We start from the raw sequence: 288,358 nt of genomic DNA on the forward strand, positions 1-288,358 counted from the left end.
CCTGTGTCTGAGTCTTGGCTCCTTACTCGGCCCTTACATGAGCTTGCGTAAGTCCCTTAACCACTTGGAATCTAGTTGTCTCTAAAACACAGGCCTGACTTTGTCTGCAAGGAGGGTAGACTGTGAGACGCTCCAGGAAGGCACATGTGTGAAAAACATCAGGCTGGGAATGGGGCTCAGTGGGTAGCTTGCCGGCCTAGCCCGCATGAAGTCCTGGGTTCCATTCCCAGCTTAACAAACAGGAGCTACCCATGGCAGTGCACACTTGTAATCCCAGCCCCAGGCAGGGGAAAGGATCAAGAATTCAAGGTCCTCCTCAAAGCCACAGCTAGTTCAAAACCAGATTGGCATAGATGAGACCTTGCCTCAAAAACAGCAGTAACAAACGCTGGCCATTATTGCCATCTAAAGATAAACTCCTTATCTTGACTTCCCAAGCCAGCCCCTCCTTTGAATTTCCTTGATGTTCTCCTGGTCCCCTGGGATACAAGCAAAGGCCCTCTCGTTTCTCCGATCTCCGTGAGTCTCCACAAGAGCACTCTGGAGGACAGGAGACTCTGTCAGACAAATCCTAGCTCCAGTGTGTGTGTGTGCTGGCTGGGCGATCTGAAACAAGATGTTGAGATTTTCTGAGTCTTGTTTTCCTCCTCTTAAAAATATCAGTAATGGATCTGTCTTAGAGGGCTGTTTGGAGACATAATAAAACAACTAAAGCATAAGAAAAAAAAATAAGCACTTAGTAGTTTTAGCTTTTATTATGAAAATAATTCCAAAAAGTAGAAACCAGGGTGCTTAGCTGGGCAGTGGTGGCGCATGCCTTTAATCCCAGCACTAGGGAGGCAGAGGCAGGTGGATCTCTGTGAGTTCAAGGCCAGCCTGGTCTACAGAGCAAGTTCCAGGACAGGCTCCAGAACAATCCGGAAAAACCCTGTCTCAGAAAAACCAAGAAACAAAATAACAACAACAACAAAACCCAAGGTGCTGAGAAGCTGGCTTGGTGGGCAAAGTACTTACATAGCAGGAAGACCTGAATTTGTGTTCCCCACATCCACATAAAACAAGGAACATGGTGGTGCACACTGTAATCCTAATGCCGCGGAGTAGAGACAGGCGTCCCAGGGACCCGATGGCCAGCCAATCCAGCTGAAGTGCTGGCTTAGGTTCAGGGAGAAACCTTGTCTCAGAAAGCAAGGCGGAGAGTAAATGAAGAGGACTCCTGATATCAATCACACACACACACACACACACACACACACACACACACACACACACACATACACACACAGAGACACATACATACACACACCCAGAAACAACACACACAGACAGATGCACACAGAGACATAGATATACACACACAGACACACACACACACACACACACACACACACACACACACACAGAGACATATACATACATACACAGACAGACAACACACACACACCCCAGCCACCACAAAGTAGAAAGTATAAGAATTCCCCATATTCATATGTTCAAGTTATCATAAGCATAGGCATTTTGTTATATTTGCTTTGAATTTCCCTTTCTGCTGATACTCTCTAAACTGGAGTCAGCTCACCATTTTCCACCAGCGTTCCGTAAGCATCTCTGACAGGCAGAGATGTTTTTTCTACATGACTTCTACTTAACAAGTGTGTAAGGCATTTATTTGAGATCATTACCACTGACCCACATTTAATTTCCCAGCAGTCTGAGACACCTTGTACAGTTGGGGGGTTTGGACAATTTGTGTCCACACATTGAACTTAGGGTTTCATAGCTGAAGTCTTTCCTCTCCTACAATTTTTTTATTTGGGGCTAATTTTAGATTTCCAGAAAAGTTACAAAATCAGTAGAGATTTCCTGCATAGCATTTACCTAATTTCCCACAACATTAACACTTTACCAAATCCTGGTCTCTGACAAAATTAAGACTGACTGCAAGCTCCCTGGGCTCAGCTTGGTCAAGCCTTTTTCATGGAGATGGGTCCCTCCCTGCCTCTGTCACACAATGGCCTTGTTAAAGAGACTGCTGTTTTCTGTGGGAGTGCCTCTCTCTGCCCGCTCTCTCCCACCATTCAGCTTCGTCCTCCCACCTCTACTTCCCTTTTGAAGATGAAGTTGGGCTGCAGAGATGGATGCCTCAGCCATTAAGAGCAGAGGACCCATGATCAATTCCCAGCACCAACATGGTGGTTCACAACCATCCATTGCACTGTGGTTCGGAGACATACGTAGGGGCGAAATATTCATATACATAAAATGCAATAAATAAGTCTAAAAACTTCTTAAGCAATAAAGATGAAGTTAAGTCTAAAATCAGCTACTTTGGGCAGAGGGCTTCACAGTGATACTGTGAACTGGGTGCTCAGCCATGCCCGCTCCTTCTGTTTCCACACTCCCCTTGCTCACCCACCACCCTGGGATGGTGTCTGCAGACACACCCTCGCAGGTCCACCTCTCTCTTGTGGGCCCTCCCTGACCTGCTACTGACAGATGGACCTGGCTTTGATTGTGCGGATGATCACCCGGCCACTATTTATTCTGATCAATATCCCATAATTTATTTGGTGGCTTTATTTATTTATTTATTGTTCCCGTAGGAGAGTTTGAAGGAGGTCAGTGACCTCTTTGAAAACTCTCAGGTCATAACAAGTTCTATGGTCACTCAAAAAACAACAGCCACATACAGATTCATGTGAGTAATTAATTTGGCACACACACACATACTATATATATATATATACACACATATACATATATATGTATATGTATATGTGCATGTGTGTATGTATGTATGTATGTATGTGTGCATGTGTATGTATGTATGTGTGTATATGTCTATATGGGGGGACTCACTGTATGTCCAGGCTGGCCTAGAACTTGTGATCTTCCTCCCTCAGCCTCCCAAGTGCTAAGATTTCTTGCTGCATACCATTATGCCTCACTGGCCAATCAATTTTTATAATTAAAACATCAAGTAGCTAGAGAGATGGTTTGGCAGTTAAGAGCACTGGCTGCTCTCCCAAGGACCCAGGTTCATTCTTAACCCTCACATGGTGGCTTATAACCATCTGTAACTCCAATTCCAGAGGATCCAATGTCCATTTCTGTACTGCAGGCAATGGGCATGCATGTGGTATACAGAGATACATGTAGGCAAAACACCCCTATACATAAAATAAAAAATAAAATTTGAAAAAAGTTTAAAAAGAAAAAAAATGCAAGACAGAACACTGAACTTGATTTTAGTTTGCTGTCCCAGCCACTACTCCACTTGGGCCTGCTGTGGGCAGGAGTCCTGGAATTGGTGAGGAGGTCATTGTCTCTGGAGAGAATGGGGATGGGGGGTGGAATGAGGAAGAGGGGGAGAGAAGGAGGAAGCCAAGGGCAGGGGTGGGAAAGCATTGCCTGTCTGTCAGGCTCCGGAGATCCAGGTCTCTGAGACATTTCAGGAGCTTTCCTCAACATTTCTGTGGTCCTCGGAAGAGTTCCCTACAATTTAGTAGGAATGGATGTTCTACCATGTTCTCTTCATGTGACTAACCTCCGTTCCAGCTGGCCATTCTCCTTTCTCAAACTAACCCAGAAATATCTAATGCTGTCTCCTCTGCCCCTCCGAACGGTCCACTTGGACAGGACCCAAGATGACCTCATACGTGGCCACATCCGGCCCACAGAAAATTCTCACACATTATTTATCCTGACAAAGTCTGGGAGTACAGGCTCATCCCAGCTAAGTAAGTAATCATTACTGAGAAGTAGTCTGTCGGTCCATCTTCCCATCTTAGGGAGCTCAAATGGGTGTCGATTGCTGGTCCACTGTGCCCCGCTCCAAACTACAAGAACATGGATTAAGTGTCCCCAGATGTGTGTTTAATGCCATCCTCTCACAGCCTGCATAAAGAGGAGGGATACCCCACCCAGAAAGACAGCAGGACCCTGGAAATAGCATAGCTATTTCCAAAGGAATCCTTCAAACAGTCTCTTAAAACTTGCCCCAACTCAGAACGATTTTATGATCTTAATGTCAGTAAAGAGTTTAAAAGTTTCCGGACCCCTCCCTGCTGAGTCCTGGCCATGGATCTGCTCAAGCTTGGGGATCCATCCTCTGGAGTGTGAAGCGAGCTTGGTTGAAACTCTCCCTTTCAGATCCTATGATACTTCCCCAGTTCCCTGCAGTCAGGACACTTTCCCAGCCCCCGTGTCCTGTCTTCGTTGACACTTGGGCTGTCTGCAAGGTCTTATCCAAGTGAAGCCATGTCCACTCCCCCAGGCACAGCAAAAGGTAGCCCTAAATATGAGCCCAGCGATGACTGCGCTTGCCTTCCGCCATGTTTGTGAACAGGTGGTCCTTGCAAGGATGATTCTTTCACCCAGATTGAGACGTGGCCCATTCTCTCATCTGGGACTCTCCTCAGCACCGGTCTAACTCAGAATGCCTGTACATTAGGGATCTGTTGCAGGAATGAGGAGGCGATGGAGACCACACAATATGCAAAGTCAAACTAGAGTTATCACAAAGTGGACCCTGACGAAAGTCACGGGGCTTCTGGCAGCAAATGTTCAGGCAGCCATTCTCAAATCCCATTTTCCTCAGAGTCTTCCTGTCCACAGGCTTTTCATTAGTGCTCCACAGGCCAGGCAGGTGATAGTGTTGTCATGATGAGACTCAGGGAAGTCGAGGTTCAAGGAGGGCAGATTCTGGACATGCTGAGAGGGATTCCCATACGAGTTGACAGTCTCTACCCCAGGCTCCATTGCATTCTTCCCTCACAGTCAGGGCTGGAGGGTGACAGCAGCCTCTTCAGGAAATCCAGAGAAATAGTACCATACCCTGTAGTTTAACTAGGAAAACGACTTGCAGGAAATGAAGTCACTCGGGGTCTCACCGAGCACAGTATTAGTATTAGAAGAGCAGTATTAGTCAGCTTTATTTTCTGAGGACTATGTCTTAGGTAATTTGAAGGTGAACTTAGCTCTCCTAACTACAGAGTTCTCTCTGGCTTCCTACCCCAATACTCAGATCCTATTCCCGACATGCTTCATTAACTGCTCCCCAACTCTTATGAAATCACCAATGGGCACCAATGAAGGTCTGGGATTGTGACTTTCTAAGAAGCCAACACAGAACCAATTATTTGCTTTTTGAGGGCATTCTCATATTCTACACAAACTTTTATTAGCCTCATATCTTTAGAAGTCCTTGGTTACAAGCCACAAAAATAGTTTCTTGCTCTCTTCAGCCAAAAGGAATTTATTGGAAAAACACTGAGAAGTTCACAGTCTCAGAGACAAACGTGGAAACCAGATCATGGGAAGGACAGAAGGGGCCAGCTACGGACAGCAGAACTCTGTGACTTGTCTCCTGAAGCTGGTGCCTTCACAGGAGCCTCTGATTTAGACACCTACGGCTCCCCATGACTCTATCAGAGATTCAGCTTTCCATGAGAGTGTCTGATTATGAGTTTGGATGCCAGCCCTCCTACCTCATACTCAGGGTGGGGTCTGACTGACAGCCCCACCTTCATCATACCAAGTTAGGAAGGGGCAGTTCCTCTAGGAAGGGCTGCTGAGCAGGACAAAAAAAAAAACAAACAAAACAAAACAAAACCAGATGTCCACTATAAACATTATATTTAATAGCAACCTCCACTAATACATTCAAAATCCGCCTCAATTTTCCAAAGTTCATTTCATCCAAAGTTCTCTCTTCATATTAGCTGCTGGAAAGCTTAAGGCTCATCGGAAACATGTGGGATTTTTATGGTGTCCACACTGGCCTTGCCTCTGTACCAGGTCTATTTTATGTTTTCAATGTTCCCTTTTCTTTCTAGGTTGCCGTGTTGGAGTGTGTGTGTGTGTGTGTGTGTGTGTGTGTGTGTGTGTGTGTGTGTGTGGAGTGTTTGTGTGTGTGTGTGTGTGTGCTCCTGCACATTTGCATATGCATATGTGTGCATGTGTTTCTGGAGTAAATCAGAACATAAATGAGCAGATTACCCATGACTCTTCAGGAATGTGTGATGCTGTAGGATGAAGCTTGTCTCTACTGAGGATTTTCCCATCGGAAATCTGGAAACCAACGGTTATGAAGATGCCATGGCACAGTGTCCCTAGGGTGCTCAATTTGTAGTGCTTTCCCAGAGTCACCAGATGCAAACAAGTCGTATCAAACTTCTGCTGCATAGTACTCCTGTTTGGGGACCACGGTGTGACTGATTGTAACACAGCCAGGATAACAAGACAGTGAACGGGAAAGAACGTAAGAACAAAGGCTAGTTGGCTGAGGCAATGTGGGGCAGGGCCCCACTCCGGGGTTACTTTCCAAGTGACCTCAGCTGAGCTCTCTTTCTGGAGTAGATGGTCTGGCCTGGGAACACCAAGGAAAATCTGGCAGTGCCTAGGGGAGTTAGAGAGCAGCCAACAGCTGCAGGAGCCAAGAATGGGCCAGAGAACTCTGGTGAACTTCCCAGAGTCCCATAGCAACCAGCTCTTGACTGAAGCAAGGCTGAGGTCGAAGAGAAAGATGCTAGATCTGCCTACTGCCCTCTAAAGAACCCCAGCTCCACCCTCCGACCTCTGATAAGCTGGCATTTCGCCTGTGAGCCTGTGACTGGGAGAGACCTGGGGGTGGTGTGCTCTTCACGTGGGTCCTGGTTTCAGAGGGCAGTCCCCCACCCACTCTGGCCCGCTCAAACAGAAGGCAGCTGTCAGAAGGATACAAAAGGCAGCCCACCAGTTTCCAGTGAGGAGTGGTAAAGCTCTCTGAGAGAGACCAGGACAGGAAATGCAGGATCTGTGTTGATCTTCTGCATCCCTGGGGGCTCTCAAAGGCTTCCTCTTCTCTTCTCCCTGCCCACTCCTCTTGCATGTGGTCCCACAGGGCAGAACAAGGAGCCTCTTCCAGCTCTCTCAGCATGAGTGCCCACAGTTCTGTCCCTGTTTCTGCCTCAAACTCCCTGATTGGTCCAACATCTCTGTTCATGCTAAGCACATGGACGGACCACGTCCACCCCTTGTCTAGCTAGTCATGGCTAGGAGAAATCCTTTGTGCATTCCTCTAGGATCGTAGAAGGGCTCAGTAAATATTAATTCTATTGAGTTGTCAGTACTGGCCTTTTTCTTTAGTTGAAGAGTCACCGAAAGAGCTCTCAAAGCCTTCTTGGGTCCAGATGGAAAGGGATTCCTGTACCCCAGGGCCATAGAGTTCAGTAGTTGGAGGAGAGGAGGTGTGTTTGGACCACTGGTGAAAATCAATTGTATTTGTTGGGGTTTCCTAGAGGAATATACCTTATGAAATGGGGATTTATTAGAATGGCTTATAGGCTGTAGTCCAGCTAGTCCAACAATGGCTGTTTAGCAATGAAAGGATCAAGAATCCAGTAGTTGTTCAATCCATGAGGCTCGGTGTCTCAGCTGGTCTTCAGTACACACTGGAATCCCTAAGAAGTAGGCTCTAACACCAGTGAAGGAATGGACTCTTGTTAAGAATGAGCGCAAGCTGGTGAGAGAAAGAGAGCGAGCTTCCTTCTTCCATGTCCTTTACATAGACTGTCAGTAGACGGTGTGGCCCAGATTAAAGACATATCTTCCCACCTCAAAGTTCTGGATTAGAAGTGGGTCTTGCCTCTTCAAGTGCTTTAATTAATAATAATAATAATAAAAATCCCAAGTCGGGTGGTGGTGGCGCATGCCTTTAATCCCAGGACTCGGGAGGCAGAGGCAGGTGGATCTCTGTGAGTTCGAGGCTAGCCTGGTTTACAAAGCGAGTTCCAGGAAAGGCGCAAAGCTACACAGAGAAACCCTGTCTCGAAAAACCACCACCAACAACAACAACAACAAAAATCCTTCACAGGTGTGCCCAGCCATTGGTGTTTAGTTAAATTCAGATGTAGTCAAGTTGACAACCAAGAATAGCCATCATACACTGCTCCGTGCCTTTGAAAGGACTTCTTTTTGCAAGCTGACTCCTAGGCAGTCCCTCCTAGGCCCCTCGAGCATGACTCTTGTAACAGATCTAAGTTCAAGGAGCCGTCTGAACCCTTTACGATTGCTCAAGAGCAGTTTTAGCACTGAGGCAACACACTGAGATCTAAGACCTTGTCTATCAGCCATTTTGACTCTTCCCTGGGCACTCGAGGCCTTCGCCCTTGAGGCTCCCTGGCCCCTGAGGGAGCATGTTTGTTTGCCTTTGCTCAGCTGTCTCTCCTAGGCAACGTGGACTGAATTCTCCCCTTTCCTCAAGGCCTATCCAAACGTGACCTCTATTTTCCCCTGTGACCCCCCAAACCGGTGTCCTAATGTATATATCATATCAAGCCACTTCTGGGCCTCTCTTTCCCGCATGTTGTCTCTGGAAAACATTTCTCCTCCCTGTCAGAGCTCAGCAAGGACAGTATTGGATGGATGTCCTGGTTGCCACCAGAAAGTTCTGGTTCTGGTCAGACAATAGGACCTTTACATTTTTAAAAATAGACTTACTCATTTATTTGTGGGCACACGTGCTATACTATGTGTGTGTTATAATGCACACATATGGAGGTCAGAGGACAACTTATGGGAGTTGTTTCTCTCCTTCCATCATAAGGATCCCAGGAGCTGAATCTAGATCCTCAGGCTGGTGGCCCTTTGAGGCACCTCACCCTCTCAATAGCCCCTATACCCACCAGGCTCCAGTGGCCTCTGGGTTACTCCACCCTTCTAGCCCTCATCACTGGCTGAGGCATTCTTCTCTGCCTCCATAACACCCTAGTCCCATGCTGACCCCTTCACCTCACAATGGCCACTTCTGTTGTGGAGGGGCTGTTTTCTTCCATGACGCATTTTCAGAACAGACAGGGCCTTCACAGGGATGCCCTTTTAGTCACAGCATTTCTGCAGGACAGACCATCCCACCCTCTGTGGCCTGCCATGCCCAAGAGGAATGACACTGGATGGGAGATACTTTCAGTATCTGGAAACATTTGATGATGGGTTCCCAAGAAGGCCACATGCTTCCCTGAGCGTCTCTCCTGAGCCTCCCAGGGGGACAACTTCAAATGGTGGGGAGCAGAACGGGATGGGGCACATGTGTCGTGCCTGCACCTTCCCAGCTAGTCTCACTAGTGAAGGTGGGGCCTCCCTGCCCGTGCCAAGGCACGCTGGAAGTCAGAGCCTTCTTCCAACCCCCATGTGAAACGGTTGGCCTTTGTATTTTGTAGAGGCTTGTCACAGCAGGGGGATTATAAGCACAAGCCATGATGAAAAGGTCTCTTGATGTTGCACCCCGTCATTGTAAAATCCTTCCTTCAAGAATTTAAGAGCTTGTGTAACTTTCTTTGGTTTTAAGGTTTTTTTTTCTTTTCTTTTTTTTTTTTCTTTCTGACTCAGTTTTTTTGGATGGTTCTCCCAAGAGAAGTCACTAGGATGTGATATAAGAACCAGATCAGTGCCAAGCTTGGGTTTGAGCTGTTTTTCTGCATCCCGATAAACATACATGGGAGCCGAGGCTGTCCCAGCTGTCCCTCAGGCACTGTTCTAGGCTACTCTTGAAGCACAGGCCCTCTCTCTCCAGGAGAGTCCCAAGAGGGAGGGTTTGGCCTCCCAACTCCAGGCATAGAGTCCTCTCTCAGGGGCAGGAGGGGGGGGGGAATAAGGGCGTTACTGATTCTTACTCTTTCCCTCAAGAACCAATCTGACCAGTAGCTGCAAGCGAAGCCTCCTCCCTGGAAGCCTTCCAAACTCCAGGAGCCCAAGGCTGGGAGGGTTTGCTCACCTACCCTGCTTGATGCTTCTGAGTGTGATTTCAAGCAGGACGCCGCCTCAGAAGCCCAATGTCCAGGAGCCATGGGTCTGGAGGAGAGCAAGGAGTCAGTGTGTCTCCTTCCTGGATTCAGACCCCAAGCTCTGGATGCTTGCTGACTCGGCTAAGCACGGGCACCTGGTAAAGACCTAGTCCTGACTCCTGCCGCTTCAGCTGGGAATGCAGCCACCTGGGGCAGCAGGAGGCCACGTGACCCAACAAAGTGGAACACTCTTCTCTCAGTTTCTCTGTCCCCCAGCTGCTCCGGGCTTCTTCTGGGTCTGTCACTGTCCTCTTTCACCTGCCCCTCACACCGACCAGAACCTCCTCTCTCCCCTCTGTTTATATCATTTCCAGTCGGCTCCTCTGAGGCCAGAGCCTGGGAGCAGAATCTCACCTTCCTTCTCTCTCTCTCCTGGGTCCCCCTGTCCCTGCTCTGCTCTCTTTCTTTTCTCCTTCTCCTGGTCCTGTTTACTCTCCTTCCAAGAACATGCCATTTCACAGAAAGTTCCATTTGCAGCCGTGGTTATTTTCATGTTTCCCGTTCTAACATCACAGAGGAATGTCTGACATCATCTCCACGAGAGAATCCAATAGCCCTCCGCACCACTGACTCTCTCCTTTCCTTCCTTTACTAGACATTTGCTCAGTCTTGACTCTAAGTATTTAAACACCACATTCTCTGTGTGTCCCTGGAACCCTGCTCTGCCCGCAGTGTCTTGCATTGTGTTGCTTCATAAACATCCGATGTAGGTCTCAAAAGACATAACTCATTGCTTCGCAAACTCTTCCACACATTAGAATCATCTGGGGAAATGTAACATTCCTATGCTCACACCTTATGGCAATTAAGTCAGAATGTCTGGGGGTGGGAGGCAGCCTCCAGTAAACTCTCAGTGATTCTAACAGATCACAAAGATTGGGAAGCACCAATCTGTAGAGAATTGTGCTGAAGGGAGTGAGAGCCTGTAGCCAACTGAACATACTCTACAGAGCTTGGGGAACCGTGAAGAGAGGGAGAGGAGGAGGGCCCAGGACCCCTTCCAGATACACCTGAACTCTCGCAGCCTATATCTCAGAGAGGGCTGATCACCAGCCAAGAGACATCCTCCTTCCTCAGCAAAGGGTGTGATTTCAAGCAGGACGCCGCCTCAGAAGCCCAATGTCTAGGAGCCAGGGGTCTGGAGGAGAGCAAGGAGTCAGTGTGTCTCCTTCCCGGATTCAGACCCCAAGCCCTGGATGCTTGCTGACTCAGCTGAGCATGTGCACCTGGTAAAGACCTAGTCCTGACTCCTGTCACTTCAGCTGGGAATGCAGCCACCTGGGGCAGCAGGAGACCATGCAACCCAACAAAGGATTGGAAACGAATGCTCACGATGACCTCTGTGGACTTTCAAAATGACAGTCACAAAAAGAAAAGACGGAAGCTGCAGAAGGTTGACTGGTGGCAGAGCCTGGATGTCCTTAGCTCCAGCGGCTTGGACAAGCATCATCATTGAGGGCTCTCAGACACCCGCGTGTATCCTTCTAGGGGCTCATTTAAACAGATTACTAGGCCTAGCCAGCCTCACGTTCTGTCTTGGTTACTTTTTCTATCGCTGTGATAGGATACCACGACAAAGGTAAAGGCGGTGTTTAACTTGGGGTTTACAGTTTCAGAGACAGTCCATGACCATCATGGAGGGGAGTGTTACAGGGGGCAGGCAGGCATGGTGCTGGAGCAGTATCTAAGAGCTCACATCTCAAGACACAGTCATGAGGCAGGGAGAACTGACTGCGAATGGCCTCGTGGGCTTTTGAAACCTCAAAGCCCACCCCCAGTGACTCACTTCCTCCAACAAGGCCACCCCCAGGGACACACTTCCTCTAACAAAGCCACACCTCCTAATCCTTCCCAAAAAGTTCCTCTATCGGGGACCAAATATTCAAATATATGAGCCTATAGGGGCCATTCTCATTCAAACCACCACAGGGTCTGACTCGGTAGGTTTGGCTTGGAATCGCAGAAGTTGCCTTTCTAGCAAGTTCTCAGGGGCTGCAGCACTCTCAGGGCTGTAGTTGTGGACCAGCTTCTAACTTGCCAGACTGAAGGCAGAGGGAAAAGGCAGTAGGAGGAAATGAGAAGAGGAAGGGAAAGCTAAGGATGGCCCCTTTGTTGAGGGAAGGCTGGGCTCTGTCCTGTGTCAGTGCTGGGCCTCATGCATTCTACACTGTTAGTGCTCTGTGACTATTAGCATGTGGCGACATGTAAACACATGTGACAAGTGCCAGTTTATCGCATATTCTTCTGGAAAGACAATGCATGCCTTGGCTTTGTAAAGACACAACAACACAATTCAAAATAGTAGTTTAACATGCCCCAAACCCTATTTCCAGAGCACACTGCCCACACGGCACACCTGGACCCAACACCATGCCTGAGACCGTGAGAGGGTTCCTGCCTGTATGAACATCACTGTCTTACAGGAATGGCAAGTATTTAACAAGCATCTACTTTAGAGGTGATGAGAAGGAAAAAAAAGAAAAATCTAGTTTCTGTGAGTTCAATTCTCCTGCTGGGTGGCTCCTGTTCTGCTGGTCTGAACCAGATTGTGGCTCCCAGGGAGAGGAATTAGCCGCAAGTGTGCTGCCAGTTTCGGTATGGTATGCCTCTAGAAGAGCTCACCGGGATGGTGACCCACAGTGCCATCAAAGGCTTCAATGCTCCGGGCTCCTTCCTGCCCAGGCTGTTTAAATTAAGAGGACTTTCCAGTTCCTCCCAGCTGGTGGTTTGATGGAGAGGGCCTGGCTGGTTGTATGGGGGGAGGGGGGGCTGTTGGATTTTGTCTTCTAAGAGACTGCCAGACTCAATGGGGCAATGTGCTGGTCTGATGTGAAAAATGTTGCTTAGCAGAGGGGAATTCCAGCAACTTGAAACCAGAGGCAATGTGGTAAACACACCATTTATATCCTGGGAGCAGGAGTCAAACGAGGGAGGGAACTCTGTGGCTATGGTAAGACCCTGGACAGTGAGCCTCCCACTCCCAGATCTCTCCTGGGATCAACTTGTGTCTAACTTTATTCTTTTAGGCTGACCAGCAACTTTGGGAAGTTGTCTTTTCTTCTGTGGGAACAGAGGGTGACCACACGGAACCAGGGAAGAGGTTTGAATATCACTGTTTGAATATCATCACGAGAAAGAGTGTTGTCTGGTCTCTCCGCAGTTTCCCACAGCCCAATGCTAGATGCTCGAGCTTGGTGCAGCGCTTAGATCTGTGGTTAAGGTTCACATTCCAAGGCCATTTCTTCTATCCCACTGTCTGTGAGGAAACACGCCAAGAATCCCACCAGCTCCACTGGTGCTCAGACAATGGGGGTGGCCACAGAGACTTGAGAAGTCAGGCTGGACACGTAGGAAATGGACGTCAGAGATGGCTTCCAAAGCTCTGAGTTCTTCCTGGATACCTAGTTCACTGTTTACAGAATTACGGGTTATGCCTGTAAACAACTGGAGACAGCACTTTAAAAAATTAGTCTTACAAGGCTCTTCATCTAGGGGAGCATAGATTTCAGGAAAGTCTTGAAAGCAGTTAATGTTATAAAATGGTCCATTTATTACTGTAGTGTGTTCACTTACTATAAGATATGTACTTCAGTGCTGGACCAATGTATTGATTAGTAATCTTTCACCATCTCATGGTCCGACATCCTCACTAGGAGTTAATTCTGTGAGGAAAACTTCAGGCAGGGAAAGTTGGGATCAGAAGATCAGGCAGTGGATGCATCCTGGGAATAGAGTTACATGTTACGTTCCACTGTGTAACTCATACAGATGGGGACCACAAAGGCCAACGTCCAGGGAAGGCAGTGCAACAGCTGTTCTCCATGCAGTCAGCATTGAGCATGTGTCTTCTAAGGGCATGAGTCCCTCATGGCAACCTCCTCAGCACCGTTGGACCCTTGCCTTTCCTGAACATGCCTCAACACCTTGGCTGCACATGTTGGGTATGTTTTGTTCTTTCTACTTTGTTACCTGTTGTCTTCCTTTATGGATGGCCTCAAAGGGTGAATGGCAACGTAGGAGGTTGTGGCTTTATAATCATCAGACTTAATGTCAACTCCCAGCTTCACTATATGTACTAGTGAGATCCTGGGCAAGACAATCCCTTCTGTTTCTTCATCTGTGATGTGTGTGGATAATGATGTCTACGATTAGGCTGATTTAAAACTCTTTGATGTCTATTTTTAGTATACATGCTTTCCCTTCATGTATGTGTGTGTGCCTCAGATCCCCTGGAACTGAAATTGGACAGTTGTGATTTGCTATGTAGGTGCTGGGAATAGAACCCTGGTCCTCTGGAAGAAGACACAGTGCTCTTAACCACTGAGCCATCTCCCCAGCCCAACTAAAACTGCTCTAAAGCTTAAATGAGTAATGCTTGTAATGCCTAACACAATGTCTGGTGGAAAGTTACATCGTCAATAAACAAGAGCTATTACCATTAACTGAACTAAGGAAGGATTGTCTTCTTATGTTTGTATAGATCATATCACATCAATGTGACACAATGAAAAATGTTGTAGATTTTGTGGTAAGCAAAACACTGGATTTGAATCTCTATCCAAAGAGGAACAGTCAGAGAAATTGCAGGGTTCCAACAGAAGAGCCCTCTATTTAAGACACCATGTATTGTGTAACCAAGTGTCATTTGTGGTTGTCCTTCGAGACTCAAAAACTGGCGTGACCTACATCCCACATGGAATAGGAAGTCCCAGGGGACGATCCTGTAAGAATTTGATGGTGATAGTGGCTTGCATGGAGGGAAGTGGGGTTTTGTTGTTGTTTCTACTGGCTTGTCTTGCCGACCTGTCAGCATGCTTTCTTGTCATTGGTTGTGCCACACCAAACCTGCCCTTATTCCCTCTCTGCAGAAAAACAGGGGTAGAAAGCCACACACCTGCTTTGATCAAAGGGTTCAGAAAAGGAAGAGGATCGAGGTTTCACCATCACAGCTCATCAAAGTCCTTTGGCTCTTCTGCCACCAGAGCTCCTCCTTGTGAGGTTACTTCCTGGAGGACCCCATCTCCAGCCATGTCACCTGGTCCCGATTCTTTTCTGCTGTTCATTTCTTTCCTAATCTTTGCTAACCTTCTCTGCAGAAGGGATCTGAGATGTCATTCTAGATGAGGTTTCCAGGGTCTTTTTAAGTCTCTTAAGGTATGTTCTGAAATGGATGCTACTTTGTCTTTGCTACAGTTTGAATCTTGAACTTCCTTCAAAGTTGAAGGTGTAGTTAGCAGCCTGTGGTGCTACTGGGAGTTGATAGAAACTCTACGAGGTGGAGTCTAGTGGGAGAAAGTTAGGTCACTGAGTGTGTGTGTGTGTGTGTGTGCGTGTGTGTGCGCGTGTGTCCTTGAAGATAGTGGAGCTCAGTCTCTTGCTCAGTTTCTCATTGCTTCCTGGCTGCCATGAGATAAACAGTCTCTTCTGTTATGGGCTGCTACTACAGACTCAACAGCAAAAGGGCTAACTATGTGCTGAATCCATGAGCCAAAATACCTCTTTGCTGCTACATTATCTCAGGCATTTTATTTTATTTTTTTAAGATTTATTTATTTATTATGTATACAGTGTTCTGCCTGCATGTATGCCTGCAGGCCAGAAGAGGGAACTAGATCTCATTGCAGATGGTTGTGAGCCACCATGTGGTTGCTGGGAATTGAACTCAGGACCTCTGAAAGAACAGCCAGTACTCTTAACCTCTGAGCCATCTCTCCAGCCCCTCTTAGGCATTTTATTACAGAAGCATAAACTTGACTAATCTAACCTATCAGAGAATCCTGATGTTATTCTAATATATATATATATATATATATATATATATATATATATATATATATATATATATATATATATATTTGTGTATCTGGCTCCAGACTGACCTTATATGAGTTCTGTCAGGGCAAGAACCTACACCAGCTCTATGCCTCAGAAGGTAAAAGTAGTTAATAATCGGTATCGAAGCTAAATGGCCAATGTCCAAATAGTGGCTCAACCACTTAACTATCTAACTCTCTTAGGAAACATGCTGCCGAGGGCTGAAATAAGATAATGAACCTGAAGTAGTCTGAGGCCCAGTAAATGGTTGCATTAAATTGCTGTCCATCTGCAGTGACTGGCTTCATTCACTGTGGCACTGACATCCCAAGCTGGAAAGGGCTTTTGGTAAAGACTGGATTTGTAATTGAGTAACCTGGATGATTCAGGTAAAGGTACAGGTTTTAGATGATTCTATTCCCTGATGTGAATGCAGTTCAAATATCTGGACACAATAAAGGAAAACTGGTGCTTCTTCTAAACACCCAGAGACCACAAAACCTCTTTAGGCTTCCATTCCCATTACTAACCACTTAATATTGAGATTCGTTTGGTTTGTCTTTCACAGACAGACAATGCAAGTTTTAAAACTCTTTATTTGTATTTTAGAGAAAGAACAGGTATTGCATTTTAAAGACTGGAGAGTATGAAATAGTCTGTTGCCATTATTTATTGTAAACGAACATAATTATTAAAGGAGAGAACAATACATCTTTCCTGCATTTCTTAAACACACAGTGAGACATGATCTCATGTAGCCCAGGTTGACCTTGAACTCTTGATCTTCCAACCTCCAACTCCCAAGTGCTAGGATTCTAAGCATACTCCACCATGCCTGGTTTATTTGGTACTGGTGAAGGAACTCATGGCGTCAGGCATTCTAAGCAAGGACTCTTCCATCTGAGCTACATACCCATCTCCCACACATTCTTATATGATCAGGGTTACTGGCCTTAGCTGAACCTTATTACCACAATTGGGGTGGGGGGGAGAGTCTAGAATCTCAGAGACAGTGCTTCGCAGCTTTCAACATCTCCTGAATCCTGGCCACTACTCAGAAGCTAGAGTTGAGAATTAAGACAGTTCGATCGATACACACTTGCTGTGGAGTCAGTCTGCTAGGCCAGTCTGGGGTTAGCATGCTGGGGACATGCCACACTTCCTGGCTTATTTAACCAGTCACCAAGTTGACTGAGGACAAAGAGCACACCAGTGTGGTATTTGTTGACCTTGACAAATGACTTATTTACTGTTTAGTTCTTGAACCCAATACAAGGAAATCTTTTCATGCACTAAATCTGTAATGCTTAAAGTTAGTGGAACACAGGGTCATTTTGTGACACTGGCTAGCCATGACATGATTCAGCATATTTCCCAATCACACAGGCTTATCATTCTTTTTTTTTCATAGATTCTATACATACCTGACAGATATTAATCATTGCTGAAAGTTCTAGTAATATCCAAAATAAACTATGCTTTAAGCTTAGTTATAAAAAATATAAGCTAATAGAATACTAATAGAATTTTCTTAGGCAGGAGAAAACTGTATTTCTTCCATGTGCATAGTTTCTTTTGGACTCTGGTGATATCTTCATAGGTAGTTAATTAAAAAATCACCCATAATTCCTGTAGTGGGACAGGGAAGAATGTCTCCCTCCAAGTGCTATTAGGGTGGGAAAGACAATCTCTTCATTATCTTCCTTCTAGGCTTTTTTTTTTTTTTTTTGGTTAAAATTATGGCATATTATGTTCATATTAGCAGGAAAAAAATCATTACTTATATAATTTAAAATGGCCTACAACTGATGAAAAGAACATGTGGTGAAGAAATGGGGTCTGTAAGGTGGCAATATCCTTCTACCAATTATGGCATTATGCAGAGTGCTTGGGAGGTTGATCACTGTGACGGAGCTACAGCATGAGACTGTCTCACTTGAACATACAGGTCTGTGTACCTGCTGAAGGAAGCAGTCAGCCCCTCAGGCTGAGGTGGGAAGAATGCTGTCATAGGTAGGCACTTCCATGAGTTAGACCAAAGTGGGGCTATGGGATCAGACCCTGACTCTGTAGTTCAAGTGGCTGCTTCTATGGAAGCAGAAGGTAGACTGGAAGTTTTCAGTGTGGGAGGAAGTTAAACACAATCCCCAGTTTTGTTCCTGTAGTACATTTCTGTCATATTTCACAAGAAAATGGCAAGACTAAAATACAGTCTCAGTTGTGAAATTGTGGGAGTTCTCCCGGGTCAAATGTTCTAGTTACAGCAGTCATGTCTAATAGCATCTTGCTACTGTGACCACCGGGAAATATCTGTCCAGGACAGAGATCTGGGCTGACAAGATTGAACCAGGACAGTGTCTCTCTAAACATGAGAGAAAAGTCAGTTTGAATCCCAAGTTCCTTCTCTGTTTGTAGGCAACAGTTTTTTGGGGAAATTTTAGGAATGAATCACATGATATTGTCACTTTCAAGTACATCCTTGTCTGCTTCATTATTTGTGTGTGTGTGTGTGTGTGTGTGTGTGTGTGTGTGTGTGTGTGTGTGCGTGTGTGTGTACGCCATGTGTGCGCAGAGGCCTATGGAGACCCAGAAGAGGGCAATGGATCTCCAGGAGCTGGAGTTACAAGCAGTCTGTGAGCCATGAGCTGTGATCTGGGCGCTGGGAATGGAACTTAGGACCTCTGGAAAAGGAGCAAGAAGTCTCAACAACTGAGGCATCTCACCAGCCCAGGGTCTACTTCTTACTAACACAAAAGGCAAAAAGGTGCCAGCTTTATGCTACTTCATAAGGAAGAAATTAGAAGATGCTATGAACCTATAACCATGGGACTTTGAATTTTAAAAAACCCACTCTAACCAGTAGTCCACGGTGAAGCCGCTGTACCACAGCCTGGTGAGAATGACATCTGTCTCACAGGCATCTTTCTCATCGCCTCCGAACTGAAGCGGGCTCACAGTACATTCTAAGGGAGCTGTTTTAGGAGCTAACCTCAGGGAGCAGCAGTTCTGACCCAGCAGTTAACAGGAGGAAACATCTGCTTGCTTCCACTGAATTTAAAAGCTGGGGACTTGCAAAGAGATGAAAGGCCAGCCTGTCAGCCTCCATCATCACTTTCCAACATCACAGTACTGACGGTCTAGGCACAAAACTGTCGAGTAACAGGTGGAGTGCTTCCTTTGGGAATGTAGCTAAATAAAACAGCAGATTTACTCATTTTTATTTTTTGTGTGGATCAGTGTTTTGCCTGCACATGTGAGTGTACACCATGTATGAGTGTCTAGTGCCTACAGAGGTAGGAAGGGGCATAGGATCGCCCTGGAACTGGAGTTACAGATGGCTGTGAACTGAACCTGGGTCTTCTGGAAGGGCAAGAGGTGCTGTTACCCACTGAGCCATTTCTCTAGCTCAAATTTATTTACTTTTTTCATAATCTTGCAAAAAAATCACATTTCAGAACTTAATAAGTTAAAAATATATATTATGTACACAGATAGCTCCTATATTTCCAGGCTATATACCCCAAAAGGCAATCTCACCAAAATAGAAAATGAAACCTGAATGTCTGCTTAATTTGCTCCCATTACAGCAGCTTCCCCTTTCCAATGGGCCCCATGCTGCACGCAGACATTAAGATAAAAACTACTGTACCCACAGATGATAGCTCTTTCAGCAATTTAAACAGCAGGATACGTCTGTGTATCCGTCAAGTGCCTTTCCCTTGTTTCCTGAAACTACCCGAGGAGGATCCCATTCCTCAGCCCACAAGATGGACTTAGGAGAGGGAAGGACAAGACCTGGAGGGCTAGCGAGGGCAGAAGTTGGCAAGGCTCCAGACTACAAGGAACAGCCCTTCCCAGCTCCTGGGCTCCCTGACCTGCGCTGTGGCCACCTTAACATCTGCCTGCTCTTTGGCTGTGCCTTCCTCCCAACCATCATCCCCAATGTCACCTGCAGGAGAGGCGTGACTCTACTGAGGCCTGTGGCCTGAGGAATTTGTAGAATGAACACAACAGAGCAATGATGCCAAAGACAAGAGGCCCCGGATGGTTCCTTCTTGTGTGGAGCAGCGAGAGGGAGAGGTACCAGGGGAATCACATCAGACACTATCGGTGTCTTCCAGCAGATCAGCAGCAGGAATGACTATGCTGCTGAGGCCTACAGCCACGGCCACACCCTCTCGCTGGCCACTTCCCAGGCAGAGAGGAACAGGGCCACAGGGTATCCCACTTTCCTCGCAAATGGATACCCCTAAAAGTATTCCATGCATCTGCTATCTATTCCTTGGCACCCATTAGAAGATCAGTCCCCAGGGAAAACAGGTCTTGTCTGAAAATCACCCAAGAGCCGATCAGGATGGACTGTGGCACTGAATTCCAGCAGTTCACACTGTGGGAAAAGAGGAGGCTTCACTATTGGAACTCCAGATTCCCAGGAAACACAGCAAAAGCGGCCCTGCCCCAGGAGCATCTGGCTAGCTTGTGGGGACAGCAACAACGTCCAGAATGTCGTCGATGAGGAGCCAGGCATAATGGGGTCGGTCACCAGCAGAAAACGACCTGACTGACACAACCCCCGAGGGCTGTGTGGACTGCAGTGGGACCGCCTGGCAAAGGCTTGCAAGCCAGCCGGGGAGATTCTATGACAAAGCTCTGAGGGACTACTCACTTCAGAAGGAAGGCGGCACACGGGGAGCGACTGGAGTCCTGCCTGACAGCCATTTCTGTGAATCTACCACTGCACAGTGCAGTATCAATTTAGCTGCTTGCTATGGTAAAGGAAGCAGGCAAAATACAAGAAAAAGTATATGAACATAACTTCTGCTTTTTATTTATTTTTTGAGATGGTTTCTCTATGTAGCTCTGGCTGTCCCAGAACTTGGTATGTAGACCAGGCTGATCTCAAACTCAGAACCTGCCCTGCCTCTGAGTGGTGCTAGGATTAAAGGCATAGGCCCAGCCATAGCTTTTTCGTTTTCTTTCTCCTCTTTCCTTCCTTAATTCCTTCCTTCCTCCCTCCCTCTCTTCCTTCTTTTCTTTCTTTCTCCCACTATGGACTAAGAGAGCTACTTTCTTTATCATCTTTCCACTGGAGAAAGTGCAAGTTTTTGGTGTGGCCTCTCAGTGAGAATCCATGCTGGCTGAGGGCACTACCGGTCCTTAGGGGAAATCTCTCTAGTCTTGCTTAAATCTGAAGTCACCTCCACGTTCCTTGGCTGAGTCTGGTTTCACAGAAGCGTGTCCTAGGCTGAGGACTCACAATGGGAAGGAAGCATTTGCCCGGAGGTCCTTAAGGATCTGTGCAGACTGGCAGAGTCGGCAGCCGGGGCTCTAAACTCACACTGCTGCCGTCGGAACCTGTGTTTAAACACACGTGTGAATGGAGTCACCGCCTCTTCCTACACCCACAACTGGCCTTCCCTCCCCTTCTCTCCGGTGTGTGGCTCACTCTCTGACCCCACAACAGTTATTTGTTCAGGGCTGAACCACAAATCACAAGTAAAAATAAACTTTACCAACTGGGGATGATCCCTTTACCCAAAACCCCAAACTGTTTTGACTCTCTGTGGGATGTTTTTGGCTGTTCAGATTTTTGAAATGTGTTTTCTCAAGTATGAGATTCAGAATGGATTTGAATTAAAGGAGAGAGAAAGCCAATTGGTGGAAACCAAATGAGCATGTGTTCTAAAACTTTAAAGAAAAATCGCTTTACTGGGCCAGGAAGTGCAGTGGACAAAAGAGGAAGTGGGCCTTATCTGAAGGGAGGTGACTAAGAACAAGACACATCCAATAGGAAAAGCAGTGAAGAGAGACATAATGGAGTAACCAACACCGGGCAACACTTCCACACGGGCTGCCGCCACGAGGAAGGCTCTCCAGCACGTTCCGCACAGGCGGGTAGGAGGTGAAAATCAGCGGCTGGTTCTCTTTCCCTGAGTCACAGCACAAGAGTCACAGCACGAGGCAGTTCTCCACTAGCAGGGAGCAGAGGGCAGCACTGCTCACTGGTCCTTCTGATTGGCAGCCCACCCCTTGATCTCCAGTGTAGCCCGGGGACTACTGTAAGGACTCAGGGATGGTGCTGACAACATGGGTCGTCTCCGTGGCTGCTGGAGGGGAACCAAAGAAGGTGTTGGTTTGGTTCCTCTGATGATCTCGGAGATAAGGAGGAACAGAGGAGCTTTTGATGTGGAGGATCCTGGTGTCCATCACCTGACAGTCAATCTGCATCATCACTTCATAGTCCTGCCCATTGATCACGTTATCTGTGGAGTAGACACAGGGTTAGACAGGCAACGGGGTGTGGGCAGTCACTACACTTCAAGTGGGGGTCAGGATTATCAGTCTCTAGCAGAGCTATCTACAGCTGGCCTGGGTACCAGTGTGTCCTGTCCTTCCCTCCTGGAGACTGATACACAAGACAACTCAAGAGGAGGGAGAACCACTATGCCCTTCTACCTCCCATTTCACTGTATTCCGTATTTGAAGAATTGTTTACACTTCATGCTTTAGTTGTTCGCTCATGGTTAACTTGTACCTCCCCTGGAAAGGCTTCTGGACTGCTCACTTCACGATAGTTTCTCTACTGCGTCTCAGCCCTTAAACCCCATTGTCTGTTTCTCATTCTTACTTTACTGCTCCTTTGCCCCTCCCCATTTCACTACTTCCATACTCATACCCTCAAGTCCAAAAAACTATAAACTGCATGTTCCCCAACAGTAGTACTGTTCCCCTAGTACTACTGCCATTAAACCTTACTGGGGACACAAGTGATATATACAGTGAGCATGACCCAAACTCCCAAGAATGCTGGGATGTCTTCAGAAGACCAAAACTAGGAACCCATGGGCAGAAGCAGGTAGTTAAAGCCTGAGGGCAAAGGCTATTTACTCGATTAAACTACAGCAGAAAATATCCAAGCCCATAGAAGGAAATGGACATCCAAATACATGAGCATTTAGAGCCCCAAAGAGCTATGACCAGACCTTTCCATGACATATATATCATAGTTAAGATGTCTTAGTTTTTCTGTTGCTGTGATGAAATACCCTGACAAAGGAAATTTAAGAAAGGAAGAGTTATTCTGGCTCACAGTTCAAGGTATGTCCACCACGGAGAGGAAGCCAAGATGGCAGAAGCCTGAGGCATCCACAGGAAAGAACCAGACAGAGATGAATGCATACTGCTGCTCAGCTCCTGCTCTCCATTTTCACAGGATCCCATCCAGGGATCAGCCCCATCCAATAGAGTGAGTGTATCACCCCACCTCTATTAAAGCAATCAAGAAACCTCCCATAGCCATGTCCAAAGGCCCATCTCCCAGTTATTCTAGATTCTGTAAAGTTGACAACACTAACTACTACAGATGTCAAAAGTGCAAAGTTAAGAAATAATATTAAAAGGTGTAAGGGAAAATGTAGATTCACACACAAATGAGACATAACAGAATAACATCAGATTTCTTGTTGGCTACCCCAAAAGCCAAGAAAGCATGGAATGATATACTTCAAGCCCTAATCATAAAGTAAACTTTATTGACAGTCTTGGGAGTGTTGGAATATGATAAAATATCCCACAGTGGTCAGGTGGCTCACAATCACATGAACTCCAACTCCAGAGGATCCATTCCTTATCTGATACTTGCTGTGTGTGTGTGTGTGTGTGTGTGTGTGTGTGTGTGTGTGTGTGAATGATGAAAACCAATCTTTAAATTTGTACCCTGAATATGTATCTAGCAGGATTCTACATGGCTTTGTGCTCCTTACAGATACCACTACTGTCTGTAAGAACTAAGCTCCACCCCCCTTCAATCTGGCTTATCTCTGCAGCCTCCATTATCATGAATTTGAAATACCCAGATACAAACTATACTCCCTCCATGCTTCCTAAGAGGATGAAAGTTTTTTTTTTCACTTCAGGGACAGGGCCAAATTACTCCCTCATTTGTAATCCTGGGTGGTCATTTTCCAACTTGTAGTAAATGAAATGATGAGAGAATTATAAACACATAATATTTCTCAATCCCAGCTGAATAATCACGACACTACACCAGAAGCTCTGAAAATCTGGAAGACTGTTCAGTAGTCAACGTGGCATGTGACTTTGCATTTTCATCTGTGACTCTGGAGCTGTGTTTTCAGACTACCTTTCTATTATGAGCATACAAAGCCAAACAGTAATTTTTAAATTTGAATACTTTTTAGTGAAAACGAGCTCAGATTAGAAGTAAGATCCTTCCTGTCCCATTATCCTTTCTTAAACTTTTACACTAGATATGTCGAGCATTTTGGAAGAAAACCCAAAGCTTGACAGTTGATCTTCAGACTCCACTGTTATGTTTGGGGAAAGTGAGCCGTACAGCTTGTCACATAGGAAGGTGGGGCAGCTCGAGACATCTACCTAGTGTGGGGTGTTTTCAAAGGGAATCTAATACACACACTTCAGAGAGTCTACGTGTTCTCTGATATTGTATAAAAAAATTGTGTGTTTTGGAAAACAGCCTATTAGATTCTTGAAAATTAAAAAAGAAAAATTAAAAAAGAAACCACTAGATAAATCTAATAACCTATTCATTTTATAGTATACAATACATTCCTTCTATTTTAAATCCAAGGGAAAATAATCCCTGTGCCTTGATAGGTTAGTCATTGCCTGAAACATTCTCATTGGTGATAAATTTCCTTTACAACTCTTCTAAGTCTCTTCAATTATAATTGAAGCTAATTTTCTTTTCAGCCATACCAGAGATGGAGAACAGCTGCCTGCTGCTGTACACGAACCTCTTCTTTAAGGCCATTGCTATAGCAGCTTAACACCAATTTTCCAAGGCATGACTCCATGCAATGGCTTTCAAATTATTTATCTTTATACAACTAAATTTAAATGTCTAGAAGTTGGCTAGTGTTTCACATTGAACTATTTTCCAGAAAGTAGAAGATGGAAGAAAGACATTCTGCTAATGTATTTGGAATCATTTCATTCAGAACATGTGACCAAGTTCGGATTTCAAGGCACCACACCAGACATTTCCTTTTGGAAGTATAGTCACTGTGTGTGTGTCTCTGTATATGAATACACACACACACACACACACACACACACACACACACACACACACACACACACGCTGTAGCACAGAAGACCAAATAATGGAAAACACATGCCAGAGACATAAAATACATATTACTAATTTTTACGGGTGTTTTTTTTTTGGGGGGGGGGAGGGATTAACTCAGAATCCAGATGACAGTTTAAGATCAGGACTAGGCTCTCTAATATAGTTTCAACCACCTGCAGAAGACATTAGATTCACATACCTGCTGTAGTTTAAACTGATAACTAGAGTTCTCTAATGCCTTAAATATCAAGAGGGGATGAAAGACCTAGAAATACAGGCTCTGAAGGAAAACTAAAGCTGCAATTGGATTCCAAACCTAGGAGCTCCTAGCTATGGCTGAGACGGCACCGTTACCTTAAACCCAACCAGAAGGCTCAGGGTGGCTCTAGACCAGAGTCTTTAAACTATCTTCTGTTCTTCACTCCCTCCTCCTGACGGTGATGAGTGCTAGGCCATGGTAAGCAAGAGCAATGCTAGAGGACCATACGAGATCTAGACAGTAAGCGAAGGCAGTGGAATGGAGGAAACCCTTCTACAGGACGTGCTAGATACATTCTTGCGATGCTGGGGCTGAATGTAGGGCCTCCACCACTGAGCTACACTGCCAGTCCTGCATACTTTGTTTACGATATGCCATTAGGAGTCACAAAGTTCCCAACATCTCTAAAGATTAGAGACGATAGCAGCGCTGGTCTGCTCTGGGAGATCCTATAAAACAGATCTTTGGGTTTCACAGAACCCAATCAGACAGTAAATGAGGCAGTCTCACCGTGACTGATGTCTGGATTGCTGCAACTAGGGGAGGACACATTGAGAAAGAGGCTCACGGTAACTGTACAACAGTCATCCTGTGGACGAGGCAATTCTCCTGCCTCACCCTTTCCAGTGCTGAGATTTCAGGTGTGGGTCACCACGGCTGGTTCCGGGGAACTTGATCTTGCCTAGGTCCCCATGGTGCTGGGCTGTGGGCATCTGTTTACATTCCGAGCACCCAGAACCACAGCAGGAGCTGGACCACTCATTGCAGGAGCTGGACCACTCATTGCAGGAGCTGGACCACAGCAGGAGCTGGACCACAGCAGGAGCTGGACCACAGCAGGAGCTGGACCACTCATTGCAGGAGCTGGACCACTCATTGCAGGAACAGCAGATGAGGCTCCTGCTACTCTTTTAAGACTCTGTGCTCTGTTACCAGGTGAGCACCTCTGGAAAGGACAGCACCTTCAACTGATGCCAACAATTTGCTACTCGGTGTGAATAAAATGATCAAAGCAGGCCCTGAGAGAGGGTCTGAAGACTTGGGTTAGCCTTGGAGAGCAGGAGAGGAAGGGACCTTAGAGAGAAATGGGGTCAGAATGTGAACAGCTGGGACAGAGCACACATTTTAAAGATGATGTCCTCACTGTTAATGTGGAGGGCTTTGCTCAGTGAAAGTCATGGGTCTCCTGAGGAGAGGAAACATGATAAACATTAGGTTGAGGAGTTGAGAACCAAGTTATGTAAAAAGACTCATAAACCCTTCCCCCTCTCCAAATGTATACTAAAGAAAGAAAGAAAGAAAGAAAGAAAGAAAGAAAGAAAGAAAGAAAGAAAGAAAGAAAGGAAAGGAGGGAGGGAAGGAGGAAGGAAGGGAAGAAGGGAGGGAGGAAGGGAGGGAGAGGAGGGAGGGAGGGAGGGAAAGTCATGCCTATCTGAAAAAAGAGAACCCAAAAGGAGTCACACTAAAGTGAAGGTGTTCTGGGTTTATGCTTCTACCAATAGATACATGGAAGCCACCACATTTTCAAAAAATATTCACCTTGTGTGCTGGGACTTTTGAAGCATACAGAATGAGACAGAACAGCAATCCAAGTCTGGTAAAATGCATAAACCGAATATTTTACATTTAAAATCCATCAGGCAAATAAAAAGGAAAAGAGATGAAAGGCTGCACGCACGAGCACCGGAATGTGTTTCTGAATACTCAGAAGGGTCAGGGAAGCCAGGAAAGGTGTCTGAAGAGAGGGTGGAAAAATTCCAGGCAACGTGGAATTCTAAACAGCTTATAAACACACAATAACTGAATTAAGCAGTCTGCCAAGGGGCTATTTGTTGAGAGATGACTAACACAAAAAACAGAACTAAATATCCAAAAATTTACATGAAGTTTAATTTTTAAAAGTGACAAGGCTTGACTAGTGCTTTGTAAAGAAGTACACATAAGATAGATTTGCTGACTTGTTACTTATGTGCATGAGTGTTTACCTGTATGTCTGGGCACCATTTGTGGCCGGACCTGATGACTGCAGAGACCAGGAGAAGGTGTCTGATCCCCTGGAACTGTAGTTATGGAGCTGTGGAGCTGCCAATGTGGGTGCTAAGAACTGAACCTATGTCCTATGAAAGGGCAGCCAGTGCTCAAAACGGCTGAACCACCTCTCCATCACCAAAGACAGATTTTCATCTAAAATTAGACACCAATCCCAATGAAGCAGTTTGTTCTGTGCAAGTTTGGCTGGTGCCAGGCTATGCTACTAATCTCTGTACCTGAATCTGGGGACACAACAGAAAACAAACTGGAAAACACAGAAGCACAGTGAATATAAAGACATGCTGTAATGTCATCTCTCTGTGGGGCTTCTCACTTCCACAAGCTAACTCTACTATGCCGGAACATCTCTAACTGTGACACACGTCTGGTGTTGGGCACTTCAACATACCACACATTGCTAGTATTCTTACTTTTGCTTAAGGGGAAACCCTTTTCTGCTATCTTGACCCACTCACATTCTCTACGTAATCCAACTATTCTAATAATATAAATCCTACTTTGAGTATCAACTTCTAAGAAACCTTCCATGGGAACGCCAATGCTGACTTTATGGTAGTAAAGAAAGGAAGCTAGGCTTCTTTAAGGAGCACCTGGTGAAAGCTGGAGTGGGGAAAAAGGAAAGGGGAGAAGGCTAGTGAGACGGGAAGCTCCCCCTCCCCAACTGGGAAGAACACTGATCAATAACTGTCACACTGCAGACGGTGACAGAGACGGCACTTCCACCATCACCGATCTGGAGATGTGAGAGCACACAGAGGGACAAACAGTTCCCAGCAACTGTCACAAATGCCCTTCGCCAGAAGAAATTACAAAGTTTCTCTGATGGGAAGGTTTTAGGATTGAAAGTGATCAGAGGCAGAGAAAAAGTTGAGGGGGATATCACACATTCAATTGTAACAAAACTAGAAATTGTTAAATAGTGTAGGTTTTATGGACACTAGACAATGGAGATTTTGACAGGAAAGAGTTCTGTCCTGTTAGATTTGAAATGACATCATAAAACATGTATGTGGGCCTAAAATAGTGACTATATAAAATCCACTGGACCCTCAATACCTTTAGTGGTCATGATAACTGAATGGTATTACTAAGTACAAGCAAATCAAACAAACCCTGATTGTTACTATATTAGTCTAAGCTTCATTATTTCATTTTAATATATAGCATTTTCACATGGGCTTACTATACATTAAATTTCCAGAAACATAACTGTTGATGATCTGCTTAATAAATACTTCTATGTATAAAACACTGATCATCTAATCCTCATATCAAACTCTTAAATCAGATATAATTATGATTATTGCTGTTATTGTTCCAATTTATGAGACAAAGTAACTAAAACACAGACATCAAGTGCCTGGCTACTCAGCTGGAAAATGACAAAGTAGATCTTGACCTAGACAGTGAGGCTACAGAAGCCATTCTTAAAACTATTCTATCAGGTTAGAAATATTTTTTATCCTGCAAATTAGAAAAATCAAGAATTATTTATGATTAAAAAAAATCAGATCATTTTCAGTATTAGAATCACCATCAGAGGATATACTGATTAAACTGCATGGTAGGTACCCAGAACCAGAAGAGGAGTGCTCCAACATGTCTCATTCAGGTGGTTCTTCTGATGATGTCAATCCCCAACCCCCTTAAAAAAACTATTGTTGTTGTTTTAAACTTGAGTCTAATGGGTGAATAATGTGCCAATTCCTTTGCTTCTCATATATTAACAGCTATACTAATGTTCAGAAGCCCTTCACTGTAAAACCCAGACCCACAGATTACCTACCCAAAGGCAGATTATAGGTTAAACCTCTGTGATCATAATGATGAGTAGAAGAATGAAACTATAGTCCTTCCCTTGTTTGTTTCTGTCTGTCTGTCTGTCTGTCTGTCTAGTTTTGAGACAGGGTCTTACTATGTAACCTTGGCTCGCCTGGAATTCACTGTGTAGATGAGGCTAACCTTGAACTCATAGAGCTCTGCTTGCTTTGGCCTCCTGAGTGCTGGGATTAAAGGCATGATTCACCATGCCCAGCCTCCTTCACTTGCATTAAAATAAAAAAAATGAATGGGAATTACATATTCTTTCTAGAATGTCAAGATGGTCTGTGTAACATTTCTGTCTACTGTGTTGGGCAGGCTCAGCTACTACAAGATAAAGCATTCCAGATCATGGTAGACTCTTAAAAGATAACGAGGCCTAGTAACACCAATTATTCCCAGCTTATCAAAAACCCTGGCATATTTTTTAATCATAAAGCAGAACCATAGCATATATTGGGCTCCTTTTTCCCTTGGTGCTTGAGGATCTGCCATTATCGTGAAATGACACAGTAAATATCTGTACTAGAAAGTTCATGACCAGCCACCTCCTTCAGAGGACAGAGCTGTCACTGATGGGCTCTCTTAACACAGAAGGCAGCAGTACTCAGATCAGAAATTCAGGAAACACTTGCCAAAAAGGACAAGACCACATCAGATACTGTCTTTATATTTGGATACAGAATCCATTTCAGTAGTAGCAAGACAATTAGCTTTGTTGTGACTGCACAAAGGGAAATGAACCCAAACATAGACCTACAAGACACAGCCTGTATTAGAAAAAAATGAAGAGCACAGTGAAAGAAACTCTGAGACCAGAGAATTTAGAAAGTCAAGGAGACTGCAAAGGCCAACACTATCTTGGCAAAATGTTAGCTGGAGATAGGGTAACAGTAGAGGTAAGATTACACAGTGATTGATCAGCATGAAGGTGCAAAGTTCTGAGAGGACTAGGAAACTGTGAAAACTGGTTTCTTAGAAACATCTCAGTGGGCTTACTTTCACAGAGACACACTCCCAGGAGGAATCACACTAAGTCAGCTCCCTGGGGACAGGCATTTTTGTCACTGCTGAATCCTTACTGTACACAGAAGAGATTCACTTATCAGCATTTATTGGAATACATGAATGTGTAGAAATAACCTCGAAGGAAGCTGACGTAAGGAGGGTGTACACTGAAGTGACTACTCAGAGAACTGTGCTGGGCAGAAATGAAAGCCACCTCAAATATGTATCTTAGAGATTCAGTTTTTGTGTATGTATATGTGTGCGTATCATGTGCATGTTTATGTACGTATGTACATATATGTGAGCAGGTGTATGTGCTCGTGCATATGGAGGCCAGAGGATAAACTCAGGTGTTGTTCTTCAGGAACTGTCTACCTTTACTTTTGAGACAGCATCTCTCACTGGCTGGGCTTGCCAAGCAGACTAGGCTAGCTGTCCAGTGAGTCTCAGGCATCCTTCCTGTACCCACTTACCCAGATGTGCATGCGTCATCATGCTCAACTTTTTAAATGTGTGTTCAAAGGATGTGACCTAGGTCTTCATACTGAATGGCAAGCATTTTACTGAGCGAGCTATTTCCCAACTCCAGATTCAGTTTTTAACTGGACACTTTCTTCCTCTTTGGAGAAGTATGGTTAAGAACAGGGTAGAGGCCAGTTTCATAAGTCAATGTCTGTAATATTATTTGCTATTCTGAATCTCTTTTTTCCCCCCATTGATATGCCAGAAATCCCCAATCTGAATTAAATTTAAACATGCTTTAAAAATTCAGGGTCTTCGAGTACCCACAAGTGTTTAATTCCTCAGCTCCTCACAACAATTGGACAAGTTTACATAAGTAGAACCAAGCAAATGGGTCTTCAGAAAGATGTCTGGGTCCCTATGTTATTGTGCAATATTTGATTGCACTGTAACACTGTGTTAATAAAGTTAACTTTGATTTAGGGGGCGGAGTCAGCGGCTAGCTGTATGAAATTAGCCACTGAGAAGCCAGGAATACGGAGAGAAGACGCACAGGAAGGAGAAGGGAGGGACTTGGATTTTTCTCAGTCTCTTCGATCTGGGAATTGTGGAAGAAGGATAGCTCGTTGGTCCTCCATAGCTTCTTTTATCTGTCAGGTTTTTACCCCAATATCTGACTCCTGAGTCTTTATTGATAATATAACAATTTAGATAAACACTTCACTGTGTCCCTTACTATTTTACAGCATGTTTCCCTTCTTGCGAGCAAGTCTCACTGACAAAAGGCAAGGCAAGCTGGATATGTGCCTGTATTCTAGCATCTCAGAGGTTGAGACAGGAGAGTGAAGAGTTTCAGGCCAGCCTAGACTAAATATTGAATCCTTATCTTAAACAAACAAACAAAGCCATTAAATAGTCATTACATTCAAATCACATGCCAAGATCTGAGATGGCTAATCCAGTCCCCCAGTCCCATTCTTAGGTAAAATATAATTTAGTACTAAGTCACTTATGATTTTTCTTTTAATATTTTTAAAACACTCTTTATCTTGTATAATCTGCAGGTGTTTTGTTTTGTTTTGCTTTGTATCTTAAAAATCATCAGTTAATGTAGATAGCACTTTCAGGCAAAGAAACAGCTGGCGGATGTCTTAGTCTGACTAATGGCTGGAGCCCACTTCAGCATTTCCAGCATTCACTCCTGCAGATGAAATAACCAGAAAACACTCATTCTGGAAAAGAATGAGAAAGAATTTTCCCGTTGTCTGGAAACCAACCTAACAAAGCACTGAGGAAACAGTTTTCAAGGCACTCAGGTCCTGGAGGCCACTGACTGAAGCTATACCCCATACCAAAAAATAGGAGCACCCTGGCTACTAACCTTCTCTCAAATAGATGATCTAGGATTATGGAATGTTTTTGATCTCCATAGAAGTAAAATAAATTAGAAAATACTATCCTATTTCTATGAATCTTGATACATACTCTATAAATTTATAAAAACCCTCACTTGTGATTTATAACAATGTTGCTTCCTTAAGAGAAATAATTTTTGAGTTAATATAAAGTGGCATATAGACATCTCTCTCGATGTGGAGACAGTTTTGGTCTTTGGACCCCAAAGAATTATTCTTCTTAGCAGGTTGGTCAGCCTCTCTCCTTTCTGTTAATCAGGTTCCTTTGAGCCTCTTCTTCTCTGCTTTTGTAGAATTCAATTTGAGCAAGAATCTTACTAATGCATAACATGATAGTTGATCATTCACAATACCCAACCAACCCTGGCTAGCCTTCAGTAAGAATTCTACTGAGTCCAAGAATTCTGCTGAGTCTGTCTAGCAAGAATCCCTCTTAACTCTCATGCTTCTTCTTAGTAATTTTCCAGTTACTGATGCCTCCTGAACACTCTTCCCCTAGGCTGTACGTTCCTAATCCCTTTTCCCAAACTGCAAGACCTCCTCATCAAGGTCCCTAGATCTCTTGCCACAGGCATCATTGAGTAAAGTCTTCCTTACTGAGTTCAACAGGTGGCAGGAATAACATCTTCTTTGACATTGTCAGTTGTGGCTGTCTGCCCTACTTCTTTCAGGGAGAGGAAATAGTAATGCTCGTGACACTAAATCTTGGTGTATATCTCTGTTGGCAAGAAGCCAAGCAGCATTTTAGAAAATTAAAAGCAAGTTATACAATGCTCTGATGGGTAGATGCCATGCCTGAGCTGCTGAGGAAAAGTAAGAAAGCAGAGGAGATGCTAATGTCCAGGGATAAAGTCTAGTATAGAGAAATCTCTTGCTCTTATTTGTTTTATAAACGTCATTAACATTTTATAAAAATCAAAGATTTTTTTTGTTAGTTTGTTGGGTTTTTAGGATAAGAGCTGCCCATATTGTAAGTTATATATGAAATAAAAAAACAGGCATAATTGAGTAAATGTAACATTCCAGAGTCCAGTCAGCTGTGAAAATGACAAACAACGGCTGAAAACAGAAACTGGGTCAAGTCCACCTGCTAGGTCGTTGTGGAATGTATTCCACACACAGCCTGAGAAGAGCTTCAAGGCCAAACTCCCAGAGATTGCTAGCAGGACTATGGGACATACACCATTAAGATTTTTTTTTTTTTTAAATTAGGGATGTTGCTTGAATTTCTGAAGTCCATAAAGCTTCCTTGTGCTTGCTGATGGAATACCTCCTAAAAGAGCTCATTAACTCAACAAAAACCTGCCCTTTCTAGAAGCCAGACAGCTGCCTTCAAAGAGTTTAACATCAGGGTTAAAATAAATGAGGATCCTCCCATGCTCCTCCTAACAGTCACTCCAACCTGTTAGTGGCTGCAGGTGTGAGATCAGGGAACTTGTGTCACCTTACATTAAATACTCAGGTGGCATGGCTGGAGAGATGGCTTAGTGGTCAAGTTCACTAGCTCTTACAGCAAATTAACAACAGTCTGTAACTCCAGTTGCAGGAGCTCTAACACCCTCTTCTGACTACCTTGGGTACCAGGCACACATGTGGTATACATACATACACGCAGGCAAAACACTCTAAAAAATAATTTGAAAATACGTAGGTGGGAGACACAGGTAACATGCTCATAAAGCAGATGACTGAGGACTCAGCATATCATGGTCGAATCAGAGAAAACTGTTTTCAGCTAAGATGCCTAGTCAATATATCAACTATCAATGTACATTCATGTATGCAACATGTATTTGCTCAAATGTTTACATAACAGTTACTATCTTCATGTAATTTATAATCAGGTTCTTAGGAAAAATATTTGGGAGGGACTAGTAACATTTCACAGGATGGGATATGGAAAACTGCAGAAGACTATAACAGCATGCTTACATCTAACAAATTACTAAACTTATTTTTACGATTCTATTTATTGCTGTTTTATGGGATAATTACACATCTTATAATTAAAAGTTTTTCTAGAGTAAGCAGAAAACGAATGGAGTGGCACTTTGGAAAAAGTAGGACTTACTAGGTTCAAACATATTCTCTGGTACACTGACAAGAGTAATGGCTACAATAAATTAAAGATATTTCTGTCCAAACGAATTCAGAGCTGCCTCGAACCCCTGTGCATATATATAAAAGTGCTCCAAAGATTAATTCCTTCTGGATCTGATGGAAATAGAGTAAGACAAGGGGGTCTGAGGGTGCTGGCATTTTATGTTCAAATAAAAGTTTTAACATAAATTACAGACCAAATCCCAACTTCCGCACCTAACTTGGGCTCTTACTTTCTCAGACTTGTTCTACATTGCCTCAGCCGCAGGCTCAAACTGTGTCTTCAGTCACTGTGAAGTAGCCCGAGAGGAATGAGAATTACAATCCTTATTCAAGCTGTGGACATAACAGCACATATTCAGACATGAGTCTGAAGAGCTGCCTCTTGCTCATAAGGATATAAAATCTCTTATTCCTTCTTAAAGAGATTTCTGACAAAGAAATTAACCAGGCTGAGACAATGTCAAACATTGCATTTAACCTTATTTGCCAAAATTCATGGAGAGTTGGACAGCTAATGCCTTGCTTATGGGTGTATGCTCTTAATTCAAAGTGGCAAGGGTGGGTGCAGGGCCATGCTGTAGACATACTTCCTTTCCTGAGCCAGACAGGCCTGTTACTGCCTGAGTTTCCTGGCCTGCTTTCTGGCTTGTCTGGCCTGTGGGTAACCCAGAGGAAGCAGCATTTGGAGTTTCCCCATGTCAGAGCTGGCTGCATGAAGCTCAGACATCCTCAGTATAAAGCAGCTGGACAAAAAAGCCTACATTTTGTACAATTAGAAGGAAGGGAAAAAATCAAGCACATGGCAATTAAGGGAAGTTATAGAAATACTCACGTCCAGCTACAGAATAAAGTTATAAACACAAAATTCTGTCAATTATAAAGAAAAGTAGATTATTTCATGCACTTTTGTGATTATTCAAGTTAGAGTTGTACCAGTCTTAGAAATGACATACTCTCCCACTTTAGACCTTAGGAACCTGAGGCCCAGAAATTCTTGGGTTAAGTTCTGCAATTTATTCTCATTATTACTGCTTCTTGGAGACAGTCCAAAGGAGGGCTGGCCCACATCTTCCATAGGATAGCAACTGAGGAACAATTGCTTAAGATGAAAATCACTTTAAAAGTATTCACAATTAACTGGGGTTTATTTATATTATCACTTAGAACTTTTTCTGGATTTTAGCTCTTGGTGCAGGGAGGAGGGGCTTGGACCTGCCTCAACTGAATGTACCAGGCTCTGCTGTCTCCCCATGGGAGACCTTGCAATGGAGAGGGTGGGAAGGGGGGAAGGGTTAGGGGGGAATGCTGGGGGGTGGGAGGAGGGAGGACAGGGGAATCTGTGGTTGGTATGTAAAATGAATAGAAAACCTCTTAACAAAAAAAGAAAAAAAAAAGACTCAAACTGAAGAAGCATGAAACATGGACCAGAGGACTAGGGTTATTGAGCTCAAACACTTTCAGGACACATCATTTTAAGGAAAAGCCTCTTTGATCTTCCACTTTCTAGTCTATTTTCATTCGTTAAATATTTACTGAATCTCCATTGGGCCAAGCCTGGTCTAGGTGTTTGAACTGAAAGGGAAATAAATCCACAAGGGTTTCCCCTCACAGACTTTACATTCTAATGGTGAGCATGAGTAGAGAGGACAGAAGAGAAGTAAATGGTGTTTGAAAATGATGATGAGCAGGGGTGAAGGAAGGCATGAATGAACAGGCCACACTGGAAGCACAGAAAGGCATCTGGGATAGGTCACTGAGAGGAATTTTTTGATTCAGGGTCTACAGTACTGAGGAAGGCAACCAAGCAAGGATCTGGGGAAAGAGCATTTTAGGAAGTGGGAAGTGCCAGTACAAAGACCCTGAGGCTAGAGCGTGCCTGAGGATCTGAGCAATAAGGAGGGCAGCCCAGCCAGGGCAAGGTATAAGGAGATGAGGCCACAGAGAACCAGGGGACCTGCTTCCTTCCTGGTCACCCAGATTGAGTCCTTTACTTAGAAGGTCTGAGCAGGATCTCAGGCTATGACCTATGATGTCACTCTGGCTAACAGCTTGTTTATTTCAAGGTCCAGGAGAACAAGTTACGTTTGCACAGTTCTTAAGGACTAACTGTGATGGTATCTGTGGAAGGTCTTCAGAATGTTAAGAGATATAAAATGTGAGGACTGTCACCATGTGGAGTTGTGTGGCAGAGTGGAAATGCCAAGCTTTATAATAGTTATGGATCTGAAGGCTAGCTGTTCCAGTTACTAGCTAGCAAGTTTACTGATACCGAACCATATTTCAAGAGTTAATTATGCCAAGCACCTATCATAGCAAGCAATATACACTTTTCAATACAGCAAGAAATGAAAGGTGCCTCTGTATTCCAGAGCACAGGTATTCTCAGAGCATCAGTGATCCTGGGGTCTAGCCTGCCCTTCCACTACCTGCTTCATGGTCTTACAGAGAGGAAGTTGATGCACGGTCTACTTTTCATTCATTCAACTTACAATGACGCTGCTTTCCTGGGGGCAATGTGAGGGTTCAGGAGTGAATACATATAACATCACTGTACAACAAGAAAGACTGCAGTGTTCCTACTGTTCATACAAGTGTGGCTAAGACAAGTGTGGTTAAGACAATGGAAAAAAAAATCCAAGGGAGTGGCTGCATTGGAAGCCAACAGACTGATCTGTTTATCTTGAAAACAGTATCCAGAACTTTCCCCCCTTGTTCAATCCCAGATAAGGGAGGAGAAGAGGAGGCGGAGGGGAGACAGGAGGTGAGGAAGAAGACCAGGGAGGGGAGAGCTCCTTGTAGCAGCAGATCTCTATCACACAGTAGAAACAGTGTCAGAGAAGAAACAACGGCAAGCACTAAAATCCTCAAGTCCTCATTAAGTGTTCCAGAAACACTAAGAACGCCAGCACATTCCCTATCTCTCTCCAGTTTTAAGGCAAATTTGTCCAAACAGCTCCTGTAACTTGGTCTTTTATTCTGACCTGAACCCTTGACATTGTTTTCTAGGCTTCTTCAGTGAAAACCTTGGGGTCCTTCCTGTTAAGCAACTGGATCCACAGCATAGTTTTTATGGGATATGGTTAGTCTCACAGAAGTCAAGCTATAGCCTAAAAACTGGGTTGGTTTATGACTTAGAATTTCTTCAGAGAGCCTCCTTTGAGAGAGAGAGAGAGAGAGAGAGAGAGAGAGAGAGAGAGAGAGAGAGAGAGAGAGAGAGAGAGAGAGAGAAAGGAAGGAAGGAAGGAAGAAAGAAAGAAAGAAAGAAAGAAAGAAAGAAAGAAAGAAAGAAAGAAAGAAAGAAAGAAAGGACACAACAACAATAAAACCTTTAACGCAGAGAAGAACTAAGGGCCAGCAGTGACCCCTTACTTTCATACCATTAGCTCATCCCATCAAAATCCCTCCAAACTCACAAAGCTACCTTAGTTTGCAGCTGGGCATCACAAACCCTAAACAACCAAAGTACAGTCAACACCTAGGTGCTTGCACTAACAGATATTACACAATCTTTAAAAAGCTACAAATATGCTTAATTTAACCTTTATTTTTAAAGTGGAGACTGACATTCTCAATTTAATTAACTCAGCATATTCAGTTATAGGGTCTTATAAAGGAGTTTTTTCCCAGATTTTTAAGGCAACAGGTATGTTCTTCCAATGAAAGTTTGTCCCTATGATCAATGTGATTCAATTACATAAATATTTATACAGCAGCTGCTATGTGCTAGGCAGTGTGCTGGGTGTTGGAGAAACAGAGATGAGTAAGACCTGGCCCCCGATCAAAGCATTTGACATCTAGTAAAAAGAGCAGCTATGTAAACACACCTAACAGGGCCTAAATGTGAGATGGGTAGGTATGGGTGCAGTGAGAACAAGGAGGCAGGGTGCCCACCCTGACATGGCGGAGGTGGCGACAGGAAAGGCTTTCTGAAGGAGATACACTTGAGCCAGACTTTGGAGGATTCTTCTGAGCTAGGGAAATTCTGGAGTGGGTAAGCATGAGGAAATACATCAAGTCTAGGTGATACACGGTGCAAGGTGCTGCTGAAGAACACAGTGTGGGGCGGGACAGGGGCAGATGAGGCAAGGGAGGGAGGAGAGGCATTCACAGAGCTTAGGAGGAATCCCAGGGGCAGTGGCGAGCCACTGAAGGGCTCTAAAGAAGTGAGACACGGGATCAGAGTGGAATTTATTGGAATTGTTATTTATTAAACAGTGCAATGTTATTTATTAAGCAGCGCTGTTTACTGTGCAAGAAAAGCCACGAGGTACAACAAAACTCACTATAAGAGTTTATTAAGGGAATAGAGAGGGGGTGTGCATAGGTCTATGGAATGATGGTGCAGGAAGAGAGGGGAGGAATAGACGGAACCCACTTTTATAAGTGCCCCCGACATGTGCATATGGGCTTACATAGTTACGCCACACATGTGCATAGATTACGTGATCACACAGCACATGGGTTACTAAGATGTAAGGCCCTAGGATGACTAAGCATCTTGCCTGGCTACATAGCTGGGGGAGTGCTAGGAATTCTAACAGGAATAGGACGTTCTGGTGGTAATGTGGGAAACAGAGATGGCAGGGGATGGCAGCAACAATAAATAGATGCCTCAGTCCTAAACCTTACATGTTCTAATTTATTTCCTCAGGAGCATTCTGTTGACTCATACCTACTAGTTAAGATAAAAACACAGAAGAATACTTTCCATAGAAGTCCAGCGTGTAAAGTATACCCCACTTGATGTGTGAGGCATACTGTTTATAAGTTTAGTTCATTTCTGAAAAAAAGCCTAATGTAAAAGTAGAATATTCAAATCAGGCTCTTAGGCCAACAGTGACTTTTGGGGCAATACAATGATATGGCCTACTGTAGAATTTTCAGAAACAGGCTGTTCGGAAGGGTTCTGGAGAAATAAAGGATTAGGAAGGGATTACTGAAGAATTTGCTACATTTCCTACACTGCCTTCAATTTGTATGCTGCCTTTCATTGGGACTAACTTTGGTTACACTACTGAAAAACAGACATACATACTTCTGTGGTTATGTATGCTCAGAAATTAGCACGACTAAACATATAAAAGCAATGAACACTTGATGAGAAAGAAGCATATTGCTTTATAGTATTGACAGGTGGGAAGGGGGTCTAAAATCAGGAAGGGAACCAACACACACTGTTCATTTAATCCTTAAAACAGCCTTTATACCTGTGGATGATGGTGGTGCATGGCTTAATCCCAACACTTGGATTAAACTCAGTCTCTGTGAGTTCACGGCAATCCTTGTCTACAAAGTGAGTTCAGACCAGCCAGGGCTACATAGCAAGACTCTGTCTCAACAACGACAAAATAAAGTTGGACACTATCAAAACAACAACAAACCAAAACAAAACCTTATGAGGTACGTGGCAGAGCCCCCTTATTACAACATCACAAATGTAGTCTTAGGTATTTATATTAATTTCTCCAAACACACAACTGTGAAGTGGTAGAATCAAATTTGAACTCAGGTCAGAGCTTGCTGTCATGGGAAAGTATCAGATATGTTACATAATAATAAGGGGACTCTACTGGGTACCTCATAAGGTGGTATAAACCATCATGCTTCTTTCTTGAAAAAAAAAAAAGTATGTTATTTGGGGAAGGAATCTTCCCGGGAATGGTTAGTGCAGAGTGTTGTTCCAAGAAAAAAAATCAGAGTATGTGGGAGCTGGTTACGACTCTTCCTTGGGAAAACATGGGTTACTGCAGGAACCAGGGTTAGGGTCCCCGGTGGTGGAATGACCTCACTCCTTAGAACACAACGCAGCAAAACATGCTAACTGTCATGCAACGTTCGCTTTTTTGCAAGCTTGTAAAACATATTGGGGGAGGAGGGAGTTGCTGAACTTGAGACCAAAAAGAAGAGCAATGGAGTGAGCTTGGAAGGAGAGACTTCCAAGCCCAGATCCTCACTGCACGGAGACTGACAGCTGGATCTGCGCTCCTGACTACCACAGGACTTGACAGTGGGTGTTAGGCATGTGTTTCTTTAAAGGGACTTTGGGAGAGTATGTGGTGCAGTCACTACAAGCTCTGCTAGCACTGGGAAAGTCTATAACCCATAGGAACCACAGGACTGAAAAACAACAGCACACAGGTCTGTGTCGCTTTCGAGTCCCCACTACATCAGTGGCTTTTGTTCCTGGTAAAGAATTTCCTGCTCCTTCCTCGGCCAACTGCCACCCGCCCTCCATCCCCACTCCCCTCTCCAGGACTGATGACAGATCCCAGAACTCATGTATGCTAGGCAATAGCCCTGAGCCTCCTGGCCTCCTGTTTTCCATTTGAAGACAGGCTCTTGTTTAGTTGCTTAGACCCTGAACTTGTAACCCTCCTGTCTAAGCCTTCCACATAGCTGAAATACAGGTGCATACTACTGGCTAGCATTTCTTGTTTCTATCAAAATTGTCATCAGGTTCTGTGAAGTGGATCTATTTAAGAGACATGGAGGAAGACAGTAACAACTTATTGTAGTTATAAATCTGCAGGAAGGTCTGGAAAGTGCTGGGCGAGGGGCATTATGTTGTTTCCTCTGTCCAGTATTCATGCTGGGATTAAAGGCATGCACCACTACACCTGTCCTCTGCCCAGGTAGCCTACCAGAGTTGGTGCAGCTTCCAGGGAGACCTCATGTACAACAGAAGCACCTGCTTGGATGAGCTCTGCTCACATTAAAAGAACATGTATGTGGCTTCAAACACTGTTAAACATCTTTTCACGGAGTAAAGTGTTGTATTTACAGTAGTTACAGATTACATAGACACCAGCAGGTACCTACCAGACTATCTCTGCTTAATTTCCAAACATCACCTTGTACATGGTTTCACTGTTTTCATGTGGTTCTTTACCAGCTATGCTGACATTAAGAACCACGCTACTCCTAAACAAAGTAGACTACTGCTCCTCCGTGTTAATAACCTCATAGACTTTACAAAGACCACAGAGGGCATGCTAGGAAGTTTCTGAATAAAAATTGGCCCAAATCAAATTTTTTCAAGTTTCCTACATTTGCTAATTTTCTCTTTCTCTGGCATTTCATAGTAGCACCAACTAAACCAAACTCGAGAAAAACAAATTCATTAGTTTAGTAGAAAGGAAGACTGAGTTCCTTTGACTTACCCACAGTATCTATTTGGCTCCTAAGACATTCTCAGCATAAAGATGTGAATATAACATACGTGTGAAGAAAATCTCATGTCTATTCCAGAAAACATGAACTCAGAATGCAATACCAACACCTATGCACTGAGGAGGCTACAGACAAGCAGGGGGGCAAGGCAACATCGGAGCAGCAGTGTGTGCTGACATGAACTCTGAAAGACCCATGAGACTTCTCTACTTAAAGGTAGAAGCAGGAAAAAGGGTGTGTGTGTGTGTGTGTGTGTGTGTGTGTGTGTGTGTGTGTATGAATCTCACTGAAAATAAAAACAGGTAAACAGACTAAGAGCAGATGTTTTCCAGTTTAGTTCTTAGAAAGATACCTCCCCTCTGCTAAATAGAGAGGATCCCAAGGAGGTATCACTCTCCTTCATCAGCAAAAACATGTTGAGTTATATTCATGACAGAAACATTTCCTCATGAACAAGTCTCTAAGACACAATAAAATGGATAAGATGATATGCAAACAGTTGAACAGGTCCTTTAAAATGAGTTAATTGGATACATGAACATTATCCCCTTGTCTTCAAGTATAGCAAGAATGTTCTACTATAATATACATGAGTTTATGTAGCTACTGGGTGTATACGTTTTTTCTTCCTGGTGTCTCTCAGCTCTTACCACAATGATGAGAACTTCAGGAATGTGACTTGAACTGACTATATACAAAGGTATTCACTGAGGAACTACATGCAGGATGGGACTCCCTGGAATAAAACGGAGAAGGTGGCACTGACAAGCTAGCCCAACTGTCAGCAGGCTTAAAGAGAAAAAAAAAATCAAAATTAACTGTCCTTGGAATGGGTAGACAGAAGATTTATCATGTTCATGGCCCAATTCTTTTAATGGTTCCTATTAGCTACCACAGTCTTAGTGTGAGCCAGTTTTCCTGGAAAAATAAATTGTCACACACAAAGAAATGTAGACAAAAACGCGAGGAGACAGACTCTCTGTACTATTAAATGTCATGTTATATTTGAATATAGAACTAGTTTGTTGGTCTGGGACAGGCTGGTTTATGAAAGTGACTAATGGCTACTTTTGGAAAATGTTTTCTAAAAGAGAGTTTTGTATGTTTAAGTGCCAAGGAAAAGTAAGCAAATTCTGAAATTGATGTCTCCTAAATTCAGATGGAATGAATTTATACAAAGGTCTTTAATTAGATAAACTTAAAATCTCAGAAAAGCTGTACTTTATAGTCCTCATGTTTCTTCATACTTTAATACAGTGGTGAAAGCAGCTCTTCTGGTTTATCATAAAAGACACAAGGACTAGTCTGTGAGCAAGTCTTGCTGTGACCTGAAATGCTTCTTCTTTGTTGCCCATCATGGATGATGAGATCATCAACCCAGTGCCTTCTACTCTGCAGTTATAGTAACAAATGGACATTGAGTTTTACTGTCGTCACTCACTCACACAGTGTGCTTAAGAGAAAGGCTAAAGATAACAACAAGTGGTGGTCTACAGAATACTGGTTGCAATGGACCATGAAGTCCAGTTATGGTCACTTGAAGCTTCTCAGTTACCTTAATAGTTAAGTATGGCTAATGCCTATTTCGTATAATCTCTGTGAGGACCAAATGCAAACCATACGCCAATGAACACAGGAAAATATATAAAGGACATAGTGGGTGCTCAAAAAGGGAGATCTGAACCTGAACTTAAAATTCTAAACTACTGAAGCTTCATGAAAACATCAACACTGGTCCTTGCTGTAGTTTATGTATCCAAGTGTCTGGGCCTTCAGTACCGGTATTAATATCAACGATACTCTATGTCCTACCATTTTGTCTGCCACCTCAAGGTGCAGCCCAGCTGTAAATGAGCCTAGGTTTTGCAGATGATGGCTGATGAAGTCCAGGTAGATGAAAATGAAGGCAAGTGAAGGGAATGGTGGAAGGACATCAAAGTTGAGTCACTTGAGCTCTAGAGCTGTGACGGGGTAGGGCAGACGGGGACCTGGGAGACAGGAGTGGGAAAGTGACACCAATAATTTCTAGAGTGAAATTTGTGCATTGTAAGGTATTCAAACTATTTTCTGTTGCAGGATATTTGATCACACTATGCGAAAATTTGTCACTGTTTTATCTTGCCTGCCTAGGCACCCTCTGATTGGTTAATAAAGAGCTGAACAGCCAATAGCTAGGCAGGAGAGGATAGGTGAGATTTCTGGGGAGACAGAATAATTCTGGAGAGGCGGAATTAGCCATCGAGACACAGAGGGAGTCAGATGTGCAGAATGGAGGAGAGGTAAAAAGCCACGTGGCAGAATGTAGAATAACAGAAACAAGTTAATTTAAGTTATAAGAGCTAGTGGGACAAGCCTAAGCTAATGCCTAACTTTCAATATTAATAATAAGTCTCCGTGTCATTATTTGGGGGCTAGAGGTCCAGAGAAAGTCTGACAAAAAAGACTGGCTACAATTTTCTGCTTATTTACTGGATTACCCTACGGTTTATGTGTTATAATGTATATGACTAATTTTTATAAAAATTGAAAAATGTTATAATACTTTGTAATAAGATTACAATTAACAATAAGATATCTTTACTTAAAAAAAAATCCCTAAACTATCTAGCATATAGTCAGTGAATGCTCAAAAAGCATCCTATTTAAAAAATACTTTAGCTTATTGGAGCCCAGTGCCTAGGGTTGGACACCTTACACAGCCTTGGTGCAGGGGGAGGGGTTTGGACCTGACTCAACTGAATGTACCAGGCTCTGCTGACTCCCCATGGGAGACCTTGTCTTGGAGGAGGTGGGAATGGGGAGTGGGTTGAGGGGAGAAGGCTAGGGGTGGGAAGAGGGAGGAGAGGGGGATCTGTGGTTCGTATGTAAAATGATAATAATAAAAATAAATAAATAAATACTTTAAAGTGTGTGAGCATCTTGGATCAACATTATTGATTTCTACCATCTTACTGTCCCAACAGTGCAGTTCATATTTTTCTGATGATTTGCTCCAGAACCTTTCTTCATGGAGCCCTGTACATTATTTCTTTAAAATGAGAAAATTGATGCAAACATTTCACTATCAAGTAGGTTGCTTCTGCTTAAAAAAAAAAAAAACCATAAAAGACATGGCACTGTTTATGATTTTCTCTTGTATTTACTCGTGTATTAAATTATATCAGAGTCACACAGTAACAACATCACAATGAGCTGACCTTTCAACAGATGGCAGAAGGGTCCTCTAATACATTTATATCCTCCGTTTCCCCTCCCCAAACACTAAGTCATTCTTCTTTCTATGCTCTCAGTGGTGTGAACAGACTACACTTGTCATTTAGCTACAGCGCTTCATCCTGGGATCTGGAAGAATGTGTTCTAGTCTCAGCTCTGTAAGTAGCTGGGTTGGATCAGCTATTTATCGCCCACCATCTTTTTTTTTTTCTTATCTGTATCAAGAAGCTGTTTGTCCTAGAATATGTTTCTCAGCTCTAAGACTCTTTATGAAGTCTGTGTGTCCTGCTTCCCAGTACAGTTACTAAATCTGAAGCATGAATCATACTGAACTGCAGTCACATTACATTAAAAACAAACATGGAACCAAATTATTCTATTTTATGGTACCAAACTAAGCAATAATTGCAAAGGAACTTAACATTTACAGTGAGAACTATCTTCCTTCTTAGTCAAGCAAATGTTTTATTTATTTGTTCTAGGTAAGAGGAAACTGGAAGGAATGACTAATGGAATAGTTTTCTATGTGAATTATTCTGTCTTTTTATCTCCACAAAACATCAATATATTTCAGACTTAACAAGCATGGTTGGTCCAAGTAACCAAAAGCATACAGGAGAAATGACACTATGTGACTTCGGAAGTTAAATTTAAAAGGTGGTGGTTTCCATTCTGGGAGATCTCACTTGCTTACTTTCTCATTCTCATGGATCAGTTGCTTTGAGGGAAACAATGTGATAAGCAGCCCCATGGAGAGATCAACAGCCATGTAGGTGAACTTAGAAGCACATCATTTAGTTCCAATCATGTCTTTAGGCCTAGACAGCATCTGAACTGCAACCTCAGAAGACACCTGGTGCTACAATCACCTTGCTAAGCTCCCTGACCCTTGGAAACAGTGTGAGGTAAGAGTCTTTTAAACTAAATGGAAAGAGATAACTAATATGCATTAAAAATGTTTTTAGTGAAATGAAGTACCCATCATTTTTTTGCCTATATGATAACTTTTCAATTGTGGTCTCTGTAAAAGCACCATCTTTTATAATCTTTTACCCTACTGTTAGGAATTATTTTAAAGTATTATTAAATTTGTTCTTTGACAGCTTCCAACATGTATATAGAATGCATTCTGATTAGTCTCTTCCCTTGCCCTCCCATCCCAAGAAATACCCCCAACAGTTCCTTTCCTAGATTCAAGCCTTGTAGTTTCGTTTTTGACCCATTTAGTTCAATCAAGGACATCTGTGTGACCACTGGATTGGAACCATCCATTAGAACCTTGTAGAGTCACCAGTGGGTACACAACTAAAGGCAATGCCCTCCTCTCCCTGAATCTATCAGTGGTATATGGTTCAGTAGTGAGGTATGGGGCCTCTGAGCCTCTCCTCCAACCCTGCTGTGAGTTCATGACTGCAAAGGCTGCATCCTTCCCAGGAGATGGCGTTCTGCAGCCCTTCTACCTACCTGTCAGCCTTTGCATCCTTCCCAGCCCTCTTCTACAACGTTCCCTGTTTACCCTGTACATCCACGAGCCTTAGGGAAATCTCTTGAAGCACACTGCTTTGCCTCTTCCATGTTCAAAACCTTTAGTTGCTCCTCAAATTCATAGGATTAATCAAACCCCATACTATCTCATATACAAGGCTTTGATGAACTGGCTTCTGCTTGCCTGCTTCATTTACATTAAGCTTATTTTAATCTTCCAAAAGGGCTAAAGTCTTTCTTTCTCTGATATTCCTATCTATACTGTTCTTATGTCTAGAATGCCTCATTCATGATTCAGTACAGGGATCACTGTGTTTGTGTATTTAATTAATCATATATTTTTCTTGGAAAACAAGAGCAGTGCCTGGTTTACATAGACGGTGTATACATTTGTTATGGCTTGTGTATGAATATCATTCATAGGCTCATGTGTTTGAACACTTGGTTTCCAGATCAGGGTGCTGCTGGAGAAGTTGTAGAACCTTTAAGAGATGGGCCTACGAGGAAGAAGTGGGTTGTCCAGGGTGGGGGGTGGGGGAAAAAGGGGCTTGACAGTTATAACCTGGGCCAGTCCTTGTCTAAGATTTTTCTGCTTCCTGAGTCTCCAGGATGTAAAGAAGCAGTTACTGCAAGCTCCTGCCACCTCAGACCAAACTACCATACCTTCCCCAACAAGACGGCTGGCACTCTCTGGTCTGGAGCCAAAGTAAATCTCTCTTCCCTTAAGTTGCTTCTGTCAAGTATTTGGTATCAGAAACAAGGAAAGCAGCTAGTAGGACATTTAATTAATTCATTTCAACAACAGCCCCTATTTATTATATATTGGGCACTTATTTTTGTAAGGTACTAGGAATAACAGAAAAAGAAGAAGTAAGGTTCTTTATATAACATTTTTTACATTTATTTATCTTGTGTGTATCTGTGTGTGCATTGTCACAGTGTGCATGTGAGGGTCAGGACAATGTGTGGGAGTGGTTCTCTCCTTCTAACCATGTGAGTTGTGGGGATTGAACTCAAGTTGTCAGCCTTGGTGGCAAGTATCTTTACCTGCTGAGCCATCTTGCTGGTCCCAAGTAAGGTTCTTAACCTACTATTTAGCAGAAAAGTCAGACATATGAACTACTGATTACATGTGAGATAAAGGTTACAAAACGGAAAAAGTTCAGCATGCTGGGCATATCAAGCTGGGGAAGAGGCCTAACGTATGCTGTCCACCCAGGGCAGCCTTCCACGAGTGGTTGTTAAGTAGGGTATTTAATAGAAAAAATGTATCAGGCTTAAAAAAAAAAATCAGTCTTAATTTCAGTCCCAAGTCACCATAGTCGGCATCATCACCAATGCCATCATCATCCTCCTCATCGATTAAAAACAGCAATAAAGAGGAAGAGGGGACAGAGGTGGCTTAGCAGTAGCACACATGAACTTAACAGATGGTATTTGACAGAGAACACAATCATAAGCAAATGGGAAAATCACACTGGTTTCATCAAGAGAAATATACCACATAGAATCTGAAGATACTCCATAACGCTCATCTTTCACCAGCTTTCCAAAGAGATGTGATAAGCCTGAATCCATTCTAAAGAGAATGACCAGAACTTGGGTACTAAGAAAACAAGTTCAAAGAAAAGGAGCTTCTAGCCAGGTGTGATGGAGCATGCCTCTGATCCCAGCACTTGGGAGGTAGAGGCAAGCAGATCTGAGTTCAAGGTCAGTCTGGTTTACACGGCAAATTCCAGGACCTGGGCTACACTGAGAGACTCTGCCTCAAAAAACAAAACAAAACAAAAAAGAGGGGGTTGGGGGTGGGGAAGGAAAGGAAAGAAAAATTACTCCTGAGGCAGGCATGGTGACATGACAAAGAAACAACAGACCTCTAAAAGTTGGGTCTTGGAACACAGAGATTCAGAAGGTATGCGCTGCAAACAGCTGAAGGTTATCATGCAGAAGAAAGATTACATTCATTTATAACACTGGATTAAGGAAGAGACAGAAAAGGGACAATTTGCAATTGCCAGAGCTATTTAAAGCAGGCAGACTATCCCTGGAAGTAATTCTATCTCAACTGGTTGGCCACTGAACAAAATGTTTCAGAGGGGATCCAAACCCTGAAAGGGAATTAGCATGGACGACTTTGCACTAAGGCCTTGTCAATCCTAATGTTCTATGGTTTGAATCCATGGACATTAATCTTTCCTTGCCCTAATCTTTATTTCCATAATGCCAAGTGGATCAGACTTCTCACAGAGTTCTGTCCTATATAATAACTAGAGTGGAAGAACAAAGTGGGTCTTAGCTATCTTTAGGGGGGTTGCTTCCATGGCTTTCCTAGCACTTCCTTCCTTAGCAACTACTTTACAGTTTGCATTTGCCTCATTATTTAGTCTAAACCTGGTACTTAAGGCAAGTTTGTTTCTGTAAAATCATAGTAACTGAAGAGACAATATCCCTTTGGGTATTTGATGAAATACCCAAGGCAACTCTTCCCTGATAAGTCACCTCTCCAAAGTTCACTCACTCACACACACACACACACACACACACACACACACACACACACACACACACACACGAACATCTACTTAATCTGTACCTATATGTTAAGATTTTATATAAAAACTCTAAAAATACAGAACTTTGGAGCCTCTGTAATCCTTACTATAAAAGGTCAAGTGGAAAACTATGTTCCAATGTGGACAAAACGACAATGTATTTGATATGTACATCTGTAAGATGATGCTGGCCTACCACATCCTCAGCTTCCAGATGTCTTAAATAACAAATTAGCCTGTCAGTGCAGATAGAACTGTGCAGTGCTCCACAGAAAGTTCTGATCCCTAGTGTTTCCAGCTGGTACTGCAAAAGAGAGTCCACAGAGAAGCTGAACTTACTGAACAGTTCTGAACAACAGAAACTGAGGTTGTGTGAAATGGTTCAATATTTGGACAAAGTGCAAGGATCTTAATTTTCCAGTAGAATGATAGGTCTACTCTGATGTGTGTAAAAATAATCGGATTTTTTAGAGCTAGTAGGAAATACAAAAAAGTTGGCTTAAGTAGATGCTGACCTCTAGTTTTTATTTACTGAAAGCTAAACCATCTGTTTGAGTAGAAACAGATTTTTGCCACACAGCAGGAAGAGGAAAAGGTCTTCCTGAAAAAGACGGAGCCTCTAGAGGTCAATTGGGTACAATGCTCTTTGCAACTAGCTCCTTGTGTCAAGGAAGGATCAAAACCCCACAAGACCCATGCAAGCTGCACCAATCTAAAGCCCAGAGTCTTGTCAAGGCTCCTATAGGCTAAATAATCAGTAAATAAGACAAACTCCATAGAAGACATTTTTCCTGTGCAACTGCCAACATGTCATCAAAGCCAGAGTCACTCTTGGCAAAGAAAATTCTATCAAGTGCATAGAGGCAGCTCTGACACCAATGCTGCTTCATCCACTAAAGACACAGATTTCTTTTCAGAGTTTCTTTGTAGAAGATTGCAGAAAGGCTGTGCTAACTGGAAAAGCCATGGTATGAGAATTCAAAGTGGGTATACTGATGATGTAAGAACAAAGGGGGAATAAGGGCAGCCAGAGGAAATGAAAGGCAGGGGAGGGCTACAGGGAGCCGCTCTGTGTAAACACAACATGGGAAAATGCCCAACTTGAAAAGAAGCACTTCTGAAAATTAAGTAACGTGGTAATCTCCAGAGAAGAGCAAGGGAGAAGGAGACCCATCAATGTGAACAACAGCACAGTCAGCAAATAAGAGCATCTTTGAGTAGAGTAGGATGATGTTGGAAATGAGAGGTATGGTGGTGTGTAGTGGGGGAAAGGTAACAACGGGCCTAAAAAACTGTGGTGGCCCATAGGGAGAAGGAAAATCATTTAGCAGTGGTAGGACTTTGGAAGTGTCTTCAAGGGTAAGTAGGAATGAGACAGTACAGCTGGCAAGGAGGTAGGCAATCTGTAACAAAGGCCACATATGCACAGGGGGCAGAGTAACTTCTCTACCTAAAACTCCTTAGCTCTCAGCAGTTTCTTCCTATACTGATCAACTCATTTTCTACCTCTACAGTTTCCATCTAATCTGGCTTCTGCCTATATCCCAACTTCCTCTCTCTTTATTTTTTGAGACTGAGTCTCTTTTATTCTGGACTGGCCTCCAACTCACTATGTGGCCAAGAATGACCTTGAACTCCAGATCTTTCTGCCTCTGTCTCCCAAGTGCTCAGATTACACCATACTTAGTTCTCAAATAAAACAAGAAAAAAAAAATATGGAGAATTAAAGCAAGAGAATTCGGAAAAAAAAAAAAAAAAAAAAAAAAAAAAACCAAGCCGGGCGGTGGTGGCGCACGCCTTTAATCCCAGCACTCGGGAGGCAGAGCCAGGCGGATCTCTGTGAGTTCGAGGCCAGCCTGGACTACCAAGTGAGTTCCAGGAAAAGGCGCAAAGCTACACAGAGAAACCCTGTCTCGAAAAACCAAAAAAAAAAAAAAAAAAAAAACAAGAAAAAAATAAGGGTTGGGTATGTAGATTACTCAGTGGCAGTGTGCTTTGCCTGGTAAACTCAATGTTCTGGGTTTAATCCCTCAGCAGAGCAATCATTCTACCCATAAATAATCAAAAAGGCAAACAAACAAACAAAAACCCAGAAAGGAAACAATGAAAATATCCATCAAAGAATGGAAAAGCAAGCTATGGTAATTCACACAAAATACACTAAAAAGACTCACCTGAGAACACAATGAGATACTGAGTAGGGGAAAAGAGACCTATCTCAAAGCTTATATATCTTATGATTCCAATGATTTCACGTCAATAGCCCTCTCTTTTAAATAAGTTTTTTTGGTTACAGGTCCAGGACATACATGCATGCCTGCCTCCCATGTCATACACAGGGAGGCAAGAGGACCACTTGCAGGAGTCAGCTTTCTCTTTCCACCATGTGGGTCAAGGGAATCAAACTCAGGCCATTAGGTTTGTCAGCAAGTACCTTTACTCACTGGGTCATCTCACTGGCCCCGACAGCACTCGTGAAACACCAACACTAGGGTGTTGATGAAATGGTTAACATGGATTTGTCTTGAGGGATCTTTGTTCTTCATAAACCCACCAGCTTCCAAGGCTTATAGATTTTTTTCTTTGGAATTACTTTTGAAATTTTTCCTCTTTTCCATTTCAGGTCTTTAATAATCTCAATTGCTGCAGTGTCTCCAAGCTCAATTCTCTGCAAATTCAATTCACTTTACCCTTTCTCCAAACTCATCTTCTCTCTTTATTTCTGCCTGTTACACACCTCTGAAGAATTAATAGTTTCTTATTTTTGAAGTGCTTGAGATGGAATCCAGGGCTTCCCACAAGCTAGGTCCATAATCTATGACTAATCCATAGCCCATCCCCCAAAGTCTCTTTGACAGTCATGCTATGTTTTATAGCTTAAAGTAACTTCTTCCATTCACTAATGATCGAAGTCATCTGGATGACTCTCTTGCAGTAAATGCTCTTCTCTTGTCAATATGAGTCCCATTTAAAACTGAGTCTTCTCCCAGGCAACTTGCTCAGTCCACCTCAGCATGTGATGGAACACTGCAGATGAAGCAGCTGCTCCTCTCACTACCTAACTCAACCCCCATCCTCTAAAACACTCAAAGAACTGGTTGTTTCCTTTCCAGACCACAATGTACCTCATTATTCTATTTCTCAGTCTAACATGAAGCTAGGTCTAAGTATTCGCCACAGTCCACGAACAATGAGGCACAGGCGAGGTATTTACTAGAAGTTTCTGAAAGATGTTCAGTTTCAGAGACACTGTTCTCTCTTCTTCCTGCCTGGAATACAGATCCGATGACTTGATCGTCTGAGAAGGACCAAGTGAACCCAGCCTTCTTGGTCTTGGTATCCTTAAGCTGTTGAGTCAATATTAACAACCAGGCCTGTTCACTGTAGCCCTTGTTGTGTATGTCTCAACCAATTGTCTAAGCCAGTTTAAGTTCAAGCTTACTTAGGATTCTGTCAGTTGTAGCTGGATGTAATCCTCACATAAGCATATTCCCTATATTCTCCTTATCCTTTATAGCCCAGCTCAGGTTTCACCTCTCAAAGTACCAACTGATATCAGTCATCACAATTCTACTGTCTGTTAGAATATTCTTCAACTTTTTATTCCATATCAAAAGCATAGAGTACTGGTACTTGACTGAGTTATCTTTAAAAAGTGATTCCCCAAGCTGTTTCTGACGTGGGACTCATCTCGGTCGTCACTACTAGCCTGGGCTCAGAAGGCATCTTAGCTTCACTGCGGGTAGGATGAACTACAAAAAGATCCAATGAACTGAGTCAAATTGTACTCAAATCTTGAGCTTGACTCTGCATCCCTTAGGTGACAGCTTTCTCAGTACAAAACAGTAGTATTTGTTCAAGGCTGGAAGTCAAACTTTGGTCTTCACAAAGACATTGCCGACTATAGGGACATTTTAATCACCTTGCCTTCTAACTATGCATAATTAGTGACCCATGCCTGCACTTGGAAAGAAAAAGTAATTTTTTTCAGATGGCTAGTGTGATGTTTTCCCTCTGTTCTCAGTAGAAATTCTCAGTGTGCAAAAAGCACTAATCAGAAGTCAAAAAGTCAAGAACTATGCTCATACATTGTTTTAACAGCTTCAATCACTTAACTTTCTGGATGCAAATTGAAATAGAATGAATTACAATGATTACAATGGAAATGCAGGGTTGCAAAATCCCCCTACACACACACTCACAGACAGGCAACCTGCACACCTCTAAGGACAAATAAATTTGTAAGAGTAAACGGCACACCTCAGCCTGCTAGGCAGACAGCTTGCTTGAGCAGCACCAACAGGACAGTTTCCAAATAATTTGCTTTGGGAGAGCTGCTTCCACCCAAGAGCAGTGTATCAACATTTTGTATTATAAAAACTAACACATGCATCTGGCGGGGTTGCTTCCTAACCTTCTGCTATGCTCTCTCCAACTAAAACTGTGTCTCAGGAGTTGGCACTGGCATCTGCATACCACTGCTGGTAAGCTCTAGATTTCCATTACATGGAAACCGCTCTGAGACTAAATATAATTACCCTTTAGCCTGACAGTCATTTGTTGCTCTACTCTGGCAGAATTAGGGCAACAGTGCTGCTCGCTCCCATTACTGTATGTGCACTAAAAGTCCCACAGCACAGAGTGGGAAGGAGACAGTGAGAACAAGTCAGTGAAAGCGCCGGCCAATGACGGGATGCTTGTGCTGATATCAGCTTCATTCCTCCAGGAAAGACATTTATAAAGTAGCTCCCATAAACAACCTCCTACACATTCGGTTCTGTTGAATTATATATCAAGAGTGAAGGAAACGTGCAGCTTTACCATAACATACATGAAAATAATTTAAGAGCAGGAACTGCGGGCTTACAGCACTAAAAGAAGGACGTCTACAACCTCTTTCCTTTAAAGTAACAGTAGCTTTTCGTTTCCCATCCATTTCTCTGCCAACTATGCAAGCAGTTCTTAACACGCTTTGGAACAGATATGCAACATTTACTTTAGTTCAATTTGTTTTCAATAGGAAGACTCCCTCCTCAGGCAAAGAAAGTCTTTCTTACAGCTTACTAACCTATTTCCAACTCTCTTAAGAGACAATGACATTTAAATAATACAGAGAATACAAAATGAAGAACAAAGAATGAAATTGCCAGTAATTTCTTTAAAATTTCTATCACATTTAGTTGTGTGTGTGTGTGTGTGTGTGTGTGTTAGCTCAAGTGCACATGATGGCACACATATGGAGGTTGGGACAACCTGCAGGATTGCCTTCCATCATGAGAGGTCTGAGGATTAAATTCAGTTTGTCACACTTGGCAGCAAGTGTTTTCAACCACTGAATCATCTTATTGGCTTGTGACCAGTAACTTCTAAATGACATAAATTTTATGCTCTTATCCTACTTTCTTTCTGTTTCTTAGCCTTTTCTCCATAGCCCAAGCTGACAAAGTACAATCATCATTCATGATAATTTAAGATCAAACACTGACCTGGAAATGTATCTACTTTGCTCAAGTTGGAAAGTCAAATTCCTTTTCCCAAATATCACTATCTAGTGAACTACAGAAACCAGTCACTCAATAAACTTTCTCTACCTTCTGTCCTTTACCACCCTCTCTAAAATTCTATAAGCACCATTAAGTCAGAGAGGAATCAACCCCAACTCACTTTTATTTCTAAGGTACGAGAAACTTCTAACTTCAGAAATGATAGGACATGCATTTTATTAAACACTCCGAGAAAGTCAAAGGACAGAGACATAAATTTACTTCCCCAACAATGCATGTCTGGTACGTAATAACGCAGGTTTGGAACCCCCAGGAAGAGACTTTTCTTTCAGAGCATCAAGAGGACGGGCAGAGGTTGTGAGTGGAGCTGCAGCGGGGCTGGTGGTAGTGGACACATGGCACAGCTCTGGTATGATTTTTTTGTTCAGTGTAGCTCTTGGGGAGTTTATAAGCTGAGGGGTTGGGGAAATGGATATAATGGAGATTTGAGAAATGAAAATAAGAATTCTTGTTTCAGAGAAAAGAAAGTGAATTCATTAGAAAGGACTTGCAGCAGCACTGAAATCAGTGGTCATAAACTTGCAGTCAGTCAATTTGACTTGACTGGAATTTTCTAGTTAGTTTCAAATGCCTGACATCAGCATAGAAAGAAGAGCTGGATTTAACGAGGGTGGGTTTTTGGGGGCAGGTAGGAGCTATGAAGAAAGAAAGGAGGCTAGGGATCCAGGGCTGTTTGCAAGAGTGGTCATAGTAAGGGACCGTGGAATCCAGGTTAGGTCAGGAAGAAGAAGGTCCAGTAAAGATGACACAGAGTTAGGGGAGGGCACAGGGTCAAAGGATGCAGCTCTGTGAGCGAGAACAGCTGGAGTCAGACACTGAAGGAAGGGACTAATAATGGTCAGAGTGGGGCCTCGGAGGAGGAGGAGGAGGAGGAGGAGGAGGAGGAGGAGGAGGAGGAGGATTCCAGGACAGTGCTGTTTGTGACAAGATCTAACTAGAGTCACACAGATGGGGGGTGCCTGAGGCGGCATAAAAGAGATGACCGCATCAAGAAAGGCCCTGGATGCATCGGCTCTGCATAGGTATGCAGAGATGAGCGAGGCAGTGCCACAGTCCCTGGTGGGGATGGCAGGTGACTGCAACCAAGGAAAGCTAGAGGAGTAAAGTCTGCCATCATACTTAGAGATGTGGGCGACGGCAGGAGCGAGGAGACGTCTGCTGTTAGTTGTGACGGTGAACGAGGACACCATCCACCTCCCTGCAGGCTCTGAGGTTGGTGAACGGCAAAATAAAATCAAGCTCCAACCTGAGAAACACCTCACAGTAAAAGGGTAAAGGTACTGTTCTGAGAAAAGGCTGCGGTGTAGCATCAACCTTAACATACGGGGTGTTCTCTGTCAGTAGTTCTTGAATTTTAATCTAATTTTTTCTAAGTTTATGATATCTTAAAAGGAAAAATACTCAGAACTTATTTGCAAAAAATCTGGAACAGATTAAAAAGGAAATGATCTTCTAACAATTGTATTTCCCAAATCCAGGAAAGATTTATCTTTAAAAATTATTCCCTGGCCAAGATAAACAGAGTCAAACAGCATCTTATTGTTTCTGGCTTGATATAAATGGACAGCTCACTGCTATAAAACAAAACCAGGCACTGTATTGCATAAGAGCCCAATCTCAGAAGAACAAAATCAAGTCACTTCTGCCTGGGTGATGTTTAGAGAACAGCTTCTCTGAAAATGAACGAACCAAAGTCATAGAGTTCAAGCAAAGAAATCCAAGAAGCTATGGGATAAGAACAGATGAGATTTCACAAATATAATCTTAGGAGTATAACATAATACATTTGGAGTAAATTATCCTCCATCAAGTACTAGTGTGATTATCTCATGAATATCTTTAGAGGTATGCATGTGGTGGCAAGAAGACAATTTTGGTAAGTAGGTTCTCCCTCCGCTCTGTGTGTGGGTTGTAGGGAGCAAACTTGAATTACCAGGTTTAACAGCAAGCACCTTTACCCAGTGAGCCATCTTGCTGGCCCATGTTCTGAATGTCTTCGTGAGACTAAGGACGTATCCTAACATTCTGCACTGTAATAAGGACATCATTTCTACTTTATACCCAGAGGCTGTCTCTAAGCATTTCAACTAAGCTATCTATATGCAGCTCTGAGATTCTATAGACCTTTATGATCTTCTATATGTAATAAAAATGTCTGATTTTGGTTGTGAGCCTAGCCTTTAATGGCTGAGCCATCTCTCCAGCCCAAAAATGTCTGATTTTTACTAGCATTTTACTAGGCTCTATCCCAAACTCGGTGTTTTATTTTACAGTGGTATTTGATAATTTGATTATGGCTCTCAATCAGAATGTAGTCTGGTTCACTTGCAGGCTAGGTCAAAGGGCTTTTCAGTTCCATCTTCCTCGTATACTCTGAGGTTCTGGTCACTAGTTAGAAATTCTAGTATGTATTTGCTAGATAAACTCTAGTTCAATGAACTGAATATTCCCATATTACTTATGGGAATTTCTCTGGAGTACAGTGATTTCTGTGCCTGTCTTAGTTCTCCCTCTAGACCAGATGTTCTCAACCTATGGGTCATGACCCTTTGGAGGGCTGAATGACCTTTTCACAGGGGTTGCCTAAGACCATCTGCATATCAGATATTTACATTATGATTTATAACTGTAGCAAAATTACAGTTATGAAGTAGCAACAAAAATAATTTTATGAGGGATAGTATTTAGGGGTCACAGCATTAGGAGGTTGAGTACTACTGCCCTAGACTATAAGCAGAATCACTGGGCCTCCTCAACTTTGGATAGTCCCTGAGTATCAGTATTATTTTTAGTCTGTTTAACACCCAGTACTCGTAGGTAGAACAAGTACAACTGTGACCTTATTAATATCAAACTCATTAAGATTACATATAAACAGGCTTCAGTGGCTTGTCTAAAATCTTATCCATATTAAGCTAAAACATGAAAGTACTTTAAGTTCCAAAACTATAGTTGATAAGGTCACCATCAGCATACATACATCAAGGTTTTTATATATTGTATATATGACTAGAGAGACTCTCTAAAGCAAGTATGTAGAGTAGTATGCTAGCAAATGTAAATACCAAGTATAGTACTTTGGGGGGCTGGAGAGATGGCTCAGAAGTTAAAGAGCATGTACTGCTTTTGCAGAGGACCTGAGTTTGGTTCCTAGCACCCATGTCAGGTAGCTCACTACTGTTAGGTTCAAAGTGGGCCCCCAAAATGACAGTGCTGATGACAATGTCCTAAGGTCAGAAAGATTCTGACCCAGTAAACAGAAGGGTTGTTACTGGGTAAGCAGATACCTAAACTCATCATTCCTTAGGAATCTCATAAGGCAGATTTCTATTTACCAGGAAAGTCACTACTTCCCTTGTCTACCACAGTGGTCAACTACCACAGGCAAGGGCATCTAGTCCCTAAACAGCCTGCTACAGATCAAAGCCCCCATGCCAAATCCCAGACCATTCTGGGCTGCACCTCTCTTCCCAAGAGTACCTGTCCCCTGACAGGGTATTCCCACCACTTGCTGTTCTCTGCCCTTTGAGAGACAGCCAGCAGTTTGGTTCCCCAAAGTTTTCTTTCTACCCACGGGGTAGTCTAGTTCAGTTTCACTGTGCCCTTGCGTTCCATTACTTCCTTTAACTCCAGCTCCAGGGAGTTTGTGCACCTGCACATACCTCCCCATATACACATAATTTTAAAAAAATAATGAAAATAAAACTTAAGAAATATAGTGGTTTAAAAATAAGAGTAATGAAATTAAAATTAATATTGCATAAAAAGAACAGTGGGAAAACATTCCGAAATAATTTATGTATAAATTTGTCTTAGTGACTCTCTTGAATGTCCTTTCATTAACTCAGAGAACATTGGTCAAGCAAAGGACTCTCATGTTGACAAATCAAAATTTCAACTTACCATTTATGTTTATTGCTGGTAATACAATTGACATTTTTGGTCTTGTGGTCTTGTTATGGGTGGTAGCTGGTAATAGCAAGTGATCCTAAAATTAAAAAAGAACAGCCTTTTATATAAAACTGGCTTAGTCCAGGAACATTGCAAATTTATAATTTTAGGAAGCCAACATTTCACTTGGGTAATGAAAAATTGGTTTTTATAAGAACCTGGCTTAGAAATAATCAACTACACATGATCTTAATGCAATACACATTTACTGGGGGTGGGGATTATCTTTACCAGAAACACTGTGGCAGTTTTTGAATACTCCTGGATTCTGATAACAATGTATGATTAGGACCCCATAGAGAGTATTGGTCAAGTTGTCAAGACAACAGGTCTTAATTCTAGTTGTACCACTAAAGAGCCGGATGATCTGGACAAGCCTACATTCTCTGTCCAGGTTTTAGTTTCTAGTCCAACAGAATGACAGGGGCTGGAGTAAGTAATGTTATACATCCTAACTAAACAGCCATGTGCTCTTTTTCTTTTTTTCCAATATAATATTTTTAATGATTATTTGGGAATTCCACACAATACACCCCGATCATTCTTGCTTCTCATTCTTCCCAGGTCCACCCTTACCATTGTGCCAAAAAAAGAAGAGAAGAAGAAGAGGAGGAGGAGTCCAATTTGTGTTGCTCATATATTCATTGGAGCATGGTCAAACTCCCACGGCCAGTCCATTAAAGATAACTGAGTCCTCCCCTTCACAATGCCCCAACCCCCGCCAGAAGCTAGCAATCGTGAATTGAAGTGAACTGAGTTACACTTCAGCAACCCTATCACAATTTTTAAGGGCTCTCTCTCTTCAACGACTTCTTGTCTAGATTTAAACAGCCATTTTCAAAACATCTGTAAAGGAGAGAAACTTTTTGTCCTCTAAAATTCTCCTAAATTATCAATATTTAAAAGGCTAAAGCAGGTCCAGGGCCTAGGGCTCTGCCTGCTTCATGTCTTCCTTTGAGGTAAAAATGACACAGTGTTAGATATTTATCTGTGACAAGAACACACTAAAATGTGTGTGGGCTAGGGAAGCGGCTCAGGCTGCCACACATTCGACACCTGGGTGCACAAATAGGGGGATGTGCTGTAATCCCAGCACCAGGAAAGTGGAGACAGAAGGTGGCCTGGACTCAATGGCTCGCCACCCTGGCCTAACTGGCCAGTGAAAGACCTTGTCCTAAGGAACAATACCAGAGACCAGCCTCTGACCTTTGCACACATGCACACACCCACATACACACCTGCACATCCACACACCCACAGAAAGCACACAGTTAAAGAATTCAGTTTGTCTACCACAATTACACAGCTCTAAAATTGACAGCAAACGTTTGATGACCCGTAAGTGGTTCAGAGTATCTGAGGTGCCAGGTCTCCAGTCACACAACCACTCACAGTAAGAATAAGCCAAGGGGAGGCTGGCTGCACAACAGTGGGAAGGTTGAGTGTTTGGAAAATGTAGATCCATCTGCAGATATTCTAAAGCCGGTCATAAATGACTTATGACTTTGATACTAACTAGTATTACTAACAACTCTTTCCTAGCAAACACATGAAATTACCACGTAAAAGCTCTGAGGGCATTTCTACTTCCGGGAGCATGCTAGACTAGGCTAAGAAGAACCTAAGCTGAACCTACTTGGCGCTGCTTTCTATTGTTGTTCCTATAGCTACTGTTCTAGCATTCAATCAACAAACTTAATGACCATTTCATATGGCCGAGAGTGATAAATGAAGTTATCAGAAAAGCAAAGGAAAAGCCTAGACTGTGAAAGACCAGTTAAAATAGACATGCATGAGCAGAGTTGTGTGGAGACTATTGTGGTAACTGCTATGCTTCATGGGATTCCAAGCCACAGTCCCATGAGCACGCACTTTCTAAGAGTGGCGAGAAGAGTGAGGAACTGATAGAATCCCAGCACTGGAGCAAGGACGGCTGTTTTTTCTTTCTCTGTTTTGTTTTGTTAAGTGCATTGTTAGACACAGAGATCACACATTTCTGAGAGCACAATAATAAATTATAACCTAGAAGAAACCCAATTTGCTCATCTTCCTGTTATGAAAATTATAAATAGCTTAATTCCTATAATTAAAATATTGTTTCATGGTCTAAATTGAATAAGAAAACAACCCTCAAATTGCAAGGCCCCAATTAAGGTTCCTGTAAAAACAAACACACTTAGACTGCATTGGTGAAGGGTTAAAGTCAGGCTCAGACTTAATTATGAGTTTCTTGCAAAGATCTAGATGTTTCTAAACATGATTTTTTCCCAATGTAATAACTCCTACGTTTTATAGCAGGAAGTAAAAATTATGTTATTGTTTATGAAAAAGAAGACTCACACAGCATATTTATACACATAATTAAAGTTAACCTGTCTTGTCTCTCACATTAAAGGTATGCAGACTGTGGGTATTCTCTGTGTGAGGGTCTCACCACGTAGCTAAAGTTGGCCTAGAACCTGCTATGCAGTGTAGCTGCTCTGACCCCTCCTGCCTCTGCCTCCTGCGTGCGGGATTACAGGTGGGGACCCGGGCTTTTTGATTTTTCCCAGTGCTAGGGATAGAACCTAGGGCATCACACATGATACAGCCTATAATTTAAAGGGCTTGTTTTGCTGATCAAAATTGAAGGCAACCAAAGCTAGCATATTACTGATTTTGAGAGTATTTTATATAAAATTTATTTTACACACACACACACACACACACACACACACACACACACACACACACACAAAATTAGGATAGTACAGTTGCTTTGTTAAACAGGTACCTTTACTTCCTTAAAAAAAAAAAGTCCTTAAACCAATAATGAACTTTGAACGATTTTCCTGTGTTCATCTCACTCTATTTTAGACCATTAATCCTATTAGTTATTAGGTATGTAGAAACTAGGAACTTTAGTTAGTCAACAAGTATTTACTGACTTTTACCACTCATTACTGAAAACATTTATTGAGCACACTCACAGCACTGTGCTACAGAAAGTGTTTTAAAGAACAGAAATCCAGGTTTTTATTTTCTTGCGGGAAACATTGTGCACTAAGAGAGAAACTGTGATTTGTTTCCAATATATGCTCTCCTGCTACTATAATTTTGGAATAGAAATAAAACCTGTGATACTTAATTGGGCAGAAAACAGACCATATGCCTCAGACTCCTTTGCAGCCAGGCGAGGCAACTTAGTCTAGTTAAAAGAACTTCTCTGAGATGGTAATGATGGAAGGCCACCCATGGTCTCCCTCCTGCCACCTAGAAAGCAGACATGACAGCTACAGCTGGAGTAGCCACACTGGGCTATGGGATGGAGGCTGCGACCAGAGGATTATAGAGTAATAAAACAGGAGATGGGGAGCCTGGTGACCAAGGAGCCATAATAAGATATTTAAAAGTTATAGATGGGACAGAGATAAAATTTGGATTTTCCTAAGTTACTACTGTATTGGATTTTCTGTCAAAGTCTAAAGCTAGGTCTAATAACTAGTTATAGTATCTGTTCGTGAATCAGTACTAAAGATATTTGGTCAACAGAAATTCAATAAAGGTTAACACAATCAGGGATAGCATTATTAACTTTGTTTTGAAACAGGGTATCACTAAGTAGCTCCAGAAGGCCTGGAACTTACTATGTAGACCAGAATGGCCTTGAACTCACCTGCCTCCATTTCCCAAATGCTAAGAATAAAGGTGTGCACCACTACCTCTGACTCTTTGGTAATTTTTAACAGCACAGAAAAGCTACATTTATTAGTTAGACTTCTTGATAGGGAGCCCTCTCCCCTTATCTAAATCTGTATTAATGAACTAGTAGAGGAAATTCAGTCCTGGAAAAGCAGAGGTGTAATTTGATGAATCTGAACACAATTGTTTCCTTCCCATTACGTCAGTTAAAATAACCTAAGTGCAACAAAAGTTAAGCTATTTAGAGTAAAAAAAGGAAATGCAAAAAGGATATTGTTCTACAAATAAATATATCTCAACACTGTCATTCAAAACCTTGTTGCTTATTTTAAGACATTTTCTTTTTTTTTTTTTTTTTTTTTTTTTGGTTTTTCGAGACAGGGTTTCCCTGTGTAGCTTTGCGCCTTTCCTGGAACTCACTTGGTAGCCCAGGCTGGCCTCGAACTCACAGAGATCTGCCTGGCTCTGCCTCCCAAGTGCTGGGATTAAAGGCGTGCGCCACCACTGCCCGGCAAGACATTTTCAAATGGGCTCCTGAAAATCCTGTACAGGGCTGATGAACTATAGGGTGTATATCTTCAGGGATAAAACCATGTAGACAAAACTTACAGCCAATGCTTTGTTATTCATACTCCCATAAGTTGTTAGAAAAGCATTAAAGCACTGCACTGTGAGAAAAAAAACATCAGTTTTCCAATATGTGTGCATAACACAAGATCCAAGATGCCAGTTCTACACAATCCTCCAACTCCCTTCCCCACGCACCTTGTTAGAGATAGTCAGGGGGAGGACACGGCACAGCATTAAACAGCATTTCATCTTTTTAAGGAAGCAAAAGCACCAGAGACAGACTGAGCAAAAGTATAAGGCATGTTGCTTAGCTGGAATTTATGATGGTAACTCACAATAAAATGAAGTCCCGACTGAGAGTTAACAAATGTTGGTTCTACATATCCACAGAGTCCAAACTGACTTACTAAACCAATTGCTAACTAATTTTTTCTAATTGCTGATTTGATAGTGTGATTGTGTTTTCAAATTATATAAACTGATAAACTAAGTAAAACTAGAGATGACACAGCTTGATCAAAGTAAATAGGTTAACTATTTTTCTCATTGCAAAATTACTAAAGACACAGAAAACAGTAAGTTTCCATCATATTGTTTAACAATCTGTAAACTTTTATTATAATTGAAAGTAATTATAAATGATAATTGGAAATTATGGCAGATGGGTTGTGAGTATGGTTTATGGAAGAAAGAAAATACGGGGCTCTGAACAGCAGATTTAGACTTAAAAACAAAGCACTGATCTTACATCAAAAGCTGGCAAGTGAAATGCTTATTTATATAATTGAATGAAATATCCATTTTAAAAAAATCCGCATTTTCGCAAGTTCATGTCATACTAGATGAGACAGCTTTTCGTATACGAGAAAACTCTGGCTCAGCGTGGGAGCCTCTGTGTGCAAGTATGACACCAAGCAGCTCTCACTGGATCGGGATGGCCCACTGTGAGTCAAGAAGTTCTGTGTATCAGGCCAACACTAACAACAATGGACTCTTAACATTTAATATTTGGCTTAGATCCACTGGATTCCTGAGATGGGCTTGTTTTTCAAATATAGCAACCATTAAAACCAGACAAAAAATAAGCAACATCCGTCCTTATTCCAGACGCAGCTTTGCATCTTCTCTGACTTCCTATCTTGGGAAGCTTCAGTTTACTACTGTCACTGTACCTCCTCTTCTGACCAACTGTCTTTCAAGCTGCCAAACCTCACAAACAAAAGGGCTAGAGCAGCAATCAGAAGTGGGCCTGTAAAGGTTACTACTTAAATCCACAACATTTGGAACTGATACTGTTTTCCTGTAGTTACACAAACTGTTGACTAGAAACCAAAAATGTCTACTCACTAAAGAAATGTCAGTTAGGAAATCTGAAATCATCAAAGCATAGAGACACACATAGTAAAATACCATGAAAACAAAAATTGCAAGAAAAAATTAGAGGTAGTAAAATTAAGTGGAATGTCATCATTTAAAGTCTATTAAACCGCCTATGATGTAGAGCTTCTCACCATATTAAAAACATAAGCAAAGCAGATTACTCATCCCCAAACTAGAAACAGTTAGTAGAAATAGCCAAAGTGAATGTGCTATTTGTGCCACTAATGTATGCAATAAAACTACAGACCAGTAAAAGGAAATTTAAAGCATGCATCTGCACCACTAATATGTGCCAGGGAGAAGAAGAATAAATCAAAGCCATTAGCGTACAACAGATGGCCCAAGAAGGAGACAACATTTCTATTCTGACGAGAGGAAAAACTTGACATGTAATGCAATCCTGATAATGCTGGCAAAGTCAACAGGAAAAATGAGCTTGAAATTCTAATAAGGTCAAACAAGTTTGTTTGCCTAGAGCTATGGTTCTTATATCAGACTCTGTAGGAAGCTCTCCAAACTCCACGTGGCTGTGTAGGCAACATAGCAGGATGGGAATGGAGTACAAGGAAATGACAGTTTAGGTAGCTATCCTTCTCTCCCTCCCTCTCTTATTCCCAGCTTTGTTGGTTCTGGGAATCAAACCCAAGTTTATGAATGCTAAGAAAGTGGTCTACCACTGTGCTACACCTCCAGTTCTAGCCAACTTTCATATAAGTGATTCTAGCCTTCTAAAAGAGGAGAGAAAGAGATACTGTAATGATTAGTGCTTATTGTCTGCTTGACAAAAACTAAAATCACCTAAGAAATGAGGCCTCTCAACATATCTGTGGGGATTTCTTGATTACATTTTTTTTTTGAAGTGAGAAGACAGCCCATTGTGGGTGGAAACATTCCCTAGGCAGAGGATCCTGATCTATGTAAGAGTACTGAGAGCAAGCTGAGCACCAATGCACATGCATGTATTCACTGCTGTCTTCTGACTGTGGACATAATATGATCAGCTGTTTCAAGCACCTGCTGCTATGACATCCCTACCATGATGGACTGTCACTTTGAACAGTAAGCTAAAATGAACTCTTTTTTTCTTAAAGTTGCTTTGTCATAGTAATTTATCACAGCAACAGAAAAGAAACTAAATCAATCCCACTTAACTTATATGTCTACAGTTACTTCTCCTTGAATGATCCCTAGAGCACATTTTAGGAAAGACTGGTCCTGACAAATCAAACTACAAAATAAGAAAAACAGAAACAAACAAACAAAAAAACGCCACAAAAAACCCACTGTGTCTTATCATTCTCTTAATGCCCTTAAAATTTAAATCACAAACCCCAATAATCTGACTTATCTATTTTGGTGAACAAATTTTCTGTTAGGATCTTAGGTTATCAAAATAGCCAAGCTAAGCATCTGCTCACCCTAGAAGCTGAGCACTACTGCCAAGAAGAAAATCCACTTTGATTTGAATTACATGGATAAGGTTCCCACCCTTAGATGAAGAGCTGCAGGTAGTTAGTAGCTGCTGAGAGTGGAAAAAATTAGTTTTTTCTAGGGACAAGCTTTTGTATAGGTGGTTCAATCCCAATCCCTGAACACATGTACAGACCAGCAATACTAAATGAACTCAGTAGGCTCTGTGTGTGTGTGTGTGTGTGTGTGTGTGTGTGAGAGAGAGAGAGAGAGAGAAAGAGAGAGAGAGAGAGAGAGAGAGAGAGAGAGAGAGAGAGAGAGAGAATTAAGACAAAGAGGTCATGAATTTGGAAGGGAGCAGGGGGGCACAAGAGGACTTGGAGGAACAGAGGGAGTGATGTAGATGGAGTGCTGGTGGATGAAATTGGCCCATAAGCCAACCTAATCTAAAGAATCTCTCATTAATTTCTTGGGTGATTCTAGGCAATGCCAAGTTGACAAAAGACATTAAAGACAATCTCTTAAAGTCTGCTCAGCTTTGATCTTCCTTTCTACGTCTAGAACAATTCTATTAAAATATAAATCCAAAACTCTAATGAATTCCAATCTCAGAGTAAAGTTAAAAAACTACCTCAAAGGCCATGAGGTTCACCTGCTCCTCTGACATAATCCTGCATGGTCTCTGTGCTCTGGCAGCAGCAAAGCCTTCTCTGCTCTTTACTGTGTGAACTCTTCCTTTCGGGCCCCCAGTTTCCTACATATCTTGGAATAATCTTCCTAAAAATATATGCATTGAACATGCCCTCACCTCTTCACACCAATGTCACTTTCTCTTTGAGTCCTTTTGTGGCCATCCAACAAAGCGCCATGGATTTCCCTGCTTTGCTTTGCTCTCTCCCACTTGCTGTCTATTTCTACCCTTCATAGTAATCTCCACAGTAACAAACAACTGCAGTCTTTCATACAGTAGGTTTCCAAGGCCCCTCAGACCGTTCAATGAGAGTTCAAAGTCAAACAATGATAAACAGTGATGTTAAGACACTATGCTCACTGACGGGTAAAGGAAGGTGAACCTGTTAGGCTTTAGCTGGACTCTAAGAGCGGTACTGACATACACCAGTAGTTACTACGTCTACACTGCTACACACTTGCAGTCAAACTGAACTAATGAATCAATCAACAACTAAAAAATTCAGACCACACAATTAAGAATATACATATAGCCAGACCATGGTGGCACATGTCTTTAATCCCAGCACTTGGGAGGCAGAGGCAGGCAGATCTCAGTGAGTTTGAGGCCAGCCTGGGCTACAGAGCAAGTTCCAGGACAGTCAAGGGGACAGAGAGAACCCCCCCCCCCTCTCACACACACACATACATCCTACATACACATACAAATAAATAAATCAAATTTAAGTTGCTTTATGTAAGCAAATCTGATGGTTCATTTTCAGAAGTGTGGGTCCAAATACAGAAGAACAGAAAACACTTGACCCCTGATGGAGACCTAGCTGTTGCCCACCACACAAACTCTGTTAAAACTACCCTACCCAAACTAAAAATTCAGAGGGGAAAATTACTAACAGTCAAGCTTGTGCAAGCCACTCCCTGATAAGCTTTCAAATAAATAGGACGAAGCGTCCAGAGATGAACCCACATGGTTTTTATTGGGAAAAAGACAAGCACTGAGGACAGGGAAAGATGAGACCCACATGACATGTAAGCCTTTACCTTCCTGACCATTCAGATTGTGAGGAAGGAAGGAAGGAAGGATCACGAACTCAGGGTTATAAAGACTGCTCTCTGCCCCAATCAGCTCACCAGCCATTTGGGGCTGATCACAAAATAAACCGCCTCCTTTCACTACTGAGTCTACAGTGCTCTTACTAGGAAGTGAGGATCTTCGTTTCTCACACTATGTATGTTCCAACCATTTTTCTGGCAGAATGACAGTCTATTGTGTATATATACCACATTTTCTTCATCCATTCATCTACTACCTGGCACCTATGCTGGTCTTGTATCTTTCTTGCCTGTTTTTAATTGGGTTGCCTTTTTATTATTGAGTTATAAGATTTCTTTGTACACTCTGGGTGTAAGTCTCTTAGTGTATAGTTGGTTTTCACGTGGTTTCGACCATTCTCTAAGCTGCTTTCTTTCTTTCTTAGTGGCCTCCTTTTCATCACAACAGCTTTTCCTTTTGATGAAGTTCTAATTCATGTTTGTCATCCTCTTGCTTGTGGATTTTTTTTTTTGTTGTTGTTCTAAGGTCTTATTGCTTCAATAGCTTTGTGAGACTGAATTTATCATTCTACACTCCTACCAGCAGCTCAGGAGTGATGCAGTTTCTCTGCATCCCTGACATTTTGTTTTGCCATTAGTTTTAATTTTTAATTAATGTTGTTGAAAGTGTCAACTCTATTTTCAAACTTCTAGGACCAATTTCCATCCACTTCTTTTGCTTCCCTCTACCACCTGGACCTAGGTAAAATGAACTGGTCTGCTTCTATGTCCCCACAATCTCTTAAATCTATCACTGTTAAATCAATTAACATATTATACTTTGTGCTTATATGTCCATTTCCAGTTTATTTACTTTTAAGAAAAAGATTCACTTACAGCTATAACGTGAGTGGTCAGTTTTATTAAACAGTAAGAATATTTTGGCAAAGCACTATATAAGGAACAGCTGACTCTTCCAATTTCATTTTATATTATTTTCTCACATCCTAGACATGATTTAATAAAAATGACTAATAATTGCTCTGGTCAACTTGTGGCTATCCAATAATCATGGCTATTACTCACTCATATCCTTAGAAAAGCTTTTAAAACCTTCACAGTCTTGCTTACAATTGAATGTGTATTTCCTAACAGGTTCCCAACTCCACCAAAGCAAGTATTACTGATCAGTATTTACAGCCTGATGTGATTCACTAGGAATTAAAGAAATTTAAGGCTGATCTACAAAAATGACTTCTAGGTGAAAAGATGTTTGATTTTTGTTTTTTAATCCAGAGCCCTGGAATATAGGCAAGTAAAAACTCATCTATTTACTTATTCATTCATTCATTTTTCTGTCTGTCCATTTATTTATTTATTTGTTTATTTATTTATTTAGAGGCAAGGTCTCACTATGTAGCCTTGGCTGGTCTGAATCTTACTATGTAGACCAGGCTGTCCTCAAATTCATAGAGATCCACTTGCTTCTGCCTGCCAAGTGCTGGGATTAAAGGTGTGCACCACCAATGCCCAGCCACAACTTTTAAAAATGAATAAATGGACCTTCTTTTTTCCTTGTTAAAGGAAGTCTTAAGTTAAGAGAACATGATGTATTCACATTTCAAGAGGCTTAAGTTATTATATCTAGCCAAACTCAGTTTTCAAAATTTTCTCAAATTATGGCAAATTTATTTCAAAATTATCTGAAATTATGGCAAAACCAAAACAGACAGACATAAAATGGGCTACAAGAGAAAGTTCCGAGTGTCCAATTAGGAGATATGCTCTTCATCAGAAACAGTAGCATGAAGAGGACAACTAGTGACAATCAGAGCAATCAGAAATCATTCTCCTTCCTCATCAGAGCCCAGCTGTTAGAGCTGTCTCTAAAGAACAGACAGCAGGATCTTAACATAGTGTCCACACATGGAAGCTTTCAAGACAATGTGGGAAGTATCTGAGGTGGAGTCCACTCTCTTCTGTGAGCCCTCCACAGGGCAGCTGTGAATAGTGGATTAATGCTGAAGCACTAGAAGAAATGCACACTGAGTCCTGCACTAGAGAACAGGTTACACACAGTGTCCCCCCCATCAACAAGAACTGAACAGACAGGAACCCCTTGGAAAGGTATCATACAAAGGTAGTATTATTCTAGAGGGGTTTTTTGGGGGGTGGGGTGGGGGGAGCTAACTGTGCTTCAAGTTTTGGATCACCACTTTGTTAGTTCACTTTTTAGACATATCAAATGCTTGTAAGCTCTAGCATCCATGGAAGCCATTGAAAAACTTCATCCACCAACAGAGAACTAAAAATATAGAGAGAGATGATGTGTAATAATAAACAGTGAATATATACGAAAGTAAAAAGGAATTCACAGCACAAGCACAGCACAGGGAAAACAGAAAAACAAACCAGCATTCCAGGCATAGGGAACTTATTGCAAAGTTAAATAAGGAAGAAAATAATTTGAGTTTCTCAGAATTTACAAACCATTACACTTACAAAATACACACACACACACACACACACACACACACACACACACACAGTCCATGGCACAGAGCCCCTAAAGCCTCTGTGATTTCCTGAGATACAGCCTTTGAATGTCTATCTGTTCCTTTGTAGTAAATGGGTAAACACAGTATTTCCCTGTAAGACACTCTACATCAAGAATCTCCCTCCACACCCAAAATCGCTGATCTCAAAGTCATGTAGAGCATTTTCTTAAAGGTCTGCTATTATTTTTAAAAATAAAACATGTATGATAGAAATTACATTATGATTCTGTACACACAGTCACAGAGCCTTAAGAGACCTAAGAGATCATGCAGACCCCACACCCATTAGGTGAAGAAACACAATTGGGATTTAGATCCAACTGTGTTGACCATAGTTTTATTCCATTATACCTACAACCCCCAGACCCAAAGCAATGCTTTAAAAATAACTAAGGAAAATGACAATGAGACCTTAAAACTAGAAAGTACGCTTCACTCATGTAAGGCATTGGTCTAATCACTAGCAGTGGACTCTGCCCACTACTGATAGATCTCTGGGATTTCCCTTAATAAAAGAAAATCAATATCTAACAATAATAAGGAAAATGAACTACCTACAAAATTTTACTTGTATTTAACACAAATTTTCTGCTTCCTTTTTTGTGTACTTCTGGTCAGAAAGGTACACCATCCTTTACAGAACTCTAAACCATATAATATTCAGATGCTAAATATAATGGGAAAACCACACTTATAAATGATCTTTACAGTATCTGATCTATATGAATGACAAATGAATAGCACTTTTTCCTCTCATTAAGGCAGGTTCTCTCAATCAAATCCAGGGCTCACCAATACAGCTAGTCTCCCTAGCCAGCTTGTCTGCAGCTCCTGTCTCTGCCTTCCAAGGCTGGAATTTCAGGTGGGCCATCATGCCTACTTGGCACTGTATGGTTCTGAAGATCTGAACTCAAGTCCTCATGGTGCTTTAACCACTGAGCAATCTTCCTAATCCCAAACAGGAAGATTTAAGAAAACAAGTAGTAAGAATGATTACAAATAAAGGTGAGGATACAATTTCATATCAATAAAAAGAATAATTTCAATATTATCAAAAGAGCCCTAATAAGAATTTGCCTGAATAACCCTAACAAGTTAAAATAAAAATAGGTATAGTCAATAGATAGATATTCTTACATGTCAGTAATTATTCTTTTAGGTTTCAAGCCAGGAATAGTAGAAACAGTCATGTGAATGAATCTCTAATCTGTCCTACTACTATGGGTAGAAGATGGAAAAATGACTAAAAACTTTACAAAGTTGAAAACTGTTAGTTCTACACAAAATTTTTACAGAGTGAGTATATCTCAGCTAATATATAAGCTCATGTATCTATGTGCTTGCATAGCAAACAGCATAGAGTACAATAACATTAGGAATTTTTTTTTAAAGTATCTCTCTCTATGGTACTCAGACTGGTTTGATACAGTCAGGCAGGCTTCAGGCTCTCAATCTTCCTGCCTTGCCTTACCTACCCAGTACTGGGAGTACAGGCCAGGCCTAGCCAAAGAGATATTTCTTAATAAGCTATAATAATTTATTATATTATTCAAAATATATGGCTTCATTTCTCTCCAATACTCAATCTTATTTCTAAAAGTACAAACAGAAATTACATTCATAAGTAACCATTTTTTCTTCCTAATACATAAATTGTAATGTAAACTTATGAGATGACCATTTAAATGTAAAAGACTGTGTTTCACTTACTTGCTTCTTATTAAAAATATTAACTGCCAGCTCAACAAGAATGGCTAAGGAGCCTCTTTCCACATTACCTATTAATTATTTGTTAGAAAATGAATACGACTCACAGACAGCAATCTTATAGTCTGTTGCGTTTCTTCAGTTCCAGATGGGTGCCCTTAAAAGAAGTACTGGAGAAGCCAGGCGTTGGTGGTGCATGCCTTTAATCCCAGCACACGGGAGGCAGAGCCAGGCGGATGGATCTCTGTGAGTTCGAGGTCAGCCTGGGCTACCAAGTGAGCTCCAGGAAAGGCGCAAAGCTACACAGAGAAACCCTGTCTTGAAAAACCAAAAAAAAAAAAAAAAAGAAGTCCTGGAGGAAACTGTGGAACACACATCCAGCACTCTGCGGTTGCCCAAAAGTGAAACATAGGAAAATAGCAGAGAAAAATTCCCCGCTATGTAAGTAGAGAAATGAGACAGTAGATGTCAAGTTCATGCTACTCTACTTAGCCACTTAAAACTTATGACAGGTGTTTCAACCAGAATGCTTTATCTTTACATTTACTAGCAAATTAGACTTTATTTTTAAGATTCCTTTATATATATTTAACAAGTTACCTTTTCATATTTAAGAAACTACTTAACTTTTTACATACAGAAAACAGGGAGGACAAACAAAGCATTATGTATATGACCACAGATAAGCAGTCCCAGGGCTCCTTACTCTTAGATGTATTACACTCACTCTTCCCTAACTCTCGGTTAGAAAAACAGTGGAGAGTGACGGAGGCTGTTAATGGGGTGAGAGCATTGTTTTCAATGGCCTTGGCGAACATTAGCACTTGCTACAGATGTTGGGAATAACTTGCAGCTGTTGCAGAGTGAGCCACTTACTGAAATCACGGGAACAGTGAAGGCGAACTGCCTGGGCACTTTCAAGCATTTACAGTAGAGTGACAGGAGAAATGCTCAATTGGAAGACAGAAAATGCTATAAAACTTAACTGATCTTTAATTTTGAATCTCTCAGCATTGTTACATATTCCTTTAGTACACTCACCCATATATGGATGTGTTCAACTGTAACAGATGTCATAAATATTACAGAAAATGAGAAAAACAACCGTCTTGGCTTTGAATCATTTCTGCTTTAGTTCAACTTAATTCAAAACACTTTCAGTGCTTCTCAGCTTTTTAACTAAGATCAAGTGTGGTATCAGAACACTTTACACATTTAGTATGTGCAAAACACCAGAACGAATTAAAAGGTAAATTAAAAACTCTCACTTTTCTATAAAAGTATATAAAAGTGATACAGAAAAGAGAGCAGTGAGTAACACATTACAGTACTACAGGATTCAGTGAAACCTCAGGCTGAGCCTGACTTGCCTTACAAGCACTCTTAGCAACAGAGGTACATAATCTTTTGTCTAGCTAGAAACACAGAGTAACTCAATTTTTATAACAAGAAATCCAACCTAAAATCTATCTTATTTCTAAAGTATGTGGAACATCCCTAAACTAATGGTACAGAATACTAATACTATAGGTTTTTGCCTAAAGCCCAGAGGAGATAAGACTTTAAAAGGCATGCTTTAGGGGCATTCTGGCCATCATTCCTTTAGGCATTCTTAGTCCCAAAACTAAGCTGGACTTTGAGAAGGCCTGGTCACAAAGTCCAGTCTTCGCTATGAATGGCTTTCATTGAATTGTACATTATGACTTAGAAGATAAATCACTAAAAATAACTACTAAATAAAAATTTACACTTAATAGAATACCTTATACACATAATACCCTACTACAGGAAGTGTGGATTCAACCCCAAGGATCACCTCATCTTAGAAATCTTCATTCTAGAGCTGTGATGTTTAAAAACACATTGTGGGAGTAACCAAGCAATGTCTGATTTGACTTAAGGACTACTCTATGAGACAAAACCCATACCCAACACTGCTTGGGTGACGAAGAACTAGAGACTAGATAGTCCAGAGACAGGAAAAAAATCAAACACTACTGGTCTTTAAAAAAAAAAAAATCAATACAATGGCTCCTAATGATATTCTGCTATACTCACAGATCAGTGCCTTATCCAGTCATCATCAGAGAGGCTTCCTCCTGCAGCAGATGGGAACAGATGCAGAGACCAACGGCCAGACATTACACGGAGAGAAAAATCTCTGGAACACACAGCTGTAAATGGAATGTCTCCATCAAATCCTTCCCCTCAGGGCTTAGGAAACCCCACAGAAGAGGAGACAGAAAGAGTGTAAGAGCCAGGAAGTGTGAGGGAGGACACCAGAAGAACAGGCCCTCTGAATCAACTAAGCAAGGCACATGTGAACTCACAGGGACTGAAGCAGTAAACACAGGGCCTACCCAAGTCTGTACTAGGTCCTTTGTGTATCTATTATAACTTTCAGCTTAGTATTTTCAGGGGACTTCTGAGTGTGTGAGTAAGTCTGATTCTGTGCCTGCTCATGGGTCTCTTTTCCTTTTTTGGGGGCTGTCTTGTCCAGCTTCGATGTGAAGGGCTTTGCTTCATATTATTATTTATATTTTATTGTGTCATGTTAGGTTGTTATTTCTTAGAAGCCTGTTCTTTTCTAACAAGAGACAGAAAGGGACTGAATCTGGAGGGGAAGGGAAGTGGGGAGGAACTGGGAGGAGTAGGGGAAAGGGAAATTGTAATCAGGATAGATTCTTTTCAATAAAAGGAAAAAAATTTAAAAATTGATATAGCAAATGTGATCTATAAGCTCAATGCAATCAAAATTCCAATGACAATTCTTCACAGGAAAAAAAAAATCTTAAAATTCATATGAAAGCACAAGAGACCCCAGACAGTCAAAGCAATCCTGCACAAAAAGAACAACACTGGAAGTGTCACTATACCTCTTTCAAGTTCCACTAGAGAACCACAGCTACCAAACCATCATGGGCCTACGGCCTGGAGTTTCAGGAAAGAGGCTGCACCAACACTGGACAAAGTAGACAGAGGCTGAGGGACAGAACTAGAGCTTCAGTAACTCTGATCACAGAGCCAAGTGTCTTGGGCTGTCTTAGCCCCTATACGGCTATTTACCGCCCACCTTTGTATGTGACCTCAGATCCTTGCGACTACTTGGCAAATCCTTTTATAATGTATGAACAGACCTGTGATGGCCATTTTTGGTTGTCAACTTCACTACATCGCAAACTAATTAAAACCCCAAAATGGAGGGGCACACCTGTGAGGGATTTTTGCTTAATTTGAAGTGAGAAGATCCACTTCTACTCTGGATCTTTGGGGTAGGAAGACACACTTTTAATCCAGGTCTTTGGAGGTGAGATGATCCACCTCTAATCTAATTCCAGGCCTTCTGCTGGAAGCCTATACAAGGACTCGGAAGAAGGAAGCTTTTGCTCTATGCCTGCTTGTTCTTGCCTCACTAGCAAGCCCATTTCTTCACTGGTATCAGAGACTACCTACTTCTTCAGGATTCCAGCGTCTACCGAAGACCAGCTGAGACATCCAGCCTGTGGACTGAACAACTACAGGATTCTTAGACTTTCAGTTCATAGGCAGCCACTGTTAGATTAGCTGGACCACAGCCTGTAAGTCATTCTAATAAATAAATAAATGAATGAATGAATAAATAAATAAATCACAGAGAGTGATTCATTCTATAAGTTCTGTTACTCTAGAGAACCCTGACTAATACAAGACCCTAGCTCCACCAGTCCAAAGCCAAGAATGCTCGAAGACAGCATCTAAGGCCAACAGCAGAGCTTCCCCACTTACTGTAATCTGCCTAATAGATGTCCTCACCAAAGTATTTGAAAGTGTGTTGGTTTATAATTTCTTTGTTCTATTTCTATTAACTGTTACCACGTTAAGACATGGAATTTGAGGCAACTCAAACCTGCCCCCGGACCATAGTCACTCTATCTGGCTCCAAAATAAACTGTCCTATTGGAGGCAAGGGCTGTGGCTTTGTATGTTGCCCTCAAAACTAAAAGCAGAACTGGAATATGATTGAGGTACTCCACTCCTGAGGATGTAGCAAAGGACTCCAAGTCCACAATCCCACAGAGACACTTGCACATGCATAATTACTATAGTACTACTCCTGACAGTAGTCATGGAATTAGCTGAGGTGCCCATCAACAGATGAAGAGATTAAGGTATATGCACAATGATGTTATATTTAGCTATATAGAAAAAAGAAATTATGTAGTTAAAGAAAAATGGATGCAACTAGAGATCATTGTATTAAGTGAAATAATAAACTCAAAAAGACATATTTTCTCTTAATTTAATATCCTAGATTTTATATAGATACATAATATCAAGACATGAAATATATATGTTTATATATATATGAAAACAGAAACAAGATTGTCTGGAAGGAAGGGGGTTAGTGGAGGTTGGGAGGGGAAAGTATGGGAGAGATGAAAACACATGGCAGAAGAAATGTCTTTGTGAATCCTGTAACTATAGACAATGAATAGATAGTAATAACTACAAATACATTGTGGGCCATACATGTAAGCCAAACAGTACTTAAAATCTCCAATTTAATTTTAAAGGACACAATAAAAAGTCAAAATAAACAGATAAAATTAACTTTAATTATCTACTTTAACTCAATATATCTAAAATACTATCATTCAACATGGGATCAACACAAAAATTATTAAAATATTTTACTTTTTATTCATAAAGTTTTAAAAGTCTAGTAGTATTTTCCATTTATAGCACATCTCAGGATTAGTTAAATTTAAAACACTGCATCTTTACAAGATAAATATCTTTTGAAAAAAAATCCTTTGAGGCTTCCTTCTCAACAAAAACTACAAGTCCTCTGCTTTCTTCTTCATTCTATAGTATTCTGGGGAGCAGGGGCCATGATGAGCTCCATTTAGCAGGGTCTCGCACTGAATGCTGGTAGGCCTCAAATCTACATGTTAAGTAGTGAAACAGACTTTTGCTTGTACTACACAGCTCCTGGCCTATCTCCAAGTGCTCCAACAGCACCATCCTACCACACAAAGAACACGGTGATGACAGGGAAAAACTTCCTGAAGGATCTGGACTGTGGTACTGGAGCTCCCAGGCTTCTTTAGCAAGGACATTTTAAAAGATTTATTATTTGTTTCTGTGTGTGTGTGTGTGTGTGTGTGTGTGTGTGTGTGTGTGTGTGTGTGTGTATGTATGTATACCATGTGTGTGGGGGTACCCTCAGGGCAGAGAAGAACATGTGGGATCCCTGGAGCTGGAGTTACAGGCAGCTGTGAGCTGCTATCCTGGGTGCTGGGAATGGAACTCAGATGCTCTGGAAGAGTAGTAGCTGCTCTTAACCATTGAGCCACCATTCCAACCCTAGTAAGAAACATTTTTTATGAACAAAATAAAGTTACCTTAAAACATAAATTTAGAGGCCATGCCGGTTTTTTACATAATCTTTAGCTGGGTAAAAATATTATAGTGTATTCTAAAAAACATAAAAATCAACTTTTCTCAATTTCACAGAACAAAATTCTTCCCCTGGAGGAAATGTTAGACTAGGTCATTAATTCTACTTGTTTTCATATATCTGGGATTCTTTCAATATCCTACTCAAGGAAGTAGTAAAGTTCAGTGTGGTGATTTGAAAGAAAATGGCAGGGGCTGGAGAGATGGCTCAGAGGTTAAGAGCACTGATAGCTCTTCCAGAGGTCCTGAGTTCAATTCCCAGCAACCACATGGTGGCCCACAGCCATCTATAATGGGATCTGATGCCCTCTTCGGGTGTGCAGGCATACATGCAAAAAGAGCACTCATATCAAAAAAAGCAAAAAAACCAAAAACCCTTATTTTAATGCCGGGCGGTGGTGGCTCACACCTTTAATCCCAGCACTCAGGAGGCAGAGGCAGGCGAATCTCTGTGAGTTCAAGGCCAGCCTGGTCTACAAAGCGAGTTCCAGGAAAGGCGCAAAGCTACACAGAGAAACCCTGTCTCAAAAAAACAAAAACAAAACAAAAAAAAAAAAAAATGGCCCCCAAAGGGAGTGGCACTATTAGGAGGTGTGGCTTTGTTGGAGTAGGAATAGGTATGGCCTTGTTGGAGGAAGTTTGTCACTGTGGGGGTGGGTTTTGAGGTCTCCTATGCTCAAGCTATTCCCAGTATCACAGACCACTTCCTGTTGCCTTCTGATCAAGATGTACCCAGCACCATGTCTGCCTGCATGCCACCATGCTCCCCACCATGATGATAATGGACTAAACCTCTGAACTGTAAACTGCCATCCCAATTAAATGTTTTCCTTTATAAGAATTGCCATGGTCATGGTGTCTCTTCACAGCAATAGAAACTCTAACTAAGACATTCAGCAAGAACATCAGCCTGATATGGAAGAGATTTCATTTCTGAACCATGCTTTGTGACAAAAGAGTGCTGTAGAACTTTCAAGGACTCCATTTCTTCATGTGAAAAATAAGGGTAAAAATACCTTTCTAAGTCTCAACAATCTAAAGTAGAAAATATATCAAGAAACTGAAAAATTCACCTTATAATCAGAATCATTTGAGGAAAATATTATTTTCAACATGTCATTGTTGTAAAGCTTATAAAAAATGAGATTAAATAATAAAGCAAATATAAATGGCCAAACTGTGAAAGAAATCTAATTCTCCTGATTATCGATTCAATTCCTATTCACGAACTCAGGCAAATTTTTCACTAATAATAAAGAATAACACTTAATATTATCCACACAAAAGACACTATATCAGCTTACTAATGAAACATGGTAAGTTTAAATGATAAAATTCAGCTTTGGCCTTGAAAATTCATCAAAAGAAAGGAAAAAACAAATAAATAATCATTCGATATAGAATACCTTATGTAGACTAAAACACAAATAATGAAATTTCTATATATTCTGCTTTCCATGAGTATTTCAGTTCAGGATGGGTAGGTATTTGTACATGTTATAGGAACAGTTCTGAAATGCAGAGAACAGGGGTGGGCTATTCCTATAACTGAACCAGGTCATTTTTCAAAGAGATCAGTACAGTTCTTAAGATGCCTACATGTAAATGCTCAATAGCACTTCTGAAAATGTTTACACATTGACAGGAGTGAGTTTCCTTCCTCACACCAATCACATAACTAGATACAGCTCATCTGATCGGTAAAAGACAATGTGGTTGCTTCATTGTACATATCCTATAGTCACAATTAAAGGCTTTGGGGGCAGAGGAAGACAAACAGTAAGTAACAAAATGATTGCAGAGAGATGCTAAAACTGTTACAGACCCAAATGTGGACACCCCAACATTCTCAGTCATCTAGGGATACATTCTCTAGGCTACCTGATCTCCACTTTCTTCTAACAGAAAACCTTTCCTCAGACAAATACCATTACAGCTAGGAAGACAACTTTATGGATCTTTGGAAAACCGGGTGAATGGAACTTGTCTATTGTTATGTGAATCTGGAATCAAATGAAATTACAGAATTAAAACAGGTACAAATATAAATGTTTATCCTCTACCAAAGTATGCATACCATGTTGCTATGGCATAAAAACATATACACCATTCAAAATAACCTAAAGACTCTAAAATAAATGAAACATTTATTTTGTTAAGACTATTGAAATTTGACTTATTATTTCTGAACAGTGAGAGTCCTCTTGAAACTTGAAAACAAAACAGCAAATTCCATTAAACTTACTATATAGTTACCTGTTGATTCAGACCATTGGTAAGAATTCTATATGTAACTCTCTAAGACTTCTAGAAAACATCTCCAATGACAAAAGAAGACTTTACAGACACCCGAGGGGGAAAAAAACCTAACAACTCCACACTCAAACGTTTACGAACCTCAAAATTATGTCTCTTTTACCTCACTGACACCGTTTTGAAAATCTATTTCATCACTTCTTCGTCTTCTAATAAAACAAGCATAGAAAGATATTTCATGGAATTCTAAAGTCAGATCTACCAACTGTGGAGTTTCCAATCACATTTTAGAAGGTTTTCTACAAAAACACCAGTGATATGCCTTGTGCACATGCACGCATGCACATACATACATATATACACACACACACACACACACACACACACACACACACACACACACACACACACACACGCACTTTTTAATCAAAGCAATCTCAATCCTCCTCCCCGTCTCCAAATTGTCGTTTAAAAAGTCGGGATGTGGCAGTCCGGCTGTGGTGGTGCAGCCTTTAAGCCCAGCACTCAGGAAGCAGAAGCAGGTGGATCTCTAAGATTTTGAGACCAATCTCACCTACAAAGTAAGTTCCAGGCCAACCAAGGCTACACAGTGGGAGCCTGTCTCAAAAAAGACTTTATGACTCAGTACTAATAACAGGCAGATGATTCATATTTGGGCATAATGTTTTAACACTAGTTCCTGGAGTGGCTTATTACTGTAAAAGCTTTCCGACCACTTGCAAGAAAAGAAAGAACCACAGAGATTAACTGCTGCAGTAGGGCTTTAAAAAAGCATTCCACCACCAATTCAGTATGAGATAGTATTGGGTCAGGGAGCGAAATGCAAACACAAGACATCTTTAACTACAAAGGCCTTACATATTTTCTTAGTAAAAGGCATGCCTAGGATTAGGAACAATTTATTTCAGCCTGGCGTACAGTTTGACAGTTTAAGAGTAAAAGGAACAAGTGAAAGATGATGGCTATATTATATAAAGAGCAGACATTTTACAGCTTCGATTATTAGTGTTGGTTGAAAAATTCAACAGCTCTCAACTTCCCTTACACTGCCCACTGCACACTGTGGATACTAGGAACAACTGTCAAACACTAGGAACAGATGCGCAGTCTCTGGAGCTTGTCTGAAGCAGATGTAACACCTTACAAGGGAAAGGAGAGGCCGGAGTGGGGCTGGGAAATGAGCAGATGTCTTCCCGTCGGGCAATGAGCTTGCTGCTGCTGCCGCTTTTGAATAACAAATGTGAGCCTGAATACGAAAAGAATAAACTTGTTTTACCTCGCTACAGTTCAGGATTTTACTATGAAAATAAAGTCTCCCCTAAAACAGTTTTTAAATCTAATCTACATGGGTTAGAAGAGCCAAATATTCATATCCATTTTAAGGAAGGTCCAAATTCTAAAGAACATTTTTCCAGATACAAGTTCAGGGAAGAAAATTTAAATGGTGATTAACGCAATTTTAAGTCTCAAATTGTTTCACCTTATTCACAGAGAAATATATTCTTTTCACTTGTTCAAGTGAAACACACAAGGTAAAAGGAAAGCAAACACACACCAGAAGCTGGGTACTCTCTAAACAAGCAGTGATGCACCGCAGAAAATGTAACGCGTCTCCCTATTATCTTAGAAAAACAAAAACTGAGTTCAAAGTCAGAAATGTTTACTTTAAAAAGCATAAGGTTTAACAGCTTAAGAATAAGAGAAAAAATAGAAATGGTGGCCATATTGTGTAAGAGCAGATCTTTTAGACTTTGGATGACTGTTGAACAAAGAATGCTGGTTCAGAGTCAGTGAGGTGGCTCAGCAGGCAGAGGTCCACACCTGTCAACTGGAGCCCCATCTCCTGAACCCACATGGTGCCAGTTGTCCTCTGACACCCACAAGCACCAAAGCTCATGTGCCCCACCCCCAAGAATAAAACATAAAAATAAAAATGTAATAATGTAATTTAAAAATTTTTAAAGAAAAATGTTAAAATATCTCAGCTTTGCATTTAAATAATTCTTGTTTAGGAAATAATTTTCACAGCAACTTTAGAGTCTAAGTGTATCTAGTCAGTCAAGCTTTATGCTGGTTTCATCCTTGGCAAACACAGTTGAGGAAACTCCTGAAGAAAAAGTCCCACTAAGAAAAAGTGATTGGTCAGAGAGAAATAAATGGCTTTAGACACAATAATCCTTTTTCTACTTCCTTTAAACAACGTCGAAAAGACAGAACAACCTTTTTTGTTTTGCTTTTTTTCAGGCGGGGGGGGGGGGGGGGGGGCGGGGGGGGGGGGGGGGGGGGGGGGGGTTAAGAGGGGGACCAATAGTTGCGGGGATGATGGGGAACTAAGTGAGCATAGAACACTCAATAGTATGGGAATGCTTATGTACTAGCAGCAGGACAGTGTCACCCTCACTTGTACGACTATGTCCCCAAACACGGATTGTTACATAGATTCATGTGGATTTAATTTCTATCTTTACAATGTTACTTATATTTAACTTACATAACTACTTTAGTCTTAGAGATGCAAAACTAAAATATGGCACTTCCGGATTTTCGTTTTATGTTTCTATGTATGAATTTAGTATACATAAGTCAAGCTGGAGGAGAAATTCCTTCCTTTAGAAGTAAAAACTCCCTTCTAAATGCCTATGCAAACAATCACACAGTTTATTATGAAATGCAAGCCTGATCCTGTCTTCCTTCTAAGAACCAAATTCTTTAAGCATAGCCCACAAGTTCCTTCGTGATTCTGCCATGTTTTATTTCCCAGAACCCACTTGACATTCCACCCATTTTTCTCGACAGTCCTACTCATTTACACAGGCACCTCTCACACACAGCCTGTGAAATACCACACTGCCTCATATTCCCTCTCACATTCCTCATCCTTCTCCTATCAACTTGAGAAGTACTTTCTACACTTTTCTGATACCTTTTCCTTCCTGGAAGTTAGTGCACCCGGCACACTTACAGAGTGTATGAATCCCTACCTCGTGAGGCTGCTGGAAGGATTAGATGGACTGTCTTACACACAACAGTCAGGACGTGAATGCATCATAAACACTGAGCTTATGTGTAACCACAGGGCATTCTGTGTCACATCTTTTCCTTACAGCTCCTGTCACACTGTTGTAATTCTGGACTCATAAGCCACTTTCCCCACTATTACAAACTCCTTGAAAACCAAGATCTTGACTTACTTGTTTTTATACATGATATAGTAGCACACTGAAACAGCAAGTTTGGAGAAAATGCACTGAATGAATAGACAATGAGGCAAAATAGAATACAATTTTATTAGGAAGGATCTGACTAACAGGTTAGGGCTTTTAAGCAATTATGTTATTCTTCATTTTCCCCTGAAAAACTGCTGAGCTACACCACAGTGTTTCTTTGGGAAATCTGGCAGATGCCTTCTAGACTGAACTTTTAAGATTTTCTACAGAAAAAGTAGGGAATATATTTTCTATTTTCTCCCACTGAAAGCACACAGAGGTTCACATTTTGCTTTGACGCAGGGAACATTCCAGAGCACTACTCATTACACCATTGCTTAGTTCTAAAGAAACAGCCTCACTTAAATAACTAGAGTTGGTCTTTGGAACAGGAGTTCTGCAGTACTGCTCGTTTGGGCAGAATGAACGTACTGGGGAGTTCCAGGGAGGTGCACATGGGGAGGAGGGGAGATGCTGGCTCTGGCTCACACCCCTACTGTTTATTTATAGCTTATTAGTATGAGATTTGTTTTACTTGGCAAAAATACAAGATTGTGAATGACTAAGCGAGGAAGATGTAAGAGAATGCCTAAGCATTAAAGCTCCAGAGCCGAATAACAACCTGTAACTCGGTGCTACATCAACAGGTTCCCCAGGTTCCCTGGGGGCTGCTGCACAGTGAGGCCACTGCAGACTTGCCAACTTCCTGAGCTGCAGGCTTTACTACTGCTAGTAAAACAGTGATTAGCCAAAGAATTGATTTCTCTGTAGATACCTCCATTTACAAATGCTAAATTCACTAGTTGGAGCTAGACTTTCAGATTTCTCTGCATATACAATTCTTAATTTCTTTTTTAAAACATCACTAGCAAAAAGTCAAAAGCAATTTTAAAAGACAAGCCAAAAAACTACGTGCAGCAATCTGAAAAAGAAATAATTTGTCAATGATCACTTAGAATGATTCCTTTCTATCTTACTGATTTTCCTTCCTAGCACTTATCTCAAACTAATATTTTATTGCATATTCACTTATATATTTGTTTAGTATATATCTTTAGAATATAAACTCTAAAAATGCAAGCTCTTCCTGCCCCCACCAATAACTGTATATTTTGTTCCAAGAACAGCCAGGAACATGAGAGCTAGTCAGTTAATTAATACCTTGTTGGAAGAGTAACAGTAAAACTGATCATAATTAAGAGATCTGAGGACAGCGGCACTCAAAGCGCTGTTAAAAACATAGACATAAATAGCAATGACTCAAAAAAGTCACTTACAACTTGATAAAGGTGTTTGAAAAATAAGACCAATTCTTCAGAAGATGTGAGGAAATAGACCTTTTTTTTTTTTTTTTTTTTTTTTTTTTTTTTTTTTGGTTTTTCGAGACAGGGTTTCTCTGTGTAGCTTTGCGCCTTTCCTGGAACTCACGTGGTAGCCCAGGCTGGCCTCGAACTCACAGAGATCCGCCTGCCTCTGCCTCCCGAGTGCTGGGATTAAAGGCGTGCGCCACCACCGCCCGGCGGAAATAGACCTTTTGAGGGGGAAAAATTTATTATGCTCTGAGGCTTTCTCACATTTTTGTTTTCTCTTAAAGAATACAAAAACTGATCAATAGTCAGAAATGGAGTGGAGACATTTCCCACTATAATTCAGTTTCCTGGAGATGCTTGTTCCAGAGTAAAATTAGCACTTATGTTGTAATAGGTGGAAAATACCCTTTCCTTGGTTTACATGTTAAAACTAAGCATACAGCACACAAAACTCAAGTAAAAGAAATTTAAATGTTATTTAAAACTAGGCACACTGCACATAATAAAATGGAAGTAAATTTTTAAATGTTATTTTGGTCTTCTTTGGTTGTAATAAACATTGATAGCTAATACCATATTCTCTTAGTCTAAGATGAATGCAAGCTTGATAAAAATGATAGTGGCTGTCATTTGACAAGGAACCATAAACACACAGGAACTTGGTTGACCATGAAAAGCTTAGTCATTAGTCTCACATATTTTTTGTGTACATGTGTGCATATTCATGTGTATAGGGATGCATGTGTGCATATGTGTGTGGAGGCCAGAGGTCACTCTTGGGTGTCAATCCTCAGGTGCTAGCCACTTTGCTTTTTTTAAGACAGTCTTTCACTGGCCAGGAACTCGCCAGCTGGACTAGTCTGACTGGCTAGTGAGCTCCTGGACCCACTGTCTCTGCCTCCTCTGCTAGGATTACCACACTCAGCATTTTTACATTGTCTCTAAAGATCAAACACAGAAACTTATTCTTGAACAGCAAGCATTTCACCAATTGAACTATCTCCACATCCCTACACTTTGCTAAAAAAATAAGCTTTATAACTTAAAGGCATGCCCTAAAGCCTCAGACATAAATGAAACTGCTTCTTCAGAGCAGATGACTACTTTATAATATGAATTCAATTATCTTATTAACTTTTTAATCTTCTTAATAACCTTCGTACTCATCTGGATGATCTTATGACACATTAGTCATATGACTCCCTTCTAATATCAGCATGAAAAGATCAGATGAAAGACTGTAAAGTTTCTAATTATCAGCTGATGTCACTAAATGCATTCAAATGGATGTGATGTCAATCTGAAAAGTTCTAGGAACAGTTAGAGCATGTGTCCACTGTCACTCAGCTGTCTGTAACCTAGCTCTATAACTTCTGTAGACATGTGAAATGGACACTGAATTAGAATAAGAAATATTTAAAATAGCCGGGCGGTGGTGGCGCATGCCTTTAATCCCAGCACTCGGGAGGCAGAGCCAGGCGGATCTCTGTGAGTTCGAGGCCAGCCTGGGCTACCAAGTGAGTTCCAGGAAAAGGCGCAAAGCTACACAGAGAAACCCTGTCTCGAAAAACCAAAAAAAAAAAAAAAAAAAAAAAAAAAAAAGAAATATTTAAAATAATTCTAAAATTGGCCCAGCAAGATGGTTCAGTGGGCATGGATACTTGCCACGAAACCCAACAGCCTGAATTCAGTCTCGAGGACCCACGGGGTAGAAGAGTACCAACTCCCTCAAGCTGTTTGGAAAGATGTGTTCCTTACAAAGTTCTGTATCCCATTCCTCCAAATCCTGAAAAGGGGTAGATCTAAACTGTTTCAATCAAATGTTTATAAACCCAGCTATGTAATGGAGGACACCTTCAACACACTACTGTACCAGATCTTGCAGTTTTAATACCATGCCAATTTTCAGTCTGTTGATGATAAGGAAAGAATATAATGAAAATGAATCTTTCTGGGGATTTGTGAGAGAAGAGGGACCATACAAGATTGTTGCCAAATCTAATGGAAACAAATACTTTTGCCTTATCTTATTAACTTACAGGGTCTTTGTACAGGAGCCCTGCTTCAAAGGTCATTCCTCAAAACAGAGAAATAAACATGTATTGAACTTACCATGTTCAGAGTAGTGCCAGTATTGGATGTAGTGTTTTATTTCAATTTCTTAACCCAGAAGCGATTATTATTATTACTGTATTAGCGGTAAGGACCCTGGAACTTTGGACATATCTTCCCAGGGTTCTGCAGTTTGTAAGCATAATAATGCTGGTTAAAACTCAGATCTTTCTGACTTCATGTTACATGATTACCTACAAAAAAAAATGCTGCATCAGCCCCTGCCAAGAATTATGTTTTTCCACTAAACCGAAAAGCACCAACCAATTCACAGTTGAATGGAAAACTTTCTTATTTCTCAACAAGACTGCACAATGCTATGCATTAAATCATATTCTGCTGTTTTCCTATTTTTTAAGCTACTGTTCAGAGGGAATATATATATATATTTATATTCTAAAGTTTGACTATGAAGCTCTTCTTTAACTAAGTTAAGAAAAACAAAGCACTAATAGATCAGACAGTAGCAGCCAGCTCCCACAAGAATCTTATTTTTAGTTTCTCTTACTTTACGAGCATTTCTTAACCCATATGTATTTGTCTAGTCTGGTTTCTAGAATTTTGGTTTGGCAGTACCCTCTGACCATTACACAGTTGCTGCAATTATCTATAGTGTATGCTATATTTCCAAAGTATATGTAAATAACACTTGGTTGGTTGAGTCTGAAGGCTGGACACTTGAGGTTGAGAGAGTTCAACCACAAGACATCCTTTTTATGAAGCTCCAGGAAACAGTACAAACTTACCAAGCCAAAGACAATTGGCAGTCTGGTGTAACCTTTTAAACTTGCCTTTGCTATAATTCTTCTTAAAAAAAAAAAAAAAAAAAAAAAAAGGTAGTGGACGAAAACACAGCACAGCACTGAACGCCATACAATACTGGATTTCTACAAGCAAAAAGTAAACGTTGAGTCACATGTTGCACATACGTAAAAATCAATGTAATGGCCAACAAGATGTCTCAGCAGAAATGGTACTTGCTGCCATGCCCCACAATCTGAGTTTGATTCCCCAGAATTCAAATGATGAAAAGAGAGAACCAACTCCTGCAAGTTATACAAGCACCACAGCATGCAGGTGTCCACACATAGAAACAGGGTCACACAAGCGCGCGCGCGCACGCACGCACACGCGCGCGCGCACACACACACACACACACACACACACACACACACACACGATTTAAAATACAATATAAAGTTTGACTCAAAATGGACCAAAATGTAAACTAGTAAAGTACAAACGTTTTAGAAGAAAAGCTATATGACACCGTCTTTGTGAGCTAGAGTTGGCAATACTTTATGAAGCAGCAAGTGCACAATTCATAAACTAAAAAGACAACAAACTAGACTTCATCAAAATTGAGAATTTCTGCTCTTAAAAAATATTGAAAAGATTATAGATGTGAGTGCATGCATGTGTGTGTGTGCATAAATGTGTTCATGCATTTGTGGTATATGTGGTGTGAAAACACAAAATGTACAGTTAAATTTAGTTTATCATTTACCAGCTGTATCTTTAAAAGGCTAAATGTACAACACTGTATAGCTATAAAACTTTACTATCAATTCTAATTATAAATGATGCTAAATAATAGATCTTTACTTTATTTATTTATTTATTTATTTTTGGTTTTTCGAGACAGGGTTTCTCTGTGTAGCTTTGCGCCTTTCCTGGAACTCACTTGGCAGCCCAGGCTGGCCTCGAACTCACAGAGATCCGCCTGGCTCTGCCTCCCGAGTGCTGGGATTAAAGGCGTGCGCCACCACCGCCCGGCGAGATCTTTACTTTATGTTGTAATAGATAACTAAATTCAAATCAGCCACAGATTTTATTCTTAAAGAAAATTAGAATCTTCCAGTGGCATAGTTCCCTGGGATATTACAAAGGTTAATTAACAAAAAAGTGATAGGACAAAAATTAAAGATGGATACCAAATATTCAAATATTCTTAATTACAATAGCATAAAATAAAATTTTTATTTACTTTGCAAAAGATACTAGCTATGTCAAATGGAATTTAAAAATATCATTTGTAAGTAATAATTTATTCTGTAAGTTCTTACGAAGTTTCTATATCTAACAACTGGAACTTGGGAAAGATGAAAAAGGATGAGTGAGAAAGAAAAGGGAAATAGCACTTTCCCAGGACCAGGTATTCCTGATAACACAACAGAAGGAAGACACACTCTTCTATAGCGATGTGTTAATGAAGGTATGCTATCATGCCTCGGAGGTTAATCCTGCTCCATGAACTATGATATCATAGCTTTAGGTAATGTGTTTTAGAGCAATCAGGAATTGGCCTAGCTGTTAAGGCTCCAGAGAGATTCCCTGTACAGGTCGGCTAAGATTAATTAGTGTGTGCTGTCACAGCATGTCATATTTACCTTGTATACCACAACTATCATTTCACATTATACTTAATTGCATGCATCCCGTTCTCTAGATTACAAATACCTTGAATGCCGAACTACATGGTCCCACATTTGCCATTCTGCTGTCGAGATTTCAGTCTAACCCCAGTGTTCCATACTGTAAACTGCCACTCTACCAAGGCTCAGCAACCTATTACTCTCCCAGTCTAACCCTCCCACTGGCTTAAACAACCACTTCAGGCTCTGTCTCTCTTCAGGGCTCACTTACCTCCTCCAACATCTTCACACTCAGTTGATAACATCACATTGTATTTCCCTGAGATAAGAGAAAGCATTAGAGATGCCTTCTCGTGTCTCCCTAGAGTGTAGCATCCCATACTCTCCTAGCCTCTCTCACCAGAGAAGAAAGGCAAGACTGAGAGTGTAGTTCAGAAGCAGCTCATCTGCCTAGCATAGGACAATACCTGGGCTGGGAGGGGAGCGTGAACGGGAGAGCAAAAGAGACAAACTTTTAGAAAGGATCATTCTTCTACCTGTCTGAATTCTACCCTTTCTCAGAGATATGATCACTTCTACAACATTGTCTTTCCTACCTACTGATTCATTCTTCAGACACATACAGCTGGTAGCTACAGTTTTAAAAAAACATATTTTTCTGTTTCCTTTTATCCTCTGATGGACAAATTCTTAGCAGTTACGCTGTTCTCACTACCTAATCCATCCCTGGTCTCTAACTTTCACTTCCACCACTAAAGGCTCTGGTTAAAGGCATCAATGACTCTCCCATTAATATACCCAGGACACACTTACTTTCATGTTTGTGACTCTCAACTGTATCTGAGAGTCAACTACTCCCTTATAGTCTTCCCCTCTTGGCTTTCCAAGCTTGTGGCCTGCTCCCTTTCAGTCTCCTTGCTGGCTCCTCCTCTAAAATCAATTCTACCCCACCTCTGTACTATTTCTATACCTTTTTCCTAGGAGAGTCCATGTTCCGATTGATTTTGATAAGATAAGTTGATAATTCCTAAATTTTTTTTTAAAGCTGTTAATCCACTCTTTAAGGCTTAGAGTCAGAGCTAATGGTCTTTGTATTGGACATATTCCCTTAAATGAGTTACCATTTATAGCAAACATATAATTTTGCCCACCCCAAAATTTTCAACTTCAGTACATGGCAGTCCTGTTGTACCCCAACTCTTATTGAAGCTCAAGGAAATTTTTATTAAAATTTGAAGAAAACCCCAGGACAAACAAGCTGTAAATCTTGGTAGCTGCCTGGAAGTGGAAGCTAGAGCAGAGAAAAGGCCATGTCATTTGAGTTAAACTGGCATAGAGGTCACCCGCATGGTAGACAGCCACATGGTGAGGAGGGGAATTGCTGGAGGGAGAATGAAGCCTAGACTGTCAGGGAAAGCATGCTGAGAAATGGGATAGAAAGAAGCCCAGAAGTTACACTTTTCTGAGTAATTCAGACTTGACAAAGCTGCGCGAGTGCAGCTCTGTGAGCCTATGTGCAAAACAGACTTGGCATAAAACCGCACTGTCATCACTGTCGTCGTCAAAGTCAAACCACCTGAAGAGCCTTCCTGTCACTGGTCCTCTGCTTGACTTGCGCTTTCTTTCCAAGGCATTCTCCATGCAGTGACAACAGTCATTCTACAGAGATTTACTTCAAGGATTGTATAATCAGACGCAGACGACTCTAGCTGAATTACCAAAATAAATCTACAATTTAAGTTGACAGATTTTTCTTAATTTTTTTAACGTTAAGTGTTACACGGGAAATAAAATGTTAGCATGGTCCTCTCCTTTTAGGACATCACAGATACACATTATGGATAGGCATCTGGAACTAATAAGTCTGAGGCTTAGTCATTCTGGAGGTTAAAGTGATACAAAAATCTTTGAAAAATAATCACCTCTGTCCACATATTACCAAGGTTAGTCTCTCAAACACAAAACATAGAGATCTTAATAGAACATCCCGAAAGGAAAATGGTACTCAGCCTTGTAAAAATGCATTTGAATTCACTTTTTTTGAAAGACTGATTTCTACAGTAACGAGGCATAGATGGCCCTGATAAAAATGCTCAAGAGGCTGGGCAGATAGCTCAGTCAGTGAAGAATTTGCTATGTAAGCATGAAGACCAGAGTTGGATCACCAGAACCGTGGGTCAGTGGGTCAGTGGGGAGGATAGAGGAAGAGTTGGAGAAGGGAAAAAGTAGGATCAGAATATATTACATGAAAAAAAGTTTTCAATAATAAAAAAGTTAGGCACTGTGGTATGTGCTTGTAATCCCAGCATGGGGTGGGGAGCAGAGGGGTGGAGCAGACAAGAAGATCTCTGGGGCTCACTGGCCAGCCAGTTCAGCCTAATCAGTGAGTTCCAAGCAAGTGAAAGAGCCTGTTTTAAAAAATACAGTGGACGGCACCTGAGGAACAACACCCACAGCTGACCTCTGACCTCTACACTCGTGCATACAATGTATGTGCACCAGCATCTATACATGTACCTCCTACATACATGAATATATACTAACAAACACAAATGCTCAAGAAGCTGCTCTATCACACATTTTCTATCACATTATGGTGATGGTAAAAAATTAAAGATAGTATTAAACTGATGGATTGGCATCCAGTTCATTCATTTGTTCATTCACTTATTCCTACATACCTGGCATTGTGCTATGTAGAGGGGACAGAAAGAAGACTAAGGCGGAGAGGTTTCTTGCCCTCAGTGTATTTATACGCTAGCAGAGGCAATAGACATGAAGCCAAGAGTCAAGTAATTAATTAGTTAGATGTTAGGCTCCAACTTAGAGCTAAGTATCTCTCTTGCTGGATTCTGGTGGGGTATCCGTATTATAGATGCTACAGTTCTTCAGACAGTATCTTTAAAGAGATTAGCAGCAATGTGTGGAAATAAATCACACAATTAATAGACAAGATTTTTCAGGAAAAAACCTGAAATGTCAAGGTTTAACATTGCTGAAGGTGTCAAAAGTTAAACAACTAAGAGTCCAAACTGAACAAGTCACTGCAAGTGGAGGGAGAGAATGAGTGACATGAGCGTTTCAGACTTAATCATAAATCACAGACATTTCCTATAACATAGTAATTGCTTCCTTCATAATTAAGTTTTGTGACATAACCAAGAAACCTGTACCAAGTTCTACTGAGACATAAAATAATTTCACAAGCTACTTTGCTAGTTCCTAGCTCTTATATGAGGAAAAACTCAAAGACTACGTATAAATTTAATTAGAAACAGTTCTATCACCCTTTATATTTTAAAAACTTTTTCCTGTTATTAATAATCATTTCATTCATGACTTGGAAGACTTTTGATATCTCAGGAACACTTTAAACATTTTATTTTTAATCTGGTTTTAATTCCATATACTCTTTTTCTTTGTAGTTCTACTGCAAGTAAACCAAAACTCTTCAACTTTCTCCATGCTTTGCTTTACACATAAAAACATTACTGCAGATGAGAAACAAACATTGTGTTGACTTGATTAATTTTCTTCAGAACATCTGTCAAGTATAAAACACAACTCTGCTCTTACATTTATATGTACACAAACCAATCACATGGTCTCTGTCTGTAGGGAGAAAGTGCTTGCCTCGCACAGTCTAGTCCCTGAGGAGTTGCCACGCACACGTGCACGGGGATGGGGTTCTGTTCCCTTTAATTATGCCCAGGCTATCATTTCTTCCACTCGATGCCATATTTACCAAACACTCCATTTCATTTCTTTCACGTTCTCTCTCACTTCTAGTGTGGATTCTGTTCTGATGACCATGAATGTAATCACCATCACCAGCGATTTCTGTTTACAAAGCTAAATGGGATTTTAATTGCTCACTCTCAGGGAGACTTGTAACATCTGATGCCGCTGATTACCTCTTTTTGGAACACTTCTTCCTTCACCTCCAAATGTTAAACAAAATAAACAAGTTGATACTTTTCCCCTTATCTACACTATACTTTTCTCTTCCATTTCTCCTCCTGTGCTCACAATGATTCCTCATGTTTTCCTGCTTGCGCTGGTTCTTCCTACACAATAATACATCATAGCAAGTGGCTTGGTTTTCCAAAAAGGCTTTGCCTCGGTCTTGTTCTCTTTGGAAATAAATCAAAGGAACTCTAATGTGTTTTGGACAAAGAGAGTAATAGAATGAAACTCCAAACTGATTGTTTTTAAAGATATAGAAATAAAAGCTTCAAAAAGGCAATGTAGGAAAATGATTAAGAACACAGACTCTGGAGTCAAACTCTTAGGTTAAATTCTGGCTCTGCCACTTTCAAATTTTATGTTACAGTAACCCTCTGTGTTCCATTCCCTAATCTGTGAAATGGGACAATAATTTTATCATAGAAATAAGAACTAAAGGTTGATATATTGTGCACTGTAGGAATATTAAATAAATCACAAAACTGGCAGCCATCACAAAATCAATTTTTTTTTAATACACAAGACTATCTTTTAACTTGATACTTTGTTTTTCAAAACTCTTAAAATGTATTAACTCCACCAGACTGAACTACTTTAGTAACATGTAAGAATTTAAAGCAATGTCACAGCCTTCTAAGCAGACAGTGTTCACATGTATTCAAACAGAAAAGTAGAAAAATAAAAATCACATTTCTAGAGCTAAACTGAAAATGTCAATACCCTCTAACTTTCTCACTTTACAGATAAAAAAGCTGAAGCTACGAGGGATTTGTGATTTGTCCAAAGTCACACAGTAAATAAATACCAGTAAGAGGCCCATTGGAAGCTAAACTGCAGGTCCTTACATTTTTCTTCATATAATCATGTGAAAAAGCATTCATTCTTAGATTATATCTCTGTTTGGGGGAAAAAGTTATCATCATTACAAAAACCTGAAATTTAATGCAAGGGAAAGTATCAAAATTTGATCTACCAACTATTAACCCCTACCACTAATCAGTGCAAATTAACTAATTAGTTAAATGTATTTGTTCATTTTTAAGATAGGGTTTCATTATGCTGCCAAGTCTAGCCTCAAACTCATGATCCTCTCGTCTTATCCGTCTAAGTGCCTGAATTATAAGTGTGAGCTTCTCAGTGTACAATTATTTGTTTATTGATTTATTTACTTACTGTTGATTTGGTGGGGGGGGGGGTTGTTTTGTTTTATGAGACTGGGTCTCACTATGTACACCAGGCTGTCCTCTGCCTCCTGAGGGCTGGGATTAAAGGCATGTGCCACCACACCCTGCTACTGCTGGTTTGAGGCAGGGTTTTACTCTGTAGCCCAGACTAGTCTAAAACTCATTACATATATATAGCCCAGGTTGGTCTTGAACTCATTGCAAGCCTCCTGCCTCAGCTTCCCAAGTAATGAGATTATAGATATGTGCTATTATCTACAGCATTTGTTCTAATGCTTAATCTTTTTTGTATCTTTAAGATATTTAACCTCCTTCTGCCTCAATTTTGTCATTCATAAAATAGGATTAGAAATACTTATATGATTATATAAAAGGAACTAAGAAATTATATATTATATATACTTATATCATATAGAAAACAACTTTGTGAAGTATAAAGTCTGAATACATTAAATATGTTAGTTTATATATAATTAAATAAGAAAAATATTTATAAAAAGGAACATTGCTGATATAATCATTAAGTAAGCCTCACTTAAATGGATACTTAAATAATTCTACTCTATTGTTTTATAACACACTTCAAGACCTGAATGAAAGTATATTTTAAGGAAAGTAAAAAATGAGAAAAGTATTCTACACAAGGGATTTTTTCCTTCCCCCTCTAAGATATTTTTTAAGATGCAATTATTATCCCAAGATCATCTATTCACATTGTTCTAGCTAGAATTTGGCAAGAAATGTCATGGCAGTGGTTGACCTCTGAGATCCATATGTATATTAAAGTTGTAAAATCTTAGAAACAAAAGACAGTATCTTTTTAAATCAAAGTTTATACACTAATTTATTTTTTATTGCTAAGGAAATTCCTCTTACCTCTAAGTATACATACCACTAACACACATATATAACATAAATTGCAATCACATAATTATAATCACTTAATATGCTTTGTACATGAATTACACTTTCTTCATATATTAGGAAATTAATATAGGAATTGCTTTTGTGGTCACCCATGGGAATAAACTTTTGGCAAGTATTCTGCACAAATTGCTGTGGGATGTCATTCTGTATGCTGTGAATGTGTATTGCTCTGATTGGTTGATAAATAAAATGCTGATTGGCCAGTAGCCAGGCAGGAAGTATAGATGGGATAAGCAGATGAGGAGAATGCCGGGAAGAGGAAGGCTGAGTCAGGAGTCGCCAGCCAGACACAGATGAAGCAAGATGTAAAGGCAAAACTAAGAAAAGGTACCAAGCCACGTGGCTAAACATAGATAAAAATTATGGGTTAATTTAAGTGTAAGAGCAAGTCAGTAATAAGCTTGAGCTTTAGGCCTAGCAGTTATAATTAATATAAGCCTCTGTGTGTTTACTTGGGGGACAAGAGTGGAAGAGATTTGTCCTGACCGCTGGCTGGCTGGGACACAGAAAAGCTTCCAGCTACAATAAATAACACCAACAAGCAAACTTTGCAATCATCAGAACATTTCCTACAGTTTGTCTAAAGTTTTAAATTTCTGACTCATGTACTCAAACATGTTGCTTAAATCTATGTTGATATAAAACAATAACCCTTCTTCTAAACCCAAAGCAAACCAAGAGCAAACAGAGATCTACAACAACCCATCTGCTCCAAAGTGCTTTCACACACACACACACACACACACACACACACACACACACACACACACACACACAAATTATGAGAATAAGAATAACTTAAGGTTCTACTTGATGACACTGAAAGGCATTAAGCAATCCATCCAGGTAGTTTCTTTACCTCTAAGACTTAGATTAGAGACAAGACATAACACTGCCGTTACTCTGGCTGAAGCAACCAGAAATGAACAAAAAGAGAGGCCAGTGCTACCCTAAACCCTGCTGGACTCAGCACCACTTAGGTTACTTAGTAAAACAGTCACATTTCTTTATGCCAAACAATGGAAAATACCTTGCAAATAAAACGCATTACAACAGTGCATTTCTAATACTGGGCTTCTCTCAGTGACACATACCTACAATATCTACACTCAACAAGCACTGAGTGGCAGGAACCATGCTGAGTGAGTGTCAGGGTAGTAATCAAAAAGTACACACTGCTTCCTGCCTATAACGCAGATGAGAGGGAGAGTGCATCAGATCCAATAATCAGGAACGAACATAAGAAAGATTTTTTAATATAATAAAACTAGTGTGTTATAATAACGTTTATGGAGGTTCAAGGGCCTGCACAAGCAAGCAAACATCTCTAAGGTGTGTGTACAGCTAAAGCTCAGGTTTTCTTACAGTGTGGCCTCGGGCTTTTCTTTGTAGGAAGTTTCAGGCTTACAAAAATGAGAATATATTGAAAACAACCATATTTTGTTGGTTATAAATGAATGGTCTCTGGATCATGAGCTAAGACACCCACGACAGTCCTTCATACAAGATAACAACCAACTGTCCAATAATAGCAATTTTCTGTTTAAGAAATCTGATTCAGCCATGTGTAAAAAAAGACTACAGTAGAACCACTGGTGTTGCTGTCGAATCAGGAATAACAAACTGTCTCACTTCTCCATGGGGATTAGTGTACATTCAAGGTGCTATTTGGCTGCTGAGCCAGTTTCCTATGGTGTTTCAATCCCTATACATCGTACAGTAAGTCCTTGTTGCTGGAGGTAATCCTTACAATCTACACCATATACATACAATGTGCTCATAAACGTTTTACAAGCAATCACAAGGAGTGAAATCTACCTACAAATATGGTACTATTTGGAGGAAGAGGGAGAAACATCTCTGAGATAGGCATATAGCTGAAGCTCAGATCCCTACTTACATCACACATTCATTTGAAACAACTGAGAAGACACAAAAGTGTTTACTTTTTTTTTTTTTTGGTTTTTCGAGACAGGGTTTCTCTGTGTAGTTTTGGTGCCTGTCCTGGATCTCGCTCTGTAGACCAGGTTGGCCCCGAACTCACAGAGATCCGCCTGGCTCTGCCTCCCAAGTACTGGGATAAAAGGCATGTGCCACCACCTCCTGGAAAGTGTTTAGTTTTAATGTGAAGAACAGGTACTAAAAACAAAAACAAAATAAAAAATGCAAAAGTATTTTTAAATATTTATCTCATTTGAATAAGAAATATCAAATAAATGGGAATAATAGACATTCATTTGTAGCCAACTGAACGAAAGAAGACCTGTTCTTTCTCTCATCTGCTGCAGGATATCTGAACACTGTGTGAAGATGTGTCACTGTGATTGGTTTAATAAAAAGATGAAGAGCCAATAGCTAGGCTGGAGAGGATAAGGGGGACTTCCAGGCAGAGAGAGGAACTCAGAGGAAGAATCAGAGAGGTGTGGAATTTGCTGGGGAGATGCAGAGGAAATCAGGCATACTAAGTGTGGAGGAGAGGTAACAAGCCACGTGGCAGAATGCAGATTAATATAAAATAGGTTAATCTAAGTTATAAGAGCTAGTTGGGAACAAGTCTAAGCTAAGGCCAAACTTTCACAATTAATAATAAGTCTCTGTGTCATTATTTGGGGGCTGGAAGTCCAAACAAAGTCCAACAAGAAAGCCTGGTACACCCATCTTTCCCCAGGCCCCACTCCTGGTATGAGTGTGTGGGTGCTGTACATACATGTGGGGGTGTGGAGGCCAGAGGTCTACATCAGGTGTCTTCCATAATGGTTCTCCATCTAATTTCTGAGACAAGGTCTTTCACTGGATGCATTGCTTGCTAATTTGGCTATGGACCAACAAGCTCAAGGTATCCTCCTGTATCTGCTTCCCTCCAGCACCGAGGCAACAGACACAAGCCACCATGTCCAGTTTTTAAATGAATGCTGTGGACCTGGGCTCAGGGTCCTAATGCTTATGCAGCAAGCATCTGACCAACTGATCACCTCTCTAGACAGAAACCTGTTCTTCAAGAGAAACTGCCCTAAGATTTGAAATCCTTACTCCAGATACAACTGACTTGGAAAGCAACATCTATGGATGGCATTTCAAAGTTCACTGGAATGACAGCTGAGGTCACAGCATTCCTCACCCTTCTCAGGTTTTCTTTTCCTCTTCGTTGGCATCACTTTCCTACCTAACTTTCCTCTTCTGAGAATCTACCTCAGAGCTCATGCTCTTGAATTCATTTTCTTATATTCTTTAATAAGAATATACTCCCTGAATAAATACTATAATTCACACACTCCCTGAATAAATACTATACAAACACATTAAGAAAAAGAAACACTGTATTTAATCACTTTTTTCTTATTTATGTATAGTTTGTTCAAAGTACCTTGGAAGTTTGAGAAACCCTATTCTCCACCCTACCCCTCCAAATCACACCAAAACAAGTTTTAAAAAAGGAAAAGGAAAAAAGACTCACAGGAAAATGAGGTATGAATGCCTGGAACTCAACAAGGAGAGAAGAGCCTGCTGTGCTGGAGGAAAAACCAGGCAGAAGGAAGGCAAAGCCACAGAAAAGGTTTCCTGCCAGAATGTCTTTCTTCTGACCTCAGCAGGAACTCAGTAGTTACCCCAAAGCATGTCTTCTTTAGAGAAAATAATGTCACAGCTCAACAGTAAAGAGATTAACGGGTGCAGGAGTATAGGATGTGAGGAAGCAAAAGTTTGCAAGGGGCCTGGTTTACTAAATAATGGTACACTGGACAATCGATGTCCACATGGACTTCTTCAGCTATTAAAGCATGTAGTTAAATATATGCTCGACAGTTAAAGAAAGGAAGCTGGACCAGTGGCCTGATCATAAGTGTCTGGCTCTTGCTAGGCAGAGACTTGGGGTTTCCCAAGTTCCTTCTTTCTGAATGTCCAATGCCAACACTTCAGGCAATGGGATTGAGAAGCCAACAAGAGCAAAGTCCACTGTCTCCTACTCATGCCACATGACTTTCAACTAAACTATTAGCAAACTATTTCACACCAAAGAGTGGAAGAAAATGTCAAGCATGAGGTAATCCACTACTTCCTGTATTTTCATCTCAGCAAGAGAAAAATGAGCAATCCAGGTATTTAAGGACCAGATTCCTGTCTCATGACACAGTTTATAACCAATGCAATAAAGTTAACTTTCATTTCCCTACTGTTAAAACAAGACAGAGAGAGAGAGAGAGAGAGAGAGAGAGAGAGAGAGAGAGAGAGAGAGAGAGAGAGGTGGAAGGGATGGAGAAAGAAAGATGTTGCAGGTTTATATTTACTCTTCCTAGATATAAAATGCTAGATGATAAATTATAATTAGGAGGTGAAAGGTACAGACAGAATGCATGACAGACCCTTACCTGAACTACCTGAACATTAAAGGGTGGAAGGAGAAATCAATAATTTTCCAATAGCCCTTCCACTACAAAATAATGAGAAAGAGCTTTTTACACATGCAGGAAGAAAGTAATCCTTGTATTTTTTTTTTAAAAAAATCATTTATCCTCTTTATTAAAAAAAAAAAAAAACAACCTAGTCTCCTTTAATAAAATCTCTCCTTTCTCCACATGCACACGCGCATATGTGTATGTGTGTGTGTGTGTGTTTGTGTGAGAGACTTGTTTTCATTGTGTGTGTGTGTGTGTGTGTGAGTGAGAGAGAGAGAGAGAGAGAGAGAGAGAGAGAGAGAGAGAGAGAGAGAGAGAGAGACTTGTTTTCATTCCTAGAAAGTCATTATTAACAATGACTTCGACTCATGGCTTAACAGCTGCTGCTTCTATTTGTTATACTGTTTTGAACAAATGAAGGCATATCCTGAACTACTTTTAAAATTAAAAAAGCTATTTTGGCAATCAAAAACATGCTTCTGTAGTAAGTTCATTAACACAGTCATGTCAGCACCCATCAGGTCCTTACGATATCCATTTTAAAAGGTTTACTTTTCCTTGAACTTTAAACATAATTGTATCAATAGAAGAACAAATGCCTAGTTCTCATGAGTCAAGACAGCTGGAGCCTTAATGAAATTCTGTTTTCAATTTCCCCCTTGTTACTCAAAAGGCACTATAAGACTGGCAAAGAAATATACTAATTGTTTAGGAGAACAAGATGAGCATAGGAATTTTGTGAAAAGACTGTAATCACCAGATACTATGGCTAAAGTATTCCAAATCTCCTGGTATATTTAATTAATAACTGGATATATATATATATATATATATATATATGTGTGTGTGTGTGTGTGTGTGTGTGTGTGTGTGTGTGTGTCACATCTGATCTCCTTAGCCTTTAAGAGCCCATTTGCTCTGTTCCTGAAACCCTTAGTCACTAAAAAAATGTCTAATTTAGAGAAACACTAACTAGTTCACTGGCAATTCCTGTGACAGTGATTGGCAACGGCAACTGAGAGGCAAAGTCACTCTACTGTTAGTAAATCTTATTTCTAACCATACACCCCTTACAGTCTGTTCTTTAAAAACGAATGGCTTAGGCAGCTAGAGAGATGGTTCAGTGGTTAAAGTGCTTATAGTTCTTCCAGAGGACCTGAGTTCAGTTCCCAACACCTACATCAGGTAGCTCATAACTGCCTGTAACTCCAGCTCCAAGGGACCTGACATCCTCTTCTGGACTTTGTGGGCAACGCACTTGTCAAGGTTTGAATGAGAGGTCCCAACAGTCTCAAGTATTTGCACACTTGGTCCCCAGGTGGTGTCACTGTTTGGGAAGGCTTAGGAGGTGTGTGGCCTTGCTGGAGGAAGTATGTCACTGGTGGTGGGCTTTGGGAGTTTAAAGACTCCTGCCATTTCCACTTCTCTCTGTATGCTTTGTGCTTGTGGCTGTGTGAACCTCCGGCTTCCTGCGGCAGCCACCATGACTCCTGCTACACTCCATCATCACGAACGCTTACCCTCTGGAACCATAAGCCCAAATCAACTACTTCTTCCATAAGTTGTCTTGATTGTGGTGTTTATCACAACAACAGAGAGTAACTAATGCAACACTCACATGCGCATACCAATATATACAAGTAAGTAATTAAAAACAGAATAGGTTTTTTTTAAGAAAGAAAGAAATGGCTTAGGATGCAAATCACTGAGGAGTTCCAATCATTTCTGTTTTCCTGGTTAATGTATAGCACTCTAAGGGACTGTCAGATGGAAACTCTATGAAGAATATATCGTCATTTTATAGGAAAAGCAGCTGGGCTGTCAATGGTTGTGCTTTTTCATGTAGCCTAACATTTTTAACATTCAAAAATTCTAGTATAAACATTCATGCTTGTACAATCTGACATTATGTAACATATTCTTCACCAATGAGTATAAACGTTTAATGAAAAAATAAAAGGGAACAAAGAAACTTGGGAACACAGATCTAAACACTCCACAGTTGACAAATTAACCAGCCTCCATTTCAGAAGTCTGTTCCTCAATTACCAAATAGGCATTGGCTTACAACGAGTAATAGGAAATGGTGTTTTACTTTCCCTTTCGTCAGAAACCAACAGCATGGCTACGGGGTGACAAGGAATAAACATCACGGCGTGTTTGCATTTTCTAATGCACAGTATGTAGCCTGACACCAGTGCCGCGTCCCACTTCTTCAGCGCTGACCAGCTCCGTCAAGTCTGCATTCAGCACAGCACTCCCTCACACCGCTGCACCTGCATCACTGACCTCATCCTGCCTCCTACCTACCTCGGTACCTTCTACAAGACTCTACAAGTCTGAAGTCTTGTACACAGCAGGTGCTCACAAATGTTTGCTTTATTCTTTGAAAATGCACTTACCCTTCGAAATGATACGACGTAAAAAGTGTCTCCCCTTCTGCGGATGGCTTCAAAGAAGCCTTGGTAACTTCCCGGTGAAGCATAATACACTTGCAGTTCATTCCCAGAATTTCTACTAATGTGAGAAGACAAAAAATATCATTAATATTCAAACATATTGAGTCCTCCCAATTCCTTCCATTCTAAGGTCACATCTGAATCTTAAGACTCTCTTTCAACCAAAACAGTAGCACTTTAACAACAATTGTTACTTTTTAATCTTTAATCAAGTAATGGCACATATTTATGGGGTGCCATATGATATTCTGCTACATTTGACTTATGCAAATGATATGTTTTTATTGCTATTGTTGTTGGGGGTGCTGGAAGATCAAACATAAGGTCTCATACCTGCTTCATTAACCTGCCTGGTTCACAGAGCAAGTCACGAAGGGCTTTGACTACAATTCTGCCCCACTACAGGGAGCCCCTTCATCGTGACTGACTTCCTTCCCACACCACTTTCCTTCTCAGTTACACTCGCCTGGATGATGACATCTGAACTGGTGGATACTGCACTCTCTTTGGAATCTCTCAAACTCTCCTGTAGTACTATTTAGGAATACGAGATTCTTTGAAGTCAAACAGACAGGGTCTGAAGTCTATCACTTGGTTCACGACTTCGAAAATTATTAAAAACAGCAACAAGAACTCTCTTGACTCCCTACCCTTTTCATATATAAAATACACTTTTGAACTATTATATAAATTTAGAGATAAGATGTATGTAAAGTACCCGCCAGGGTGGATGAGATGGTTCAGCGGGTAAAAGCACCTGTCACACAAAGCCTAAGACCTGAGTTCAATCCCCAGGATCCACATTAAAAAATGCTGGATCAAGACAGGCAGTGGTGGTGCACTCAGGAGGTAGAGACAGGTAGATCTCATAGCCAGAGTACACAGTAAAACCCTGTCTCAAAAAAATGAAACAAAACAAAGAGCTGACCGAAGGACACAACTGTATGCCAGCACTCCTATAGCGATATGAGGGGTCAGGACAGAATAATCACCTTGAAACCTACAGTTCATAGAACAACCGAAACAAGAGTGAGCCTGCATTAACAAGGTGGGAGGAGAGAACTAACTCTCCAGAGTTTTCCTCTGACTTGACTTTTCCTTTGACTTCATTACACACATATGTTGTTCGAATCTTAGATGGTCTTTTAATAAAAAACCCGGGTACCAGATATTGGGGTGAAAGCTGAAAGATGAGAGAAGTCAGCTACTAGTTCTTACCTCTATGAAATTCTCAGCCTAAACAGAGTGAGTTCCCGTTTCCTTGCGCCTTATATACCTTTCTCTGTCCTTCCATATTACTTCCTGGGATTAAAGGCATGTGTGCTTCCCAAGCAAAGGCATGTGATCTCAAGTGCTGGGATCAAAGGTGTGTGCCACCACTGCCTAGCCTCTATGTCTAATCTAGTGGCTGGCTCTGTCCTCTGATCCTCAGGCAAGTTTATTAGGGTACACAATATATACACCACACATATATACACACACATGCACACACAAAATAACTTTTTTAATGTGATCACTCAGCAAGACACCTACAAAAGAGAGAGAAGGTAATATCCCTCTCCCTGAGGCTTAAAAAACATCGGATTTTCAGCAAAATTATGACTGAAAAACACTCTGACTAAATCTGTATTTAAGAGACTTGGGAGAGGTGATCTTTTTATTAGGATTGTTAATTGGTAGTATATGTTCATTTGAACTGATAAAAAGTCGTAGAGGAGCACTCAAAGGAGATGTGAATTTCAACTTCACTAAAACTATAATACAGTTCAAGCCCTCTGGCCAAGAGCTTCGCATCTTCTTACCTGATGCTAGTGGTTTCTGTGTACTGGACAGCCATCAGCTGAGAATTTGAGCCCTGTTCCAGAGCACCCTGAAAGAGAGAAAGAGATTTAGGAAACCACACAAAAAACCTCCAATACTGACTCATACTTGGATTTGTTATTTAGAATCGTTCTGGTCACACTGTAGGCTGAGAATATATCTTACACAGTCTTATTAAGACATTTCAGACACTTCCTACAAGGTTTACAGAAAGAATAAGGAAGTTCAGTCCAACCACTGCAGGTTTTATGACCAAGCTGTACAAGCATTACTGGGCATGTAATAGCTTTCATTTGTCAAAAATCATTGTTACAGACAAATTCCTAAGAAATAGGAAAGTCTCAAAATGAAACGAGATTTCCACTATTCACCAAGTTACACACAAATTCCTCATGCCTAACAGACCTATCAGTTGAACCTTATGAAAGGCATCTAACCCACAACTCTCTTGGCCAGAGAACAGTTCAGTATGGAACCAACAGTGGCCAATATGTTACACTAGAAACCTGTAACCTGTATTTCACATGGCATTTGCTCTGTTCTCTCAAACTTCCTGGAAGTTTTGTAAGCTAATCTTTAGAAGAAACTTGTAAGGATATCAGAATTCAAAGGAATATTACTATTATTACATTACAAAGTGACCTTATTGTTACTTCACAGCAATAAGTACTTTTGACACATAAATAATAGTTTAATCATAAATCTGAAATTTATTAATCGTTGTGTTCATACATCCATCTTTATATGAAGCGAGCTTCAAAATTAGATATCTGATTTCCTTTAAGAGGCTCAGGGTATGACTCAGGGTAAAAGTTCTATAAAACAATAAAATGTGATAAATATTAAAACAGATGCAGATATAAAATGCTTAAGGGAGGAAAAAGGAGAACAAGTTTCTTTGGTAAATGGCACCAATGTGCAAGGATGACCTTGAGGTTTCCACTTTCTGGATCCACAACAAGGACCTTATTTGGTAATTGTTAATGATTAGCATATACACTCATGAGTATACATTATTGCCATGTTAATCACTTAGTGATAATTGTTATGATTAGCATATACATCCATGCACACACATTACTGCTATGTTAATCACTTAGGAGACATCTCAGTCCTCAGATCAACTGCCACACTATAGCAGTACTTGTATAAAGATAACCTTATTTCACTGAATAATGGCCTCAAGCTCAAGAGTAATGATGCTGGAGGTTTTATTACAGCATATTGTTATGAATGCTCTATTATTGCTGTTAGTCTCCTATTGTGCTTAATTTAGAAATTAACCTTTTTTTAGAGCTATATATGGATAGGAAAAAACAATATATACAGGGTCCACTATTATCCATGTCACATCATCACAGTCTACCTTGGAATAATATTTGGACAGTATAAAAACTTTGCTATAATCTCAGCATTCAGAAGGTAGAGGCAGGTGAGCTAAAACCAGCTTCTATATAGTAAATGCCAGGCCAGCCAGGACTACTTGACCCTCCTTTGTAATCTTATAAGCTATAAATTCCATAGCTGTTTTTATTCTTGCTTTAAAAATACAAGTTACTGCTGGGCGGTGGTGGCACATGCCTTTAATCCCAGCACTCAGGGAGGTAGAGGCAGGTGGATCTCTGAGTTCAAGTCCAGCCTGGTCTACAGAGTAAGTTCCAGGACAGCCACAGCTACAGAGAGAAACCTTGTCCCAAAAAAACAAAAAACAAAAACAAACAAACAAACAAAAAACCCAAGTTACTGAGAGATGTGGAGAGGGTATGGGTATATATGGGGTATGGGGTACACAGACTTTATTTTCTTATGGTCTGTTAGTTTTACTGGATATTTATTCATGCTGCTGTTTTTTCTTCCTGCTTGAGTTCTATCTGGCACTTTTCTCAGTCTAAAAAAACTGTGGAATTTTCTTACCCTTTACAAGAGAGTATTATATGCCCTAGGATGGCCTCAAACAAATGATTTTCTTGCCTAGGCCTCCTAAGCACTAGAACTGTAGAAGTATGCCACCGTGCCTATCCAGAATTTCTTATAGTTTGGCCCAATGAGACCAGTCCTTTCAACTGTAGTCTACCTAAATTACCTTCATTTTGGAAGGCATTTTCACTCACCCTTGACCTTTACTAATAGCTCTAGTCTAAAGAGGGTAAACCTATGAAAGAGAACAAGTCAAATCAAAGACACAACACTTGAATCAAACCATAGAAATGTTTTTAATGTCAGTTTACCAAACTCATAGCATACTTTATAAGACTGACTTCTTTTTTGTATCTAAAAGAAATAACTAGAGGGGAGACATCTGAAATGGGGGTGGGGAAGTTTCAGAGCAGCGCAGGCTTCCAACACAAAGAAAAGACCAAAACCAATTCTTACATGCTTTACTGTTAACAGCAGCATGGCCAGGGTGACTTCTCACCTTCCAGCTAGCCCAGAGCTTCCTTTACTCACACAAATACAGATTCATCCAATTATTCCTTGTTTGGTAACAGCTAAGATTCCTAGACTTCTGCCTATTATCTAAGTGCCCAGTAGAAATATCTGTACCCAAAATAGCAGAGAAAAGGGCTGCAGTCTAAACTGCAAATCTATAAATGAATGGGCTCTAAACTTAGGACAACATTATTTCCTGTACATTAGAATTCTTTCAGGATTAGAGAATAACTTTTTCACAGCTATGAAAAACAGGAAAGAACAGCATGACAAATTTTATAAAAAGATAAAGCAAAAAACCTCCATTTAGGCCAAGAATTATAATTTAGTTTTTTATAAATTAGCTTAGTGACAGTGACCTATCCCTGCCTCTTGTGTTCTTCCTCCATACAACAAAGGATAGAAGCCTGAAAAGCACACTATTGGAACCCTTCTGTCACTGGGGTCATTTAGACTCTTGGAGTAAGATAAACTTACTCCAAATGTAGAAGCAGAAACCAGACAGTCCCCCATCCCTCTGGCTGTGCTGGCAGCTGACACACAGTTTAGCAGACCAGTGTGCTCTGTAGTGCTAGGCCCTGTATCCCAATGCCAGGAAGCAGCTTTGGGACTGTCAGGTCCCCACAGCATTGGCTGTGACTGCCTATACCCTCAAGGAGTAGTAACAACCAATAAAGCTGCGACAGGAGGCAAAGAAGGGGTTGGAGAGGCCCATCACAGACACAGACCCTCAGAAATCAGAACTCAAGCTCAACTGTACAGATTCTAATTATCTTATGGCAAAAAGCATCTGCACATGGTTAAAGTCTGTGCTTCTTGATATCCTTTTAATATGCTTGAGTATGCTATATAATGTTTCCAAATAAACAGTTAAGCTTGCGTTCTCGTTCTCTCTCTCTCTCTCTCTCTCTCTCTCTCTCTCTCTCTCTCTCCCTCCCTCCCTCCCTCCCTCTCCCCACCTCCTTTTCTACCCCACCCTCACCCCAGGCAGAGTCTCACTCTAGCCCTGTAGCCCAGGCTGGCCTCAAATTTATGGTAATCTTCTTGTCTCAGCTTCCTGGGCTCTGTGACTACAGATGCAAGCAACTGGCACCAGGCCCAGCTGAGATGCCTCTCTTTCCCTCACTCCCTCCTGTACCACTCCCCTTTTTCCCTTTCTTTCTTTTTAAGACAGGGTCCCATTATGTTGCCCTGCCTGACTTGGAATTCATATAGACTAGGCTAGTCTCAAACTCACAGAGATCTGCCTGCCTCTGCTTCTCTCATCCTCCAAGCACCACCATTTGAGCTCTAACATGCTCAGGAAATGTATTAGCACCTAAACTAAACATGCAAACCAGACGAAAAATTTTATATCCAAAAGTAAAACCTCTTTCTTGTTTCTTGGTCTCTACTCCCATAAATGGCGATTTCTCTATAACAATTATTTCCACTTTTCCATGTTACTGTCCCAAACTCACTTCCCTGGGCTTGTGTCATTACAACCACAATGAAATGGCCATGACAGTCACCAATGACTTCTACAGGGGAGTTTTTAACAGCTCTCATCTTCCTTGTTTCACAGCCTGGTGGCTGGGCTGGGAGCAGCACCGCCCTTTACTACTCTCCATCTGACTGGCCAGCCACTGTCAGGTGCTGGTTCCTCTGTAGCCCTCACAGGGGCAACGCCCAGCACTCAGCACTTTATCACTATCTTCTCTCCTCTTTAGTTTCACATTGGGAAGTAGCACCCAAAAATCAACCATTTGGCCTCAACCTCTCTCCTAAAGTCCAGACTTGGATACATGGTTGTTTCCTGGACTCCTTCAATGGAATGTCTAAAATCCATATCTAAAGCTCTTGACTCCTGTTTCTAACTCCTTCCTCAGACTTTGTCTCAGTAAAAGGCATCAATATTAATCCAGCACTTAAGACACAGAAATTATCACCAATTCCCTTTTATTATATAGCAACAATTCCTTAACAGTTTTACTTTCAAAATATATTTGGTTCCCCATTCTTTCCTACACCTTCATATCTACCATAATAGAAGAGACCCAAAGATCTCTCATCTCAACCAGGAACATGGCATTTTAACTCACCTATCCATTTCCACTCACACTCCCCCCTGTCCACTTTGTGTGGCAACTAAAATGATCATTTTTGTTTCTTTGTTTTGTTTTATGAGACAAGGTCTCGCTATACATCTCACGCTAGTCTTGAACTCACAATCCTGCCTCTGTCTCCCAAGTTCACTATGAACTCCACCATTCCTGGCCAAAATGATCTTTCAAAACTATAAATCAAGTCACTCTTCTGACCAAACTCGGCAGTGGTGTCCTTCAGGCCCACAATGAAACCCAGAGTTCCTAGCAGAGCCTATGAAGCTCACTGAGATCTCAGCTCTGCAGCCTCTCAGGTCTCATCTGCCACTCTCCCTCAGTCACGGCATCCCTCCAGCTTTACTCAACTTCTTGGGGTTCTGCAAATATGCAAGCTGCTCCCTCCTGAAGCTCTTTACATTTGCTATTCCCTTGTCTGGAAGACATTTCACTGAATTTCCCCCTAAATCCTAGAGCTATGAATAATTTGCATAGGAAATGAGTTTCCATCCAGCTATGAGATTTTGAGGCTGTTATAACAGCTGAATCAATTACTTTGATACAATATCTTACTAAAGCGGAATTTCTTCAGAAAAGCCTTCTCAAATGATTTAATCTAAAATAACCACTAATTTCTGTGTTTAAATTTGAATCTTCTACCTAGCTTTATTTTTCCATAGAAAACGCATCTCCCATTTTGAGTGTGTGTGTGTGTGTGTGTGTGTGTGTGTGTGTGTGTTCCTTAGTTCTCCCTAGCTCATTATCATCACCACAGTAGTGTTTACTGGGAAAATGGTGTGCCAACTGATAGGTTATGTGCTTCAGAAGCAGTAACAAGTAGGACTCAAACGTCATTCTTCAGCCAACAAAGAAGTAGAACTGGAGTCCTAAGTCCGCACCACTGTTAACCTGTAGTAGAACATGTCCAAGTTCAAAAGTGCCTGCATGTTCTTCCTTACAATCTGCCACGTGTTTTCTTTGAAAGGCTCAAAGAAGAGGGGCTAAACATTATTACTGATTGCACCGCCTGGACAGAGAAGCTGGGGGGGCGGGGGAGCAGCGCTGCCGTGCCTGACTAGGGCACACTACTGCTGTAAGACCTGAACAAAGTGTTACAAAAGCTGGAGAGGGTGGAGAGGGTTTCAGTGCAACGACTGCTGCATCAGAAGCAGCCACAAGTGAGGAGGAGAGAAGGCTTAGGTTCCCACACCTCCCGGGGAGAGAGCACCCCGCTGGGAGAAGGTCCCAGCAATGTGCTGTCACTTCTTCAGACACGAGCAGAAACGAACCTGGAGAATCCTTGTTTTCTGCTGGTTATTTGTCATTCTTCTTGATTTGGTCCTTTCCACTTCGTGTCTATGAACCCAGCCTCGAAGCTCATGGTTCAACCTAGAAAACAGATTAGTCACGAATATTTAATAGCAGTTAACTGTCTTACTCTTCCATTGGAAATTAATTGTTCTGTAGGACTCAAAGAACAGCCCAACACACCTGACTACTCAACAACGCTTTTTGATTTGAAAAAAAAAAATACTAAGACATTTAATATTGTTTTTTTTTTGTTTTTTTTTTTTTTTAAGATTTATTTATTTTGTATACAGCATGTATGACCAGAAGAGGGCACCAGATCTCATTACAGATGGTTATGAGCCACCATGTGGTTGCTGGGAGTTGAACTCAGGACCTCTGGAAGAGCAGTCAGTCAATTCTCTTAACCTCTGAGCCATCTCTCCAGCCCATTAATATTGTTTTTAATAAGACATAAATTGTTATAAAGCAATCTCCTCAATCATGTATTCAAAATTCAAAGAAATAAAGGAAAATATGTCCAAAACAATATATTGTCAAATATTACTTTCCTAATTTGAAAAAAAAACAACAAAAAAAGATGCTATTGGCTGAGTATATTGTGTCCACAAGTTTAGCCATGTCCTGAATTTTAACATTCACTTCATCCTTTAGTTTTCAAATAAGACACACAAAAACAGGCAATCATCACATTAAATAGACCCCTGACCATTTCTACCAGGTTGGCGGAGAAACTAGACAACTGACAGGCTACAGTTATCCAACAAGTAATTCAGATTCTCCTGGCCTGTTAGTAAATCCAAAGACAGCTGTCTAAGTTCTGCAGCCCACCACACTTACCTGAGAGACTCGGTTGTATTAATCAGGGGCTGACAGGGAGGTGGAGGAATATAAAGTAGTGGTTCTTCAGTGAGCACCATTAAGGCTTTGTCATTTGAAACAGAATGATCATATCTGAAACAGACATACAGCAGAATTGTTTCTTTGCATCATTAACTTTATAAAATTTACTAGTACTGATTTTTCATTAAAATAAACATATACCAGATTGAACATACTGTGAGATAGAAATGGACATAATGGGAAGAATAAAGTATGAACTAGATGGCAGAACTGTCATTTTCTGAGTTCCTAAGAGAAGGCAGAGTAATTCCCATTGGCTTAGATACTCTTCCCTGGGCAGAGCATCGTCTGTGGCTTTGGTGAATTCAATGAGCTCTAGTGCTGCTAGAGAAGAGGAGGTGATAGACACAGTGTGAGAGAAATCATGGGAAGAGCTGCCAGTTGACAGGAAAACACATTATTGTATGACAAGGCCTAAAGATCTGCGATCATTTGCCCTTCTATGATAACAAAACTAAACAGTCTCCTAAAACAAGTTTGGGTGAGGTGGGGAGAGTAAGACATAGAATATTTGGCCTGAGAAAAGGGACAAAGTTGAAAAACTGAATAACAGCTTTAGAGCTGTTGATGACTTTGAGTCACTAATAAACACTAAATGACAGTAACTAGTTACTCTATTAACTTGAAAAGTATACTTTTATAACTGCCATACTACTTTATATCACATGAATTTATACCTAGAGCATGATAAGAAACAAAACCTGAATTGAAAAGTAGAATCTGTGGGCCCGTTATTATTGGTTATTTCCTTCAGTCTACTATTTTACTCTATCTCACTAAGAAATCTTAGATTTGCTCTGAAATTTTTTTATAAGATGCTCTGAGTTTATAAATTAGATATACTAAAATACAAAAAAAAGTGAACATACAAAATTGAACATGGTAAGATTTGCACTTTCATTTATTTGTTCAATATTTGCTGGATATTGCCTATGTGCCTGGCAACTCAAGACAGTGCAAGAGACGTCTCTATCCTCAAAGACCTAAAAGGGAAGACAGCCTAAACACAAGAAAACAAACACATAAAAGTCAGCAAAACTGTGCTAAGTGTTGTAAAAGAAACGGAGGTGTCAAATAGCAAAGCATGGCAGTATCTACTTCAGATAAACAGTCTAAGGAAGAGATGGTATTAAGTCAAGGTCTAAATGACAAGAAGAAATCAGCCACATAGAAACTAGGAGAAGTATACACTAGACAGAAGCAGTGAGGAAAAAGCAGACTCAAGAACCCAGAAGACTGCTGAAGAGTTGTGTGCACATGAGACAGACCTAAGAGGAGGTCGGAAAGACAGAGGCCAGGTCCTAATTAGGACCTGCTGAATAAGAGAGAAGTCACAAAGTAGGGAAGGGGTATACCTCAATTTATCCCTGCACCTTGAAATTGTACCAAAAATGAGTATTAGTTAAACAAGGAAAGGAACAATGATCCACTGTGCACATGGTAAGTTTGAAATGCTAAAAGAAAAAGTCAAAGAGATGACTGGATGTGTGTGTGTGAGCATGTGCACAAGAAGTCTGACCTAGAAACAGGAATTTGAGAATCAAACATGTATACAGGCATGGAGTCTGTAGTACGGATGAGTCACGTTAGCAGAAAAGTACAGAGCTTTAAAGCTTGGGATTTGGACAAAGGAGAAGCCTACAAAGAAAATCAGAAAGGAAGGAAGGAAAGAAGACTGAGTGAGTGAGCATGACAATCTTAACAGGAAGTGAAGGCAGGAGGCTCACAAGTTCAAAGTCAGCCTGTGGTACAGAGCAAGAATTTGTCTCAATTAACCAATGGCTGGGAAAAAGCTCAGTGGCAGAGTACTTGCCTACACAAGGCCCTGCACTGAATCCCTAACCACAAAACAAACACAAAAGAATATAAAGCAGCAGCTAGTAAAAAAGAAAGGGGGGGGGGGAGGAAGGGAAGGAGGGAGGAAGGAAGGAAGGCAGACAGACTAAAAAAAGTAACAATGCAAAAGGCAAGTCCTTTAAGGTGTGATTCATTTAGCCAAACATTGAAGAAAGTTCAAGATGAGCACATGGATAACCATTAAATTTGGACAAAATGAAAACAAAATGTGACACACACCCCCCAACACACACACCCCTAACAAGTGGAAAACTAATTTCAGGAAAAAAGTAATGATTTCTGAGTATGGCACATAGTGTTGTAGAATATAATTTTAAAGTGTGTTACTTTTGTTTATGTTGCATTTGTTTAACTCTGTGAAGCTGTGTTACTGTGACTGTCTAAAACACCTAATGGTCTAATAAAGAGCTGAATGACCAATAGCAAGGCAGGATAAAGGATAGGCAGAGCTGGCAGACAGAAAAAATAAATACGAGGAGAAATCTGGGAGGAGAAGAAGTAGCCAGGGAAGGAGGAGGATGCTAGGGGCCAGTCACCCAGCTACACAACCAGCAATGGAGTAAGAAAGAAAGGTATACAAAAACAGAGAAAGATAAAAGCCTGAAGACAAAAGATAGATGGGATCATTTAGGTTGAGGAAAGCTGGCTAGAAACAAGCCAAGCTAAGGCCGGGCATTTACAAGTAAGAATAAGTCTCTGTGTGATTTATTTGGGAGCTGGGTGGTGGGCCCCTCAAAAGAGCAAAAACAAACAACCACACATAAGGAAGAGAAGTGAGAGCTGAAGTTACATAACATCCTCCCTCTACTCATTGCACTGAGGAGGTTCTTCATGTCCTCTCTTCCAGCAATTAAAATTTACAGAGGTAAAATGTCTGGAACAGAACGAAGACACAGGTAGTACTGACCGCACACAGGAAAAGGTGTCAGCCTAGGACCGAGAGTCACCAGTGCTGGCAAATGCAATCCCATGCCGAATGTAGTCAAGGAGCTGCTGCTGCAACCTGAGCAGAGGCGTGTGCACACCCACACCTGTCACGTGTGTCACCTGAATATTACACCTTTATACTCGCCAAAGACAGGAACTCTGCAGTCACATAAGGAAAGTCCAACATTGCTTTCAAAACCATATTTTGACTGTGATTTTCTTTCCATATGATAAACTCTAGTAATGATTTCTGCACATCTGTGCTGGCTAACTTTGTTCTAACAGCCAAGAATATAGAGAATATTTTGATTTAAAAAATCTGATAGGAGAAATACAAGGGAAGGTTGGATGATGTTAAGGGGGAAAGGAAGGGGAAACTCTAAGCCAGCATGCAATCTGGAGATAATCAGACCTTCACTAACCCAAAGACAGTTGGAGTTCTAGGCTGTTTGCAAACCATTCTATACAAATAGAAAAAATTTCAGCAAATAAATCACTAAAGGGAAGTGCAATGCTAGGGAGCTAGAGTTAATGAGAATTCTGGACTAAAGACAAGTTGTGGCTGATGCCTTAAGTGGAAACCATCCTTTCCTGTTTACTAGAAGACAATTGTCATTTAAGCCTGATGTCCTACGTCCTGAGGTAATAATTATTACTAGCTTTCTCTACATTACTAATACTTTTTCTTAAAAGTATTCCAGTTTGGCTGATAAATTATACTGTTACAAATACAGATATGTATATATAAATATACTTCTAACATTGGGAAAAAAATGCAACTACGATTTGCTAGTGGTAATGTGCTAATGGCAAATAGAACATTAAATGATAGGATTATTTATCCTTCCTTTATATGAACCATAATTCTCCTAAACTGAAACAAAAATGAGGCATCTAAAAATAAAGGTTATGATATAGAAAACCTGAACAGGCCAATAATAAGTAAGAAGCCTGAACTAGTTATAAAAAGTCCCTGCCCTGCCCCAAAAGAACAAAAGCACAGGGCTAGACGGTTCCGGCAAACCGCACAAGAAGAGCTGATGTGAGCCAGATGTGGCACACACCTAGCAGGCCAGCCATCCAAAAGCTGAGATAGGAAGTTGTTAAGTTGAGGCTAGCCTGGCAACTTACTGAGACTCTTTCAAAAAAATGAACTAAACAAACAAACAAATAGCAACAACAAAAACTAATGTAAATTTGTCTCAAACTAGTCCAAAGAACTGAAAGGAAGGAAATCCTTCCAAAGTTGTTCTATCCTGACGTCAAGGCCCCATGAGAACACATTCAAAAAAGGAATCCACAGACCAAAATCCCTGATGATCACAGCTATTAAAATTCTCAACAAAGTACTAGCAACTCAAGTCCAACATATCATGATCAGGTGGGATTTATTATAGAAATGCAAGGATGGCTCAACATACACAAATAAAAAATGTGACACACTATATCAGCAGAATGGAAAACAAAAAATTTATGGATTGTCTCAAAAGATGAAGAAAAAAACATTTAGTAAAACTCAACGTCCTATCATGAAGAAAAAAAAAAGAAAATTAACTATAAAAGATTATCTCAACACAATGAAGCCCATATATGGCAGAACATAGCCAACATCATACTGAATGAGAAAAATGGGAAATATTTTCCTCTCAGGAGCAAGATGAAGGTTTCTACTTTCACTTATTCAATATAGTATTGGAAGCATTAGTCAGAGCCAAAAGCAAGATAAGACAAGAAAGGGCCTTCAAATGTTGAAAAAAAAAAAAGGGTCAAAGAATCTTTGTTCTTAGATAACATGATTTTATAGATAGAGGAAACTCTAGACTTCACAAAAATCAATTGGAACTGACAAAAAAAATTCAGTAAGAATGCAGAATATAAAATTAGTAGTGCGGGGGTTAGAGGGTAGGTATATCTCAGTGTTAGAGTGATTGCCTCGTTTGCATGAGGTCCTGGGTTTGATCCCTACCACCATAAACACCAAGACTGCAGCTATTGAGAAAGAAATAAAAAGCCTACTCACAGCAGCTAAAACAAATAAATATATAAACAAAATTTGTAAGAATCTAAGAACAAATTTGGTAAAGGGAATGGACAATCTCGGCAATGAAATTTCTAAGGAACACTGGTGAGGGAATCCATGGAAAGACATCCCATGTTCATGAGCAGTGTATTAACATGATTAAAATATTCATACTACCCAAAGTGGTGTACAGATCCATGTAATTCTCATCAAAATACAAGCTAAGTACTTTACCAAGTGAGCTATCCCTCCAGCCCCCTATCAAAGTAAAAGTAACATTTGACATAGAAATAAAAAACATACTCCTATAGTTTGTAGAGAATTACAAAAGACTCCAATTCAATTTTTTCAAAAGAAAAATATATATAGGTATCTGGATAGTACATATAAACATTTACAATTCAGCTCAGAATAAATTCATATTTGTAATTTTCAAATGCTTCACAAATAATTTTTATAATTTTGTATTCAGTACTGCTACTACTAGTACTACTACCAATGATAACAATAATAATTAGTGAAAATAATTGCAAGAACTTCAAACTAACGGACTAATGTGAGCTTAAATCTCCCACAATAAGCCACAGACCTGCAGGTCGCTAAGAATCTATTATCTCTTTTTACCAGGACCAGTAGCTCAGATATGTACAGCCAGTGGTAACTCTGGGTAGGGGACAAAGAAATGGTTTACATATTTCAAGTACTTTCACGTACTCTTCTCAATGAGCTATAAATTTCTTCAGGGTGCTAAATTTCACCCTGAAGGTTGCCGAGACCTCTACAGTGAATGCATAAGAGCCGACCACTACATTTTCTAGGAGCCAGTATTTTATCTCAGGCTAATGTGAGCAAATACAGGAAGGTGTCTATTTATTATCGTTATTTTAGATAAATAACACTCCCTAAGGGTTACCTAAACAAAGTACGGCTTCAAGTACCAAATCAATAATTAGTTCTTATTTTTAGCAGTTACTCGTATTTGATCAAACATCTTTAAGTACAAAGACTATTAAACTTAAAACAGAGTTTTTGAAAGACCACCTGTGGACAGCCATAGAATTCAAAATTACAGAACATGGAGAGTAAACCTGGGCAAATTTTGGAAAAACAAAAAAGCTAATAGACTCCACCAATTTAAGGGACACTGTTATCACCAATGTCAACATTTCAGAAATGTGACAAATTCTAACATGTAAAAAACAAATGAGCAGAAAACAATATGTAATACTTTCTAATATCACATCTATCACCTGTTAGGCTGCACTGCCATAGCATCCTTGGCTCCTTGGTCAACCTCAAGAGTAAAAGACAAGGAAGAACAATTCCTCTGTGGCCCTTGCCTGGTAAAACTGCAGACAGCTCAGGGCAACCAGGTCTTTAGTAACTTTCAAGCACTTCATTACAGCATCACGGCTGCTGCACTATGACCTCTCTGCCTACTGTTCAAGATTCTGGCTTTATTTGCCTCTGACAACAATCCAAAAACACATAGGGCAATGTTCGCTAAAAAAGCTACAGCTCTAAAAACACTCATTGTACCTTCTTCTAATTAACCGATTATGGGAATTGTGTTTTCATGTACATCTTTTGCTTTATCATTAAGCAAAATGGAAATCTACCAAAGTATCTGTTAAATTATAAAAAGGAAAGAAATCAGAAAACACAACAAATAATAAATAATTTTACTTAATGAACACAAATACGTTCAACCCTGTCATTCTGCCATAGCTATCCACGGGCATAAATATTAGATAAATGTACTAAACCATAATACAGTGAAAAAACTGAAGACAGTACATGTATTTCAACATATATGTGTGTCAATACAAACAAACTGATTATATGATCACATCTCAACAAAAATCCTAAACTGGGAAATGATTCAAAGTAAACTTAATCTTAAAATTGATCTTAAAAAATTAATGGCATCACTAGCTCACTTGCTCCACTAGCCAAAGCCTGTATGAACGAACACACGTCAAGTGACACAGGTCAGACTTCTCCAGTCCATTCAATCAAGGAGGCCAGCAGGCCACCCCACCTGTAGCTGCTTTGTTGGTTGATCCCATCGGACGTGTCTTCTACTTCTTTGGCGGAAAATTCTAAAAGATGCCTCCTTTGATTTGCAGGGTTCACGCTGGGCTTCACTCTCCTGGAATCCTGTTCCAGCATGCTAAATACAAAAAAAACAAAGCAACAACAACAAAAAATGAAGCAGTAGTTGAAATTCAAATGGTACATATGAATGCTACGTGTAGCTAGAAAGCAAGCAAGATTTGTCTTGTAGATCCATACATACAGCAAATATCATGGCCTAGAAACAAGTCAGAATGCTGATGTCCTTAAGTACTTGAGGCCTGGCATCCTGTACATAGCCAACAATTTAAAAATAATTTTTGTAAGCATAAAAGCCATATTTATAAACTGACTAAACAAAAGCAATGTTTTACTTGCTTTTAAAATCCTATAATTACATTACATAAATTGCTGTAGTTTATATTCAAGTGTTTCCCATATATGCTGAAGGATTGGACTCATTGGGAGGTAGTGGACTGTTACGAGGCAGGGCCTAGTAGATGAAGTCAGAACACTGAGTCATGCTTTTCAAGGGGATCCTGGGAACCTGGCCCCTCCTATGTTCTTCTCTTTCACTTCCCAGCAGCTGTGAGGTAAGTAGACTTCTTCCACTATATGTTTCTGATAATGTACTGTACCACTACAAAATCAAAGCAACTGAGCCAAGTGACCATGGACTAAAACTTCTACTAAACCAAAACAACAGCCAAATACATCTTTCTGCTTTTTAAGTTGATTTATCTCAAGTATTACAGTAACAGAAAGCTAGCACATATGAATAGAAACTCACTTAAGTACATATAAATAAATTTTAAACTCAGATAATTGAAGTAGAAAATCCAACCCAATGCGGCAAGCTTATGTTTTTAACAGTCAAACACTTACAATGAAATAAGAAGGAACTGTTGTTCTCTTTTAGCACTCAAGTACATTATTTGCCTTGCCACAATGCTAGAAGGCAGGTGTGGTGATTTGAAAGAAAATGGCCCCCAAAGGGAGTGGCACTAGTAGGAGGTGTGGCCTTGTTGGAAGAACTGTGTCACTGTGGAGGTAGGCTGTTATAGAATATTATTTTAAGATGTGTTACATTTGTTTATGCTGTGGAACATTTGTTTAATGATGCAAAGATGTGTTGCATCCTTTTATGCTGCATTTGTTTAACTCTGTGAAGTTATGATACTTTACCTATCTAAAACACTTGATGTTCTAATAAAGAGCTGAACAGCCAATAGTGAGGCAGGAGAAAGGATAGGTGGGGCTGGCAGGCAGAGAGAATACATGAGAGGAAAAACCAGAGAGGTGGAAGGAAGGGAGATCAAGGAGCAAGAAAAGAAGGGGCCAGCCACCCAGTTACACAACCAGCAACAGAGAAACCGAGTAAGAAAGAAAGAAAAGTTATACAGAAATAGAGAAAGGCAAAAGCCCAGAGGCAAAAAACACACGAGATAATTTAAGAAAAGATAGCAAGAAATAAGCCAAGCCAAGCTATTCATAAGAAAGAATAAGCCTCCGTGCGAGATTTATTTGGGAGCTGGGTGGCAGGCCTCCCAAAAGAGTAAAGAGTTAAAAACAACCAACAATAGCAGGCTTTGGGGTCTCATATATGCTCAAGCCATACCCAGTGAAATAGACCACTTCCTGCTGCCTGTGTAAGATATAGGACTCTCAGCTACTTCTCCAGCACGTCTGCCTTCATGTTGCCTTGCTTCCTGCCATGGCGATAATGGACTAAACCTCTGAACTGTAAGTGAGACACCCCAATTAGATGTTTTCCTTTATAAGAGTTGCCATGGTCATGGTGTCTCTCCACAGCAACAGAAACCTTAACCAAGACAGCAGGCTATCAAATAAAGTTAACCAAAACTATTTATAAATAGTCTGTTTCATTTATATGTAAAAGTTTTTATTTACTTCTTACTTTCAACTCTCCCTAATACTTTCACTCATCAGTGTGATAGTCGTAATTATTTGGGGGAAATAATAATATAGATTAAACAGATACATACATGTATACACACACACATAGAGATAGTCAGGCAAGCAGGCAGGCAGACATACAGACAATATTGTGATAAGTATAATACTTTAAACTCATTAATCATGTGCTTAAGATATCTGGCTAGAGCACTGGCTGTTCAGAGGTCCTGAGTTCAATTTCCAGCAGCCACATGGTGGCTCACAACCATCTATAATGAGATCTGGTGCCCTCTTCTGGCCTGCAGGCATACATGCAGACAGGATACTGTACACATAATAAATAAATCTTTTTAAAAAAAGAAATCTGGCTTATCAATATCATTTTGAATATATGTTTTGTTTTTATAAATCTACACAAATAATTTACACTAGTCATGATCCTGATTCAACACAAAGGGAATTCTCTGGGGAAGCATAAAAGATTGTATTTCAAGAATAAAGTGGAAGTAGGTAGAAGGTAAGATAGATGAAAGGGAGCTGTTAAGGTCCCGTGGTCTGAAAGTAAAAGCTTTTGGGGGCTACAGTGGTTTATCTCCAAATATGGATGAACAGGTTGGACGAAAACAAGAGGCAGACATATTTCTCTAGAATCCTTTTTTGATTTCTTATTCTTTTGGTTTCTCAATTCTTTACCACTAGAAATCGCTGCTACCTGCAATTCTCACGTGGCCTGTTGTCATTTTGACATACTGTGAACTCTTCAAAGGTGCTCTGCCAAATTATGACTACTGTAAAAAATTTAAGTTTACCAAAACTACTACTAAATTGTCACTACAATTGTATATTTCAGACTGAATGCTTACTTGAGCGGCTGTGTAACCCTGCAAGTCTTGCTGCACATGAACAGGACTTCAGAATGTCTAACTGAACCTGGAGAAGGGTCTAGTACAATGTCTAACTGAACCTGGGGAAGGGTCTAGTACAATGTCTAACTGAACCTGGGGAAGGGTCTAGTACAATGTCTAACTGAACCTGGGGAAGGGTCTAGTACAATGTCTAACTGAACCTGGGGAAGGGTCTAGTACAATGTCTAACTGAACCTGGGGAAGGGTCTAGTACAATGTCTAACTGAACCTGGGGAAGGGTCTAGTACAATGTCTAACTGAACCTGGAGAAGGGTCTAGTACAATGTCTAACTGAACCTGGAGAAGGGTCTAGTACAATGTCTAACTGAACCTGGGGAAGGGTCTAGTACAATGTCTAACTGAACCTGGGGAAGGGTCTAGTACAATGTCTAACTGAACCTGGAGAAGGGTCTAGTACAATGTCTAACTGAACCTGGAGAAGGGTCTAGTACAATGTCTAACTGAACCTGGGGAAGGGTCTAGTACAATGTCTAACTGAACCTGGGGAAGGGTCTAGTACAATGTCTAACTGAACCTGGAGAAGGGTCTAGTACAATGTCTAACTGAACCTGGGGAAGAGACAAGTGAGAAAGCAGGGAAGGAAGGTTAAACAGTAAGAGTTTAAACAGTGAGGAGGCCTAAAGACTGAAATTTCATGTTTTATTTTTAAGACTTAAAAACAAAAATAAACAAAAACCTTGCTTTTCAATTCTTTCATATGTGGTATCAAGAATTCTATTTATAAAAATATGCTAAGAAAGGAAAGTTAAAACTTTCTCTTAAGTTGACAAAATCTGTTTGTTCAGCTCCTCAGTTGTGCTTCCTGTCAGACAGACACATGCTCTGATCTCTCCAAGGATTCAGAGGAGACCTCACACCCTAAGGGAGTCAGGACCTAGATTCAGAACTGGGTCTCCATCACTGCACTACATTGTTGATCACATTTCCCCAAATGTCTGATTAATTTATCTAATAAACATGTGCTAAATATTCTGTTCCAGGGACCTATTCAATAGTAAAAATCCAAAGGGGAAAAAGAAAAAAGAAAAAGCTAAGTTACTTTGTGTAGACGGATAGATTTGATATGATTGACTGATTGATTGATTGATTGACTGGTTGGCTGACAGAAGAGTGATCAGTGTCATAACAGGGCTAAGCAGAACAATATGAAGTACAGATGAGAACACTAGATCTCTACAGAAAGGATCATGAGGTAATCTTAAATGGCAAGCAATAAATGAAGGACAAAGAGGATGGGAGAGAGGAAAGGCATCTCATGCCAACAGAACAGTTCTGAGCAATGAGCAAAGCACACTGTTCAAGAGCATGAGTTAAGGACGGGAACGTGTTAGTCAACATGGGCAGCACACAGCGGGAAGAGGGTCATCTCCAGAGAGATAAGACAGCAGCAGCAATAATGCAAGGCTAGATATGTGTGGTCTTGTCTGCCATGCTTAGTAAGTCTAATAATTTATACAGTGAAGCATAATCATTTTGTCCTTGTGTTAATTCATACTCTTTCCAATGGCTGATGGAATTTCCTGAGCTGGGGGCATAATCAGTCATCTTCATTTTAAGCATTAGTGTTATTTGTTTACTATTCATTACTGCTGCTGAAGAGCAGATTATTAGATGAGTTCCTAGGCTTTACTAGTTCTCGGCTTTTAACACCACAAGGAGTGTCCCTAACGTAACTCTCATACATTGAACTGAGAAGTCAAAATGGCTGCTCTGCCTTCTAAAAACGACTTAGCATACTTCATGTTCTCCTCTGTATCAGAAGGCACCTTCTCTAGTACAGTGGCTCTCAAGACTGAGGCATCTGGCCCAGCAGTGTTGGTATCACCTGATAACTGGTTAGAAGTGCAAATTCTTATATGAGGAAACTCTGGGGGTGGTTGCCCAAAAGTCAGTGTTTTCACAAGCTGTTTGGATGACGGCTAGTGACTGAGAGCCTCTATTCATGCTTCTCACAGCATCTTCCTCGAAGATTTGCTTCTTCACAATGGACCCATCTGAAGTAGACAGTTCAGAGAAGGACTGGGATGGTTAAACAAGAGGACACAGAAGGACACGGCCAAAACGGCACGATCTGGGGTTCACTGATTTTTTTTTTTTTTTTTTGTAAACTAGTGTGGTGATATTTTATGTGTGCTTTAATAAATAAAGCTTGCCTGGAGACCAGAGGAAATAGCAAGCTATTTTAAGTAAACAAAGAAGCCGGGCAAAGGTAGCCTATCACTTGGCAGGCAGGATCTCTGTGTGTTCAAGGTCACACTGGAAACAGAGCCAGGTGTGGTGGCACATGCCTTAAATTCCAAAACTAGTTAACCACGGAGGTCTGGAGGTCTGTATAAACAGACGGGAAGTGACAGAGCTGTGTAGGAAGAGGAAGTGATATAGCTGAACGGAGAGGGCAAATCAGATGGCAGAACAGCAAGGCAATAAAGGCATGGGTAAGACAGCAAGTAACTCACATTGGGAAGCTGCAGAGTTGGTGAGGTAAGATTGGCTGGTGGCTTTCCCTATTTCCCTGATCTCTCTAAGGCTTTCACCCCTATATTTGGCTCCGTGTTTTTTACTTAATAAGACCATTTAGAAATTCGTCTACAAACTAGTATTGTTAATACTTTGGAGATTTAAAGATCCTACTGATCATCATTCTTCAATCACCTTACCGCCACTAGGGGACCTGGCGTTTCTTGCCGATATTTATGGCTATTCACAGTGATCTGTGCCTATCACCAGCAAATATCTTGAACTTATTTAAGCTCTTTGGTCTGTCTCATCTATAATAAAACTGTGTGACAATGACCTAGCTACACTTATTAGAAAACAAGTATGCTACTGATGGAAAATTCCTCCTGTTTTCTGTACTACCTATGCTGGTAATAATTTTGATGCTGTAAAACAGTGTACCCACAGCTACTTTGGGGACTTCTACATTTATTTGTTAACCAAAGAGCTCAAATCTCACACAGTGCATTTCACCACACTTCATTATATAGAGGCCACACAATACTTTGAGCAAGGAAATCACTGATGGGGCAAAAATTAGGATTTAAATAAGCTAAGCCTTGAGTTTATTGTCCACCTATTAGCCTGGATAAAAAGTGTATTAAGAAATTCACTGTCTTTCTTTTCTTTGCTTTCTTTTTTGCGGGGAGGGGTTGCTATATGGTCTCCAATTTATACATACTTTAATGCTTAACGTGAAATTTCTAAAAAAAAAAATACTTGAACTCTGAAATAACTGGGAGAAACAAGTTTAGCTATGAGAATAACTTCATATTTATAGTTTCCTTGTATCTACTAGTATTTAGAAGAATTTCACTCCACTGCCAGATTTCAGGATTGTCTAAGAATAATTGTCATATTACAAATATCGAGAGGAATTTGGCAGCTCTTGAAGTAGCCAAATATACAAAAGGGTATGAGAAAATTATTGTTGATATGAACTTTTAGATTCCTGGCCTGAGTATCTTTGTAATATTGTAAAAAAATTAAATTTCTAAGAACACAAAAGGATGAGTCCAGCACAGCGAGAATATACAGCTAGGTTAGTGATTGCATATCTGATGACTTTCTAACCCATAATAGTGATAAAATAATTAACTAAACCTTAAAATTTTTATTTATTTTTGTTTTATCTGTTTGGATGCTTTGCTTGCACCATGTGCATGCAGTGCTCCTGGAAGCCAAAAGGCGGGGGCTGGATCCCCGGAACTGGAGCTATAGACAGTTGATAGCTGCCACTGGGTGCCGGGAACCGAACCCGGTCCTCTGCAAGAGCAGAAAGTGCTTTTAAATTAACTGCTGAGCCAACTCTCCAGCCCCCAACTCAACTTTTTATAATGAACTTAAAGCAGGTTCTGTCCAGTAGTTTAAAATAAACTAACAAATACTGAGGAAATGTGAGTCTCTGTGATCTATGACTCTAACAATCAGAAACATGCTTCCCACTAAGAGTCACAACAGTTCTGATCCACAGGATAATCATTACACAAAAAAAAAAATTGTTCATGTTATAGGTCAATGATCCTTAAAAGCAGAGATTAATAAAACATGAATGATTTCAATTTCTTCCAAAGTTTCAAAGAAGCATTACAAGAATAGTTACTTTACTCTTTCATCTATGGAATTCTAAATGTCAACAACTGTTTTAGATTATTTATGAGGCCACTTAATCCCTAAGACTTCAGATATCCAATCTTCATACCAAGTAGCTGAACACAAAATGGCACACATCCAAGTATACCCTTGGAAAGCCTGGGTTTTTTTTTTTTAATGGTACAAGTAGATCGATTTTAAATTGAACCCATCTCCACAGTTAAGAGTAATACTGTTTCTCATCTTACACATACACACACCACAAACCATATGCTGCTGTTCTTCTGAGACACACACATGAAAAGCTGAATTACTTTCAACTGAGAACGATCATGTGGAGACCTTTGGGGTCTAATGTGGAAAAGTGGAGAGAGCGCAAAATTTGAAGGCAGAAGATCTGGATTCAAGATGTGACTCAAACTCCTACCCTTAGAAAATTGGTTAGGTTCTTTAAGCTTCCAATTCCTCACAGTAAAATATGAAAAATGACAAATATGTCACAGGGCTCTTCTCAGAGTCCCATGAGATGACAGATGTGGATGTCTTTTATAAAGCTGAGGATGCCAGAGTATTCAGTGACACAGCTATCTTCCTGCTTGTCCAGTGCAAGCGTTCACAGCACAGCAACTGCAGTGATCGTCTAAAAATCTGTCAGACTAGCATGTCTGTCCACAGCTCAAACCCTTTAGATGGCTCCCCTTTTCTAGCATAAAAAGCCCAAATATTTAAACTGACCAAGGGCTTACTTCATCTGGATCCTTCCCTTCCAGTTTGTAGTTCTCCTGTCCTGTTCACTTTAGCAAAACTTATCTCCTTACTCACCCTTGAAAATGAAAGGCACACTTCCTCACACTAGGGCTCTTGAGATGATGATTGCCTTTGCAATGCTCTCCCCCAGATATCCAGACAGCTAGCCTTAGCTCCTTCAAACCGTAGCTCAAACATCTGCTAAACAGTGATCACTATTTAAAACTACATCCCAACAAACCTGCACGCACTTGTGAAAACCATTTACCCTACCATACTTTATTCTATTCAAAGAGTTTACAGCCTGAACGCTTTATTAATTAAATGTACTGTCTCAATAGAACACAAGCTGAAGGATGCAAAAATCTGCGTTGTTCTGGGTCAGTGCCTGGCATATAGGAGGCACTCCTAGGTTTGGTTTTGTTTATTTTAAATAAAAAGTAAAAATAAATTTATGGGTATTTCACATCTTCACTTTGCTGTTAAACTTACATCAAACCAATCAATTTCTAAGACAAATACTTTCCTATTTTGCAGCCAATTCTAAGCGTCTGGAGCACAGGCAGAGCTGCTGAATGGAGAACTTACTGCTCCATGTGTAAGGGCTTGCCTGCCTGAGAGGCCTTAGCTGTGTTAGTGATGGAGATCAAGTCCCAGCTCAGCCACCCAACTGTGTTTTCAATTTCCTCATCTGTAAAATGGTCAGAATAACACTGCCTTATGGCAGTAGGAGGAAAAATGAATTAATTCATGAAGCAATCAGATTACTATTTGGTACATTGGGTTTGATAACTGATTGCATAATACAACAAACAAAACTAGTGACTTTTTTTTTTCAGAGCTGAGGACCGAACCCAGCGCCTAGAAAGCGCTCTACCACTGAGCTAAATCCCCAACCCCAAACTAGCTACTTTTACCAACCAAACACTAATGATGTTAACATACAGCCAACCTAGACTGTTCTACGATAATCGTCTTCACCTTCATATAGTTTATTTTCTTCCTATTGCCCTATTTCTATTTCTTATTTTCTAATTAAAAAGGGGGGGGTAAGGGGGATAGAGGAAAAGAGGGAGGACTGTTTTAATGAGAATTCTGATAAAAAGGGCTGCTACAGAAAACCACATAAACTATGCAGACTATGTACACATTCCCTAACTGTAGCTCATTCAGAGGTCACATTGTGATAAATTGACTATGGAAATAACATAAACACTGGTTATACTCAGAAAACTGATATCAAAAAGTCTAAGTATGTAGCACATGTCCATAATTCATGAAGACATTGGCAATTAAGAATAATCTGCAGAATGACCCCTACAATTCTTACTGAAATGAGAAAAATAACTCGAATCTGGAAACAAAATGGCATTGATAAATTTCCTAGCAGCCTAAGTGATCAATAACATTATAATTACATTTGTATGTTCACAGATCAAGTTTTGCATTATTCTATAGTTCCACACATAGTACAAAGCTGAACCACTTACTCCTTTATTATGTTGACAAAGCATGATCATACCTAAACGTACTGCAATGCTAGTTAAACCTCTTTTAGACAAACCATTCATTGGTGTTTAGTTTGCATCTATCAAGAATATACGTAATCAGGAGACAATAGCAACACAGTCAATGTACACACTGGCAGCAGTTTTCTCACCCGGCCTAGCTTTTCACTGATTCCCTCTCAAGAGGGAAAAGTTGGTGACTTTTAGCATAGTAAGTAACACCCAGGGATCTACCTACTTCAGGTAAAAACTTCAGGAAGTTAGCAGGGATATAGTGTGTGACTTCAAATACCCTTTGCTTCCATCTAAGATCAAGGAAAGAAGGTGGCCAAGTGATATGTACTACAGCCATTGGCGTACTCCTTAGAAGCACTCTCTACACAACTCATATGAAAGCTCAGACCAGAAAAAAATGGTCAACAGGATTTTCCACGCCTTCAAAATCCAGCAGTACACTTGACAGCCGCCCTCTAAACCAAAGACTGACATGAACTCCTAAGCTCCACACAGGCTGTAAGAAAGCAGACATTTTCAACAATCATGAATAAATTAAAATATCTAGAAAAGATCTGGAGCTGCCTCCACAATACTGATTCAGTAACACCTGGTACTTAGATGTATTTTTATATGTCCTTGAGATGCTTATGTGTCATTTTGATAAATGTGGAACATACTTTTAGCCAAGAGGTTGAATTAGATTACATTTAAGAATCTGGCTGAACAAAACCATCTATACTTGGTGGTTAGAATTCTGACATCTAAGTTACACAGTGTCTTTTAACATTCAGCCAAATGGTGATATCATACAGCAAAATGTGCTCAACAATTGAACACGGGGTGGGGTGGGGGGCGGAATTGGAACCAGATTTGGGGACAAGCTCGTCTCGGGATAAGAAGCTAGAATTCTTCCTGCAAAACAATGAAAACCTGACAATTTAGTGAATTCTGAAATAAAGACATTTTGCCTCTAACCAGTTCCTGACTCACACTTCATGCATCTGCTCTACATCACCTCTTCCTTAAACTGCCACCTCATGCAGAACCAGGGTAGCCAGCTGATCCTTTCAGGGCATGATTTATTCTCCCTCCTCCACGTCTGACATTTCAAACTCTAGACTCCAGATCTAGTGAGGGCATATCACCTAACCCAGAACAAGAGAAGAAAAAGAACCCTCTTTTTCCAACACTTGTTGATTCCTTTAAACAATGTAATATACTTACAATGTCCTTGAGACACTCATTTACCACTTGCAGAAAAGGGTAACTGTATTAGCCTATAAAATGAAGGGAAACACAATAAAGGAATCCATAAACTGCAGCCCAACCTGACAGGAAGAAGCTGCTTTCCCAGGGATATGGTGTGATTCTTTTGTTCAGAACAGGGGCTTTTGAATTTCCTGAGTACGTAAGACAAGCTTATAAACAGGAGATGCCCAGAGATTTACTACATATAATAATACTTTTCTCCTTGAGGTTTCTCTGATATTAATAAAACAACTTTAGCTTTTCTTAGGCTACTGTTAGTCTTTTTACCCCTGTAACTGAACTTTTCTATCACCTCACAGTTTCTTTATTTCTCCTTTAAACAGCATAATGTTGAATTTTGCTTTTACTCCATTCTAGCCAACAAATTTGCCTTTTAAAGACAAAAGTCCAGTCCAGGAGCAAGGGAGATGATTTAGCAGATAAAGTGCATCCTATGCAATTCAAGGACATGAGTTCAAATCCCCAGAATCCACGCAAAGCCAGGGTAGCACACATCTGTAATGCCAGTACTCCTAATGCAAGATGAGCAACAGAGACAGGAGACTCCCAAGCTCGTGCAGTACATGAGTACAAGAGTTGCCTTGCCTGGAGCACACAACAGTCAACAACAAAGCAACCCTGCCTCAAACAAGGTAAAAGATGAGGACCACACTCAAGCTTGTCCTCTGGCCACTCTGTATGTGCTGTGGCACGTGCACGGCCACACTCAAGCTTGTCCTCTGGCCACTCTGTATGTGCTGTGGCACGTGCACGGCCACACTCAAGCTTGTCCTCTGGCCACTCTGTATGTGCTGTGGCACGTGCACGGCCACACTCAAGCTTGTCCTCTGGCCACTCTGTATGTGCTGTGGCACGTGCATGGCCACACTCAAGCTTGTCCTCTGGCCACTCTGTATGTGCTGTGGCACGTGCACAGCCACACTCAAGCTTGTCCTCTGGCCACTCTGTATGTGCTGTGGCACTGCACGGCCACACTCAAGCTTGTCCTCTGGCCACTCTGTATGTGCTGTGGCACTGCACGGCCACACTCAAGCTTGTCCTCTGGCCACTCTGTATGTGCTGTGGCACGTGCACGGCCACACTCAAGCTTGTCCTCTGGCCACTCTGTATGTGCTGTGGCACTGCACGACCACACTCAAGCTTGTCCTCTGGCCACTCTGTATGTGCTGTGGCACTGCACGACCACACTCAAGTTTGTCCTCTGGCCACTCTGTATGTGCTGTGGCACGTGCACGGCCACACTCAAGCTTGTCCTCTGGCCACTCTGTGTGTGCTGTGGCACTGCACGGCCACACTCAAGCTTGTCCTCTGGCCACTCTGTATGTGCTGTGGCACTGCACGGCCACACTCATACATAATCAAACACAGAGTCATTCTATTTTCACCGAGTTCCCCTCCATCACGGTATGTATTTTTGTAGTCTAGCTTCCTTCCCTTTAATACCTTTTGAAAAGAAATAGTCAAATTGTATTTTGTTATTACTTATCCCAAAACTTTAAAAGTTCATCTTAACTCATCTAAACATGGTATCTCTACCTATCTCCCCAAAACCAAATTAAAGTTTGAGTACTTTCACTTTGATCCTATCACTCCCGATTTATCTGTAATTATTTCCATCTTGATTTGCTTTAGCATAACGGGGCATTGTAACTGTTTCATGCCACCAGCTGTTAAAAACCTTCACTCACAGTCTGCATTTTCTGTTGTTAGCTAACCATTTTTAGTCTAACCTTGCTGAGGCCATTTTCTTTCTTCCGGAAATACAACCTTCAGCAGTCTTTAACGGGTCTGCTAATAGTAAGCCATCTCCAGCTGTGTGTGTCTTCAGAGAGCCCTAAACTACTCTTACACCTGAAGGAGCTTCCGGCAGACAGAGACACTAGGGTGAAATCTTCTCCTAAAACTTTGAGGATACCATTCTACTGATTTCTAGTACCTCGATACTGTCGAGAAGTCAGCTACCAGTCTGACAAAAATGAACTTGTGAGAAACCTATCTTGTCTCTTGGGTGCTCTGAAGATCTTCTGTTTGCTTCTGATGTTCTACAGCCTCACTGGGAAGTATCTATGCATGAGAATCTTTTTATCTGGTTCATTCTTTCTCTCCCCAGAACTTATTTATCCTAAGCCTGTTAAGCCTGAGTATTGTTGTCTTCCATAAATTCCGGGACATGCCTAGCTTATTATAACTTCAAATGCTACCTTTCCCCATTTCTCCTTAGTCTTTGTGCATTCCGATTGAGCTTCTCTTTTTTATGCTACCCTTTTCTCTGTTGCCGTCTCTCCTTAAACATAGCTCAGCTTTTGTTTGTTTGGGGTTTTTGTTTTATTTTGTTTTTAATTAAAAGCTCAGCTATACATTCAATGGAAAGGACATAAGGAGAAGGGAGAAGACTAGTGGGAGTTGGGAAAGAGGGAAGTATATGGTTGAAGCAGATGATATACTTCAAAATTTAAACTTCTCTTTATTTCAGACTTACAAAGAGGTGCACAAGTAGTACTGTAGCCCACGTATACTTTCTCCAGCTTCCTCAAATGCCAATGTTTTAGCAGTGGTAGTACAACAAGCAAACACAAGACACCAACTTGGAGGAACAGATCTTCCTGAAGTGTCTGCCCTGCAGTCCTCATGTCCATACTGGCCTGCTAATTCAACTTTCTGCTCCAGCTCCATGTACTGCATTACTTAACAATATCTACTCATTTTCCATTCTCAGGACGGTCCTCTGCCTCGACTTGATTTTCACGACCTCAATACTTTTGAAGATTCAGGTCATTTTGTACTGTGCCCATCATTTGGACTTTATCTGATTTTTCTTAATGATTAAATTCAGAGAAATGCATTTTGGGACAAGTATTTCACAGCTGTAGTAATTGTGTTCTTTGTGCATTCCATCAGATGCCAGATGTCCTATTACTACTGGTAATGTTACTCTGATCACTTAGTTATGATGTATAACCTCATGTCTTTTAACACCTCTCACAATTTCTATCTCCTGGCCTGTAACCTCTGCTTATTTTTCTTTGTATTTGTGGTGTATGCATGTGTGTGGAAGTATGTGAATCTGTGTGTAGAGTCACCCTTGCATGGGTCTATGAAGATCAGAGGTTAAACCCAAGTGTCTCCCTCTACTGAATCACCACCTTATTTTTGAGACAGGATCTGTTAGTGAATTTAGACTGGCTGGCCAGCAAGTCCCTGGGGCCCACTGAGCTCTGCCTGTCTCTGCCCACTTCCTTTCCTGGCTGTTACATGGTGTTGAGGACCCAAACTCAAATCCAGAAGCAGCTGCTGTGAAATCCACCCACTGAGTCATCTTTCCAGCCAATTTAGTTGGTTTACATTAGCTGGTGTTTTGCTTATTTTACCTTACTAATCAATCAGTGTGTGTCTAGTTTTTTCCTAAATGTTCTGATCAACTCTCTCTTTCATCACTATACTATATTTGAAACACTCTTTTATTTAATACATTTTATCTTTGGTAGATGACAATTCAAATATCCATAGTATCAAAGGCTGATTTTATAGGTTATTTTCTGAGACAGGGTTTCATGTAGTCCAGGCTGCCCTCCTAAGCTGCTATGTAACCAAGGATGACCTTCAACTTCTAATCCTCTGACTCTACCTCCCAAATGCTAGGGTTATAGGAGGTGACACCATGCCTGGTTTATGGCAGGCCCTTGGGCATGCTAGGTAAACCCCACCAACTGAGCTACAGTCCTAGCCCAATCTTTTTTATTTTGAAACATGGTCTTGCTAAGATGTCAGGGTTGCCCTTGAACTTACTCTGTAGCCCAAACAGGTCTGGCACTTGTGATCTTCCTGCCTCGCCCTCCTGAGTAGCTAAGATTACAGTCTTACATCATTAGGCCTGGTTCATACAGGTTAGCCATTTCCTGCTGCCCAGAGTCTGTATTTTTATAGACCACCCAGAGTGGGCCAACTCCTTGAATCTCATGCCAAAAACAGCTAGATCCCTTCTTCACCATCCATAAAACATCAATAAGGGTAGAAAAATTAATTCAGTTAAATTTGTTTATTTTCTTTTTCTATGTGATGACTGTACAGTAACCCAAAACTCTTCAACAGAGTCCATTTTGTTACATACTGTCTTTCACAAATTCTTTTACTTCAGATATAAGATAGTTTATATTTTATCACCAAATGCTTTTAGGGAGTATTTCTTTTCTTTTTTCTTTTCTTCTGATTTTTTGAGACACGGTTTCTCTATGTAATCCTAGCTGTTCTAGAATTCACTCTGTAGACCAGGTTGGCCTCAAACTCAGAGAGATCCTACTACTTCTGCCTCCCGAGTGCTGAGATTAAAGGTGTACGCCACCACCGCCAGGCCAGAGGGTATTTCTTAAGGTATATGTGGCAGATTGTGATATTTTTTCACATGGGCCCATAACAATAAGGCACAAAAGGACTCATCTACACTGTACATCTGAAACACTAAAATTAATTTTATTATAGTATATGATCTCATCAAAAAGAGTTTAAGTTTCTAAATTTAAAATCTTTAGAAATCTCTGGTACACTATCCATTTGTTTGGCCAAATTTAATTCAGTGATATTCAAGAAAATTCAGATAGAGCTCATAATCTGCACCGATTAAAATATACTATTAATTACTTAAAGTTTCTTGTTATTATTGTTTTAAAGGGAAATTCTTATGGCTTTTTAAAGATTTATTTTAAATGTATAAATGTTTTATTCCCATGTATGTCTGTGCATCATGTGTGTGCTTCATGCCTAAGGAAGAGCCTCTGGAACTGGAGTTATGGACAGTTGTAAGCCACCATGTGAGTGCTGGGAGTCAAACCCAGATCCTCTATAAGAGTAAGTGTTCTTAATTACTGAGCCATCTTTCCAGCTCTGTTGATTTTTTGTTTGTTTGTTTTATAAGGTATGAGAATGAGTGAGTTTTGTGTGTGTGTGTGTGTGTGTGTGTGTGTGTGTGTGTGTGTGTGTGTGTGTGTGAGTTCATGGGTTGTTTTAGAACTATCTTCGGGATGGAACTGATAAGGGACATCTGGGAACTTTCTCCACCTCTAGCCAACTCCATCCAGCAGGTAAAGAGACTGCAGTCAATGAGGCCAATCAAAAGATGCTCTTGAATAATGCAAACCTTAACTCTCAACATCTGGTTATGCAACAGGTTTCAGTCTTGGAATCCCTGTTGTTCTCTGGGCTTTGATGTTTCCTGCTCATGCCAATCTTGTTGAGAAGAAATAGTTCTCTGCTTTTATGAGTTTCGCAGCCAGTTTTGTCTTTTTCCTTCCTGGTATTTGGAAACATACCAAGTTGTTGAGAAACTTGTTTCCTCAAATCTTCCAGCTCTTCTTTCTTTTACTTTTCTTCAATTTAAGCTTTTAAACATATTTTAAAATTTGAAGTACTTAATATTCCCACAGCCTGGCATTCTGTTCCTTAAGCCTCACAGAAAAAGATCTTAGCTGGTTGCTCTTCAGGATTTTCAAACATCTTAACTCTCTCCCATCTTTAAATTCCTCTTTTTGTGCTGGTCATTAATTCTTTCCTGAACACAATTTTTCTTGATAAAAAGGGAACGCTGTCTGTCTTTTCATCTCATAATGGATCCATCTACTGTGGAAACGAGATTCATTTGACAGCTATGAAGAAGATCATTAACTCATTTAAAACTTTTTGTTCCAGTCTTTTTGTTCCAAATGTCTGTGGCTCAAAAGGACTTTCACAGAACACTTCCTCCAACCCCAGCCTTCCTTCATACAGCATAATCTAATCTTCACTTGTTCGTTGAAAGCTATGCACAAAGCCTCTCAGGACTGATTCTTTGCTTCTGTTTATTCAAGAATATGAATGTGATTTTATAAGAAGAAATATATTTAGTGTCTCCCTGAGTTCCCAGCACAGAAGTCATAAAACTCTTGGGATTTCCTGAGTGATGGGGAAATACCTTTATAAAAAACAAACAAAACAAAAACCTTCCAGCCATACCTGAGCCTATAGAAATGAGGTAAATCATGAAGGAAGCCAATTGCCAGGAAAGTTAACTATTGATTAGTGAGTTGGAATTTTCAGTCTTATTCCCTACCTCCAAGGATAGAAAAGAGGCTGAAACTGAGTTAAATCACCAAAGGCCAATACTTTAATCATCACACCAATATAATGGCGCTTCCACAAACTCTAACCAGTAGGTCTGGAGAATTTCCAGGCTGGCAAGCACAAGAAGATGCCGGGAAGAGAATCAATCTGCAGATGGCATGCCAGTTTCTCATGCCGCCACTCTATCTTAGCTTATGCATCTTTTCTATCTGCTTTACCTTATGAAATTCATGAGAATTGTTTTAAAATGAACCAATAATAGTAAAAAAAAATGTTTCACTGAGTTTTGTGAGTCACTCTAACAATTATTAGAGAATGCACAATAGAAAGCTAGTGTGCATAAGTTATAAGTCACAACCCACATCTGTGGCTGACGACTGAAGTAAGGAAGGGTTGCCTAACACCACGTAAGCCCGTAAGCCTGTGGAGGCCTGTGTGAATACTTAATAGTCTAAGAACTGAGCTCAGTGACAGGCATGTCAACTGACAGCCAGGGAACGAAGAGAATGACATATATGGAAAGCACATACATGGTGTTGCTGAGAGAAGTGAGTGTAAAGAAAACCAGATGTTTATTTTCTTTTCTAAATGCCTTTATCATACATGGTATCTTCTTAATTCTTCCTCATACTACAGTTGTTTACAAATCTGCTTCTCTTACTAGACTATACTTTCATTCAGACTTGTACCCCTCATCCCCTGCTCAGTACCTGAAAATAGTAAGTGCCCTATAAATGTTTGCTTATGTTCTGCCTAACAGATGAACACGTACTGCACACAAACTCACAAGATGTGAGGGGCTGAAAGCACACAGTCTCCCAGAAACGGTGAATGAACACATATAAATGTGTCTGTGCTCTGGGATGAACACCGCAGTATTTCTACAAAACAAAGGTAGTGAATTAGACAGGAGTTGAGACCTTAACGTAAGGAAAACGTAGTAATAGCACCAAGTAAGACTTTAGCAAGTGGAAGAAAATGCCTACGATAAATTGTTTAACTGGTGGAAAGCGGCTGAACAAACAATGCCAAGAATGTCAGTGGGGACAGTATCTTAGAATCACACGTAAACTAACAGAGCAAGCTGAAAGACAGGAAGAAGTTCTTCAGTTAGGACTAGTGTACATACGGGCACAAAAATAGCAATAAGTAATGTATGGAAGATATGTCAAGCAGGCTGTGAATCAATACTAGATGTATGCCTTAGTACATGCAAGTAGTTTCCAGCAATTCATACAAGAAGGAAGATTTTTTAATCAAGGCTGCAAGTAATTTTTAACAAGTAATTTTACAACTAACAACTAGCTTACATTTTGTGGTTGTTGTTGTTGTTTTTGCAACTAGCAGGAACTGTGCCGGGGACCTCACACACACCAGTCAAGCACTCTACTACCAAGCTACCTCCTCCAACAGTGTTGAAGAACTTATTTCTAGTTGAAAGGAGGGCACTCGTTTATTAGCACTATAGTATCTATCTATTAAAAGACAACTACATGCCAACCATCATTCAAGGCACTAGAAAACAAGAGATAAAATTCTTTCAGGGAGCCAGATGTGGTGGCCCACACTTTTACTCTCAGCACTCGGGAGGCAGAGGCAGGTGGATCTCTGAGTTCCCAGCATGGTCTACAGACTGAGTTCCAGGACAGCCAGACCTACACAGAGAAACCCTGTACTGAAAAACACCACCACAAACCAAAACAAAATCCTTGCAGGGAAAGAAGGAAGTAAAGCTTAGGGCAGTCGGTGTTCGAGAGGTAAAGGGAGCTGATCAGAAAACTAAACGAGAGAGTGTGTGGGGGAGGATGACAGCGGAGCAAGCCCAGCCAGGAGAGAAAGGTGTCCAAAACTCCCCAGGGCAGCACTGGAGCTGCCACCTAATGAAGTCTCACCGCGGGGAGAGCACACATGAAGACTGACACAGCGGCCCACTCAGTCTATCTCAGGCTGGGCAGGGAAGCCAGTGTGATGGGGTCAATAAATTTTTACCCAGAAGATGGACAAATACTAAAAACAAACAAACAAAAACATTCCTAATGTCCAGAATTAGAAAATATGCAACGAAACGAACCCTTCTCCCACCTGCCAGTAGGAGAGTAAATGGTGCATTCTTTATGATATGGGATGGATTTCTACACACAGAGACATGCAGACATCCATGTGCACACCCATAAATAACTGGAAATGATGTAAACGCCATTCACAGGAGAAGGGTTAAATATAGCACATGCTTTTAAAGGGCACCTAAGAAGTCTGAGGTACCGCCAAACTCTGCAATCTCTGCAGCCTCAGAGAGCTTCTCTCACACAAGAATCTGATTTTTGTTCATCAGTTTCAAGCCTAGCAATACATCACAACAGACTTCATAAAGAAAGAGACGTGAGATCCTGGTAGTTTCTAGTCAGTCAGAAACCAAATATTTGTATGAAAAAATATGAAACAATGCTACCTACTCTCTTTTGTGCCATTAAATATTTGAAGATTTGGACATTTAAATATGTTATAAACACAAAGACAAAATCAAGTATATATTCAAACTGAACTTTTCACTTTTTAAAACATGTCATATATTTTATAAGCATGCTTTAACATGCTGTTTCCTCTGCTTGACATGCTTTTCCCATACTTCCCACGTGATAAACCAGTATCAGAATTCAAGGTTCAGATTATTCCCTGGGTTTTTCCTTATCACTCAGTCATTCAACAGAAAAATGTTCTGTTCACCTGGTATGCCATGAACTATATCCACTAACACGAGTTTCTTCCCAGCTTCATTCTGTGATCTGTGAAGGCATTTGTCTCCTGTCCAATTATTCTTTACACATCTGGAATGCTACTTTTGCTCAAAACAAATGAGTTTTCCTCTTGCTTATGAGTAGAGCTAAATAGTAACAAATAACTAGCATTTAAATTTTAGTATTCATATCCAAAACACGTGTATACTCACCTCATGGGCCCATAGTTCAGCACTATAAATGCCAGGACAATCATCACACAGACAGCTCTTCTCTTTGGACTTGGGACTTTAAGCCTCTGGTTCTAAAGGAAATGAAATAGGATGAAACTACATGTCAACATTACAAAGGGCAATAACTAAGAGTCCTCCTTTTTACAAGGTGTATGAAAACCTTTTCTCATAAAAAAACAGTAAAGTAAAAATAAAACACCTCAAAGGTAAAGAAATAGTACTTTGCAGAAGACCAAAGCCTTCTACATTCTCTTTTCCAACAGAGGAAAGAATTTTAAAAGAACAAATACGGCACAACTTTTAGCTTTATATTCCTGTGGGTCCTCGAGAATTCTGAGACACCTCGATGACTTGTCTCCCCTCTTTTAAGGTGCTGTCTTCAGCAACAGACCAGAGCATTCTCACACACTCGGTGGCAAGACAGAAAGGACAGAGTAAGAAGCAGACTCCACAGGCATCCAGGGGCTCAGGGCGACACAGCTGTGGGTGTCACGAACAAAGCAGAAATAAACGTCTCTGAGACCATCATGGCAACAGAAAGCAAAGGAGCATGATACGGGTCAAGTAGACAGACAAAGATTTAAAGCACATTTTATTTTTTTTTTTTTAAAGGGGAAAATAAAAAAAGTTAAAATGGAGTTACCGAGTAATGAGGCAACAATGCCCCTGCAAGACACCACAGACTAACAAAAATCACAGTGCCAGGAATGGGTTACTTTTGGAGTTATTGGCCACTGAAGTCTCACAGACCCCCAAACATTATAAGCTATTGTCAATCTTACTGTTTACTCTCCAGAATTTTACAGTAAGACCCTGTTGCCAAAGACATCACATACTTGAGACATACAACATTTGAGAACTCAAGCTGGTGCTGACCTGCAAGTTTCATCCCAACTTGCTAGCTTTCATAGTGCTGGAAGGTGCTATGTATACTACTAGAGGAGAAAAGTGAGTATCGATCTTACCCAGCTGTGAACCTTGTGAGCTACAATAAGGACTGGCCTGGAAAGACATGCCCACTGCTTGCAATAGCGCCACAAACATCATAGGAGTAATCAACCACTTTCCGATTGAATTGTAGTACTGCTTCATAAGAGAAACCCATACCTGGCACCATTACTGGCAGAAGAACCTGTGGCTATGTAGGTCATAGACCCTAAGAGAGAACCTCTGCCTATTAGTCTGCTAAATGGACATAGTATTAATGCATCCCTCAACCCTCATCAGAGATGCTTCTAATTGTAGCAGATGGTGATTAACACAGAGACCCACAACCAGCCAAAGTGGAGAGAATATGAGACTTCAGAATGTTGAACCCTAAATGGAACATACATATCCACCTCCTCTTCCCTGGGCTCAGGAGTCATTGGGGAATATGGAGCAGAATGAATATAAGGGCAGAATGTGGTAGATGACTGCAAGGAAGCAGGAGGACGTTGCACATACAAACTTGTGGTGATGTGACAGCATGCACAAGGCTGGTACAAACGCAGACAAACCAAACCCAGACAAACAGAGGGAAGCTGGGCATGAAGAGCTCTGAGCTGAGGAGCTAACAGTAACTGTTAGCTGCTGTGAGAGGTAGAGTCCAGTTTTTGTACTTCTGCCATGCTCCAGTGGAAGGCCACATGTCCAAGTATATCTAGACAGCACAAAGTGGTCCCTACTGGTTTAAAAAAAGAGGATACAAAGCTGGACGGGTAGGGAAAGTAGGTAGATCTGGGAAGAGTTAGAGGTAGGGAGGGTTGGATATTATCAGAGCACACTGTGTGAAAGTCTCAAAGAATTAATAAAGATATAAAACAAAACAATTTTTTAAAAGGGAAAGACCAGTTCAGTGTGAACATGCATATCCATACTCCCTATACAAATTCAAGTTCAACCCAGTGAACACGTAAGTCCCAAATCATGCTATATAGTAAAACCTTGCCTCAAAAATAACCAAATAAAATTTAAATTTAAAAAATGTGAAAGAATGATAATAAAAAGAAAGAGCTGACAGGACTGTTTAGGAGTCTCAATGTGATTCACCTGGTCCAAAAAGATAAAAAGCTGGCATTGTGGCTCACACCTTTAATCCCAGCACTCAGGAGGCAGAGGCAGGTAGAACTAGGGAGTTCAAGGCCAGCCTGGTCTACATAGTGAGTTCCAGGGCAGCCAAGGCTATTTAGTGAGGCCTTGTCTAAAAAACTAAGAAGAAAAAAAGAAAGAAAAATGACTAAAGTAATTGGCTAGAAGAAATCTAAGAAAAGCAGATAGTGTTTGTATGGAGATGGAGAGGGACAATTCAAAAGGCCACCTTTCAGGCTGGGGGTGTGGCTTTGTGCTAGAAGGCTTGCTTGGCATGCTGGAGGCTCTGGACTCAATTCTCAGCCCCCCAGAAGAAAAATATCTTCAAAAGGTCATTGTTGTAATTTTTTTCCTGCCATAAATGTTTTTGTGCTTTTGTGCCCCCATTTTCTTAGCACTACTATTTTATATGATTTAAAAAGTAACTGTCGATTTACTTATCAAAAAGAAAGTCACTTCACACCCACCTCAGCCGGCTGTATCACTAGCACTCACCTCTGACACCACCTCGTCAAGCTGCCGCTTCAGGGAGCCGTTCTCCTTCTTCAGCTGCTCGTTCTCGGAGAGGGCAGCCTTCAACCTGGCCTCCAGTCCCAGCATGTACTCCTTCTTCTTCTTGCGGGACTGACAGGCAGACTCGCGGTTCTTTATCATCCGCTGCTGTCTCCTCAGCACAGCAATCTAGGAAGTGACACCGAATCATCATACTGGTTTGTGGCCACATCAAAATATCAAAACCTCACTAATTTTTCAAGTTATTCCTCAACAACTTTGGTCAGTTAGTGATTATTTTAAAACACGTTTTAAATGTCCTGCTCAAATGAAGTAAGCGCAAATCAAATGGTAAAAAGGCTTTCTCAAACCTAACCGCTGGTGCTTTCTGAAGCACATCGTTTAGCATCTAACTTGCCCTTTAGAAACTCCCCCAGAAAGTGCCTCGAAGGAGCTACGTGAAGAAGTTCACACTGAAATCCCAGGACTCCAGGGGTTATGGCGGAAGGACTGCTGCAATCTGAGGCCAGTCTGACCCTATTTTTAAAAGAAAAGGGAAAACTGTCAGGACGATTGAGAGAGCTGAGTGGGTAAAGCACTTGCTGCACAAGCCTGGGGACCGGAGTCCTGAGTCTGCTCCACAGTACTCAGAAGGGTGGGAGGAAAGAACCAATTCTACAGGGCCGTCCTCTGACCTCCACATTCATGCCATAGGACGGACACACATCCCAGGGTGCACTGGCCCATTCACTCATGTACACACACACACACACACACACACACACACACACACACACACACACGCATGCACACACGCACACATGCATACATACACAATAATAATAACATAAAAATTCTAATTATTTGAAGTGTCTTGAAGTACATATGTATGCAATTTTCTCTCAGTTTTATTCATGAAGAATTGGACCTAGAATTGCAGATACCAAAGCCTGCAAATAAATGCTCATCTCTTATACAAAATGGCTTAGTATATGCATACAGCTTACTTACACCTGCCTTCGTATGCTAAACCAGCAGTTCTCAACCTGTAGGTCACAGCCCCTTTGGCAAACCTTTACCTCCATAAATATTGACACTATGATTCAAACAGTAGCAAAATGACAGTTATGAAGTACCAACAAAAGTAACTGTATGGGTAGGGGGTCATCACAATATGAGGAACTGTATGTACTAAAGGGTTGCAGCATTAGGAAGGTGGAGAACCACTGCAAAACCATTTCTGGATTACTTAATCTAATACAATATAAACAGTGGTTATGCTGTGACAAAGTTCTAGACATTTATTGTATGGGTGCAACTTTGTTTTTCTATTTTCTACCTCAGAATGTTCAATCCAGAAATGCAAAACCCATGGATATGAAGGGCCAAATATACCCATGCTTTAATCACCATTGCTGGCCTTAAATTAATTGACTAAGTTCCCAAACCCGAGATCCAATTATTCAAAAGATTACTTCTCCATGTAGAGTTGTTACCAGTACCTCTTATCAGTATTACATATCTCTCAAAATATACTATGAACAAAAGAAGCTAGGCTTGGTGAGACACACCCGTACTCTGGACTATTAACAGGAGGATTGCTAGTTCAAAGCCAGTCTGGGCCATATGAGAGACTGTCTCAAACCAAGCACACAAATAAGAACAAAAACAACAGCAAACCTACAAAGATACAGAAAGAAGTGAGCATTATTTTTTCATTCTCTATAATCTATTGCATCTCTCAATCATTCACTCACTAAAAGCGTGTTGAGTATATGCTGATGACCAAGTTCATTTCAATGCAAATATTCTGCTATTCTCTTTATTTCTTTTGTTACTCTCCTAAACAGGCATTTATGAATGCATCCACAGACTACTGCAACAGACTCCTAGCCATATGGATTACCTTCTATCTTATCCTGCCCACCAACTGTAAATGCTCTCCTCAAAGTATTTTTGTCTTACTGGCACTTTACTGCAAGAACAAGCTAGTCAGTCAATCATCCTAACTACCCATTTTCACTTTCACCTTCTTTGATGTGAGCACTACCTAACCATACCTTCTCCTTACTTCCAATCTTCTCTACTCCATAGTCTCCAAAGTATTTTCTCATTTTTATCCATACTGTTTATTCCCACTTAATGCCATCTCCTCCACTAACTTATTTCTAAGGTCCTCACCTCTTCAGTCATTCTCATCTAATTTATTTTCCCTGAATGTCTTATATTCTTATAATTTGGAAGATACACCAAAATACTCCAGTGGCTTCAATTGTTTCAACAATGCTAACTACCTTTCACTTAGATTTTAGACCTTGAAACCTAAAGTCATCTCTGATACTGTTTTGGTTTAATAATCAAAAATATCTACCATTGTCACTTACTTAACAATTTTCTTGTTACATTTTAAAAAACTAGACAGTCTACTGTTACATCATTAGTCTAATTTCTTTGGGTAGCAAGGTAACAAAGCAATCTCAAACAAACAAACAAAGACCCAAAGAACACTATTAACTTCATTAGGTTATGTACGTAGATGGTTGAGCTACTGGTGTCTATCTGTTTCTCAGTGGACGTTTAAACATTCTACTATGGGTGCATTATAACTCCATCAGGAAATGCAGTTACACAGTTTCAGATCACTTTCTTTTAAGAAAATTGCCTTGGTTAGGGTTTCTACTGCTTCGTTAAACACCATGACCAAAATCCACTTGGAGAGGACAGGATTTCTTTCATCTTACAGTTTGTGGTCCATCATGCAGGAAAGTCAAGGAAGAACTCAAGGTGAGGCTCACAGAGACTGAAGTGGCAATCATGGAGACTGCATGGGTCTGCACTAGGTCCTCTGCACATATGTTATGGTTATGTAGCTTGGTGTTCCTGTGGGACTCCTAACAGTGTGAGAAGGTGCGCCTCTGACTCTTTTGCCAGCTTTTGGGACCCTTTTCCTCCTACTGAGTTGCCTTGCCCAGCCTTGATGTGAGGGTTTGTGCCTGGTCTTACTGTATCTTGTGTCATGTTTGGCTGATGTCCCTAGGAGGCCTGCTCTTTTCTTAGGGGAATAGGGGAGGAAGTGGATCTGCAGGGGGAGGGGGGTGTACTGGGAGGGGGAGAGGGAGGGGAAGCTGTGGTTGGGATGTATTATACAAGAGAATAATAAAAATCTTCTAAAAGGGGGCTGGAGAGATGGCTCAGGGGTTAAAAGCACTGGTTGCTCTTCCAGAGGACCAGGGTTCAATTCCCAGCACCCACATGGCAGCTCACAACCGTCTGTAACTCCTATTCCAGGGGATCCGACACCCTCACACAGACATACATGCAGACAAATACCAATGCACATAAAATACAAATAAGTAAATAATTAGAAAAAAATCATCTAAAAATTTTTGTAAGCATACATTTATCTTTAAAATTATTGTATAAAAGTATACACAAGAATTGGACAAATAAAAGATGGGAATTTGGAGGGGGTCAAAAAAAAAAAAGAACTCGAGCTGGGAACCTCAAGGCAGGAACTGACACAAAGACCTGCTTTTTTATAGCACCCAGGACCACAAGCCCAGGGTTGGCACCACCCACATGGGCTGGGTCCTTCCACATCAATCACTAACTAAGAAAATACTCCCCCACCTTGTCCATAGGCCAATCTGGTGGGGCTATTTTCTCAGTGAGGTTCCCTCTTCCAAAATGAATCTGGCCTGTGTCAAGTGGACATAAAAACCAGCCAGCACACTATAATAGCAAACGTATAGCTACCCCAATACTGTATTTCCTAGCAATAGTGGTAAACTATAACCAAATGATCTCCCAACATCAAATACTGTCAATCATCTTTCAGTCAAGACACACAAAGAAACGCATTGCATGAGCTGTCAAAAAAGAGTGCCTTCTCTTCACTTTTTAACTGAAACTCCACAAGAAGGCTGATCTTACACACCCATCATCGCAGTAGTTCCCAGGTCTATATATGTCTAGAGTTGTTTTTGTTATTATTCCCAAGCAGCATAGTAACTGCTTATATTACAACCAACAACTATCAAAGTAATACCAAATATACACAGATAGGAAGAGGAAGGGGAAGAGAGGGGCAGGGACAGGGAGGGAGCAAACCCATGACAAACTGATTACTCATCAATTCAGACATTCTCAGGACAATACCGCTTTGTTCCACTGAACACTAGCTTTAGTCAGCTCCATTGTTCCTGGGAAAGCCAGTGTCCATAATTAACACTTAATACTGGAGTGCTGAAGTACACGCAACACTGAGCAAACACATAAAAGAGAAGCCTCCCAGATGGAAGAATTTATACTACAAGTTAGATAAAAGGCAACTTTAAAGGCTAATTAATCTATGGAATTTAGGGAGGCTTACAGATGGTACACCATTTAATAAATTTCAAACAAGGATTAGGCATTTCTATAAACAAAAAAAGCACCTGCACATTAGACACAGCATGAAGATTTCAAAGGCTGTCAACCCACATGCCTCAGACCAAAAAAAAAAAAAAAATGAAAACCACCTGTGGCCAAATTCTGTTTTTCTCATAGAAAAAGAACCATTGTAACAGTTCTGAAAATATTCAGCCTTACCAATAAAAGCAGAGTAAAAACTGTATAAATAAATGAAAAGCTCTGGAGTCAAAAAGTACAGGGCTGCCACTCCATGTCTCAGCAAGCTGTCTTTAGCTATCTGAATACATAATATTAAATTATGCTTCTTAGACCAAACAGCATATAAATGACTTTTAAACTAATCACACACACACACACTGTTTGGTGTTCCTGAGAAGGGTATTTGCTTTCGTTTTGTTTAAATTCTGTTGGGTACACTGAGTTTTTGCACATACAATGTATCAGAATCATCCCCAGACAGGAAGAATGGCAGCATAATATAATCTCTATTTGCTGAAATTACTACAGTTTTCAAGATTTCTTTAAGGTAAGCAGAATCAAGCCAGGCATTATGGCATACACCTGTAATCCCAGCACTTGGGAAGCAGAAGCAGAATTGTTGTGAGTTCAGGGCCAGCCTGGTCTACATAGCAGGTTCCAAGCCTGTCAGGGCTACGCAATGAGACTGTCTCAAAAACAAAATAAAACAAAAAAAGTTAATGAATGGAATAAGCCTCATTTGAATCTATTGTTAGAGAATAGACAAACCAAAGCATGAATTGAGGTCAGCTGACTTCAAACCTCTTGGAATTTATTCAGTAGCTCCAGTAGGCTTTCATGGACCACAGACCACATAAAGGGTCTGGGATCACAGTATGGATGATGTGCTGTTTGGCACATCTAATTATGTGCTGTCTAGAAACAGAAACTTATGGAACTGCCTATGTCTGGAAGCTAGCTCACCACTGTTAGCCTCCTGTACAAACACGAAATCGAAAGCTGGCCCACTAGTTCACTGACACACCCCCATCTAGGCACATCAGACGGTCTAACAGACCAAAATGGGCCAGTGGCTAGCCCACTCCTGCTTCTGATCATCGTGCCTTCAGAGATCGCTCCCACCAAGCACCACGCCTTGGAAAAAGAATAAAGAGCTGAAGGAAAATGTCCACAGCTGCAAAGGATTCACCCATTAGTGCCACTGCACTATGAAGTGTGGTGTGTTCCTTACAAAACAAACATGTATTTGCATATAAGAGAGACTTATGTAAAAGGAAAACTTTCACAAATGGCTAAGCTCCTTTTGAGGCTTGGGTCAGTTTAAAAGGCAAAGCTTCAAAACTGCCCACATCTTCCTTTTAATTTTAAAAGCTTTACCAACTGACAAACATTTTACTAAAAATCCCTTTTACAAAAAAATGATGTTTAGAGCCTTGAGTCCAAGATGCTGCTAAAAAATGAGCTGCAAACACTATAAACCAAAGCAGTATGAAAGTGGGGTCCTTCTGTGCTTGCAAACACATTCCAACATCTCAGGCAAGCTCAGTTCAGAGCAAGAACAGAATTCGGTCAGAGGACACGTCTGTGGAGGGGTTCTCTCCTCTAACCTTCATGGGTGCCAGGGTCAGACTCAGGACTTGGGTCACCAGGGTTGTGCAAGTGCTCCACCCACGGAGCTAACTACTGGCCCAAACTGGTTTTGGGAATTAGACTGATGATTCTACGACTCTATCAATAAACGTGAAACTACTAATGTATACTTCAAAACAAGAGTAGAGCTCAAAGGTGGAGGAACTCCTCACTAACATGTATAAGGTTCTGGGTTTGATCTCCAATACAGAAGGAAAAAAACTGCATTTACATTATCTCAATGAAGTTGTTTAAAAAAATAACATATGAACTTGTTAATCAAACAAACACATCAACAAGGGACTATAAAGAACCATGTGAGGAAATCCTGGCACTCAGGAGGTAGAGACAGGATTCAGGAGCTCGTTGGCAAAGCACTGTCTCCCCAGAGTAAGCTCCAAGAGAAGACTACAGGAATCAGAGAAAAGAGGGCAAAGTATTCAATTATTTAGGATATAAGTCAGCATCCTTTAAAATAATTACTTATTAGCTTTTCCAAGATGGCAAACTGAAAGATATAAAGAACACTAAATTAGCCAAGCATGGTGGTGGACTCTTTAATCCCGGCACTAGGGAAACAGAGGCAGGCAGATACGTGAGTTCAAGGCCAAACTGGTCTACATAGCAAGTTCCAGGCCAGCCAGGGACACACGGTGAGACCCTATCTCCAAAAGACAAGACAAGACCACTAAAGTTGACACAAAATGAATCCATCACAATGCAGTACATGGGCAAGGGACAGGGGGGACTGTTGCCCTTCCCAAAGCCACTGCAAACATAAATTAAATTAAATTTCCAAAATCTTTATTTGAGATAAATTTTTAGAAGTCCCAAAATTCCATTTAAGAGAAACTGCAAATACTTTAACAAAGCATAATTTTTCTTTTATTTACAGTCACTGGTAGTAGCAAAGCCAAAAAACTATTCAGCACAAAGTGACTTTTTCCTTCTAAAATCTGGATAGCTTCTGAGAGCACCAAATCTTTCCTACTGAAATTGTTCTGACAGATTCTTCGACTTTGCAGCCTAAAGAAATACCATGATCTCGGTGCTCTTTCTGTTAAAAGCATTTAGTTACTAAAAACTGTCTACTCATTCTTTATCCTCTTCATCTAAGACAGCCATAGGATCAAAGGAGATTCAACTCACATTTAGTCCTAAAAGAGGACCTTCAGCGTTCAGTGTCTAGAGTTTTGTTTTTCTGAAAAATAACACAGGTAGAGTGCCTGTTACTTTACACCGCAAACAGATTATTACAGACAGCATCATATTCTTTTGAAAAACAGGCTGCTAGGGGTGTCTCATGAATTTTATTCCTATATGTCTTATTGGACATGCAAAGTTATAACCACCTGGGAGTTTATCAAGGCCATTTCTTGGAGTTAGGGTCACAACAAGCAACTTTGAAGGAAGAGGTAAAGAGCCCCTCTGGAAAAGAAGGGCTGCTTCCTGCTTGCTGTAAAAAGGAAGATTCCTCAAGTTCACATTTGTCCACTGGATGAAAAGGGCGGTGTGTGCAAGAGCATGCCCCTGGGATCGTGTCACATCACTTCCATGCTAACAATCCAACACCTGAAATCTCTAACTTCTTAACACCATTTCTACAAAAAAGAAACGCCCTTCTCAGCATTTCTAATGCCTGCAGGCATGTGGCAAGGAGTCCTCCCCCACCCTACTACCCTTCTTTTCCACGATGGATCTGTGGGCCTGACACAGGGAGTTCCAAAAGATAGTCCTCTTAGGAGGGGAATGTCAAGGTCTCTAGTCAGAAGAGATTGGAAAAGGGTTTAATAGATATTCCATAGTGGGTGGGTAGGCAGAAAGAAATGGCTGGGGTCTCCTGGCAACAGAGTTAGTGCTTCTCAATCAACCTCCCCTTCGGTTCTTTCTAGTTCTGTACTAATTCGTGATCATTTCCTTTCCATTGTTTCAGCCTACGAATTTCATTAAAAGTCTTAGCTCTTCCTTGGCCCACTAGAGAATATATAGACTATCATTTCACCATATTTTTCATGGTCCTTTATCCCAATAACTCGAATAATATAATTTTAAAATCTTAAACCAGGGTAGTTAAGGTTCCTAACTGTTGAGATGGTGATGAGAAGAGATGGAAATAATAAGTGTAACACAGACGTAAACGTAATGTTTCCAAGCTCATAACTTGACACCTGGCAATGCCCTTTAAAAAAAAGATAAGCATGCTCTCTGTCAACTTTATAATTCCATGATTGCATTTATTAACAGACTACGTAGAGAATGTCTACACTAAAATGAAATGTCTATTTTTTTCTATCAAGATCAGAGTCAAAACCAAATCATACTTCTTGAAAATGTAGGTAAGGTTTCCAAGAGTTAAACATAACAGATTTACCAGCAAAAGGCAGGAAGACTGAAATTATAATTTGAACCAGGCAAACTGTTTCATAACTGGAAATGTGGCACTTAACGCCATCTGCAGAATATGGTATGCTAGAAACGCTACTTATGGCAGTAGCAGGCCTCTGGAAAAAGAAACTTGCCAAACAAAAGAATTCAAAACAGGTAGGGGAAAAGTAGCCATGTCAGCATTACAAAGTCACAAAAGATTGATACCATTTTTTTTCTGAATTACGACTTCTTCACCATTTGATCTAAAAGCACAAAAATTACCTGATATGAAAATTGGAGGGTGTACATTTTTAATCAAGACTGTATCTACACTAATTAAAATTTAATGAGACTTTTAAAAAATGCACGTTACTAACACAGAGGCCTTCCCAGTGGATCACAGTCTTCTCTACAACTCCTAGAACAGGTTTACTTTGGGTTCCTTAGGTAGGTTAGCCAGCTAATAGACAGACCAATGCTTTTCTACTTGACATAAATATGAAAAATTCATACTGACAAGTCTTGACTCAGTTCCTGTGTAGTAGTTTAGATCAGGATGGCCCTCATAGGCTTATATATTGGAATGCTGAGTCACCAGGGAGTAGCACTATTGAAAAGAATTAGGAGATGTGGCCTTACTGCAGGAAGTGTGTCCAAGTTTCAAAGGCCCATGCTAGACTCTGTTCCCTCTCTCTCCTTTTGGATCATGATGTAGCTCTCAGCTACTTCAGAACCACACCTGCACACCACCCAGCTCCTCATCATGATGACAATAGACTAAACCTCTGAAACTGTAAGCAAGTCCCCAATTAAATGCTTTCTCTTATAAGAGCTGCCTTGGTCACGGTGTCTCTTCACAGCAATAGAACAGTACCTAAGACATCCTGATAGGCTAGCTAGGTGAAAATAGCACAAAAAAACTCAATGCAGGTTGACTAGAAAATCATTTGAATAGTCGTTAGGTTTCTGACATTACACACAGACTACATTAATCATTCTTTTAGAATTCTATCAGTTCTAAATTCTGAAAGCTGACTAGCCAATAAATACTGCTAACAATAAAAGATAACACTCATCAGTACAATGCATTCTCATCTCAAACATCCTTCAGTTCCTCAGTATTAACTGAGACTTGGTCAGCAAGTTACTCAAAACTTCCCAGAGTACTCTACAAAAACCGAACATTTGTTCTTTCACATCAAACAACTAATGAAAGATGTCTGGCTAACAGAACAACATGTAATTAACTGAATATATTTGTAGATTACAAATGGGTCAGTGAATCCATGATGACTGTCTACATTCAGAGGCCCATTAATCACATACAGTCTAAAAAGAAAACAATGGTTTCCAGTTTCTAAACACAATGGCTGTACATAAAAGCTTGGGATTAGAAGAGGTCTTTCCATCACTTACCTGCACCTGTTCCAGATAACCCACAGGAATAACTCAGAATAATTCTGTTGTCCACATGACATCCTGCCTTTCCTAAAAGATGGTTCCTATGTCTACTTTCAGTCTTCTCTTTTAAATCACTACAATCCTTAAACATTCTTCTATGACATAGTTTCTTGGGGGTGGGGCAGAGGCAGGGACAGGGCATGTAGAGTGGACACTAAGGATTGAACCTTGGGTCCTGTGCATGGAAAACAAGCACTCTACCACAAGTCATATCTCCAGCTCTCAGTAATTGGATACCTTTACCATCTTTTGTTCCACTGGAATTCATAACACTTGGGATGTTACAATTGTAAAAAGTATCATTTAAATTATGTTAATATTTTAATAATCATGGCATACTATTGCTCTATTTAAAGTTCTAAGGTAATATAATGTTTTCGAGTGTTAGTTTCATTTGGGAATATAAGAAAATGTCAAGCTCCTAATTTCAAAAGTATTCAAAGGAAATTTTAAGGGATCTTTGAATTTTTTAAAAAGTCCCCATTGACTCTAGAGAAGCAAAGCCCTCTTCTGGAAGCCTGGGACAGGGAATTCCTGTTGGAGTTGTAAGCCCTGTTTCCCAGAGTCAGGTTTTAGGTCTCCTGTGTGCCCTACCTTTTCACCACCCTTCCTTCCTTAGACCCTAAACCCAAGCCCCTTCCTTACCCATTTTGGGACTCCAGAAAGCCAGTTAGGAAGTTAAAGCCCTACTTAACCTTGTGAGCAAGGCAGCAGTTTTGTGAAATATTATTAGTTAAAGATGTGTTACATTCTTAAAAAAAAATAAATCAGACACAGCTTCTTTAACAGCTTCTGCCTTATAGCAAGCCCTTGAGCAGCCAGTACATTAAGTTTAAAAAAAAAAAAAAGGTAAAAAATGCCTGCTGCATCACAAGCATTAGCACTCTAGAGCTCTGAGGGGTTGAATGCAGTTCTCAGTCATGAACCTCCAGACCCGGCCTTCAGGCTTAGGCTTGGCTGTCATGATTGGAGAAGCAGGAGGAGCCAGACACTAAAGCCACAGTGGAGGTCCTAGCCTCACCACTTAGCAGTTTTTCACTCATGCAGACAAATAAAGACTAGAGATTCGAAGTAAAGACAGATCCAAATGGAGAAAACCTCTAAAAATGTTCCAGTGTGTTTTATAGTGTGTATAGGCTTAAGAAAGAAAGAAAAAGGGTATAGACAGTCATAGAAAGAAATAGTTTAAAAATAATAGTAAAGTATTTAAGGAAAGAGTAAAAGTAATATAAAAGAAAAAAGCCACATAAGATGGGAAATACAGGGAGTCTGGATCCTGCATGCTACTGTGTTGATTCTGAATTTTTTTTAAATTGCTGATAAGCAAAGGAGAGCAGCTGACAGACATGGAATTGGAAGGACTGCTGAAATAAACTAGCCTAGACATTTTTAAGAATGCCTTAACTTTAAAATGGAACTCAAAAAACGCATTGCTTTGGAGAAAAGGTTTTGCTTTTATTTCCACAGGAAATGAGAGGCTGGTTCCTTCAGGAATTGATATGGATCAGGTTTGATCAAGGGAGCCCTCCTGAATCTTGACAGGTGATATCTATCAACAAAGGTTACAGCTGGTCTTCCCAGGACTTGGCCATTATCTCAATTTTCTTGGGAGCCCCTAAAGATGCCTTTGCCCACAGACAACAAGAGGCAGTCTGGAGAACATGACACCCACATTCCCAAGAGATGAGATGGATGGTCTTTGGTTATTTGGTGGGTTGGGGATATTTGTTATCATTTAGAGGAATATAGGATAAAAAGACAACTATTAATCTCAGATATTTTGCATTGGCATGGATTTTGGTATATTGAAATAAATTTAAAGTTATTTTTGTTATACTGTATGTATGTTTCTACTCTTGTTTGAGGTACTGTGCTTATGCAGCTCATTTAAAAATACAATGTATAACAAAGAAATGAGGTTAGTAGTTAATCTATAATAATCAAACTTATAGTCACATTGGATGTGTTTTCCAGGTTAAATGAGTATATTTTAGACAGATAGATGATTTTCAAACACTTCAAAAACCTATAGAATATGGCATTTAAAATGTTTTGTTAACATAGGGTTTCTCATGACAATGAGACACATCTGCTTCTGGCAGCACCAAAGAGTAAAAACAACAACAGGGCAGATCCCTGAGCCCTTGTCCCTGCCAGCCCCACAGTCACACACCTCTTCAGCTCTGGCCAGGATGGTTCTTCCACATCTCTTAAGGGACCTCCCCAGAAGGGGTGGAATTGAAAAGTTTTGGTGTTAAAACCAGTTGTTGTCCCCTGTCCCATGTGGCAAGACTGGCTTGGTATAAACTTAACCACATCCCCCAAGGCTGGAGGCCCTAAGCAGTTGGGGGGATAGTCAGACATGCCCTGGGAGTCACCTCTTATATATAACCCTGTTCTTGTTAGTCTCAATGATAATAAAATATAACCATGTCTAAGAAAAAATAAGAAAAGGTCTCTATCATTTTAAACCTTTTTGGTTTTCTTGAAAAGCATACTCTTTACTTATTGGTTATACTTTTTAAATGAAAAAAAATCACAGATTATTTTTTAATTTTTGCTATTGTCATTCTTTTTCTTATTGTGGAAAGTCCCCATGTACTAAAAGTAAAGAAACCAGATTCCATAGCTATCTACTTCTTTCCAATACTGTTTCCTATATTCTGTGCTCACCAGGTGCCATTTTATTTTTTAATTCAAAGTCTGGTCATTTATTTGTTACTCTTAAAGACTAATTTTTGACTGGACTCAGACTTAGAAGTAGAATTTCACAGCGAGAACTGCCTGTATGTCTTGGCAATCAGTTCCTGGTGCTTTCCTTTGGCTTCCTGCATTCTTTTGGCCAAAAGTTTCACATATTCTGCAGTTTCCTCTTTGTTTTTCTTAGTGCATTGTTTCTTCAGAGCAATACATCAGTGTTTGTGTTGCAAGTCACTGAATCTTGGGTGTTTGGTTCTGGCATTCTCATCTTCTTTGTTTAAGGGCTTTCTGACAACATATTGGCAGACATCATCTTCTTTAGAGATATTAAAATGTTTGCAGATTCTGCTAACTCTTTTGGGCCCCAACCACCAAGGCACACACAGTACTATGTGTCAGTCCAGGAATATCCTTCTCTCCTTTTTTTTTTTTTAACAATAACCAAGTTGAGAACACTCTGCAGATAAATTGGCACCCACAATGCATCTATCTGCAAACAGACTTGCACTTCCTCTCTCCAGTTCTCCTTGGTCTATAAAGAGAATGTCCCTTACTCAACAGCAGTGCACTTTGCTGTGTCAAGACACCCACATAACCGGTCCACACTTTACCCAGAACATCAGCAGCTACTTCCGTGTCCTTGCACTTCTCATGGAAAGTGCAAAATTTGTGTTTATCATCTACTTCAATCAGTCTGACAGCTGGTAGCTGGGAAGGAAGTATTCAGTTCACCTTCACCTTGACACAGCTGACCACCAAGGAGATGCCGTGAAAAAAAGCTGTTTTCTTTCTTTCTCTCTTTTCTCTCCTCCTCCTCCTCCGCTTCTTCTCTCTCTCTCTCTCCATACAAAACTAATTTTCCTGCTCCATATCGTGATATGCACTGTTCTCCATATCAGTATAAACCAAGGGACTCTTGTTCTAAACCACAGATATTCTACTCACTATATATGCTTTGCTACAAATATTCACAATATTGTCAGCTGAGATTACAACTATACTTACACAACAGAAAAGTACACTCACAGATAAATGGTCAGTCACTGCCATGCTGCTTAAATAAATTCTAGGAGACAGAAGAAAGCAGTCTAAGCATGGCATGGTGGCACATGCCTTTAATCTCAGCACTCAGGAAGGAGGCAGAGGCACGTGAGTCTCTGAGTTCAAGGCCAGCCTAGCCTACATAGTGAGTTCCAGGGCTATGTAGAGAGACCCAGTCTCAAAAAAAAGACTCTGATGCTCAATTCCTCTGAATACACAGCAAGAGGTATCTTTAGTGACATTGAAAGAAAGCAAGCGTTAGCTGGCAGATGCTGTAACTGGCCTTAGGAAAGTGTCATTTATAATAAGAAATCCATACAATATCAGAAACTTTCAGGGCTTACAAAGATGGTAAAGTTCCGAATAACCACAAAGAGACAGAATTCTTTTTCTTAAGAGTCATGAAGTGCTGAAAATGCTTCGGAAAATCAAGAGAAGGGTGGACAAGATGGCTCGGCAGGTTAAGGCCCTTCCCATCAAGCCTAGAAACCTGGGTTCAATTCCTGGGACCCACATGGTGGAAGGGGGACTCACTCACACCAAGCTGGTCTCTGACTTTCACATACATACCATCACACACACACACACACACACACACACACACACACACACACACACACACACAAATAAATAAATAAATAAATAAATAAATAAATAAATAAAAAGAAATAAATATAAAAATAAGTCAAGAGAGAGCTAAATATAAAACCTGCCTAAAAAGAAGTCTACAGACTCTCATCAGGGGAATCGCTATAAACAATTTCAAGCAGGAGTTATGAAAGAATCTACAAAATATTAGTGGATGATTTGGTTGAGACTTGAGGACAGGATGAAAAGGTTCTAAAGACAAAGTAAAGAATACAGAGGTATGTATACTTCACTCTTCATCAAAATCTTTCCCACCAAACACCAAATGTGCAATTCTGGCAGTCTTTTCTTTCTTTCAGTAAAACAAACTTAAAAAAGACAAAAAAACAAAACAAAACAAAAGCAAAAGGAATTGTTTGTCTTTAAAATCAGGCATTTAAAAAGTACTTACATCTGAACCCATACTTCTTGTGGTACTTTGTAGGACAGGCTTAGTCGTCACGGAAAGTTTGCCATTCACTGAACTATTCACCACAGGGGCTGGCACCACATTCACCACATGGTTAGGCAGCTGGGTGGCCCCTCCAGCGACAGCAAGAACTGGCTGAGCAGAAGGCAGCACTCCAGGGGCCTGAAGTTGAACCACAGTGGGCTGAGAGAGCAGAACAGTCTGACCTGGGTTTAAAAAGAAAGGGAATCATGTGGTGCATAGCTATTGTGTCAGGGAGCAGTTTAACATTCAGGCCTCTCTGACAGACAGACAGACCAGTCCTGGAGAACTTCATACCATTAAATAAGACATTACCAACAACAACACACACTATGGGGCACTCTGCTCCCGTGTTTTTAATGGGACCGACGAAGTTTTTTGAGTTATCGTTAACCATCTACTTTCAATCAGATATGGTATCTACCTGTGGTATATACCTATAGTCCAAGTAGCTGAGAGGCTGAGACCGAGGAACCCCTCAAGCCCAGAAACCTGTGGATAGTTTGGACGGCACAGCAAGACTCAACTGATAAAAGTAAAGGAGGCAGAAGAGATGGCTCAATGGTTAAGAGTGCCTACTGCTCTTCAAGAGAGCCTGGATTGGATTTCCAGTGCCCATGTTGAGTAGCTTACTACTACAACCTACAACTCCAACTCCAGGAGTTTTGACGCCATCTTCTGGCTTCTTCAAGTATTTGCACGTGTGTGTGTGTGCGCGCGCGCACGCACACACACACACACACACACACACACACACACACAATTTAAATTTGAAAACTTTTTTTTTTTTTTTTTTATTTGGTTTTTCGAGACAGGGTTTCTCTGTGTAGCTTTGTGCCTTTCCTGGAACTCACTTGGTAGCCCAGGCTGGCCTCGAACTCACAGAGATCCGCCTGGCTCTGCCTCCCGAGTGCTGGGATTAAAGGCGTGCGCCACCACCGCCCGGCTAATTTGAAAACTTTTTAAAGCCAGGCCTGATGATGCAGACTTGTAATTATAGCCACCATGAAGGCTGAAGTAGGAGAATCAAAAGTCCGTTCAGACCCTCATCTCACAAAGTAAATAAAAAGAGGACTGGGGATGTAGCTCAGTGGTAGAGGGCTTGCCTAGCATGCACAAGGCTCTAGGTTTAATTCCCAGTCTGGGGGGGGGGGGGGCAGGGGGAGGCAAAAATACTCACTAGAGACATGAACAAACCAGGCAGTAGTTCATTTTTATCTTTTTTAATATAACAACAATACATTACAAATTTGTTGTTGTCATATCTACATTTTCCAAGTATTAGCCTCTGAAGTTTATTAGTTCTATAGGAACTTTTCTTATTTTAAACAATAAATCCTTTAAATTAAGATTTAGAAATACACACATACACAAATATGTAGGAAAGAGTCGTGACTACAAATGCCAAAAAAAAAAAAATGAAACCAAATGAGATGAAAATTTATTTAACAAGCACAATGACTGTCTATAAATAATACCAACTTTTCTGATCCCTGCCAAAACAGTGATCTTCAAATCTTTTCCTGTTCTTTGCAGGTGCCATTATCTTAAACTAGCACTCTGAGGAGAACTAACATCACTACCCTCAGGAAAGCACGTACAACTCCTAATACTCATCTATTAAAACTGTACCTGCCTGTTTCCTTCCCTTTACAATTTTATAAGGCATTGAAAGCCTTGCCTAATATCCGCGTAGTTTGGCTTTATCTAGCTGTATAAAGGTACTATTATAACCAGAAACTTTTTAATACAATATAAATTTATAACTCTTCTTCAAGGAAAAACAGACATTTTATGTTCAGGCAGTTTAAAATGACTTATAAAGCTTAGCTTCATATTTCAAAAGGTTGGGAAAAACTGAAAATGAAAATACTTTCAGAACACCTGTTTGGTGAGAACATCTGTCTCAGCTAAAAAAAAGATCACATTTATAAAATTCTTTGTTTCAGTGACCTCAAAAAGTAGACCAGAAGTAGATTTCAAATGTTACAATTTTTTCCCAATTCAGTTATTAACACAAGTATTAAGTTTGTAAGAAAATTTAAAACTAATTTCATAAATTTGAAATACATACAATTTACTGGGGCCAAATATGTTTATCTCCTCGTTTTTTCCCCTAAACTGACTTCTGTTATAAAATAAATTCACATAAAATGGAGAAATGGGTTAAAGGCAGTTATATAAATATATGCTTAGGCCAGAAATACAAAAAAAAAAAGTAATATATAAATAATGTATAAACAAAGATTGAATTTTTAACAACACTGAATAAGACATTAAGTCAATCTGGCATTAAAAAGATATATTTACTATAATGTAAAAACTGAAGCAAAGGATTTCTAACTGAATATACTCACTTCTCGGGGCACTAGAGTTTGAACCCAGGGTCTTGCACAAGCCAGGCAGGCCTTCTACCACTAAGCCCTCGGGTTTTTGAGACAGGATCTCACTATGTAGCTCAAAGCTGGCCTGCAACCTGATATGTAGCCCAGGCTAACCTTAATTCACAATCCTCTAGCTTCAACCTCCCAAGTGTTGGAATTACAGATACACATCACCATGTCCAAAAGTACTCTTCTTTAACATCAAAGAGACAGCTCAGCCATAAAAGATAATCATGGTGTTTGTCAGTTTCTATGGACTGTGAAAATGCATAATGAGAAAAGATTATTAAGAATTTAGCTATGAATTTGTATTGGGCATAGTAATGTATGGCTATAAATCCAAGCACTTGGGAGACAGAGATAGATTTTTGGTTCAAGACCAGTCTTGGACTATGTATTAAGACACCATCTCAAAACAAACACAGAAAAAAAGTAAAAATAAAAAAAATAAAATGAATTTGTAGGTTATTAACAATATATAGCCATAAATTTTTTGAAAATAATTGTATAAAAATAAGTGAAATAAATTATTTGATCTACAGTAATAGCTTGCAACAAATAGAGATTTGAGAATGCCTTACAAAATGCCATAAGACCACTGCTTTCCTGTCCAACCCCATCACCCCACCATATAGAACCACTGACATAAACCAATACTTGGAGAAGAGAACAGCATTCTCAGAAACAACGTTCCATACCTTCTAAGCTTAAAATTGTGATTACAAAAAAAGAAGAAAAAGAAAAGCTTCCCCTCTAAGCATTGTTCCAAACTTGAGTCTATTCCACAGAGGAGATAATAATTATGTAGAATTACTTCAAAGAAAGGATCAGATCTGTAGACCCAGGTGCAGATTTAAAGCACTGGTAAATAACTCTTGTGAATGTCTGTAATATTCCTTAAAACTAATTTTTAAAAATAATCCAAACTGGGCCTGGCAGTCAGTATAGGCCTATAATCCCAGTTACTAAGAAGGCCAGGGTAAAAGGATCACAAGTTCAAGGCCAGCTAGGGCTCAGAAGGAATTAAAAGGTCAGCCTAAGCAACTTAAGGAAACTCTGTCTCAAAACAGAAAGTTAAAAGAAGGTTGGGGATGTATAGAGTTCAGTGGTACCACTTGCCAAGTATGAACAGGGCCCAAGGTTCAATTTCCATTACTGAAAAAGAAAGAAAAGAAGGAAGGCAGGAAGACAGACAGGCAGGCAGGAAGAAGGCAGGAAGGAAAGAAAAACAATCCAGTCTTACTGTCCACTGTCTCACTGTCCCTATTTCCCAGCCAAGAGATTTGCATCTTGGGGAGAGGGAGGATTACCAAGGCAGTCTGTACACCAAATATGGCTCATGTCCTACCAGGCCACTGTACCTCCCTTATTCCACACTGCATTTCAAGCTCTTACACTCTAAAGTTTCCAATGGTCTTAGCTTTATCTAAATTAAGGCTCCTCTAAATATTTTAGGCATGTTCAAGTTCAAACAGAATGGAGAAAACCACTAAATTTCTATTATGATATATTCAAAAACAAAAGATGCTCATAGTTACTTGCTAAGTGCTGACCAGGCCACAGACTACAATGCAAAGGACTGTTTGGGGCCTTCAGTAGTTAGCTGCTGAACATAGTCACTACTGTTCCCGGTGTGGAAACACATAAAACAGAACACACCAAAGGGTTGTTTATCCATCTTGGCATACTCAAAATCCTCTCTAACATTACATGCAAATCCCCTTAATGGAAGACAGCTGGATTCAATGCTGAATGTGTCTATATATGATCACTGATTTTGATGGTCAGTTCTTTCTTTTTAACTTTCTTCAAAGATTTCAAACCACATATCAAACATTTATGGAATACCTACTTTGTTTTAAATAACACACTTGTGTCAACTTGGTCAAATATTTCTTTGTTCCAAGTTTTCTCATCAATAAAATGAAAATATTGATATCTATCCTGAGAGATATGTAACCATTAAACAAGATAATGCATTTAAACACTTAGAAGAATGGCTGGCTGGGGAAACCCACAGAGACAGCTGATACGAGCTTGTGGGAGCTCACAGACTCTAGACCGACAGCTAGGAAGCCTGCATGGGACCAACCTAGGACCTCTGCATGTGGGTGACAGTTGTGTAGCTTGGTCTGTTTGTGCGGGCCCTAGCAGTAGGACCAGGACCTGTCCCTGGTGCATAAGCTGGCTTTTTAGAACCTATTCCCTATGGTGGGATCCTCACTCAGCCTTGATAGAGAATGGAGGAGCTTGGTCCTGCCTCAAATTGATATGCCCAATGCTTTGCTGCCTCCCATGGGAGGCCTTAACTTTCTGAATGGAGACGCAGGAGAAATAGTTACGGGGGCAGCGGTTTGAGGAGTCAGAAGGGAGGTTCGGGGAGGGAATGGGAAGAGAGGAGGGAGGGGAACTGTGGTTGGGATGTAAAATAAATAAAATATTTTAATAAGAAAAAAGAAAAGGGGCTGGAGAGATGGCTCAGAGGTTAAGAGCACTGACTGCTCTTCCAGAGGTCCTGAGTTCAATTCCCAGCAACCACATGGTGGCTCACAACCATCTATAGTGAGATCTGATGCCCTCTTCTGGCCTGCAAGGACACATGCAGACAGAACACTGTATATTAATTAATAAATAAAATCTTTAAAAAAAAAAAGAAAAGAAAAAAGAAAAGGGGGCTGGAGAGATGGCTCAATGGTTAAGAGCACTAGCTGTTAATTGAACTAGGTCCTGAGTTCAATTCCCAGCAACCACATGGTAGCTCACAACCATCTGAAATGAGATCTGGTGCCCTCTTCTGGCCTGCATGCATACATGCAGACAGAACACTGTATACATAATAAATAAATCTTTTTAAAAAAAAAAGAAGGAAAGAAAAAAGAAAAGAAGAATGACTGGCACATAACAACAGGTTAGCATACATTCATTATTGACACTTTTTCTGTTTAATAGTAGCTTCCATGTATTAGCAACTCATTAGTTCTCACAATTGCTATGTAATTATTTATACAAATTTAAATCTCAAATTAAAAGGCAGAATTCTGAGACTAAAACTGATTACATTTCAGCATGTTTTTAGAATAAATATTATAATTAATTACTAAAACTTGGCCAGCCAGCCAACTTGGCTTCACTCTGGCATCCCCTCTTCTAGGTGTACCCCTAATTTCAGTGATTTGCAGTATCACCAAAAGGTCTAAGACAGAAACATAGAAGTCACCCAGAGACTTTCCTCTCTGTCCTTCATAACTCCTCCCACACATACTGCACCATCAATCCCACCCTTACAATGCCAGGCTGTGTAACAGCCTACTTCCCTCCTGGTTCTCCACTTTCAGATAGTCTTGGCTTTAATCACCCTCCAACTGCACTACTTACAACACTCTTACAGGGCACAGAAGACAAAGAAGCAAAACTATGTAGAAAAATAATTCAGGTTGGCAGAATTCAATAGACAATGCCAGGTTAGTTAGATTAGCGAAAGTCTATAGAAAATAATGATCTTATACTGTAAAGTTAGAAAACTAAATTGGAACCAAATTGCAAAGCACTTTAACCCCATACTAGAGAATTTGAACTTAAACCTGTAAGTATTACATAGTTGTCATTTTTCTTTTTTGTCCATGTGGTATATGCATGTACGTTTTCACGTGTGTGCACATGTGTGTTGAGGCCAGAGACGGATGTCGGGTGTCTTCTTCAGTGACTCTCCATCTTATTTTTGAGACAGGTCTCTCCCTGAAACTGGAGCTTATCAGTGAGCTAGACAGGCTGCTTGGTGACCTCTAGGGATCTACCTATCTCCAGACAGGCACTAGAGCATCCAACGTTTTTTGTGGGTGCTAGGCACCTGACTCAGGTCTCCATGCTTATGTGGCAAGCATTTTACTGACTGAGTCATCATCCAGCCCTTTCTTCTCACATTCCACTCTCAAATTTAAGATTGATAATAATAACAACAACAATGTATGAAAGACATTTAATCTGAAAGTTATAATACTAATACCAAAATCCATAGATTATATTATAAAAACAAACAATTTATTGGCACTGCTCATCAAAAATACAGTCTACAGATCATGTGAAATCACTGAAGTTCAGAATGTATGATTTTAATCTCTGGAACTAATAAAATGCTTGGAAAAGAGTAATCTGTCTTTTGCTATAAGTAAAGATCTCAGTCAGTGGTGGTGGCACACACCTTTAATACTGGCTCTCAGGAGGCAGAGGCAGATGGATCTCTGGGTTTGAGGCCAGCCTGATCTACAGAGTGAGTTCCAGGACAGGATACCCAGGACTGCACAGAGAAACCCTGTCTTGAAAAACAAACAAAAAGAGCTCTCCTACCACTCAAACAGAGCCAGCAATTAAAGCAAACTCTTGAGGATATTCCCTCCTGCCATGTTAATGTCAGACTTGGACTTTTTATACATGTGTTTTAATAGCTGTGGGAACTATAATGAGGTTCTTCATGAACTTAAAATTCTTAGCCTTTGGAAAGACACAAATCCTTTCAAGATCTTAGTAAAAAATTGTAAGTACTATTTCTAAAACTCCACATATGAATGCACACTAAATCTTTCGCCTTCTTTCCAAGAGTTTATGAACCCTTAACATCAACTTACACATCACAAGAACACATATCCCATAGGTTTGCTATTTTTCCTATTTAAAAAAAAAAAAAAATAGTGTTGATCCTAAATGGAGGAAGGCATGTCAAACTATTTTGCTATTAGTTTTGTTTTTTTATCAAGTATTCTTTTTGCTTAGTTCTTTTTATTAATGTCCTATTGCCCATAGTCATTTAAGAGACAAGGTCAATACACAAGATCAAATTTATGAAGCCTCCACCATTGAAACCATGCTCCAGAGAAATGAGCTAACAATTCATAAATGCAAATACAGCCATAAAAGTAAATGTGACACCGATGTTTACTTACACATGCCCTATTAACTCCTAGTGCTAACTGGTGCCAATAAATTCAATCCTGAGAAATGAATACTGCATGAATTTTCTCATAACCATGTGTACAGAGATCAATGTAAGTACAGTGAGGACTAAGCTACCTAAGAAATGTCCCATATCTCAAGATTACCAAAGCCTCAGACCTGAACTTCTTTCAATAGTGAACTTCCTTGTAGACTCACAAGCACATGATGCCATCTGGTGGGTAAAGTATGGAAAAACACCAATTCTGAGCTAATTGGCAGCAGTCAGGTCTTCTAAAACCTAGTTCAATGCCCTGCTTACCAAACCACACAGTCTCCTCAGAAATTCAGAGCCAGATTTATTGCTCAACACATACTTGATTTGAAATGGTCCTTATTATTTTAAATCCTAACCACTCCTTAAAAACAAAACAAAACAAAAAGGTCATAACCACAATAATCTTAGAATAAAGTGGCAATACAAAAAGTCTCTCTAATTTTCTTCTTCATTGTAAGTGGTTTCATAATATCAAAAGCCTCCTCAGTCAGGTGTGGTGCACACCTTTAGTTCCAGCACTCAGGAGGCAGAAGCAGGTAGATCTCTGTTGATTTGAGGCCAGCCTGCTCTACTTATAGAGTTCCAGGCCAGTTAAGAGTACATAATGAAGCCGGGCGGTGGTGGCGCACGCCTTTAATCCCAGCACTCGGGAGGCAGAGACAGGCGGATCTCCATGAGTTCGAGGCCAGCCTGGGCTACCAAGTGAGTTCCAGGAAAGGCACAAAGCTACACAGAGAAACCCTGTCTCGAAAAACCAAAAAAAAAAGAGTACATAATGAGACTCTGCTTCAAAAAAGAAAGAAAAAAAGAAATCAACAACAACAAAATAATGGTGCCTTAAATACAGATATTATCACAATAAAAGCTGTAAGAAAACAAGAGGCAACAGATATAATTTATCTGTAGAGCTCTGTCTCTACAAGGACAGGAACCACATTAATCATCTCTGCAAAATCCTCAGAACCATGGAAATTTCCTGACACAATGGTACATGCTCAAAAATTATAACCCAAATTAAAATAAAGCATGTGATATAAGCCTTATTGCTTTCCAATAAACCTAGAGCATCACAGTCTACACAGGTACCTTTAGTGGGTGCGGGCTGTATACTGATAATTGACTGCTGCTTTGCCAATGGCATAAGGGCTGGTAGTGTCTGAATAATGATGGTTTTTGCTGGAACACTGGCATTTGTTTGAGTCTTGGGTGCTGCTGGAAGTAATAAAGGCTTGGGCTGAACTGAAGGTTTTGAATTCATCTGATTTTTTTTCTTTGGAGTCAGTCCATGTTCTGGAGAAAAAACAAAACTTCAAATCAATCTCAAGAAAATTAAGAAAACATATGATATTACATACATACCTTCCTCTATGTATTATCTTGAATTCTAGTAACAATCATCAGTGAGTGTAAACCCAGCTACTCTTTAAATGAATGGACTGAAGAAAAGTCCTCAGTCTGGGATCATCCTTTCTGCAGTTTCAGGAAGGGGACTATGAACTAGTAAGGATAATGCTAAAATTATTGAACAAAGTCGAGACTTTTGCTGTGGAATAACCCTTTTGTACACTGTGAAGATGTGTTGCTCTTGTTGTTAATAAAAAACTGACTGGCTGATAGCTAGGCAGGATAAGGCGGGAGAACCAGACTAAGAACGCTGGGAAGGAGGAGGAATCTGAGGAGTCACCATGATCTACAGAGCAAGCAGGATGGGAAGTATGTACATGAGGAAAACAAGCCTCAGGGAAGCACACAGATTAATAGAAATGGGTTAATGTTATAAGAACTAGATAAAAAGCACAGCTAAGCTATCAGCTGAGCATTTATAATTAATATTAAGTCTCTGTGTGATTACTTAGGGAGCAGCTAGAGGGACAGAAAAGTCTGCCTACAGACTTTAATGAGGTAAAAGTCATCATCTCTCACATTCAGTGTCTACCTGGGCCTTTGCAGCCTCTCCTGAAGATGACAGAATTATGTCTATTTTAAGAATTTTTCACCTATGAAGACAAGGACTATCATAAATGATTTTTTCCCCTTGTCCTCTTCACAGTAATCATTCAGAACAGCAACAAAATAATATATACTAATTTAGGGACTGGAAAGAGGGCTCAGCACTTAAGAGTATTGGTTGCTCTTCAAGAAGACCTGAATTCTGGAACAGTTTACAACTGTCTATAATTCCAGTTCCAGGGGATTTGAAGCCCTCTTTTGGCCTCTGGAGGCAGGAGGAATGCACTTGTTTCACAGACATAAATGCAGATAAAACACCCATACACATAAAATGTTACAATAAAAATACAAGCCAGCTTAATAAATATATGTCTAATTCAATATTTGACTCTTAAAAATGGAACCTAAGTTGTCTAAAATAGAAATAACAGAAATTGGGAGACAGATACCAGTTTTGTTTCCAGGACTGATGATGGGCTTGTCTTCCTTCAGTGGCTCTACTGAGGAGGGGCTATGACAGCTTTCACCATATAAGGAAAGGGGAGACTGGGAGCTGGAAGACAAATCCAACTCCTCCTGCAGCAAAACACAAACAAATTAATGCCCGAGAGTACAATCTTTGAGCAACAAATTACTTAGAAAGAACAAGACCATATGTAAACAGAGGAGTGCTGCAAGACAACTTAATGCAAAGATAAGACATAGTGTCAAGACACTACTGACAAATCAACACTCATCAGCCGCAAGGATGGAACCGAAATGCAGCATCTGTACGCTGCACTCGTGTAGTGAACAGAAATCGTTCATGTTTCTCCACTTGTTCTCACAAACTTTGGGTCTTCCCTGGTTCTTAGTCATACAAACATTTACTTATCATCACAAGGCTAGAGCTACGATTAATACACTTTCCCATTTCTTTTATTCATTTGTTATTCTTGCAGCATCCACATGGTGGCTTACAACCATCTGTAACTCCAGTTCTACAGTATCTGACACCCTCTTGTGACCTCTGCAGACACTAGGCATACACATGGCACACATACATACATGTAGGCAAAACACTTATACATATAAAATAAAATTATCTAAAAAAATAAATCTTTTAAAAAAAACTTCAAATTAAGCCAAGAAGGAAAGAGATTGGGGGTCTGGGGGGAGGGACTAAAAATTAAGAATTTCTATTTAATCAAGACTACAAAGTTGGTAGTCAATAGGGAAGTGAGATTAGTAATGCCCAAAGCCCTCAAGAGTTTGAAACTTGAGAGCTGGGAGATGCTCACTAAAGTGCTTGCCCCCTCACACTTCTAATCCCGGGGCTGGGAAGGTGCAGACAGGAGGATCCCTGGGGCTCTCTGGTCAGTCAGCCACCTCATCAGTTAGGTCAAGGAGTGAGGCCGTCTCACACGGGTGAGGTACTCCTGAGGAACCAGCCTCCTTGCACACCAACACACATGCAGGAGCCACAGAACACAGTTTAGTATCTTAACCACACATCTGATTCTTGAAAATAACACAAAATCCATAGAAAAACTATCAAAAGACAAGAATAAACAATTTATAGGAGATCAAATAAACACAATGAAAATGTAGGACAGTTTGAAAACAAACAACCCGTAATCAAAGAAATGAAAACAAAACAACAAAAAGACTTGCCATCGGGCAAACACTAGAAAACCGATAACGTCAAGCACAGCAGAAAAGCTCCAAGGCCCCGAAGACTGCTGATGAACCTGCGGAGTACCTAGAGCAACTCTGGAGAGCTGAGGAAGCATGCCAAATTGAGTCTCTGTAGCCCGCCACCCACTTCTTCTATTCTTGGACACACCTCCCAAAGGGATTCTCCCACAGGTCACAAGAGAATATTCTTTACAATATTCTTCACGGTATGGGTAAAATACAGTGAATGCTTATGGAAATATGCAGTTAGATGCAACAGATTTGATCTGTTGTATCAGTCAACCTTTAAAAGTAAATGGAAGCCAGGGCTGTGGTATAGCCTTATATAACCTCATCGCTCAAGTGGCTAAGGTAGAGGGTCATTGAGTTCAAGGCTAGCCTTAACTGCAAAACAAGATTCTGTCTCAAAACTCAAAATATAAATTAATCATAATAAATATTTAAATAGGAGATCCAATATAATACCACTTATATAACTTTAAAATGTATGCCTGTAACTGAAATCAGTGAGGAAAAAAATAAACTTTTAATAAATGATATTGGAATAAACCTTTTGATAATAATTTGGAGAAATATAAAATTGAGCCTGTATCTTGTAGCACATACTATGGCAATTTCAAATTAATTTGAGTTCTATATATTAAAAATAAAACCTTATGATAACTTTGTATCAACACTCACATAGAAAATATTCCTTCTGGAATAATTTAACCATTAGCCACTAGATGGGGCTGCAGGCTCATCATCCATGCCTGGGGGACTTGTCAGAGCACCAGACAGAAAGCATTCACCCAGGGAACCCTGTGATCTGAGAAGTCAGGGCAAGGGCGAGACAAGGCCCAAGAGAAAGCCTTCCTGTAAGATGGCTGAACCCGATGGAAATAGTAAAAGATCACAGGAGCAAGGGGAAGGGACTCCTACTGGCTAAATACAAGACAATACAAGGGTCGAATAGATAATCACAGCAATGGTTATAATCTAGACGAAACGGGAAACAATGAGTCCACACTAATATTAACAGGTAAGTGAGCAATATGAAGTAAGGGCGCTGAGTTCAGTCCCAGAACCCACATGGCCAAGAGTCTGACCTCCACACATTCCTGTGACCCATGAATACCACATACATCATACACACATACAAAATAAAAATGTAAATGTTCATTTTTTAACAACAGGACTTTTTCATAATTTTAAAGTACCTTTTTCATAAAATAGTGGCAACTAGCAAAGGGAGAAAGATTTGTTGCAGGGATTTAGGAGAATCACTGTATGAGGATATTAGAACGAACAGCTGTTTTTTAGAAGTACTTGGACTTTGACAAATCCTTGTGGAAAACAGTGACTGTTTCCCATGATCTGTAGAATTCTTTTGCTGAAGGGGCTTTGCAGCCATCCCATGACTTTGGTCACAGGACGCCTCAGGCACATCTGAAGCTCTTGTATTATTGTGTATTGCACACCATACATAACAAAGGCCTAGAGTCATGGAGGCATGTGATGCTCTCCTTCAGTAAGACATGTGAATTAAGATTAGGGACCTTGGTATGAGGAAATACTGTGTGTAACTTTCAATAAATACGCCATGGCTTTTTGGGGTTCAAACAATCAAAAGAGGCTGGACCTTCCTACTGCCACAAAGGCCTTATAATTTCATCTTGGAGTGCCTTCTTTCTACAACCAGCCTGCGCTACACAGTGCACCCCAACAAAGAGTAACTTCATAGCTGAGGGTCTAGCAGATGCTGTCAGCTGACTGAGGTGAACATTACCATGAACAGGACAAGCTGAAATTATGTCACCAAACTCAAGTTTTATCATCAAAAATGAATGATAAAGTAGAATGTGGGTGGCTTGTATCTATAACCTCGGCTGGTGGAAGGTGGAGGCAGGGAATCAGGAGGTGAAGGTCATCTTCCACTATGTAGCAACTTTAAGCCAGCTTGAACTCTGTAAGATCTCAAAAGACAAAACAAAAACAAACAAAAGGTAGACACAGAATCACTTCTGTGACATTCCTGCCACAGATACAAAATCTGAATCCAATTCTGAGGAAACACCTGGTAAGTCAAGTGTCAGGTCATTAAAGCACCAAGGTCAAGAAGAACTGTTCCAGAATAACGAAAATTAAAACATTAAACAACCACAAACAATGTAACTGGGTGCTTTTGTTGGTCTAAAGGACAGTACTGGGGCATCTGACCAATCTAAATGGGGGGCTGCATATGAACTTATTATTATGTATCAATGTTTAGTTCCTTGTTTGTATTGTTAAATAAAAAATAGTCTTGTTCATAGGACATAGACATTATAGTATTTGGAGTTTAGTCCATCAGTGGGCAACTGCCTCTCAAATGGCTCAGACAAAAATCTCTGCAATATACTTGCAAATTTAAGGTTACTCCAAATGAAAAGGCAATGTAATGTAAGAAGAGAAAAAGAATCAAAACATAGCTGGGAGGTGGTGGCACACACCTTTAATCAACCCCAGCACTGGGGAGGCCAGCCTGGTCCATAGTGAGTTCCAAGACAGCCAAGGCAACACAGAGAAACCTTGTCTCAAAAAACAAAAACAAAATAATAATAATAAAAAAATAAACATCAGAGAATGTCTGAGTGATAAAAACTTTTTGAGTCACAGAAGGAGGAAGAACAGAAGGAAAGGAGAAAGAGAATAGAAGGCAGACAAAAAGATGAGGATGAGGAAGAGTGGCAATAATAATAATAGCAGTACTAGTAGTAACCATAATACTAAATATATTCTTATTTATAAAAAATATATATTTATATTTTACATAATTTATAAATATGTATAATTTATAAGATAGATTTATATTCTATATAAATAATAAGCAATAGAAAACCAGGCTGGGTATCCTTGCACACATCTTTCATCATAGCAATCAGAAGGCTGAGGCAGAAGGATCTCTACAAGTTCAAGACCAGCCTGATCTCCATAATGAGTTCCAGGCCAGCCAGGGCTACATAGTGAAACCCTGCCTCAAAAACAAAACACAAAAAGAAAAGAAAAGAAACAACCCAGGCCAGACACAGTGTCATGACCTGCACTGAATCCAACCTGGGCAGCACAGTAAGACTCTACCTTTAAAGGAACCTGTAATCCTGGCACTTGGGATGCTGAGGCAGCAGAATCACAAGTTTGAAGCCACTTTGACTACTGGAGTGGTTTATATTGATTATTAACTGGACAGGATCTAGAATCACCTTGAAAACAAATCCGTGAGGCATATCCGAGAGGGAGTTTCTCGATTAGATTGAGGTGGGAAGACCCACCCTAGATGTGGCCAGCACATTTCCATCGGCTGGGGTCTCAGGCTTCACACACAGAGAAAACAAGCGGAGTGGGAGCATTCACTGTCTTCTTTCTGACTGTGGACACGATGTGACCAGTAGCCTCCCTCTCCTGCAGCCACGCCTCTCCTTCCATGACAGACTGCGAGCCAAAATAAACCTTTCCCTCCTAAGGTTGTTTCAGTGCTCTGTCACAGCAACCAGGAAAGTGACTAACACAGCTCTATGCTTAGATGCTGTCTCGGGTTTTTTAAAACGCCCTAAAACTGTAAGAACTCAGACCAGTGTTGCAAAGTGCCTAGAGCACAGGGCTGCAGATCTTGACGGACTCAGCACACAGAGAATTTGGATTTCATTCTTTAAGCGTTTGGAAGTTATTAAAAGGTTTTAAGGTAAAGAACGTAGTCAATTTTGTAATTTTAAAGGATTCATCTTTGAAGATGATTCTAAGAAAGGTCTGGAGTGTTGGTAGGCTGACCGCAGTTAAAATCCTAATGGCTTTTATCCTAAGGTCAAATGATGATGGCCTGGAAATGGTTTAAAAAAAAAAAAAAAAAACACCTAATCTTAGAAATATTAAGTGAAAAGGGGGCTGGAGAAATGATGATTCAGCAGGTAAAAATGCTTGCCATGCAGGCCTGAGAAACTCAGTCTGATCCCTGACATAGGAGAAGGAAAGAACCAACTCCTGAAGGCTGTCGTATGTACACACACACACACACACACACACATACACACACACACACACACACACACAGAATACAATCAAGATTTTGTAGCTGATAAATATAGAATGAAGATGCCTCAATTTACACCAGATAAAACACATGAACTATTAACTTGACTTTTTTCTTATGTTTTACCTTTCCCATTATTTAATCAGGTACTTCATTTTCTTGACCTCAAAGCTGAGACAGACACACTTCAGCTAGTGTGTCTACCAGACTTCTGCAAAAGTCTTAGCTCATTCTAAGGACAATGGTAGGAGTTCCTGCACTGAAGAGATCATATCCCAGATCCTGTGAGCCAGGAGTCATAAATCTTACATTCTTCCATGTCCTTAAAGAATGTCTACTCTAATAGAGAGGAGAGTGAGGTGCGGGAAGAAAAGAAATGAGTAAGTGAAGACTTTTAGATTAGGGAAGCAAGAACAAAGGGCTGTGAACCAACCTTGAAGGTAGCAGCAGCCTTCTCACTCCCATAAGTCCCTCGTCAAGTCTCATTTTCCTCAGAACACTTAATGAACGTCAACTGCCTCCCCACCCACCTTCCAGATCGCATTATAACCCACTTCGTTATGAAGTCGAGCCACTTACAGGAACATGCTGAGTCGAAGAACAGGAGTCTACGGACCGAGGAGATGAGACTGAACAACTTGAGGAAGCTGGAGAAAGAGGCTGGGGTTCTGCCTTAATGTCTTTAACTGAAAGACATAGAGAAAAGGCTTGATACACAAATCCATACAAATTCAGAATAATGAGTATAAAAAAAGAAGGTAAAACGGTCTCTTAAAATTCAATCAGTCATTAGGGGAGGGTCACAAAAATGTGTCATTTCAATGACAAACTCAAGATCAGAAAACAGGGTACACCTCTATTCCTGGAGGAAGCTGCATCTGCCCTAACTCAGGAGAGCTAAAAAACAAAACTAGGTACACAGCTGTTACTTCCTTTTTTGGCTGAGGAACAAGAATAGGCGAAACATTCTTCTACTCTATAAACTTCTCTGTGTCTTCAATAGTATACCAGATACCAGAAAAAGAAAAGAAACACGAATAACCAGCATTCTCCCATCCAAATCCTACCTATCTATTCACCTTCACTTTATGGACTTATTGATCTTACTCAGTTCCTGCCTTCCATCACAGAGTATGGAAGTCACAAGGTCAATGTTCTCTCTAGATTTTTGGCTTTTGTTTGTCTGGTTGGTTGGTTGGTTGGCTGGTTGTTGCTGTTGTTTTGGGGTGCTGAATGTCAAATCCCAGGCTCTGTGCATTCTAGGTAAACACTTCACCACTGAGTTACATCCCAACCCAGTTTCCTAATTACTGCTGTGTAACTGAATCTAAGAAACTAAAACTAACCACCTTATTAGGTCCCCAGGACCTATGGATCAGGAACTTGGCCTGGAGAACACTCATGTACCTACCCCATATTCTATGAGAGAATAAGAACATAAAATGAAGGTAAAAGGAAGGGCAGAGATAGGAAGGAATTTAACAGGGGAAATGTGCTGGTTATAGATGTACTCTATCTCAATTCCTATCATCTGTGAGGCTAATGATTGATATATTTCTAAGCCAGCTTCCTTTTAGACAGTATAGACAGGGCAAACGAGAAGGAAACACACTGGAAGACAGGAGAAAACATTTTTTTCAATATCTCTTACCAGCTTTGCCCTATCAGTAACAACCTATTCCAACCTTATCAAGTTCCGTAAAAATATCAGCGCCAGCGCCAGGCGGTGGTGGCGCACGCCTTTAATCCCGGCACTCGGGAGGCAGAGGCAGGCGGATCTCTGTGAGTTCAAGGCCAGCCTGGACTACAGAGTGAGTTCCAGGAAAGGCACAAAGCTACACAGAGAAACCCTGTCTTGAAAAACCAAAATATATATATTTATCAGCGCATGTGGTGGCGCCTGCCTTTAATCCCAGCACTCAGGGGCAAAGGCAGGTGGATCTCTGTAAGTTGAGGCCAGTCTGGTAACACAGCAAATTCTAGGACAGCTAAGACTGTTAACACACAGAATCCCTGTCTCAAAAAGCAAACAAAACAACAACAAAATCTATGCTACTAGCTGCCAGCCTCACAAACAAACATGAGCTCTGGGTTCAGGGAGCGTCCCTGTCTCAAAGAAATGACTCAGAAAGCGACAGAGGGAACTAGAGAGAAGACACAGCAGTTATGAACACTTGCTGTCCTAACAGAGGACCTGGGTTTGATTCCCGGCACCCACATGGCAGCTCACAACTATCCATAATTCCAGTGCCAGGGCAGCTGATGTCCTCTTCTTACCTCCAAAGGCACCAGGCACTCACAGGGCACACAAACACACATGCAAACAAAACATTCATACACAAAAATAAAAAATAAACAAATCTAAAAAAAGTTTCTAAGTGAGAGGAGAGGACCCAGTTCCTCTAGCCTCTACGCACACATGTATGTACTACACACATACACCACACTCACACACATATCAGGGAAAATCTAATAAATTAAAGGGAATAACTCTTATATCTATTGACAAAGAAGGTAAGATGTATTAGTAAGAAAAAGCTGTAAGTTATGAGAATGTTATTTTCTTTCGAAGGAAAAAAAAATCTAATTTTTACCCTATAGTAGGGTGGCTCATGGGTCTTAAATAACAAAGCTGTAGAACAAAACCTGAGTGGCTGAGAAGCTACATAAAGCCATGGAAAATGAAACCTCTGCAAGGACTCTCACGTGTAATCACATTATCCATTATAAGTTTTATTCAAAGAAGAACAAAAAACAAAACTGAGCATTAGGGCTAGAGAGACGGATTAGCAGTTAAGAACTGACTAATTAAAAAGAAAAGAACTGTCATCTAATCTTCTCAAAGACCCAGGTTCAATTCCCAGCACCCACATATCTCTAGTTCCAGGGGATCAGACAGCTTTTTTTTTTTCTCTCTCTTTGGGCACCAGGCACATAAGCAGTGCACGGACATACATAAAGGCAAAACACTCACATGCATAAATTTTAAATTTAAATTTTTAAAAATTAAGGCCGGGCGGTGGTGGCGCACGCCTTTAATCCCAGCACTTGGGAGGCAGAGCCAGGCGGATCTCTGTGAGTTCGAGGCCAGCCTGGTCTCCAAAGCGAGTTCCAGGAAAGGCGCAAAGCTACACAGAGAAACCCTGTCTCGAAAAACCAAAAAAAAAAAAAAAAAGAAAACAAAAAATTAAATTGAACATTAAAATCCAAAGTAAACTGCTGTAAAACTGTAGTTGAACTCTCTGTTCTAATAACAAGGATTTTATGGCATATTGGCCTCCTCTAAGTAACAGATTATGAAAAGTTTACCATTACACACTAGGTAACCAACATAGAAGACAAACACAATGTTCTCTCTGTTGTCATTACAAAATGTTAATCACCTTAAAAATATAGCATTAGCCAAGTGGTGCCCCCTCCTCAGAAGGATGTACATCAAATGCAGGGGACCCCACTATCAGGCTCCTAACTGCTGGTAACCCTAGCCTCATCCTTCCCATTTCATAAACACTGTTGGCCAGGATTTTCTGACCCACTTAATTCCAAGAACCACCAAACTCTAACAAGAGTCTGGCTAGAGCGTTTAAGGGTAAAGCACATCGTTACCTGAGCAGAAGTGACTGCTGGAGCTCCAAATGTCTGACTCCCAAGGCATCAAATCCAAATCAAAATTAAGATGATCAAAATTATTTTCCTGGAGATGTCAAATCAACAAATGATTAGAATAAAATACACACACCTTGGAATAAAACTGTCAGGCACAGTTTATCATAGATAATATAACTGCTAGTAGGCAATCTAATAGAAAGAATTTAAGCTAACCACTTCATACTGCAAATACATTTGAGAGAACCCAGAGATACAGCAATTCTGCTTGCTGAAGGACAATAACAGCTAGAAGAGGAAACAGACTCAATAACTAAAGATTAGTGAGATTTATCGTGGAAACAGACCATTCAAGATTCACAAAATGAGTCTTTAGCCATAGAGAGGTCCAGATCCAACAAGAGAGTTTTCCCCTTTTGCTACTTAGAAAAACAAGTCCAAACAAACAGCTATTCATATCGTCTCCCTATAAAAGAAAGAATACAGACAGAGCCAAAAACAGTGCAGGAGTCATACAGAGGGTAAGTACTATAAGATAATGTTCTTTGTCCCCCTCCAGGTCTGTGGTTCTCAAACTTCTAAAATCTTTATGAATTCAACAAACAAACCCAGAAACCATTTTTAAAGCCAATTAAGACAGCTCAGCAGGTGAAGGAATTAAAGAATAAGGCAAAGTTCAGAATTCTATAAGCAACCAGCTATCAAAAAAAAGAAGAAAAAACAAAACTAAGCCATTTTGATGGCTCAAAGTATTACCATAAGTTTTTTTAATTATTTATTTTTTATTGCATGTAGATGTGTTTTGCCTGCATGTATGTCTGTGCAGCATGTATGTGCAGTGCCTGCAGAATCCAGATCCCCTGGAACTAGAGTTATAGGCAGTTGTTAGCAGCCATGTAGGTGCTTGGAATTGAACCAGGGTCCTCTGAAAGAGCAACCAGTGCTCTTAACTACTAAGCCATCTCTCCAGGCCTACAGTAACAGTTTTTATATAGTTCTCTGACCAATCAAAAAGATAAGGATATGACTAATTTTCAAAGTTCTTAAGAAGGAAGTTGGGCCAGGCGGTGGTGGCGCACGCCTTTAATCTCAGCACTCGGGAGGCAGAGGCAGGTGGATCTCTGTGAGTTCAAGGCCAGCCTGGACTACCAAGTGAGTTCCAGGAAAGGCGCAAAGCTACACAGAGAAACCCTGTCTTGAAAAACAAAAACAAAAAAAAAGAAGGAAGCTGGTAAGCCTGACTAGATCCATGACTCACACATGCCTCTTTTTTTTTTTTTTCAATTTTTCAAGGCAGGGTTTCTCTGTGTAATTTTGGTGCCTGTCCTGGATCTCGCTTTGTAGACCAGGCTGGACTCGAACTCATAGAGATTCACCTGGCTCTACCTCCTGAGTGCTGGGATTAAGGGCGTGCACCACCACCGCCCAACAGCCTCTTAATACTATTATTCATACAAGCCGCAAAGTATCTGTAAAAATCAAAAATAGGACTTAGTGTGGTGGTTCAGGCCTAGAATCCCAGCACTCAGAAGGCTGAGGCAAGAGAACTGCTAGGAATTGCAAGCCAGCCAAGCTACATAGTAAGTCCCAGACCAGCCAAGACTACAGAGTGAAGCCAAGAAAGAAAGAGAGAGAGAGAGAGAGAGAGAGAGAGAGAGAGAGAGAGAGAGAGAGAATGAAAGACAGAGAAAGAAAGAAAGAAAGAGAGAAAGAGAGAGAGAGAAAGAAAGAGAGAAAAAGAGGAAGAAAGAGAGAGAAAGAGAGGGAGAGAGAAAGAAAGAAAGGAAGGAAGAAAGAAAGAAAGGAAAAGAAAAGAGAAAAGAAAATGACTTTCCCAAGGTCACCGACCCCTAAGACCACACATATGCTAAGGACACAAGTCTTCTCAAAGCAACACCCATGCAACTTTGTAGTTCTATATTTACTGACTACAAAAGGGCTACTAACATTCCTGATTAATGATGGCATTTAGTTCCCGGCCTAAACCTACTGTCCTGAAGCTCTCATGCATTAATAACAGTACAGATGAAACATCAAGTTAGTCACTATTTCTCCTCCAGTAAGTACTTACGTAAGTTTCATTTGCTGCATCGAACTGCACCTCATCAGTATCTGTGAAATAGCCAAGCTCAGCAAACAAGGTGGACTCTTGAATAAAGAAGGAAAAAGAAAGGCCACGGTCACTCATGAAGCTGACAGTGGGACAGGCTCTGCACCCGGTGGCAGATCTATCAGTTTTCCGTGAGATCCATCAGTTTTCCGTGAGATCTATCAGTTTTCTGTGAGATCTATCAGTTTTCCGTGAGATCTATCAGTTTTCCGTGAGATCTATCAGTTTTCCGTGAGATCCATCAGTTTTCCGTGAGATCTATCAGTTTTCCGTGAGATCTATCAGTTTTCTGTGAGATCCATCAGTTTTCCGTGAGATCTATCAGTTTTCTGTGAGATCTATCAGTTTTCTGTGAGATCTATCAGTTTTCTGTGAGATCTATCAGTTTTCTGTGAGATCTATCAGTTTTCTGTGAGATCTATCAGTTTTCTGTGAGATCTATCAGTTTTCCGTGAGATCTATCAGTTTTCCGTGAGATCTATCAGTTTTCTGTGAGATCTATCAGTTTTCCGTGAGATCTATCAGTTTTCTGTGAGATCTATCAGTTTTCTGTGAGATCTATCAGTTTTCCGTGAGGCACTGCTGCTGCTGACAAGCTCAAGCAATGTGAACATCATGAGGACATGGGCTTGGCTCCCCAGAACATAGGCCAAAAGCTGGGTACAGCTGTACACATCTGTAATCCCAGCACTGGGGAGGCAGAGAAAAGTGGACCCCTAGAGCTTGCTAGCCAAATCAGTGAACTCCAGGTTCAATAAGAGACTCTGTCTCAACAACAAAAAACAAAAAGTGGAAGCCTGGCAAGACGGCTCGGCAGGCAGTAAAGGCATTTGCTGCATAAGCTGACGACCTGAGTTCGAGCCCCAGAAGCCACGTAAGGGTGGAAGGAGAACTCTACACACACTGTGGCATGCCCACCCTCACCCCAACACACACAAGAAAATTAAATTGAAAAAATAATAAGGTGGAAATGACTGAGGAAGACACCCAACACACACACACACACACACACACACACACACACACACACTCACACACTCACACACTCACATGCACATACGCATGGGATTAAGCACTCACAAAAATGTCTAAGTAGAAAATAAAAGACAAGCCTAAATTTCAGTAAATTGAAGTATATTCTAATTTCTAGTGAGGTTTCCTTATAAACCAAGGAAAATATGGATAAGAAAAGATTCTTCAATAATCCACATTTAAAAGAAAATTCAGAAGACAGTCAAGATGCTGACAAGGCCCAATACTTCCATAGACTCTGTAAAGTTTCCCTTCCCCAACACTTTCAGAACTCTCTAGAAACTAGAGTATCCCAGTTCCAGATCCTCCTCTGTACTAAAACTCCTGCAGTGATTTCCATCAGCTCCCCCGCCAGTCCACTTATCCGTTTGTGATTATTTGAGTCAGAGTGGCACCCACAGGCTCGAACATTTGAACGCTTAGTCCCCAACTTGCGAACTGTTCAGGAAGGACCAAGAGGTGTGGCCTTGTTGGAGGTGTGTCACTGGGGTCAGATTTGAGGTTTCAAAAGCCCCTGCCAGACCCAGTCGCACTCCCTCTGCCGGCTGCCTGCAGACCAGGATCCGCTGGTAACTACTGCTCCAGTGCCATGCCTGAGCCATGCTCGCGCCCTGAGAGCCATGGACGGACTCCGCCCCTGGGACTGTAAGCAAGCCCCATTAAATGCTCCTTTTATAAGTTGCCTTGGCCATGGTGTGACAGAACAGCAGCACAGTAGCGAAGTCACTGACCAACGACAGAAAGATTTCACCAACTACACAGAGCACAGCAATAGCATATAGCTCTAATAATGCCAGGCTATCCACACAGTTGTCAAAAAAAAAAGCTACTTTAAACTCAGCTCCAGAGCCAAAAATCATGCACACAGAAGGCTGTGAGGATGTGTCTTAAGCTAAAAGTCTTCCAAGTTTTCTACATTTGCTGCCTCTCATTTCTTCCCATTCCTTCTTAAACCTACTCCAGTCAGGCCCCCCCACTCCATATATAACAGTTATTAATGTCACCAGTGATCTCCATACTACTAAATTCAGTGGTAAATTCACAGTCTTTGCCACTCCTGACCAACCAAGAGGCATCTGAGCAAAGTTTAACCCTTTCCTATTAATTGAAACATTTTCTTCGCTTAGCTTCCAAAACACTGCATTCACCTGCTCTTCCTCCCACCTACCTTAACGTTTCCCCATCTCTCTAACCGGAAACTGCCTCTGGGCTCAACATAAATTTTTCTATCAAATGTTCTCTCTTTGAAACTCCAATGAACTCATGGCTTTAAATACATCTCTATGCCAGGCATTCCCAAATATGTATCTCCAGCTGATAATGTCCAGAAGCATGGGTAACACACTGTGCTTACATCTCCTCGTGATTTTTGGAAAGGTACCTCCAATTTAGCACACTCCAAAATGAGCTCTCATTACCTCTACCAAACCTTCTATTGTTTCTAATTGTCACTTAATGTCATTCAATTCTCCTAGTGGCTCAAGCCAAAAGCCCTAGAATCACTGTTTACTCCTTTCCCATGCTCTCTGTATTAGATCTACTTCCAGATCCTATGAGCTTCCTATTCAAAACATATACATCCATAATCTGGCTTCTTACCTTTTCATCCCATTCTTCCTTTCTTCCCTAGGCTCCCCAACACCAAGAAGCCAGCTTCTAAGACAGCCTAGCAACGAGGCTGGTGGGTTTTATGCATAGTCATCTGCAGTAAAGTGCCTGGTATCCAAAGAAATGGTATGGTGGGGAAGTGCAGGTGTAGGTGGCAATATTCCCTAGCCGCCAATGAAATGGAGCTGGTGAGAGGAAGAACAGCATGACAGACGGAAGAAACAGCCTGAGTAGTCAGGAGTGATGACAGTTAACAATCTGTTTAACTGATGGAGCAGATGAATAAATATATCCAGAAGAACTGAAGTGAGATGTCTCACTGTCTGAAGGAGGATTTCAAAACATGGAGAGGGGAAGGCTAAAAGAATTATAAGGTGTTGGACTGAAATAATTAGTAAGTGACCTAATTTCAAATACATTCATATACAACCAGAAATGGTTGCACATGCCTATAATGCCAGCCCTTGTGAGGCAGTAGTAGGAGTCTCTGCAAGTTCCAGGCCATCCTGTGCTACATTCCTAGTTCCAGGCAAGCCTGGGCTACAGAATGACAACTTTCTCAAAATAAATATGAAACAGAGAGAAAGAGATCATTAAAGATGTTTATGTGTGTACATACACAGAGACATGCATTCATTTCCTAGTTCTGTCTGCTGAGAGGTTTATGCACAATGACACCTCAATAGAATGAAAATAATGTGCTCAGATATGGATATTAAATACCATTCTCCACTAAATGGAAATCACTAAGGGGCTCTTTGGAGAAATGGCTGATTCAGAGCACACAACAAAAAAATAAGCCTGGTAAATCTTCATGTGTTCAAAAAAAAAGGAAATTCTTAGCAAAAGATAGGAACATATCAAAAGAACAGTGGCCATGGCTCTGAGGCAGCATTCTTGCCTAATGTGTGCAAGATCCTGAGTTCAATCCCCAGTACTTCATGTACACACAAACAAAAAGAACATGAATATGTCAAAAGACCAAAGGCACTAACATGAATGAACTCCCACTGATCAAACCTGAGAAAATCTAAACATTAAAATAGAGTAAAAGTTTACAATCCATTAAGATTAAAAAAAAATTCAGTGAATTCACACAGAAGGAGAAAGAAAGGGAGGGGAAGAGTGCTCCTTCTAATGGTGTAAGCATTGCTTGCAAATTAATAACTCTAAGACAGGATAAAGATAGACAATATGCATGTGGCAACCATGAGTGGTTGATTTAGGCTGGCACACTCAATGAGAATAGAGATGTGAGGATGTAACAACAACAGGACACTAGTGTCCTGTTACATTATGTCCCCCAAATATAAATAAAAACACAAAAGGTAAAACTGACTTTACAATGGAGAAACCTGACAGATGGCAACTTAACTATAATCATGTGACCAAGCACCTTAAATGGCCAGCATCACATGACTCAGAATCAAGCACAGCATCATGTCTCTGGCACACCTGCCATTGCATGGCCTGAGTCTGGTCACAAGGCCACAGTAGATAGAGCCAGATTATTATTGATTTCCAGCATAAAAAATTGCCAAGGACTCAATAGAGAGGAAAAAAAACCTAGAGCTGTTCCAAAATGAAGGACATCAATGAGATATGTGAAATAAAAGCACTGTGTGTTTTCAAGGAGAATTTCAGACTAGAACAGAAAAGCCACTGAGACAAACAGCAAAATTTAAAATATCTCTGTGAAACGAACAGCAGTGTTGTATCAGTGTTTATTTTCTGAATGGAAGAAACACACCGAGGTACCATAGAAAGCCTGGGGTGGGGTGTTGCTTGTTATCTTCTGGTGGGGGGGGGGGTTGATATGTACTGTAGTATTTAAGGGTGAAAGATGGGGAAGAGAAAAAAGAGAAAGAGATGGAGTAACTGTGACGTGCTTTAAAAATTGCAGAAGGGCATGCAAGAGTTCTTTACAGTGCTCTTCCAACTGCAGATTCAAAACGACTTCAGAATTTTAGATGGACAGCTACTTGTAAAGCTGAAGCAAGGATGACCTGAGTCCACCACTTCAAGACCAGCCTGAGCAACACAGAAAAGTCTCGACTCAAAAACATGCCTGTGAATGTATATACATCCACTGCTATCAGTTAACTATGGGAATTCCTATAGAAGCCTCCAAATAGTCTCCTGGCTTCTGCCATAGCCTTCAGGCAGGCTCTGTTCAATATAACAGCTAAAACAACAGTATAAAAACAAAGGATTGGGATGGAGATGTAGTTCAATAATGTAACATACATGAAGCCCTGAGTCCAATCCCCAGTATCACATAAACCAGGTATGGCACATGCCTGTAATCCTCCTACTCAGGAGGTATAAATAGAGGGATGGTAAGGAAATTTAAGGAACCTGTGAGTTGGCTCAGCTGGTAAGGTACAAGCCAAGCAAGCCTAGTGACCTGAGTTCCATTCTCAGAACCCACATAAAGGTGAATGGAGAAATCCAACTCCACAAAGGTGTCCTCTTATCGCCACACACGTTACACACATATACACAACAATAACTAAGTAAATTTATTTATTTTAAATTAAGATCAAGTGGAGCTGGAGAGATGCCTTAACAGTTAATGGCACTGGCTGCTCTTCCAAAAAAACCTGGGTTCAAGTCCAGCACCCACATGTTGGCTCACAACTATCTACAACTCCAGTTCCTGGGGATCTGACACCCTCTTTGGACTTCCACAGGCACTACACATGGACATGGTTGCACAGTCATACATGGGCAAAACATCCACACATATAAAATAACCTCAAAAGTTTTTTATTTAAAGTAAGCTCAAGGTCATCCTCAGCTACACAATGAATTGGAAGCCAGACTGAGCTACCTAAGACCCTCTCAAAAAAAAAAAAAAAAAAAAAAAAAATGAAAACAAGCCGGGTGGCAGCACTTGGGAGATACAGGCAGGTGGCTCTCTCCAGCCTGGTCTACAAAGAGAGTTCAAGAACGGCCAGGGCTACACAGAGAAATCCCATCTCAAAAAGACCAATAATAATAATAATAATATAATAATCAAGACCCTGCTAAACCCGTTGAATGGTTAGAGATGTAGCTCTATCAGTAGAGTGAAGCATGCACAAATCCTATAATCCCAGCACCTGGGAGGTAGAGGCAAGAAGATATAAATTCAAGGTCATCCTCCACCCTTAGCTACATAGGCTATAAGATTCGGTTAAAAAAAAAAAAACTTTTAAAAAGGGATGTTGAAAACAAATATGGTTACCAATATATAAAGGCATCATAAACCCAAAATATTATAACAGAACTGAAAAATCCCTATCACCTAGAGAAATTAGGGCTGTCCGTGTTTTACGATGATGCATATTCAAGTATTTGTGGTAGTGATGTGTAAACAACCATGGTGAAGCTCATAAAAGTATACAATTATGTATAGCATACACATAACTCTTGATAACGACAACCAACAACTATGCTACTAGTTTAGAATTTGCTACAGTCCACTTCTTATCCTTATTTTAATAGCATGTTCCCTCTACTAAACAGTTTTACAGTAAAACGGTGAGCCACGTTACACTGGCAGACACATCATACGTCTTACTCCTACTGTGTCTTAATTGCATCATTTTCTCTTGTGTTTTATTTAATCTCAGATCATTTTGTTCACTGTGGCCATAAGAGCCATAGAGCGATAGGTCATAGTGTATGTGTGTGTTATATATGCACATATGTATCATACAATCTAAGTGTGAAGTGACCCACAATCCAGGTTTGTAAGCACATGCCACACTATGATGGTCACACAGCACACTTCTCAAAATGTGTTCCTGTTGTAAGTGACGGATGACCACAGTTAATGCAAGGTAAGAAGGAACCCTGTGGTCTGGCTGAGAACTGTAAATAGTGTCGTGCATTCATGGTTTGTTTTAATAAACATCCCTTGTTCCTAAGAAACACCTGGTAAGTACTTAGGAGTTTCATTCTCCATGTTTGTGTTTCAGGTGGTGAAAGAGGGGAAGTGTGGGTAGTAATGAGACACAAAGTACGTGGGTCGGGATTTTAACAGCTGGCGAAAAGAGAACTACAGGTATCAGTGTACTTACCCATCTTTCAGCTTCTGTGGTTTAAAAAAGCTGAAGGTAGATGAACACACTTCTATACTTACAGACTACTTCAGAAGAATGCACGAGGAACAATTGGCCCAAATCACTCTAGAGTATTAAAATCTACTCCCTATTCCTATGTCCCTTTCACCAATTTCACACTACCAATATTTAGACTTCCCTCAGCAATGGCAGCTGTGATTTCAACCTTCTTAGCAAGCTTCTCCACCTCACCCCCCTCTACCCCGACCACATATTTGTTTACTCCTCCACAGTGATCTCGCTTTTGACTTTATCTCGGCCTGATCAGAGTGTTATTATTTTCAATAAGGAGGAAAATGGGTCACAAGACGAGTCAGTAAGTAAAGGAGCTTTGCTGCCAAGCCTGATGTTCTGGGTTTGAGCCCCAGGACATCCACATGATGGAAGTAAAGAACCAACTCCCAAAGGTAATCTGACCTCCACACGTGTGCCTTGGCATGTGGACCACCACCCCCCTCCACACACAAGTAAATAAATAAATGTAACCAAAAAAGAGAGCTAAAAGAAGAAAAATTAGGGTCACCATTGAACATGGACTTTTCAGAAATTTCTCTATTTACAAAACAAAAAGGAGATAGGGAAGAGGAGCAGGAGAAATGTGGTAACAGCAAGAAGGGAAGTAACGTCTATGGAGAGTTTGGCATTTTCTTTTTCCCCCCTCGAAATAGGAGAAGTTAAGTAACTACATGTTTGTTTTCTAACAGACGGGAGAAATGCTATAAGCACCAGGAAGAATAGCTTGAGCAACACTTTTAATAAAGCATGAGATATCTGAAACACATCCCGAAGGCTGGATTCTATCTAGGAACAAGAAGCCATCTTCAGCATCTGCAAGGAGGGAAGGCAACCATGCCGGTAGGGGAATGAGGCAGAGAGACTGGAAGTTCGGATGCAGAGCATGAAAGAGAAGGTGTCGGAGGCTGAAGAAAGAAGCTTTAGGGAACGATTATCAGTAACAAGACAGAGAACAGACTGGCCGAGCCCACTAATCTAAGGATCCTAACGGGTAATGTTGGAGAAAGCAACAGTAAGTTAGTAGCTACATTTTCCAAGAAATGATGGAAAAATCAGAGATCTCTGCAACAGAAAGAGGTGGAAGATCATATACTGTGACAAGGTAAGATTGACACCTAGATATTTAGTGTGGAGGAAAGAAGCATGCTCTAGAAATGACAGAGAAGGACAAAAAAGACACTGACTATATTCTGAGGTGCCGAGTGCAGAAGGCTTTCACCAGGACTTTGGGGAAAACTGTGTCATCAAGGGAGTGTCACACTTTGGTTAGTGCAAGAAAAGGAAGGGAAGCTTTAAAGAAGACACTAAAGACATGAGAGAAACCACAGCAGCTTCTCATCTTAACACATATCTCTTAAGTGGCTTTTAAAAAAAAAGAAAGAAAGAAAGTGGTTTTGTGCAATTCAAGCAAGAGGGAGAGAGGAAGAAAGAAGAGGGAAAGTCTAAGATTGCAAACTAGCCATGGAAAGAAAGATGCTCAACACCATGTAACATTAGCAAATTGCAAATTAAAACAAGGCACCACCACTCACCTGTCAAAATGGCTAAACGCACCGGGCAGTGGTGGCGCACACCTTTAATCCCAGCACTTGGGAGGCAGAGCCACACAGCAAGATCCGGGACAGGCACCAAAACTACACAGAGAAACCCTGTCTCGAAAAACCAAAAAATAAAAAATAAAAATAAGTAAACTCCAAAGTACTAGCAACAGCAAATGCCAGCAAATGGAAATATCCACTCATTGTTGGTGGAGACACAAAATGGTACAAGCCTGGCAGTTTCTTATAAGCCAAATTACAATATGATCCAGTAATTGAGCTCCTTAGTATCAGTCCAAATAATATGAAAACTTACATCAACACAAAACCCTGCACACAGATGTTTAGAGCAGCTTCATGTCTAACTGCCAAAAATTAGAAGTGACCAAGATATCAACATGTAAATAGATATAAAAACTATGTGCTCTAAACTGAATTATGTCCTCCAAAAATTCATGTTGAAACCCTAATCCCCACAATGGCTACATCCAACACGGGGTCTTGAGGAGATTACTAAGGCGAAATGATGCTGTAAGGAGAGGATAACTCTCTTTCCTTCAACACCATGTGAGGACACAGCAAGAAGGCAGTCATCTACAAGACAAGAAGAGGGCTAGCATCAAACCTGAACACGCTAGCATCCTCCACACCACAGAGGATACTGTAATGACAGATCAGTGTCATCAAACATTTGTCAAAACCCTTATATTTAGCACTGTTTGGTGCTAAAAAGAAATACACCATCAAAGCGCAAAAAGACACAGAGGAACTTCAAATGCATTCAAATGCATAAAGAAGTCAGTTTGAAAAGGTTCCATACTGCATGGTTAACTATACAGCGAAAGCAAAACTGTGGGGACAGTGAAAAGATCTATTGTGGGGTAGGGGACCATCAGGTGGAAGGAAGGAGGGATAAATGATGGAACACAGTGAGTGTTGAGAGAGCGAAGCTTTCACCCTACTCTGTACAACCCTGTAATGATGGACCCATGGCATGACACTTGTCAAAACCCCTGTATTAAGGCTCACCCTTCACTTAATACTAATGTATCATCAAGCCGGGCATGGTGGCTATGCCTGTAATTCCAGTATTTGGGAAGCTGAGGCAAAGAGCACTACAAATTCAAGGCAAGCCTGGGTTACATCAGATGTTCCAGGCCAAGTCAGAGACCCTGTCTCAAACAAATTGATCAACACTGGTTTACCCATCTTAACAAAAATACCACACTAATTGCTTTAGTTTGCCGTCCATGGCTGTGATAAAACACCATGACCAAAAGCAGCTTGAGGAGAAAAGGATTGGTTTGGCTTACGTGTCCTGTTCACTGTCTATGTGAAGGGAAGTCAGGGCAGGAACTCAAGGCAAGAACCTAGAAACAGGAACTGAAGCAGAAGCCATGGATGAATGCTGTTCCCTATGGCTTACTTAGCCTGCTTTCTTATATACCCAAAAGCACCTGCCCAGGGTTAGCACCACCCACAGCAGGCTAGGCTCTCCGACATCAATCATTAATCAAAAAATAAATAAATAACCCACAGACTTGCCGACAATCTGATGGGAGAATTTTCTCAATAGAGGTTCTCTCTTCCCATATGATTCTAGCTTGTTTCAAATTAACAAACAAAAAAAACCAACTAACCAGCATAGTAATGTAAGATGTTACCAGTAGAGGGAACTGTAGAGAGGAGAGGGGACTATATGGAATTACATGTACTATCTGTACAATTACTCTAAAAATCTAAAGTTGTACTTTAAAAAAGATTAATAAGTAATACACTAAATATAATTGGGGAGCCAGAGGCAGGAGACTTATGAAAGCTGTAGGCCACCCTGGGCTATATAGCAAGACCTTGTCTCAAAAGACATAACAGTAACAATAATGGGAGCCAGATATGGTACTGTATGCCTATAATCCCAGCATTTAGAAGGCTAAGACAGGAATATCAGAAGTTTCAGGCCAGTCTGAGCTACACAGTAAAACAATGTCTTTAAAAGATTCATTCTAAGTAAATAACTAAGTAGAAGAAATAACAAAATACACCTATGTGAAATCCAAATTTCAGTCTCCATACGCTTTTATGGGAACACAGTCATTCTCACTGATGTACACCACCTACGCCTGCCTTTTCACTATGACAGAGCAGCTGCAACAGACCACAGGATAGTGATGCCCGAAATATCTGCTATGTGGACCTTTTCAAAACACATTTGCAGACGTCAGCTCTACATTTCATTACTCACTTTTAGAAAATAAATAAATAGAAGCATGTCCCATCATATCCTGTGCTGAGATAACATCCTTCAAATTATTCAAGTTGTTAATCATAAGAAATACCAATTATAAAAGCTAATTTGTAAATTTTAACAGAGCAGCTGCTAAAATTTTTAAAACATCAGTACATCAGTAAAATAATCAAATATCCAAAACAGCAGCTCCCAAAGAATCCATTATTTTATTGAGAAACCCTAGTATACAGTAGTGTCTAATGACTGAAAAATCTACCCTACCTACTGAACACCTAAGGAATAAAAGTATTCAACCGAGAGATGATTGTCAACACTCTGAAAAAGAAATCTAAAAGACAACGGGAAAAGGGCATATTCAAGGAGAAATGGGGCAGGACACCTGAGAACAGAGTCAGTCAACCGACTACAAAGGACTGAATGTTTTGTTGAAGAATCAAGTCTAGGAGTTAGGAAAATGTAGCCGAGAGTCAGAAAACAAGATAAACTAATGCTATCAGAAGTGCTTCGTGTTGGAGTTTAAGAAATGCCATGAAAATATAAGGGTCAAATGGTTGAGAAAATAAATCATAACCACCCAACATACTGAAGTAGACTTGTTTTAAAAGAGGAGGAGGAGGAGGAGGAGGAGGAGGAGGAGGAGGCAGCAGCATTAGGAAGAATCCATCCTTAAGGGGGAAAAAATGAGGAAAATGCTACAGAATAGAAAAACCAGAGGCACAGACTTCAAAGTTAGACAGCCTAGTTCTAATCCTACTTTTAACCATTTAACACCTCCAAGACTCTGAGCACAAATTTTGTCAGCTCCAGTTTCAGCATCTAAAGGACGCACTGGGCTATTGTGAACATAAATCACACATGTAGTGTGCTTAGCAGAAGAGGTGACAAAAATAAGGTCCTAAGCAAGTGGCTAATGTTACTATAACAAAATATTCAGCTGGAAAAATGCACTGGAGAACGGACATCTAAAGCTTTTTCCATAAAGTCTTCGAAAATCTACCCGAGGATTAAAATAAATCCCTCATAGATTATAATTTTACAGCACATCTGCCACTGGAAAATGAAACTAGGATGTTCAACACATTCTAATTGAGAGTCCACTCATGTTGTGGTGGAATGCTGGTCTGGTCCAAGGAAAATAATACCCCAAAATTACAACGCTGAAGAATGGTGCAGTTTCACTACAGGATCCATTGAGGTACCCACGGAATTCCAAATTCATACTGGATCCCGTCAATACTCTGTCTTGTAATCAAGAGAGGAGTATCAGCTTCCCCTAAGGATTTAGATGGCAACGCTTGTCCACTGTCATTCTCCATTCCATCCTTCCTGAACACCAAAACCAAGCAAGACAGACTTAACAAGAGGTTTCAGAGCTATGTTTGGACAGCAGTCAGGATTACATCAGTTTGTAAGTGTTAGATCTAATCAGGGACATGGGTCAGGTGCCTGGGAGCTTTGCTTCTTTGCCAGTTTGTAGCTATGCCTTAAACCAATAGCGAAAACTGAGAGATAAAGATTTTCTTCCGTGTATTTCAACCATATTTTCTCACACATGCCACGCGCACGTGCAGTGCACTCATACATGCGCGCGCGCGCACATACACACACACACACACACACACACACACACACACATTTTCTCCCCACCCACAGCCCTCAGTCTGAGAAAATAGCTTGGAGCCTTTGGGGCAGCCACAGTCAGTCATCCTGCTGAGTTCTGGTCCCTCAAGATCACCTGGTATTTCCACCAGGAACGTACATTGAAAAACTACAGCAATTTCGATTAGAACATCACTTCACTATCGCTGCGGCCAGGACAGGAGCCCAGTGGTTCTGCCAGTCTCTTCCACGACCCGCAATCGGCAGCCTCGCTCCCCTGGCAAGGTTCGTCCACACCTGTCACCGCCACCGGGCGGAAACCGCGAGGAAAAACCCCCGCAGACGCGGCCCGAGCTAGCCCGGGTCCATTCGCAGATCCACTCACCCCAGTCTTCCTCTGGACCGCGAGGAAATCCCGGACTAAAAGGCGACTCCATGGTGCCGGCCACACCAGCCGGCTTCCCCGAAACAGACACCTCTCTCTCACAACTCGGATCGGTGAGTAATCCGAAACGGCGGCGGCCGGCGGACAAAATATGCTGAGCGCCGACGGACGGTGGCCGAGCGGAGGCAAACTATCTCAACGGCACACCGGCACTTGTAGCAAAAGCCAAGGAGACGTCAGCGGATAAGCCAAGTCGACCTGTGAGTAAATGTTTCCCTGTGGGTGATTTCAGCACTTTCTGTCCCGCTGTGGGGTTTTTTGTTGTTCTTATTTTTCTTTCTTTCTTTTTTTTTTAAAGAAGGGCGGAGAGCACGCAGATTTAACTGCTTCAGCTAAAATTCGTTGATAATATTAATGAAAAGTCTCCTAAACATAGTGGTTTGTTCTTTGATTGCTTAATACTACGATGTAGAGATCTCAGAACAAAATTAAAAATTGACAGCAAGTCTGATTCGGTATTTGTGAATACTTTTGCTGTAAAAGTTTTTCATGTACACAGTAAATAAAGACAAACAAAGAAATTTTCACAGTTGTTAGAACTGCTTCTTTTCTGGCACAGAATCGGGGGGCGGGGGAGAGGACATTCTCACAAATTATACTTGTAGAAAGCCCACCTTCAAGCAAATTTAAACAAAGAAAATATGTAAGATAAACTCTTCATGTCCACACTTGCCTCCTAAAGAATTTCTAAAACTCTCAATAGGTTGTCAATCTTGTATTACTAAAACTTCAAGATTCTAAATATTTTTAGAAGAAAACTATACGCATCATGAATTCCAACTGAAAATGTAAAGTGGGTTTGAAAAAAATAGTTTCAAGAACATACTTAGTATTGTTTCTTTTTCAGTTTTACTCGATTTCAGGGGCGGGTGACTTTCAAAACGAAACAGTGAATGAACGCGGATCCCTCTAGGACCGAGTAGAATTTTTCCCATGGTTACAAACAAAACAGAAATGCTTCCCAGAATCCTCCAGCTCCTCGTGGCTGATGTTACTACCGATTGCGGAATGCAGGAAAGCTGGGAGGAGAGCCAGCTCAGCATTCGTGAAGTCCGGCCGGAAGCGCACCCGCATAGACACGTGCAATGCGCGGCATGGCGCGGCAGGGGCGCGCGCGCGCACACACACACACACACACACACACACACACACACACACACACACACACACACACACACACACACACACACACACACACACACACACACACACACACACACACACACACACACACACACACAGAGTTTTTAAGCCCCCATACAATAAATGTCAGTCCTTCCGTCGTTGGAATGATATATTTTTTTATTTACCGTGAAATTTGTAATACTTCATTCTGGCGCTTCATATTCACTGACATACAAACTAAAATAAAATCGATTTTTCTCTCCCTACCAAACATCATGGTCTTTAAGAAAATCATGCTTGAACTTTCAGTTTTAACTTTTATAAAATTTAATTTTTTATCAAATTCTCTTATTCAAAAAGTCTGGGCAATTATAATACAAATGTTTGGATGACTATCATCAGAAGTAAACAAATGTTAACATTTTTCACTTAAATCTAAATTTTTCTCACAGTATATGAAATTTTAAATTTTATATACCGGAAAGTTGAACTCTCTCCCCACTAAGCCACTACACACCCAACTTAATTTCCCTCTGTCCAAATAGATAATTCCAACCATGAATTTTGTTTTATTTTGTTTCACCAGGGTTTCTCTGTGTAGACTTGGCTGTCCTAGAACTCGCCCTGTAGACCAGGCTAGTCTTGAACTCACTAAGATTCTCCTGCCTCTACCTCCCCAAGTGCTGAAATTAAAGGCGTGCACCACCAGGCTCTACCATGAATTTTATAGAAATCTTTTTAGTTCATTTTTACTTTTACCATGTTTAAATGTTTGTAAATATAGATGTTAAGTGTTGGGGGCGGGTAATTCACATAAATGTCTAACATTATAATGTTCCCCCAAATCATTGTCACTACACATTACTCTTTGAGGCTCTCTCCATGTTTTAACTGCTATATTTCCTTGAATAGATGTAATGACAATTTTTCTGTTTACCTAAATGGACACTTGGGTCTTTGAATTGTTTACTAGTACATAAAACATATTACCTGCAAGCATATCTTCCACATATTTACTGGGTCACTTGCAAAATGTGCAGTTGACATCCTCCCCAACATATTCACCAACACTAGATATGATCAGACTTTTACAGTTTGTGTCACTCTGTGTTTGTGACTAGTTGACCTTTCTCTAGCAGTTCAGGAATGTTGTAGTCCTTAACGTTCGTTAAACTATACATTGTTCTGTGAACTGTCCACTCTTTCATAAAGTGTGCTGTTGGGTTTCCTTTCTCTCTGTGATGCGTCCGTAGGTCTTTAGATAGCCTACTTTATTCATTTTACTGTTGCATGTGCTGTGAACATCTTCTCCTGGCTTAGCATTTGTCTTTATTTAGGGGGGATTGTGTAGTGAATTTGTCAGTCTTTTGTTAGGTCTCTACTGTAGAGATACATTGTACACCCTAATAAACTTGCCTGGGGATCAGAGGACAGAGCCGGCCACTAGATTAGACATGGAGGCCAGGCAGTGGTGGCACACACACACACTTAATCCTATCACTCAGGAGTCAGAGATCTCTGTGAGTTCAAGGCCACACTGGTAACAGAGCCAGGCAGTAGTGGCACATACCTTTAACCCCAGTACTGGAAAGCACACACCCCTTTAATCCCAGAAAGTTACAGCAGGGCGGAGAAAGGTATATAAGGTGTGAGGAAACAGGAACTAAAGCAGTTCAGCTGAGACCCTTTCGGGTGAGGACTCAGAGGCTTTCAGTCTGAGCAAACAGGATCGTCTGAGGAGTTGGCGAGATAAGGTAGGCTGTGGTTTGCTCTGCTTCTCAGATCTTTCAGCTTTCACCCCAATATCTGACTCTGGGTTTTCTATTAATAAGACCTCTAAGATTTGAACAACACTCTGTCACTTGTATTTTAAGAAATCCTTGCCTATCCTGAGGTCATTAAGGCTTTCCTCTTCAGAGTTTTTAGTTCTGTTTTTCATTCTTTCTCTGTTGTTTGGTATCTTAAGATATAGTAGCCGGGCGGTGGTGGCGCACGCCTTTAATCCCAGCACTTGGGAGGCAGAGGCAGGCGGATCTCTGTGAGTTCGAGGCCAGCCTGGGCTACAGCGCAAGATCCAGGAAAGGCGCAAAGCTACACAGAGAAACCCTGTCTCGAAAAACCAAAAAAAAAAAACAAAAAAAAAAAAAAAAAGATATAGTAACACTATTGCCTTTTGTACCACACTCCCCTTGCTGAATTCCATTACTGTCATACTTTGTGTGCTTCTTAGGATTTCCCACTTAGAAAAACTTACATTGTGTACACAGTAACACTTTAACATTGATTTTAACAAATGTAAGGCAATGTGGTGAATCCCTATGTCACTATACCATCCCAGCCTCAGCCATTTGTCACTCCTGTTCCATCTGTCCTCTTCCCAATGCCTTTTTCATTTTTTATAGGAGTGTCTTACAGCAAATCTCAGAGACATAGTGTTTCATCTATCTAAAACAAAGCCTGTTTTGAAAATACCATATATGCCTAGCAAAATCAGTAATTCCTTAATAAAATCTAATATTTACCTGTTCCACATTCAATTTTCAGTCTTAAAAATGCCTGTCTAGGGACTAGAGATGGCTCAGCAATAAGAGCACATCCTCTCACAGAGGACCCAGGTTCAGTTCCCAACACCCACGTGGCAGCTCACAACCATCTGTAACTCCAGTTCCAGGGGGTCAGAAGCTTTCTTCTGCTGTGTGATATTTTGTTTGTGTCCTGACAAATAAAGCTTGCTTGGAGTCTGAGGGCAGAGCTAGCCTAGTTAACCATAGAGGTCTGCAGGTCTGTACCGAGAGGAGACAGGAAGTGGTAAGGTGGGGCAGAGAGAGGATCTCAGCCCCTTTTTGTCGGAAGAACCAGAGAAGTAGAAAGCAACTGTGACTGCTCCCCTGCTTCTCTGATCTTTCAAGTTTTTATCCCAATATCTGACTCCTGGTTTGTATTGATAAGATTAGATTTATGCATCACTCTTCCGTTTCAAGGGATCCTGCACACATTTGCACTCATGTACACATAAATACTAAAAATAAATTAAAATGTGAAAATGAAGGTACAAATAAGAGTAACACTGTGTTTAGCTCACATGGCAATCCCTTTTCTGTAGAAAGCTTTCTTGTCAGACTATCTTTGGGTTGCCAGCCCCCAAATAACGACATGGAGACTTATTAATTATGAAAGTGTGGCCTTTAGTTTAGGCTTGTCCCCAACTAGCTCTTATAACTCAAATTACCATTGCTATTCATCTACATTCTGCCACATGGCTCAGTTACCTCTATTCTGTACTGTTATGTCCCTGTACTGTTTTTCCGACTTATTCAGAGTCTCACTGGTACCTACCTGGCATAATCCCCGTGCCAAGATTCCTCCTCCTCCTCCTCCCCTCTGCCCCCTGGAAATCTTGCCTATCCCTCCTGCCTAGCTAATAGCCATTCAGCTCTTTATTAAAAACCAATCACTATGACACATCTTCACACAGTGTAAACAAATATTCTGCAACACTTTCCCCCACTTCATTTGGCACCATATGTTGAAGAAACAAGTCTTGTCCCAGAGAACTGCCTGCTTTTCAATTCTGCTGACTTTATCTTCAGAGTTATGTTTAACTTGTTCCTAAAGCTGCCAGTTTTACACAGAGGCTAGACTGGAGGGGTTTGCTTTTATTTTTGCAAGAATACTTCACATTTCTAAATTCAAACCTGGCCTCCAAGTTCACTTTCACTATGAAAGTATGCTCATTAAGAGAATAAAACCATTTATTAGTCATGGATGTGTAACCTGGTGATGTTAGTAGACTTTGGTTTGTACTCCAGTGGTAACCTACCAATAAATACTGGTTAAAAAACCTGACTGGTGAAATTACACCTTAGTTATATTGTTTCTCATCGGTATTATTAGATTTTAGTCAGATCAGCATTGCAGTATGACATCTTTAAGATATCTATTACCCTAAATAGTGAAACCAAACATTGGGATATGGAGATTAAAGAAGACTTTGATGTCAGTCTTGATGCTAGTTTGGATTCAACCACATCTGTGCTCACAGAGATAGTGCCAGTTAAATTCAGTGAGTCACAAGAGAAACAAAAAGACACGAAAGTGAAAGGGTTTGGGAGGGGTATTAAGGGTGGGAAGGGTGTTAAAAATGAGATGTGTGAGCTGGGTGGTGGTGGCGCACGCCTTTAATCCCAGCACTCGGGAGGCAGAGCCAGGCGGATCTTTGTGAGTTCGAGGCCAGCCTGGTCTACAGAGCGAGATCCAGGATAGCCAGGGCTACACAGAGAAACCCTGTCTCGAAAAACCAAAAAAAAAAAAAAAAAAATGAGATGTGTGATCAGAAAGCATTATATACATGAACAAAACTGTAAAATAATTATTTTTTTTTAATCACTGGAGAGGCCCAGATGTTGACTGTCATCTGTTGTAGGGCACTTAGTCCAGGATCAGCCACCAGTTGCCCACACCAGCTTCACCAAGCCCAACATGATAGCCAGGAGAACCAAAGTCTTGGCTGGTTCTCCAACCAACCTGACCCAGCAAGAGAATTAGACGCACTTAGGGTCATGCTGCCCAACGGCCCCGAAGCAGTGTGCACGCACCATGGTTTTTCTGTTGTTTTGTGTGAGATTCCTGTAGCCAGGCTAGCCTCTACTCCAACTCTCTACAAAGCTCAGGAAGACCTTTAACTCCTGATCCTCCTGCCTCCACCTCTAGAGTACTGGAATTACAGGCACACACCAGTACCCTGGCTGAACTTTACATACCTCATTAGGTTTCCTAGCTATTCCTCACTGGTAAGTACAATTAGCTTTCAAAAAGATATTGCCCCTTCCAGCTGGAATGTATGTAGCCCGAAAGCAGGGGCCTGTCTGGTTTATTCACTGTATCACCTACAATAGTGCACACGTTCTCAGTGTACATTATACATTATACTGAAAAATGTAAATTCAAATTCTCGGCCATATGCTATGGTGTAGGATGGCTAGATGGTAAGTTGAGCCATATGAAATTGTGGCTATTCAACCATTTTTCACCTACAGAGGCACACTCATGGATTGACCAGGTTTTGAAAAGCTTTGAGAAGATATGAAGGAGAAAAGGCTGAGCAGATTTTATGAAAGACAGAAATGAAAAGAATTTCTTCTTGTTTAAGAAATATTATATGCAAGTTTCCAGAGGCTTCAGATCATATACAGAGGTCTTTCTCAAGAATCATCAGTAACACCCTTCCCAAACTAACTAGGCAGTTTAAAGAGGATTATTGTCCATGTTATTTAAAAAATTATTTCCATGTCAGTGTCTTTTCTGATTGTTTTGTTTTTGTTTTTGAGACAGTTTCTCTGTGTAGCCCTGGCTGGCCTGGAACTTGCTCTGTAGACCAGGCTGGCCTCTGTTGTGGGATAATCTTTTAGTTTACTGTAAAGATGTGTCTCTGCCTAAGACACCTTCTGATTGGTTTAATAAAAAACTGAATGGCCAATAGCTAGACAGGAGAGAAGGGAGAGAGAAGACTCTGGGAAGAAGAGAGGCATTGACACCAGCAAGACACAGAACAAGTCGAACATACAGAGAGGTAAAAGCCATGTGGCAGAATGTAGATTAATAAAAACAGTTTAAGTATAAGAGCTAGCTGGGAACAAGCCTAAACTAGAGGCCAAGCTTTCATAATTAGTAAGTCTCTGTGTCATTATTTGTGGGCTGGCGGTCCCACAAAGGAAAAGTCCGACTACAAGCCTCAAACTCAGAGACCCACCTGCCTCTGTGTCCCCAGTGCTGGGATTAAAGGCGTGTACCACCACCGCCCTGTTCCATGTCAGTGTCTTATACAGAGACACAAATAAGTAAAAATGTCTTAAGGCCAAAGACTATCCCTCTTTTAGCTAATTCTGATTTTATGTAAATGTTCAAATATCTCATTAAGTCTAGTTCTAATAATGAACAAATAAAATAAATTCTAGTTACTATAGGTAAAACTAGAAAGCTAATCTGGCCATACATGGTGACACATACACCTTTAATCCTGGCATTTTCAGGAGGCAGAGGCAGTTGGATCTCTGTCAGGCCAATTTGGACTACAGAGTGAGTTCCAGAACAGCCAGAGCTACATAGACACCCTGTCTCAAACACACACACTCTCTCTCTCTCTCTCTCTCTCTCTCTCTCTCTCTCTCTCTCTCTCTCTCTCTCTCCCTCCCTCCCTCCCTCTCCCCCTTCTACCTCCCCTCCCCCAAGAGAGGGATTAACACAATTTACAAGGCTCAAAATGGTTACAAGATTCACAAGATTTAAAAGATTGAGCAAGAAGCTATAGGACTGCAGCTTTTGTGAGGTTACCCATGCTGGCTTTCTGGAAATGCAGCTGCTCTGAGTTACCCACGCTCCTGTAAGTAACCCCAATAAATTCACCAGTTTACCAAGCTGGACTTTGGTAAAACCATCTCTTTGGTCTGTGGTCAGTGCCCTACATAGGATGAATAGGTGTTTTTTCACATCTCCCCAGGAGGAGTCACCGAAAGGCATATGTAGTTACTAATGTCCCTTAAATTAAACACAGGAATAATTTTCCAAAATAAAACAAATTAATCTGCTTTATATTTCTGAAAACCAAAGAATATCTACCTGGATACTGACAGTTTCAAGTGTTTACATACAATTTTATCCATCTAGACTTTAGTATCACATAACTAACATACTACAAAGCATAACTTTTAAAAATATAGGAGGTTCCAGATGTAGCTCAGAGGTAGAATGCTTTGCCTAGCATGCTTAAAGCATGAGCTAGATCCAAACAGCACAAAAGCTTTAAAACATGAAACACAACAAATTAAAATAAAAGATTTTAATAACAAATCGAATTTACATGATTAAAAGCCTGGATTGACCAGTGAAGTATTGCATATATATCATACACCATGTAGTAGTAAGCTACCCACACATATCTGCTACAGGAATTATCTTCGGACACTCCAAATGAAATTCTGACCTCTGTTAGGAAAGATAACCATCAAAAGAAGTACATTTCATCAGGTTTTATTCCAAGCTGTGACCTAAGTTTATAGTTTCCGTGTTTGTGATCCCAGTGCTGGCAACATTTTCATTTCATCCACTCTATTCTTGTGTATTTGAAAAGCAGGGGTTATCCATCGACCACACGAACACTGTTCTCCATACCAGTTGAAGGAACCCAGCTTGGCACTGCATTTTGGGCAAAGAAGCTGAAAAAAGCAAAGGTGTCACTACATCCATTTTCTATTCATCCAGCAACTACCATTGGCAATATAAATTAATATATGAGATCAATAAAATTAATATATAAGGTCTATAAAATAGCTAAGGCATGGTTCCTGTCATCAAAAAAAATTGGTGTTTTTTGGTTGTTTGGTTGATTAGTTGGTTGGTTTTGGTTTTTCAAGACAGGGTTTCTCCGTGTAGCCCTGGCTGTCCTGGAACTCACTCTGTAGATTCTAAGATCCACCTGCTGCTGCCTCCCAAGTGCTCAGATTAAAGGTGTGTGCCACCACCACTGGGCTTATCAAGGAACTTGTAATCTGAGAGGCTACACTTACTCACACTTGATCATAAACTACAGTTGCCACAGAAGAGGCACTTTGTACTGAAACAGACGAACAGGAACCTCAGGCTACAGAAAAAAAACAAAGCTCAAAGCAATTAATGTTTTTATCAAGGTAATGAACACTTGGCTCCTAATCAATTTATAATAGGACTCCAAATTAGAACATCATGGAAAAGGATGGAAATGCTTATTCAGGTTCTCATCTTCTATTACTAACTGGTATCAGTAGCATATACATCAAATACACTGATATTCCAGTAAGAGAGAAATCCAAAAGCACTCACCAAGTTAACTGCACGTTCTCTAATGTTAACAATAGCGTATCATTTATGTTTAGTATACATGGTCTGAGTAGGGATTTTTATTTTAAATTGAGCTACAGAAGTCTGAACACAGAGCCAGCAAGATGGATTAGGGTGTAAAGGTATTTGCAAAGCAAGCCTGATGACCTAAGTTCGATTCCCAGAGCCCATGTAAGGGTGGAAGGAAAGACCTGATACCACAAAGTTCTCCTGACCTCCGTACATAGACCACGACACATGGACTCCTTTCCCAAATGAACAAAGAAGCAAGTTTTATTCAAGTCTGGACATAAAACTCAGAAACGGGAGTGAAAAAAAACCAATACAACCAGGCATTATAGACGTCTGTAATCCTAGACAGCTGGACTATGAGGAGCTTGAGGGGAACCTCAGCTACATAGCACATACAAAGACACTGTAGGTTACACAGTGAGCTTGAGAGCTCTCTCTCTCTCTCTCTCTCTCTCTCTCTCTCTCTCTCTCTCACACACACACACACACACACACACACACACACATTTCTCTACTGTCTTAAACTTCAATGTGACAAAATATAAGTTCAAGGTGGAAAAATCTATAATATTCGGAGAGCTCCTACACATCAAGAAAAAAAAGATATAAAACACTTTACAGAAAAAGAAACTATAAATGACTGGTGAGTCAGTTCTGTCACCTTGACACAAGCTAGAATTACCTGAGAAGAAGGAACCTCAACTGTGGAACTGTCTCCATCACGCTGGCCTGTGGGCATGTCTGTGGGGGTGTTTTCTTGATCAATGATCGATGTGGAAGGGCCCAGCCCACTATGGGTGGTGCCCACCCCCATAGGAGGGCCTGCTTTTATAAACATATATATAAATTTATATAAACTAGGCCCATGGAGTAAACCATGGAGACCAAGCCAGTAAGCAGAGTTCCTCCAGGGTCTCTGGTTCAGTTACTGCCTCCAGGTTTCTACTCTGGCTTCCGAGAAGATGGACTGTATGCTGTAAGATGAAGTAAACCCTTTCCTCCCAAATTTGGTTTTGGTCATAGTGTTTATCACAGCAACAGACACCCATCTAAGACAGCTGATAAGTAAGTAAATACACTGATCTTCAAAAGTAATCAAAAAAAGTCAGAGACATTTTAGAATTAGCATTTCTTTACTCCACAAACATTTTATAGTATCATGAGGGAGACAGAGAAATGGGTATACACATTCTCTTAGTGAGAAAAAAATTCTGTATGGGTGTTATGAATATTAGCCTTAATGGAGTCCTTAAAAAAAAAACCAGAAACATGCACAAATTTGATTTAGAATGTTATTTGTTTGTTTAGTTATTTATTTAATGAGATGGTATCTCACTAGGTAGCCCTAGCTAGCCTGGATTTCTATGTAGACCACACTCACCTTAAACTCACAGAAATCCATCTGGTTCTGCCCTGAATAAAAGGCATGTACCACCACGCTCACTCATGATTTAGAATCTTCTACAAAAATGTCTTTACTTTGTGCCTGTGCACACTCATTTTATAGGTTAACTAAAGGCAAGCCAAAAGCACAAAAACCAAAACTGGATTTCTTCGAAATTAAAAACTCTACGACAAATCATAATCCTAGGAATGGGAAGAGAGAGCTGGGCACACTTGTGCATGCCTGTAACTCCAGCACTTGCAAGGTAGACACAGAAAGACCAGAGTTGGAGACCAGCCTGGGCTACATGGATCCCAGGAGGACAATGTTAGGTCTCAAACTCAGGACAAATGGCTAACGAAGGGGCCTTTAACATACCAGGGCAGACTCTGGCCACCAGCCTTCCTCAGTCCCTACTCACCAGTACCTGGGCTGGCATACCCAGCCCCCTCCCCTAACCCTCTCCAGCCCCCGAGCCTCACTTCCCCAGTCTCTTGGCCTCCTGGTCCTTGGCTCCTCTCTCTTGCTCCCCTTTCTCTCTCTTACTCTCCCCCCAACCCCTACTCCTCTCGTGACCCAGTTGTCTGCTGGCCTGGTTCAGTCTGGACCCTTCCAGATGCCTCTGGCTGTGCCCTCCTTCATATCTAGAAACTTTCTACTCCACCATACCTAGGAACAGTCATGTCATTCAGACTGGGAGTTGGAGGCCACCCTGGGCTACATGAGATCCTGGGAGGGCCAAGAGTTAGAGGCCACCCTGGGCTACATGAGATCCTGTCTCAAAAATCAAAACTGAATAGGGGCCTAGCTTGGTAACACATACCTAAAATCCTAACATTCAAAAGGCTGAGGAAGGAGATCATGAGTTCAAGCCCAACCCAGACTACATAGCAAAACTGTGTCTCAAAGAACAAAATGAAACAAACAACAATAAAAATGCTGATTTCTTTTTTTGTAATCACACAGGAGGTGGTGGCGCACACCTATAGTCCCAGCACTCGGGAGGCAGAGCCAAGGGGATCTCTGTGAGTTCCAGGCCAGTCTGGTCTACAGAGTGAGATCCAGGACAGCTAGGGCTACACAGAGAAACTCTGTCTCGAAAAACCAAAAACAAACAAACAAACAAACAAACAAAAAACCTTTGTAACTAAAACTACAAATAAAACAAGTTTAAAGCAGCTCAATCTAAACATATGGATACCACTTTCCAGACAAAATAATAACTAATGTAAACTAAATTTCCTCATCAACGGATCGCAAGTACATCTGTAGCTACTACTATATTCTCAAATGAGATAATACAGTAAAAGATTTCACAAAATGTCTACTGTACAAACTTTTATACATCCATACAACCTTTCAAATTCATTGAAATTATTACATGGGGTTGAGTTGTAGCTCATGTAAAATGTATAGGGCATGCAAGGGCCTAAATTAAATCCCTTGCAATAAAAAACAATTGTTATGGAATACCTTCAGATTAGTATCAAATGTGCATAAAGGCAAATGTGAGGGTCATTCTCTAATAGTGAATGAAAAGCATCCCGGAGCAAATGCATTAAATCCAAAGATCAGAAACAGAAAATGGGTGCCACAAAGCTAAATGAGAAAAATAAGTTTTAAACCTAAATTTACCTTGATTTATCCCACTTTTTAATTCTGTGATATACCTAATTATTTTTAAAATGTTAGTCTTATGTTTGAAAACATAAACTATAGTCTTAAAACAAATCTAACTTGGATGAGTGGTTTTCCATGAATGTGGTTAATGATTTTGAATCAGCTAATTTTTAAAACCATTTTACTTGAATACTGGGACCACAGTTTTATGGTAGACTGCATTCTTACATGGCTGAGACCTTGAGGTTTATTTAAAAAGAAAGACTCTTTATTTCTGGTGACCTTACTCATACACTAAAACGGTACAATTCTCAGAATCTTCAGAATGGAAACGATGATTAAAACACGCTTTATTTATTTATTTATTTTTTTATCCAGACAGTAAGATGGCACAGCAGGCAAGGACCCTCTGGCCAAGCCTGATGACCTGCTTGCTCCTGGGACCCACATGTGAACAGAGGAAACCCACTTCCACTAGTTGTTCTCTGACTTCCATGTGAGTGTGTGACACCCCCAAACCCCCATAGGTACATTCACCCACATACAAAATAAAGAAAATGCAATACAGATATTAAAAATAAATAAAAATGTTTGTTGTTGCGTTGTCTTGAGACAGTGTCTCATGAATGTCAGGACAGTCTCAAGCTCACTGTGTGCCCGACGTGACCTTAACTTTCGACCCTCCCGCCTTAACCTCCAGAGTGCTGGGATTTCATGTCTGGCCAATGTGATGCTGGAGATGGAATCGAGGGCTTCATGGACACTAGACAAGCACTCTACCAACTGAGCCACATCCCAGCTCTAAAATACAGTTTAAAAGGGTAAAAAGGAACAGAATTTAGATGATACAATGAAACTGTAGAAAGAAAATAGTGTTCTCACCTGTCCATCCATTACTCCCAACAAAGTAGATTCCATCCACTGTACAGGTTCAATGAAGTAAGATGTACACTGAGCCTGACTCCCTGTGGTAAGTACCAAAGATGGCGTTGTTCTCTTGTGAGCAAAGGCTATTGGCCCACTTCCTTCATTATGATCCAAAATACTAGAACTTTTAAATAAAGATCGCCTGCAAAACCGCCAAAGACAAAAACAAACATTAATGACTTCCAAAGGATGAAAACAAAGATGAAATGTACAGTATTTCTGACAAGCCAAAATTATACAACACTGAGTATGCTACTCAAATTTCAATAGCCCCTACAATCTGATCACTAAACTACATTCTTTCTGTGGCAGATTTGAATTTAAAACTTCCACAATATTCAATTAAACAAATCCTTCCTACAGAGATAAGAAAATAAACCTTGAACTGCTTTGTCAATTACCAAGACAATTGGACACAAAATATTTTACCTGCACTTTCTACATTTGTAGAGAATGTCATCTTTTAATCCTTGTGAAACGGTAGTTGGATCAACAGCAAAGAGTTCTTGAGGTAAATTCTGGAGTTCTACAAGGTAATTTAAATACAACCAACTGTCAAGATCAACCTTCTAGATTTTCAGACACAATCCCAATGCCAAACTGAGCCTATGCATGCTAAACTCAGAAACTGAAAACAAAGATCTCCGTGTTGAGAAATCAGGTAGAAAAGCAAAAAGAGCAGGCCTTCACTCTAAATGGGACTGCCTGATTTCAATCCCAGCCATTTTTAAACCACGTGGGTTTTTACTAAACAAAGAAAAAAAACAACAGTCTCTGCCTCCTAGGATTTCTTGAAAAGTACTATAATGCATTTAGTTGTCCAAGTAAAGGACACCTCAGAAGAGTCCAAATGACATTAGTAATCACTGTTTACTCACCCGGATACTTCTCAGTAACCTTCTGCAAACGGTACTGCTTGTAAATTGCACTAGAGGTATCGACTTCGTATCCCATTGCCTCATACAATTTCAGTTGCCATTCAAATCCCTCATTCATCCTGCAACGAAAAGCAAGTGTGGGGTTCGGCTTTCTTTCAGTAAAACCTCAGGACAAAAGAACTGGTAACAGCAGACGAGGAAGGCCCTAAGTTTGTCTAAGTGCAGGGACGTGCACCCACCCACACACGTGCACTCCACACACACACCATACACAAACACACACAGACTTTACAGGAAAAGAAAGAAGTGTTACTGTGACGGGACTCACTTAGCTTCTGGCTTGACGGTCTGTAGGCTTTCATAGGCTTTTTCAAAAGTAAGCTGGTCAGTCTTCATTATAAAGGCAGTGACCACAGCAACACTCCGACTGACTCCCGCGTGGCTGAAAAAGAGACCTTCAAAATAAAACAGCAAATAGCAGCGATTAAAAACCAAGAGAAAGCCCAGCCCCTTGTTAACGGTAAAATGCAGGCCCACCTCACTTCTATCTTTTCCTTCCTCGTAGTCATGGCAATCTTCCTGTCTCAGCCTGCTAAGTGATGGGGCTACAGGTGTGCACCACTGTGCCCAGCTCATTTCTACCTCCACTCAAACTAACCCACGGCCTCTTACATACTGCCAACATACAAAAGTAGTCATTGATTTCCCTGTCCCTTTTTTAATTCTAAACACTATGGATGTATTAACTATTCAAAAATAACTACCTTAAAATTTTTCACATTGTCGTGGCTCCTTTGCTCTTCACTTCGAGTTGTTCCAGATCTGGTCCCATACTTCTATCACTATCTTCTGCCCTTACTTACGGCTTTACAACTACTGGCACACAGGAAGTGCCCAACAAAGCGTTCAAACCAGCCCAGCAGGACTACTCAGGAATCCCCACACGTACCAAGATTTTCCAGCCTTTCTTTTTGCTTCTGTATACCCTATCAATTTCCTAGACAAGGCCCAGGCGTCCTTCACATCCTGATGTTTCCAGTCATCAGCCACTCTCCCTCATCCCAAACAGAGCATTAAAAAAAATCTTGGAGCTGAGGGTTCAGCTCAGCAGAAGAACACTTGCAAGTGTGAACCCCTGGATTTAATCCCAGCACCACTTCCAAAAACGGAAATAAAAATAACCTGCTCTTCTGCAGTCATGAGAAGTTCAACTGATAACCTCTCCTACCACTGAAGGAATGCATGGATTAGTGCTCAAAACGGACATCACAGTATGCCGATTATTTCAAAGTAGCAGCAGATGGAGGCTGTATCTTCCTGTTTGCTTAAAGTCCAGAGGCACCAAGGATGAAGAAAATTACTTCAGGTCCCTTCCCCAAGTTTTCATTAATTATATTCAAATAGCAGGGGGAAAGACAAGTTTGTCAACACACCAAACAAGCAGACTGTCACGCACAGCCGTCTTCCATTTTGATCCAACTCAATATTCCAAAAAGAATCACTTATGATTACTGTCCCACAGGCTCAACAGATTTTGTATGTTCCTCCATGTCCACTGAAAACCCATTTACTATGCCTCTAAAATCTGCTGACATTCCCCGCTGTCCCCTTCTCCTAATGAAAGGGGATATGTAAATCTGAATCAGATTGTGTTTTAACTTACTGTAGCTTTGTAGAAAGGAACAACACAAAATTACCCTTCGGGTGGGCTTTGTTAGGGGAGAGAGCCTGGAGATCACCCTGAGGCATGATCCTGAGGCCTGACTCGGCACTGAAGTGAGAGAGTGTTAGGAGGAATCTATATCATATCAGAGGCAGCAGATGCCACCCTTGAAGGGAGAAAGTGGGCCTTTAAGTCTGGGGAAGGAGCTCCATAGCCACCATATATAACAATGGGGTTCCCAAAAGAGAAAGAGACTACCAGTTTCAGAGAACAAGAGGAATTCTGTCTTTGATAGGTTTGCATGGAGGGAGACAAGCTCCATAATATGTAGTGACCTATCCTGGCCTGGCCTCACAAGGCAGACGGGCACTACATAAAATAAAGTTATAATTCAACGTTATCTGGGAATGGGGCCCCGGGGGGGGGGGGGGGGGGGGGGGGTATGACAACCTAGATTTGCTCACAGCTGCTAGTGGGAGAAAGACACCTATAAACAATATAAGGTCACAACTCACATTTTATCAACTTTCTGTCCCAGAGAGCTGAAAATGTGGGGGATGACTTGATTTCTGATAGAAAGTAACAGAGCCTCTGTGTGATCTCACAGGTCTGGCTTAGTGGCTAATCACACTTTGTGACAGCTCTGTGTACATAATTAAAAAAAAAAAAAGGAATGGCTACAGAACAAATCCAAGGTCGTTTGCTCTTAACACTGGTCTCTCCAGATCTGTCTATCATTTCTTCTGTTTCTCTTTCTCCCCACTGACCCCAGGGCAAGACAGAGAGACTAGAACCTCTACTCCAATCTTAAACACAAAAACCAGAATTAAAGGCAAAGTAGTAGCACATGCATATAATACTAGCATTCAGGAGGCAGATGCAGAAGGATCCCAAGGAGGATCCCAAGTTCAAGGACAGCCTAGACAAGACAGCAAAACTTCACAGAAAGAAAGAGAAGGGGGGAGGGAAGAAAGAGGGAGGAGAGAGGGAGCCGCCACTGTAATCTTTCTCCACCCTTCTATGTAAGAACTGGCCATGAAGACATTCTCTTAAGACTTGAGAGACACCACAGTACTAGAGTGTCTGACTAACCTGCTAGCAGGTCAAATCAATGATCTACTTAGTCTGATGTATCTTAAGGCCATCATTCCAGAAAGGGCCTTGCCCTATACCCCAGAGGGAGATGATCAATTCAGGTCAGGTTGGGTTTCCCCTCTCACTCCACTGGTATTAGATCACACTTCCTTTTGTCCAATCACATTCCTATACAACTGTCCAGTATTAATTAATCCAAGCATTTTCCCTTGGTCTGTGACTTTCCGTTTCCCTAAACTCTCCCCTCACGTAAAGCTTTGATTAAAAATTCTCAGGTGCGGTGTAGCACTAAAGGTGTGCAGCACTCTGGAAGCAGATGGCTTTGAAGCCGGCCTGGTCTACATAGCAAGCGAGTTCCAGGTCTGCCAGATCTGGAACTGTGTACAGTAAGACCTTGTCTCAAAAACAAAAAGTCTCATGTTTTTCTCCTGTTAACCACAGTGACTTTTAGGTCGAGGACGAAAGGTATCACATATTTTCACCCCAATACATCTGGCCTGCACTACATTCACTGGCATGGGTGTCTGATTTCCCTTACAGAGCTGCTAAACCTTATCTGATGAACCCCAACTCCAAAACTATAGATGAGAGACGATAGATAGATTAGATAGATGGATGGATGGATGGATGGATGGATGGATGGATGGATGGATGGATGGATGGATGGATGGACAGACAGACGGATGCCGAAAATGAGAACACGGACCAGGGGCCGGTCTCCAGACCCTCTTCTTTGAACGACATGCCCCAAGGATGAGGATGAGGAACGAGAGGGTCTCAGCTATGGCAGGCGGTTCCTCCCCTCCTGGGAGCTCTGCAGAAAGACGAGACTGGGGACGAGGCACTGACCCCTGCCCCTTGCACTCACCAGTGCACCAACACCGCCCGTCCCTCGGCTCGTGACTGGCTGATGAAGGCCACGCAGCGATCCAGGTGGCTGAGCAAGTCGGTCTCGGGTCTGTCCAGCGCCGGCACGAAGAGGCTCCGGAGACCTTCGAACCCAGCCCCAGCCTGGAAACCCGGTTCCGAGTCGACCGTCAGCACGGCGGTGATGCCGGCCTCCAGCAGGCGGTCTGGTTCCGCCACCGCCGCCGCCCCACCCAGATACAGCCCTGGCCGCACTTCCACCGTGTGCCCAGCCGAGCTAGCGGCCGCAGTCTGGCGCTCGCCGCCATGGTTCAAGGCCGGCGCTTCCAACATGGCGGCGCCCGGGAGGCAGGCAGCCGCTGCCCCGCCACCGAGTCGCCGGCTAGAGCTAGAGCGGCTGTCTCCGCCGGCTTCCGCCTAACTCCAGCCCCTCAGCAGCGCCGTGGGAGGACCACGGCAATGGGGAAAATGACCGATGCTGCCGAAGGCGCTGTGCGGCTAAGTAAGCGCCATTCAGAGCAGCTAAGCCAGGTGGAGCTGTGTGAGTTCGAGGCCAGCCTGGTTACAGAGTGAGCTCCAGCACAGGCACCAAAACTACACGGAGAAACCCTGTCTCGAAAAACAAAAACAAACAAACAGCAGCTTTCCACACAACCCTCCAAAGTTCAAAAGAGAAGATAAAATCTCCATCCGTCCATTGCTAGTGGGACTGTAAACTTGTATAGCCACTACGGAAATCAGCGAAGATGGGCATCAATCTACCTCAAGGTCCAGCAATACCACTCTTGGGCATTTACACAAAAGGAGCTTCATCCTACCACAGCAACACTTGCCCAACTACGTTCATTGATACTCTATTCACAATAGCTAGAAATTGGAAACGACCTAGGTGTGCCTCAACAGAAGAATGGATAAAGAAAATGTGGTACATTTATTTATTTTCGAGACAAGGTTTCTCTGTGTAGTTTTGGTGCCTGTCCTGGAACTCGCTCTGTAGACCAGGCTGGCTTCAAAACTCACAGAGATCCACCTGGCTCTGCTTCCCGAGTGCTGGGATCAAAGGCGTGAGCCACCGCTGCCCGGCTTTTATTTTATTTTATTTACATTTTTCTTTCTTTTTATCCTACAGGCCCTTTGTCTATATATTATGGTTTCTAGTTTAGTATTTTTATGGGATTGCTGAGTGTGCAAACAAATGAGACTCTACGTCCATATCTGTTTCTTATGTCTTTTCTTGGGTCTTTCCATTCTGTTTGTTTTGTCCTATTCCGATGTGTTAGTTTTTGTTTTAATCTTATTATGTTTTTTTTATTATCATTCCTTAGAAACCTATTTATTCTCTCTCTCTCTCTCTCTCTCTCTCTCTCTCTCTCTCTCTCTCTCTCTCTCTTTGTTGGTTTTCAAAACAGGGTTTCTCTGTGTAGCTTTGGCACCTTTCCTGGAGCTCGCTCTGTAGACCAGGCTGGCCTTGAACTCACAGAGATCTGCCTGCCTCTGCCTCCTAAGTGCTGGGATTAAAGGCGTGTGCCACCACCACCCGGCTACCTGTTTATTTCCTAAAAAGAAACAGAAAGGGGTTGGACCCAGATGGGATGGGAGAGAAAGTAGGAAGAGTAGAGAGAGGGGAAACCACAATCAGGAGATATTATGTGAGAGAAAAAAGTCTATTTTTAATAAAAGGAAAAAATAGAATATCAATAGAAAAAAAGAAAAGAGAGTTCCCAGGTATAGGGTAAAAGGGCCAAGGAAAGAACACCCTGACTTGACCCCAAAACCAGGGCAAAGGAAATGCACCCTGACCCTGACTTGACCCTGAGACCAGGGCAAAGAAAATACACCCTGACCCTGACTTGACCTGAGACCAGGACAAAGGAAATACACCCTGACCCTGACTTGATCCCAAGCCAAAGACTAGGGCCAAGCAACAGAATCCCACCAATACCCGAGCTTGCCCTAGAGTCTGACCACAGAATCCCACCAATTCCGGGCCATCTTGGAAAGCTCCACCTCCCAAGAAACTCCATATAAACTCTACCTTCTGTTCAGTTCCCTGCTGTTTCTCTCCCGAGTAGAGGCAGCCACCCTCCTGGATTTTTCCCTCCTAGTAAATCTCTTGCGTGAGGTTTGCTGGGCAGTGTGACTTCGTGGTGTTCCTTGGCTTCCAGTTGCCAGGATATCTTTCCCTTCAAAGCTGCAACACTTACACCAGGTTTCTCAGATTTTAATGTTAATCAGGCAGTGTTAAACCTGAAAATCTATGAGGAGAAAGACCAGGTCCACAACTGTCCAGTTACTCAACTCTATTCTAGGAACCAAAGGTCAGGATGTCCTAACGAACTTAGCTCAGCTTCTGTTAAACTGCATGTTTGTGTGGAACCCCCACCCCCACTTCCACCCCAGCTAACTGCTTATCTCAGCTTCTCTTAAAACTGCTTATTCCTGCAGCTGCTGAGCAAGATGCCAAGATGTGATTTCTCCCTTTAAAAACCCTGTGTTCTGGACATTCTGGACCACACCTAGGTCCCCGAATGCCTGGGTGCGGTCCCAGCCGGCTGGAATAAAGACTTTCAGTTGGTTATAAAATGTGTCTGAGTGGTCATCTCTGGTGGGATACTCAAAACAATTACTACCCCCATCCCCCAACACACACACACACACACACACACACACACACACACACATACACACACACACACACACACACACACACACATACACACACACACACACACACACACACACACACACGGGGAGGGAGGTGGGTAAATCCTATTCTTGTTGTGCTTTCTGTTGTGGATCTTTTAAAGATATTAGTTGCATGTATTTGTATTTGTATGAACTTATATTCCAGCTAGAATTACCCAGTTGTGATCTATAAAGAATTTTAGGGCATCATAGTAAAAGACGTGAGGGAGAGGTTATTACAGGATCGGCACGTTTATTCCATTGCTTTGAAGAGGGTTGGAGGAAGCAGCCCAAATTTGTTCCTGATTGGATGCTGACACAAAGTAGGAGGTGGTTCCACAGCAAGCTATCTTAAAAAAATTTTATCTGTGGGGAAGGCAAGCTACAGAACAAGTCAGTGATTGGGTAAAATGTAGCAGATATAGTACTGGCATGATAGACGTACATTCCACAAGAACATAATAGAGAGGCCCTCAAACAAAACCTCATATATATGTGGTCAGATGATCTTCAGGCTCTGAGACACCTGAGAGGGATAGGGATAGTCTTCTCAGCAAATGACACCCTCCTGCAGAAGAATGAAGTTAGGTCTTTAGTTTATACTGTACTTTGTGTATGGGGAGGGGGTGCTGTCAAAATGGGTTAAAGGCCTAAAATTTTTGTGACAATAAATTTGGCAGTGGTTTCTTGGTTAGGATAATACACAAGTAGCAACAACAAAAAAACTGAACAATTGAAACTTCATCAAAAATAAATAAATAAAAGAAACTAAACTAAAATCTCACATTAAAGGAAACAGGAATGAAAATGAAGCATATAAAACACAGGAAAATAACTGCAAAATATATATCTGGTAAAAGATTCCTATCAGGATATATGCAGGATTCCTACAGTTCAACAGCAGGGAAATGAGTAACTCAGTTTAAATAAAGGGACCAGAATAGATATTTCTCCAAAGAAAATACACAAAATGGCAGTACAGGCTGTGAAAGATCCTTAGCATTGCTAATCATTAGGAAAAACTCAAACTGTGGTAAGATCTCATCTCATATATGAGATCAGCTACTAAAAATATAATAAATATTAAGGGTGTGAAGAAACTGAACTCTTCTGCATTGCTGCTGGGAGTGTCAAATGATATGCCTCTGTGGAAAATAGAATAAAAGAGCCTCATAAAATTAAAAATGAAATTAGGATCTGAAATCGGAGTCATTTCTCTGTCCCACCCCATCCTGCAGCCATTTCCAAATAATCACTCAGAGGCTTATATTAATTATAAATGTTTGGCCAATAGCTCAGGGTTATTACTAACTAGTTCTTATAACTTAAATTAACCCATTTCTATTAATCTATGTATTGCCACATGGCCGTGACATTATCAGTCTGCCAGTATCTTGCTTCTTGGGTGGCTGGTTCACATCTCTCCTGATTCTGCCCTTCTTCCTCTCCCATTTGATTGTACCACCTAACCTTATTCTGCCTGGCTATTGGCCAAAACAGCTTTATTTATCAACCAATGAAAGCAACATATATTCACAGTGTACAGAAAGACCATTCCACAGCAAGGATCCAATCCAGAAATCAATTCTCTCTCTCTCTCTCTCTCTCTCTCTCTCTCTCTCTCTCTCTCTCTCTCTCTCTCTCACACACACACACACACACACACACACACACACACACACACACAGACACACACCCACACACACATCCAAAAGAATTGAAAATGGAACCATGAAGAAAAACTTGAATACTCACATTATTTACATCATTCACAATTGCCAAGAAGTAAAAGCAACTCTTAATGGCCACCAATAGATGAATGGATAATTCAGCAGGCAGGTAGACAGATAGACAGACAGACAGATAGATAGATATACATACACATGCACACAATTATTCTGACATAGAAAAGGAGAGAAATCCCATCATATATTATAATATGATGAGTATTAAAGTCATCATTTTGTTAAAAATAATAATTAGAATAAGCCAATCAAAATGAGTATGGTGGTGCATGCCTGCAACCCTTGTACTCAGGAAGCTGAGGCAGCAGGATCATAGCGAATTTGAGACCAATCTGGGTAAGAAAGACTATGAGAGTCAGGGATGGAAGGAAATTGGAAGCTGTTATTTAGATGGTATATAGAAAGTTTCAGATTTACAAAATGAAAATGTTCTAAAAATCTGAACTTTACATTTGAAAGTCATCAAAAGTGAGCATTTATATTATATGGGTATCTCAGTTTGGGTTTTTGTTGCTGTGAAGAGACACCAGGATCACAGCAGCTCTTGTAAAGAAAACATTTGAGGGGGGCTTGCTTACAGTTTCAGAGGTTCTGTCCATTAAGGCCATGATGGGGAGCATGGCAGTTTATAGACAAACATGGTGCTGGAGCTGATTCATCCTGCAGGCAACAGGAAGTTGACTAAAAGTCACACTGAGGGAAGCTTGAGCAAAAGAGACCTCAAAGGCCACCCCACAGTGACACACTTCTTCCAGCAAGGCCACACCTCCTAATAGTGCCACTTCCTTTGGGAGCCATTTTCTTTCAAACTACCATAATGTTTTTTTTTTTTTAAGGTTTAATTTATTTATGTGATTCGTGAGTGAGTGTGTGCGCGCACGTGCGTGCGTGCGTGCGTGCGTGCGTGCGTGCGTGCGTGCGTGCGTGCGTGCGTGCGTGCGTGCGTGTACTGTGTGCAGGTACCTGCAGAAGCCAGAAGAGGGAGTCAGATTCCCTACAGCAGGAGTTAACAGCCATGGTGAGCTGCCTAATGTGGGTGCTGGGAACCAAACTTGGATGCTCTAGAAGAGCAACAAGCCCTCTTAACACTGAGCCATCTTTCCTGCTCCTGTATGAGTTTTTCAAACCATTTTTTTTTAAAGTAACAATCCTAGCTAGGGAGTATGCTTGGTATTTTGTAGTTTGGACAGGTGTGATTACAGAGTCTCTCTGTCTGTCTGTTTCTCTCTCTCTCTCTCTCTCTCTCTCTCTCTCTCTCTCTCTCTCTCTCTCTCTCTCTCTCTCTCTCTCTCTCTCTCCTCATTCTAATTTGTTTATTTGAGACACGGTTTCATAGGCTGTTCTCCAACTCACTATATTGAAGTCGATGATCCTGACCTTCTGATTCTCCTGCCTCCACTTCCCAAGTGCTAGGATTACAGATATGTGGCTCCATACTCAGCTGCAAGCATAATTTCTTTCCTCAACTAACTCCTTAAAATAACTGTAAGGTGTATGTGAGGGGTGCAGTAAAGAAACTGGAGACATGACTGTTCTGTGGTGTGGTTAGGGGGAGATTTTTATTGTGGGTAAGAGAGAGAAAATATCCAGAGGCAACTAGAAGAGTCCAGAGCACGGAGAAAAGAAAGCAGACTGGACACAGCCAGAGAAGAGAGAACAGCAGGAGACAAGAGAATAGTGGACACACACACACACACACACACACACACACACGCACACACACATGCACGACACACGCAAGCAGAGAGAGAGAGAGAGAGAGAGAGAGAGAGAGAGAGAGAGAGAGAGAGAGAGAGAGAGAGAGAGAGAGAGAATAGCTAGGGGCAGGGAATATAAAAAGAGCAGATATCTGAGGTGAGAAGGGCCAGGATACTGGCTGGACTTTGAAATGTATAACCCGTAATTGTGTGGGGGACTGAGGGATCCTGGAGCCCAGCATGGGATTTGATATGCAAGCACATGTATATATCAATCGAGTCATATATCTCTTCTTGCCAGAGGTAAGGGAAATGACTCCTTTTGGCAGATGACCAGTTCGACAAGTTCCTGGGGAATGCTGGCTTTTATCTAACCACCAGAAATCCTCCTGTAGTCCAGTTTGAGCTTATTTATGGATATTTGGACTGCCTGTGAGACCTCACATAAGGTCCTTCAGCAATGGAGATAGGAAGCATATTTAGATTGAATACCCACAGAGCCTGGCAGTCACTTCTGAAGCTTATTTTAATAATTCTCTATTTGTGCTTTTGGACACGAGATGGCGCCATTTGCCTTTTTTCAAGAAACCACTTTTCTACACCTTCGATGGGATAGTTCTTGTTTAATCTTGTTATATTTTATGTTGTTAGTTTTTTAAATGAATGAATTAATGAAATACCACCCACTAGGGTAAAGGCTAACAACTTGACTGTCATTTATACCTGCTGGGAGAGGGAAAATCAGTTCTCTCCAATGGAGTGACACTGGGTATATTAATCTCTCCAGGGCAGGCCTCATGTTCAGGAGCAGTTGACCAACAAATAATGGACTCCACAGTGTGTGTGTGTGTGTGTGTGTGTGTGTGTGTGTGTGTGTGTGTGTGTGTTTATTTAGTTACAGTTTGGGTTTTTTGTTTTCTTCTTTTAGGGTGGTGGTTTATTTTTTTCTTGGTTTTGAGGGGTTTTATTGTATTGATAGTTTCTGTTTGCTTTTTTGAGAAGGAACTTAAAGTTGGGAGGGTAGGGAGGGGGAGAGGATCTGGAAGGACAGGGGAGGGGAAGAAGATGATCAAAATATTTTTAAATTTTTTTATTGTTTTAAATAATAAAAATACACAAAAGAAATCAATCTTATTCTATATCACTGATAGGTAACTAAGAAAGGTACTTGAAAATAAAGCCCTAATAATAAATGTCAATATATGATGGGTTTTCATATTACACCCTTTCTCAATTATGTAGTTGCAGATACATATAATGATACAGAATAGTATAATGAACCGAAACTTCTCTTTTATCCAACTTTAACAATTACTTTTGTCCAATATTCTTTCATTAAAATATCAAATAATCCCCCACCCCCCAAAAAAAGAAAGAAATGAAAGAATTATCAGCACACTGAGCTCAGGGAAAGAAATGCTGTTTTTAGAGAGGGGTCTCAGTTACTACCAGGCAAGAAAAGGAGAGGTTCTTTTCTTGGAACTGATCACACACACACACACACACACACACACACACACACACACACACCCCACAGCAACTGTTTATCTTTTATTGCATCATTGGTAAGCCAGCAATCTTGATAAATTTTCCCTTTCTTCCTTCCTCTCTCTCTCCCTTCGTGTGTCTTAGACAGTCTTGCTAGGAGTCTGGACCAGCTGTCTGGGAACGCACTGTGGGAATGCACTGTGTAGATCAAACTGGCCTCTGGGTCTTGGTGGTGCTGCCTCAGTCTCCAGAACGCTAGGGTTACAGGGATAGAGACCCTACACCTCGCTGCTTGACAAGCATTGAACAATAACAATTTTGCTAAGAGATCAAGTCATCAAGTGTGGGATGGCTTGAATATTTCGAAAGTGCCCGTTTTATACAATATGACCAATCACATGAGGACACGCATCACGCCACACTCTCGATTTTTGGCGGTTTCTTAAAAAAAAAAAAAAAAAAAAAAAAAAAGCTTCATTTTCATCTTCACAGCACTTGATGCAAATGTACCGCTCTTCTGAGAAATTAGTAAAGAAATTTCCCCTCTTTTGTCCCTTCACCTCCCCATTGTGGTCCAAAGGGAGGTTCCTCTTTCTATTTTCAGTAAATTGTCAATGTTCTGGCATCCAGTGCGATACCAGTAAATGTCAAGTTCTGCCAGTTTGTTCTTTTCTTGCTCTCTTTTCTTTCTTTCTTTTTCCATTTTGTTGTCTTGTGCGTTTCTTTTTGGGATATGGCACATTCTGTAACCTCAGAACTCACTATACAGCCTATGCTGGCCTCAAACTTGTGGCAGTCCTCAAGCCCTGGGCGTCCCAAGTGCTGGGATTACAGGTGTAAGCCACCGTGTCTGCCTGCAATTATGTGCTTCGTGGGACTTCTGATCCAGGACAGGGCCTGGAGAGATGGCTCAGCAGTTCAGAGTGCTTCCTATTTTTTTCCAGAGAACTGGAGTTTGGTTTACAGCATCCACATTGGGTGGCTAATAACCATCCGTACTCTGGTTCCAAGGGATCTGATGTCCTCTTCTGACTTCTGCAGGTACCTGCATACATGTGGCATACACTCACACAAACACACACATAAGTAAAAATAAATCTTTAAAAAAAGATCCAGGACAGCCATAAAGATGCACATGAAATGTACTCTAAAGATTCCCAAGGGTTGGGGATTTGGCTCAGTGGTAGAGCGCAAGGCCCTGGGTTCGGTCCTCAGCTCCAGGGGCGGGGGGGGGGGGGGGGCGCGGGGGGGAGAAGTGGTGGCCTCAGATTTAGTGTTGCCTTTGAAGAGCATGGTCTGAACCTGGTGCAAACCTCAGCCTGGACCTTGGGCTGTGTCTGCCCTGCCACTTACCCACGTGTGATCGAATGCTCTCAGAAAGGCACTCAGCTTTTCCTCCTGAATAACTCTGGCTTCATAGCAGGTTGAAATAAGAATTAACTTATCCATCTGTGTCTTGTTAGTAAGAAAAAGAAATCCCAAGCTACACTATATAGCAGACTCTCCAGACTAGGAGAGGCTGAGGGGGCGGGCGTCAAGGTGAAGGGGTGGCTGGGAGAAAGGACAGCCAGCGATGTGGTAATGAAGCTGTTGAATGAGATGAATCACTATGCCCAACCAATCCAGACATTCAGTGGCCATGAGAATTACAGGTAAATGGATCTAAACCACCTACCCTGCTGCAACCACACCCAAGCTCCACCTATTAGTTCAAAGTCTGATGGTGTCATGTTCCTGTAATTTCAGCATTAGGATGTCGAGAGGAGTATTTCAGGTTCCAGGTCAGACTGGACTACATACATACATAGCAAGACCTGTCTCCAAAAAAAAAGTTTTAAAATTTTTTAGAGTTTTTTGTTTGTTTGTTTTGTTTTTTCAGAAAGGTATGTCAATCTTTCCCTTGAAGTCCATTTATTGTCAATATTCTGAGGAACTACTTGAGCTCCACACAACCCTAGGGCCAGAAGTGACTGGAGTTGAGCATCTCATTGTTTTTTGTGTCTCTGCTTTGTTTTGTTTTTGAGACAGGTTTCTTTGTATAACCTTGGCTGTCCTGGAAGTCACTCTGTAGACCTCACAGAGATCTGTTGTAGACTGTTACTTTAACTATGTAAAGATGTGCTACATTTGTCTATGTTGCAGAATATGACTTTAACAATAGAAAGGTGTGTTACATTTGTTTATGCTGTTTGTTTAATTATGTAAAGATGTGTTGTTGCTTTGCCTGCTTAAGGCACCTGATTGGTCTAATAAAAAGCTGAATGGTCAATAGCTAGGCAATAAAGGGATAGGTGGGTGGGGCTGGCGAGCAGAAAGAGTAAGTGTGAGAAGAGGAGAGAGAGGAAGAAAGAGAGGGAGATGCCCTGGGTCAGCCAGGCAGGTAGCTGCCAGCCAGGCAGACACGGATCAGGACACACAGGATGAAAGAAAGGTAAAAAGCCCCAAGGCACAATGTAGATGAAGAGAAACAAGTTAAATTAAGTTATAAGAGCTAGTGGGACAAGCATAAGATAATGCCGAGCATTCATAACTAGTAATATGTCTCCGTGTCCTGATTTGGAAGCTGGTTGGTGGCCCAAAGAAAGCCTGCTACAGAGATCTACATGCCTCTGCCTCCCAAGTGCTGGGATTAAAGGTGTGTGCCATCATCACCTGGCTGAGCACCTCATTGTATAGGGGCAATTAAAATGTTTGACCAAATATCCATCTCTTTCCACCACCACTCAATATTTGCAAATTTAGCACATAGTGTTATTGTTCTGAGAAGTACTGGGGCAGAAACTGATGAGTGACCCTTAGGTCATGCTCTTGCTTCCTGTTTCAATTCTGGGAGGAACTGGTAAATATCGTGAGATGAGCAGGGCAAGGGACACAAGAGATGTTTTCTGTTCCATGTCTTCCTTTGCTGAATATGTTTTTACATAGCCACTCTCTTCTAATCTTTCCCCAGACAAACAGAATGCAGAGGAGTGGTCACGGCCCCTCTTCCCCACTGTCATGTATCCTACACTTTAGTTTGAGTCTGTCATTTATTTCTTGAACAATTACAACTAAACCAAAGAAGCCTTGTGTACTTCAGTGTTCCCGCCCAAAGAAACAAGGCTCGTTATGGCTGTGCGACCGTTCTCTGAGGAATCTACATGATAAAAACAGAAATTGTGGAAACCATGGGCTCATCTTCTGATGGGTTCCAAACCCTTTTGTATTTCATTTTTCATAAACTGCCAAAAGATTGTCAAGCCTGGCACCGAATATCTCCCCCTCTTTCCCCTGAGTGTATTGCATGTTCACAGTAACCAAGACACAGAACCAGTCTAGATGCTTATCACAGATGAGTGGGTGAACAAATGTAATGTATGTACTCAGGGGAGTTGTATCCAGTTATAGGAAAAAAGGAATTATGTCATTCGGGCAGTGGTGGCGCATGCCTGTATTCCCAGTACTCAGAAAGCAGAGGCAGGTGGATCTCTGTGATTTCAAGGCCAGCTGGTCAACAAAGCAAGTTCCAGGGCAGTTACATAGAGCTGTTACACAGAGAAACCCTGTCTCAAAAAACCAAACAACAACAACAACAAAAAGGAATTATGTCATTTTCAGGATAGTAAATAGAAAAGTAGACGTGGAGATCATGTGCAGGCCAGCTCATCTACAAAGCAAGTTCCAGGACAGCCAGAGCTGTTACACAGAGAAACCCTGTCTCAAAAAACCAAACAACAACAACAAAGGAATTATGTCATTTTCAGGCAAGTAAATAGAAAAGTAGAAGTGGAGATCATGTGTTAAGCGAAAGAAGCTAGTCTCTGAAAGACAAACATATTCTATTTCCCTCATATGCAGAACTTAGATTTAAATATGTTATACATATATGTGTTTGTGATGCATACACAAATACATATATATGTGTACATGTCATATATGTAGATATATATGAACACACATCTACACACACAGAGAGAGGACTATGTGTGGGGATGCACAGTCTAAAGGGTGATGGAGGGGGAACAGGAGAAGGGAATAAAAGAATATTACACGTTTTCTCTCATGTGCAGAATCTAGGTTAACTACTATGACTGCTTATGTACTCATTCACGCAGTTACAGTTTGTCTGAGCGCTGGTTTCCTGTCTGACGGTGTTATTCTTGAAGGCTGTGGAGTCTTTGGGGCTTGGACCCCAAATGGTAGCAGTGGTCAGGGGGGACCCATCTCTAGTTTTGTCCTGAGTTATGCTTCCTGGTCCAGTTGCTGACTGAGGCTCTATGGCACACACTGCTGCCTCCCTGGAACTGCTCCTGCCCCCGAGCACAACAGACGATACTCTCTGAAACCACAGGTAATCAAATCCTCCCTCCCATGGGGCATGGTGGTGGGTGCCTGTCAGGCCTCTGGAGGCAAAGGCAAATAGGTCTCTGCAAGTTTGAGGCCAGCCTAGTCTACTAGCAAGTTCTAGTCCAGTCAGGTCTACAGAGTGAGACCTTATCTCAGAAAATAAAAAATTCTTCCTCCCTTAAGTGGCTTCTCTCAGATATTTTGTCACAGTGATGAGAAAAGTAGATCTATATGCACATACACATGTGTGCATACATGTGTACTTATGTGTATATATGCATATACGCATACACACACACAATCATGGAAGCAGGAGAGGGACTATTTGGAGAGAGAGCCGGAGGGAAGGGAAATAATTCAAGAGAGAATAATGGAGTGTGAATATAAAGAAAGCACAATGATAAACATGTATAAAATGTTATAATAAAATCCATTATGTTGTAGTCTAACTAAAATTATAATAACAAGAGCAGAAAGAACATTGTCCACTAGGTGACAGCATCCGCTTGCTAGCTTAGCTCTTGCCTTGCCGGCCTGTTTCGCTTACTAAGTTTCCAGCTAGGCAGGGTAGAGGAATGTTCACTGGCTACTTCGCTATGCTTTTCAACAGTTCTGTGGACAAAGGCAAGAGAAAATTGTGAGCTGGATATTAGAACTAAGAAGCAGGTTGGTAATTTCACTCAGCAGTTGTATCTAAAATGCAAGAAATGGCTCAGTGGTAATCAACCAGTAAATTTCTTGTGAAATAGAGCCCCACCCAAATGTCTTGTCTTTGGAGAGAAGAGACCAGTTTGCTTGAGATAGGTTCCTGCTATGTGGCTCAGGATGGCCTTGGCTATATGTATAAAGAATCCCAGGCCAGCCAGGATTATTAGAATGAGACCCTGGGTAACGGCTTGAATGAAAATGTCCCCTATAGGCCAGTAGGTGGCGCTGTTGGGAAGTTCATTCTTGGAGGAAGTACCTGACTGGAAGCCGACTTTGGCTGTTGGAAGATTCCCACCACTTCTACTTGGTGCTTGAAGTTCAAGATGTGAGAGCTCAGCTTGCTGCCCTACTTGCCACGCCCGCCGCCCGCTGCCCGCTGCCATGTTGTCCGGGCCATCGTGAACTCTGACCCTGTGAAACAGTGAGCTCAAACAAACTCACTCTTCCATAAGTTACCTTGGTTCATGGTGTTTTTATCACTGCAACAGAAAAGTTGCTAATACACTTTGCCTTGTGAGGGAGGAGGAAGAGGAGGAGGGGGAGGAGAGGGAGGAGGGGGAGGAGGGGGAGGTGGAAGGAGGAAGGAAGGAGAGAAAGAAAGAAGGGAAAAAGATAGAAAAGAAGAAGAGAATACTTTTCCCTAAAAAGGTTAAAAGAGTGCTCACTGAAGTGTTAAATGGTGATTATGTCTGTAATTACCAAGGGAGTAGGTGGGAAAGTGGTAACTAAAAGTAGAATTTAACATTTTTTCTACACAACATGACTTTTTAAAAAAAGCAAGGTCTGTATTAATTAATAATTTCTTTTTATTACTGAGGATGGAATCTAGAACTTCATGCATTGGAGTCAAGCACTTTACTACTGAGCTACAGCTTCAGTCCTTCATTAATAATTTCTATGCTTAAAAAAAAAAATCAAAGCCAGGCATGGTGGTGCATGCTTTTAATCCTAGCACTCAGGAGGCAGAGGTGGGTAAATCTCCATGAGTTTGAGGCATTACAGATCAGATGGAAAGGTATCCTGCAGCCGGGAGCCAAGGAATGCCAAAGTCACACCGCACAACAAACCTCACTCAAGAGATTTTTGGGGAGGGGAAAATCCAGGAGGGTGGCTGCCTCTGCTCGGGTGAGAAACAGCAGCAAACTGAACAGGGTAGAGGGCTTATAAAGATCTAGAGTTTCTTGAGAAGGGGGTGGACCTTTTCAGGGTGGAGCTTTCCAGGGTGGAGATTGGTGGGATTTCATGTCCAGAGATTGGGCTTTTTAGTCTGTAGGATGGGGACAGGGTCCAGCAGTCAGGGCAGTTAGAGTATTCTGTGGGTGGAACCTGGCAGTTAGCAAGGTCTTTGGGGGAGGGGCCTGGCCACTCATGTGGCTCAGGGGTCTTACAAACCTGGTCTACATAGTGAATTCCAGGACAGCCAAAGTTGCATAGTGACACCCTAACTAAAAAAAAAAAAAAAAAAAAAAAAAAAAAAAAAAAAAACAACCCTCAAATAAAGAAAATGACTTGTATGTTGAAAGCATAATCTATGGCATAATCAAAATGTAGCTTTTTGTCTTTCATAATCCGTTTAAAATGTACTCTATTCCCCTTTTCACATTACCTTCCTCAAAGTGTGGCCCAAGACCCAGCATGACTGGCATCAGTCAGAGCTTGTTAGACGTGCAGACTCTCAGATTCCACCCAGATCCACTGAATCACAACCTTTGTGTACAGAAGAGCCCGTGTGTAAGGTTTGCAAAGATCAATGGTGTTTCTGCTTCTGTCAGTAGCTCACAGCCTGGAATGAGCTTAGGCCACCATTACAGATAGTGTCAACACATAAATTAGAATCCCAGTCTTAGATGGTAACAGGTTTCAAACCTAAATTCAGAGATAAGTGTGTGTCCTCTTCTCCAGAGAAGGCCCTGTCTCCAGGAAGCATGGAGGCTGTGTCTCCCTCCCTGCCCATTTACACATACACACATCCTCCATCTTTTCTCCTTCTGTTTGCATCTCTTTCTATTTTCTTTGCTTTGCATTTTGGCCAAAGGATGAGGGAGGTAAAGAAGAGGGTGGGTAAAAGAATAGCATGATTTTATGATTCTTTTTGGATGGGTGACTTCCTGCTCTCTAAGCTTGGCACATGGCAAGCACCAACTCTTCTTCCTAGGGACATTTTTGTGGACATTTTGGTAATTTTTACTTCTGGCAAATACTTTCTTGCTGGATGAAGGCAGACACATCTGTCTTCCAGTTGTTCGTTTGCACATCTTTCCTCAGCCTCTAAAGATTAAGATGGAAGTCCAAGTGCTTGGTGCCTTTTTTTGCCTGTCGCAGGGGCTTTACTGCCTTCAAGACACGCATCTTCTCTCTGCCGTGACCACAGGAGCTCCAGGATGCTCCATGGTGTGGGCTGATTCCCAGAGAGGTTTTTCTGTCCTACAGCCATAGCTGACTCCAGCTTCCTTGGGCCTAAATCGGGTTCATTCTCTGCGGCACCTCCCAACTTCAAGGGACATATTTCAGACTCTAGGAGCTCTATTTCATTAGGGTCGAGGAGCAGATGGCCCATGTTCCATACTTCCTTGATATGGGGGAGAACGGTGGGCAAAACAAAAAACAAACAAACAAAAATACCCAACCCTTTACAAATCCTCTCTCCTCCCCTATCCTACCCTCCACCCTATCTCCTTGTGGTTTCAACCGTTTCCTTTGTAGATTCTGAAATGATGAGCTAGCATCAGTGAATTATCACTGCTTGCATCCCGTCACAAGTGTAGTTGCTTAATTGTAAAAACTAAAAATAAAATTTTGCTTGCATATTTTATTTGCCTCAGACTCAGCTATCCGGAGAACTGTTGCCAATTGTGGGTCTCACGTTTTCAATCACATGCAGGTTAACTGGGGTGCTCGGGATAGGCAGGATGGAGAAGCGTTAGAAAGAGTTGAAACGCTGATAAATAGTTGGGGAAAAAAAAAAGAAAACTTTCTTTAAGAAAACCCAGTCACGAGTCTAGGCACTGTTGTATCAGGGGCTTCTCTGAAACTGTCCTTTTGGTTCCCCTTCCCTTTGAGCCCTTCTGAAGGGTAGGGGGCCATTCATTGTCTTAACTGACTATATTTTATTGCTTTGGCCTATTCTCTCTTTGGGTCATTTCTCTTTCCAAGCTTGTTTCAAATTCCAGAAACAGAAAAAGCCTATAAGCAAATTCCCTATGGCGTAGGAATAAGCTGGCTTGGTGGTGGACACCTGTAATCCCAACACTGCGGAGGCAGGGACAAGGGGGTCGGCGAGTTGAGGGAAGCCTGGGCATGATACTGAATTCCAGGCCCGTTGGGTTACAAAGAGAAATACTGTCTCCAAGAAAACACACAAACAAAAAGGGGGGATACTCTAAGACATTCATTGCAGCTTATTTTAAAATATCAAAAGTTTAGGAACACAGTCTAACAGTCCACCTGTAGTGACTGATGGAAGTTGTCTCTCTAGAAAGTGATTTCTGGAATACCATCCCCTTTGGGGCTCCTAAGTACTGAAGGGTCCACTAGCTGAGCACCTCTAATAATGAAAGAATCCATTTGTTTGCCTGCTTCTGTAAGATGACTATTATTGCCCTCCTTTTGAGAACGAGGAAACTCAGAAGCTCGGGCCTGCACAGCCCTCCCATACAGGACGAGGCAAAAGTCTCCTCAAAGGCCGAGCACGTGAAAGATGACGATGTGTTGGGAAATTGTCACGGGGTCGGTGTGGCTGAGGGTAGGTTGAATGCGGAGAGCTTGCACTTCAATCTGGAGGATCTTGTTCAAGCTCTTATACACACACACACAGACACACACACACACACAAATGTAAATGTTGAAAATGGTGAGGAATAATGGATTTCCATAAAGATGAGAAACACTGAGGCAGGGCAGAGGCACAAAGTAAGCCCGAGAGGATGACGACAGAATCCTTTTTGTCATCAAATAGAACACTTTTGGGTGCCACACCTGCTACTCTCTGATATGGAAAGTGGCAGGTTTAGAGTTTGAGGCCGGAACTTAAGATGCAGAAATGATCAGACAACCTTGAGAGAAAGCAGATCCCTCCACAGATATCACCTCTACATTTTGGGAATGGGCTTGAGGATGCCCCTTGGACAGCCGGGGGTAGCTGGCTTCTGTTTCCCAGAATGCATGCTAGAACCCAAACAGAGGCAGGATGAGGCTGCCTCGGGCATTTCCTTGGTGCGGGCACTCCGGAGAGATCCTAACAGGCACCTAAGGGAGTGATCTTAGACCTTCCCTCCCATGCAAGAGTTTCGGGGAAGGACTCAAAGGCTACGTCACCAACAGGACGTACAGTTTTCCTCTTCCACACAGGGTAAGTCGGGCTGTGAGTGATTTTAATTTTTGCCCAAATGTTCTCCATCCTGCTTGCTGTCTCCCTGCATCACTAGCCTTAAGTGCAGGCAGACGGCAAGGTGGGAGAATGAGTGTTGAGGTGTCAACAAAGACTGCTGAAGGAGAAGCTGGCACACCGGCCTCCGGTCAGCTCATTTAATCTTTGTGGTGGTGGTGGTGGGTTTTTTTTCTTTCTTTTTCTGTTTTCTTTTCTTCTTTTTTCTTTGTTTGTTTTGTTTTTGAGAGAGGGTCTTATTATGTGGCTCTGGCCTGGAACCCACTATGTAGGCAGGTCAGGCTGGCCTTGAACTCAGAGAGATCTGCCTGCTTCTTCCTCTCCGGGATTTAAGGCATGCACCCCCGACACCCAGAACATTAAAATTATATTATTATTATTATTATTATTATTATTATTATTATTATTATTATTGAATGACCTGAGATATTTTGATTACTAAGCCTCTTGGCACTGATGGTAGCTGCTTCCTGTTTAGATGAGGATGGTCAACACTTTGGGGGAACAAGGTCAGAAGAGAGGAAGAGCCTGGGCACTGGAAAGGCTGCCCCAAAGGAGCCTGCATTAGAAAGTTGGGACACTTGTAGCTCAGGTATCTAACCCAGGGATTTGAACATTCCTCCTCGGAATCGGGCAAGTGTCCTCTGACTTCCACAAGGGAACCACCGTGAGTACTCTTGGACAAGTACACACACACACACACACTCTCTCTCTCTCTCTCTCTCTCTCTCTCTCTCTCTCTCTCTCTCTCTTTCTTAATAGTAATCAATAAAAATGTAAAAGCATGTCAGTTGTGGTTAGTTGCTCCGAGGGAAATGGGATTTCACATCTTACTGAATATCTTTGGAGCAGAATGAAGGACGGGAGGGTAGAGTCACATTGGTTCTCAGCCTTTACTGTGAAGCTGAACTGAGGAGGGTATAACCCTGAACTAGAGTAAGGTTATGGCATGGACCTCAGCTGCTCCAGGGTGGCTCTGTCTGGTTACATGGGGGCAAGGGGTGCCTCTGGGTGAGTCTGGCACAGACTCTCTGACCGTTATAGCCAGAAATGAGAAGCCCACACTAAAATCTTTCCCTAAGTTGAAATCGTACTCGGGACTTTGAAGATATAAACTCGTTAGTTAATAGGATTTTGAAAGTAATTTTAATATCAGAGAGTAAATTCAGTATGAATAATTACAACTTGACCCTAAAAATGCTCTGAAGTGCTCATAACTTCAATGGATTCAGTTACACACAAATCACTCAACCTACGCTGGAATGTGTACTTAATTCCTGTGACGTCTAAATTCACCTTCCGAGCGTGAACTGCCCCGTGATAAACAACAGCTGCCTCCTCTACTGGATTATGGAAGGAAGAACACACTAGAGAGAGTGTTTGTGTTTACAAACTACCGTGCAAGGTCGAAATCGGCTACAAGCTGTCTAGTAAGGTGGAAATCCACAGCACGGCACTTCAGGGGCGTTTCTTTAAAAACCACAGCAGCGCAAGGGGACACTAACAGACGGGTCTCTGATTTGCAAACGAGCTGAAGAAGGGAAGATCCAGAATGAACCATCCTGGAGAGCAGACACTAGCTGTCCACTCCGCCCTCCACGACAGTGGTCTCTGGGGTTCCCGGGCTCACAGAAACGTGAGAAGTGGGTGTCTCTGGGGTCTCTGTAAGCTCGCGGAGGGCCTGTGGGTCCTTTAATCCCAGGACCACGCGGCTCAGAAGCCCTTTGAGCAGCCGCATCTCCCGAAGCAGGAGGTCCACCTTGGGCTGCAGAGCTTCGCGCGACTGTTCCACGGACGTGGGCAGAGGCGCGCAGACGTGAGGCCCGGCAGTGGGGACGTGGCCCGCGGGGAACTGCAGCCCCGCAAAGGTGCTGTTGGGGATAGAAGTGACTGACGAAACGGATCTGGACACCGGGGTCTTCCGGAAGGAAAGCGGCTTGTCCCCGGGCGCCAAGGCTGCAGCCTGTGGGGCGGGGGCGGTGGTGGACGCCAGATCCGGGGCAGAGCCTGCAACGCAACACGTCTGGTCACCCGTGACTGAAATCGTTGCCCCTGGGGGGCGGAATCTGGCGAGGGTGTTGTGGAGGATTGAGATGGAAAGGTGGCAATACTGCGGGAGGACCACAGGGTTCAGGAAGCCGAGCACCGGCAGTGCTGAGCTGTCACTCACCCCGCCCGGGGAGCTGCAGCCAAGGGCTGCGTTTCCGGACACTACGAGTAGTGGTGGCGGCCTCGCACCAGTACGATTCGAGTTCCTCGGTCTCGGGCTCGGGGACCGTATACTCGGCGACCCAGTCGAAGCGGCGGACGGGCCGGCTGTACTTGTAGAAGGCGAACTGCAGCGGCGTGTCCCGCTTCTGCGGGTGCAGGCGCGTCTCGCAGCGCAGCACCACGCGACCGCGCGCCTCCTGCGGGCTCAGGGTCCTGAGCACCGGTGTCTGGAACAGCTCTGCGGGGAGGGGTGGGGAGAATGGGGACAGTCTGAAGGGGGGCGGGATCCTGACAGATGCTACAAGTTACATCCTAGCTGGCGATCAGTTGGCATTCTCTAGACTTAAAGGGGGACAGCTGCGGCCCCTCTTCATGATACAGCACGCCCTCAGACAGGCAAGAACTCATCACTCCTAAGAGGGATCTCTAGTTAGAAAAAGAAGCCTGGATGTGTGCCATAGGGAAGGCATACCTGCCTACAGAGCAGGCTGCAAAGTGCAGCCTCTTTTTCCCCCCTTCTGATTCCAGCCCCAGAATTTCCCAGTGATCGTCTCTCCCACCTTGCACGGTGACAGCCACCTTGGAGGAGAACATGGGCGCACTCTCCACCGGGATGCGCATGGTGCCAGAGCACTGGTAGTGACCGCTGTCACTGGCTCGCGCCTGTAACACCGTGTAGTTAGTACTAGAATGGAAGTATCTCACGGCCTGGCCATCGTGGTAGTAGTGAAGCTTGTAGACGACTTTGTCGTACCAGCCGCGGCAGCGCATCACCAGGGGCTCCCCCTCGAACACCGCAGCGTATGGCACTTGCAGAATTAGCCAGTCTGCAACAGACACCGCAGATACTGTTTATACATCAGGCAAAAACAAAAAAAACCAAAAAAAAAAAAAAAAAAAAACAACCCAGCTCTGCAGGGTACGGAGGCGCACGTCTGTAATCCCAGCACTCCAGGAGGCAGAGGCAGGAGGTTCTCTGAGTACGAGGCCAGCCTGGTCTTACAAAGTTCCAAGACAGCCAGGGCGGTTAACACAGAGAAACCATGTCTCAACTCAAACCAAACCAAAAGGAGAAAACCCAGTTCTGCAGGGTTGCCCTTCTCAGCCTCTCTTACTCCCACCCCCCATTGCTGTTTGCCCTCCCGTGGCCACCTAATCCCTTTCCTATTTCCTGACCTGGCGACTAGCCAGGGACCCCCACGGTGCAGAAAACGGAACTGGAGGAAGGAAAACGGTACCAGGAAAGCAAGGATGCCTCAGATTTGGTTCCCGCCTCAAAGAGCCTCCTTTCAGAATCCAGCTGGACCCCTCAGTATGGCTTCAAGACCTTCCCGACCTAGACCCCGATAACCTCTCCTGTGCCCGGTTTCTTTTTACCCACCCACCTCACCAGTTCATTCAACACAAGCTGGGCCCAGCCACACTGAACTGCTTGGAAAATTGGCTCTGCACAGAGCCCAGGGCCCTTGTAAAGCTATTTTCTCAGCTCAAAAGATTCTGCTTCTCAGCTTGAACTGAGGCCTACTTGCCCTGCATGCCTGTGTTTAGGCTTTATCTCCTGCAGGAACCGTCTCTGAGAGCAGCCTTAGGTATCTCCTGCAGCACTGTGTAGGTACCCAGTTGACACCACCATCACCACCACCACCACCACCACCACCATCACCACCACCACCCACCACCACCACCACCACCACCACCACCACCATCACCACCACCACCTCCACCTCCACCACCACCACCACCATCACCACCACCACCACCACCACCATCACCACCACCACCACCACCACCATCACCACCACCACCCACCACCACCACCACCACCACCACCATCACCACCACCACCACCACCTCCTCCACCTCCACCACCACCACCACCATCACCACCACCACCACCACCACCACCACCACCACCATCACCACCACCACCCACCACCACCACCACCATCACCACCACCACCACCACCACCACCACCACCGCAGATCTTACTATCCTTAGCACATCCTAGATGCCATTTTAGGTATTACACATTTTAAAATTATTTATTCATTCATTCATTTGGAATTCGGTGTATATGCCTGTATCTGTGTATGTCCTCTTGAGTGCAGGTGTGGGTGCCAGAAAAGACCAGAAGAGAATGCCATATCCCCTGGATCTGGAGTTATAGGTGGTTATGGCCTGATGTGGGTGCCAAGAACGCAACTCCAGTTCTCTACGAGCATATTATGTATACTGAACCACTGAGCCTACTCTCCAGCCCTGTTTTAGGTATTACACACTGAAAAGGAATCCTGCAGGCCAGGTGTGCTAGGGTATCCGTGTAGTCCCAGTACTTGGAAAGCTGAGGCAGGAGGACTGAAAGTCTGGGCTTCATATGGAAACCCTGTCCCCCCCCCAAAACTTTGCAAGGCACAGTCACGGTTTCTGTGCCACTCTCAATCTGTCAGCTACGGCCACTGTCTGTGGGCATCCTTGCTTCCACGTGGTCTCAAACAGGAAACCTCTACAAGTGTTAAATGATAACTTGAACATTAACTTGTGTTCTTCAGATGCTTAATAAAAATTACTGTCTGCGAAGGTAAGATCATCAACCTTCCAAAGGAAGCAACTAATCATGTATCTTAATGAGTACGTTTACATTCCTTTTTCTATTCCAGTTGTTTTTGTTTGGTGGTTTTATTTATGTGTTTGTTGTAACTCAGGATATTATTCACTAAGTAACCCCGACTGGGCTGCAGATTTTCAGTCATCCTTCTGCCTCCGCTTCCTGCATGCTGGGATTACATAAGGCATGCACCCAGTTTTCTCCTCCCTGTTTTGAAACCCTGCAGATCTTTTCAGGGTTAATTTCTCAGTTGATTCCTGGGTGATCGTGCAAACGTGCCAACAACAGAAGCTTTATTAAGTTCTTTGTCCAGCTACTCTACCTGCCCGCCTTCTTTTTCTTTCCCCTTCTCTTCCCCTGCCCCCCACCCTCTCGTGTTTCATTCTTTATAAAAATGACTTTTGAGACAGAGTATTACTAGGCTGTTGAGGCTGGTCTCAAGCTTGGGGCAATTCTCCTGCCTCAGCCTCCAGAATTCGAGATTACAGATGTGTACTACCATGCCTGGCTACCCTTTTTTTTTTTTTTTAACACCGCAAATAAGCCAAGACTACACAGAGAAACCCTGCCTCGAAACAAACAAACAAATAAACAAGATCACAAATAATTAGCTTTCATTGTGGCATTGTTTTTCAAACAAAAAATATTTTAATTGTTTCTCCCCCTTCATCTCCATCCCCCTCTCTTCCGTGGCCCACCACGTCCAGTTGCCCTTTTCACTATGGACGCTTACCTGTTGTACTGATCTTTTGGCATCCCACCCCTCCATTTCTCAACACCTCTTGTTCCCCTCCCTTGGTCTCCTATCTAATATTATGAAATATACTAGGCCCAGGTTAGTGAGGGAGACCCTGCCTCCAAAAGCAAAACAAACAAGCAAAAAGGACCCTGGTTGGGTGTGGTGGTGCATGCCTTTAATCCCTGTACTCAAGAGGCAGACACAAAGGAATCCTTGTAAATTCAAAGCCAACCTGGTCTACATAGTGACTTCCAGGTCAGCCAGGGATCCTGTATCAAAAAAGAGAAGGAGAGAGAGAGAGAGAGAGAGAGAGAGAGAGAGAGAGAGAGAGAGAGACAGAGAGACAGAGAGAGACAGAGAGACAGAGAGAGACAGAGACAGAGACAGAGAGAGAGAAGAAAAGAAAAGAAAGAAAAAGAAAGAGAAGAAAGAAAGTTAGGATCCCAGGGAGAGTGCAATTTTTGTTTTTCCGAAACTGGGTCACCTCACTTAATATATTAATAATATTTATTTCTTTCTTGCTCCATCAGGAAGACAAGGGGGAACTTTGGGGCCAGGAAAACTTTACTGTAGGCCTCTGACCACTCCAAAGACTCCAGGTGGGACTCTGTGGCCTTTTTCTCCTGTCCCTTGAGAACAGCCTGGTGTCTGCCTGGCCAGGAGGGTCAATATCACTAGAAACAACACTGTGCATTCTTCTCCCTCTGTGCTTAGATCACTCACCGTTAGACACGGAGAGGTGGATGGGATCACTGACGGGTGCTCCACGTGTTTGACATCGATACACCCCCGGCGTGTGCACCTCAATGCTCTTCTTGTGGGAAGGCAGGAGAACATGGCCCAAATACCAGAGAGTCCTAATGGGCCGGAGCTCTAGCAGCAGAGGGTGGTATCCGTCACATCGCAGCGTCACCCGCTCCCCCTTGAAGATTGTAGTCCAAGGTGGATGTAGAGACAATATGGGCTTCTCCAGAGTAGCTGGGGGTGTGGGGGTGGGGCCATGTGAGGAAGAAAAGTAAAGTGGGGTGTCTGCCCAACAATGAAGCCTGAGGTTGAGAATTCTTGGAAAACACCAGTTTCTGGGACCCAGTCCACATACGAACCCACCCTGGCAATAAAGGAGACCACAGTCATGGGGCTCCAAACAAGGAGTCTATTAATCAGAACCCATTTCTGAGTGTTTATATACAAGAAGACTTAGTCACCAAGATTGAGCAAGAGTGGCGGAAAAGCACCATCTCAGAACATTCAGGAACTGGGGCATGTGCTCTAGTGGAACTTACCAAAACTTGGAAGGGAGATGGAGAAGACTTACCAGCTTGCCCACAGAATGGAACTGTAAAAGCAGAAAAGAAGGGAGGAGGTAAAGAATGTTCTCTCTGACAGTAAAGACTCTTTTTCAAGACAGGGTTTCTCTGTGTGGCTTTGGAGCCTGTCCTGGAACTCGCTCTGTAGACCAGGCTGTCCTTGAACTCACAGAGATCCGCCTGCCTCTGCCTCCTGAGTGCTGGATTTAAAGGTGTGCGCCACCACTGCCCGGCTAAGACTCTTGATCGCAGGAAAGACTGAATAGTCTCAAAGCCTGTTTTCCTTTGTCTACACCAAATCACATGGCTTTGAGAAAGCTACCTCAATTCCATCCTTCCAAAGCAGGTATTGAACCACTTGAAACCTGAAGGTCTGCATAGTCAGCTCTCTTATCCCACATACCCTACCCTGATTTACTCTCCTCTCCAAATCCTGCTGATGCCACCTCATTACCAACTCACCCAGGAGCAGGAGGGCTGCAAGTGTCCACATGATGGGTCTGCCTGCAGCAGCTGTAGAATGTCGGGGGCGCACTGACGTGGATGAGGGACAGAAGGGGAAAAAGCAGCTAGTAGCTGATACTAAGGACTAGGAGACACTGTTGCCTCGCCTCTCCTACTTCCTGGAGATGGTGGAGTAGAGAGAGCAGGACATCACCTGAGTGTGTCACTCGCTTATCCCAAGCACCAGGTGCTATCCCAGCTACTGTCTCTGCAGCCATGTCCCAGCTCAGTCCAGCCTTGACTTCTATAGAAAGGAACTATAGAGCTGTGCCTTCTACAGCACACGAGAGCCATATAGAACCCCAGGTTCCACCAGGTGCCATCAGTACCTCACTCCCACTCTATCCCCACCCTCCCACCACCACCCAGTCCTGTTGATGTTCACAAAGCCCATCTTCTTTCTGCTTAATCCCTGAGAGGTCGATGTTGAGTTCCTTGAAGCAGAGCTCACATCCTCCCACAAAATGAGTAAACAGAAAGGAATGATTCAACCATCCTGCCATGCCCTGCTGACTTGCTGTTCCCCAGTCAAAAATGTAAGTGCAATGTATTTTCTCCTCATTCTTTCCTGGAATCTGAAACCCTCAGAAATTAGAAAAGTCTTCCCTTCCCACCCACAATGGTCTCACCTTATAGTACCTCCACTCACTTGTTCCTTTCTTCTTTCCTTCTACCAGGCCCTAATATCCCTCCCCAGCCATGTTCTAGTCCTGAGGGCTTGTGGTCTGGAAGAAAAGTCACTACATCAGCCCCTCAAAGTCTTCTCAGATCAGACCTCTCTGCTCTGGTTCTCCTGCACGCTGAGCCACGTGACCACACCTGAGCAATGAGGAGTCTGACTTTTCAAGTAAATATTTAACGAAGTTTCCAACCTGATAGTATGTCTCCCTGAACTCTATCCTGTCCACACCAGCAGCTGTTTAGAACCAGGACATCTGCTTTCCTTGGAACTCTAGCAGGAAGGAGATCAATGATCAGATACGGTCAGTTCTCCAAGATTGCATCTTCCAATTTTGCAGATACACCAGTGTTCCTCTGAGAATTCCCTAATATTTTAGTGCAATGTGCTTTTCCCTGTTAAAATACAAATGTCTCCAAGGAAAATATGGCCAGTTGTTTAAATCATGTTAACCATTTTGGATCTTGTTTTGGGAGCAGGATTTGATGGGGGGGGGACAGATATGTAGGTCTGCAAAGTAGGAAGGTATCTGATAAGGTGAGCAGGAATCAGGGAGAGAACTAGATACAGAGAGCAGAGATGAATGCCCCCTTTAGGTAATGCTCCTATGCTTCATAAACCCTGTCTGCCTCCTCATCTTGGGACCAATGTGGGACTGTGCTGTGGAATATTATTTTAACTGGGCAAAAATGTGTTACATTTGCTTATGCTACAGAATATTACTTACCAGTGTAAAAGTGTGTTACTTTTGTTTGTGCTGCATTTGTTTAATTATGTAAAGGTGTGTTGCATTTGTTTCAACTTGCCTGCCTAAGGCACCTGATTGGTCCAATAAAGACCTGAATGGCCAATAGCTAGGCAGAAAAAGGATCGGTGGGGCTGGCTGGCAGAGAGACTAAATAGGAGGAGAAGTCTAGGCTTGAGAGAGAAGAGAATGAGAGAAGAAGAAAAAAAACAAGAAAAGAAGGAGGAGAGAAAGAGGGAAACACCCAGGGCAAGAAGCCAGGCAGCTGCTAGCCAGCCAGATATAGAGACAGCAGGAAAGTGAGAAAAGCTGAAAATCCCTGAGGCAAAAAGTAGATAAAGAGAAATAGGTTAATGTAAGTTGAAACAGCTAGCTGAAAACGAGCCTAAGCAAGGCCAAGCATTCATAATTAATAAGAAGTCTCTGTGTCGTGATTTGGGAGCTGGTTGGTGGCCCAAAAGAAAAAGCCTGCTACAGAACTCCTCATGTCCACTGCAACCTGTCCCCAGGGTCTGACCTCTGCACAGCCCTCTGCCTCGACAGTAAGAGTGCCACACATCTGTCAGCTGTCCTCATAGACTATTCAAGCAGACTCTATTTTGACTTCTCAGAAGCCAGAACAAAGATCTGAGCCCCTTTACTGATTCCAGAAGAAACCTGGTCACACCCCAAATTCATATGCTATATAGTCTTTCTTGAACTCACAGGAATCAGCCACAGAGCTCATTAACCACACAGATAGTGCTCAGAGTGTGACCTGAAAAGTACCCTTCCCAACACTTGTTTAGTCTATCTATGCTTTCCTCCGAATTTTCCCCAAGTTGGTCTATTTCTCTATGCAGGACCCTTCCCACGAAGATTTTAATTCTTCACTCCTTTGCCCATTGCCAAGTCCTTTAGTATGCAGACAAATATGGAAACTTTTATTGCTTAGGGTTTTGTTTTTCCTTCTGAAGGAAAGCATCCTGCCCAGCCTAGTCTCAAACTCGAAAGTGAGCTGAGGCGTTCCTCTTTTCCTCAGCCATCTACTGGTGAGGCAACAGGCATGCATCCCCACACTGGGTTTGAGCAATTCTTTGAAGTCTGCCACAGCATAACTTCCTGGCAAGATGTGCCATTATTTGGTAAGGACTGTGGTAAGTAGAATGCTCTCAGAGAGGATGTGGGGTAATGAGAAAGGCTCACATTTAGTGAGGGCGCCAGTGTGTGACAGATACCATGTTAATGCTTCACAGATACGGAAATCCACTTCGTTCATTCCTCACAGGGGGCCTCGAGGGAGGGATTAGTACTAGTTCTGTTTTACATGTAAGGAAACTGAGGTGACAGAAACCAGGGATGCTTGAGGAGAAGCTCACTCCAAAATCTGTTCTCAAGTCAGTCTATCGTTAGGTATCCACAATGCTGCATGGAGAAGCATTGTTTTCAGTCTTTGTAAGTCTCCTCTCTTATTTCCTTATTTTCCTGCTGTTATCCACACCAGCATTCTTCTCCCCTACATATTGGCCTCTACCATACAATGTTTAATGTATGTTGGGGTGATATATTGTGTACCCCAATATATTGTGTACCCTAATAAACTTATCTGGGGGATCAGAGGACAGAGCCAGCCACTAGATTAGACATAGAGGCCAGGCAGTGATGACACACACCCTTAATCCTATCACTCAGGAGGCAGAGGTTCCTCTGGATCTGAGTTCAAGGTCACACTGGAAACAGAGCCAGGTGTGGTGGCACACACCTTTAATCCCAGCACTTGAGATCTCACGCCTTTGCTAACAAGTATTTGGGAAGCACACATGCCTTTAATCCCAGCACTAGGAAGGAAGGAAGATGTCAGTGCACAGAAAGGTATGTAAGGCACGAGTAAACAGAAAGTCTCGTTCCAGAGGCTGAGGAGTTGGTAAGGTGAGGTTGGCTGTGGCTTGTTCTGTTTCTCTGATCTTTCAGCTTTCACTCCAATATCTGGCTCTGGGTTTTCTATTGAAAAGACTGTTTAGCAGTTCATGTTACGGTATGTTCCTCTATGTGTGCATATATACGAGTAGGTATATATTCTATTTTTTATGTTTAAGTGCGGTTTGTCTGCGTGTATGGCTGTGCACCATGTGCATGCCTGGTGCCTGCAGAGGCCAGAAAGGGGTGTCAGATCCCCTGGAACTGGAGTTACAGGTGGTTGTGAGCCACCATGTGGGTGCTGGGAATTGAACCTAGGTCTCCTGGAAGAGCAGTCAGTCTTCTTACCCACTAAGCTATCTCTCTACCCCCCTACAGGTTTATATACTGAATCTTAGAAAATATTTAGCATTATTAATTTACATAAATAGTGTATTCTAAATGTTGTTTTTCTTTATTTAAAATTAATTCTGTGTAAAATTCATTCATATTGCTCTACATGCATCATGGTTATTGATTCATGCTTCCACCAGGTGGTACCTGTCCACTCCCTAATGCCCTGGTTGCTTCCCAAACCTCCACTACTATAAACAGTGCTACAGTGAACTTCTTTGGTGCATGCTATGAGGGCCGAGTGAAAGAAATAGAACTTAGGAACCTTAAAAATAAATCGGTACATAGTTCTTATGCCTTCTACATTCAGATCCTTCCTGGAAATCTCCTCACAGACTCACCCAGAAGCAGGGCTCTTAGTTGATTCAAGATCTAGCCAAGTTGACCATCAAGATGACTCTTCACACCCTTGAAGGTGCTAGGCACCACCGTAAGAGTCATTTTACCATCACATGACCCTCCTCCTTTGTTTGTAGTTTATCAAAGATGATCATGTGTATGTTTGTCGTACATTGTTTCAGGCTACATTGTAAAAATAAAGAGCACAAAAAGAGACCACGGTGGGAACACAGCTCTACATAATTCAGGATAACGTGGTAGACTATTCATTCACTAAGGCCATAATAACGTGATGTTATTAATTCATCAACCAAAGGTCATCTTAACCAAGGTTATTGCATAATTTGTCAGGCTAGCTCTCATCATTTGAGAACGGACAACAGTAGTCCAAGCATAGAGCAAAGGGTGTGACGCTGATTAAAGTCTCAGGGAAGTTAAGTGTTGGATACATAGCTGTAATTCTCGCAGAGATTAGCATCACTAAAGAGAAACTGAACACATTGCCCCGAGATAGTAGAGAATGCGCTGTAGGTAGAAGAAAAAGGACCTAAAAAGGAAAGTTCCTGGGACCCTGTTGGAAAAGGCCTGTGTAGGGAAGTGTTATTATAGATTGAGTCTCCCACACCATCATGATAAAAGGAAGCCTGACTACCTTCTAGCTCTCAGCAGAGCTTAGTGCTGTCTGCATGGTGCTGGTTTTGCAGGCATGCAGTTACAGGGCTCATGAAGGCTTGCATTGAGTTTCCAGATAAAAGTCTGTGAAGCAAGGCAATATGTACCATGCACGGTCAGATTCCCTGTAGACAGCCGCTGAGTAGGCTATGTGTAAAGCTATGAAGGTGAAGTCCAATTGTAATGGAGACCTCAGGGTGTTAGAAATACCAAATGTGGAACATCTGCCAAGAGAAGCTGCAGGCACCAATTGGAACTGGCCAGAGAGAGAGCCCATGTGTGCTGCAGGTATCAGGACCATCGGGGCAAGGTTGCCCAAGCCCACTGAGGCTCACATTTTGCCTCTACATACTTTCGATGCTGGACATGGAGTGTGATGGTTTAAATGAGATGTTCCCCACAGTCTGGGCATTTGAATACTTGGTCTAGGGTACAGAATGACCTTGTCATAGTAAAAGAAAACATACAGCTATAGGCACATTCTGGGTCTCACCTTGTACGTGTTTATTTACACTCAACCAGCTCCTTTATTCTAACAAAGTACCAAGACAGCTTGCAGAACTATTTCTGCATATGTGCAGTACAGAAAGAGCTGGACTTGTTGCAGTGGTTGAGCATGTCCCAGATGAATGGCTTGTTTTCACTTGTCAGCAGCGTTTGTGACACCAGGCTTCAGGTAGACAGTCAAGTCCCTCAGCTCCATGACCAGATGACCAAGGAGAACTTTTACATCCTGCATTTGTTTGAGAAGAAGGCGTATCTGGTGATGTAAGTGAGGGTCTGCGGAGGAGAATCCCAGGTGCTCAGCAGAAGGAGCAGGTGGTGGGGGCAGAGGATCAGGGGGCTCCGCAGGAGAAGTTTCTGAAGCAGTTGATTTCTGAAGAGCTGGATTCAAGATGGAGGAATCAGCAGAATTTAAGGGACCTGAATTATTTCGGGCAGGAAGCACATACAAGTGAAAACTGGCTGGGCGTGGTGGTGCAGACCTGTAGTCCCAGTGCTCAGGAGGCTGAGGCTGAAAGAGTATTGCAAACTAAAGGCCAGCCTGGTCTACATAGTGAGCTGTAGGTTAGCCAGACCTTATCTTAAAATAATAAATAAATAAGTACATACATAAAGATGGTGCCTGACTCTAGCCCTGCCTTCACACACTGTTAGCTAAATAGTAAGACAGGTACCTTCAGGGGCAAACTCCTGTATGAATGTGTCTTCAAAATGTTTTTTCTTTTATTTCAGCTAAAACTCTAGAATGCAAACTCAGTATGCCCAGAGGTATTCCTGCCTATCACTTTAATGTTTCAAGCATGTGCTCCATTTTAGCTAAGCATGACCCCAAATGTGTCTACCATCTTTTCTTAACTCTGTGTCTACCATCTTTTCTTAACTCATGCGTTTAAACTGAGCATGCTCAGAATACACTGCTTAGCTGAGCATGTTTAAGAATGGGCCAACCCTTACATGAGTAAATATGTCTAAGTTGAATAAATGCCCTATGCCTTCTTTTGAGGAGGGCCTTACTTTGGAAATAACTCCTGTACTCTTCTTGCCCGACACTGATCACAAATCTTTCTCCACTCTTGTGTGCCTTGGCTATGCTTATTTTGGTATTGAATGCAACAAGATGTGAACCCACTGTGTTTGGTTACAGAATCAGTCCTCCCTCTTTTCTAAAAGCAGCTGTGGTACTCACTGGCAGCCAGGGCTTGAGAACTCTTACATCCTTCCTTTAGACTGAGGCTGGACTGTCTTGACAGTCTCTGCTTGAGAATCTTTAGTGAGGAAGCCTCATCTTTAGACTGCCCATTTATTCTCTTTCAAGCCAGAATTTAGTTTCTGGAAGTGGGCTCTGGAGTCAACCTTTCCTTGTGTGTGCCATCAGTCTAGTTCTTCATCTTTGTTTCAGTCTTTCTCTGAGCGGATCCCCTGAGGCACCCCCTCTTAAGGATGATTGTCACTAGTCCCCCACCCCATTATTTTCTTTTCATTTCATTTGTCAAGCTTTCTCATCAGCCTAGACAATTCCCTCTAGGTGTGTGTCAGATCAAATACAGCCTTCCTAATGGTAACTTCCAGAATTTGACATACACTCTACTCTTCCCACAGGTTTTTTTGTTTGTTAGCTTGTTTTGAGATGAGCTCTCAAATATGCAGTCCTGGCTGACCCTTTCTAGACATTATCTGCATTCTAGGTATGATACTCCCATATATGTTCAGATTACATAGGAATCCTGAATTCTATAGGGAGGTACACAAAGGGCCAGGCCGGGTCTTGGTTTGGTACATCCCACGGTCTGAGGGAGACATCCTCTTTCTGTGCTCTCTTCCATCATCAAGGGCTTTGGATTATTGCCCCATCTCTCCTGCATCCCCTGTTTGTCTTCTTCCTCTGGAGTTACCTGAACCCAGTCATGTTTCATATACACCCGCCCCCAGGCACACATACACACTAGCTCACCCTGCACCCGGATCTCCAGCTGAGGGCTCTGCTTCCAAATTTGCCTGTCCTCAGTAGCTGCCTCACACCAGTAGGAGCCAGAGTGCTCTTCTGAAGCCTTGGGGATCTGGAGTTCTGAAGAGACGCCTCTGATACTCAGTGGCCTTCCATCCTTGTAGAAGGAGAACAGGAGGCGGGAAGCTGACCGCTGCAGGGACAGCTTTGTCTGACAGCTCAGGGTCACTGAGCCTCCCTCTCGGGGCTCACTAGATGGTAAGGCTTTGAGAACTGGGGATGGGAACAATTCTGGGGAGAAGATAAGCAGTGAAGAAGAATTCAACCATCCTGTACTCAGCAGACCCATAACTCCCTCCACCCATCCTCTCCTCTGTTCATTAGGTATGGGTTCTTTTAGAAAGGTCCCATGTAGCTGGAGCTATCTCCAGTCCCGCCTGGGCTGGCAGCCACTCAGTCTCAAATAAACACACAGATGCTTATATTACTTATAAACTGTATGGCCATGGCAGACTTCTTGCTATCTAGTTCTTATATCTTAAATTAACCCATTTCTATTAATCTATACGTTGCCACATGGTTTGTGGCTTATTAGTACCTCACATCTTGCTTTTCATGGCAGCAGCAGCAGCTGGCAGCATCTCCTGACTCAGCCTTCCACCTCCCAGAATTCTCTTCTCTCCTTATCCCGCCTACACTATACTTCTTGCCTGGCTAGTGGCCAATCAGCGTTTTATCAATCAGGGCAACACATTCACAGCATCCCCAGCAGTCCCATTTGAACTTTTCAGGTCCTCCTCCTCTTTTGTTCCCTTCTTATTTCTTCCCTTCCTCCCCCTCCCTTCGTCCCTCCTCCTTCTTTCCCTCCTCCCTTCTCTTCCTTCGTCCCTCCCTTCTAGGCAGGACTAGGAAAGATCCATGGATGAGCAAAGCCAACGGATGTCTAGGTTCTGGATCCTTGAATATCAGAAAGCGTAGATCTGGATGGTTCTGGTCTCCCTATTCCTTCTCATCCAGATCCACCACAGCAACACTCCCTCAAGCTCTCACCTTGGACTGTGATAGCCACAGGGGATGCAGTCTCTCGGCTGCCAGGACCAGGGCTCCTGAAGATGCCACTGCAGTGGTACTGCCCACTGTCTGACCTTTGCACCACATCGATAGAGAATTCTCTTTTAGGTCCAGGAGGACCCAGGGCTGAGCCCTCTCGGTAGAAGATGACCTGAGTCAGTGGCCAGTCTTGCCAGGCACGACAGTGCAGAACCAGTTGGTCTCCTTCAAATATGGATGTAGCTGGACCTTGGAGGATCAGCCAGTCTGTAGCCCAAAGTAAGAGCTGAGGGTCATCTACCTCCCTTGAGAGATACACCAAGCAATGCCTGTAACAGATCTCCTAAACTTTCCAAGTCACTTTCAACTCTTACTGGCCCTCCTTAATGCTCTCTGCCCCCTTGAACTTATCTAACAATTGCAAACCCTTTTTTTCTCTGCCCTCCCCCTCTATTCTTGCCCTCTAGTCTCAAAGTAACTGGGGAACAATTTTTGCCTTGAGGTTGAACTTAGAGTTATGGATGGCTCACCACATTTCCTCACTCTGTCCAGTGCCTTCACGATTGGCCCAATGTCGAGAGAAAAATAACTCTAGGGCCTAGGACTTCCTCGAGGACATTCTGTCCCCTGGAAGCTGAGGATGGGAAACTAAGTACTTCCGCCTCTGCCAGTTTCCTGGAGGGTGATTTCCTGAGTGGGCTGGGGTGCTGTCAGGAGTGGTTTGAGACACTGCTCGGGTCTTCTTGGGACCTCACCATAGGAAACGATGAGATGAAAGGGTTTACTGAACTTGTAGCCCTTGACCTGGAAGTCGGTGTCACTGGAATGGGTCATATCCTCCTCTTCCTCCTCCTCAGTGTGGCAGCTGCTCTGCTCCGTGCTGAAAGGTCCTTCACACTTCAGAGTCTCCGAACTGGCAGCTGAGGAGGGATGGCCCAGGGAGAACCAGAAAATGATGCTGCAACTTAGAGAAAGAGGATGGAATGGCCCTCCACAAGGGCTCCCCCTCTGCCCCAGGGAGCCATCTTGTCAGGGAGAGAAGAGGAAGACATCAAAACTCCTCTAAGAGACAATTGTGGATCTTCAGCCGGATGGCCTTGACCTTGGCTCACTGGTGTTCAGGCCTCTCAGTAAAAGGACTGTGATCTAGAGGGGGTGGGAATGAAGGAGCAGGGAACTCACCAACATGACATCCAGCTGTTGGTTGAGGAAACCAAAGGACAATGACAGCCATGACCCCATAGCAGGTAGTAGAGAGGAGGGAAAGAGGCACGTCAGATTATAATATCCACTGGGTGCTTCCCGTGTGTCACACACCGCTGGCACATCCACGCACTATTTAATCTTCACAAGCCTTTCAGGTATAGGACTTCACCATCATTTGATGATTTTTGTTGTTGATGATGTTTTATGAGTTACATAGCCAAGGCTGACCTTGAACTTGCAACAATCCTCCTGCCTCAGCCTCTTAAGTACTAGGTTATAATTGTAAGCTACAATGCCTGGTTTTCCATCCTATAAATTTTAAAGAAGCAGTTTTACAAAATCAAATTTAGAAGAGTGTAAAGAAAGACTTGGGGGTGCACTGGGGAGATAGCTCAGTTGGAAAACTACTTAGCTTGCACACGGGAGGCTCAAACCCCAGTGTTGGGGAGTTAAAGACAGGGGAAGCCCAGCGGTTGCTGGCCAGCCAGCCAGCTAGCCTAGGCTACGAGGTGAGGCCTAGGACAATGATAGACCTTGTCTAAAATAAAACATAATAAAATGGTAGACAACACCTAAGGAATGATATTTCTCTGACATACCACACATACACACATGCATCCTGCAAATACACATGTGCATTTAAAAAGGAAGGAAGGAAGGAAGGAAGGAAAGGAAGGAGGGAGGGAGGGAGGGAGGAAGGCAGGAAGGCAGGCAAGCCTGACAGTAGAACATTTGCCTAGCCTGCATGAGGCCCTGAGTTTAATTCCCAGCAACAGAACCACCCCAAGAGTCAAGAATGGAGCAAGAAGGCCGGGGGTAAGTTCAGAAGCAATGTTCGTTTTACTTCACTGCCCAAGCATAGTCTACTCAGTCCTTCAACCTTCCTTGGGGACACCCCGCCCCATTCTCTTTCCCACAGCTCACTTGGCTCTTTAGAGTAGGTTGTCTACCGAAGAGGTGGCTTTGCCCCTCTTCCCTCCTTGCTTCCCCCTTCAAGGCTTCAGTTTTCTTTTTTCTCCTTTTCTTTTTCTTCGTTTTTCATGACAGGGTTTCTCTGTGTAGCCCTGAATATCCTGGAACTTGCTATGTAGACCAGGCTGGCCTCGAACTCAGATATCTGCCTGCCTCTGCCTCTGGAATGCTGGGATTAAAGACATGTGCCACCACCACCCAGCCAAAGCTTCATTTTTCAGTGACCTCTTCTTACTTTAATATCCTCTGCTCTTGAACTCCCCCTAGCAAAGGCAAAGCTTTCTCCATCCTCCCCTCTCCAACAACCCTTGATCGTTAGGCTGGCCTGGTGACCACGGAACAACTCCTTGCCTCCAGGTTGAAACTTAGAGAGTCCTCCCCACATCACTTCACTCTCTCTTCGGTCCTTGACTAGCCCCGGGTAGATAAGTGTCATTTCTCCCAGCTCTGACTGTGCCTCATCCCCCTTGGTCCCTGTCTCCCTCCACCAGCTCCACATCCCTATGTGCTTGTTCTTCCACGCCACTCTTCTCTGTCCTGGGCACCTTTGTTCTCACCCACTTCCGGTGACGCTGGACTCTGGGTTATTAACTTCCCCATCAAGTCCACTTCCTAGTTCTCACTGTCTCGGTCCGCGGTGTTTTCTTTAGTGCCTCGCAGCCCTCTCTTCTCCATTATGCTACTTTTCTTCAGTTCCTTCACCGTCCTAAGACTAAACTCAGCCTCCTCGTGTTTTGTTTCTTCAAAACAATAAATAAATAAAACTTCGGGGCTGGAGAGTTGGGTCCGCTGTTAAAAGTACTTGTTGCTCTTGCAGAGGACCCAAGGTTGCTTCCTGGCCTCCACATGGTGGCTCACAACCATCCAGAACTGCAGTTGCAGAGGAACTGATACCCTTTTCTGGCCTCTGCCAGCATCAGGCATGCAGGTGGTACATAGACACACAGGCAAAACAATCACACATAAAGTTAATTAATTTAAAAAATTTTAAAGCCTTGTTGGCTTGTCTGGTATCTCCACTTTATTAACCTCACGTGGGAGGTGTTATCATTCTCATTTTTACAACAGAGAAAAGTGAATTCAGGTACATTAAAAGTGATTTTTGTTTAAGCAAGATTTTACATCCAGATCATCCCTTGATGGTCTGGTATTTGTGATGTAACTCAGGCTGATCTTGAACTGGAGGCAACCCTCGTGCCTCAGGCTCCACAGTCCTGAGATTACAGGTACATGCTACTTTGCTCAACTGAAAGTGACTTTTTCAAAGTGATACAGAACTAGTAACTAGAAAGGGGGCTTGAAATCAGAGTATGTGATTCCAAGACCACAGTTCTTGCTACAAAATCAAAATCTCCGGGCCTCCCACCAATAGCTTCGGTTTGATGGAAGACCAAACATGAAAGGATTATTGTAGTGTGTGGGTGCAAGCAATAAGAACGAAGTGTCACAGGCAGACACTGGGGCAGAAATGGGGACCAACAAGGCTTCTGGGGGAAGATGCTACCAAGGTGGAATCTTTAAGGATACCTAGAAGTTTGTAAAGTGGAAGAGCCTCGGGAGTCGTGGTAGAGTTCATTTCAGATGGACCTAACAATATAAGCAAAGCCTTAGCTAAGAATCTGGGCTGTGAATGGAAATGCAGGTTGATTGAGTCTTTGTTAGAGCGGAGTGGGAAGGCTTTGAGGTTGCTGGAAGAAGGGAAGAAAGAGGGTTAGAGGATGCCAGGTTTGGGGCTTCCTGTGCCACGATAAGAACTCAAATTTTAAAAGTCCCTCAGGATGCAGAGTTAAAGTTCAGTTCAAAGAGACAAGGCTGAGACACGATTAGTAAGGAAGTGATTGTGCAACTTCAGTCACGGATGATAAAGACTTCTCTTAAGAAAGCATTTGCAGTGGGTCATGGAAGGAACCAGTTGTGAAAGCAATTTAGGAGGTGAAATTTGCCAAAGTTGATGATTCAGAGAATGATGAGGGAGGGGTTCAGAATGCCTCTTGGGTTTCTAGCTGAGGTCCCAGGTGAGTGCTTGTGCAAGGAATTAGCTGAGGTCACAGGTAAGTGCTAGCGCGAGGATCTGAGATCAGACAGAGTAAAAGGTGAGTGAGGGTCTGGGGAAGATATGAATTCATCTCATGTTGTGTTGGTACCTGTGACGCACCCAGGTCAAAAGGTCTTGTGTAAAGCTTAACATTCGAATGTGAGAGTCAAAAGCATGGATAGATCTGGAATTGTGCCCCGAGGCTCTAAAATATACAACCATTGCAGCAAAACCAGACAGATATATTTCTACAGTCTCATTAGAAAGAAAAGATGAGTACAGGGCGAGGATTAAACTGTAGAGAACACTGGAGTTTACAAGAGGGGAAGAAAAGCCGCTGAAGGACCAGAAGACATCCAAGCAATATACAGAGAAAATAGACAGAAGTTAGGAAAACAGAGACTGCAAGAGAGAATAAGAAATCAACAGGGCCGGGTGCAACGAAGAAATCCATCCAGACAAAAACTCGTTAGTACAGAGATCCCCGCACCCTGTGTAACACAGACTCTAGTGGAGGCCAGGCTGCAGGCACTGAAGGGTGAGTGAGGTGTGAGGGGGAGAGCAAGCCCACGCGACTTTTCCAAGAAAGTTGTACTAGAAGAGTCAGAGATAAGATTTGCAGCTGGCAAAGGATTCCAAGTCAGAAGGGACTTTCAGGATGGAAAATATCTGAATTTTTCTATTTAAAAGAGCCATTCAGTCCCACACATCAGACTTGTCTTCTGTCTGTCCTTGTCCCACCTGAACAGGGATTCTTGGCAAAGTCAAGGTCGGTCCATGTCTCTTCCCTTTGAGTTTCTCTCTCAACATGAGACATATCTCATTTCCACCCCAACATTCAAACATCTACTCACCCGGTAACATCTGAGTTGCCAGGAGCACAGCGGGACATACATGAAGAGCCCATGTCATGAGGACACAGCTCAGCTTCATGGTGATTATGTCTGTACCTCCCACAACCCCAACATACTGATTTTCTTCAACATGAAACCTCTCAAATTAGAAAAGAGGAAATAAATGTAACTGTCTTGGCTCCACACACCTGGGGTCAAGTCTGTGATTGGCTCTTCTCATTCAGGTTTGGCCAGGTGGGTTCTCATGTCCTCTTTATTCTTCAGGTTGCAGATGAAATGCTAGGCCTCTCAGTTGATAAACAATTTTTTTTTTTGGTTGAACTCAAGGACCTTTCAAAATATGTTATTGATTGATGATCAACTGGCCTTCATATTACATCTGGAAAAAGTCAACATGACAATAATCCAGCTCACTGGAGACAGGAGGTAGAAAATTAATGGAAGGAAACCACTGGGGTGTGAATGGTGTGACGTGGAAGGGTCCTGCTACTCCTGCTCCAAGCTTTACGTGTGTCTAGTAATTAAAATACAGCAGGAGGGGGGATTGATTGATAAGGACAGATGTCAAATAAGTCTCTACTAGGCTCAGCCCATCTAAAGCTCCATCAACTTGCACTCAAATTTCTCCTGACCTGTGTCTTAGTTTGTTTCTACAGCATAATATAAGCTGTTCAGTCTCAGTGGAAATCTGAGTACAAGGCAGAGTTATTACCCTAGAAAGAGAAAAAAAATAGAAAGAAAGAAAAAGAAAGAAAGAAAAGAAAAGAAAATCTGTTCCCAGAGGCCCCAGCAGCAAGCCCAGCACTAGGGTTCTCTGCCAAAGCTCAAAGCACTGATTCTAAGGAACTTGAAGACAAGAAGTATCCAGTCCTTGAACAACTGGAAGAGACTGGAGAACATGGGCGATGTGGAGGCCACGACAGCCCTCTTCATCTCCTTGTAGACTTACGGGAATCACTGCCCCTGACTTCAACCGTTTGCTCAATTGCAGGACCTGTGCCTCTTTGTACAGTGACCACACTCCTCTAACCTCACTTGTCACTCCACCCACACCCAGGTCCCAGGTAGCTTTGAAAGTGGAGTGTGTCGTCAGAAGTGTGGTTCTTTAAGGCAAAGGGTGGGACTCATGGCCAGTCAGTTATGGCAAAACAGATCAGGGCAGGCAGGTCAGCAGTGCGGGCATGGGAGAGTGCAGTTTTTCTCCATCTAGTATAAGCGGTTAGAATAAATTTTCCATTGTGTAAGAAGTATGTGTTTTTTTGCAGATGGCCCCAGGGAGTCCAGAGCTGGTTGAATATGGGTGTGGGGAAAGGCAGTGAGGCAGTAAACCTTGCAGCTGATGTGGTAAAAAGATCCAACAGCCCCAGAAGAGGAAGAACAATCTAGTCACCCCTAAGAAAAGTTAAATAAATAAATCGTGTTTAGATAGACTTTCACCCCTAAAACTTCATAACAGACCTTCTTATTAGGACAAAAATGGCTTTTGAAAAACTATGATAATTTTCCTTTCTCTTACAACCCCTTGGTTAAAAACTCCCCATGCCATCTGCACTGGTCTTTACGGAACCCCATCTCAATGCAGAGAGCAAGAAGGCCTCTGAAGGTATCACATGAAGATTGTTGTGTGATATTTTGTTTGTGTTCTGACAAATAAAGCTTGCCTGGAGATCAGAGAAGCAGAGCAGCAGCCACCAGAGAGTTCTTCCCTCTACCAAATCTCAGACCAAATGAGGGCAGCAAGATCCTGTCTCCATCCACCACAGATTCCTGTCTCCACCTCCCTAGTGCTGGGATTGAAGGTGTGAGCCTCTCATGTGCTGGGATCAAAGGCTTGAGCCTCCCAAGTGCTGGGATCAAAGGCAGGCACCATCACCACCTGGCTCTGTTTCTCTTTTAGACTGGTTCGATCTTGTGTAGCCCACGGTGACCTTCAACTCCTGATCTTCCTGCTTCCTCCCCCCAAATGCTGGGATTTAAGGTGTGTGCCACCACTGCCGGGCCTCTAAGGTTAATTAGTGTCTAGCTCCGCCCCTCTGATCTCCAGGCAAGCTTCATTTGTCAGAACACAAACCATGTATCATACAACAGAAGATCATGTTCTTTACACTTGATTATCCACTTAGCCATGGGGAAAGTCACACGGATGAAGCTTGATCAATGAACTATTCTGAATAAGTGTGAAATCCCCCTGCCAAAGAAATTCAAAGAAGCAAGAATAGGATGACTATGTGCTGGGAAAACAGATACAGCTCACAGAGCTAGTTCTGCTCTCCAGATCACCTCAGACTACTCACAAGAACATGGGACAAATCCCAGCTCTCATCCCTCCGAAGACCAATTAGTCTTTTGTGGCTTTCCTCAATAGATATATTGGCCCACTGGTGACAGTTCTTGACTTGTCACCAGTGGGCCAATATATCTATTTTAACAAGATTCTTTTTTGTTTGTCTTTATTTATATGTATGTGTATATGCCTGCTTGTCTGTATGGGCATCAAGTACATGCAGGTGCTCTTGAAGTGCAGAAGTGAGCATTGAATCTTCTGGAACTGGAGTTACAAGTGGTTGTGAGCAGGCGTGAGTGCTGGGAATTGCACTGTTGTCCTCTGCAAGAGTAAATGCTCTTAACTGCTCAACCATTTCTCCAGCCCATTTATTTTAGTGTGTGTGTGTGTGTGTGTGTGTGTGTGTGTGTGTGTGTGTGTGTGTGTTATGGAATATTATTTTAAGATATGTTACATTCATTTATGCTGTGTAACATTTGTTTAATGATGCAAAGATGTGTTGCACTCTTTTTTTTTTCCAGAGCTGAGGACCAACCCCAGGGCCTTGCGCTTGCTAGGCAAGCGCTCTACCACTGAGCTATATCCCCAACCCCATGTGTTGCACTCTTTTATGTTGCATTTGTTTAACTCTGTGAAGCTGTGTTACTTTGCCTGTCTAAAACACCTGATTGGTCTAATAAAGAGCTGAATGGGCAATAGCTAGGCAGGAAAAAGGATAGGCAGGGTTGGCAGAAAGAATAAATAGGAGGAGAAATCTGGGAAAAAGAGATCAAGGAACAGGATAAGGAGCAGGACTCCAGAGACCAGCCACCCAGCTACACAGCAAAGCCACAGAGTAAGAAGTAAAGAAAGTTATACAGAAATAGAGAAAGATAAAAGCCAAGAGGCAAAAGACAGATGGGATAATTTAACAAGGCTGTCAAGAAACAAGCCCAGCTAAGGCGGGGCATTTATAAGAAAGAATAAGACTCCATGTGATTTATTTGGGAGCTGTGTGGTGGGCCTCCCAACAAGTAAAGAGTAAAAACAACCAGTGTGTGTGTATGTGTGTGTGTGTGTGTGTGTGTGTGTGTGTGTGTGCATGAGTGTTTATGCATGCATATGTGCATATGCCAGGGCCATAACACATGTGGACAACTTGTGGGAGTTGCTTCTCTCCTTCTACCACATCCTACAGATTGAACTCAGTCAGACTTGGCAACAAGCTCATTCACCCACTGAGCCATTTCGTCAGCCCAGGAATCTATAGATGTTTAAAATGTAAAATATTTATTAATTGTATGTACTATGAATGCTTTTCAATATGTGACTTACCTCTTCACTTTATTCTTTTTTATTTGGGAGTATATGGAAGAGTACACATGCACATGTATTAGCAGGTGCCTGTGCATATCAGATGTCAACCCTGACTGTCTTCCTCAGGAGCCAACAACCTTGCTTTTCTGATGCAAGGTCTCTCTCTGGGACCTGGGGCTTACCAGTTAAGCTGGGCTGTCTGTCCAGAGCGCCCCAGGGAATTGACTGTCTCCACCTCCCCAGCAGTGGGATTATAAGCATGCGCCACCGTGCCCAGTTTTTTATGTGGGTACTGGAGGTCAAACTCAGGTCATCATGCTTGTGGGACAGGCACTTACAGACTGAGCTAGCTCCCCAGCTCCACTTTGTGTGTTTAAGACCACTTTACTGAGATATAAAGACATACATCCAATATGCATATGAACAGTAGACTTCGATGAATTTGGATAAAGTATGCCCATGTGAAACAGTTGTCACAATAATCTAAATAAAGGGGTGGCTCCTGAAATGTTTCCCATGTCCTGTGAATTCTTTTCACTTATCTTGTCCAAGCAACCACTAATTTATTTAATGTCACTATGGCTTATGGCATACTTTCTGCAATCTTGTATAAATTAAATTATAAAGCATATCCTTTTTGTCTGAGTTTCTCTCACTCAGTATAACTGCTTTCAGATACATTTTTGTTGCGTCTGTCAATAGCTCTTTTCATTTGGTGTATAGTTATACCACACTCTGCTTATCCATTGATGGACTGGTTAAGCATTGGATTGTTTCTATTTAAGCTATGACAAGCAAAGCTATTATGTGCTCTTAAGTACATGTTATTACATGGACATAAGCTTTCATTTATGTCGGGCCTGTAAGAGTAGAATGGCTGGATCCATACAGGTATGTGTATGTATATATATATATATATATATACATACACATACCTGTATGTATATATATATAATTATAGTAATTATATATAATATATATTATATATATTAGCTTTTTGACTTTTTTTTTACTTTAAACATTTATGTTGGGATCCACAGAGGTGTCCTAGTGAGATCTGAGCTTGTTTTACCCAGCAGGGTTGCATAAGGGGATGGATTGACCATGTGCGTGGTCACCAGGTGTTTGGAAGGGCCTGCACTTGGCTGGCCCATGCGGTGTGCTTTGATCTAGCGAGGGGGAGGTCTTTTGCTCCATCCCTTGGCATTCCTTTAAAAGCCCTTTAGCAGAGACAAAAGGGGCCAGTGGGTTTTGATCCAGGCCCTTCCAAAGCTATTCTGTGTTTCTGTCTCTCCCCCTCTATATTTCTATCTAAATATTTCCCACTTCTCCCTGCTTAAGAGTACCCTGGAGGTAAAAGTGGAGGCAGGTCCCCCACACATTTATTTTTGCTTTTTTTTTGGAGACAGGATCTCTCTATGTAGCCCTGGCTGTCCTGGAATTCACTGTGTAGAGCAAGCTGGCCACAAACTCACAGAGATCAGTCTGCTTCTGCCTCCCAAGAGCTGGGGTTTTTTGTTTGTTTGTTTTTTGGTTTTTTGGGTTTTTTGTCTTGTTTTTTAATCTTTTATGTATGTGGATGTTTTACCTGCATGTCTGGCTATGCACCTACAGAGGCAAGAAAGATTAGTTACAGATGGCTGTGAGCCACCATGTGGTTGCTGAGAATCAAACCTCCATCCTTTGCAAGAGCAGCCTGTGCTCTTAACTGTGGGACCATTCCTCTAGCAGGCTCCCCCTCTCCTTTTAATAGTTTGACACAAGGTCTTATACTATAGATCACACTGGCTTGGGACTCAGTATCTAGCCCAGGCTGACTTTAAATTCACAACAATCCTCCTGCCTCGGCCTCTTAGAATGCTATACAGGCTTGAGCCACCACATCTTGGCTTTATTTTTAAACTTAAGGAGAATGTTAAACATTTTTCCAGATTGTATTAGTCAGAGCTCTCCATAAAAATAAAACTCATATAAACATATGAGGAACTTACTCTAGATTTTGGCCCACGTACTTATGAAACCCAGCAAATCCCCACCTGCTTTCTGCAAGCTGAAGAACCAGGAAAGCTTGCTGCATACTTCAAGTCCAAAGGTCTGGCTATCAGGGAAGTCTGTGGTTTCTCGAGCTGAATCTAAAGAAGAAGTGAGAAGCAAGAGTGTTGATAACCTGAGGGTAGGAAAAGATGGACCGCCCAGCTCAAACAGAGAAACCAGATGCTGCTTCCTCTGCCTCCTGCTCTCTTCAGCTCCTGAATGGAATGGGTGTGGGCCACCCACGTCGGATGAGGGCAGATCCTCTTTCCCCCAACTACCTACTCAATGTTAATGTTAATTTCTTCCATGAATTCCTTCAGAGGCACAGCCAGAAATAATGTTTTACCCTCTGGGTATCCCATAGCCCAGTCATGTTGATACATAAAACTAACCATCGCCGTGGCTGATGCCTGTACAATCCCACCGGTAGTACAGGAAAACTCCAATTATTAGGGAGTATTTTTTAAGACCCTGCATTACTCCATATGGTGTAAAACAACACTTTCACAGGCTAAGCTTTGCTCTGAGAGACTATCTTATAAGCAAACGCAAAAGTAGGGTGACTCTGTACCTTGAGGGGCATGTAAACAGCACCATTATTCCAGCACCACTCATGAGGCACAGACTGATAAGCCCTAAAAGTAGAAAAGGTGACACGCTGTAAATTTATCAAAATACATTGGAACTGTAGAAACATGGGTATATGAAAATCATATCAAGAAAATGAGGCCCAAGAACTTATTAGACACATCAAACTGAGGAAGGAATACTACCACTCCTTCATCTGGGGCCCATAAAAGGGAAAACACCTAACACTCACTGCAATGGCCTCACCAACCTGCCACGTGACAATCTAGTGTCTCTGTCAAAGGACTGACAGCCGGAGAACCCTGAGTGTCCCTGGAGCCGCTGCGCAGCATGATCCCGCTGTTGGCACAGCCCACTTGAATGGTCATCCATCCATCTGGACCTGCTGTCTATCTATCTCCCTGTTCCTTCCTCTGGACCAGCTCCTGCTCTCTGCTTTTAGGGCCTCCATGGTCCAACACCTTGTTTCTGTAGCGCTCTAACTTTGCACCCTGACTCTACAGCAGTAGTAGCCATGGTGTTTCCAGCAGAACCACAGCCTGAAGAGATTCTACATCCCTATCGGTTTCCCGGCTTCAGCCTCTCCGGTTGCTTTGAAATTTCTTGAACTCTGCAGTAGCCTCTTAACTCTTTATAGCCATCCTGTAACCTACAGATAGACAGACAGACAGACTTGGTTTGTACTTAGAAACTGCATGCAATGGTTAATGTTCATTGTCAACTTGACTGGATTTGCAGTCACCATCTGCTTCAAAGAGAAGAAATGGTCATTGATGTCCTTCACCCTGGGAAGGCAACAGTACCAAAAACAAGCTAGCCCACATCTACAAAACCACACCAGAAGGCATCTTTGTATTTGGACTCAAAAGTTATTTTGGTGGTGGTAAGACTACTGGCTTCAGGGTGACCTATGGCTCTTTGGATTATGTAGAGAAGAATGAGCCTAAACACAGACTTGCAAGACATGACCTTTATGAGAAGAGAAGACCTCCAGAAAACAGCAAAAGGAACTCCAGAGGAGAGTGCGGAAGATCAGGCTGCAAAGGCCGGGGTCAGTGCTGGCAAAAAGCAAAGGGAGCAGAGATTCTGCAGTGACCTGACGTGCTGGGAGAGTGCCAGTTTCTAAGGAGAGGACAAATAAACTAAACACTTGGACTTGGAAAAAATAAAGAGAAGGAGGAAGAAGCCGGCTGAACACCAGTGTTCGTCCCTCTCTGCTTCCTGACTGAAACACAATTTGACCAGAATCTCATATTCCTGCTGCAAGAGCCCTCCCTGCCATGATGGACTGTGCCCCCTCAATCCACGAGCCAAATACATTCCTCTTTCCTTACGTTGCTTTTGCCAAGTATTTCATCATAGTCAACAAGAAAAATAGCTAATGTACTGTAAACAAAGAAAGGATTCTATTTGTAGTCTTAGGGACTTCATGGGTTCTGAGAGTTCCAGGGAAAGAAGGAAGGGTGGACACTTAGGTGAGCTAGTGAGTGTTGGGAAGGAACAGAATATATGTCTGAAAGAAGAGAAGAGAAGAACTTAAATAGCCATCAAACAAAAGCCCAATAACCTCCTGACAGGCATCTTGCACATCTGGACACAAGGTAGCTGTGCAGTCCACGTGCCTGAGATTAAAGCGTAGGCGTGGCCAAAGCAAGATTGTGTGTAGTATCATGAGGGCCTCCTGGCTTCCTTTGATAAAAGAAAAAAAAATGAAAATACCCTAATGTAAATACAAAAGGAGGAAGTAAGGAAAGTTAATCAGCTAACAGCTAATAAAAAAAAAAAAAAAGATGAGGTGGAAACTTTTATTTAAATCCCATCACTACATACCACCAATCGGGTTACATACAGACTTTCAGACTGTCTATCCTAACCAATCCAGAAGCAAAACAATTTTCTCCCTACCGACTGTCCTCCTATCCTGAAGCTTCCTAGCCCATTTACCTTCAGCTAATTTCTCCTTTACCTATAATCAACACAGGTTCATTGTAAACAATTTACATCTTTGTTTCCCAGATTTTGGCTATTTAAAAAAAAATTGAGGCTGGCAAGGCTGCTGAGCAGGTACAGGCCCTGGCATGCAGCCCTGATGACCTGAGTTCAAAACCTGGATCCCACAGAGGGCAGGAGAAAGCAAACTCCAGAGAGATGTCCTCTGACCTCCAGACTTATGCCACAGCAAACTTGTATACACACACACACACACACACACACACACACACACACACTAAATTAAATAAATTTTTAAGGAAATTTATGGGCCTGGAAAGATAGTTCAGTGATAAAGAGCACTTGCTCTTGCAGAGGACCCAGGTTTGATTCCCAGCACCCACATGGTGCCTCACAACTGTCTGCAAGTCCAGTTCCAGAAGATCTGATGCCCTCTTCTGATCTCCTGAGGCACCAGGCACACAGGTGGTGCATAAACGTCTACACAGGCAAAACACTCACATAACTAAAATAATATAAATCTTAAAAATTGTTTAAATTCTCTTAGGCTGGTGGGATGTTTGCCTAGCATTCACAAAGCCCTGGGTACAAGCCCCAGCACCACCTAAAACTGGGCATGGTGGTGTGAGTCTGTAATTTCCACGTGTGAATGTGGGGACAGAAGGATCAGGAGTTCAAGGTAATCCTCAGCTAGATAGCAAATCTGAAGCCACCCTGTCTCAAAAGTTCTTAGTTCTGGTTCTGGTCCAGTTGACACCGTCCACAGCTGCCAGCTTCCCCCACCATCTGTACTGTGGTTCACGGTTCAGTAAACTCTCCTTCTTCCTCAGACCCCATTGGTCTCAAGAGTTTGAGGTTAATACTTTCATTTGCACATTTCGTCAAGGAGCTTGAGCAGTTTGTAGACAGCTGTCATGGAGCTGTCCAGGTGTCCAATTTATTGACATGAACAAACACATGCTCTCTGTGCATATGTGCACACACACTGGTGTGGGTGAGCCATGGTGTAAGTTGGAGGTCAAGGGACGACTTGTGGGAGTTGGCCCTCTCCTTCCACCATATGAGTCCCGGGGATCAAACCCAGGGCATCAGTCTTAGGAGCAGGTGCCTTTACCAGTTGGACCATCTTGCCAACCCAGAGCATTTTAAACAGCATTATTCTGTTACCCTTTTACCGGCCCAACCAGCACTTATATACCACAGAGCTTAGAATCTACAGTAACACCCTTCTCCTTCTAAGATTTAAAAATGTGTCACGATACCAGTGGTTCTCAACCTGTGGGGTGCGACCATCAGAAAACACATATTTCCTAGCACTTGGGAGGCAGAGGCAGGCAGATCTCTGTGAGTTTGAGGCCAGCCTGGGTTACCAAGTGAATTCCAGGAAAGGCGCAAAAGCTACCACAGAGAAACCCTGTCTTGAAAAACCTAAATAAAAGAAAAAGAAAACACATATTTCTGATGATCTTAGGACCTGAGGCACCACTCAGGAGCAAAATCACAGTTATGAAGTGGCAATGAGAGTACATTTTTGGTTGGGGGTTCCTAAGGCCATCAGAAATATGTGTTTTTCTTATGGTTGTGACCCACAGGTTGAGAACCACTGCAATATACAAAGTTACTCATATCTTGGTTTGTTTGTGTGTGTTTGAGGAAGAAAGGGAAGGGAGGGAGGGAGGGAGGGAAGGAAGGAAGGAGGGAAGGAGGGAAAGGAAGCAAGATGGAAAGAGGAAGCACATTTAGAACTAGTTTGGGGTTGCAGGGTAGGAAAGCCAGATGTGGACTGACATGATTGTGCTTACATTTCATTATAGTTTGATTTCCAGAATGTTCATTCAAAAACCATGCACAAAGATGCTCTGGAGCTCCCCCAGATTTCTCAACTATTCATATCTTCCAGGGAGAGTGGTTCCTGTTGGGAGCTAGCTGTGCGGCCTAGTTTTGGACCAGTACATGAGTGCTTGTCCAGTGGGTCTCCAGATGAGGCAAAAGCCCACAGGGACAGTCTCACTCGGCAGGGACCAATGGACTTTTGGACAGCACAGAATACTGCTGGGACCCAAGCACTGCTTGTGTGCTCTCTTCTCTCTTGTGGTATTGGTGATTCTCTTGGTGGTTTTAGTGTCATTTTGTCAATCACACGTGGGACAGATATGATCATGCCTGGAAACCCCATTTTTTCTCGAATATCTTCCCCTAAAATTCTTTGGGAGCCAATGCTTCTCAGGTTTCTTGTCTGGGGATGCCAGCTGTCACTTTGGACCCCGGGAGCTGTTCTAATTCAGTGCTGACAGGATCAGAGGCAGATCACCCCCTACTTCTAGTAAATATGTTTTGAACAATGGTGTTCTTGAAAATGTGTGCCTATGTTTACCACCTTTAGTTTTGTAAAGACAGGATGTACCTGACTCCATATTTGGCCAAGCTAACAAAATGGTAAATGTTTTGAATTTAAAGATGTTTTGATGTAAAAATTGAGAAAAAAAATATTTGACAAAATTGTTTTTGCTTGAAGTTAACGTTGGAGGATGAGAAAATCTTGTTTGCTAGTATGGAAAAACATGTTTGTTTTTGATGTATAAATAAAGACGGCTGGAGCTATTTGGGACCAGCCATTTGTGTGAAGCTCATCTGGTGATCAGATAATTAATTTCTTCACGCTGACCCCACTTCCCTGTCTCAGGACCCGAACCCAGGCTGCAGGCTGGACCACGGCAGGTTCCCAGTCCCAAAAGATAGCCAAACCTTTAGCTTCTAATCACCAAAAGTGTGGAATCTTATGGTGCTGCTAGTTGGGATTCATTCGCATAAAAAAATATACTCAGATCTTCCTGGAAGACATTGTCATGAGCTGGTCCTTAAACCTGACTGCTGGCTATAAATAAAAGAATGAAGGTATTTAACATAGGATATGATACTCTTGTATGTTTATCTTAATCCCACCAGGCAAGACCACTACCACAATTTTTTTGAGCCAAATTTGAAGCAAGCTTTATTAAATACTGGCCAGGACAAAGAACACTGGCCAGGTCTATGCACAGATACATACATACATTCCCAGAGAATGGCCATGATTTAGATTGGTCAGGTGCTATGGACATTCTGCCATTGTCCAATCAGGGACAAGCATACATCCTGATGTACTTCCTGCTGACATACCTCCCATCTTCATGTGATCAAGCATATTCTGTGCAGTTGGGGCATCCAACCTTGTTTACAGAAGTAAAAACATGGCTTGTTATCTTACATGAATAACAGCCCCAAGCATTCCAGAAGTTATCTGTCCTCGGGCAAGTGGGGCTTACGGGTTAGAGGCATTTTTGTTGTGTAGATCTCTTAAGCACAGTAATTAAAACGTAAAACATAACTTTATCCCTCACAGTTATAGCTAAGTTCCAGCTTCTTAAACCAGGACTTAGTGGGTCGGTCATATAACTGAATGTGAAGGTTGTGAAATAATTGGCAACAATACAAGATTTCTGAACACACATGACCAAAAAGTAACTCAGAATCAAATGTGTAACGAGTCTCACCCATGGCGAAGCATGGAACTCCGTTGCAGCCTTAGCTCCACGCACACGGTGTGCGATCTGCTCTGCCTTGCCATCACCCCACACACCAGTGAGCACTGCCTGAAACAGTCGCTCAGATTCAAGCCCACTGTAAGTCATGAGATGCCGTGTTTCTACTGGACATGCTGTTTTCTACTTAGAGAGACATAACAGCTTAAACACAGAAAACGAGGATTTTACTATTCTCCTACCATCACATCTCAGCACAGAAGCTTTAAATTAGTATATCTTTGGATTGTATTGTGTTAGAATGCTCGCTTTAAAAATTGCTGTTTGATGGGGCTGAAAAGGTGGCTCAGTTGCTAAAAGTACTGGCTGCTCTTGCAGGAGACTGGAGTGTGGTGGTATTTTACTTGTACTGAAATGTGATTTTAATTGTATGTTAATAAATAAAGTTGCCTGGGGGTCAGAGCTATTAGAGCCATAGCAAGTGCGTGGCGGCGGTGGCGCACGCCTTTAATCTCAATACCATAGAGGACCTGGAGGGCTGTACATACAAGCAGTGATGAGGCAGTCACATGTTTGGGTTTACAACCAATGAGAAGGCAGAACAGCTAGACTATATAAAGACATACACACAGGAAGTAGGTCCCTTTCGGAGAGCTCTCTTGACTGAAGAGGATCGCTGAAGCAGGAAGGGTGAGGCTCTTAGCTCTGACCTCTTGGCTTTCTTCTCTGAATCGGCTCTGTGTTTCTTATTTCATAAAACGGTTGATTACATCTACACTGGAGTTCGATTCCAAGTACCTACATGGTGGCTCACAACTGTCTGTAACTCCAGTTCCAGGGGAACTAGAGTTAGCTTCCAAGGGCACCATGCACACATGTGGTGGACAGACATCCTTGCTGACAAAACACTCGTATACATAAAATGATAAAGTAATTTTTTTAATTAAGAAGCATGCTGTTTGAGATTGAGTGAGATGGTTCTGTGGGTAAACGTGATTGCCTCCAAGCCAGCTGACCTAAATTCAATCCCCAGGAGCCCACATGTTGCAAAGAGGGAACTGACTCTTGAGAACTGTCCTCTGACTTCCACACGTGTGTTTCAGTGGCGTAGGCCCACACACACCCACACTAAAAATAAAATAGACAAATAAATGTAATTAAAAACTTTTAAATAAAAACTGGTGTTTGAGCTGCTGACTTGAGTTTCACGAATCAATCATTATGTGAATTCTTGGTTGAAATTAGGACAGAATTTCCAATTATTTTTGAATTGGCCTGAACATACTTCTCTACTTGGTACTAAACGTTTATGGGAACTTTATTCTCAGCATTGACAATAATAAAAATCAAGATGCTGATAAACGCTGTAAAACACTGAAGATGTTCTGTGGGTCTCTGGGTATGCAATGCCAGATGAACCTGACCTTGATGTTCATTATCGTTGTTGGGAGGTGGTGCCATACTGCACGTGAGAATATTGAAGGACAACTCTGTGGGTTCTCTCCTTCTACATTTATATAGGTTCTGGGGGGCAAGCTCAGGTCACCAAACTTGTGAGGCAAGCCCTTTACCTCCTGAGCCATCTCGCCCACTCCAACATTTAAGTCTTTATGTAAAAGCAAACATGCATATCCATTCTATTAGTATATAAATTTGTTTTCATCTTTTATAAATGGACAAATTGTATGTATAACAAAGAATGGTAAAATACATTTACTTAGGCTTTATTATCAGTGAATGCTTGACTTGTGTAACTATTTTATGTACTTACACACTCAGGGTTGTGTAAAAATTTCAACTGGGGAACTGGAGAGGTGGCTCTGTGGTTAAGAGCTCATTCTGTTCTTATAGAGGACCCAAGTTCCATTTCCAGCCCCCATGTCAGATGGCTCCCATCCTCCTGCAGCCCCAGGTTCAGAGGATCATACCCACTCTTCTGGATTCCACAGGTACCTGCACTCACATGTACATATACCCACACATAGAGTCACACATATATACATAATTAAAAATTAAATAAATCTTTTATAGTGGTTTGAAGGAAAATGGCCCCCAAAGGGGGTGGCACTATTAGGAGGTGTGGTTTTGCTTGGGTAGGTGTGGCCTTGTTGGAGGAAGTATGTCGCTGCTGGGGCAGGGTTTGAGTTCTTCTCTGTTCAAGATACTGCCCAATGTGATAGACCTCTTCCTGTTGCCTGCAAGTTGTAGGACTCTCAGCTACATCTCCAACACCGTGCCTGCCTGCATGCTATTATGTCCCACCATGATGATAATGGACTGAACCACTGAACTAACTGCAAGCCAGCCCCAATTAAATGTTTTCCTTTATAAGAGTTGCCATGGTCATGGTGTCTCTTCACAACAATAGAAACCCTAACTAAGACATCTTTTAAAGTTTTTCTTAAGTGAAAAACAATCATGAGTGGGAAAGTTTAAGAAGTTGATGTCTAGAGGTTGGAGAGACGGCTCAGTGGCTAAGAGCACTGGGTGTTCTTCTGGAGGATCTGGGTTCAATTCCCAGCACCCACATGGCAGCTCACAACTGTCTGTAACTCCAGTTCCAGGGGATCTGACACCTTCACACAGACACATATGCAGGAAAAACACCAATGTACATAAAACAAAAATAAATTTAAACAAAAGAAGTTGAGCTCTAGATGACCTAGCTTACTTTCTACCTGCTCTAATTGTCATTTATCTCCGAGGACAGGATGCTTGGGGATCAGAAGTTCCCCTTCAGGCATACAGGCTGGCTGATCAAAGATGACTACCAGAGCAACCACCTAATCCCCTCTAACTTCATTATAATCCCTCTTCATGCTAAGTATCGCAGCCTCCGGTGCCCTGAGAGCTGACAATTACACAGAAACCACTGCAAAGAACCATAAAAGGAGAGAGAAAAGGTGGACCCCAAATTCCTGGAAAATGTCCACCCAGTCACAGAAAAGATACGAATACTTCTCTCTTTTAAGAACCTATCCTTTGGCCCTCATTTCTTCTAGAAACTTCCTACTTCAAAGGGTTGAGGTTTGCCAAACTCTCTTCCACTTCTGTTCTTGGTCAAGAATGAAAGTGTCCCTCACTGCTCAGTGAGTGCTTGTTCTTGTTAATGGTATCACAATCCAAAAAAGAAAGAGTCACAGTTTGGGACAGAAAAACAAACAAAACAAAACAAAACAAAACTAGCAACAGACTGTGCTCTAGACTTTTCAGATTGGAAAGAAAAGGTCTTGAAGGGAGTGGTGCATACACCTTTAGTCCTGGTACCCAAAAGGCAGAGGCAGGAGGCTTTCTATGAGTTCCAGGATAGCCAGGACTACAAAGAGAGACCCTGTCTCAAAAAAAAAGGAAGGAAGGAAGGAAGGAAGGAAGGAAGGAAGGAAGGAAGGAAGGAAGGAAGGAAGGAAGGAAGGAAGGAAAGAACGTCTTTAAGTCCTTGGGCTACAGACAAATTTTACATGTGTGTCTTTTTTGTCTCGGTCTCTGTATCAGTTGCTTGTCCTATTGCTGTGATGGCAGGTTTATTTGGGATCAGAGTTTGAGGGTATAGTCCATCACAGCAGGGAAGCAGTGGGGAGCGAGAGTTTAAGGCAATGGTTCACATTGCATCAGGAAGCAAAGAAAATGACTGTCCTCGCTCAGCTAGCTTTCCCCATTTCGTGCAGTTCCGGACCTCGTCCCATCTCATTCAACCTAACTAGGTAGTCGGTAGCCCTTCATACACATGCCCTAAGGCTCGTCTCCCAGGTGACTCCAGCTCCCATCAGGTTGACAATCAACATCAACTGTCACAGTCTCCTGACAGCGACTCTGCAGATTCGTTCAGCAAAGCAGCTCTTTAACTGGTTATTCTGCAGGGAACATCACAGAGGCAGGCAGGCAGGCTCCGGTTGGGGCTCAACATGAAGGTTTAGCTTTCCTTTCTTCGTTGCTTTGCTTGAGATTGCCAGCATAGGACCCAGCCTTTCGTTCCCAGTCACCATGGATTTGCTCATTTAATGTGTTACTTCGTTGAGATAATTGTTGAAACAAAATATCTAGCAGAAATGAAATAAGGTAGAAGGTGTAGGGTACAAAAAGGTGCCAGGTATAGTGGCTCACATGTGAGAGCCAAAGTTACATTTTAAGTTTTAATTACTATGCCTTAGAGTTCCATGAAATAAACATGTCCCTGATCAGCAAGCCCCTTGCCCAAGGACAGACAGTTCCTGAATTGCTGGAGGCTGTTGTTTATGGGAGAGAACAAGCCACGTGTTTTTTACTCCCTTAAACAAGTTTGTTTGACTCACCTGCACTGAATATGCTTGATTACAGGCAGGCAGGAGGTTCACAGGTGGGAAATACATCAGGATATACGCTTGCCCCTGATTGGATGTAAACTGGAGGAATGTCAGGTTGTATGCTTGCCTCTGATTGGACCTGATGGTTCAATGCAATGAATTATGGATTTTCCTTTTTAAGCTGCTGCAAACTGTGACACAGGGCCATTTCCCTGGAACCTGGGTATGGACCTGACCAGAGCCCATTCACCTGGCCGATATTTAATTAAAGCTTGCTTCAAATTTGGCTTTAAACTGTGGTAGTGGTCTTATTCTTGATTCGTGGGATTAACACACACCTGTAATCGCAGCACTTTGGAGGCTAAGGCAAGAGTGTGACTCTGAACTCCTGGCCAGCCTGGCTACAGTGTAAGTCTGTCTTTTTTTTTTTTTTAAAAAAAAAAAACAACAAACTAATTGGTGGCTAGAAACTGATGCAACCGCAGGTGTGGGAGCCCACAGAGGTTTCCTAGTGAGATCTGAGCATGCTTTACCCAGCAGGGCTGCATAAGGGGATGGATTGACCACGTGCACGGTTACCAGGTGTTTGGAAGGATCTGCACTTGGATGTGCTAGGGGGACATCTTTGCTCCACTCCTTGGCATTCCTTTAAAATGCCCTTTAGAAGAAACAAAAGGGGCCGGTGGATAAGGATCCAGGCCCTCCCGAGGCTATCCTGTGTTTCTGTCTGTCTCTCTCCCCTCTGTGTTTCTGTCTAAATCTCTTATCCCTCACTTCTCAGGAGTACCATAGGGAAAAATGGTGGGGGCAGCCCTCCAAACGCAGGGCTGCATTGCAGCAGGCATCATGTGACCAATAACACAGCAAAGAAACAGGACCATTCCAAACTGGCAGGGACCAACATGGTTTATCAAGACAACCACAAAATGTTATGGCTTCACTGCAAGAGCATCTCTGTTCTATTAGCTTTGCAAAGTCTCACGTTTCCACCAGAGACCATGCCAATCCAAAAACCCTCAGATAAGAACACAAGAGGGGGGCAAATGCTAGTCTCAGAAAAATTCCAATCAATATCCACATCCACACCTTAACTCATGCCTAAAGCCTTCCTTCCATTAAAAGTTTATACATAAAACGAACTATCCAAAACCCCAGCGATTAGACTCTTTGAGAAACACAAAAGCACCTCTTGAGTTTGTTTTTACTCTATAATAAAACATTATCCCAGTTTGTCATGTCTCTGAATTCCTTCCTTGATGGTAATAAGAACCTAGAAACAGGGGAAGGGACTGGACAGGACAGAGGGGAAACTGAGATCTGGATGTAATATGTGAGATAATAATAATAATAATAATAATAATAATAATGATAAAAGAACTGGAAACAAATAGGAAGAGGTTTCCTCCCCAACTTCTACCTCCAGCAAGAGAACCACAGGCTTCTTATCTCCTTTCCTTCATAGCCGAGGAAATGAAAGTGTCTGTGATGTGCTTCTGATTCAACAGAGAAATTTTACAGGTATTTATTCTGCATGCTAATACAGGAATACCAGCTACAGTATTATTGCCCAGCTAACAAGTTCTGAAATAAGATAGCCAAATAAAATTACATTCTTTAAGATATCTTTCTTGGGATTGGAGAGATGGCTCAGCAGTCAAGAGTATTGGGTGCTGTTCCAGAGGATGTTGGTTTGATTTCCAGCACCTACATGGTGACTCAAAACTATCTGGAACTCTAGTTCCAGGGGATCCGAGGTCCTCTCCTGGCCTCCATGAACACTGCACAAACATAGTTTCCAGGTATACATGCGGGCAAAACACACATAAAATAAAATGTTTTTAAAAGATCATTTTCTTAGCACATGCCATTTCTTAAAGGACCCCTTTAGGCCTTCTAAGTAAAGTTTTAGTTCAAAAGACAGATCGATATTAACATAGCAAGTTGGTAAACAATTACAAATATTTATTACACAAGGCCCTATCTGTGGTGATATCTGTGGTGAGGGGTTGAATGAAGATCCTTCTGCATGTTAAACACATGCTCCACCACCGAACTATACCTCCAGCCCAAGTTTTTACCTAAGAAAACAAGGTCAACAATTTATATAAAAGTCCTTAACACATTACCAAATCATACTCTTCAGCCACATTTATGTTACAAAAGGATAATGTTCCTCATGTTGACTAAAAGGAAGTGGGACATCTCTTTCAGCGACTCCTTTTGTGTTAGTGATGAAATTCGCATTGAAAATTTTTTTGTTTGTCTTTTAAAGGACCTTGTGTAGCCCAAGCTTCCTACATAGCTGAGAATGACCTGCCCCCACCTCCTACGTGCTGGGGTTACAAGTATGTCACCACACCTCGCTTTGAAGTTTACATCTTTAAAGATAAAGCTTGTCATTTTATTGACTAGTACAGTGTATTAATTACTTTTCTTATTGCTGACAAGATATTTTATCTAAATATTATCCCACATTAGGGTTGAAATGTAGGGCCCTGCCCCCCCCCCCCCCCCCCCCCGTTTTTGGGGTAGCTGTTGCCTTGCTTGCTGACCTTGACCAGATGTCCTCCCTATGCTGATTCCCTGCCAGTTTCCTTCCTCCTGAACTCTCACTGGAGGTTCTTTGTTTGTGTATCCTGCATTTGGTGTAAACAGCTTAGATGCAAGAGTGTAAAACATCGATAGCGAACTCCTGCCCTCCGGGGTTCTCCCATTGTGCTGTAAGCCTGTATTTAAGGCCTCCTCCCTCATTCAATAAACGGCATTCGGTATTCTGCTGAGACGAATGACCCGATGTTCTTGTCTCTGTTTTTTGATCCACAGCCCCTCGCTAGGACATGGTGAACGGGTGGCGGTAGCTCGGGCGTTACTGCTACATTGAAAAAACTCGACATAGAAATGATTTCTGGGGCTTGGGAGATAGTTAAGTGGGTAAATCACTTGCTGCAAGAGCCTGGTGCCTTGAGTTCAGATCCCCAGAACCTGCATAAAGGCTGGTCACAGTAGCACAAACGTCTATAATACAGGGCACCCCTACTGGAGATGGGAACTGCTGAGAGCTTGGTGGCTTGCTAACCTGAAGTGTCCAGCAATAAACAAGAGATCTTGTCTCAAACCATGCGGGAGGTGAGGACCAATACCTGAGATTGTCCTCTGACATCCACGTGGTACATCCTGTGCATGCGAGCACACACACACACATTTCTGCTGCAACTAATACACATGTTTAACATAGTTCCTGTCAGGATACTAGCAAGATTTTTTTTTATGTATTTATACAATATTATCCTAGAATGTATACGGAAAGACAAAGGGACTAGAATAATTAAACCAACGTTTATACACAAAAAGGTAGGAGGAATAAACCTAAATAATTTCAGGACTATAGAGCTACAATAATCAAGATTATATATTCTGGGCATGATGGCCTGTGCCCAGCACTCAGGAAGCTAGAGCAGGAGGATTACCAGCCTGGGCTACAGAGTGAGTCCTTTCCTAAAATAAACAGGTTTGTTAGTGCACATGTGTTTGTTAGTGCACATGTGTTTGTTAGTGCACGTGTATTTGTTAGTGCACATGTGTTTGTTAGTGCTAGATACCTGGGAGGTGGTGACAGGAGGATCCCCTGAGGCCACTGACCAGGGGCTACAGTGTCTGTGTACACAGAGCATCAGTAGTGGGACTGTACCTGTGAGGAGTTACTATACTGTTTTGGACAATATAGCAAGACCCTGGTGTAAGGATTATGTCCTTAATTGCATCACCAGCCTGTGACGGCGTCCCAGCCTAAAAAGCGGGTGTGCCCTCTGTGCATTCTCTCTTTCCGCATTCTCTCCTTCTGTATTCCCCCCTCCATGCGGTCTCTCTCTCTCTCTCTCTCTCTCTCTCTCTCTCTCTCTCTCTCTCTCTCTCTCTCCCTCTCTCCCTCTCTCCTTCTGTCCCTCTCTCCCCTAATAAAGCTCTAGAAAGGTAACTATGGCACGTGACTCTTCCGCCACCGATACATCCAGCACTCTTCTCCGTCGGCATGGCCGACCCTTAACCAACACCTGGCTCTTTAAAAAATTAGAAATAAGAATAGGAATGTTATTCAAGACTAGAAAGTATTCAGATGTATGAAATAGAAAGGAAACAAAGGGAATACAATGAAAAAATCCAAAGCAACCAGACATGGTGGCACTTGAGAGGCTAAAGCAGGATGATTATCATGCCTTGGAGGCCAGCCTGGTCTACATAGTGAGTTCTAGAGCAGCCTGGTTACAATGTGAAACCTCGTCTCCTGGAAGGCAGCCACAGAGAGGAGGGAGTTGTAAAGTCTGTATAGGAGAAATTAAATTCTTAAGGATCTTCCTACTCAGAGCAACTGTTTACAGGTGACTAATGTTCTTCCCTGCCATAGTTTAATTCTCAGTAAAATGTGAACCAGCCAGCAGCTGCAGATGATCTGAGGTAAGCTACATGACTGTGAAGTAGGTCACACCAATGGTGTCTGTTACACTCCCCATGCACCCTTTCCTGCCATGCCCCTGGAAAGCATACTTTAGCCAATCAAGAATACAAAACAAGAGAGGAAACAAGATTTGGAACAAAAGGGATTTAGTGCAAAAGGCCAGTGACAAGAAGTCCCAGGGGCCCTAGAGATGAAGCATCCAACTTAGTGTTGAGGAGGGACGTTGTGTTGAAGAAAAAGAAATGATAAAATACTCCATGCATTTCACCATATGGAAAACAGTATTAAGTCGCTTTTTGGTGTTTCTTTTTCAGTATTAGGAAAAAGCTAATAATAGACACATCTTCAACTAAGAAATGACAGAAATGAAGCCTGATTGTCTCTGGAAGGGAAGAAGATTGTTCAAGAGAGGAAACGTAATCAGACAGATGTCTCCGGAAGAAGCAGTGATCGTCAAGTTGTGACAAGGCTATGTGAGAGTGTTCGATGGGAACGTGGGAAGCAAGTAAGCCTGGGACAAGAAGCCATGGATGAGATTAATATTGAAAACACAAACAAGGAAGAGCAACACAGTATACTGTTTGGAAATATGGAAGTAAATTCTCGGAAGCCACGGTTGAAAGAGTTGAAGATGGTTCCATGTAGGGTGTGGGACTGAGGGGATGTGGGGAAAGAGGGAAGTCCAAACAGTCTTGTGATATGTCTGTCCTGTGAGGCAGCTCAACTGAAGTAGGAGCATTGCAACACAGAATTTCTTTTTCAAGTGAGAGCATTGTCTTCCCACGTGTACTTACAGATTTCATGCAAACAAATCAGACAGGCCATGCTTACTGGCCGTTGCGTAATAAAAGTAGACAATCACAAGATGGTGCTCAACATAAACACAACAAGTCTTCTAAATAAACCTTTGGTTAAGAAGAAAGTGAAGGGGCTGGAGAGGTGGTTAAGCTATTATGAACACATGCTGCTCTTTCAGAGGACCTGAGTTCATGGAAACTCACAACCTCATCTAACTCCAGCTTCAAACACACACACACACACACACACACACACACACACACACACACACACACACACACAGAGCGAGAGAGAGAGAGAGAGAGAGAGAGAGAGAGAGAGAGAGAGAGAGAGAGAGAGAGAGAGTTTTCTTTCTATTGCTGTGATAAAACACCATGATTAAAAGCAACTTGGGAAGGAAAGGATTTATTACAGCTTACAGTTCCTCATGAAGAGAAGTCAGGGCAGGAACTCGAGGCAGGAACTGAAGCAGAGGCCATGGAGGAATGCTGTTTACTGCTTGCTCCCTGTGCCTTGCTCAGCTTGCTTTCTTATACAGCCCAGGACCACCTGCCTAGGGGTGAAAGATGGCACTGCCCACGGCATGCTGGACCTTCCCGTACCAGTCATTAATCAAGAAAATGCCTATAGGCAATCTAATGGAAGTATTTTCAGTTTCCTCTTCTCAGATGACCCTGGTTTGTGTCAAGTTGACAACAATACCACACTCAAATAAAAATAAATCTTAAAAAAAAACAAAATAAAGCTAAAATTATAAATTGTTTAGAAAGAACATTGGCAGACATGCATATAGAAGTCAAATGTCTATGGCCAAAACAGCAGTAGAGGAAAAGTTACAGTCTTTTATTAATTTGTTTGAAAATAAGAAATTCAGAAATAAATAATATATAAATCTAAATAAAGTAGAAAATAGCATGTTTGAAAGCAAAAGGTAAAATATATGATGAATAAGTCAAAGCTGTTAAAAGACAGACAAACAAACAAACAAATGGGTAAAGCTGTAGTGAAGCTTCTGGGCAATGACAGAGTGGTCGAGGGTTTCAGTCGCAAGAGTCGTTCTGCTTTGAAAGGATTAGGCTAAGGGTGCTATGGTCGACCATCTTGATCTCCTTTGTAATCCAAGTATGGTCTGTCTGATCAATACACTGTGACAGGAGCATTACCAAGGGGCTTCTGAGAATATTTTCCTTGCTCTCAAGGGACACATCAAAAAGGTAATAGTCCCTTTCTTTTTCTAGATACCAGGCCATGACATTTAGAGTTGCTATGGGTTCTTGCCAGCCCTAGGGCAATACCTAGGAGGTTGCAGATAAAAGGACTCAGAATCCTGATGCAAGGAGACACTCTGTCTCTGGACTTCTTGTCATGGGAGATAATAGATTTCCTTCTTGTTTAAGCCACTTTGAACGATGGCTTCCTGTTATTCCCAACTAAAGTCTTCTCGATAAAAGAGATCCCAAAAGCTAAGAATGGGGAAGACAGATTCTATGAGCAAGGGGCATCAAGATCATGATGGGAAAACCTACAAAGACAACCAAACCAAACTAGTGGGAACTCATGAACTTTAGACCAACACCTGTGGAGCTTCCACGGGACTGGACTAGGCCCTCTGCCTAAGTGAGACAGTTGTGTAGCTTGGTCTGCTTAAGGGGCCCCCAGCAGTAGGATCAGGATCCATCCCTGGTGTATGAGCTGGCTTTTTGAAGCCCACTACCTATGGTGGGACACCTCACACAGCCTCGAGGCAGAGGGAGGGGCTTGGACCTGCCTCTACTGAATGTACCAGGCTCTACTGACTCCCCATGGGAGGCCTTACCTTCTTGTAGGAGGGAATGAGGGGGCGGAGGAAAGGCTGGAGGGGCTGGAGAGGGAAGAGAGGGATCTGTGATTGGTATGTAAAATGAATAAAAAATTTCTTAATTAAAAAAAAGGAATGGGGGAAGGGTCCATGTGTAAGTATAAACACACAAATTACCAAAAAAGAAGAAAAAGAAAATACTGTATTTGGGTTAGGGAGGTAGCTCAGTTACTAGAGTGGTTACAGGAAACCCTGAGTGTGATCTTCAGGACCACACAAATTGGGTGTTGGTACACACCTATAATTTCAGCATTTTGGAAATGGAGGTAGGAGGATCAAGGCCATCCTCAGCTATATACAGGTATTTTGAGGTCAGCCTGGGCTCCATGAGACTCTGACAAAGAAAGAAGGAAAATGCGGGGGAGGGAGAAGGAGACGCATTTCGCTGCATACCCGTTAATAAATGTATGATTTTCCAGGAAGAAAACACACATTTTCAAAATTAGTTTAAAAAAGTAGAGAAAATTCTCACGGGGCAGTGGTGGTGATATTAAAGGTGGCAGCACATACCTTTAATCCCAGCACTTGGGAGGCAAGGGCAGGTGGCTCTCTGTGAGTTCAAGGCCAGCCTGGTCTACAGAGCAAGTTCCAGGACAGCTACAGCTGTTACACAGAGAAACCCTACCTTGGGGGGAATTTTATATATATATATATAATTCTAATGAGAGTAACTGTGATATGAATATGAAGGGGGAAAGGTTGTCTAAATTTTAGTGCAAAAAAAAGGCCATATGTTATAGGAGAAGTCTATAATCCAAAAAAACAAGAAGCAGTCATTTGAGAGGTCTTGATATAACACAGATGTCAAACTTTACCCAAGTGATCTACATAGACAATTTAATTCTCCAGTACCCTGTGGTAGGTGGAATTCTAAAGTACAACTGGAAGAGAAACAGCCCAATAACAGTCAAGAAAATCTTGAAACAAAGGAATGAGAGAAAATTGGATTTTCTACATATCAAAATACATTATAAAGCTACAATAAAATGAATGTATGCTACTGAGGTAGAAAAAAAAACAAATGGAGTAAGGCAATAGAAGAGAGACTGATGTAGAGCTGTGTTTGGGAGTTGATAATGAACTAATAACATTTCCAATCATTTTTTTTCAAGGAATGACATAGGGAAAACTGACCTCAACGTGGGTAAAAATTAAGTTAGGTCCAAATTCAAAAAGGACTTCCAAGTGTATTTAAGTTCAGATCCTGTCTAAAGCATGTAAGAATTTCAGATAAATTTAGTAAGGTTCAAGGAAAGATAACAAATAGGCTTTTACTGAACTCTTGACTTTCAGAAAGCCTTCTCTGAGTTGCTATGACAAAATCCCACAGACAGGTCAGTCCTTATTAGCACATGGTTTTGAAGGCTGAGAAGTTCAAGACTGAGGAACCAGAATTCTTGCTGTATCATTCCCTAGACTTCTAAGAAGAGAGAAAGTGATGGAGGAAGAGGAGAAAGAGCCAAAAAGGTACCAGACTCACCGTTTTATAAGGAATCCACTCCCACAGAACTAGGCCGTGGCCCAGGGGCTGGTCCCCTCCATCCGATACCCACTCCCATCTCTGTTGCATTGGTGTTTATGTTTCCAATACATGATTTCATGGGGACAAATCCAAGCCATAGTATTAAGAACATGAAGTAACACTTGGGGCATGGAGCTCAATGGGAGAGAATGCAAGAATATCAAATAACCCAGACACTATGAGAGGGAAGTTTTATTTATTAATTCATTCAACAACCTATTGCATTGTTCTGGTCTCTGGAGTGCATTATTGAGTAATGAAAATAGGACTGTATTGAGCTTACATTTTAGTATGCGTGAAAATATATAAACAAGAAGATAACGTAATTGCCCACACTGTACCATGGAGAAGATAAAAACAGTGATAGCAATGGCCAGGGGAAGCCTTGCTAAAGAGGATGTGAGAAAGGACCCACTAGATTCATGGGGCATGTAAGGCTTTTACTTAAAGGTACACATTAGGAGTACAAGAGTTTCTAGATGCATTCTCCCTGGTGTCAAATGACCTTATTTTTTCCATGGGTTTGGACTGAACCACTAAGATCCATGCAAGGTGTCTTGATTATCAGGGAGTTCAAAGCAGAAATTCTGGAGAGGGTTATTATTATTATTGTTGTTGTTGTTTTATCTATTACTTGCATGTCTGTTGTATGCACACACATGGGAGTGTGCCTATGTGCAGGTGTGCAGAGGTCAAAGGAAAACTTCGGGCATCCTGCTGTAGCTCTCTCTGCTTAGTCCTTTGAGACAGGGTCTCTCAGTGAACCTGGAGGTAGGCTGACATCCAGCAAGCCCAGCCATCTTCTTGTTGAGCAAAGTGAGTCAACAGCATAGTCATGTGTAAAGTACAGTTCCATGTATAGGCTTTCTAAAAACTCTACTATATTAAATATACATACAAAAGATCCAAACATACACAAAACCTACAACAGTGGCTATTCACTGAGAGAGAGAATAAAAGTTAGCGGAGTGAGGACAACAGAGGACTTCTGCTTTTCCTCTTTATACCTCCATGCTCTGAACTTCTGTGGTTACAGCATGCTTAAATTTCTACCTGAGTGATTTTTGTGAACATATAAAAATATATAATGTGATCTGATTTTTAAAATGCATAGACCAGCTCTGTGTGGTGGCACATGCCTATAATCCCAGCAGTTAGGAGGTGGAAGCAGGAGGATCAGGAGTTCAAGGTCATCCTCCAGTTCCTGCCGGCATTCATCTGAAGTGTGACTTCCTGAGAACTCAAGAGTGATCATTCTGCTTGTCATCAGAGAAAAGACAAGAAGAAGGTGCAGAAGCGAGAAGACAAGTTCACCAGAAGAGCAGTCAGTTGAAGCAGAGAAGCACTCAACTCACCCTCTACTCCAAAGCACCATCTCCCCTCTTCCCTCCCTCCTGTTACTACCAGGCCAGATGTGGTGGGCAGTGCATGCTTGTCATCTCAGAGCTCTGGAAGCAAAGGCAGGAGGATTGACAGTTTGAGGAAGATCACCTAACGGGGGGGGGGGGGGGGGGGGGGGGGGGGGCATCTCTGCAACTGTGAAGAAGTTGTCATCTGTGTTAAGACTGCTATTTTAAGGTCACCCACACCCCTTTAAGGAACCCCTCACCCATGTTCCCATAAGTAAGCCCAATAAACTCACTGATGCACCGAACTAGACTTGGGTATAATCATTACTTTCGTTTGTCTTGAGTGCCCTGCCTGAGATGCTTACGTCTCCCCATGAAAAGCTAGCCCAGCTCCCCAAGATTCTTCTCACAGAAGCCCAACAAACCCCAGAGAGCTCAGTCTACACTCCAATCACCTCGGCCTTGAAAAAGCAAATAGAATGTTGTTTTTACAATATTTTACTATAAAAGTAACATTGGCCTTTATAGGAAAATAAGGAAGAAGATCAAAATCCCTTATAATTCCATCACCCTGAAGCATGACTTTTGCCATGTTGGTACAAGTCCATTTTAGCATTGCTGAGACTGTATAGTCTAACATAGCCTGTAACATATGCGGTTCCCATGCTGCTGCAATCTGTTAATGACAGTGAGTTGATTAATTTTATTGGCTGTGTGAATCTTTGGCAGAAGAGTCTGGAGTTGGGAAGCGGTAAATCATAGAAGTTATTAGTACAGTCAACCACTGGGGACCAGTACTGTAGTGTCTGTTGGTTTCGGGACTCACATAGATGACTCTGCATGGGCCTCCTTAATGTCTACAGCATCCCCTTGACCAGGAGACACTAGATCCTGACCTTTCTGGTTTGCTTTTCCCAATCCCAAGTCAAGAAAAGGGAGATTAAATGTGGTTCTGGTAATCAGGCTCTGCATCTTCATCCGGAGCTTCAGGATGCTTGAGAAGTGAATAGGTGATTGTATTCTCAACCTTAGAGAAAACAGAAATGAGTCCTTAGAGCTGCAGAGAGACCATGGGGAGAGCAGGGGAGCAGGGAGAGGGGAAAGGGCCCCGCTGGGTTCACTCACCTCGGTTTTGGCGGCTTCTTCGAGATCAGAAGGATTGTCTGTGGGCAAAAACAAGTGATCAACTTGGGCACTGCTGGAAAAGAGAGCCTGATGTGCTATTTTTGAGGCTGCAAAACCAAAGCTCAAAGCAGAGCCAAGGCAAGGCTTGCCCAGCCCAACCCAGGCCTTCAGGCCATGCAGTGCGGCAGTCTAGACCTCCTTCCCTGACTGTCTTGGAATCCAGCCTTCCCCCGCTGCCCACGCTGGCAAAGGGAAACACACGCTTGCCGCTGCCTTCTTTTCAGACAATTGTTGAAAAAACTTGTTGCTGTTTCCCAGCAGCAAACCAGGCAGCTTTGGGGCTCTAGAAGGTTAGAGAGTGGGGAAACGTTTAGACCAGAGTGAAATCAGTTCCAGACTTTTTGCCTGCCACAGACTGTAGGGAGAGAAAGGAATGGACAAGCACAGTTTATTCTTGATAAAGCGTTGAAGAACCAGGTACTCTAACATTAAAAAGAAAAAAAAAAAGACAGAGGACGAGAAAGAAAGAGGAGAGAAGAGAGACAGGGAGGCGAGGAGAGAGGGGAGATGGGAAAAAGAGAGAAGAAAAAGACAATATTTCTCTGATAAATATCCCAAACACCACATTCTCTTATGGTTTTTGTCCTAAGTTCCCTTTGCCAGTATGAAACGCAGCCCCAGGGTGTGTAAACTGACATTTTGGGAAGTGAGGGAAGAGGCTGGGACAATGCCTCCAGTCTCTTCACTCACTCCCTGGACACAAAGAGCCCTGTTTGCCATGTTCCAAATTCTGCCCCCACAACACGTTCAGAATTTCCCCTTTGAATACACTTCCTAGCAACTGCTGCAGCTAACGACGCCTTTAGGGGAAATCACCCACTCCAGTGCCAGGCTGCATAAATGCCGTATGAAATGTGTTTATACCAGAGTAGACAAAGCCAGACGAGGAGGTGAAGACAGTCGTCGTACTTAAACTTTTTTTTTTCTTTTTTTCTTTTTTGTAGACCTAGTTTGATCCTAGATGTGGATCCGCATAGCCCGGCTGAAGAACATGGACCTTGCTCAAAGCGAAGCTAAGTGAATGCTATTTTGCTCAAGCTCTCAAATCTGTTGGTTCTGCTCTGAGTCATACTCTAGTCCCCTGAAGCGGAATCCCCAAGGAAGTCTTCCTCCTGTCTGGTTCTGCTGTCATGGAAGCCCCTAGAGAAAACTCCACTGGCCTTTATGCTCTGTCTTTAACTACAGTCAAGCAATTGCCTGAAATACTCCTGCTCCTTCTACATTCTTCTTCCTGCACCAGGGCTGAAAAGTCACTGGCTTTCATTTCCCAGACTTACAAGAGTTCAGAGGTCATCCAAACCACCCACCTACCCATCCACTTCTTCGACCCCATCACAGGAAGTGGTCTACTCCAGATTCAGTTGTATGATGGGGGAAGGATCAGGCCAGTGTTTGATGAACCAGATCAGTGGGCATTAAAGCCAAGGTGTGCCCACAGAGTGTAACCTATGAATAGTTCTAATCCCCCAGAACATCCTCAACTCAAACCTCCTCTCAATATCTACTAAAAATTGAGCCGTATCATGCCTACCCCTACTCCTCCACAGGGACACACTCCTGAAAAAAATCTCCAGGGTTACCTGGGACCTCCTCCTTTCCTCGTGGGGGCCTCCCTTCTTAATCTTATTGGCCTCCATCATACAACCGTTAAGCCTATCCTTTGCCAGATCTGCCACATCTCCCCAGAAAGATCCAAATGCCTCTGAAGTCTTGCTCGGGAAATGTCTCCAGAGTCTTCGTTTGCCTAGAAGTTTAGTCACCCTCCATCCTCTTTCTCTCTCTGGAATCAATGTTCCTTTTCTCATCTCTAGTGAGATCCTCCTTAGGTCCAAGAGTTAGACTCAGAACTGACCAAGAGATTTGAGTCGCAGCCATCCTCCCACTGCTCCCCGCTCTCCTACACTCCCACTGAACTCACACGAGCTGCTGTTTGCTGGCTCCGGTCCACATGGAGGCCCTGGGCTGACTGGCGGCGCTGAGCCCCCAGAGGGCTCGCTGTACTCACCTAGTTCCGGGGGAAGGGTATCTCCCTTTTCCCTGTGATCAGGGTTTCCTGGGAGAGCTAGGAGGGGCATGTAGGAAGTTAGTAGGATTATGGGATGATGAAACCTCAGGATCAAGGACCAGGGTCAGAACTGAGTTAAAAGCAACAGAGACCTTTCCCTCTCATCGTCTCCCTCTCTTCCCAACTTCCCAGCTCCTCTTCCCAGGAGCCTCTCCAGCCTATAGTGAATACCAAGAATACTCCAAGAGATGTCACAAAAAAACACTCCACTGCATCTTTCTTAGGCTTGCCTGGCCTTTTAGAAGTGTGATCTTTTGGTTGGGTGTGGTTGCCCCAGTCTTTTAAAGTGTGATCTTTTGGCTGGGTGTGATGGAGCATTGCCTTTAATCCCAGCACTCAGGGCGCAGAGGCAAGAGGATCACTGTGAGTTGGAGGCTAGCCTGGTCTACATAGTGCATTCCCAACCAGATGGGACTAGTGACCCTGCCTCAAAAAAAAAAAAAAAAAAAAAGAAAAGAAAAAAAGAAAAAGAAAAAGAAAAGAAAAAAATGTAACCTTTCTCTCTGCATCTCTCAGTATTTACTTATCACCCATACTGAATTCCTATGAACCAACTGTAAAGTGTGTTGTGAGATATTAGGTATTAGTTAGTAGTAGTATTTTCTCTTTCTCCGTGGCTTCAGTTGACCTGCCTACACCATTCCTTATTTCTGTGCCTTGGCCACAGTTCCTAGAATGCCCTTCCACTTTGCCTAGCTAATGGCTACCCCCAGACATCACCCTTCTCCACCGTGGTTAACAGCTTATACTTTGTGCTCTTTACTATCTGTTAGGCACTGGTACAAGGCTTCGGCCTCACTCATTGTCATAACACTCCTGTCAAGTGGGTTCCCTAGTGTTCTTCATTTTTCATACTAGTAAACTGAGGCACAGAGGTTGAATAATTCACTCAACATTATATATCTGCTGAGATGTGAGCGGAGATTCGAGCCATATCAATCTGGTCCTCTGTGTGTATTTCAATCACCACACTACACGGGCTCCCCAACAAAGCCTTCTCCAACTGCCCCAGCCAGGCTGCCTGCTACAGTTTAGATCTGAAATGTCCATTAAAATCTCATGCGTTAAATGCTTGGTCACCAGGTGGAACAATGGGAGGGAGCCGAAACTTTGAAGTTATGGACTGAGTAGGAAGTCTTTAGGTCATCAGGGACATGCTTTTGATTGTGGGATCTCCCATCTCTTCCTTGATCTCTTTGTTTCTATACTTCCTCTATGATATTCTAGCTTGTCATAGGCCCAAGCAATAGGACCAAGATAAAAATATGGATGAGTCCTACAAAACTGCTGAAATAAAGCTTTTTGCTTATTTGCTTACATATTTTAAGATAGGATTTGAACTTGTGATCCACCCTGAAATGTATTTACCACCACACCTAGCAGCTCTTTCTCTTCAGAAGTGGATTGTCTGAAGTATTTTGTTATAGTGACAGAAAGCTGATAAATTCATGGGGTTGTGGAATCTTCCCTTTTTTAAATTTTAGACAGGGACTTGCTGTGTAGCACAAGCTGACTTCACACTCATCCTTCAGCCCAGGCTAGCTTCAGACTCTTTGGAAAAAAAATCTTCAACTTATTTATTGTTGTGTGGGGTATACACCATACTATATCTATGGAGGTCAGAGGACACTTCTGTGGGATCAGTTCTCTCTTCCCACCTTACTCGGAGACCAGAGACTGAACTAAAATCACAGGGCTCGTACTGCAAGCACCTGTATTGACAGAGTCATCTCACTGGCCCTGGCTTCAGACTTCCGTTCCTCCTGTCTTAGCATCCTGGGATTACAGAACGCGTTACCACCTCCAGTTTATAATCGCATTCTATCATTTCATTGCTCTCATCCCTTCTTGCAAGGATCCACTTGTATTTCTGTCTTCCTCACAATGCTGACAGCTAGCTGAGGGTAGAAGTAAAAACTAACACCTACAGTGACCAGCACAGGGTGTGGCACATCACCAAGTTTGTTCAAGTCTTGCTTAACAGATGAATTTGTGAGTAGATGAATAAATATGACGGCACTATATCATAAGCGAAGAAGTCTCTAACCCCTAGCGAGCCCTAGCTAAGTAGGAACTGATAATCAGAGGGTCCAAAGAGAGCCACCAACCTGGAGCCTGTTTCTTCTTGAGATAGATCAAGGATACTAGGATAATAACAATGGCTGCTACAGCGATTCCAGTGACAGCGGCTACAATCGTCAACACCGGTAAAGACCTGCTGGATTTGGGCTCTGGAAAAGACAGATATGAGGTCAGGTAATAAGTTCTCTCTGTGTATCCACCCTTCCTCCAATGCTATGCCCAGTGTTTATTACCTAGAGTTGCTGTGTCCAGGTCACTCATGGGTGTAATACAGCACCCTGAAACCTCATCTGCATGGCTTTCTGTGAACAGACTTGTTCCTCTCCAGTAACAAAGTCTTTCTACCAGACTAATGAGGGCACGCACATGGGTGAAGGTGGAGTAGCGGAAGGGACAGCCCTCAGAGGCAGTGGGGAGGATGGATCTGAAGCCACCCAGAGCTGGTGGTACCACCACCGTCAAGAGTGAAGGGCTAGTATATGAGACACAAGAAGTTACGCTTTGCTGGGGATGCTGTGAATGTGTTGCTCTGATTGATGGATAAATAAAACGCTGATTGGCCAGTAGCCAGACAGGAAGTATAGTGCAGACGGGATAAGGAGAAAGGAGAATTCTGGGAAGTGGAAGGCTGAGTAAGTACTGGTAAGCCACAAGACACGAGGAAACTTATAGATTAATAGAAATGGGTTGATTTAAGTTGTAAGAGCAGTTAGCAAGAAGCCTGCCACGGCCATACAGTTGATAAGTAATATAAGTCTCTGTGTGTTTACTTGGTTCTGAGCGGCTGCAGGAGCCAGGTGGACACAGGAAAACTCCAGCTACAACATGTCAGCTCTTTGGAATGTCTGGAATGTCTAGGAACTTAGAGAACCTTTGCACCAATGATAAGGCTCTGTTTCACTGCTGCTTTATCACCCACCACCTGCAAGTGAAGAGCTCTGGGCTGAGCCCACTTGCCATCACTTGGCAAGGGCTTCACAGCTCTCCTCTTTGCCTCCGATCCCAGTTCCTAGGTCTCCATGTGGGGCTACACAACTCTAGCCTTTGTCTGTCTCCTCTTCTCCCTTTCCAACATCTTCACAGAGTCCCCATACCTTGGACAGTGATGGTCACAGGCTTCGACGAGTATTTTGTCCTTCCTAGAAGTCCTGTGCAGTGGTAATCACCACTGTGGCTGTGATTGGCTTTGGAGATGGAGAAGTTGCCACTGTAATGATGAAATTTCACTGATTTTCCATTCTGGTAGAATGTGATTTTGTTCAGGGGTTTGCTCTTCCAACTATGGCACCTCAGCACGATGGTTTCCCCTTCCAGGAACACCAGTTGGGGGGTCTGGAGCAGCAGCCAGTCTGAAAGACACAAAAAGACCATAGGACTCAGAGGGCCTTGGCTCAGCTCTGAGACCCAGGCCACCCTTCCAGGTGGGATAGGATATGCTAAGGGGAGAGAGCTTTAGTTTGACATCAGACAATTTTGATCTCTGATTCTAGCTCCATTCATTTACAAGCTCTTCAGTCTTGGGCAAGCAATGTAACTCTTCTGGGTCCCACCTTCCTCATCTGTGAAAATGGGTATGATCAGATTTTGTAGCTACAGTAGTTCTTGGTGCCTAATATTCTCCTTCCTCTCTTGAGAGAAGGCAGCTGCCACCCAGTCCTAACAGGAAGAATACAAGAGATGGAGGTGTAAGCCCTTTCCAGCAGCAAAGAGGAAGGAATCCAGTCTGATGGATATGAAGAGGCTATAACAGAGCCTTCTGTTTGGGGGTCAGAACATCTTGAACCTCCAAAATGTTGGTTCCCTTGATGAATAGTAACAGATGTGGAACTACAGTCCGGCAGGGCCAGAGGCAAACCATTAGCTTGCTGTGTACATACTTTTGAGGAAAAACTGGGATCCAGTGACAGGAGGGAACAAAGGGACAGTGACGATAGCCATCAGTGCAGTCTCGTGGTGGCTTTTCTGTGGAGAAAATCTACTTTTTGCCAGGAGCCTTGTAAAACTGTTGATCTGCTCAGCAAAGGTTTAGGAAGCCCTGCCCTGTTCCGGATACTGCAAATACGGGAACGGATGAGACACAGCTTTTCACCTCAAGTGCCCACAAGCTGGTGGAAGAAAAAGAAAGCCAAGGACACCCAGGACTGTGAAGATATGAGGCCAGGAAAAAGCCCATGCTCCCCTGAACCTCTGGAAAGAGGCCTTAGCACCCTCAGCTGAGCAGATGAACAAGCTGAACTCAAGGTTAAATAAATTAATTAACCATATTTATAGAGACGGTCCTTCTCCCAGCTCGGATTCAGTTGTGGGCTATTGGCATTTTTTCTGAGTGTCGTGTAACAGAAGGGTTTCTATGAAATAGGGACTTCCTTTTTCTGTCACATTCAGCTAGCGGTCTGTCTTTGTCCTTGAACTTCTCTTGCTCAATCAGGACTACCACAAAAAAAAAAAAAAAAAAAAAAAAAAAAAAAAAAAAAAAAAACCGATTCACACATGCTGAGGAATTTCTCAGGAATTCGCATGCCCTCCACGCGCACACTAAGCATAAGGACGGGTAAAAAGGGAAATGAGTGGACAAAAGCCCTTCCAAGCAACTCACAGCGATGCTTCTCAGAAACCAGGCGACCCCTTTTCCTGCAAATCTTGCAGTAAGCAGATCCACCCCACCCCACCCCCAACTTCCTGGTATCCCAGCTGCTCCCTGGGCCTGTGTCTACTAACCAGAAATCACTCCCAGATGTACAGGGTCGCTGAGGCTGGTCTGGCCCGTTTGACACTGATACTCTCCACTGGTATTGACTGTGGCTTTAAACATGTAGCTGGGATGGGCCTGGCTGCTGATGGATCTCCCATTGTGGAGCCACTGGGTCGAATCGTTCCCAAGGTTGCGGGTCCCTTCGCATTTCAGTGTCACACTGTCTTCCTGGAGCACCTGGATCCATGGGGGCTCAAGTTTCACCACAGCCTTCGGGAGATCTGCTGAATTTCGGGGAGAGAGAAGGCAGCTTGAGGCAAGGGAGCCCCAAGAACCCAAGCAGGCTCCGAGTCTCAGATTAAAAAGGCACCCGTATTCCTACTGAGTGCACCAAGGATGGGACCCCGCCCAGAAAACTTCTTCCACTAAATTCTTCTACTCATTCCTTCCCACAAGCCCCAGGGAACTCACTGGGAATGTAATTGACCCTCAGCAGAGTGGAACAAGAGAGAAGGTTGGAGTGGGCTTTCAAACCCAACAGACACTTTAGCTGCCTGTTTAACATTTCAAAGCGGACCTGGCCCTCAGGTTCTCCAAGCATCCCTCAATCCCTACCTGGTATAGGGTATGGCTGGCATACTCCGCCCCATACCCTGAACTCTTTTTCTTGATTTTTTCTTTTTCTTACTTTCTTTCTTTCTTTCTTTCTTTCTTTCTTTCTTTTTCTTTCTTTCTTTCTTTCTTTCTTTCTTTCTTTCTTTCTTCCTTCCTTCCTTCCTTCCTTCCTTCCTTCCTTCCTTCCTTCCTTCCTTCCTTCCTTCCTTCCTTTCTTTCTTTCTTTATTTATTTTTTTTTGGGTTTTTTTTGAGACAAGGTTTCTCTGTGTAACAATCCTGGTTGTCCTGGAATTCACTTTGTAGACCAGGCTGGCCTCAAACTCACAGAGATCCGCCTGCCTCTGCCTCCCGAGTGCTGGGATTAAAGGCGTGCGCCACCACGGTCCTGGTTTACCCTGAACTCTTTAGCCTAGGGACTGGGCTGCCCTTCCCCCAGAGGCTCTTCCCTATATCATGCAGACATTTTGGTTACCCACCCTTTGTACCTTTGGCCTCCTGGCTACTACACGAGGTTCGCCCCTTGCGCTTCCCCTCCCTCTCTCTCCACATGGCCCAGCTCAGCCTGGTCATGTCCACTCTGAACTCTCCCAGATATCTCTGCCTCTGACTATGCTCTCCCACATATCTATAATAAACTTTCTCCTCTACCATACCTAGGAGCAGTCATGTCCTTTCCTTTTTATTTATCTATTTATTTTCATTCGGGGGCAAAGGAGACACCCCAGAAATACATATCTTTCACCAAGGTATATTTAAGCTTCTCCCTCTCTCCCTCCTATTACTTGCTTCCTCTGCATGCAGATGGCTTTCTCTGTCTGTAGAACCGGCCTTGGAGCCCTGGGCTGGCTAGTCATATGTCAGCTTAACACACAAACTAGATTTCTGTGAAAGGAGGGAGCCTCAGTTGAGAAAGTGCCTCTATAAGACCTGCCTGTAAGGCATTTTCTTAGTTAGTGATTACTGGGGGAGGGCCCAGCCTATTGTGGAGGGTGCCATCCCTGGGTTGGTGGCTCCAGGTTATATAAGAAAGCAGGCTGAGCAAGCCATAGGAAGCAAGCCAGTAAGCAGCACCCCTCCATGGCCTTTGCATCAGCTCCTGCCCCCAGGTTCCTGCCCTGTTTGAGTTCCTGTCTTGACTTTCTTTGCTAATGAACAGCAATGTGGGAGTGTACGCCAACTAAACTGTTACTCCCTACTAGCTTTTTGGTCATGGTATTTTGTTGCAGCAGTAGATACCCTAACTAAGACAAGCATGGTATTTTGCTGCAAGCCCTGAGACCCATGCAAAACAGAGGACTTAGCAACACATGGGACAGTCTAGACAGACAGTCTATGTGCTTGAATCTTATTCAGAGAGAGAGGACTTTGGGGCTATCTATCTATCTATTTATTTATTTATTTGCAACAGAGTTTCTCTGTGTAGCCTTGGCCATCCTGGAACTTGCTCTGTAGACCAGGATGGCCTTGAACTCAGAGATCCACCTACCTCTACCTCCAGAGTGCCCCATACAACTGTTTTTGTTTGATTTTTATCTAATGCGGCTTTGAAAAATCTTTGATACATAATAACTGTATATATTCACAGGATACAGTATGATACTTCAGAACACGCACACAACGGTGTGATCATTTGGTTACATAGTGGTCAGAGTGATTTGCTTGTCTATCACCTCACACATCATCTGTTGGTATTGAGAATGTTCAAATCCTCTATACTAGCTACTGTGAAATATACAATTAATTGTCAGCCATAATTACCCTTTGTGGTGCTTTGAACAAAAATGGCCCCCATACGACCATAAAAAATGACACTATTAGGAGGTGTGGCTTTGTTGGAGTAGGTGTGGCCTTATTTGAGGAAGTGCGTCACTGGGTGTGGGCTTTGAGGTTTCAGATGCTCAAGCCAGGCCAGTGTCACGCTCTTCCTGCTGCTTGCTGGTCCAGATGTAGAACTCTCAGCTACCTCTCCAGCACCATGTCTGCCTGTGTGCCACCATGCTTCCCACCATGATGATAATGGACTAAACCTCTGAACTGTAAGCAAGCTCCAATTAAATATTTTCCTAAGAGTTGCCATGGCCATGGTGTCTCTTCACAGCCGTAGGAACCCTAACTATAGCACATTAGATACCCTTCTTGCTATAGCACATTAGAACTTACTCCTTATGTCTAACTCTACCCCTGTACCTATTAACCATTTTGTCTCCATCCTTCCCTCTCCTCCACCCTTCCCAGGCTCTGGTCATCTACTCTCTGCTTCTTTGAGATCAATTTTTTTTGTTGTTTTTTTGTTTTTTGTTTTTTGTTTTGTTTTCGAGACAGGGTTTCTCTGTGTAGCTTTGCGCCTTTCCTGGAACTCACTTGGTAGCCCAGGCTGGCCTCGAACTCACAGAGATCCGCCTGCCTCTGCCTCCCGAGTGCTGGGATTAAAGGCGTGTGCCACCACCGCCCGGCCCGAGATCAATTTTTTTTAGAAGCTCTTGATTTAACTTAGAGAGTGGAAGGCAGTTGGGAACAAGGACAGTCTTCTCATTGTGATAACTGGCCCACATTTCACTATAACAGAACCAGAAGAGTTGATATACTAGTGAGCTGCGCTTTTTGACCACCTGCCTCCCCAGACAGAGGGAAGGAGGAGAAAGACAGGGCATCTGCTGTGAACAATGGCCCTTTCCTGGTCCTGACTGGGTCCTGAGCTTGGCTGCTGGTACATTCTGAGCAGTTCCAGGCAGATCCCTGGGGGAAGAGGGAGGTGACACACAGGAGAGGGAGAAGGTATGAAAAGAGGACTTACCTTGTGTTCCAGCAACAAGATCTGTAAGAAAGGAAGCAAACATCAACCAGAACCTGGACTTCCATACTGAGACATGCCTGCCCAGACCCAGAACCCCCTTCATCCCCATAGGTCAACCTTCATGGCATGGCCCTCCCCTGGGACTGCCTAAACGAAGCACACTTTCAGAAATTCTTAAGCTCTGTCCCCAGTAACATCTGTTTGGTCTGTTTAAAACACCCTCGATGATGAGGAACAAAGCTGAAAACAGAGGTGTGGATGCCATCTTCAGGAGGACAGTCGTTCCAAATGAAACAGCATCAAGTGAGAACACACATAGAATCCACATATTGACTGGACACCGTGGTGGCTAATCTCCATTATCGACTTGACTAGATTACCGTGGAGGTTAATCTTCATTATCAACTTGACTAGATTTAGAATCACCGTGGAAACATCTTTCATTGTGTCTAAAAGGATATTTCTGGAAAGGTTTAACGAGAGTGGTAAGGCCCATCCTGAATACGGGTATGACCATCCAATGGGCTAGGGGCCCAGCCGAAAAAACAAGAGGAGGAAGCCAGTTGCACACCAGCATTCCTATCTCTCTGCTTCCTGACTGTGGGTGTGAGGGGACCAGCCCAGGCTCCTGTCACCATGCCTTCCCACTACAATGCCCTCCGATCACATACTGAAATAAACCCTTCCTTAAGTTTTTGCCTGGTGCTTTGTCAAAGTAATGAGAAAAGTAATTAAATACAACTGATAGACAATGACCTTGCGGAGGTAACTTCACTTTTCTCTACTTTGATCTCCTTGCTCATCAATGGAAATGATGACAGCAATACCCGTGCCATAAATTGTTGTGAGGATTAAGTGATAATCCAGATGTGGCATCTGTATGGTGCCAAAGGCACCTTTATAAATGATCGTGAGAAAATTTTCAAAGTTCGCTGTTGTTCAGTAAACAATGAGAAGTTCATATTGGGACTGAATGTGCTGTGTCAGACTAATTGGGACAGAGGAAGTACCAGAGATTACTAAGAAAAAGATGGTGATCTAGAATGCATGTTTATGGCTGTGCAACATCTGGCTTCTTCATCCCTTGACTTTCTATCTGTAGTGAACCTTCTCTCATACAGAAGAAGCTACACAGGCCCATGTTATACCTCAAGGCCTTGTGATCATCACTCCAAACCACACCAGCTTCAAAACCACAAAATCAGATGGCTTCAATCACCACAATAGTCCTCCTCCTTTTTGATTCCATTTGCCCAAGTGCAGCCTCTGTACTCACTTGACCACAACTTTTATCTCACTACTGTCTTCCTCTAAGTACACACACACACACACACACACACACACACACACACACACACACACCTAGCTTAGAGTCCATGATTCCTCATTAGCATCAGCTCCTTGCAAATCCCTTTATTCTTTTGTTGCTGTTGTTGCTGAGACAAGGTCTCATGTAGCCCGGGCTGGTTTCAGACTTGTCAGGTAGCCCATGTTGACCTGGAACTCCAGTTCTTCCTGCCTCTACTTCCCAAATACCATGAGTGGATCCCCTTACCTTATTTACCCTTTTTGACTCTATCAAGTGCATTGATATTCCCCCATGACTTTGCTTGCTCATCTGCACTGACAAGAAAGTAAAGAAGCCACACATGTAAGAGAAACTTAAGAGGCAGGACTGGGAAAAACTGGCATTTAATGGGGCATGCAGTTGATACATGTGGATGACCAGGGGAAAGGTGGCTTTGCTCATGCAAGTAGAAATATTAGGAAGATAAGAAAACTTGTAAGGAAATGATGCCACGTTGAATTTTGAATATAATTTTGTCTCTAAGCTGACAAGTCTGTTCACAAACGTCTGATCGACAGGCAGAGAAATTAAAGCACACAGAGGAAGGAAGGACAAATAAGTTTGGGAGCTAGCGACATAGGAGTTAAGAACTGAAAACCCTGGGCATGTGGGGTTAGCAAGGGGGTGAGTACAGTGCATTGAAAAGGAGATGTGAAAGGGAGAGACCGTCATCTCTGCATTCCTTCGATACCCAACAGATAGGAAAACGACGTTTTTGTCCAATGTACTCGTTAGAAGGAAGACGAAGACCTTGTACTTTGCGTCAGGAAAACTGCCTGGTTCGTTCACTGACGTGACCCCAAATCCAGAGCAGTGTCTGCCACAAAGGGCTTGAAGAATCAACGGCGCACGGGTGGTAAAAGCCGAGTGTAGTGTCCACACTGCCTGGCTGAGAAAGATCCACAGGGGGTGTGTGTGTGTGTGTGTGTGTGTGTGTGTGTGTATGTGTGTGTGTGTGTGAAATGGGAGCACAAAGAGCAGGGCAGTACTGGAGCTTTATCAGGAGACAATGGGCCAGCACCGAAGGCGCTTAGAAAGCACTGTGCCTCCCCACACCTCTACAGGAAGATCCCGTAGCTACACGGGACCAAAGTCGGGAACAGCCAGACACAGTCAGACAGTGTTGTAACACTGAATCAAGTGATGAAGTCCTAAGTGTGACGGCCCAGAAAGCAGTAGGAAAAACAACCAGAGATTTAGCAAAAGAAAATGGGAGAGAAGGCCATTCTTGGGAGTCTTCACCAGGTGATTGACGGCTCTGTAGCACAAATAGAAAGGCGTTATTGCCTTTCTAGGAGCGAGCCTTTCCGTGTGAAAACTAAGCTATCTGGTGTCACTTTAATATACCTACTTGTGGGAACATAGTCTCTCTTCCATCCCTCTCCCCCTGGCAGCCACATCCCACCCAGCATTGACAGCTGAGGCCCCTCAGGGCTGACCAGATTTCACTATGAGTCATAGCATGTAACTTGGGGCAGGGGGGGTGGGGTGGCTATATGCCTTCCTCTCAGAAGTATGGGTAGAAGCCCCAGAACTGAACTTAGAAGACAGTCCTGTAATAGGACTCCCTTCCTGAACTTCACCCAGACTCTTCTAATCACCCAGTACCATCAGCTTCTGTCCTCTGGCCCACAGGTGAGACCAGGACCAGAAAAATCTTCCTCCGTCTCAGCCTAAGACCCCACCCAACCCTGACTTTCTTACTGTGCGAGCCAAGCCCAAGCCCCATGGCCTATGCAGTGAAGGAGGCAGGAGGGATTTCTCTGGCCCCACAACTGGCAACTGCAGACTTGCCCAGGTTTGTGATGCTCTGAACCTAAATTCCCAGGACAACCCTGATCTTCCTGTGCCTCTCCTTATATATTAAAGGGGGGCGGGGGTCTTCTGCTGGATAGAGTGGCATCATGGGCATTTGAGGGGGGCACAGAGAATAACCACTGCCACCCCCTCAAATGCATCTTAGAGCGTCCTCCCAGTCCTTGTCCAAAGCAGCACTAGACATCTTGCCTAAGATTTGGTCCTGTGTGAACTACAAATTCAAAGGGAAACCAGTCGCTTAGTTTATCCCTCACGTCTAGGACATTAGATTCGACTTGGAGATGGGAGGGTGGCAGTGCCTCAGGGACCTGGGTACTGAGTGACAGTAGGTTCTAATGGGAAAAGGGGTAGCGCATCAGGCCGGGTACCAAGTGGCAGGAAGATGGGCAACAACAAAAACTCCTGCCAGCTTTGACTTTCAAAGGCCGGGCAGGTTGTTACAGCCTGGTTATTAACCTTCTACCCACTCTAGATTCTGCTGACATGCTTCCTGTGCTGCGTCCATCCCTGCACAAGTCCGACCCCAACCCTGCCTCCCTTCTGGAGTCTCTGACTTACGGAGCATAGCTGTCCACAGTAGCATATGGCCCAAAGTCTGTGAGAGTGTGTGGACAGCCCAGTTGCTCTCCACGGGGAGAGGTAGGGATGATGGGATTCGCATCGTCTCCGGAGCAAGGCGGCTGCAGGCACAGGCTTCTCTCTAGCCTTGGCAGACTGTACCCAGAGAGCAAAATCTGGAGTCCAAATGCGGAAGTCAAAAGAAACGGTCTGTTTAATCACTGGCCCCTCCCCTTCCACTCTCTTTCCTTTCGTCTGTTCCCTACTAGAAGACTCAGGACCGACCAGAGTCAACTTGGTTCAGCTCAAGTCACAAAAATTTTAGAAACTGCTGGAGTCAGAGCTGACCTGGGCCTCAGACAGGGAGGTGGCCACCCAAACTCAGCCCACAAATCATTTGCCTCAGTCTCTCTGTTCCTCAAGAAAAGCAATGAAGTATAGTAGACAAGAATCTTCTGGTACTTCTTTTTAGAGGCCCAGTCTCTGGAATCTGGACCCCTCCTGAAACTGAGCCAAGTTACCTGAGACCTCCGACCATCGTGTGGGTTTCTCTGTCATCGTAATACCCAGCTCACTGCTGGATTGTAGATGAGAAGCAAGAACATATATTAGAACAGCAACAGGAGAACATTCATCCTCTACGTCATCTCCCTCTGCACACTCCTCCATTAGCTCAATGAACATCTCAGTAAGTACCTACTAAGCATCAGTTTGTGCCCTGATTCTTAACCCTGATCATTTTTCCCCACCACTGTTCTTACCACTATGGCTTTATAAAAGATCATAGGATTCCCAGCTGTAAGACCAAGTTTGAGTATTAAGGAACCTCAGAGAGCTCCTGACTCCTGGACTGTAAAATGAAGATCAGCATTTCTGCCCACTCAAACGAAGTTTCTCAGCTTCTGCAGCACCGATACTTTTAGCAGGAAAAAAAAATTAAGAAGTGGATTGTTATGTAACCCAGGGTGGCCTGGAACTGGCTATGCAGCTCACGGTAGCCTCAAGCTTAAGTTCCTGCGACCTCAGCCTCCAGGGCACAAGGACTGCAGGGGTGCACCACCGTAACAGTTATCACATGACTCTCCTGAGGGCTTGCCCTGTGCATTGTGGGGTGTTCAGCAGCACACCCTCCGGCTACCCATCAGGCAGCAGTGATATTTCTCAGCTGTGAAACAAGAGTCCCAAGACTTTAGTAAATGTTCCCCGAATAAGGTGGGCAAAACTGTCACTGGTGAAGAACCAATTGCACTCAAGGTTACTGGAAAACAAAGAGAATATGGATGTATCATGAGTGGATGCTAGTTTTGTGTTTCTTGCCGTCTGTCCTCAGATCATGAGGTGTTCTGGAATCAATCCTGGGGCCCTCTTCTGGGGCCTCTTTCCCAAATGCCCTTTCAGGAAGCAAACCGTAATACTCAAGGAAATGACATTATAAAACCGTCTTCCAGTCTGTGGTCTTCAGAAACCTTCAACAGTTCCCCCCATCTACCATATGACTTTACTACTGGTGCCACATTACCTCCCAGCCCCACCTCTGCCAGCTCTTAGCTGATTCTTAACCTATGGGAAGAGAGCAACGGATGACATCAATTTAATCGTTAGCAATGAAATATCACTAGAATGGAATTAATTATCATTAAATATCATTAGAAATGAGAGCATAAGAACAATATATAGTTAACATACCAAGAAACAAAATCGATAATTATTATGTAAACACAGGATTGCTAACTATGAAGGACGCACTTGACTTACCTGATTAACACAATTCCAGAAGAAAGCATTATCATCCTCCGTAAGCACATGAGGATCCTAGGGATAGAGTCAGAATACGAAGCTGGGTGTGTTCAGTAGTCAAGGTTTCAATCTTACTACAGCATTCAAGCAGCTTTCCAAACTCTCCAGGGACTGCCTTTGTGCCTGTGTTTGTGAACTTTTGCACTAACCTTTTGTCTTAGTTAGTTCTATTGCTGCAACAAAACACGATGACCAAAAAGCAAGTCGAGGAAGAAAGGGTAAGGAAGTCAGGGCAGGAACCTGGAGGCAGGAGCTGATGTAGAGGCCATGGAGGAATGCTGTTTACTGACTTGCTTCCCATGGCTTGCTCAGCCTGCTTTCTTATGGAACCCAGAACCACCAGCCCAGGGATGGCACCACCCATGATGATCTGGGCTCTCCTCCATCAATCACTAGTTAAGAAAATGCCTTACAGCTGGATCTTATGGAGGATTGTCTCCATTGAGGTTCCCTCTTTTCAGATATCTCTAGCTTGTGTCAAGTTGACATAAGACTACCCAGCACAGCCTTTGAGTGTCCCTCAGGCTTGTGAATGGCTTCATAGCACAGTTGTGCCAGCTGAGAAGAGCCTCATTTGTTTACATGACATGTGTGGTTTTCTCTAAGTGTCCAGATGTGAAGATGGCCGGAAAGCGTTGCACGCTGCACATATTACTCTTTTGAATTTCTCAGGCCCAACCATTTCACGGAGATGGAAGAATAAGACAATATCCTTCGGACAACCTATTAAGTGAGATAGTCACAAAGCCAGCTAGGGCATTTCCAGGAACACCAAACTGAAGCCAAACTAGGAGACTCTGTCCCAATAAAACTGGGAAAGAACTATAGAGGAGACATTTTTCAAAAGAAATGGTTACAAGATAGAGATGCACAACTGAAAACTGAAAAATGCCAACCAAAAAGGAAAATTCCTCAAAAGGGACAAGTGTTAGAAAGTGTATTTCTAGTCCTGGAAAAGGTCTAAGTGGCATAAAAGTCATGAAAGTCCATTGATGAAGAACAAGATGGCCAGGTGTGACAGTATACACTTGTAATCTCAGCAATCAGGAGACTGAGGCAGGAGGATGGACATAATGATACAGGGCTACTCTGGACTACATAGAAAGATCCTATCTCCAAAAAAAAAAAAAAAAAAAAAAAAAACCCAAGATCACAGGTAGACAGATCCAGATCAAAAGCCTGATCCTTCCACAGACATACAGACATACAGTCCCGGATATATTTTTCACGGTTTCCAAGCTCTGTGAAATGGAGATTTTCTTGGTGTTAAAACACAAGCCTGCAACCTGAGGCCTGACGCCAAAGCCTGAATCAGCTACGCCTCTTTGCAACTCTCTCTGGAATGGAGTTAAGAAGCATTCTGAGTTGTGACTCCACAGCTTTCAATTCCAGGCTTCCCCACGTTTCGTCACACATGCTGTGGTGAACTCAGTGACGTCAGAGGACACGTTCCACCACCTTGGACAGTTTACAAAAAGTCAGACTTTTCCTTTGTCCTGGGAATCAGTCTGAGGCTCCTCGTAGGGATTTGGTCCAGAGGTGAATGAAGTCTGGTGCTCTCTGAAGAGGCTGGCCTGGCCTGTCCCAACCATCCCTCCCATGACACTCCCCCTCAACCCCCAACCCCACCCTGGTCTCTCTCTTATTTCACTATTACTGAATCTCTGCTCTGAGCTCTAACAGGAAACTCCTTTCCCCCTGTAATGCCCTACCATGTTTATAACTCTGTATTTAGTGCTGTCTCTGCTGGATGCTCTCCCTCCCGTAACGAAACTCATTGAAGGGAATTCTGTGGCAGCTTCTGCTGCAGCCTTGGCTTTGCCTTCTGTTTTTTTTTTTTAAACAGTATTTATGATGTTGTGAAGATGAATACGAAAATGCATGAACAGAGGTCCACTTGAAAGTTGGCAAATTCCCTCTAGAAATGCTGTCTGTCATTAGAGACTAGAAAAGTCTAGTTCACTGCTTCCAGCTTCCAGTAGCGACGGTGTTTATTGTCCCAGACGGAGGAGGTAAGTGCCGTAAACTTAGATGGTTCCAACCCTTGACTTTCTCAGATCCTGCATCTTCTCTGCCTGTTCTTTCTTCTTGGTAGAGTTTTGTTTCTCTTCCTCTTAACATCCTAACCACCGTTTCAGTGGATCCCTGTGATATGACTTTATCAGTCCCCTATAGGGTTTCCTGGTTACAGCCACTTCCCTGTGAACCGAGTCTCCCTAAACAAAGCAGATGCCAGCTCCAGGGAAGAGCAGACCACCAAGCAGGAGTCAAGGTTGATGACTGAGTTAAAGAGACTCCGGTTTAGAGATCTCAGCTAGATCCAAACACCAGCATCACCCACCAAGGGAATCAGGTCTTTGTGTTCAAACAGCACCATCTCCAACAACCTTTTAGAAATGCAAATGTCCTGGGCTTTGTGGATCATTAACTCCAGAATGTAAATTTGTTCACAGGTCGCTTTTCTTGAGAGCAGCAACAGGCAGATCAGGTCTAATGAGAAGTTGGATGGAGGGGGAGTAATAGACAGCTATTTCTAAGGAACCAAGACCTTTTACATAGTGAAGGACTTAAACTACAAGGCAACATTTATCGGTAATCACCTGAGGGGATGGGAGCGGGACAGAGGAAATTTGATTTTTGGCCCAACAATGAAACCACATAACCTTGAGCAAAGTACCACTTCTCTGGACTTTAGGAATTGATGGTGATGGACTGTGTATTTTTTTTTTTTTTTTGGTCAGATAGGAGTGTCTTTTGAAAAAAAAAAAAAAAAAAAAGGCTTATTGGCTCACTCTAACTTGTAACCACCCTGGTAAGAGAGGAAATAGACCAAAATGACACTTGCGTACCTATCATACCACTGAAACATGGAGAATCTCCTGGGGAATGACAGGAGAAAGCCCTGGTGCCAGCCAGAAGAGGAACTTGCCTCCCAGGAAGAGAGTTCTTGAAGTTCTGACAGCTTATGGGCAGGAAAGATTGAAACCACAATAACAATGAGTCAGTGGTGGACAGGGCCACACCTTAGCCAATACTAATAATACATAGCTCTAGTCCTCTGTTTTACATCTCATGTCAGTATTCACAGACAAACTAGGGAGGTCACTGAATTTCTTTATTTGTTCCTTTGTTGGCTAGTTTTATGTCAACTTCACAAAAACTAGAATCATTCTGGAAGAGGGAACCTCACTTGGGAAAGTATCCCCACCAGGTTGGCCTGTGGGCAAGCCTGAGGTTCATTTTCTTGATTGGCGATTGATGTGAGAGGGCCCAGCTCGTTGTGGGAGGTGCCACCCCAGGGCTGCTGGTCCTGGGTGCTACAAGAAAGCAGGCTGAGCAAGCCATTAGGAGCAAGCCAGTAAGCCCCACTCCTCCACGAACCAGTTCCTGATCCCAGTTATTGGTTTCTGCCTTGAGTTATTGGCCGGACTTCCCTGGACGGTGAACTATAGCTATAAGATGAAATAAACTCTTTTCTCCTGAAGTTGCTTTTAGTCCTTTGATGGTATCACTCTAATAGAAACCCTACCTAGGATGTTCCTCTTCTCAATGCACCCACATTGAATACATCTTTTTTTCTGTGCTTTCTGCTACTACCCCCTCTCTCTCTCTCTCTCTCTCCCCCTCCTACCCTCTCTAAAAAACCTTTATTGAACCGTTGAAGATCATTCATTCCATGAGCCAAATGGTAGATCTCCAGGACCCTGTAGTGAGTTCAGTGCAACTTTGGAGACCCTCTTCCTGACTCCAGTGGAGTGAGTACCTCACCCTCTCACACCACACTGAGCTTTTCATGTCGCCGATGTGGAGTGGCTGGTACCATCCATAAATTCTAGGCACAGATGTGTGCACTGTCCCCCGAGAGCCAGTCTCATTCCGCACTTTGGGTACCCTGGTCAGCTTGATAGGCTGCCAGCAACTCGTGTCCATACTGGCGATCACCTGGCCGAGACTGTTACTTGTTCTCTAATTGGCATAGAGGAGATGGATGGCTGAGCCTAGCTTGGGCCTACCAGAGTCCAGGCTTTCACCTTATAAACCTCTGGCAACACTCTGCTTGCTGACGCAGGACAAAAGGCACATTTTAGGTGTCCACTCTCAGGAAACACACTGCAGATGCAGAGGGAAGGTGGAAGGGTCACACTCTATCCCAGAGCCTTTTCCTGGCCAGCGTCACTGGCTCTCCATCACTATTCAGTAAGGCAGAAAGACAAGTGTGTGAACTCCACACACCCTGAAGTCCAATCCTCTGTAAGAACTCTCGGGTGGGCATAACTGGGGCCACACCCTTCCTTCTTCGTATCAGCTTGGGGGCTCTTTGGAGCTGTTTGATTTTTCTTAAA

At 42.1% G+C, this 288,358-nt stretch overlaps 5 protein-coding genes and 1 pseudogene across 14 annotated transcripts; 1 reads left to right on the forward strand and 5 right to left on the reverse strand.

Moving 5' to 3' along the window:
- Positions 1 to 16,216: 16,216 nt before the first annotated feature.
- Positions 16,217 to 186,109, reverse strand: Atf6 (activating transcription factor 6). 4 transcript variants are annotated; one of them, XM_052737566.1, is made up of 16 exons: positions 185,937 to 186,109; positions 173,364 to 173,440; positions 171,293 to 171,380; positions 168,266 to 168,372; positions 162,414 to 162,540; positions 161,101 to 161,304; positions 152,608 to 152,831; positions 137,982 to 138,167; positions 135,396 to 135,487; positions 115,871 to 116,002; positions 108,963 to 109,076; positions 108,104 to 108,203; positions 102,285 to 102,352; positions 100,426 to 100,537; positions 57,761 to 57,845; positions 16,217 to 21,901 (listed from the first exon to the last, which is right to left on the reverse strand). In XM_052737566.1, exons 1-16 carry the CDS (start codon positions 185,986 to 185,988, stop codon positions 21,693 to 21,695), a joined length of 1,977 nt encoding a protein of 658 aa, XP_052593526.1. In that variant the 5' UTR covers positions 185,989 to 186,109; the 3' UTR covers positions 16,217 to 21,692. The 4 variants fall into 4 exon arrangements, with proteins under 4 accessions (XP_052593526.1, XP_052593525.1, XP_052593528.1 ...); XM_052737565.1 differs by having other exon boundaries at positions 100,426 to 100,540; XM_052737568.1 differs by lacking the exon at positions 185,937 to 186,109 and adding an exon at positions 185,712 to 185,730 and having other exon boundaries at positions 100,426 to 100,540.
- A 7,832-nt stretch (positions 186,110 to 193,941) lies between these two features.
- On the reverse strand, positions 193,942 to 203,815 carry Dusp12 (dual specificity phosphatase 12). 2 transcript variants are annotated; one of them, XM_052737569.1, is made up of 6 exons: positions 203,441 to 203,812; positions 200,143 to 200,256; positions 199,815 to 199,933; positions 199,366 to 199,462; positions 198,892 to 199,078; positions 193,942 to 194,332 (listed from the first exon to the last, which is right to left on the reverse strand). In XM_052737569.1, exons 1-6 carry the CDS (start codon positions 203,770 to 203,772, stop codon positions 194,171 to 194,173), a joined length of 1,011 nt encoding a protein of 336 aa, XP_052593529.1. In that variant the 5' UTR covers positions 203,773 to 203,812; the 3' UTR covers positions 193,942 to 194,170. The 2 variants fall into 2 exon arrangements, with proteins under 2 accessions (XP_052593529.1, XP_052593530.1); XM_052737570.1 differs by lacking the exon at positions 198,892 to 199,078 and having other exon boundaries at positions 203,441 to 203,815.
- A 17,873-nt stretch (positions 203,816 to 221,688) lies between these two features.
- On the reverse strand, positions 221,689 to 227,828 carry Fcrlb (Fc receptor like B). Of its 2 annotated transcripts, XM_052736619.1 has the most exons (6): positions 227,798 to 227,828; positions 227,344 to 227,364; positions 226,752 to 227,006; positions 223,244 to 223,510; positions 222,643 to 222,921; positions 221,689 to 222,479 (listed from the first exon to the last, which is right to left on the reverse strand). In XM_052736619.1, the coding sequence occupies exons 1-6, from the start codon at positions 227,826 to 227,828 to the stop codon at positions 222,049 to 222,051; spliced, it is 1,284 nt and encodes a 427-aa protein (XP_052592579.1). In that variant the 3' UTR covers positions 221,689 to 222,048. The 2 variants fall into 2 exon arrangements, with proteins under 2 accessions (XP_052592579.1, XP_052592581.1); XM_052736621.1 differs by lacking the exon at positions 221,689 to 222,479 and having other exon boundaries at positions 222,606 to 222,829.
- A 5,215-nt stretch (positions 227,829 to 233,043) lies between these two features.
- On the reverse strand, positions 233,044 to 241,208 carry Fcrla (Fc receptor like A). Of its 2 annotated transcripts, XM_052737571.1 has the most exons (6): positions 241,130 to 241,208; positions 237,245 to 237,259; positions 236,818 to 236,982; positions 236,063 to 236,329; positions 235,019 to 235,303; positions 233,044 to 233,448 (listed from the first exon to the last, which is right to left on the reverse strand). In XM_052737571.1, the coding sequence occupies exons 1-6, from the start codon at positions 241,206 to 241,208 to the stop codon at positions 233,204 to 233,206; spliced, it is 1,056 nt and encodes a 351-aa protein (XP_052593531.1). In that variant the 3' UTR covers positions 233,044 to 233,203. The 2 variants fall into 2 exon arrangements, with proteins under 2 accessions (XP_052593531.1, XP_052593532.1); XM_052737572.1 differs by lacking the exon at positions 237,245 to 237,259.
- A 6,823-nt stretch (positions 241,209 to 248,031) lies between these two features.
- LOC128109314 (40S ribosomal protein S24-like) lies at positions 248,032 to 248,457 on the forward strand (annotated as a pseudogene).
- Positions 248,458 to 267,541: 19,084 nt separating this feature from the next.
- On the reverse strand, positions 267,542 to 282,687 carry LOC128109964 (low affinity immunoglobulin gamma Fc region receptor II-like). 4 transcript variants are annotated; one of them, XM_052737574.1, is made up of 8 exons: positions 282,219 to 282,687; positions 278,495 to 278,515; positions 275,110 to 275,364; positions 273,486 to 273,740; positions 272,418 to 272,540; positions 270,163 to 270,306; positions 268,185 to 268,222; positions 267,542 to 268,086 (listed from the first exon to the last, which is right to left on the reverse strand). In XM_052737574.1, the coding sequence occupies exons 1-8, from the start codon at positions 282,319 to 282,321 to the stop codon at positions 268,000 to 268,002; spliced, it is 1,026 nt and encodes a 341-aa protein (XP_052593534.1). In that variant the 5' UTR covers positions 282,322 to 282,687; the 3' UTR covers positions 267,542 to 267,999. The 4 variants fall into 4 exon arrangements, with proteins under 4 accessions (XP_052593534.1, XP_052593533.1, XP_052593537.1 ...); XM_052737573.1 differs by having other exon boundaries at positions 275,110 to 275,367; positions 282,219 to 282,679; XM_052737577.1 differs by lacking the exon at positions 270,163 to 270,306 and having other exon boundaries at positions 282,219 to 282,673.
- Between the last annotated feature and the right edge of the window lie 5,671 nt (positions 282,688 to 288,358).

This window comes from Peromyscus californicus, unplaced genomic scaffold, assembly GCF_007827085.1.
Source record: "Peromyscus californicus insignis strain IS unplaced genomic scaffold, ASM782708v3 Scaffold_14__1_contigs__length_90479793_seg_2, whole genome shotgun sequence".
Lineage (NCBI taxonomy): Eukaryota > Metazoa > Chordata > Mammalia > Rodentia > Cricetidae > Peromyscus > Peromyscus californicus.

Excerpts from the sequence above, each read along its gene's own strand:
- Fcrlb (XM_052736619.1), bottom strand. The coding sequence starts at position 227,828 with ATGTGGACACTTGCAGCCCTCCTGCTCCTGG. Across the intron at positions 223,511-226,751 it reads CCACCTCTCCGTGTCTAACG|ACTGGCTAATTCTGCAAGTG; the intron begins GTGAGTGATCTA and ends TGTCTGTTGCAG. Across the intron at positions 222,480-222,642 it reads GCTGCAGCTCCCCGGGCGGG|GCTCTGCCCCGGATCTGGCG; the intron begins GTGAGTGACAGC and ends GTTGCGTTGCAG.
- Fcrla (XM_052737571.1), bottom strand. The coding sequence starts at position 241,208 with ATGAAGCTGAGCTGTGTCCTCATGACATGGGCTCTTCATGTATGTCCC. Across the intron at positions 236,330-236,817 it reads TCATCTCATCGTTTCCTATG|ACTGGCTGATCCTCCAAGGT; the intron begins GTGAGGTCCCAA and ends TTTGGGCTACAG. Across the intron at positions 233,449-235,018 it reads GCTGGAGATCCGGGTGCAGG|CTCTTCAGAAATCAACTGCT; the intron begins GTGAGCTAGTGT and ends TCTTGAATCCAG.
- Atf6 (XM_052737565.1), bottom strand. The coding sequence starts at position 185,988 with ATGGAGTCGCCTTTTAGTCCGGGATTTCCTCGCGGTCCAGAGGAAGAC. Across the intron at positions 171,381-173,363 it reads ATGCAGCAAATGAAACTTAC|GAAAATAATTTTGATCATCT; the intron begins GTAAGTACTTAC and ends TGACATCTCCAG. Across the intron at positions 21,902-57,760 it reads ACCAGCAATAAACATAAATG|ATAACGTGATCAATGGGCAG; the intron begins GTAAGTTGAAAT and ends TCTACTCCACAG.
- LOC128109964 (XM_052737573.1), bottom strand. The coding sequence starts at position 282,321 with ATGCGAATCCCATCATCCCTACCTCTCCCCGTGGAGAGCAACTGGGCT. Across the intron at positions 270,307-272,417 it reads CAAGAAGAAACAGGCTCCAG|CTCTCCCAGGAAACCCTGAT; the intron begins GTTGGTGGCTCT and ends TGCCCCTCCTAG. Across the intron at positions 268,087-268,184 it reads AAGAAGCCGCCAAAACCGAG|GTTGAGAATACAATCACCTA; the intron begins GTGAGTGAACCC and ends GTTTTCTCTAAG.
- Dusp12 (XM_052737569.1), bottom strand. The coding sequence starts at position 203,772 with ATGTTGGAAGCGCCGGCCTTGAACCATGGCGGCGAGCGCCAGACTGCG. Across the intron at positions 199,934-200,142 it reads ACCGTCAAGCCAGAAGCTAA|GATGAATGAGGGATTTGAAT; the intron begins GTGAGTCCCGTC and ends TTTTCGTTGCAG. Across the intron at positions 194,333-198,891 it reads TGGGAGTAATGGATGGACAG|CTTCTTTGCCCAAAATGCAG; the intron begins GTGAGAACACTA and ends TGCTTTTTTCAG.